The sequence below is a fragment of the Prionailurus viverrinus genome, chromosome C1 (assembly GCF_022837055.1).
Source record: "Prionailurus viverrinus isolate Anna chromosome C1, UM_Priviv_1.0, whole genome shotgun sequence".
Taxonomy (NCBI): Eukaryota; Metazoa; Chordata; class Mammalia; order Carnivora; family Felidae; genus Prionailurus; species Prionailurus viverrinus.
The window spans coordinates 170,158,667-170,443,652 of NC_062568.1; the positions used below are offsets into that span (position 1 = coordinate 170,158,667).

At 50.0% G+C, this 284,986-nt stretch overlaps 5 protein-coding genes and 1 pseudogene across 21 annotated transcripts; 3 read left to right on the forward strand and 3 right to left on the reverse strand.

Annotated features, from left to right (window-relative positions):
• Positions 1-11,516: 11,516 nt before the first annotated feature.
• PARS2 (prolyl-tRNA synthetase 2, mitochondrial) lies at positions 11,517-20,941 on the forward strand. Of its 2 annotated transcripts, none has more exons than XM_047873186.1 (3): positions 11,517-11,616; positions 14,242-14,331; positions 15,965-20,941. In XM_047873186.1, coding segments are annotated over exons 2-3 (1,458 nt in total). In that variant the 5' UTR covers positions 11,517-11,616; positions 14,242-14,329; the 3' UTR covers positions 17,421-20,941. The 2 variants fall into 2 exon arrangements, with proteins under 2 accessions (XP_047729142.1, XP_047729143.1); XM_047873187.1 differs by lacking the exon at positions 11,517-11,616 and adding an exon at positions 12,951-13,871.
• Positions 20,942-25,157: 4,216 nt separating this feature from the next.
• TTC4 (tetratricopeptide repeat domain 4) lies at positions 25,158-56,950 on the reverse strand. 2 transcript variants are annotated; one of them, XM_047872213.1, is made up of 11 exons: positions 56,755-56,950; positions 56,025-56,142; positions 55,113-55,274; positions 49,293-49,370; positions 47,475-47,599; positions 45,827-45,901; positions 40,013-40,099; positions 37,776-37,993; positions 36,838-36,919; positions 28,753-28,835; positions 25,158-26,337 (listed from the first exon to the last, which is right to left on the reverse strand). In XM_047872213.1, the coding sequence occupies exons 1-11, from the start codon at positions 56,869-56,871 to the stop codon at positions 26,235-26,237; spliced, it is 1,248 nt and encodes a 415-aa protein (XP_047728169.1). In that variant the 5' UTR covers positions 56,872-56,950; the 3' UTR covers positions 25,158-26,234. The 2 variants fall into 2 exon arrangements, with proteins under 2 accessions (XP_047728169.1, XP_047728171.1); XM_047872215.1 differs by lacking the exon at positions 45,827-45,901 and having other exon boundaries at positions 56,755-56,949.
• A 2,750-nt stretch (positions 56,951-59,700) lies between these two features.
• Positions 59,701-120,275, reverse strand: MROH7 (maestro heat like repeat family member 7). Of its 9 annotated transcripts, none has more exons than XM_047873164.1 (24): positions 120,251-120,275; positions 111,217-111,251; positions 109,125-110,429; positions 94,840-94,913; positions 91,829-91,912; positions 90,787-90,866; positions 90,372-90,501; positions 88,359-88,454; positions 87,767-87,871; positions 87,421-87,556; positions 84,837-84,949; positions 84,323-84,499; positions 83,733-83,887; positions 81,410-81,548; positions 78,650-78,840; positions 75,417-75,554; positions 74,184-74,298; positions 70,651-70,791; positions 69,306-69,485; positions 68,552-68,764; positions 67,852-67,974; positions 64,160-64,262; positions 62,002-62,064; positions 59,701-61,467 (listed from the first exon to the last, which is right to left on the reverse strand). In XM_047873164.1, exons 3-24 carry the CDS (start codon positions 110,353-110,355, stop codon positions 61,223-61,225), a joined length of 4,032 nt encoding a protein of 1,343 aa, XP_047729120.1. In that variant the 5' UTR covers positions 110,356-110,429; positions 111,217-111,251; positions 120,251-120,275; the 3' UTR covers positions 59,701-61,222. The 9 variants fall into 9 exon arrangements, with proteins under 9 accessions (XP_047729120.1, XP_047729124.1, XP_047729119.1 ...); XM_047873168.1 differs by lacking the exon at positions 120,251-120,275 and adding an exon at positions 120,057-120,224 and having other exon boundaries at positions 68,552-68,707; XM_047873163.1 differs by lacking the exon at positions 120,251-120,275 and adding an exon at positions 120,057-120,224.
• On the forward strand, positions 113,732-114,280 carry LOC125173704 (60S ribosomal protein L17-like; annotated as a pseudogene).
• A 14,962-nt stretch (positions 120,276-135,237) lies between the features above and the next one.
• On the forward strand, positions 135,238-140,513 carry FAM151A (family with sequence similarity 151 member A). The gene is made up of 6 exons (XM_047868882.1): positions 135,238-135,364; positions 135,849-136,008; positions 137,426-137,650; positions 138,375-138,514; positions 139,269-139,412; positions 139,840-140,513. The coding sequence occupies exons 1-6, from the start codon at positions 135,238-135,240 to the stop codon at positions 140,511-140,513; spliced, it is 1,470 nt and encodes a 489-aa protein (XP_047724838.1).
• On the reverse strand, positions 136,606-204,132 carry ACOT11 (acyl-CoA thioesterase 11). 7 transcript variants are annotated; one of them, XR_007154845.1, is made up of 17 exons: positions 170,977-171,057; positions 161,129-161,339; positions 160,122-160,191; positions 155,115-155,175; positions 153,891-153,989; positions 153,266-153,401; positions 151,011-151,167; positions 149,503-149,622; positions 148,323-148,467; positions 146,963-147,018; positions 145,859-145,925; positions 145,405-145,488; positions 144,612-144,745; positions 142,497-142,628; positions 141,690-141,816; positions 137,063-140,842; positions 136,606-136,957 (listed from the first exon to the last, which is right to left on the reverse strand). XR_007154845.1 is itself a non-coding variant. In XM_047871369.1 (16 exons), exons 2-16 carry the CDS (start codon positions 161,265-161,267, stop codon positions 140,687-140,689), a joined length of 1,683 nt encoding a protein of 560 aa, XP_047727325.1. In that variant the 5' UTR covers positions 161,268-161,339; positions 203,795-204,132; the 3' UTR covers positions 136,606-140,686. The 7 variants fall into 7 exon arrangements, 6 of the variants coding, with proteins under 6 accessions (XP_047727325.1, XP_047727324.1, XP_047727323.1 ...); XM_047871369.1 differs by lacking the exon at positions 170,977-171,057 and adding an exon at positions 203,795-204,132 and having other exon boundaries at positions 136,606-140,842; XM_047871368.1 differs by lacking the exon at positions 170,977-171,057 and adding an exon at positions 189,279-189,453 and having other exon boundaries at positions 136,606-140,842.
• Between the last annotated feature and the right edge of the window lie 80,854 nt (positions 204,133-284,986).

Below are 284,986 nucleotides of genomic sequence, written 5' to 3' on the forward strand. Positions count from 1 at the left end.
CATGAGATCATGACCAGGGCCCCCAAATTCCACCTCATGGCTCTTCATGGCTCCCCGCTCTGGGTGGTGACCTTCTCTCCCTCCTGCCTTCCTCTCCCCTCCACTGCAGCAGAGTCCAGCAGGTGACTCCACAGCCCTGTCCTCTTCTCCCCCACTCCCTTCTCCACCCACAACCGTGACCCGGAACCTTCCCTAGAACAGAAAACCAACTGTTTCTTCTGCTTCCCTAAACACACAAACTGAATTCAAGGCAGTTTGTGGGCAAAACTGGGACGTTGGTGAAGTTTGTCTGCATCCCCAGGCTTTCCAGTTTGCTGCTTTCCTTACTTTTCCTGACCTCCGGGTCGTGGATTTCTCCCTCCATTGCCTCCCACTCCTGTCAAGCCTTTTCAATAAACTTTCTTTCTGCCACTCTCATTCGTAGCTAACTCTATAAATGCCTGACATACACACACGAGAGCTTCTTGCAAGGGTATCCGCCTTCTGGCCAGAAGCCAAAAAGAGAAAGGAAACCCCATTTCTGGGGGTTGCCTCCTTATGTGCAAGGCTGTTCACACATGCAACCTCATTGACCATGCAATCCTCACCAGCCCTGAAGAGTAGGCACCATAATCCTCATTTTATAGATGAGGACACTGAGCCACTGAACGAGATCACAGATAAAAATGGGAAGAGCCAGGCAGGATTGGGACCAGACCTGTCCTGTTGTGTGCTGCCTCCTGGGACAAAGCCCTTCCTGGAGGATGTGTCATCTGTGGTCTAGAGTTGGGCCTGTGATCATCAACACATCCCATCACTTCAGCCCTGCTCCCTCCCTGCCGGGTCCTGGTCTCCCTGCCCAAACTGCCTCACCTCTGTGCCTTTGCATATGCTATTCCTCTGCTGGCTTTTTTCCTGTAATTTCTATCCCAAGTCCTTGGCTCAAAGGTGCCTCCTCCAGGGGGTCTTGTCAAAGCCTCCCAGTTCTCATTAATCACTCTCTTTTATGCACGGATTGCTTTTGGGGTGTTGTGCCCCCCACTGCATTGCCTTTTTTCCTCTCTCCATGGGTCATAAGTATCTCAGCATGTCTGTTGCCCCCCTCCCCCAACTCAACTCTGGAATCTTTACAGCAGTAACCACCTCTGATTCAACCCCATGGCCCTGCACTGAGCTTAGCACACAAGGTAGGCTCAGGTTAGTCGCTGAAATGAGTAAAGTCTCAGCAGTGACATGGCTGCCTCAGTCCCCAAACAGGTGACTCCATCACCACGTCCATCAGGGCTGAGGTTAGGGCCAGGTCTGTGGCCCAGAGAACTTTGAGGCTTCGAGCTCAACTAGAAAGCCTGGGCTTTCTTGCCACCTCCTTGCCACCTTCTGTCAATTCCCCAATTCTGCGATTGGGAAACCAAGGCACGAGAGCAGGACTTGAGGGGTGCCTGGGTGGCTCAGTTGGTTAAACGTCTGACTTCAGCTCGAGTCATGATCTCACCGTTTGTGGGTTCGGGCCCCGTGTCGGGCTCTGTGCTGACGGCTTGGAGCCTGGAGCCTGCTTCGGATTCTGTGCCTCCCTCTCTCTCTGCCCCTCCCCCGCTCATGCCCCCCCCCCCAATAAATAAACATTTAAAAAATAAAAAGAGAGAGAGCAGGACTTGACCATGGTCAAGCAACAAATTGATGGCAGGTACACACTCGAACCCCACCTCCAGACTCTTTGGCCAGTGCTGTCTGTCCTTTCAGAGCTAGCTGCCTCCTCTGTCAAGTTTATTTCTGTTAAGTCCAGGAAGACCACAGGCCTTCCATTCATTCACTCAACAAATATTTACCAAGCACTGGCCAAATGCCAAGCACAGTGCCAAGTTCTGGGGCTACAGTGGAGACCAAAATAGACCCTGCCTTTGCCTTCAGGGAGCTCACAGTCTAGACCAGGCAGGGCAGGCTATGCAGGGCCTTGTGGGCCACACTGGGGACTTTGGAAGACCAAAGGAAAGCTCTCAAAGGTTTTAGCTGGCAGTGCTGGCCCACCCCTCCCCCTTTACACCAGTCGTACTCAGCCTCCGTCGTGACCTTTCCCCAAGATGGCAGCCCCTGGGACTTGGAACCTGGCCCTTGGCTCCACCTGTTCAGCAAGTCACTGCTAAGGCCATAGGTAAGGAAGTCCCCCAGGAAGAGGCTAGTGGGTGGGTGAGTGATCTTTATTTAAATACAGCTTTGAACCCTGCAGAACACCTCTGTCCACTAGGTGGCCGGGAGGACAACTGTCCTATAGCTGAAGCCGCAGGGGTTCCTTAGGGGAGCATTGCAGAGTAAAAGCCTTAACGACCCCATAATCGGAATAATGAAGATGAGTCACACCTCGTGCTGCCTGCCCACTCCTTCCTCTGGGTCTAGCAGCCAGCATCAGGCAGCCAGAAACTCCCGTTTAGCCAATGTGAGCCAGGCACGTTAAAGATGGTGAAAACGGGTGAGCCTTTGCAGTTGTAGATTCCTAGAATCTCAGTGTTGGAAAGAACATTAGTCATCCCCTCTTCCAGCCTCTCCTTCTAGATCAGAACTCCTCTCAACAGTGAGTGTTCTGTCTAAACCGTATGCACGGCCCTGGAAGACAGGCAGCTCACGACCGTGAAGGAAGCATTTCAATTTTCAGCGGACCTAAGTCTTCTGAGTCTGTCCTGCTGTTGAGTTGAAATCTTTTCTGTCAGGTTCACCTGCAGGGGCCACGCAGCTGAACTTGACTTTCCCCTGGCCCCCATTCTCCCTACTGTGGCACCCACGGCAGCGTTTGAGATGTTCAGAGGGCGGGTGGCTCCTCGGCCAGGGGGCAGGCCCGAGCTCTGCCCCAGCCTCCAGCTGCTGGCGCCCAGCCTCGAGCCTACACCGAGTGGGTGCTAGCAGCTGAAAGTAGAACAGAACAGGACTCCTCCTCGTCCCGAACCAGGCCCCGAGGGAGCACCCTGTGCCGATGACGGTGGCTGGGTGCCAAATGAAGTGAAATATCTCCTTTGCGCAGGCTGTTAACTTTTTTTCTTGTTTAAGGAAGGGGAGGATAATGACATTTAGCACTTTACAACTCAGCAGGAAAATGAGCAGATGGAAACAGATCCCCAGCACTGCAGGCGTGCTTCCAGGGAGAAACCCTCCCCCTCCGGCTCCGGCTTTGCTCCGTGGGGCCACGTCACTGGCAAGGCTTGCTGGTGGACTTAGTGAGTCCGGCCAGCCCCTTGCTGCCCCAGCTCCTCGCCCACGGGGAGCCGCTCCAGGCCGCACGGGGGTGAGCCTGCTGCCGGTCATCTTACGTCCACTCACCTGGAGCACCTCGCCTACCCCTCTAGGGTTGTGATGAGGAGGAGAGACGGGAGATGTTCTCGGTGAGACAGAGGTGAGCAAACGCTGCTGTGGAGATGTGGAAAGCCTCCACCTGGCCTCTACGTGGCCACAGGAGAACAATTTGGAGCAGGGGACGCTCCCACAGGGAAGTCGAAGAAAGTCATCATCGCCATCGAAACTGCTTATTGAGAACTCGCCGCGGGCCAGTCGCCCTGGCAGACAACTCACACGCCTCACCCCCATTTAAGCCACACGAGCCCATCAGCAGTGTCGCCATTTTACAGATGAGGAAACTGAGGCTCCGCGACGCTAAATAACTTTCCTGAGGTCCCTCTGCGTCACCTGGAATGGCAGCTGAATGGCTTTTTAATTATTTGGGGGTTCGGATTACTCTCTCCTCTATCACTTATGTTGTTCTACAAACGGAACACTTACCCGATCTGAAGGCATTTTTTTCCTGTTTACGTTTCCCGAACAGTCAATAGCTCTGTGATGGGGCTGGTTCTGTTTTGGCGTGTAAATTGTTTCATTAAACGGCAGCTCCTCTGTAGGTTTTATTTGTCATCCGCGAAGTAAAAGAGACAAACAAGAACATCCCTACTGTGGCGGAGATAGATCTATTGTTTTCGTCTGCCCAGCAGCCTGCCCTGCTGGGGACCTCACGCCCCTTCTTCCTGGGCTCCTTTCCCACTCTGAGCGGTGGCAGGGGGGTGCCAATCATAATATCCTGCCCCCCTGCCCACAAACGCTGACTTGACCCAAGTTAGGCCAATCAGAGTCCTTCCCACAGAGTTTTCCATCGCAGTGCAAGGGACAGAAGACATTCTCTGTCTGCTGGAACAGCCATGAGCAAGGGTCCCCGTTAGGATTAGGCTTAGCCGTGGCATGAAAACAGCATCCTCAACAAGATGGTGCATATTTACCTTGCCAGGCTAGCTCAGACATCACCTCAGTGCCCGCCCAGGCTCCCTTCTCCCCTCACCCACCAGGCACCTGCTAAGGTCGTCCCACCACATGCACCCGCCACTCTCCACCTGACTGGAAGCACTGGGGACTCGACGCCTCTGGGAGCAGCCTTCAACCAGTGGGGAGTGGCAACCGGAGGATAAATACCCAGCCTCAGAAGCAGGGGTGGGGTGGGAGGGGGGACAGGATAATTCTGAAGCGTGTGCCACAGTCTCCCCGTGGCCTCGTTGGGATCGATGCCCCGTTGCCCACAGCAGGAAACTGCTAGTTTGTTGCCACATCCTGTATTCACTTCCGGCCCCTCCTGCTCTCGCTTCCCCACCTCCCTTCTGGTGTTTCCTGGATCACCTCCCGAATAAACTACTTGCCCCGGCATCTTTGACTCGGGGTCTGCTTCTGGGGAGCCCAGCTTTAAATACATTCGGAGTCCTGCCTCATCCCGAGGGAAAGATCCTGCCACCTCTATGCTCCCAGCGCACTTTTTTGGTACCTCTGATATAATAACACCATGGCCCATCTCGTTGTGTTTATTAAGTATAAAATAGGAAGTATCATCTGTGTACCAATCACCGTACCAGGTGTCCTGTGCTCCTCCATTCATGCATTTATTCACTAATTCATTCATTCAACAAATATTTATTAAGCATTTGCAATGTGCTTATTACCAATGATCTAGGCCAGAGCTTGGCAAAATATGGTCCGCAGGCCAGATTCAGCCTACTGCCGGTTTTTGTAAATAAAGTTTTATTGGAACACAGCCATGTTCATTTGTTCACAAGTATATAAGGCTGCTTTCATGTTGCAACAACAGAGCTGAGTAGCTGTGACAGAGACACAGCTGTGTATGGCCCACAGAGCATAAAATATTTACTGTCTGGGCCTTTACAGAAGAAGTTTGGTGTCCACTGCTCTAGGCATATAAACAAAAAAACCTTGGTAAGATATTTACTATGTTAAATGGTGACAAATGCTTTGAAGAAAAAAAGCAGGGAGAGGGAGTGTCAGGAGTGATGGGGGAAGGGGTGGGGATTGCAGTGAAAACCCGGGTGTCAGGAAGTCCTGGCTGGCTGTGAGGGTGACATTGGAGCAAAGACCTGGGGAGGTGAGGGGTGAGCCACGTGGATGTGGCAGGAAAGAGCTGCCGGGCTGGAGGAACAGCAGGTGTGAGGGCCACACGGAGGTATTAACAATAGTTAATCCTGTACTGAGTACCGTGCACTAGACAGCCTTCCAGTGCTTTACATGCATAATCTCATTTAATTACTTAAAAGTCTCATTACGCAGTTAATCTTACAAAACAATGATCTGAATATATTTCTATTGCTAACATTCATACAGCGCTTTCAGTTTGCAAGGTTGTTTTGTAACGTTGTTTGCTTGCGCTAACGCAGCACTTGGAAGACGTTACTGACCCCGTTGTATTACAGCCAAAGACCAGAAAGGTCGAGTCCTTTGCCCCAGGTCACGTAGCCAGTAAGTCAGGGAGCTAGAAAGCAAACCCAGGTCTGTTCGGATCCGGACCTGGACGCTGCCTCCCTCCCTCGAAACCATCAGCTTCAGAAGGCACACACTTCCCCTCACCCCACTCACCCTTAACCCAAACAGTGCACCAGAGAGAGAGGGTAAAGGCCTGTTGGAAGGAACCCAATTCCTTCATCCTCCCAGATGACGGTGACCCAATAAAGTGCTGGAATCACGCCCACACTCACAGGACTGTGATGATTCGCCCTGTCCTGGGGCAGCCGCTCTGTGCCCCACACTTGAGGCTGCGCCCAGTGCTCTGCCAAGCCCACCCGAAGCAGGTGCTCGAAAATGACCAACTGGTTGACAGACGAACTATTGCTGTGATTTTTTTTTTCGATGCAGTTTTAGCAAGGCATTCCCAGGAATTGAGGAAATTAGTTAGAAAGACATTAAATCGGCGAATATGTATTGAGATTTGCCACGTGCAGAAAAGACCAGCACCCGGGCGCCTGGGTGGCGCAGTCGGTTAAGCGTCCGACTTCAGCCAGGTCACGATCTCGCGGTCCGTGAGTTCGAGCCCCGCGTCGGGCTCTGGGCTGATGGCTCAGAGCCTGGAGCCTGTTTCCGATTCTGTGTCTCCCTCTCTCTCTGCCCCTCCCCCGTTCATGCTCTCTCTCTGTCCCAAAAAAAATAAATAAACGTTGAAAAAAAAAAAATTAAAAAAAAAAAAAAAGAAAAGACCAGCACCTTTCTACACAGTGAACAGCTTTACTGTGGCAGGGCTGGAAATGAACAGGATACGGGCCCGCCCCTCTGGGAGCCCTCAGTCTAGTCTGGGTGGAGAGATGGATTTTTTGGATGTGCTGCTGACCTACTGAGTGCCAGCCGTCACGCCGGCCAGGGCACTTTCATCAGCAGTAAGAATAATAATAGCAAACACTACCGAACCCTGACTCCGTGCCAGGCGCTATGCTGAGTTACATCTCCATCACAACTCCACAGGGAAGACGTCACTACTATTTTAAGCCTGCGGCATGTGAGGCTCAGGGAGGCTGAGTATCCCCCATAGGCATGTGGTTAGTGGGCGGCAAAGTGACTGAGCCTGAGTGGCTCAGTCAGTCGAGCGCCTGACTCTTGGTCTCAGCTCAGGTCATGATCTCACTGTTTGTGAGTTCGAGCCCTGCATCCGGCTCCACACTGACAGTGCAGAGCCTGCTTGAGACTCTCTCTCTCTCTCTCTCTTTGTGCTCTCTCAAAATTAAAAAAAAGAAAGAAAAAGAAGTTGCCATTGCTGGTTGTGAGCATGGAGATCAGGCTTTGCATCCAACAGACCTGGAGATGATTCTTTCTCTCCTTTTTACTCGTTTTGTTGACCACGGACGAGCTAACGCTAAGCAACCTTTCCAAGGTAAACTGGATGTCCGCTGTACGGATAGAACAGTGATTATTTATACCTGTTGGGACTATGGTGAGGATTTAATCAGATGTGGCGTAAAGTGTTCAATATTGCCCCTGGCACATAGCAAAGACTCTATAAATGTGAACGACGATAATGATGACCACACTCATCAAGTCTGAGGAACCTGGATAAGAAAAGACGCCCACCTTCCCAGCCCCCTCCTGGTCTCCAATGACCCGAGATTTGGCACTAAACAAGCGAACGAGTGATGCACTCCAGGCCCAAGGAGAAGAGGTCCCTGAAGACAGAAGGAATTGGTGTCACGCATGGTGGCAGGAGTAGGGATTCTGAAGGGAACAGGTGGCAGCAGACTGATGGTTCTGTATGGTGGGCGAGGGGAGCCACGGGGTCTCCTGACTTGGGAAGGATGGAGGGACGAGCCAGATGCTTTCAATTACATCTCTCATCGCATCTTCACAACGGCCCTACATGTATGTGACGGTTCCTGTGTTACTGATGAAGAGCCCAGAAGCTCAAGGCCCCAGAAGCACGTGGCTGGAAGTGGCTGGCAGGACTCCAAGTCAAGGCTGCCCTCCTACCCTCTGTCCAGTCTGTCCGGGTCCGGCTGGGCTAACGGGGCGGGGCGGGCTCAGGAATCCATCAGGTGGCCTATCCCAGGGGGTCTCTGGAGTCTGTCCCACGCACTGTCCCAGTCTGGGCCCCCGTAGGAGTCACCCACCCTGCCTCCCTCACCACCCTCTTCCCCCCGTCTGAGTTCACACCCCACTCAGGCAAGGAAACACAACTGACCGTGTCCTGCCCCGGTGCAAAGCCCGGCGGCCATTTCCCGCAGGCCGGGTCCTTCCGCTGGCCCGCGTCTTCCGCAGAGGAAACAGCCATCTTCTTGGAGTGACAGTCATACTTGTCTATTTCAAAACAAATACACGCTGTAGAGCGGAATGCAAAATGCCCAGGGATTTTCTCAGAGGAGGAGCTGTCCGGGGCTAAGCCTCAAAATAGACGTGTGTGTGTTGGGGAGAGGAGTATCGCTCTTCAGGAAAAAAAATGTCACTGGCCTCAAAGACGAACAGAAACTCGCAGCCTGGCGCTTCCGGGGTGCCCGGGTGTGCTCTGTGCTCCCGCCCGACTATTTCAGCCTTCTTCCTCGCAGCCAGTGGTCACTTGCTTGTGCTCCGACTACGGTATCTTTCTATCCCTCCTTGTCAGCTTGGGGAACTCCTAATTATCCTTTCAGGTCCATTTCTGCGTCCCCTCTTCCGAGAAGCCCTCCCTGATCCCACTCCCCACTCCTTGCAGCACAGGTCTTGCTCTCCCCTCTTCACAGCTTCTCCCCACAGGATGCTGGGACCTTCACTTTGAGAGGCAGCCTCTCCCAGAGATTATGAGCAACTTGAGATCAGGGAGCCTACTATGAACTCTGACTTCACTTGTTCATTCAGCACATACTCAGAGCCCCTCCGTACCAGGGCCATGGGCTCTGGATGAGGGAATGACTCAGTGTGTCCTTGGAGAACTCCAACCTGAGGGAGAGACAAACCATTCATTCATTCATTCATTCATTCATATATTAAAATAACAAACAAAAAGCAAAACACTTTGCTAATCCCCAGCTGGGGCAGGCCCTCTGGTTAAGGTTAAGGTTAAGGATACAGGGGCACCTGGGTGGCTCAGTCGGATAAGCGTCCAACTTCGGCTCAGCTCATGATCTCACAGTTCGTGAGTTCAAGCCCCGCGTCAGGCTCTGTGCTGACAGCTGGGAGCCTGGAGCCTGCTTTGGATTCTGTGTCTCCCCCTCTCTCTGCCCCCCCCACTCTCTCTCTCTCTCTTAAAAGTAAATAAACATTAAACAAACAAAAAAGGATATGGAAAAGAGCATGTCTGACCAATGGCCAGTGGAAACAAAGTTCTAAGTGCATGGTGTGCCCCCAGAGCTGCGGGGACACCAAGGCAGGTGTGGGGTATGGGGTCCTTTTGCTTTTTTTTTTTTTTTGATGGCAATGAATGAATGACTTTTTCTGTGGGTTCTTTCTTCTGTTTTAGGGAACATGCAGTGTTCTAATCATGAATGAACTCCGTAAATCAGGACACCCAGCAAATGACCGATCAAGTGATCGATTGAACTGTCACACTGGAAGTTGCTGTGGCGATAGGGCTAGATTCTGGGCCTCCACCACCCCTGGACTTTCTCAATGGGAAGCACATCTACTCTGACCATGGCTGGCTCCAGGCTGCAGAGCCTGCTGCAAACTCACAGTAAAATGCAGTTCTCCGCCTGCCTCCCAAGGGGGTCGTGAGCATTAATTAGTTACCATTGGTAAAGTGCTCTGAAGATGTGGGGGTGTATAAACACGGCAAGTCATTAGGCCTCTCCACGCCACTATGCTCTACAGCCTGGGAACTGCTAATTGAGAAATAATTAACACCTCAGGGTGCAGAGGCCGGATTCCTGGCTTTTCCAGGATTGGGAGGGATGTAACAGCGTGCATGGGAGCAGGGAGGAATATAAGGCTACTGTGGATCCCGATATTGAAGATTATTCACCTCCTGTCCCCAGAGAGGAGGCGTGGGGAATATTGCCTCAGGAAAACCTTTAGGACTGCACTCCTTAGGGAAAGCTTGGACTACAGAGCTGGGCTGCAGAAGCCCAGCGACGTTCTTAGAGCAAAGGAGCTCAGGCCCAGTCCGGTTCTGCCTGGCCTCCTAGCTGGGGGTGGGCGAGATGTCAGCCGTGGGGTCCACCCGCGCTTTATTTTCCTCCACTGGCCCAACAGACTGTCCAGTGCCTGTGGGTCCACCCAATGGCCCAACAGACTGTCCGATGCCTGCGGGTCCAGCCGATGGCCCAACAGACTGTCCATTGCCTTTCCTCTAGACCAGCGGATCTAGCCCAGGCTGTACATTAGGATCATCAGGGGGACAACTGATGCTCAGGCCAACCCCAGGGAATGTGATACCCAGCACTGCAGGGTTGGGGGGCTGGGGCACATGGTGAGTCCAGTGCACTGCAGGTTGAGAACCACTGCTTTGACCTGTGTGTCAAGCACTATTTTAGGAGAAGAGGGAGATGGAGATGGAAACCCTATGACATTCCGTGACTCCCTGACACCTCATCATTTCTTGCTTCCCTGCCGGAATGTCCTGCTCCCTCAGCCTGGCCACTCCCACCACCATTCCTGTCCTGGTAAACCCCACTCATTCTTCAGGCTCAGCTCAAAGCACACCTCCTCAATGAAGCCCTCCTCCCCTGCACTCCCACAGGACTTTCTTCAGCCCCTATTAAGCCACTGATCATATGATGTCGTTCCTGGCAGATCTTGGGGCTGAGAGCTTCTTGGGGCCAGTGTCTTGCACTGGGTCTAGTACATTTTAGGCGCTCAATGAACTATAGCTGTTATTAGTTAGCTGGAGTTCCATGATATACAACCCCCTCCTCAGAATACGTCATTTGTTCCCTGTGCCTAGAACATTCTTCCTCCAGATATCTGCAAGACTCTCTCAACTTTGGGTCTTTGCCAAAATGTCACTTTCTCAATCATCCTATTTTGAATCGCAACGCCTCTTCCTCCAACGCATTCCCTTTTCACAGTTTATTCTTTTCTCTGTGGGTGGATACCGAGGGATCCAGTCTTTATTAAAAACTTCAGTATTTTCCTCACCATGGGGTTTTTTTTGGCATTTATTTTTTTTAATTAATTGCATAAAAATACTACTTTGGTTACTAAGTTCCTGCTCCCCTTCCAAATTTCATATTGACTTACTGACTCTTTTCATGGGAATGCAAGCTACCTTGAGGGCAGGGAAATTTGTTTCGTTCACTATTCCCAGTTTCTCCCAGTGGTTGGTACATGGTAGCTTCTCAAAAAAATATTTTGTGAATGAAAGTTTTATCTAGTGTCTTAAGGACTGTCTTGCGCTTTGTGATAAAAGTTTTTTGTGTTTTTTGTTGTTGTTGTTGTTAAAAAATTTTAATGTATTTAAATTGAAAGCCTGTAAAAATCCTTGGGTATATCCCTAACAGCAAGTCCCACTGTTGTCATGGTTACACTTTCGCTAGCCTTTCCTTTCAGAGTCGGGTGGCCCCTGGCAGTGGGAGGGAACACCAAGCTCAAAACCCAGGCTTTTATCATAGAGTTACACCTCCCTACATCCTAGAGGGCACTTCCGGAACAGTAGTTTATTCTTTGCTGCCCAAACCAATCTACGATTGTGGAGGAGAGCCGGACTCTTTCTCCTTGGCTAAACTTCCGGAAAACCTCCACGTGGGTCTGGGGCGGGGGTTGGGGGTGGGGCGGTCCCCGTGAGAGCGGCCTTGTGATTGGCAGGTAGGGCAGGAGGCGGGGCTTCGGGCGGACGTGCCCCTGGCGCAGGCGCGTTGGGCCGGCGTGGCGGTCGGGCCGGCGGTCCCGGCTGCGACTTCAGTTGTTTCTGCGCGGTTCTGCTCTCGGCTGGGACTTCGGTTGGTGAGTGTGGGTGACAGGGGTCGGGCGGGGCGGGCGGTGAGAGGGCTGGGTCTCGGTTTTTGGACCTTGGTGGCCGTGCTTCCACGTGCATCCCGTCCTTGGTTTGGGGAGGGGTCGCTATCACCTGAACTCAGGGATAGTGTGTTTCCTCTGTTGTAAAATGAGGGCAGGACTTCCTCCTTTGTCTACCTCGGGTCTTGTGAGTGCCCTGACGTTCCTAGAAGTGCCAGCCCTGGAGAGACCCTCTGGGATCACCTGGTGGCCCAGCCAACCTTCCCATTTTACGTATGGGGAAAGTGAGGCCCGGAGAGTGAAGTCGTTTGACCGAGGTCACCCAGCCAGTGAAGGCCGAGCCAGCACGTAGGACTGTCCCTGGGGTTCCATTGCTGCTTTATGCAGCACGGTCCGAGACGGAGACTGGAGATTGGAGGCGGGAACCTAAGCATTCCGGGTGTGCCCCTGCACTCCTCTGCTGTGTCGCTTGTCAGGTGGCCTCCCATCTCTGAGCTCACCTCTTCTGTGAGTTGGACATAACGATAATAATGGCAAAACTATTATATACCAGGCACTGTCGGCAGCACTTGAGGCCCAGCTTTCCTGATTGGATTGCGGGGCCATTGTGAGTTAACCTTAAAAGAGGCCTGTGCTCCAAAGATTGAGCCGCGCCCCTCTGTAAAAATTTGGTGAATGACTGAAGGACTCAGAGGCCCTTTGCTAGAGTCTGAGGTGCAGAATACATTAATCACTGTACTGCTTTAGAGGTACTGTCTGTAGATAACGCTGAAATTTTGAGATGATAAATAATTATTCTCCCATCTGCGTAAGCTGAGGGGTCTGAGGACAGGCACACGATGGGAGTGAGGGCAGAGGGTTTAAGGCTCTTATTTAAACTATCCAGATAATTGTTTTGTCGCACCTGTCACTTAGCTTTTCATTTACTAATATATTTGATTAGTACACATAATTAACTCTTCAGTGTGATGCTAGGCCCTGAAGCCTGACAATATAGAAAACATCACAAACTCCTCGTTTAATGGAGGAATAGGACCTGAAATATTGCTCAACTCCCAGTGCCTGGCACACAGCAGTTTCTCAGAAGTAGCTTTGAAAATTATTCCAGTCCAGTAAACTGTAGAGCGTTGTGTGCAGTGGGAGCACAGAGAAGGAAGTGGTCATCTCTGAGGGTTTGGGAAGCTTCTTGTCATAGGTGAACCTTGAATGATGGAGTTGCTGGGGTGAAGCTGGCCAATTCCAGGAATGCTGAGCAGTCTGGGGCATGTTGGGGGAGTGGTAGGGTAAAAAGCTGGGAAGAGGTGTGTTGGGATCAAAATACAAAGAGGCTTCATGTTAATGGAAGTACCATTCCAAGAAAGTGATGACGAGGAGCCATTAATGGGTTATAAGCCGGGGCATGATTGGATCAATTATCTTTTTAGCTGTAATATGGAGACCAGACAGACAGGGGTCAGGAGTCAGTTCAGTCATTGGTGGACATTTATTGAGTATCCACTGGGTCCAGGCACCGTGCTGGATGCTACGGATACAACTTGGAATAAGACAGACATGGTCACTGCCCGCATGGACTTTATTGTGCTTTTCCCAGTGTGGTCCCTGGTCTAACAGCATCAGCATCACCTGGAAACTTGTTAGAACGGCAGTTTCTCTGCGCACACCCCAGGCCTACTGAATCAGAAAGTCTGGGGCTGAGGCCCCACGGTCAATGTTTTAACAAGCCCTCCAGGTGATTCTAACGCTCGACTTAAGTTTCACAACCACCTGGCTACCGTAATGGACCCAAGCGGTTTTGAGAGGCCAACCCAGGGTAGAGGCAGCAAGAGCCAGAAAGGAGAGGGTGGACTTGAGAGGGAGGTCAGAGACGGACTCCTCTGCTTTCAGAGGAGTTAAGGATGAAGGAGTGTCTGGTGTGGGCCACTGGCTCGCGGTTTACCAGATGAGAACCATGTGTACTTGCCTCCAGAGCCCACACTTTTCCATTCAGTCGCATTAGGGCTCTGCGGCAGTGCCTGCCAACCTGTCTCAGGCCACGGGCCATGTGGGAGATGATAATATTTGTACTGTGCACGGGGGACATGGATGAGGCTGCTTGAGGTGGCAGGAGACCAGCTGGAGGACTTGAGGCCGCTAGGACCTGGAAGGGGCCACCCAGGGGTTCCAGACTCCCAGAGCCGAGAGGAGCCGGCAACCCATCGTCAGCATACGACAGGGCAGCTCTGCTTCACGGGAGATGCCGAAAGGTAGGGCCCTCCCTGGACTTGGCAACATAAATCGAGAACCCTGAGGGGCGCCTGGGTGGCTCAGTCGGCTAAGCGCCCGACTTCGGCTCAGGTCATGATCTCACAGTTTGTGAGTTTGAGCCCTGCGTCGGGCTCTGTGCTGACAGCTCAGAGCCTGGAGCCTGCTTCACATTCTATGTCTCCCTCCCTCTCTGCTCCTCCCCTGCTCACGCCCGGTCTCTCTCTCCTTCAAAAATAAATAAAAACATTTAAAAAAAAAAAAAAAAAAGAAGAACCTTGAAAGAGTTCTGTGTGTTGACTCAGTAATTCCTTTCCTGAGAATCTCTCCCAAATGTACAACAAACAAACAAAAGCCTTCTGTTCATTGTAGATTGTACATAACAGAGAAGATGACAGCTCCCTGCTAGCAGGAGAATCGTTTCTGATCTACTCCGTGGAATGTTGTACTGCCATCAGGAATGTGAGTATTTTGTAACATCGTAGAGGAACACATGTGCTCAGTTAGTAGACAGTGTCTGGTAAAGCCCTGCTCCGTGCTGAGTGGTGAGCCAGTTAGATTTGGTCCTTGGCCGCATGGAACTGAGTGCCTGGGAGGAAGACAGCAGTCACTCCTGAGAGGGATTGGTGATCAGTTGGGACTGCCGTGGGAGACGCTGGCCTTTGGGACATGGGAGTGGGACATGGAAGGCATCCCAGAGGACAGGATGGTGATCCCGAGGCTGGGAGGATGAGCAGGTGTTGGTACGCAAAGGGCACGGTGTGTTTAAGAGTGGGTGTGGTGCGGCTGGAACACAGGGCGACTGGGGAGGCTAAGCTCCAGGGGGCCAGCAGCCAGCTCACAGGTGTGCCTAGAAGGTCAAAAGCTTGCACCTGATTCTGAGAGCAGCAGGAAGTCGTTGGAGGGCTTTAGGAAAGAAAGACTGTTACTGTATGTGCTGGGACGTGTTCCCTGTGGCTGCAGCATGGAGCATGGATTGGAGGAAGGCGGGCATGGAAGCGGGGGGCCCGGTGCAGAGGCTGCTGCGGAGGCCCAGGGGAGAGATGGTGGTGGCCTGGATGGAGGCTCTGGAGGTGGGGAGAAGGGGCAGATGGAACAGCAAGCGAAGAGACAGGAATGACAAGGCCGAGAGGTTTGGTGCATGTGGGCCATGAGGGGACAGAGTGGATGAACCCAGGTTTCTGGTTTGGGCAAAGGTGGCTTTTGGTGCCATTGTGAGTGATGGGCCGCACTGAAGGGGGAGCAGTTTTAGCGGCAGGGCAGTTGGGGGTGGGGGGGAATGCGGAGTTCCCTCTGGGGTGCTGAGTTTAGAGTATCCATGCAGCTCCTTCTCCAGGAGACTGTTGGATAGGGAGGTCTGAAGTGTGAGAGAGACAGACGGGGTACAGGTGTCGACCCAGAGTCGTGAGCGTGAGGCCTGACCAGAGAGTGCTATGGCGGGGAGAGGCACAAGACCCCGAAGGCAGGAGCCGGGTGGGGATGTGGGCAAAAGAACAAGGCTGGCAAAAGGGACGAGGGCTTGTCAGCAGCAGTTGTCTCTGGGCCGAGGGATTAGACTTGATTTCCTTTTCTTTTTTGTTTCTGTTTTTTCCCAGTTCTCTATTATAACTATAGTAAATATTGATTGCACTCATAGAATGTGCCAGATACTGTCCTAGTAACTTTTTATAACTCTTCTAAATTCCCACAAGAAACCTACAAGACAGGTCTTACTGTATTCCCATCGTACAGATGAAGAAACTGAGCACAGAGGGGTTAAGCCACATGTCCCGAGCTACACAGGGTGCCGTCAGCAAGCAGGCTGCCTGGAATCCAGGCTGCCTGGTTCCACGGCTGTGCACTCCCCACGCAGTGGGGTCTCTCCACAATATGCTGTTGTATTTTTATAAATGGGAAAATAATTGTGTTTTTTTAAAATAGCAGTAGAGGTAAGAGAAGTAGGACTTGAATCTGCTAGAAAATTAGAGGTGAAAGGGTTTGCACCTGCAAACTCAGTGGCTGGCTGAGAAGTCTGTGGGAGACCAGACCGAGCTGGCTCCGTCGTGGCGTCGGAGCACAGTTAACGCTTATTTCTGCACGGCTCGTTTTCCTCCAGGCACAAGTGCTTCCCCGCACGGGGTGTCATGGAAGGGCTGCTGTCGAGATGCAGGGCACTGCCCGCCCTGACCACCTGCGGCCGCCAGCTCTCTGGGTACGTTCCTCACAGGTTTTACCACTGTGGCCCAGAGAGAGGGAAGCGCTTGGTGCTGTCCCGCATGTTCCAGCCCCAGAACCTTCGGGAAGACCAGGTGCTCTCTCCTGAGGGCAGATCTGGCGACCTGAGCTGTAAGAGCCAGCGGCTGATGCTGCAGGTGGGTCTGATCCACCCGGCAAGCCCCGGCTGTTACCACCTCCTGCCTTATACCGTGCGTGCCATAGAGAAGCTCGAGCGGGTGATAGACCAGGAGATGCAGGCCATCGGGGGACAGAAGGTCAACATGCCCAGCCTCAGCCCAGCAGAGCTCTGGCGTGCCACCAAGCGGTGGGACTTGATGGGCAAGGAGCTGCTAAGACTTAAAGACAGACACGGCAAGGAATACTGCTTAGGACCAACTCACGAGGAAGCCATCACGGCCCTGGTCGCCTCCCAGCAGACACTGTCATACAAGCAGCTTCCGTTCCTGCTGTACCAGGTGACAAGGAAGTTTCGGGACGAGCCCAGGCCCCGCTTTGGTCTTCTTCGCGGCCGGGAGTTTTACATGAAGGACATGTACACCTTCGACTCCTCCCCAGAGGCCGCCCTGGAGACCTACGGCCTGGTGTGCGGGGCCTACAGCAGCCTGTTCCACAGGCTGGGGCTGCAGTGCGTCAGGGTCCAGGCGGACGTGGGCAGCATCGGGGGCACCACGTCTCACGAGTTCCAGCTGCCGGCCGAGGTCGGGGAGGACCGGTTTGCGGTCTGTCCCGGCTGCGGCTTCTCGGCCAACATGGAGACGCTGCACTCGTCGCAAACCAGCTGCCCTGCTTGCCGGGGACCACTGACCGAAAGCAGAGGCATCGAGGTGGGGCACACGTTTTACCTGGGCACCAAGTACTCCTCCATTTTCAGTGCCCAGTTTACCAACGCCCACGGCAAACCGTGCCTGGCCGAAATGGGCTGCTACGGCCTGGGTGTGACGCGGATACTGGCTGCCGGCATTGAGGTGCTGTCCACCGAAGACTCTGTTCGCTGGCCCAGCCTCCTCGCGCCTTACCACGTGTGCCTCATCCCCCCGAAGAAGGGCAGTAGGGAGGAGGCGGCCACCGAGCTCACGGGCGGCCTGTACGACCTCATCACGGAGGCAGTGCCGCAGCTCCGTGGTGAGGTCCTGCTCGATGACAGGACCCATCTGACCATCGGAAACAGACTGAAAGACGCCAACAAGTTTGGGTACCCCTTTGTGATCATCGCCGGCAAGAGGGCCCTGGAGGACCCTGCCCATTTTGAAGTCCGGTGCCAGAACACCGGTGAGGTGGTCTTCCTCACCAGAGAAGGAGTCACGGAATTTCTGAGCCACGTGCAGGTCGTCTGAATACCCCCGAACCACCCCCACCCCATCTTGCAGCCTTAGTGTTCATTCGGACGGTCTTTTCCTGCACTCCTTCCCAGGGCCGGCCTCTCCAGGTACAAGGCAGCTCATGGAAGGGGGAGCATGTTAGGGAAACCGACTTTTATCCAGTCCTTTGTTCCTACTCTTTGTGTTTGAAGTTGGTGATTCCATTCTCTGGACTGGCAGTGTTGCCACATAGCATTCCTCTTATATTCCATTGTGGAGGCTTGTGGGTTAGGGGGCAGAGGGGCAAGAGAGAGCCGCTCATCTTGACCCTCAGGCGAGTGGCTTCCGTTCTCTGCGGAGTTTCCCGTGTGGAGGATGCGAGTGGCCTGTGGCCAAGGCCCTCCTGGCTCCAGCAGTCTGACCCCTCCTGGCGCCTCTTGCCGCGTTTGGTCTGGAGAGCAGTCCCACCGGCCCTCTCCCACTTGGTCATGTCCCCTTCCCTGCTGGGGCCTCAGTTTCCCCATCTGTGACATGAGAAAATGGAACTAGATCTGTAAAATTCTTAAGCTGTCACTGGGTGGTTCCAAAGAGGTTCATGATGGGCAAATCTGGGTCCTCTGATCCCCTGTAGTCTAAGCTACACAGAGAATTGATAGAATTAACTAATGGCCCAAAACCACCTCCAGAGACCTGGCTCTTTTGGGGTGGCTTAGTGTGGAGTTGGTGTTATATTGATTGAATAAAGTAAGCTACTGGGATGAGCCTTGCATAGTAACTTGGAACAGTGGTAATGCCTGCCGTTTTAACAGCAGCAGCTTCTTTCCTTTTTTATCCTACTATTTCTACAGTTCACTCAAAAACAAACAAAACCCACCTCCGAAGGCTGGGAATATGTTTTAAACCATTTTTCCCCCAAATGTAGGGGTAGCAGGCTTCAGGTACCACGGTGAACTTGTCTTGGGTCCAGAGTTGGGTCCTAGAGCCGCACCAGGGGTGCATATTAAGGTCTCTGCCCATAATCTGTGGAAACTGGGAGCAGGCTTGAGCCACAGAGCAGTGCCACCTGCTTTCACTTCTGCTCATCAGATTATGGTCTCGACACGTCCAAAGCTAACAAGATTCTGTCACAGTCAAGCTCAGGGCCACCACCTCTGGAAGCATTTTGCCCTCTGCTTCCCCCACGCTCTCCCATTCAGCACTGATGACGTTGATTCTTGTTTGGAGCACACACAGCTCATTGTTCGTGCACCCCCCTCTCTCGGTTGACAGTCACCTCCCCAAGGTCATGGTCCTGGGCTGATTCCCAGTGTACCACACTTCATGGCCAGTTGTCCCACCTGCCAGACAGCTCCCCAGCAGTGTGTTCCTGCTGCTGCTGTCACTGCTCAAGTAACCCACGCCCCAGCACACACCATCAGGTCTCCTCATTAACATTCATGCCAAGCCCTGATGACCCCCAGGCCAGGAGATGTGTATTCTGAGAGCAGACCTAGAAAGGCTGGATTAGAAGTCAGGGGACTTTACCCTTGGCTGCACTTTGGAATTACCTAGGTCCCACCCGGAAAAGTTCTGGTTAGAGTCTGGGGTACGGCCTGGGCATCCTGCATTTGAAAGCTCCATAGGTGAGCTCCATAGATGCACGAAGTCGATTCAGGGTTCCCAGTGTACTTACAGGCAGCCACCATCTCTGAGCCACTTTGTAGCCGAGCATTTCTTAGAGTAATTTCCTGTGTGCGCTATCAGACTGACTCTAGAGTAATTTCCTGTGTGCGCTATCAGACTGACTCTGCTTTTAATGGTCTGGTCATTTATTTGTTAAGGGCCTGCCATGCACCGGTGTGCTGTGAGGCACTTTTATATACCATTTTCACACCAAAAACTGTGCGGGGTGGATGCTGTTCTCCTTTTACTGATGATGAACCTGAAGCTTCATCTTTTAAGTGTCAGAGCTAGAATCTGAGTATTGACCAAAACCTATGCCATTCCTGCTATAACTGCATGGCCTCTGCCTAGACGAAAGTGATTTCAGTAAATAAAACTGAATTATTTATGCCTTTCTAATCCAGTTAGCCTCAAATAGATGAGAAATTAGAATCTGTGTGAATTGGTGCTTAATTTTTTAAAATTTCTTATTGAAGTACAGTTGATACACAATGTGACATTAGTTTGAAGTGAACAGCATAGTGATTCAGTAACTACACATTAAGCTGTGCTCACAAGTATAGCTACCGTCTGTCACCATACAACACTTACAATACCACTGACTGTATTCCCTGTGCCGTACCTTTCATCCCTGTGTCTTATTCACTCTGCAACTAGAAGCCTGTACCTCCCACTCCTTTTTTTAATTTAAATTTGTGCTCCATAAGCTGGTTTATGTAAGGCTAGCCTAATATAAGCACTCTTAAAAACCAGAGTCCAGGAGGAGAGAACCAATTAACTTTTAAATTCTTCATAAATGTTCGAGTTATTTGAGGAGGACACAGAATCATGGAAGTTTTGAACAGGAGGACTTGGAGCCCGCCTGTCCACCTCTCATTTCACAGAAGGGAAGCAGGCCCAGACTGGGAGTTCACCTGTCACACACCATCTGATGCAGGACACCTGATTGCAGGCCAAGTGCTGTGTCCCCTGAATTAGGCTACCTCCAGTCTATCTTGTTGCATCAAGAATGGTCTGGCTGGATCACCGTTTGAGCTATAGAAGCCTTGTAGCTGCGAAACAGGTACCGTCCTCTGTTTTCCAAGGGAGATGAATCCAGGGAGAACAGTGATTTGCTCAAGGGCAAGCTGAACTGACACCTAGGTGTCCTGATTACTAAGCCACCATGTCTTGGAAGAAGCCAGGGGCGGTATGATACGGGGGGAAGATCAGAACCTTGAAGAGACATAATCCTAGATCCAGCACTTACCAGGGATGTGACCTGAAGACAAATTACTCACCTTTTCTGCTTCTCAGCTTCTTCATCCCTAAGATGTGCTCATGGCCATGCCCCTCTCAGGGTGGCCTGAAGTTGGCTGAGCGTATTACTTACATGAAATGCTTAACCCTGTGCTCTCAGCAAGCACTTCCTTCACTCCAGACAACTTAGGAAATGCCACCATTGGGAGCTCAAGTTCTGCTCTTGTCTCAAGACCTGCATCTTGTTTTCTTGATCTGATGCTTTACAACCTTCCTGGGGAGTGCCACGGGCAGGAGTTCAGTGATGCCTGGGGATTGACTCCATCTCCTTAGAGAAAAGACCAATATTCTCACACTGTGTACCTTACTGTCTCTTTTCTGAACTTGCCAGTGTTACTTCTTGCCATAAACTGATGAAATGGGGATGCTGGCAAAATAACAGGTACAGGATGTATTATCATTGTTCATTCCTTGGGGAGATCTAGAAGCAACTGGCTGGGAAATATTTAGCAGAATTAATACTTGGGGACAAAAGCTGGTACATAACAAAACCATTGTGTAAATCAAGCTTAGAATGTAAATCAAGGGCCCCATTAATACTCTGTTTTCATGGAAGAAACACCTGCTGGGCTATCAATAAAGATGCTTTGTAGAAATCTGTTGAAACTCATTTCTTTAACTACCTGAGTGCCAAAGAACTTCACAGAGTTCCCACCATCCGTTTCTACACCAAGATTCCAGAATACTTTTTAGAATGGATTGTTATGTATCCAAGGGCGTGTGTAAGGCTTTGTTTTAGAGTTAGGAAAAGTTTGATAATGTGGAAAATGGGAAACTTTTTTTGATGTTAGTGCAAACTTAGGGTATACTTGAAAAAAATCAAGGTATTGCTCTTAATTTAAAATAACGACTTACATCATAGTGACCCACACTAGAGACTGTGGAGTCAGACTGCCTAGGCCACTTGATAGCTATATGACCCTGTGCAAGGTGCTTCCTGTGCTTCTGCAGTAAAACAGGGACAGCAGTGCCTGGCTCACAGCAGGTGCTGGGTAAGTGGCAGCGGCCTTTACACTTGGCCAGTTAGCCCTCTGCATGTAGTAGGTGGGTGGATGGTGCACGTGGGCCAACAGAGTGGGGTGGCACCTTTAGGGTCCCCCTGATCAGGCACTGCTTTGGTGCAGGGATGGTCGGTGTTCACTCCTATTAAGCCAGCAGCTCTGAAGGGTGATGAGCTTCCATAGTTAAAAGCCTAATTGCCCTTGGCTAAATAGAACTCTGTAGGGCTAGGAGAGCGAGAGGAAGCACTTGTTAATGGTGACTGAGGACACCGTTTGCAAGGGAAGAATTTGTTGCCCAGCCTCCCTCAGAAAACTCGAGGGCTGACCGGAGCCCTACTGGCAGGGTGTCAGGTGTTGTGGGAAGTCAGCTGTGGGCTCTGGCAGTCTGGCTCTGGAGACTGGACTCTTTTGCCCAGGCAGACAGGCTGGGGACATTGCAGGACAGTGAATGCCAAGACTTTGTGACAACATTGGAGTGAACAGGCAAAGGGCTGCTGGGTCTAGTGCCAACTCCTGAAAGGCAGAGGCCCAGTCTTACTGCTGCGGATGTATCCTGAAGGGCTTAGGGGAGTTGTGAATTCAAGTTATGGCTCTACTTCTCACTAGCTAGCTAACACTGGGCAGGTTACCCTCTCTGTGCCAGTTTTCTTGTCAGTAAAATGGTTCTGTAAACTACTTGCCTCCTGAAGTGTCAGGAGTGAGCAAGTCAGCCCACACGAAGCACCCTAGAACACTGTCTGGCATATCCTAAGTGCTCGGTAGATGGCAGCTGTTACTAGTGAGCCAGGCCACTTATGCACTCCCCCTGGAATATGCCAGGATTGCTTGAGGGGTCCTTCCAACTCACACTCCCCACCCTTCCCTGTCCCTTCCCCAACCTCATGGCCCATATCCATCTTGTGTGGTGGCTTCCCCCCCAGTCTGTTTAGAATTTATCACCCCTTCCTCTGTGCCATCAGTCAGTAACTATTTGTTGTGTACCTGCTGTGTGCTGTGCTAGGTGCTGGCGGTACAGAAGTGTACAGTTCAGGGCCCCGGACTCAGTTTACAAAGACGTGGGAGGAACTATCCAGTAAGTGGTTAATTACAATGTAGTGTGACAAGTGTGGTAATAGTACAGGTGCCGTGGGACATGTGAGATAGGGGGCCAGGAGGGCTTCCTGGAGGAGGCAGCCAGGCCTGAGTAAAGATTACAGAAGACAGAAAAGGAACAATTGGGGGTGGAGGCAAGGGTATAAGTGAGAGTAAGAATTCTCCAGGCAGAGGGAGCAGAATGTGCAAAGGTCCAAAGCTAAGAGCGTGGAATGATTACAGAATAAAAGAAATAAGTGGCACAGATTGAGCACTGTTTGAGGCAAGCTCTGTTCATGTGCATCACATAGAATAATTCACATAATCCTTACAGCTCCTGTGTGAGGTAGGTGCTATTATACTATACGTGTTGCACGTGAGGAAACTGAGGCACAGTGCCCAAGGAGGTGCCTGAGGCCATCCGCTAGTGTGTTGCAGGGCTGGAATTGGCAGGCAGGCAGCCTGGGTCCAGAGGTAATACTTAAGCCACAGCACTGTCCTGCCCCATAGCTTAACTGTGTCCAGGATGGCTGGGCTAAGGCAGTTGGAAAGAGGAAGCCACAGAAGTGGTTGGGGCCAGACTCTGAAGAGCACTGAGTGCTACACCAAGAGTGTTTATGAGGGAATGGGGAGCTGCTGAGGGCTCTGAGCAGGGGTGAGGACTTGCTTGTTGTGGCTGTATTTCTCTTCCTGGGAGCAGTTTCCAGTCCAGGGTTAGACTTGTAACATCTCAACAGCGTGATCTCGAGGTCAGAGGCTGCCTGATGCACTTGGGCCTCGATGCCCTGTCCTTGGTTGGTGCCAGTTAGGTTCAGTGTTTGTAAACAGAATAAGAGGGACAAGGAAGAGGAGGCAGGTGGGCTCTGGAGTGAGATGCTTGGGTTCAAATCCTGCCTCTGACACTAGTAGTGAGACCCTGTACCCCCACCTCTTTTATAAACTTGGGATCATTTTGTATCATTTACAAAATCGAGACCTGAGGGTGTGGCTGTCATCATGAAGAGAAAGCAGGTTTGCACAGAGCCAGAACGCTGTTGACAGCCACAATTCCTCCCCATTCCCTGCCTGCCCTTGTGTACCTGCCAGCAGTGTTTCAGGGGTGGCTTAAAGGGGCCTTGCCCCACCCCCAGGTTCTCCAGCTGCCACCCCAAATCAACAGAGGTAACCACTCAGAAGTCTGGCGGTCCCACCTGTGTCCCTGGTCCTGGGATGAGGTGGTGCCCCTGGGTGGTGGGAAAGGCTCTGCCTCAAATCAGGGATGTGAAGAATGCTGATGCCTTGGCCTTGCCCATTCCTTCCCTCTGGGCCTCTTCATCTGTAATATAAGGTGGTCCCATGGTTGAGTCTTTGAGGGAGCTCTGACTGGGATGGAGTCCCAGGTAGGGACAGGTGGCCGTGAGGCGGAGGGTGAGGGCCAGGCCACATGTCCTGTGGGACCCAGCTGCATGAGTGGAGGAGGGGTTTGGGCTCATGCCAGGCCAGTGGGGCCCCTGCTCCTAACCGTAGCCAGCTCTAGTCCTAGCCTCCATGCTCCATTCCTAAGTTTGTGCTCTATCCACTCCCTGGAGACCAAAGAGGATGGCAGAGGTCAGAAGGGGCAGAGCCCACGGGCTGGGGAGGCCAGAAGCCTTCTTGGAGGGGGTGTAAGGTGTGCACATGGGCTTGAGCCTGGGAATGCCGATGTTTGCGTATGTATAGATGGGGCCTCAGAACAGGACTCTGGTTTTATTTTTTTGCTCATCATTTCCTTCACTCGTTTATTTATCCACTTCACGCACATGGAGCTCTCGGTGTGTCACACTCACTGTGTGTCAGGCCTGGGCACTAAGACAAATCCCCATCTGGCCTCTGCCCATTGACAGTGTGCCTTCTGAAAGTTTTAGTGCAGTGCTTCTCAAACTCGGCATTATTGATAGTTTGGGCCAGATAACTTTTGTTGTGGGGGCTGTCCTATGTACCATAGAATGTTTTTAGCAGTATCTCACCAAGTTGTGACAACCAAAACTGTCTCTAGACATTGGCAGGTACCCCTGGGGTGCAGGTCACCCCTGCTGAGAATCACTGGTCTAATGCTACCAATCTGCACACAGGTGGCACAGATAAGCCTGTGAGGTGGGTACAGTGACTCATGTTACAGATGGAGGCTCCAAGCACAATCCCTTCCTTCCAGGCACAGCAAGTCAGCAGCCACCAGGACCCTAGCTGTGGTCTGTCTGCCAAGCTTAGTCGCTTTCCTCCCTTTCCTGCTTCTCCCACTCACCCTAGCTGGATGGAGGGGCAGGGCCTAAAGAGAAGGCAGCCAGAAGCTGGCTGATAACTGGGCCCACCAGGAGCCTGAAGAAAGGGCTGGGTGGTGGGGATGACAGTCATGGAACTTCGTTTCTCAGGAGTGTCCAGAAGGGAGCAGGGAAAGCAGTCTGTTTCACAGATGAGTGAAGATGAGTGAGGTGGCACACGGGGGCCTGTTCTACCCCAGGACAGGGAGATTGCTGCTCCACAGAAGCCTGCAATGCCCGCTAGGGTTGCTGTTAGGCCTCTTGCACAGTGCTGACTTAGAGACAGGCAGCGGGGGAGAGAATGGCCTCCGTGTGGCCTGAGCTAGGCTTAGGGTGGAGACTGGACTTCTGCTTCCCAGCCACAAGCAGTCACCTGCACCTGGAAGGAAAGCTGCATGGTTCTTTGTAAATAATTGCCCTTCAAAGATGATGAAGCGCACGGCACAAAACCTCAAATTACTCGATTTTGAGGACAGCAGCAGGTTTCAGTTTAATGATGTATTATTTAGCTTTGCTATAGTAACAAACTGCTTACTACTACAACAACATTTATTTCTAGTTCACGTTACGATCGACTCTACAGGCCAGTTGCTTCAGCTCTGCTCCACGTGTCTTGCCATTCTGGTACCCAGGCTGATGGAAGAGCCCCTACCTGGGAAATATGTTCATGACAGAAGGAAAAGCACATGAACTTACCAACCTTCTGTCTGGACACGTCCACCCACATCCCTCTGCATCCCCTGGTGGGTGGAGTAGGTACTGCAAGACATCACAGGGCTGCAGGTGAGGCCACGTACTTACTACCCTCTAGGGAGCAGGAGGCAAATGGCTATAGACAAACATACAACCTATGACAATGACTCAACTGCAAAGGTTTTTAAGAGGCGCAAGATCCTAAAATCTGAACACTGAAGGGGAACAAGTCTGTCACAGTTCTCCCTACCATACAGGTCAGAAAAACTGGTCAACTTTTTAGGGGTTTTGGACCCATTGATAGGTCTTTACAGGTGCAGAAACAGGAACTGGCTTTCCTGACCCCATCTCACTCCAAGGGTCTACCGTCCCCATACAGCAAGCCTCTCTGCTCATGAAATACCTGCAGGCTGGAGTCTCTAAGCTTGAATGCCTTAAAATTACTCGCGTGGTTTGAGAGAGAGCTTCTCTGAGGCTGCCAACACCACTAAGGTCCAGAACCATGGCACTGGATCCTGAGCCTGTGTCTACAGGTCAGTACTTCCTCAGGTCAGTTCCTGTGGTAATGGTAAGATGGTCCCTTCAGGGAATGGAGGCTGATGGCTAACACAGCTCACAGTGACTCCAAGGATGCCATGACCAAGGTACAATTTTGTATCAACAGAGGAGAGTAGAGACCAGCTGGAACTTGGCACTGAGCAAAGAGGATGTAGTTCAGGGAAGTCAGCAGTTCTTCCCCCACCATGATGCATGGAAGGACTGTCCCCAGGGTGGCAGAAATAAAGTGTTGGGTTCAGATGATTCCAGGCAGAGGAGAGTGAGGGATGAGATCCAGGGGCCTGGCTCAGTCACTTTACCTGATGCACCTTTTTCCCCCGGACGTAATTCTTAGAAAAACCAGAGGCTCCTACACAGACCAAAAATGCTGGTATCAGGGCTTTTACAAAGTACCTGCAGTGAACACAACAGAAGAGAGGGGTTAATTGAACTGCAATCTTAATCACCCATGCACCTTCCCAACATTCAAGGTGAACCTTTGGGTGTGAGTCAACATTAAAATGCAAGTTTAGCACATTTATTCGTTTGGTTGTTTACATATCTGGCAAATTAGCATGACCCTCTCCCTCTTACAACCTAGCCAGAACCTTTGGACCAGTCCTCTAGCATCATGCATGCCTGTGGCTAAACATCAAATAAGACTATAAGAGCAAACTTTCATTCATTCAAATTCATTCATTCACTCACTCAACAGTGTGTGCCCAGGGTAAATTGGGCTCTGTGCTGAAATGAGATTAGAAAACAAGGGGCGCCTAGGTGGCTCAGTCAGTTGAGCGTCTGACTCTTGATTTCAGCTCAGGGCATCATCTCACAGTTTGTGGGATCGAGCCCCGCATCAGGCTCTGCACTAACAGCACAGAGCCTGCTTGGGATTCTCTCTCTCCCTGCCCGGCCTCATGCTGTCTCGAAATAGTCAAAAACAAAAACCATCCCATGCTCAAGTTCTGAAGGGAGAGAGAGAAATAGTTAATGACAGCAAGACAATTGCAGAAGCATTTGTGAGATACAGCATTAGCCCAAAGGGCATGATGCCCTCTATAGGAAAGGGGAATCAGGAAAAGCTTCCTGGAAGATGCTGTGTCCATGTGTACTTTAATTTAGAAAAGGGGTAGTTGTGATGGGACATGGGGGAGCAAACGTCAGGAGGTGCAGGTCACCACAGCATTTGCTGTTGTTGGGGCATAAAGCAAGCAGAGTGGGGCAGGTTAGAGAGGTGGGCAAGGCCTCGGCCTCCCAGACTGAGGGGTATTAGCATTACCCAATGTGCTTGGATCTGGACAGAGGGGTCTATATATTTTGGCTCACCCGGTTCAACGTCTGAAATTACTCAAAACCTATCCTGGGTAGCCTCTTGCCTATGCCAATCATTTAGAAAGTAAACATTTCCAACAGCATTTACATTTTCTAAGAAGCATGAGATTGGCTTTCCTTTACAGATCTGCTTTGTTTAGCTTTTTTGGAGATGGGGAGAGAGCGGACCTCAGGCCTTTAAAGAAATGTGGTAATGGGCACCTGGGTAGCTCAGTCATTTAAACATCCAACTCTACCTCAGCTCTGGCCTTGATCTCAGGGTCGTGAGTTCAAGCCCCACACTCCATGCTAAGTGTGAAGCCCATTTAAAGAAATTTGTGGTAGTAATTTGCTAATAATGGAAAAAAGGAATAGCTCAAAAATTGTCTATGGACTGGAAGAGAGATTTAACACCAAAAAACAAAAATAAAAACAAAAACACCACTTGCCAAGAGAAGTCATATCATTATCTGAAGAAATCTTCACCTGCCAACCCAAAGCAGAAACATCAAGACCAGCCAGATCCCCACTACTGAGTTAGTCACCACATTACCAATTCTTACCCAGTTTGCCTCTGAAATCTCTCTACAATCCACCCCTTACCTCCTGCCTCACCATAAAATAGTACATATGATCTGTACGCTACTCTGTTTTACCTAAACATCCCCTGTGGCTCCATGCACCACGATCAGGATAAAGTATGCTCTGGAACAGAGCATTCAAGGCCTTCATGCATGGCTCCAACCCAGCTTTCCAGCCTCTTTCTCAGCACACCCAACCACCCTCATGTCCAACACAGTGGGCTTCTTTAGCCTAAATGCAAGACATTTGCTTTGCTCAAAGCTTAGGGAAAAATAGTCCAAGAGTCAATTCTCAAATCTACCCAGGGGATTCCCTCATAGTCCAGAACACCCTAAAGCTGAACAAACAGAAGCCAAATCCAACTGGCTGCCACAGCTACTAACAAAGACGCACTTAGAACAAGACTGCCCTTTACAGTTTACAAAACTACTGTGACTCCTACTCTCTTGCTGGCTCTCAAGTACCTGAGACAAATGTAGGCAAGAATTACCAGCCCCAGTCTAAAGATGAGGAAACCTCCTCAGGGAGGAAGTATGTGCTTACAGTCCCACAGCTCGTAAATGATGGTGTCTTGACTTGAAGAACCAATGTTCTTTTCCATATAACAGTATCAGGGGACACGGGCACAATTAGGAAAAGAGCGCCAACCCTGCTGTTTTCAGGTACAAAAGCCAGGCAGCTTGTCCCTTCTCAGACCAGCACCATTCGCTTCTCCCAGTCTGAGGGTGTCCTGGCTGCGGTGTAATGAGCAGAGTCACACTGAAGCCTATTTGGCCAATGACCTGAACCAGTCTCCATGGCTGCCATCTCAGTTTTATGTCCAGGGCAGTAGGGAAAGCAGTACAAGGCAATTAGCAGTGCAATGAGAACCTGGCTGTATCCCTGGGATGGTGCCTAACCTTCCCTGGTCTACTCAGCCTCATGAAGGTGGCTCACCTGGGGTGCTGCAGCACGTGCAACAGGGTGCTCTTGAGAGGCACCCGGTAGAGTTCTGTCCCACCATCATCCTCAAAGTAGATCTGCAAGAAGAATAAAGGTGCAGGAATCAGACACAGAGGGCCTCAGCAGCACTAGACATGTTGAGGCCAAGTCTAGTGAAAAGCTAAAGAGAAGGCAACTGTTGTTAGTTGAATGACTCTTCTATAGAGTTGTGGAATGTAAAGCACTCAGTCTTTGCCCATAACACCGAGAAAGATATTACCGGATCCACTTTTCTCCAAAGACAGAACCAAGGATCAGGGGAGAAAAATGATTCATTAACAACACTCAGCTAGTAAACAAAGAAACCAAGATTCAAGGCCAGGCCTGTGAGCCTTCGCTTCCCTAGCAATCAGTCCTAGACCTCTTAGATATGGGGGAAAAAAGGCACAGTAGCCCAAAGCAGGGGAACAGCCCAAGGAGGATGAGAAGGATGTCCACACGGGACAGCCCTGTGCAGGTGTCAAAGCCCACAGAGGGTTAGGAAGATGTCTGCATAGGAGGGCTGGCAGGGAGTGAGGGAGTGACGGGCTGGCCGGGAGTGAGCCCAGCCAGTGGAGGGCAAGCTTGCTGGGAGCTGGCCAGCCTAACCCAGGTGATAAGGGCTACCTTTTAGGACAGCTGTCCAAGATGAGGTGTCAGAGCCCATGTGGGATGAGAAGGGTGTCCTGGGGACAGCTGAGATGGGGTGTCACAATCAGAACTAACATATCAAACTAATTTCCTGATATTGGTGGTTGGTTGGGATTATGAAGGAAAATATCCTTGTCTGTAGGGAAATGATGCTTAAGTATTTAGGGGCAATGGGGCATCAGTTGGCATCTTACTCTCAAATGGTTAGAAGACAAAATCTTTGTACCCTAAGCTGTGATTAAAAAAAATAATGAGCCAAGACGGCAGAAGAACATGGAAGTTGTTTTTGCATCTCGCATCCATGAAATACAGCCAGATCAACACTAAATCATCCTGCACACCTAGAAAACTGATTTTAGAATTAACACAACAATCTGCACAACCTGAACCACAGAACTCAGCAGGTACATGGCACAGAAAGGTTAACTGGGGGAGAGAGAAGCCACGGAGGACAGGGAGCTATTTTTGCTTGTGGTAAGAGGACGGAGACAGAGGGAGAGTATGGGAAAAGCACCTCCCACTCCCCACCCCCAAAAAAAGCAGCTGGAGAGAAAGTGGAAAGAGCTGCAGGGACTGAACTAAAAAGAGAAAAAAGGAGGGGGTTTAAATTCTACTAAGACTCTATATAAACAGGGGGAGGACAGAATCTCAAACTCCACAGCTTGACACCTGACAGTGCTCTGGTGGGAAGGGCAAATCCCCAGAGGCAGAGTGAGGCCCGGGGGTCCTTGGGCCAGCAGACCCCGGAGAACAACCACATTTGCTGGTGCTGGAACAAAGTCGTTAAGGGTGAAGCCCGGTGCCAGATATGTATTGCGATTTTCCATAATCCCTGAAATGCTGCTGCTACATGATTCCGTGAACATTTTCTGGGGCGGGCTGGCACCCAGACTCAGTCTCTTGGCATTAGCAGCACAGTCCCATGAACATTCCTGGGGGCAGGCACCTGGCCCTTGCTCAGTGAGACCCTCTTGCAGAGGGGCAGAACAGGTCAAAGCCGCAGTCCCTCAGAAATAAGGGGTCAGGGAAAACAGCTGCATCTGAGATAAAAGGAGGGAGGTGTTGCCTGGGGCTTGGTCATGGACAGTATAAAAGCAGGGAGTGGACGGAAGCCGATGACAAAGGTCAGGTGCACAACTGATGATTGGGGAGAACAGAGTTCCGATACTAGAGACAGGGTAGCTGCCTTTCACCCCTCCCACACATGCACATACCTACAAGCACCACAACAATCCACCCCAGTAAGCTAAACAGCGACATCTAGTGGGGAACAGAACCATTACCCTAAGCCCCACCCAACTGGGCCAACCTTACTCTTCAGGAACACTACAAGTGTCTCTGCCTGCTAAGTTTATGGACTATAAATTGCTTCATAGTTTGACTTCTAGGGGAAAATGATGTAATTTCAATAGTATTTCAGTCTGTTCATTGGTCCATCTATTCAATTTTCTTTTTTCCTCTTTTTGTTTCTTTTTCTTGAATACAGAAAGAGAAAAAATTTATTATTTTCAATTTTTATTGAAAATATTTTCCTTTAATTTTTTTCTACTATATTTTTTACGTTTTTGTAAATTTTTCAAATTCTATTTTACTTATTTCATTTTTTTTCTATTTCACTGTATTCATTTTTTTCAAATTTTCAAACGTTTCCTTTTTTTTTCTTTTTTCCCCTTTTTCCCTTTTTTCTGTAATCTATCTTTCAACAACCAGACTGAAACACACCTAGGATCTAGCATCATTTATTTGAATTTGTGTGTGTGTGTGTTGTTTTTAATTTTTTAATTATAATTTTTTTGACAATTCCTTTTCTGCCATCAAAATGACAAAAAGAAGGAATTCACCCCAAAAGAAAGAGGAGGAAGAAACGACAGCCAGGGACTTAACACAGATACAAGCAAGATGTCTGAACCAGAATGTAGAATCATGATAATAAGAATACTAGGGGTCGAAAATAGATTAGAATCCCTTTCTGGGGTGATAAAAGAAGTAAAAGCCAGTCAGGATGAAATAAAAAATGTTGTAACTGAGCTGCAATCTCAAATCGATGTCACGGTGGCAAGGATGGATGAGGCAGAGCTGTGAATTAGTGATACAGAGGACAAATTTATGGACAATGAAGCAGAAAAAAAGTGGGAGACTAAGGCAAAAGTGCATGATTTAAGAATTAGAGAAATCAGTGACTCATTAAAAAGGAACAACATCACAATCATAGGGCTCCAAGAAGAGGAAGAGAGAGAAATAGGGGTAGAAGGGTTATGTGAACAAATCATAGCAGTAAACTTCCTTAACATGGGGAAAGACACAGACATCAAAATCCAGGAAGCACAGAGGACTCCCATTAGATTCAACAAAAACCAACCATCAACTGGCATATCACAAATTCACAAAATACTCAGGCAAGAGAAGAATCATGAAAGCAGCAAGGAAAAAACAGTCCTTAATCTACAAGGGAAGACAGATCAGGTTTGCAACAGACCTATCCAGAGAAACTTGGCAGTCCAGAAAGGAGTGGCAGGATATATTCAAGGTGCTGAATCAGAAAAATATGCAGCCAAGAACTCTTTATCCACCGAGGCTGTCATTCCAAATAGAAGGAGAGATTAAAAGTTTCCCAAACAAAAATTAAATGAGTTTATGACCACTAAACCAGCCCTGCAAGAAATTTTAAGGGGAACTCTCTGAGGGGAGAAAAGATGGGTGGGGGTGGGGGGGGAGACCAAAAGCAACAAAGACTAGAAGGGACCAGAGAACATCACCAGAAACTCCCACTCTACAAGAAACATAATGGCAATAAATTCATACCTTTCAGTACTCACTCTAAATGTCAATGGGCCTGTCTCCCTTCTCCACCAGGAAAAAATAAAATAAATGTCAATGGACTAAATGCTCCAATCAAAAGACATAGGGTAAAAGAATGGATAAGAAAACAAGAACCATCTATATGCTGTTTACAAGAGACCCACTTTAGACCTAAAGACACCTTCAGATTGAAAGTAAAGGGATGGAGAACCATCTATCATGCTAATGGTCGAGAAAAGAAGTACCCATACATACATCAGACGATCTACACTTTAAAAAAAAGACTGTAACAAGAGATGAAGAAGGGCATTCTATCATAATTAAGGGTTCTTCCACCAAAAAGACCCAACAATTGTAAACATTTGTGCCAAATGTAGACGCACCCAAATATATAAATCAATCACAAACATAAACGCACTGATAATAATACCATAATAGTGGGGGACTTCAACACCCCACCTACAGCAGTAGATCATCTTAACAGAAAATCAACAAGGAAACAATGTCATTGAATGACACACTGGACCAGATGGACTTAAAGATATATTCAGAATATTTTATCTTAAAGCAGTGGACTACACATTCTTCTCCAGTGCACATGGAATTCTCCAGAATGGATCACATTCTGGGACACAAATCAGCCCTCAACAAGTACAAAAAGACTGAGATCATACCGTGCACATTTTTAGACCACAACGCTGTGAAACTCGAAATCAACCACAAAAAAAATTTGGAAAGATAACAAATATTGGAGACTACAGAACATCCTACTAAAGAATGAATGGGCTAACCAAGAAGTTAAAGAGGAAATTAAAAAGTACATGGAAACCAATGAAAATGAAAACACCACAGCCCAAAACCTCTGGGATACAACAATGGCAGTCATATGAGGGAAGTGTATAGCAATCCAGGCCTTCCTAGAGAAGGAAGAAAGGTCTCAGATACACAACCTAACCTTACACCTTAAAGAGCTAGAAAAAGAACAGCAAATAAAACCCAAAGCCCGCAGAAGACAGGAAATAATAAAGGTTAGAGCAGAAATTAATGCTATCGAAACCAAAAACAGAACTGATCAATGAAACCAGAAGCTGTTTCTTTGAAAGAATTAACAAAACTGATAAACCACTAGCCAGTCTGATCAAAGGGAAAAAGGCCCCAAATAAATAAAATCAAGAATGAAAGAGAAGAGATCATAACCAACACAGGAGAAATAAAAACAATAAGAGAATATTATGAGCAATTATATGCCAATAAAATGGGCAATCTGGAAGAAATGGACAAATTCCCAGAAACATATACACTACCAAAGCTGAAACAGGAAGAAACAGAAAATCTGAACAGACCCATAACCAGTAAAGAAATTAAATTAGTAATCAAAAATCACCCAAAAAGCAAGTCCAGGGCCAGATGGCTTTCCAGGGGTATTCTACCAAACATTTAAGGAAGAGTTAACACCTATTCTCTTGAAGCTGCTCCAAAAAATAGAAATGGAAGGAAAACTTCCAAACTCTTTCTATGAAGCCAACATTACCTTGATTCCAAAACCAGACAAAGACCCCACTAAAAAGGAGAACTATAAACCAATTTCCCTGATGAACATGGATGCAAAAATCCTCAACAAGATATTAGCCAATTGGATCCAACAATACATTAAAAAAAATTATTCACCACGACCAAGTGGGATTTATACCTGGGATGTAGCGCTGGTTCAATATCCACAAAACAATCAATGTGACTCATCACGTCAATAAAAGAAAGGACAAGAACCACATGATCCTCTCAATAGATGCAGAAAAAGCATTTGACAAAATACAGCATTCTTTCTTAATTAAAATCCCTCAAGAAAGCAGGGATAGAAGGATCATACCTCGAGATCATAAAAGCCATAATATGAGAGACCCAACACCAATATCATCCTCAGTGGGGAAAAACTGAGAGCTTTCCTCCTGAGATCAGGAACAAGACAGGGATATCCAATCTTGCCACTGTTATTCAACATAGTATCAGAAGTCTTAGCCTCAGCAGTCAGACAACACAAAGAAATAAAAGGCATCCAAATTGGCCGGGAGGAGGTCAAACTTTCACTCTTCGCAGATGACATGACACTCTATATGGAAATCCCAAAAGATTCCACCAAAAAAACTGCTAGAACTGATTCATGAATTCAACAAAGTTGCAGGCTATAAAATCAATGCATAGAAATGGGTTGCATTTCTATACACCAACAATGAAGCAACAGAAAGAGAAATCAAGGAATCGATCCCGTTTACAATTGCACCAAAACCCATAAAATACCTAGGAATAAATCTAACACCAAAGAGGTAAAAAATCTATACACTGAAAACTATAGAAAGCTTATGAAAGAAATTGAAGAAGACATTAAAAAAATGGAAAAATATTCCATGTTCCTGGATAGGAAGAACAAATATGTTAAAATGTCAATACCCAAAGCAATCTACATATTCAATGCAATACCTACCAAAATAATACCAGCATTCTTCACAGAGCTAGGACAAACAATCCTAAAATGTGTATGGAACCAGAAAATACCCCGAACAGCCAAAGCAATCTTGAAAAAGAAAACTAAAGCAGGAGGCATCACAATCCTGGACTTCAAGCTGTATTACAAAGTTATAATCATCAAGATAGTACAGTACTGGCACAAAAACAGACACACAGATCAATGGAATAGAGAATCCAGAAATGGACCCACAAATGTATGGCCAACTAATCTTTGACCAAGCAGGAAAGAAAATCCAATGGAATAATGACAGTCTCTTCAGCAAGTGGTGCTGGGAAAACTGGACAGCGACATGCAGAAAAATGAACCTGGACCACTTTCTCACACCATACACAAAAATAAACTCAAAATGGATCAAGGACCTAAATATAAGACAGGAAGCCATAAAAATCCTCAAGGAGAAAGCAGGCAAAAACTTCTTTGACCTTGGCTGCAGCAACTTCTTACTCAACACGTCTCCGGAGGCAAGGGAAACAAAAGCAAAAATGAACTATTGGCACCTCATCAAAATAAAAAGCTTCTGCACAGCAAAGCAAACAATCAGCAAAACTAAAAGGCAACCGACAGAATGGGAGAAGATATTTGCAAATGACATATCAGATAAAGGGTTAGTATCCAAAATCTATAAAGAACTTATCAAACTCAACACCCAAAAAACAAATAATCCAATGAAGAAATGGGCAAGAGACATGAATAGACACTTCTCCAAAGAGGACATCCAGATGGCCAGTCAACATATGAAAAAATGCTCCACATCACTCATCATCAGGGAAATACAAATCAAAACCACAATGAGATACTGCCTCACACCTGTCAGAATGGCTAACATTAACAACTCAGGCAACAACAGATGTCGGAGAGGATGCAGAGAGAGAGGATCTCTTTTGCACTGCTGGTGGGAATGCAAACTGGTGCAGCTACTCTGGAAAACAATATGGAGGTTCCTCAAAAAAATTAAAAATAGAACTAGGCTACAACCCACCAATCGCACTACAAGGTATTTATCCAAGGGCTACAGGTATGCTGTTTTGAAGGGACACATGCACCCCTTTACATGTGCACCCTTTATATTTATATTAGTTGGCCAGTGTTTATAGCAGCACTATCAACAATAGCCAAAGTATGGAAAGAGCCCAAATGTCCATCGATGGATGAATGGATAAAGTGTGGTGTGTGTGTGTGTGTGTGTGTGTGTGTGTGTGTGTGTGTGTGTGGAGTACCCTGGCAGTACTACTCAGCAATCAAAAAGAATGAAATCTTGCCATTTGCAACTATGTGGACAGAACTAGAGGGTATTATGCTAAGTGAAATTAGCGAGTCAGAGAAAGACAAATATCATATGACTTCACTCATATGAGGACTTTAAGAGACAAAACAGATGAACATAAGGGAAGGGAAACAAAAATAATATAAAAACAGGGAGGGGGACAAAACAGAAGAGACTCATAAATATGGAGAACTGAGGGTTGTTGGAGGGGTTGTTGGAGGGGGGATGGGCTAAATGGGTAAGGGGCATTAAGGAATCTACTCTAGGAATCATTGTTGCACTATATACTAGCTAACTTGGATGTAAATTAAAAAATACACATATACACACTCAAAAAATAATAAAAAAATAAAACAAAAAATAATAATAAAAAGGTCTCAACAATGGAGTATTATTCAGCCTTAAAAAGGAAAGAAATTCTGACACAGGGTACAATATGGATGAACCCTGAAGACATTATGCTAATGAAATAAGCCAGACAGAAAAAGACAAATAGTGTATGGTTCTACTTATAGGAGGTTCCTAGAGTAGTCACATTCATAGAAAGAGAAAGTAGAATGGTGGTTGCCAGGGGCTGGAGGAGAAAATAGTTACTGTTTAACAGGTCCAATGTTTCAGTTTGGGATGATGAAATGAAGATGGATGGTGGGGATGGTTGCACAACCATGTAAATTAAATGTACTTCATGCTACAAAAGTATGCATTGGTTCAAATAATGAATTTTATGTTCTGTATAATTTGACACAATTTTTTCTAAAGGCAGTAAAAACCTACCCCCCCCCTCCCAAAATCCCATATAGGAACAAGGTAAAACATCTCTTACCTCTAAATTATTAGGGCAGTATTTTTGCTCTAAGTCCCAAGAGGGTGTTTCACCAAACATCACCATCAGATGATCAATAAACCTAAGGATATAACATGTACTTTCTGGGTATCCGTAACTCATGATCTATTTTCCTACATCACAGGCCCTGGACACCCATACATAGAGGTATCAAAAATGTATAAAACATGAAATGCAGACCCAAGCCATTCTGATCCCAAGCCATCTGGCTTAAGCCAAAATGTGTATGTGTATCACTCGTCCTTTTTTTTTTTTTTCCCCAAGTTTATTCATTCATTTTTGAGAAAAAACGAGTACGTGAAGGAGGGAAAGAGAAAGAGGGAGAGAGAGAATCCCAAGCAGACTCCATGCTGTCAGCACGGAGCCTGACTTGGGGCTTGAACCCACAAACCAACCATAAGATTATGATCTGAGCCGAAATCAAGAGTTGGCCACTTAACCAACTAAGCCACCCAGGCAGCCCTCACTTATCCTATTAAATGACAGTAATTTTCTTTAAACTAACTCAGGGTTAACAACATACCTTACATTTAGCTGCATTCTAAGCATTAACCCTATGAAATCACATGTTAAAACTGCTAGTTATATTTTTCCTAATACACACTTCAGTTACCATGCATATACTATCTACAATGACTTCCTATCTCACCAGAGATATGTATTAGGGCTTGGCAAACTCTTCTGTGGTGCTCTGCTTGTTAGCCCAGTCTAGACAACAGTGCGACCTGTGTCTGTCACTACAAAGCTAGTTATAGTTAGTGAAGGGAGAAATGAGCTCCAGGATAGAGAGATTATGACAAACCAGACTGTTAACCCTCTAAACTATACTCGGACCTCCTCAACCAAAAATTTCCTCTGCCGAGACAGCAGGGAAAGGCACGCAAGCAAGAACAAAGGGCTCTTGGGCAAGTAAATACCTGGAGTCCTCGTGAAAAGCAGCGATGAAGTCCGACTGGGTGTGCTCTGGGTACAGAAAGAGCACGGGCCAGCTTAACCTGCCCTGCTCATCTACACTCAGCCTGGCTCCATAGCGGTTCTCCGAGCTGAGCCGATCCAGGGAAAGCTCACCTAGATCTTCTGAGTCTGAATCTTCATCCTCACTGGCAGCTTCAGAGACTAGCTTGATGTTCCTAGCCTGGATTAAAAACATAAAAACACACACACAAACCTTATCGTGTGGAAGGATCCAAGACCATTTCAATAACAGGGAAACCATCAAACTGTGAGCTTCCTGAGGGTCAGCTCTACACAGGATTCATCTTCATTACCCCTGAGGCTTGGCACAGCAGGGAGAACTCACCTTGACCAGGTGGTGGACCACATGCTGGACCCTGCGTCACAGAGACAAGCTAGATATGGTTCCTGCCCTCAAGACCCTGCTTGTGGTCTAGTGGGCACAGAGCTATGGAAATAAGTACAATATAAGGTAAGAAGTGAAGTTGCAGAAATGCAGACCATCAATAATTAATTTAGCCTGGGGGCTGGAGATGACTGGGGTATGCTGGGTCCTGAGCAATGACTATGAAAGGCAGAGAAGTTGGGCAGGGGCTGCGGGGAGGATAGGTCATTCCACCCCAAGGAACAGCATATATAAAGGCACAGAAAAGATCAAGAGCAGGCATATACAAAAATGGTAAGTGTGTTGGTTTAGCTAGGACATAGAATACTAAAAATAATGCACACTGACTTAATCTTGGCTGTCTCGTGGAAATAAAGATAAATCAAAGGTCTGAACAGAAGAGTTGCCTCTTTATGTATGTGTGTGGAGGCTAGCACACGCAGGGAAAGTTACATGCGATCCAAGTTACTTTTAGTATCTCCTACATCAGGGGTTGGCAAACTTTTCCTTAAAGGATCAGACAAATATTTTAGGCTTTCTGAGCCAAATGGTCTCTGTTTGAAATTACCTACTCAACTCTGCCACTGTAGTGTGAAAACAGCCATATGTGACACATAAACAAATAGGCAGGGATGTGATCCACTGGTTGCAGTCTGCTGACCCCAGTTTTAAACCATTGGTAAAATATGGTTCTGTGTATACAACTGTTAGAGCAATTCTTATGAACACTGAAGCTTAAGATGCAGGGTCAGACTAAAGGAGAGAGTCGAAATCAGGTCTGTATACAAATGTCTGGGCATTGCAATATTCTACATTTTATTTTAAAATATGACCACATCCCTCACTATGGATGATTAGCTGGAGAATCTAGAGTATTACATTCTGTTAACAGGTATTAGCAGATTGCTTGTTGTGGGGGAGGGACTAGTGGAGTGCATCTTAGTATGAGGGTCTCAAAGTCAGTAAGTAACTTTATTTATTTATTTTTTTAACATTTATTTATTTTTGAGAGACAGAGCATGAGTAGGGGAGGGGCAGAGAGAGAGGGAGACACAGAATTCGAAGCAGGCTCCAGGCTCTGAGCTGTCAGCACAAAGCCCGACGTGGGGCTCGAACTCACGAACCATGAGATCATGACCTGAGCTGAAGTTGGACGCTCAACAGACTGAGCCACCCAGGCGCCCCAAGTAAGTAACTTTAATGGTGCATAATTTAACTCAACAAAAAATGAAACCAAGGGCCTACTCCACAATCTCATGGCGGGTATCCTCTCCCTTGTGAAGACCAAGCAAGCCAAACCTCTACAGGTGCCTTGCTAGGTATCCAGGTGAAAACATGGTTTGGCTCAGACTACATCCATTTAAAATGCAGGGAAGAAAGGACAGGGTCAAATCTTTTTGTTATAAAGGAGCAGCTTCCTAAAAATTCAGACTCTCTCAGGGTGCAATGGCTCAGAGCAAGGACCTGGCTCTGATACACATCAGCTGTGCAAGGTTTCTTCAGCTCTGAGACAAGATCATCATCTAGCAAAGCAGCAGATGGAAGATCTATCTCAAAAGGCTACTGTGAAGATTAAATACTGCTTAACCCATAGCAACTATTCAGTATAGATTACCTGAGATCAACACATGTACACAAGCAGGAGAGCTGACTGACCTCGGGGGATGGAACTCCAGAGCCCCTTCACCACACTGCTTCACCAAAGCAGAAAGAAAATGAACAAATTCAGGTAAAGCATCCCAAGAAAGGTTCCCAATAAGCTTGAGGATCAGTGGATTTAGCAAGACCATACGGGCCTGACGTTTGAGCACTCACCTTGACGGCCTGGAGTAAAGCCTTATTATGATTCTGCTCCTTCTTTTCTTTCATCTTTGCTTTTCTTATATCCCTCTGTTCAGTTCTCTAAAAATGAAATTGAGATCCATCATCTTAGGGAACTTGCTTCCTCTTCTGTTACCCCAGCCTGCTTCTTAATTATGATCTTTGGTATGTATCCAACCCAGGCTCCTGTGTCAAGCAATACCAGCGGCCTGATTCAGTTCAATAAACATTTCACAAGCACACATCTGGGGTGCCTGGCTGGGTCAGTTAAGCATCTGACTCCTGGATTTCAGCTCAGGTCATATCTCACAGTTCATGAGTTCGAGCGCCACACTGGGCTCTGCACTGATAGTGTGGAGCCTGCTTAGGATTCTCTCTCTCCCTCTCTAAATTAATTAATTAGCCAATTAATTAAACAAACTTTAAAAGCACATGTCTGGGTGCTTAGAATTCTTTAAAAATGTGAAAACATCCTTAGTTCACAGAATGTATAAGAACTGGCCAAAGGCTGGATTTGGCTAGTTTGCTGACCTCTGACCTAAAATATAGTACCAACCATACCTCAGCCTCCCCACAAAAGCCCCACAAAGGCTAACAATGGCTGGTAACTCTTGTCCATTCCTTCTCCAATCCAGTCTGCCAACAGAGCTGCAAAACTCCTTTCTGCTGTTAGGAAGTTTGGTTACACTATCCAGAGTACCCCACCCCACTGATACCACTAAAAACTATGTCCAATTCAGTGCCTTTACAGTTGAGCTACACCCAATCACAGTGTCTGGTCCACATCAGAGAATGATTAAGGATGATGTAGACTCTGTCCCCTGTTGTTTTTACTCTGATTTACAGGAATACAGTGGAGTGTTGTGGCACATGTACAAGTATTTATTTTAATATTTGTTTCAAATTCTTTGGGTATATGCCTAGTAACACAAATGCTGGTTCATATGTTAATTTTGTGGTTAATTTTCTGAGGAACTGCCAAGCGGTTTTCCATAATGGCTGTCATTTTACATTCTCACCAGCAACACACAAAGGTTTCAGTTTCTCCTCATACTTCTCAACATTTATTTTCCTTAAAAAAAAAAATCATGGGGCGCCTGCCTGGGTGGCTCAGTCAGTTGAGCATCCGACTTCCGCTCAGGTCACGATCTCCTGGTCCGTGAGTTCGAGCCCTGCGTCGGGCTCTGTGCTGACCGCTCAGAGCCTGGAGCCTGCTTCGGATTCTGTGTCTCCCTCTCTCTCTGCCCCTCCCCGTTCATGCTCTGTCTCAAAAATAAATAAAAAAGTTTTTTAAAAAATTAAAAAAAAATCATAACCAGGGGTACCTGGGTGGCTCAGTCAGTTAAGTGTCTGACTTCAGCTCAGGTCATGATCTTGTAGTTCATGAGTTTGAGTCTCACACTGGGCTCCACACTTACAGTGTGGAGCCTGCTTGGAATTCTCTCCCTCTCTCCCTCTTCCCTTCTCCCATTTGTGCTCTCTCTCAAAATTGATTAACTAATTAAAAAATGATAACCATCCCAGTGTGAAATAGAATCTCATTGTGGTCTTGATTTACATTTGCCTAATGATTAACAATGTTAAACATCTTTCATATGCTTTTTGGCCATTACGTACCCTCTTTGGAGAAATGTCTGTTCAGATCCTTTGCCCATTTAAAAAGTTGGATTGTCTTTTAATTGTTGAGATGTTAAGAGTTCCTTATATATTCCAGATAATGTCCCTTAACAGGAGGCGCTTGGGTGACTCAGTTGGTTAAGGATCCAAATCTTCATTTCAGCTCAGGTCATGATCTCATGGTTCATAAGTTTGAGACCACATCGGACTCTGTGCTGACAGTGTGGAGGCTGCTTGGGATTCTCTCTCTCCCCCTTTCTCTGCCCTTCCCCTGCTCGCTCTCTCTCTCTCTCAAAAATAAAACAGATAAAACTTAAAAAAAAAAAAAAACAACCCTTAACAGATACATGATTTACAAATATTCTCCCATTCTGTGGGCTGTCTTTTCACTTTCTCAATGGTAGCCTCTGAAGCACAATAGTTTTTACCTTTGATGATGTCCAGTTTATCTATTTTGTTGTTTTTTGTGCTTTTTGTGTCATATCTAAGAAACCATTGCCTAATCCAAGGTCATGAAGATTAATGCCAACATTTTAAGAGTTCTATAGCTTTGGGGTGCCTGGGTGGCTCAGTTTGTTAAGTGTCTGACTCCTGATTTCAGCTAGGTTGTGATCTCTCAGTTCATGAGACTGAGCCCCACATCAGGCTCAGTGCTGACAGCTCCAAGCCTCCTTGAGATTCTCTCCCACCTCCCTGTCCCCCACCTCCCATCCCTTCCCCATGCCCTCTCTAAAAAAAAAAAAAAAAAAAAAAAAAAAAAAAGAGTTTTGTAGCTTTGCTCTTCCATTTAGGTCTTTGATCCATGTTGCATACGAAATGAGGTAGGAGTCCAAATTCATGCTTTGCATGGGGATATACAGTTGTTCCAGCATCGTTTATTGACAAGACTGTTCCTTCCCCATTGAATACTTTAGGTAACCTTGATGAACATTAACTGTCCATGAATGTGAGGGTTTACTTCTGAGCTCTCAATTCTGTTACACCTATAGGTCTGTCCTTCTGCCAGTACCACAATGTCTTGATTACTACAGTAGTAAGATTTGAAATTTTAGTAAGATTTGAAATTGGGAAGTGTCAGTGCTCTAACTTAATGCTTTTTAGGATTGTTTTTGGCTATTCTGGGTACCTCGAATTTACAGATGAATATCAGAATCAGTCTGTCAATATTCTGCAAAGCAGCCAGTTAGAAATTTGATACACACTGGGTTGAATCTATACACCAATTTGGGGAGCACTGTCGTCTTAACAATATTAAGATGATTCAGGGGCGCCTGGGTGTCTCAGTCGGTTAAGCATCTGACTGCCGCTCAGGTCATGATCTCATGGTTAGTTGAGTTTGAGCCCCACGTCAGGCTCTGTGCCTACAGCTCAGAGCCTGGAGCCTGCTTCGGGTTCTGTGTCTCCCTCTCTCTCTGTCCCTCCCACTCTCACACTCTTCTCTCTCAAAAATAAACAAAAAAATTAAAAAAAGATCTGATTTATGAATGTCTTCCTATTTTCTATTTAATTTCTTTAAACAATGTTTTATATTTTCAGATTATAAGTTTTATGCTACTTTATTTATTCCTAAATATTTTATTCTTTCTGATGCTATTATAGATGGAATTGTTTTCTTAATCTCATATTTGGAATGTTCACCAACAGCTTGCTAAACTAATTTATTAGTTCCAATAGATTTTTAGTGGATTCCTTAGGATTTTTTATATATAAGATTGTATCATTTGTAAATCAAGAGTGTTCCTTCTTTTTTGAAGGATAGGTTTGCTGGATATAGAGTTCTTAGTTGACAGTCTTTCTTTCAGCACTTTGAATGACAATCCATGGAACCCTTTGGCTTCCGTGGCTTCTGATGAGAAATCAGCTGTTACTTTTATTGAGGCTCTCTTATACGTGAAGAGTCACTTCTCCCTTGATGCTTTTAACATTCTTGTGTTTGATTTTCAACAGTTTGATTATGATATGTCCAGGTACAGATTTCTTTAAGTTGATCCTACTTGGAGTTTGTTAAGCTTCTTAGAAGGGTAGATAACTGCTTTTTATCAAATCTGGGAAGTTTTGGCTTTATCTCTTCAAGTATTCTTTTGTCTCTTTTACTTTCTCCTGTCCTGGGACTCCCACGTCTGTGATGATATACTTGATGGCATCCAACACGCCGCTCAGTCTCTCTTCATGTTTCTTTATTCTTCTTTCTGTTCCTCACGTTGGGTGATCACAACTGACCTATCTTCACAGTTCTGCTGTTAAGCCCTTTAGTGAACTTTTCATTTCAGTTATACTTTTCAACTACAGAATTTCTATTTGATTCTTTTTTATAATTTATTGATAGTCTCTATTTGGTAAGACATTGTTCTCATTTTTTTTTTAATTCTTTAGTTCTTTCTTTTGTTCTAGAACATACTGGAAAGAGCTGGTTTAAAGTCTTTATAAGTCTCATGTCTGGGCTTCCTCAGGGACATTTTCTATTGATTTTTTTCCTGTGTAGGGATCATACTTTCTTATTTCTCTGCATGTCTTGTAATTTTGTATTGAAAACCAGACATTTAAAATAATACAATATGGCAACTCTGGAAATTGCATTCTCCTCTTTCCCCTCCAGTTTTTGATATTGCTTCTCCTATTGTTTTAATTACTTTCCTGAACTAATTCTATAAAGCGTGTATTCTGTTTTATGTGACATGAAAGTCCCTGAATAGTTAGTTTAGTGGTCAGCTAATGATTGGACAGATTTCCCTAAATGCCTGAAGGCAAAAAGTCTCCCACTCTTTGCTGGAGGGCTCTCTGTGCATATTGTGGCACACCTTCAACACTCACCCACTGTTTACAATGCAGCCTTAGCCTTCCCTTACAGCTTTCACAGAGCCTCCAAGTCAGCCAGAGGTAAAAGCTAAGGGCCTTCTTAGATCTTTCCTGAGCACATGCATAGCCCTGGACACGCATGTGACCTTGTAGATCTTCAGGAATATGTTGGAGCTTTTCAAAGCCCCTGCAGAATCTCATTTCCCAGCTTTTCCTTTTAAGTATTCTGGTAAGCCTACTGTTTGCCCTGTTATGCACTATCTCAGGCAGTGGCAATCTTAACTAATTCCTTCTAATTATTTCTGACACACCCCTTCTTCCCACCCAGCTCCCCCAACCCCAAAAGCTTTTCATACTGGGATAGCTCGAAGATGAGTTAAATTAAATCAGCCTGGTGAGTGGGGTCTTCTTGGAAACCACCCAGATGGTCAAATAATGACAATTCTCTAGGAATGGGGCTTTGAAAGGGCTCTAATCCTATCTGCCTCCTCTGGTGGCTGCCAAGCTGCTCATTTTCACCATGATTCTTTCAAGGCTACTGTGGTAGTAGGGAAATGGAAATAGGGAATAGGAGATGGGAACAGGGTAAGTAAAAATGTCACAAAGCTTGCTCTGCTTACTGGAGGTTCAGACACTTTTCCTGAATAAACACTCCCTGATTGCTGCAAGCCTTTGGCTCATTTCAGAGTTCTGAAAAAGTTGACGGACCATTTTGCCAGTTTTCCATACATTTTTATCAAGTAAAGAATTTTAGCAGGTCTTTAATTGGCCATTTTTGCTGATGTCACTTCTCTCTGCCAATTTATCTACTTGTTCTATCAATTACTGAGTGATGTTGACATCTACACCTATTTGTAGATTTGTCTCGTTTATCAATTTTTTTGCTTCATGCATCTTAAAGTGCTCTTCTTACTTTACATACATATTTAGAATTGTTAAATGTTCTTGATAAGCTTTTATCATTTAAAAAATTCCATACTTTATTTCTGGTAATAAATACCAGATGGTATTGATGGCTGTTTTGTCTGATTTTACCATCACCATATGAGGTCTGTTGCGTACACACACCAAGCACACAGGAATCCAGAATTAGTTTATACTCAGATATAGAATAATCCTGATACTCAGCAAGCAGTGTTACCTATACCCAATATCAGGCTTTGGAGCCCTGAAATATTCCTTTAACTGTGCCTGTGCTACAGAACCTACAGCTTTCATTTAGGTCCACTATGGGTTTTTTTGTGGATTAGCTTGGCTATGGCCTTACACAGTAGCCTACGAGACATTCTCTCAGTTACCTAGGTTCAGAATTCTGTCACTGAGCCATGTGAGTCAACAGATATCTACTTTTTCTATCATTTTATATGTCCAGAATGACCTTTGACTAAAACCTACCCCTTTGTAGGGCCAGCTGAAGGCTCCCATAGCACTGAGAATTCCCCCTCCATAGTATAAGCAGTGCAGACAGACCTAGAACAATAATCAGGAGACTTGAAGTCCAGTTCCGGCTTTGTATTAATAGACATGCGAGGCAGTGACGCATAGGGACTAAGCACGTGGACTCTAGACCCAGACTGCCTGACTCCGACGCCCAGCTTCACCACAGCTACGTGACTTAGGCAGGTTCCTAATCTCTATGCTTTAGCTACCTACTCCTGAAAGGTGAATCAGAATAGTTCCTACCTTGTAGGGTTGTTGTGTGGTTTAAATGAATTCATTTAAGTAAAAATATTTAAATAGCACCTGGAAGATACAGCCAGTAAATGCTATCCAAATGCTGGACATTATTTTTCATACTGATGGTATTCTGCCAGTATTACTGTTTTATCATCACTGTTGCTACTATGTGCCAGAAATAGCATTTCATCAGCAAGTTATAGGTGTCTTAAGCTGGGAGTTATACAACGCTGGCAGAAGCTTAAGGTTTTGTTTAATGTTCAACAAAAGCTCTTTCAAGAGCTTTACCCAGTGTGCAGGCTACATTATGGCAGTCTTATGCCATTTCTTATTTATTCAAATCATAATAGCCACAAACTTATCAACTCCTTATAAGTCAAGAATGTACTAGCACACACATATTCTCATTCAACCCTCATAAAAACCTGAGGCATATGTTATGTCCACAATTTTCAAAGAGGGGATTGAGTTTCAGAAATATCAAGAACTTGCCCATAGTTATGCTCTCTCTTGTCTGGAATGCTCTCCACTCCCCACACCCCACCCTCCAGCTGAGTAAACTTTTGCTCAATCTTCAAGAGATTAGACAGAAGCATCACCTCTTTCAGCCAGTCTTCTCTGCCATCCCCATTGCTGCCCTGCTTTCACCCAGGGCAGAGTTAGATACTACTACTCTATATACTATATTTCTTGCTTGCCTCTGTCACATTATAACTATAAACACATTATAACTATAAACAATAAACTTATTTGTGTTCTCCAGAGTTCCAAAGATAGGGAATAGTTCTGGGTTTGGTTTTTGTTTTTGTATGTTTATTTATTTTTGACAGAGAGACAGAGCGCAAGCGGAGAGGCAGAGAGAGACGGAGACACAGAATCTGAAGCAGGCTCCAGGCTCTGAACTCTCAGTACAGAGCCCCATGTGGGGCTCGAACTCACAAACCAGGAGCTCATGACCTGAGCCAAAGTCGGATGCTTAGCCGACTGAGCCACCCAGGCGCCCTGGGTTTTGTTTTTCAAGAAGAAAAGTTGAGGTGCCTGGGTGGCTCAGTCAGTTAAGCATCCAACTCTTGATTTCAGCTCAGGTCATGATCTTGAAGTTCAGGAGTTCAAGACCCATGTTGGGCTCTGCACTGACAGCAAGGAGACTGCTTGGGATTCTCTCTCTCCCTCTCTCTCTACATCTCCCCTGCTCATGCACACTTGCAAGCGCATACACTCTCTCTCTCTCTCTCAAAAAAAAAATATAAACATTTAAAAAAAAATAAGAAAAAGTTTACAACAACCCAAAAGATACAATCTGGGAAATACTAAATAATTAATGCAGAGTAACAAATGCCAACTGGCTACTGATTCTGCCACCTACCTTCAGTTTGTCTGCTTTAGCCCTCATTTCCAGAAGCTTCTTCTCTCTGGCATCTATCTGCAACCCTTCATCACACCAGTTCACAGCCTCAGCAAAATTTTTCAGTTCCAAATGGCATAAGGCACCTGTAGAACCCAGAACCCTTAATATACGTGGACAATATGCATGGAAAGAGGCCTTCTTAAACAAGAACCCCCACCTCCACCAGCCAGCATTCTGAAGGGAAAACATGATTAAAGCCCCTTGTACTGCATTCCCCAGACAAGGAAGAATATTTTGTGTATCTTAGATCAGAAAGATCTCTAGGGCCCATTCAGCTCAAAACTCCTGTAAGCATTCCTGGTATTAAGGGCTTTTAAAGTAGGGAAAGCTACAGCTTAATGGCAAAGAGCACAGACTTTGGAATCAGACAGATATGGGCTAGAAATCGGGCTCTGTCATTTACCAACTAGACATTAGACAAAGTACTGAGCACCTCCGAGCTTCAGGTTCCTCATCTGCAAATCAGAGTAAAGCCCATCTCAGATGATATTTTAAACGGAGACAGAAAGCAGAATTGACATTAGCCATTCATCAAAGCAGTGGCAAGACCAAAGACAATGATCTCTCCTAAAACGGTGCCCAAAGGCAGCTGCCTCTCCTCTCGCCATGTTTGTTCTTCTCCAGTTAGCCCCTTTAGACTTTCCACAGAATTTCAAAATATCAGAACTGTGAGGGCTTCGATGTCCACAGAATCTAACCTCATCTTCCAGAGATAGGCAAACTGATACTAAGAGTGGATGTCTTGCCATGGTCACATGCTGAGGTAAAACTGAATTCAGTCAAGGATTAGACTCCAGCTTGGAGCCGATTCCACAGGACTAGAGTGAATGTACTTGCTAATCTTTGAACAGTACCTTCTTTCCCTACAGCTGAGGAACACGGATCTACCTACCACCCCCTAACTACACATATCTAAAGAGGCAGAACTTGGGGCGCCTGGGTGGCGCAGTCGGTTAAGCGTCCGACTTCAGCCAGGTCACGATCTCACGGTCCGTGAGTTCGAGCCCCGCGTCAGGCTCTGGGCTGATGGCTCGGAGCCCGGAGTCTGCTTCCGATTCTGTGTCTCCCTCTCTCTCTGCCCCTCCCCCGTTCATGCTCCGTCTCTCTCTGTCTCAAAAATAAATAAAAAACGTTGAAAAAAATAAATAAATAAATAAATAAAATAAAGAGGCAGAACTTTGATAAAGCATTTGGCTTAGGATAAAGCAGTTGGTCCATGGGGATATAGGGAAGATTAATATGTGATGAATAAATTAAAGTTTACAAAGCACTTTTGAGCTTCTCAAAGAAAAGGTAAAATATAAAAGTAATATAGCACTATTATTACATAGAAAGGTCAGACCACAAAAGAAAATATAATCTGGGAACATCTCAGCATCAAGAGTTCTCAGCAAAGGTCCAATAACTTACCTTTTAATTAACATGGCATTTGAAAATCTCACCTTTCAATCAGCTAATTTGGAAAAAAAAATTAGAATGCAGCTTCTGGAACTGCTTTATTTTAATTAATTTTATTATTAATTTAAAATGAGGAGTTTCAATTTCTCTACAGATTCTTAAACCATAAAGGGTTATATTATTCTCTGGAAAATTCTTTTAAAAATGGCATGCTGCTATTGATAATAACCAGGAACTTAATATCAAGAATGCAAAAATAAGGTGACTTCATTAGTATATCAGACTCTTAATATTAAAGCTTAAAATTCCTCAACTCTTGGTGCAGTAAGTGCCAACTTTTCCATGATGACAATCATACTGTGGTTCTATGATACTTACCTCTTATTATTGCTTTGAGGTGGCAGGGTTTTAGCTTTTTGGCAGCTGTCACATCATTGAGAGCAGAACGAAAATTGCCTAATAGTCACCATTTAGTAAAAGAGAAAACAAGATTGAGATCAGAATATTTGCAAAAATTTGTGTGTAGAGACACATTCTTATACAGTCTTGGAGGAATATAAAAAAGAGCAATGGTTTTTAGAAAAAAATATAGTTGAGCTCATCAAGAGTCTTAGCAATATTTCTAACACTGGAAACTCACAGAACTAAATGGCTAGCAAGCCCATGAAAAGATGCTCAACATCACCAATGACTGAAGAAATTGAAATTAACATGGAACTGGTAAAAATTAAAGACAGATAATATCCCGTATCGGTGAAGACATGGAAAAAGGGCACTCGTGTAAGGATAAATTAGAGAGCAAATTAGCATGTACTTTGGGTGTAGACTCTCACCCAACAATATTCTTCTGGGAATTTATCCTTAAAAATACTTGGGCAGGGGCACCTGGGTGGCTCAGTCAGTTAAGTGTGCATCAACTCTTGATTCTGGCTCAGGTCACGATCTCACAGTTTGTGGGATTAAGCCCCACACTGGGCTCTTCACTGACAGCACAGAGCCTGCTTGAGATTCTGTCTCTGCCCCTCCGCTCCCTCTCAAAAATAAAAACATTAAAAAACAATACTTGGACAAATGTGCAAGGATAAATGTAAACGCATGTTAACTGCAGTATTAGTTTTAATTGTGAAATGCTGGTGATACCCTAACTATCCTCGATATGGTAATGACTAAATAAACTATGGTTATGCCCACAAATATATGGTCAACTAATCTTTGACAAAGCAGGAAAGAATATCCAATGGAAAAAAGACAGTCTCTTCAACAAACGGTGTTGGGAAAACTGGACAGCAACATGCAGAAGAATGAAACTGGACCACTTTCTCACACCATACATACAAACTCAAAATGGAAGAAAGATCTGAATATGAGACAGGAAACCATCAAAATCCTAGAGGGGAAAACAGGCAACAACCTCTCTGACTTCAGCTAGGGCAACTTCTGACTAGATACGTCTCAAAAGCAAATAGGAACTATTGCAACTTCATCAAGATAAAAAGTTTCTGGAAAGCGAAAGAAACAGTCAACAAGACTAAAAGGCAGCCTACGGAATGGGAGAAGATATTTGCAAATAATATATCAGATACAGCGTTAGTATCCAAAATTCTATAAAGAACTTATCAAACTCAGCAGCCAAAAAACAAATAATCCACTTAAGAAATGGGCAGAAGACATGAATAGACACTTTTCCAAAGAAGACACCCAGATGGCTAACAGACACATGAAAAGATGCTCAACATCACATCATCAGGGAAACACAAATCAAAACCACTAGGAGATACCATGTCACCACTGTCAGAATGGCTAAAATTAACAACTCAGGAAACAACAGATATTGGTGAGGATGTGGAGAAAGGGTTTGCACTGTTGGTGGGAATGCAAACTGGTGCAGCCACTCTGGAAAATAGTATGGAGATTCCTCAAAAAGTTAAAAATAGAACTACCCTACGACCTAGCAATTGCACTACTTGGTATTTATCCAAAGGATACAAAAATACAGATGTGAAGGGACACATGCACCCTAATGTTTATAAGAGCATTATCAATAATAGCCAGACTGTGCAAAGAGCCCAAGTGTCCAATGACTAATGAATGGATAAAGAAGACACACACACACACACACACACACACACACACACACACACATAGATATTACTCAGCCATCGAAAAGAATAAAATGTTGGGGCGCCTGGGTGGCTCAGTCGGTTAAGTGTCCGACTTCAGCACAGGTCACAATCCTATGGTTCGTAGGTTCGACCCCCACATCGGGCTCTGTGCTGACAGCTTAGAGCCTGGAGCCTTCTTCAGATTCTGTGTCTCCCTCTCTCTCTGCCCCTCCCCTGCTTGTGCTCTGTCTCTTTCAAAAATAAATAAACATAAAAAAAAATTTTTTTTAAAGGAATAAAACGTTGCCATTTGCAACAATGTGGATGGAGCTAGAATGCATTACATTAAGGGAAATAAGGCAGGCAGAGGAAGACAAATCCATGAGATTTCATTCACATGTGGAATTTAAGAAACAAAACAGATGAACATGGGGGAAGGGAAAAAAAAAAAAGAGATGGAAACAAACCATGAGAGACTCTTAACTATATATAGAGAACAAACTGAAGGTTGTTGGAGGGAAAGTGAGTGGGGGGATGGGCTAAAAGGGTGATGGGCATTAAGGAGGGCACTTGTGTTGAGCACTGGGTATTGTAAGCGATGAACCAATAAATTCTACTCTTGAAACCCATATTACATTATATGTTAACTAACTAGAATTTAAATAAAAATTTGGGAAACAAACTATGGTTAATCCATACTATTACATAGTATGCGGCCATTAAAGAAAAGAGTAAGATAGATCTGCATGTGAAAGGATCTGCACATGATAGGATGCCTGTACTACGTAGTTTTAAGTGGTTGTTCTATGTGTATAATGTCAATGTATAAAATGCAAATATGATTTTGTAAAACTAACCAATCTAAATATACAGGCACATGTACACACACACATGTATTTATAAATGTATTAAAAAAAAAAAACAAAACGGTCTGCAATCACACACACACTGGTTATCCAAACGAGGAGGGCATGAAGTAGATTTTCACTTTCTAGTTTACTTAACAGTTTGGTATTTACCTATTATTTTCACTTCTAAAAATTCTAGCACGGGGTCAGCAAAATTTTTCTGACCCTCTTCTGAAGGGCCATATAGATATAGTAAATATTTTAGGCCAAATATGATCTGTTATATATTCGTCTTTGCTTGTTTTATAATTCTTTAAAATATAAAAAACATTTTTAGCTCATAAGAAGCCAAGGATCCAGATGTGGCATGTGAGCCATAGTCTGCCAAATCCTGCTTTAGCCTTAAGATGAATCAGAATTAGTGGAAAACTTTAACACTGTGTTCATTATTGCATTATTTTAAAACACCTAAAAGCAGCTGTGTATTTAATAATAGCAAACAGTGAAGCCAATAGTATGGAGATTCCAAATGATGTGTCCAAATGATGCAGCTTTATGTAGCTATTAAAATAATATTCACAAATAATTTTAATGACAGGTAAAACTGTTTATATGTTATAAAATTAAGTGAAAAGAACGGAATACAATATTGGAAGAACAGCATTTTAACTACACAAAATATATATATATATAAGAGATCCAAAGACTTCTGGTTAAAGGTGGTAGATTGAACCTTTAGATAAGGTAGATAAGGATTTAACTCAACCTCCACTACTTTTCCCCTTTCCCCCCAAAATGCCACAAACCCACAGAGACAAAAAGAGTAAGAATACAGAACACATTTTAAAGCCGGAAAACAAAGGGACAAGGGCTAAATGACTAATCAGGCCTAAGAAAACTGAATGCTAAGCCAGCAAAGGGAAAGCCCCAAAGCTAGTGAGTGGTACTGCAGAACCTAAAAGTACTCAGGACTAAGGAACTGACAGCACCAGGTACTTCTGGAAGTGTGGGTAAAGGGGTCTTCCATTTAGTGCGCTTTGAATCAAACCTGATTCTGCATACTAATCCTAGCACTGTGTACCCTTACCCAATTCATTTTACTACATTTGCTGTATTTTACGACAATTTCTTACTCTGACTAGGGAAAAAGCAGTCAAGCTCACCTACATTACATAGTTGCTATGAGGTCAAGAGGGATGACAAGTGTGGAAGTGCTCTGTGAGCTGTACCAGTGAGGTATCATTTAAGGAACAGCAGGGATTATCAAGCCTCTACTCCTCTAGCATCACACACACACGGTTTTCTTCTTGCAAGGTGCTTCTTCTGGTCTTAATGGCCCTATACAGGACAGTCTTAAAGTTGCCCAAAGAACATGTAGCTATTGATCACAGTGAAATGCATAGCACACAGTAAATGCTTTATGTGTATTTACTGACTAAGGAAATGAATGAAACTCCTCAGGGAAAGGCCAGGTCTTACCCATCTCTGCAATGCCCATGCCTAGCACAGAACAAGAACTCAAGTTTGTCCGTTGAAGAAGAAAACGTATACCTCCAGAAGTTAGAAAAATGGGTTTCCAGTCCTGGTTCTGACACCAACCAGAGGGTCCCTCTCTGGGTCTATGTAAAACGAGGGGTTGGTTGGCCCAAATAATCTCTTAAGTTCTATACCACTTTTACTATTTAGGATTGTATAATGAAACACACTAAAGGAGACAACAGTTGGAGCAGACTATGACTGGGGAGAAACTGCTCAAATGGTCCCACCTGACTCATCCCAGCTAGACTGCAAGGCTTATGCTCTACCAGTCCCTCAGAAATGCCCAAGGCCTCAGGTCGTCTTTCAACTCTGTGATAAGAAACATGGGTCTAACATGACCAAGACTAGTCACCAGCAATAATGTTACCGAATAACCAGTGTTTCCCAAAGTCACATCTGCTCAACAGTCCTGCATGGTAATAAGCATTACTTGAAAAGGAGCTTACAAAAACATAAGAATCGTAAGGTAGGGTTCTTTGCTGTAGGTCATCCCAGCATCCTGAACATACTAATGTGAACTGCAAATCTGCAACAAAGCAGCAGCAAGTTCCAAATTTCCTTGCCTAAAGAGTATTTGTCACATCAAAGGTCCCACAGAATGCTCTTTGAAAAATTCTCCCTTTGATTTATATAGTTCTGTCACTTAAAAAATCTCTATTTCTTGAATCCTTCTAGCATCCTTAAGAATAGGATAAAAGGGGGCGCCTGGGTGGCGCAGTCGGTTAAGCGTCCGACTTCAGCCAGGTCACGATCTCGCGGTCCGTGAGTTTGAGCCCCGCGTCGGGCTCTGGGCTGACGGCTCAGAGCCTGGAGCCTGTTTCCGATTCTGTGTCTCCCTCTCTCTGACCCTCCCCCGTTCATCTCTGTCTCTCTCTGTCTCAAAAATAAATAAACGTTAAAAAAAAAAATTAAAAAAAAAAAAAAAAAGAATAGGATAAAAGGCCAAAAACAAAAACACATTTTTTTTTTTTTTGAGAGAGAAGCATTTGGACTAAAACAAATCTCAGATCATACCAACTCATTTATTAAGGCAGGTCACTTGTTTGGTTCAGATAGTAAGATGGGGCGCTTGGGTGGCTCAGTCGATTAAGCGTCCGACTTTAACTCAGGTCACAATCTCACTACTTGTGGGTTCGAGACACGCATCGGGCTCTGTGCTGACAGCTCAGAGCCTGGAGCTTGCTTCCAATTCTGTGTCTCCCTCTCTCTCTGCCCCTCCCCCATTCACTCTCTGTCTCTCAAAAATGAATAAGCTTAAAAAAACCCCAAAACAGGGGCGCCTGGGTGGCGCAGTCGGTTAAGCGTCCGACTTCAGCCAGGTCACGATCTTGCGGTCCGTGAGTTCGAGCCCCGCGTCGGGCTCTGGGCTGATGGCTCAGAGCCTGGAGCCTGTTTCCGATTCTGTGTCTCCCTCTCTCTCTGCCCCTCCCCCGTTCATGCTCTGTCTCTCTCTGTCCCAAAAATAAATAAACGTTGAAAAAAAAAAATTTAAAAAAAAAAAAAAAACCCCAAAACAGATAGTAAGAATTACACAATCTAGTTTCCTTTTTCACCAAGTCCACCTGGAAGATCGGAGTTCAGTTAAACTTGCCTAGCTTTCTGAGATAAGCAGCTCTGCTTCTGACACTCTCAAACTCTGCACTAGCCAACATAATGGCTTTTACCATAAGTTAATTCTTTAGAAAGCACTAAATAATAGAATAAATTACCAAGATAGTACTGTGCTGCTGCCCGGTTCGTATAAAGGACAGCATTCAAATCAGGGTCTGTGCATTTCTTCTTTAATCCTTCAGAGTACGAAATCACAGCTTTTTTATAGTCTTTTTCTTTAAAGTAATCATTGCCCTCATTCTTGTAGGTCTTGGCCTGTTCTGCAAAGAAGAGAATAAATAATCACTATTTCCTGTTTTTTTAAAGGCTCATTAAAAATAGATTCCAAACCATACAATAATGTGACATATGATAAATCAAATAGAAGAAACAAATAGAAAAAGAAAACTCAAAAATTAATGCTATAAAACTGGGTATCAACATGGAGAGACATAAGTCATGCATACTTAATGCTATAGTCAATTCCAAATATCTTACGAGGTAGATTATTAGGTACTTACAAAAAAAGTATACTTATCCTACCTCTTGAAGAATGGACTTTTTTTAATTATTGAAGAAATGGGGGGAAATTCTACTTTTGTTTTTGCTTATGTTTTAATCCCAGGAGTGCAAATTCCCCTCCTCACCTTAGAAAGAGCCTACAAAATCGTTAAGAATCGGTTCAAATTTCCAGTCCATTGTGAGCCCATTCCTACCTCCCCCTCTTCAGTGTTCCAGCAACACATAGTATATAGCTACGTGTTGGCACTTACCAGATACACATAGGACAATCTGGCCATCCACGGGAGCATAACCCTTGAGGGCCATCTCACTCACCCCTGTATTTCCCAATGCCTAGCATTAGTACGTATCAAAAAAAAAAGGGGGGGCGGGGGGGGGGGGTATGCGTGGAATAAATAGTGACAAGTTAGACCAGGTTAACTACTTGTTATCAATCAGAACCTTTCTGACTCGCTCTTTACCTGAATCCAACGGAGACACAAAACAAATATTAGACTCATGTCAGATACCTTCTGGAGATCGTTCTTCATCAAAAATAATTGACTGGAGGCAAGCCAAGTCAGGATTTTCGTTGGGATCAATTTCGGATGGCGCTTTCCTCATAAATAGGGGGACCTTTTCAAATTCCTGGAGATTAAGACAAGAACGAACTGTAGGAATAAGATTTTCCACTGGGCAGATCCAATTCCGTATCTCTACGTCAGAGTTTTCTTCCTCATCATGATTTGCAAATCAGGATTAGCTATCTCTCTCCCTATTCAGGCCTCAGTTTCCCAACTGTAAAATGATAGCGCGGGGTAACGACCTCTAAAGATTCTTTCGGTTCTCGCGTTTTTACAAGGGCCGCGGTAATCACCGCTAATTGAGCGCTCCTGCGTCCCCGTCACTGTACCCACCATATCCCTTCATCTTCGCCGCAATCCTACGAGACTGTGGGCTACAGTTTAGGAAATTTTACAAACGAGGCCACGGGCTCAGAGACATTAAGTAGCCGAACCAGTAAGTGGTAGAGTCACAGGTGGGTCTGGCGCCTAAATGTACTGACAGCTGAAGAAGGCCCTCAAAACCTCGAGGCCGATTTTCTATCATTCCCAAGTGGAAACCACCTATCCGCTGGCAGCGCCAGGCCCGGGGATGAGGGAGGCGTCTCCGTGCCCAGGAGCCCCAGGTGTCGCGACGACCCCCCCACCCCGACACACACACACACAACACACACGTGCGGGGCCCCGGGCCGCCTACCTCCTCCCACTGGTCCTCGTGGAAGCCGCCGCTGTAAGGCTCGTTCTGGAACTTTTCCAGGAACGCGTCCATGGCATCGTCGGCGTCAGCGTCGGCGTCCGGCTCCCATTGCTCCATGGCGACCCCTCGGCTCTCGCGCCACGGTCGCAGCGGCTAAAAACGCGCGGCCACTTCCGGCAGCGCGGGTGCTCTTCCCTCAGTCCTCCGGGCCCGCGCCCGCCGGCGCGCCTCGGGTTCCGCCCTACTCGGGACACGGCCGACCCGGCTCCACCCCTTCCCGGCCGGCACCACCCCCGCCCCGCCCTCCCCTCAGCTGGCCGCAGCCCCGCCCCCCCCCCCAGTGTTTGGGATGGTGGATAAACCCAGCGCCCCGCAGTGCCCCCTTATCACTCCGTTAACTCGTTTGTTCAGCCAGTTAACACGTGTTCCCCAAGCTCCTTGTGTGTTCAGGCCTATTGTGGTGGCTGGATATACAGTGGTGGGGAAAGCAGATAAAAAGCAGATAAAACCCTTGCTCTCCAGGAGCTGATCAGGTAGTGCGGGGAGACAGACGGTAAACATATACTTTGTAAGAGGTTGTCAGGTGCTAGCAAGAGCTATCAGGGGAAAGTTTCAAACTGGGTGTACAGGCATGCAAGCAAAGGAGGAGGCCGGAAGTGGCCAGGGCCTGTTGGGGGGTGAGGGCGCGGGGAGAGCACTCTCCATGGAGGGGATTGGCAGGGCCCAGCTGCAGGGAGGGGAGTTGGGGGAAGGGGGTGCTGGTGCAGAATGAGAAGTAGGGTGAGTAGGTGAAGTGAGAGGGATGATGAGTAGTGATTCTGACTTGGGTCTTCCTCAGCGTGCGGTGGTAGCTTCTGGAGAGTTTTGAGAAAAGGGGCTATGTGATCAGACATGCCTATTTCTGAGGTTAACCACCTCCCTACCCGCCCCAGCTGAGATGGAAACAGGATCTCCAGGGGAGGTGTGCCTTCCTTCAGCCACAGGGTTACCCAATAGATGGCTACCCGGGCCCTGCATTGGGTGCTACAGCCTCAGGAAGCCCACAGCCTGGTCTGGAAGGAAAGATGGACAGGCTGCAGACCTAAACCAGGGCCGATTACAAGTCTGCACAGGGGAGGCCTAGAAGAGTGGGTGTTACCTCGGGGATTCAGAAAAGGAAGGTCTCCACAGATGGATGGGCTCTGGAAGGGAGCATCTTAGGCAGTGGGAGCCCCTGTGCAGAGAGGCATGGAGGCGTGTAAGAGCCTGGCATGCTGGGTACATGCCACGAATCAGGAGGAAAGGCCAGCAAGGTGGATGGGGGCCAGAGGGCAGTCAGGCCTTTATCTGGCAGAGGATAGTGAGCCAGTGATAGACCTAAGGACAGATTTGTTTTAGGAAGGCCTGGGTTGCCAGGTGAAGAATTGATGGGAGGAGGCTGGATTAAGAGAGGAGATGCTGGTGAGAGACTAGGGAAGAGAAGAGATTGGAGGCACAGCAGTGGAGCTGGAAGGCTTAGCCATTATCTCATACGCAGGCGAAAGAGATAGCAGGGCTAAGGGTGGATGCACGGAGGGCTGCGGCTTCCAGGGCCGGGCCTGTGGCTTTTCCCTTCTAGCTGCCGCCCATGCCCGGCAGGACACCTGGTCCAAGTGCCTCCTCTCCTCCAATTCAGCACCTCCTTTTCTGCCTTCATCCTCCAGCCTGCTCCCTAATGGTTCCCGTTCTCACTCTCCTCCTCATTATCTTTTCCCTTCTTGGGTACAGAGCCTACAGATCCTGTGGCTTCCATTTTTTTATTGGATTCCGATAAAACTCCGTGAGGTGAGAATTCATTTTACAGGTGATGTCGGGGGAGGCTCAGAAAAGGGAAGTGACTTGCCAAGCGCTCTCTGATCCTTCTGACTCCAGATGACTTGGGGGCGCTGGCCAATCACTGAGCCCCTGTCGGCCTCTGTTGTGCTTCGAAGCCACCCAGACCAGAATGTGGCAGCTGTCATTTGTCAAGGCCAGCCCAGACCTGGGTTCTGGCCAATGAAAGCAGCAGTGTCTTTGGGTAGAAAGGGCTGAGCCACGGGAGTTGGGAGACGTTTGGGACCCACACTTCTATTGATTCTCTTGGGTGACCTTGCACAAAGCCCACTCATCTTGGAGCCCTGCCCTCATCTGTAGAATGAGGGCAGTGAAGCCAGCCTGCCTTCGCCACAACTCCATGTGGCTACCGCGACACTCCAAGGAGGCCATGCTTGTGAGCATTCTTGGCAATGGAAGAGGTTATGCACAAGGAGCACTCCCATTTCCTGCTCTCTCTTAGGCCCAGAATCCTGATGGCCCTGGCCTACCATTTATTGGCAGACGATTGTGTGGTCAGCATCCTGGGTTCCTCATCCCAGCAGCAGCTTAAATGTACTCTACACTCTCGCCCTGGGGAATCTCACCTCAGCCCTGTCTTCGAGGAATCCCGAACGTGCTTCCATCCCGGGTCCTTCTGCCGAACTCCCCACTGTGCAGCCAGCCAGCCACCTGGCAGATGTCTCTACTGTCACGACACCAAGCCTCTCAAGCTCACCACATCCAGCCTCAACTCCTGTCTCTGTGAAGCTGCCTCTGATCCTAAGGGACCAACCAGTGTGGGGGACACCATTGACCCAGGTCATCCACCCAGAAATGCAGGCACCACCCTCAGCGCCTTGCTCTCCCTCCCCTTCCTCCATTCTGTCAACCACCGGGTTCTGACAATTCCCCTTCCTCTGTCTCCCCAGGGTCCAGTCCTCCCTCACCACCCTGCCCTGCCATCCAGGCTTCCATTCCTCCCCACGAACTGCCAGCCAAGTCTCCCTGCCTGTGCTTTTGTTCACCACCCCTCTTTCCTTCCACCACAGAATGAGCTTTCTTCCCCTCCCTTTTATCATTTTTTCCCTTTTAGGCCTCAGAGCCCTCCTCCTTCCTCCCTCCCACCGGCCTGTGTTTTAATGTGTATTTTCAGCTTGTAAGTGTTCTTGCAAAGTGTGACTTCTTTTGTGCAGACATTTTTTTACGTCCTCTTTCCCTCAGCACAAGGTTTTAGGTCCCATCCAAGGTGCTACACGTACCCCCACTGCCTCTAAGTGCTGCATGGGACTCCGTGGTGCCCGTTCACTCCCTGAGGACGGATACCCAGGCGGCTTCCTCTCCCAGGCACCACAAATAATGCTGCAATGGACTTCCTCATACATCTTTTCTTGTGGACCTCTGGGAAGAGCTCCGAGATGTGTGCCCATGAGTGAAACTGCCGGGTCATGGCATGCATAAGCTTAATATGAATGAATAGTGATGGATTTGTGTCTGGAATGGCTGCACCCATGTGCCCTCCCACCAGCAATGCCTGCGGGGTTCCTGTATCTTCTAGAGGAAGGAGCTTTCTAAAGCCAACATCTGTCCACATCTCTCCCCTGCTTAACACCCCACCACGCCTTCCCGCTGCTCCCTTAACACGGCCTCCACCACCATGGCAAGCTGGCCCTGGCCCTGATCTACACACACACACACACACACACACACACACACACTCTAGGATCCATTGAACCTACGTATGAGCAGCTGGTCCTCAGTCCCGTGTGCCCTGCTCTCCTCCATTCACGCCCACCATGTGGTCCTATTTCCAAGCCTTCTAGTGGGGGGTCTTGCCCCTGACACCCCTACTCCTGGCTGGCCTACATACGTCCCCTGAACTTCACAAGCTCCCATGAGCCCCTTCATCACAGCACCGCCCTGCTGGGCACAGATGTCTTTACATGTCCCTGATACTTCCGTTAGACCAAAGTTTCTCAACCTCAGCACTTTTAACCATTTGGGATGGATAGTTCTTCACTGTGGGGGGCCGTGCTGTGCACGGTAGGATGTTTAGCAGCGTCTCTGGGCTCTAATCGCTAGATGACAATATCATCCCCTTCCGCAAGTTGTAACAAACAAAAATGTCTCCAGATATTGTCAGATATTCCCTGCATGTCAAAATCACCCCTTTTGAGAACCACTGCATCAGACTATGCGTTACTAAGGCCAGGGACTGGGTCTTGTTCTCCTCCAGCACCCAGAGCAGGCCTGGCCCCGGTTAGGTGCTCAGTAAATGCTACCCAAATGAAAGACAGCCAGCTGATCTCTGGGCAAGGACCGGAGGGTGAGACTCAGAGGTCAGAGTTCCAGGAAGTGCATGACGTCATGGGGGAGGGGAGTCTGTCCTTTTCCTTCCCCTAAAGGCACCCCAATCATCATCTCCTGTTGTTCTTCCTCCCTCTCTGTGGGGGAGGGGACATCGAGGCACAAGGTGGACTTTTTCCATGGCCTTGAGTCCGCAATGAAGGCCACGCTCATCTCACAAATGTGCCACATGGAGCAATGGCTGCCCCAGGGCACGGGGCGTCTTCCAGGAGGAAACACGCAGGGGGAGAGGTAAGCCACGTGGCATTTATAGTGGGCATGGCCTCTGGGGAGGGCCGGGGGCTCAGGCACATCACTGCTTCAAGGCCATCTTCCAGGAGCCCAGTGCCTGCACGATCCAGGAGCACCGCTTGTGAGAAGCGGGCAGGCTCTTGCAGCTAGGGCTCCAGCGGTGCGTGGTGGCTGGGTCGCACACCCACGAGTCCCCGTGTGGCAGCGGCCAGGAGTTCCAGCAGCAGCTGGCTAGGATGTGGTCCTGGGCCTGGGCCGCGTAGATGCACACTGATGCTTCTGGGTCGTGTCTCAGGTTTTCCAGAGCTGGGTCAGGGGGAGGAGAAAGGCCGCTTGTTAAGACCAGGTCCCCCACAAAGGTCTCACAGCGGATCCTCCCTTCTCACCCCAGTGTCTCGGCTTAGGATTTTGTTTAACATCCCTTCATTTCATCTTCCTCCCAGCCGTTCAAACTGTGCCTGCCTTTCGAAGCCTGAATTAAAATCTGCCTCCTTCAGGAAGCCTTCCTGGATTGCCCCAACTTCATCAGTTTCCCCAGTTACAAAATTAACCTGCCCCCATGAAGAGCCTGGACCACGTGCTCTGTACTAAATGGTTTGGGGCTTGTTTTCTAGCCGGGGTTCCTAGACTCTAAACTCCCCTAGGGTGGGGCTGTGTGTTCCATGTCCTGGTGACCCCGTGGTACTTAACACTGCTCGCCAGGGATGAAGACTAGCACAGCTGGACTGAGCTGATGCCCCCTGCTTTGGGACCTAGTCCTTCTGTTTTCTGCCACCCACTGCGAGCCCACTCATTCTCTCCCTGGCCCCTGAGATCTCAAAGACGCAGGGCAGGACTTACCCGCTTTAACTTCATTCAGCCGGTCTTCTGTCATCATGCTCTCCATGCAGGGGACCAGGGACCCTTGAGTGTAAGCCAAGAGGTGAGTGCATCCAACTCCTGACTAGGGCCCCCGCCCTCAGACCAGACCTCCTGAAGCTCTCCCACCCTCCTTGAGTCCCACAAAGGAGGACATAAACAGAGAACTTCATTTTGACCCTGGAACAGATTCCCCAAGAGGAGTCCTGGGAGAGACGGCAGGTCCAGAGGGCAGGAATGGCACCGGGACAGGGACAGGATCTGGGCTAGAGCTGACGCTGACAGTGTGGCCCTAGGTGGTCCCTTACCCAGGTTGGCCCTTAGTGTCCTCGCCTGAGACTCAGGGAGGTTGCTGCCTCAGCTGGCCCCTTCCCCGAGGTGCTTGAGCGGTAATAATGTAAAGGACACGGAGCGCCTTGTGCCCCTTTCAGGCAGGTGTGGGGTCCTGGAGGGAATGAGACCCCGCTCCTCGGCCACGTTGTTCAGCCCTCCCCGGCTCCCAGCCTACGTGCCTGGTCCCCAGAGTACCTGCAGGTCCTCGAATGGGTCAGGCTGTACCTCTCACCTCTTGTTGGGCCCGCCCCACATTTCTCTGCCTGGCTCATTCCTATTTATCCCTGAATATTCAGCTTAACATGGTTACTTCTCCAGGAAATCCTTCCTGACCCTGCGCCCACGCTAGGTTACGTGCCTCTCTGGGCTCCCAGAGTATCTGAGTTTCTCTCATCTGTACACACTGTGATGTATTTTGTGACTCATGAATATTGCCCACCAGACCAGGGGTCTCAAGCTTAGATCCGCTCGGGGTGGGGAAGTGGGAAGGGCGGTCTCAGGATCTTAAATCACACGCACAATTATACATGTGTATGCATTTTTCTAGGGGCAAGTGTTCATAACTTTTTTCAGGGTTTCCCAAACCCGCAAGAAGTTAGGGACCCCTGTACCAGGCCAGAGGTCGTCTGTGGCAGATGCAGCCTCTACCCTGCTTTGGTTCCCCAGCACAGATCCCTGGCACAGAGAACACCCCTGAGGCTGTTGAACACCAACACTTTTAGATGTGGTTAATTTGGAGCAAGAGTTAGGGAAGTCAGCATCTGGCAAATAATGTCACTCTGTGTGAGAAGCTGCCTCTGAGCAGGCCCCCACGTTCTGAGGGATGCCCCCAGTCCTTGGCTTGGCTCCTCTGTCCCTGCACAGAGCAGGTTCACAGCACGCCCCCACCCCTGCCATCCACATCGCCTCCAGAAGGGTTCTCTGTTTCTCTAGACTAAGCCTGGATGGTACCTGATGCAGAGGGGCGCATCATACAACGTTTGCTAAATGAGCCAGTGAATGGGTGCATGGACGACTGGACGGATGAAAACCACAAGTGACTTGGGGAAAAGAACTAAAAGAAATGTTGCAAAGTGCGGGCTGGGAACATCATCCTGTCCAAGCTCCTATGCACCAGGGTCTCTTGGTCCTGGTGAAGGAGTGTGTGGATATTTGAGGGAGGGGAGGGGCGTGGCTGGGAGGAGACATTCCCACCTGCCATCGGAAGGGTCTGAAGGGGATTCTGAATGAGGGGAATCGAGTTGTTTCGGGGAAGTGTAGAGTGAGCTGATGTTGAGGGAGCACCGTGACTAGCCAGTCTTCACATTATTAAAAAATATTCTCATCTAATCTGTGAAACAGGAGTTAATCCCCATTTTACAGGAGAGGAAACTGAGGCTCCGTGGGAGTAGATGACTCAGTTGGGGTCACACAGAAAGGGGATCATGGAGCTGAGATTCTACTTCACACTTTCTACCGCACAGCTTCGCCTCTCTTGCCACAGTCAATGGTAGGCTCCTGCTGGGCCCGGAGCCGTGCTGTACTGGGGAAGGGAGGGGGGAGACAGCAGTTCCGCTGTGCAGTTGCCAAGGTTGTGACCTGCACAAAGACTCCAGGCCGGATCCACCCTGTGGCCCACCTCCCAAGGAGGGATCTAGAGGAAGAAACGCCTTTCTAATTCGCACCATGACCATCTGCTGGCCAAGTTTTGCACACAAGGAGAGGCATTTCCCAGGTGCCAGGAGGGCTGGTGGCTTCCTTCCAAGGGGAAGAAGCAAAATAGAGGGCAGGCAGCGCCCCAGGTGCAAGTCTAGCCCTGTCAGGTTACCTATGAACACGACTGAGGACTTCCGGAGGGAGGCCCGGGGATTCTTGGCATACTCCAGGCTCTGGCTGAGGAATGTGAAGGCGCTGTCTTGGTGGGTAGACACCTGGGACGAAGAGAAAGCCCAAGAGTGCTGGGGCCTCAGAGGCACTAATTACCCATCCAGTCCTCCCAAAGCTAGGGATGGTGACCCTATCAGGCAGCCGAGCCCTGGAAGCTTGCCTCCTAAATGTCTCTGCCACCATCCTGGCCTCTGTCTGAGACCCCCAGAGACCAGGCCTCATCTGTTCTTAACAGATTGCAATGATCGTTTCCATGGTCTTCCTGCCTTGGGTATATCCTCTTCCAGTCCATCCCCTGCTACAGCTCAAAGGAAAGTTCTAAAGATAAAAGTCCAGCCTAGTGAGAATGGACATGGCATGCAAGGGACATGATAGATAAAAAGACAGGTCTGATCAGCGTGAAGGATTCGAGTTACAGAGCAGTGAAGAATAAGCTGGAGAGTTAGGAAGGTCTTAAAGCCGGACAGGAATAAGACTTACCTATGCATTAGAAAATAGGAAGCCAACATCTATTCTTTTTTTTTTTTTTTTTTAATTTTTTTTTTCAACGTTTTTATTTATTTTTGGGACAGAGAGAGACAGAGCATGAACGGGGGAAGGGCAGAGAGAGAGGGAGACACAGAATCGGAAGCAGGCTCCAGGCTCTGAGCCATCAGCCCAGAGCCCGACGCGGGGCTCGAACTCCCGGACCGCGAGATCGTGACCTGGCTGAAGTCGGACGCTTAACCGACTGCGCCACCCAGGCGCCCCAGCCAACATCTATTCTTGATAGAGCAATGACAAAGCAATGTTTTGGGCAAAATAGTCTGAGAGTGGTGTTCAGGATGAGTTCGATCAAGTAGAAACTAGGGGGCATGGGGGGCAGGCATCCTGCTAAGGGGCTGCTGAGAAACATGAAGAAAAATCTAATATGATTACTCTCCTGTTGACAGTCTGCTCTGGGCCTGGCATCAAAGCCTTCGTGATCATGCTCCTCTGCCTCAGTTTCCACCACCGCCCCCCCTGCTATGCACACTCTGCTTCAGTGCCAGTGGCCCCGCTATCCCCGGATCTGTGCCTGGTACTAGCAGTTGCTCCTGATTGGAGTGCCCTTCCCTCTCTTCTTCATCTCATGCATCTTTCTCATCCCTTGAGGCTCATCTCAGGAGCCACCTCCTCCCTGAAGCCTTCCACAACCCTCAGACAGAGCTGCTCTCGCCACTCTTCATGCTTCTGCAACCTATGACAGCATGCTGTAATTATTTATATCTATGTCTCCCCACTGGGTCCAGAGTTCCCTCAAGAGAAGGGGCCAGCTCACTCAGCTCAGGGTCCTCAGCACCCTGGACAAAGGTTGGTGTGGCATAGATCCCAGAAAGCATTGGATGAATGGATGAATGAATAAATGAATGAATGGGTTACTGGTCCTTTCTCAAAGCTACGGTTAGAAGTTGACCTTCACACGAGCGACGCTGTTGATGCTGAAAGAACAAAAACAGAATCTAGAGGAGCCTGGGTGGCTTGGTCGGTTGAGCGTCTGACTCTTGATTTCAGCTCAGGTCACGATCCCAGGGTCGTGGGATCGAGCCCTGCTTTAGGCTCTGCACTGAGCGCAGAGCCTGCTAAAGATTCTCTTTGTCCCTCTCTCTCCGCCCCCCGCCATTAAATAAATAAATAAATAAATAAATAAATAAATAAATAAATAAATAAAATCTACGAACAAAACAGAATCCAGAGGGTTCTAACCCTCTAACACAGAGGTCACAAGCCACAAACCACAGTCATTGGCAGAACAGTGACCAGCAGTGTTTTAAACAAGCTAAATTGATGACTAATTAATGTCTTATAAAAATCTGGGCTTCTAGCTTTTCTCGTGAAGCCGGAGGACCTGGCAAGAACCTGGCCTGCACAGTGAAGTGGAGCACCCACTCGTGCTTTCAAGAGGGCCCGGGCCCTCCGGGTTGCCCCCAGCCCCCACCACTCCTGCGCATGCTCATTCTCTGGTCGCTGTAGGTATCTGAACCAGCACCCTGGCCAAACGCCTCCTCCAGACCTCTTTTTCCCTCTGGGAAATGATAGTAATAATATCAGGCACTGCATCGTGGAGGCTTTGAACATTACCGATAAGGGTCGTATCCAGCCCTTTTTGTAATCCTGGAGTCTGTTACTCTGCACGTTTCACTAGATTGGTGTGGAGGGTGCTGGCCTGCCCCGCCCACATTGGTGTGAAGCATTTATTGCCCCAGCAACGCCTCCGCAGAAGAGAACTGCTGGCCCAAGGTCACGTCCCTTCCCAGGGTGGCTGGCTTCCAGTAACAAACGGACACAGGGGTGTAGAGCCCTGGCCCCTGGCCCCAGTTTGGGGAATCTCACTGCAGTGTTGGCTGAGATCTCCCCCAAAGCTACGCTGCAGCTTGACCTCTCCTCCTGCCCCCTGCCCTCCCTTCCGCAGGTGTCGATCCCAAGGGTGCACCCTAATAAACCTCCTGCGTGCTAATCTCTGTCTCTGAGTCTGCGTCCTGGGGAGCCTGGCCTGTGACAACAGGGGAGGTAGACGGGACTAGATGGCAAAGCTTCCCAAATGTTATGAGGAGGGACAGGGCTGCATCCTGCAGGACGTGTTCTACCGTCCTACTGGGTGTTTGTGGCCCGCTCCTACTTCAGGATGCCCTCAGGTGTTACCTAGAAAGGGGGTTCTGTGGTTAAATAAGTTTGGGAAGGGGTGCCTGGGTGGCTCAGTCAGTAGAGCAGCCAACTCTTGATCTCAGAGTTGTGAGTTCAAGCTCCATGTGGGGCAGAGAACCTTAAACAAATAAATTAATAAATAAAACAAAGAAATAAATAACTTGGGGAATCCACGGATTCAACAACCATGAAAAATCTCAGCACCGAACATCTCAGAGCCTTTAATGACCTGATGGCACGACAACCCTCCAAGAGGAAGATGACGAGGTAGTGTTTCCCAAACTTACTCATCTTAGAACCTCTTTTGTCCCCTCGGGGGTATTTCTCGTGGGAATGTGTCACAGAGAATACACCCTGGCAATTGCTGATGCAGAAAAGGGAGCCTCTGAAGCTCTCAAAGCAGGGGTATAATACAGATAGACTCGTGTTTGAACCAGACTGCTCTGGTGGCCCGAGTGGGGATGGGATCAGAAGAGATGAGATTCAAGGCTGAAAGAGCCAGGCGATGGCTGGATCCAGAGCCCAGCTGGGAGACATCCTTGTCTTGAACTAAGGGCAAGGACAGTGGGGATGGGGAGGGAAAAACCAGATGCAGAGATATTTAGGATATTAAAGATTGATCAAATGTGGAAGGTGACGGATATGGAGTCGAGGATAATTCTAGGTGTCTACTTTGGGGGTCTAGAGGGACGGAACAGAATTGAAATGGGAAGGAAGGCCATAAGCTCAGAGAGGCCTGCCAAGCTTGAAGCACGTGTGGTTCACCAGGGAGGTGTCCGGTAAGCCACCGGAGAGGGACACTAGAAGCGAGAAGCCAGAAATACAGATGCACGTTCAGAAGCCGACAACTTGTGGGCGGTCGTGGAATTGCCAGGCAGGATGCTTGGGTGAACAGAAGGAAGAGAAAAGGGAAGAGTTGGCCCCCTCCAGCACACTCATCAGGAACCACTCAGTCTCGAAAGCACTCACAAGGTACTTGCAAATTTTGGCCACCGTCTGCTGCTGGTTGTCCCAGGACTTCCTGCTATAAGCTCTTTTTGGCAGTTCCCAGGCCATGAAGCAGGAACAGCGGAACAGGGTCTTCACACATTTCTGGGGACCAAGAGGAGGACAATGCCAGCGCTGGGGAACTCCACGACAGCCAGAACATACTCCAGAGAAACAGTTTGGTGAAACTGACTTTTGGAAAATCAAATCCTGTTTGAAATGCACAAGTGCCCGAGGCACCTGGGTGGCTCCCTCGGCTAAGCGTCTGACTTCGGCTCAGGTCATGACCTCGTGGTTTGTGGGTTCGAGCCCCGCATCTCTGCTGACAGCTCAGAGCCTGGAGCCAGCCAGAGCCCTCCCCAGCCAGGGCCCCTAAAAGGTGCCTCGGATGCTGTGTCTCCCTCTCTCTCTGCCCTCCCCCACTCATGCTCTGTCTCTCTCTCTCTCTCTCTCTCTCTCTCTCTCTCTAAAATAAATAAACTCAAAAAAATTTTTTTAATCAAAAAAATTAAAAAAAAAAACACCACTCTGAAATGCACAAGTGCAGTTGTTCCTTTTGAGGAGGACTTCCACCGCGGTGCCTTTGGGAAACAGGCTTGTCCATGACAGGTGGTTAGTGACTCTGGCCTCATTTCCCTAACGGGAGGCTCGGCCGCAGGGCCCGGGGCCTACACACACTCACCTGGCTCACCTTGGCGTTGCCGTCTTGCATGGTCAACAGCAGGGGCACCAAGGTGCCGATCAGCTGCTCCTCTACGGCTGGGGTGTGAGGCGACCGCAGCTTCTGGACCACCTTGCCGTACAGGCTGATGCAGGTGGAGCGCACATCCTCTCGTGACTGGGGCAGACCCGGAGGCTCAGGCATGCTCCCTCCTCCCAGAGGCTGCCTGGGCCTCTGAGCCGTATGCGGAGGCATCAGCCTTCCTTCCACTCACTCTGGGGGGGTGGGGGTGGGGGCCCTCCAGGCACAAGAAGCACGGAGATGGACGAAGAAAAGCGGAGGCCACCTGGTGGGGCTGATCTGGGGCCAGCATCCCCCTCACTGGAGCCTAGGTCCAGAGTTCTGCCCTCTCTCTCCCCAGCCAGGGCCCCCCACTAACCTAAAAGGTGCCTTAGTGCCAAGTGGAAAAAAAGTCCCCCTCTGCTGGAACCAATTAAAAAATGCGCCCCTGCCAGGTGGGCCAATTGCAATGAGGCACATGTCTGGGGAGGCTTCATTACAAAAGAGCTCTCTCTGTGGGAACCAATTAGAGAAGGAACTTTCTCCATGCAAACCACTCACAAACAGTGTGCCAGTTGGAACGAGGGGCCCCTCCCCCTGGGCTGACTTGGGTCTGCCCTGCCCCCAGAGGGCCATGGCAGCTACTGCATCCCCCAGAGTAGTAAAGAGCCCCCCCCCAAACCCTCTCACCCTCCACCCCCGTGGGATCCCTTACATCACTGAAGTGTGGGAGCAGGACCTGAAGCATCTCCACATAGACCGAACTGTCCATCAGCTTCCGGTCCTGCCCCCTGAAGATGGTCTTGAGGTTGTGGGCGGCCTCCACCACCAGCAGCCCGTCCATACTCTTCAGGCCCTTCACCATAGAGGGCAGGAGGGCCCGGACTTTGGCAGTCTGTGGGGCAGGACCATCTCGGATGGGGGCTCCTACCTGGGCTGACAGGTGAGAGCCCCAGCCTCTGATTCACTGAGATAAACTTGGTGGAGACGATACCCCTCCAGGTTTTTGGTTATGCCATCCCACCGGCCTGGAATGCCCTCACTCAAGCTCTTCCCATCCCCAAAGTCCTCTGTGTCCTCACTCACTCCTTCCTGGAGACCTGAGGCCCTTTGTGGCCACCCCCTTGTTGGCACTAGGTAGATGGCCTGTGTTGCTAGTTAGCTTGCAGTCTACATCCTGTCCCCTCGGCCCTCTAGACCCTGAGCTGCAACGGCACCAGGTAGAGGAAAACAAAGCACTTTTTAAAATGCTAAGATGGGGGCGCCCGGTGGGGCTCAGTCGGTTGAGCATCCGAGTTCTGCTCAGGTCACGATCTCCTGGTTCGTGAGTTCGAGCCCTGTGTCGGGCTCTGTGCTGACAGCTGGGAGCCCGGAGTCTGCTTTGGATTCTGTGTCTCCCTCTCTTCCTCTCTCTCTCTCTCTCTCTCTCTCTCTCTCTGCCCCTCCCACACTTGCGCTCATGTGTGAACACCCTCTTTCTCTCTCTGCCAAAAATGAACCAACATTTCTTTAAAAAATGCTAAGGTGCACCAACAATCTGGGACTCAGTTTCCTAATTTGTAAAACAGGAATGATTACTGCCATCCCCAACCCCTCCTATACACACTGCCTTCAGGGTCATTGTGAAAAATCTGGATTAGAAACGATTTCAGGGGTGCCTGGGTGACTCAGTCGATTCAGAATCTGACTCTTGATTTCAGCTCAGGTCATGGCCTCTAAGTTCATGGGATCGAGCCCCGCCATCAGGCTCCGTGCTAACAGCGAGGAGCCTGCTTGGGATTCTCTCTCTCCCTCTCTCCCTCTCTGCCCCCCACCTACTCACATGCCCTCTCTCTCTCAAAAATAAATAAATAAATGAACATTTTTTTAAAAAGGAAACTATTTCAAAAAGAATAAAATGTATGGGGAAATTTTAAAGGCTATCTACCCGCTTTACAGATGGGGCAACTGAGGCAGGGGCAGAAATGGGTTCCAGCATCTGAGAGTCCGTGGTGGCCAAGCTCCACCCTTCCCTGAGCTCGGGGCCTGGCTGGCCGAGCTCTCCTCTGTCCTCTGCTCACCTTCTCAGTCCTGCGGGCCAGGATGATCAGGCCTCGGATGGACAGCACCTTCATGATGGGGTCCTGGTGGTTCAGGCCTTCAGCCATCCTCCCCAGAGAGTACTCCTCAGGGATCCGCCGCACCTGTTCCATCTGGAGAAGCTGCAGGGGTGATGGTAATTACTCCCTGGGCCGAGGGCCAGTGCAGCCATCCGTCTCGCCACGCACGGGGAGTGCACCCCGGATGACCAGGGGCTAAGTGTGGGGCATGAACGATTGCTATCTGGTCAGCGCTGTCCAAAGCAAGCCACATGCGTAAATTTAAATTTTCTAGAAGCCACATTAAAAAAGCAAAGGAGAAATCGATGAAGTCAGTTTTAGTAATACATCTTACTTGACCAAATACATCTTACTTGACCAAAAGATATCCAAAGTCTTATCATTTCGGCATGTAATCAATAAAGAGATTATTGACATATTTTAGTCTCTAAGACTTTTTTCAATCAAGTCTGAAATGCGGTGTGAATTTCAGACTCACAACACATTTCGATTCAGACAGACACATTTCAGGGGCTGACTAGGCCCCAATGTGGCTGGTGGCTATCATATTGGACAGTGCTGGTCTAGTTAGTACCAGCCACTGGCTCCTGTCCCCACCCAGCCATCAGTGTTGGTGACGCCAGACTCTGTCCTCTCTGCCTGGCTTCCCTCTGCCCACCGTCCTCAGTGAGCCCCTCAGCTCAGGATTTTAACTGCCAGCCCTAGGCATATAACACTCAAGGCACCGTCTCTAGTCTATGGCGCCGTCCAGAGCTCCTGACTTGGAAAACAGTTTGCCAGAGGCTGAACGTGTCACTCTCCAGCTCAGAGCCCCTGTGCCCCCCACTGACTTTCACCATCGGGCCCTACTTGCCCCTGGGGCCTCATTCACGCCATGCCCATCCTCACACTCTGACCGCCAACCAGCTGCTAACTAAGCTGCCCGTTGTCTGTGGAAGGACCCAGGCTTTTTGTCCTTTCTGTGCTGGCAGGATCCCCTTCTGCAAGGGCGCCCACTTCCACTCAAGCACCTTGCGTGGCTCCGTCTAAAACTCGGCTCCCCCTCGAAGCCATGGTTGACATTGTGCCCAGGCCTCGTCTGGGTGGACTGCCCCCTTCTCTGGGAGCCCTGAACAGGGAAACCCCAGTGCCCCTATCTACTTATGCGTCTGCCTCCTGCCACCCCTCTGCCCTCTGGGGCTTCCTTGAGAACACAAACTGAGTGCCTCTCCTTGGGTCCCTGTTACCTAACACAAGCTCTGGGGTAGAGTATGTGCTTAGAGCACACTTTCGGTGCATGAGTTCAGGTCCAACACGAAATTCGGTTCCTTTCCTCCTTAGAACTACCCTTCCCCTATGTTCCCGTGGCAGGGGTTAGCACCACCGCCCTCCGCTCTCCAACCCTAAACTGGGCATCACCCTCATCTCCTTCTTCTCTCCACCACCCTCCCACCCACGGCAGCCCCCTGCCTGGTCAGCCTCAGGAATGCTTCTCCCATCCGTTCCCTGGCCTTACCTCCACTGTGACTATTGAGGCCCTGTGTCTGTATGATGAAAAGAGAGAGCTGGGGAGAGGGGCAGGGTGGTGGATCAGAGGGAGAGGAGGCAGGAAAGGCTCCACCCACCCCTCCACCCATCCACCCAACTGACGCTCAGACCTGCTCTGTACCAGGTTCCGGGCTACACGCTAGAGATGCAGGGAAGCGTATTGATGAGGATGATGGTGATGATAATAATAACAGCAGTAATACAGCTCACAGACGGTGCTTCCCAGGTGCAAACACTATTCTCAGAGCTTCACGTGAACTCATTTAATCCTCAGCAAAACCTTATGAGGTGGGCAATTTATTGTCCCCATACTATAAGCGAGGAAGCCGAGGCACAGGGGGGTTCCGGGACTTGCCAGGGTCACACGGCTCCCCTGAGTTCACCCGCCGTTGGAAGAAGCAAGCACGCACATAGACAGTCACAGCAGAGGTGGCTGGGGAAGCCGGGGAGGGACACGTGAGCTACATCAAGGTGCCACAGTGAACATGGTGGGCCAAGCTCTGGCTGAGAGCAGCCCACATCTTCTGGGGAGGAGGAGAAGGCCGGTACCAGGCTGAGGACCCTTGCCCCAGGGTGGAGAGCCACTGTTCAGTGCTCCAGGGGAATGTTAAGGAAAGGGTAAGCCTAGAGCCCCATCGACAGATGAATGGATAGACAAAGGGTGGTATATACACCCAAGGGAATATTACTCAGCCTTAAAAAAGAATGAAATTCTGAGCCCCTTTAACAAGATGGATGAACCTTAAAGACATAAGGTTGAGTGAAAAAAGCCAGACACAAAAGGACATTGTATGATTCCACGTATGTGAAACCTACAATGGCAAGTTCATAGACACAGCAGAGTGCTGGTTGCTAGGGGCTAGGGAGGCAGAACGGCAGCATAGTGTTTAATGAATACAGTTTCAGTCTGGGACAGAGGCTGCATTTAGGAGGACGACGAGCAGTTCTGTGGACGGTGCTGACAGCTGCACAAGAATGTGACTGCACCTAATGCCCCTGGGATCTACACTTAAACATGCCCCTGGGATCTACACTTAAACATGGCTAAAAGGGTAACTTTTATGTTATGTATATTTTACCGCAATTTTTTTAAACTAAAGAGAGGGAGGGAGAGAGTGGGTTTGTGTCTGGGTTTGAATCCTGGATCTGCCACTTACGAGCTGTGTGGCCTCGGAAAACTTAACTTAAATCTGTGCCTCAGTTTCCCCTTCTGAACTGGGGGATGAAATAGCATCTGCACCACAGGATTATCATGAGGATCAAATATATGTGTAAAACACTAAGAATGTGCCTGGAGGATAGTAAGTGCTCAATAAATGTTACCTATTAAAAAAAAGAAATAAAGAAATAAAACCATCTATCCTCAAATAAGTAAGCAAATGTTAGCTATATAATTGTTGGTGAGTGTCCTCTTCCGGATCTGACCCTAACCAACCTCCTGATTCACCTCCCCCAGCATCCCCTGGTACCCTCCACACATTCAACTCAGCTTAGATGTTACTTCCTCCAGGAAGTCCTCCCTGATGCTCCTACCACCACCACCACCTCCAGTCTCCTTTCTTCCGCCATCATAGCACAGGTCACTCCATGGCACCCCATGTTATAATTACGGTGTCCTCCGGCTTCCCTACCGCATTGAAAATTCCTTGAGGGCTAGGCAGAGTCAATTTCATATTTGTACCTCCAACCTTGCAGGTCTGGTGCCCAGCACATGGCACTTCCCAGCAAAGGCTGGGGTTGCCTGGGCATGAGGGGAGTCTGGGGAGAGTAGAATGGGGTGAAGGGGTGGAAAGAGGAGGACCAAAGGGAAATTCCATGAGGCCTTTGTATTCTAGAGCAATCATGCTCATGAAACTCTCAGTTGTTAAGTACTGTTTGCACAGGAGAAATGACTGGTCACGTGAACTGAGGTCTGTGCTCCGGGAGGCCCAGGGGAGCCTCGCCCGGTGCCCGCTGCCCCTCGGTACCTCCACGAAGAAGGCGGTGGCAGTGATCTTGTGCTTCTCGTCGCCTCTCTCCAGGAGCGGGATGAGCAGGTAGAGGATGCGGCAGAGCTCCTGGCAGGAGTAATGCACCATGGCCCTGGGGGTGAGGAGGGGCGAGCAGTCTTCTCAGGCTCTCCAGCCCCGGGGGCCTGCTGGGCGGGGTCTGGCCTGGCACTCTAAACTCTGGGCAAGTCAGGGGCACCTGGGGGCCTGTGTTCCCAGAATTTCCCACCCCGACAGGCTCTCAGAGGCCACCTGGTTTAACTGCTTTGTTTTACAGATGGGGAAACCGAGGCTCAGAGTGAGAAAGCTCGCCCAAGAGCACAGAGCATACAGCCCTTTGCATGATGCCTAGAACACAGGAGGTGCTCAATAAATGCAATTGTATCATGAGACCCCCGGGACCGCACCATCCTGGGCACTCAGGGCGCAGGGTTAAAGAACAGACTGTAGGAGCCACGTCACCGAAATCGAGGTACGCCTTCCCAACCTTATGCGAGGCTGTGTATGGTTGCAAGGGAAGAGCCTGGTCTGGATCAGGAGGTCATCTCCCAGTGTTGCCACTTCCTAGCTGTGTGACCTTTGGTGCATAACTGTCCCTCTCTGCACCCTGGCATCCTGCTCTGCAAAATGTGCGTTGATAATCCCTGCCCACTGGTCAGCATAATGATAGCGAAAGCTAACCTGTGTTGAGCTCTTGCCATTACCAGGGGCCGTTCAAAGTACTCTACTCAACCCTCATCCCAAACCCTGGCGATGGGTCCTATTCCTATTTCCACACTACTGATGGGCACACTGAGACACAGAGAGGGGAAGGAACTTGCCCTGAGACACACAGCGGGGAGGGGATGAGCTGGGACTCAGACGCAGGCAGACCGACGCCAAGGCCCCACACGGAAATACTAGACCACCCCACCATTTCTGTATTAGCGTGGGCACCGAAGTCCCAAGACCGCGAGAAAAGGTGCTTTGTAAGTATACTAAGTGCTCCACAACTGCCGGGCACTGTCATAGCCACAACCTCCACGGACCGTGTGCCATTATTCGTGTGTGTGGCATCCACCCGCCAAGATAGGCGATACCCCGCCGTTCAGAAAATAGGTGATGGACCGAGGGAAGGGTCTGGCCCAGAGACAGACGCGAAGCCACGTGTGTGTGAAGATGCTGGGGTCTCCGCCTCCCTGCACCCCCTGCCCCAGGGAGCCCCAGCCTCACCTTGCCAGCAGGGACACTCCGCGGTGGTGGTTCTCGGCCTGCCCCATGAGCTCCCAGCCGCCCTGGTCCTCCAGAAAGGTGGCCTCGTATGAGCAGCCCATCCTCAGCAGCAGGGTTTTCACCACTTTGACCACCCAGCTGCCAAGACAAGGGAGCTGAGATCTCCAGCCACCTGCCCCCACAGGCCGGGACTCCCTCCCAGCAGCTCCCATCTGGCCAGACCCGCATCTCTCCGCCATGCTGATTGTTAGATAGCGGTAATTGGTGTCTCCAGACAAAGAGGCTTTTTAAAAATGACTGTTAGCTTTGAGAAAGAGAGTAAACAGAAGCAGAATTCCCTTCCTTTCAGCAATGCTGCTTTATCTTCCCGTTTCTCCTGAGCCTCTTCCCTAGAGGGAGAGGTGGGGGCCGGGCCTCCCCAGCTGAGCCCCGGGGTCCTGCCTCACTCGTCCCCACTCCTTCACGCCCATGACCGGGCAGCGCCCTGCAGGACAGTCCTCTCTGCTCACTTGTACAGTCACCTGCGCTGGCCCGGAGTCCCTCACCCCCTCAGGGCACGTAAGGAGTGATTCACCAACCTGGAGGCACTGAAGCACCCCTCCCCCGACCCGGAAACAGCGGTGCGTCAGGCCTGGTCCGGCCTCTCCACGCTTCCACCGTTTCCTCCAACAGCCTCCAAATTTTAACAAAAATGCCGCTACCCTTCCTCCTTCCTCCCCACCCCCCTCCCAAAGATACAGCGCTAGGAGCCCGCAAGTGAGGTCTGTGCTGCTTTGCAAAAAAGGGGAGGCGACCCTAAGAGGAAGTCTGGGGACGGTGGCGCGGCTCCTTTGTCTCCCCCAAACATCCACTCCGCGAGCGTCACCTCCCTGGAAGGTTCTCAGCTTTTCCCAGCAAAGCGGAGCATGTGTTGCCCTGACCCTACAGCGGGATGGGGGGGCCAACGACCCAAGGCGGAGCTGCGTCCAAGTGCGGGGCTGCCGCAGGGCGCAGAAGTGGACTTCATGGCGCGGGGTGGGGGTCGGGGGGGACGCTCCCCGGACAGCCTGGCTCAGGGAGGCCACGCTCTTCATCGCTAGACAGTCGAGAACTTCTCCGCCACGTGCTCCCCTTCCCTCCCCCACCCAGCGCCTCCTCTGCTTTCCTCTGATTCTGTTTGCCCCGGAGCCCGCCGGCTTTCTGAGTCAGGGGTGCCGGACTCACGAGTGCCGGCATGGGTGGCCCGGCCTCGGCATGCGGTGTCGAGCTGGGATGCGGTCCTGTTTGTCCTTCCAGCACACCTGTGGGGCAGGAAGACTGCCCCCATTTCGTAGGCAAGAACACCAGGCCGCCAAGAGGCTAAAGCAGTTTACCCAGCGGACACAGCCTAAATGATGGAACCAGCACTCAAATCCAAGGTGCTCTAACTTCAAGCCCCGCCACACAAGGGCTCGCCCTCCGCCCCTCAACGTGTACCCCTCTGAGCATTACACAACAGAAGCCAAAAAAGAAAAGACTGACAGGGGCACTTGGGTGGCTCAATAGGTTAAGCGTCCAACTCTTGATTTCCACTCAGGTCACGATCTCACGGTTCATGAGCTCGACCCCCACGTGACAACGTGGAGCCTGCTTGGGATTCTCTCTCTCCCTCTCTCCCCACCCCCCGCCCCTTCCTCTCTCTCTCTCTGTCTCTCTGCCCCTTGCTCACTTGCATCCTCTCTCTCTCTCAAAAAAAAACAAAACTTTTTTTTAATGAACATTAAAAACAAAAAGACTGATAAACTCAACTACACACAAACGTAAAACTTCTGGATGGCAAACGACCATGAAATGTTGCAGGTTAAGTGACAAACTGGAACACGAGTGACAAAAACTTAACGTCCTCAGCACAGAAAACGCTCTCACCAGAAAAATCCCCAGCAGTCCCGTATAAAACGGGGCAAACACCGCTCACAGAACAGGAAACACAAACGGCATTTCACCTTCCACCTCATTCAAAATAACAGGGGCGCGAGTGAAAATCACAGCGTTTTTTTCCAACTTTCAGATCCGCAGAGATAAACGTGTCTGTTCCCTTGTGCCTGCAAAGGCGTAGGACAGTCATTCTCACACACGCCTGCACTCCGTGCCCTCTAGGGAGGGCGCTTCGGCAAACTGGGTGCCGCAGGGGGTGCTGCCGTGTTCCGCTTCATCACTCACGGCTCACCAGCGCTTTCCACTGCGCATGCCTGTTCCAGCTCAAGATTTCGATGCAGGGACCCTTGGACACGCCCATTCTACTTTCAAGAATTCGTCCTACATGTACAGTCACGCCTAGAGACATACACACGAGCTCACTGCAGCACCGTCTGTAAGTGCCAAGGGCTGCAAAGTACCTAAATCGAGAGGATCCTGGTTAAATAGACTATGGTACCTTGAAATTGCACTTATAGGGATATTATGCAGCTGTTAAGAATAATGAGGCAGCTCTACATGTATGATCTCCAAGATATAGTAGCTGCTCAAAGCAAAAATGTCTAACTGTAAAGTCCGCTACCGTTGGTATAAAAACAGAAATCTAAATGTGTGCTTATCTCTGCATAAACCAGCTGGGGAAGGGTATGAAAGAACCCGGTTTTTCTGGGGAGGGTCACTGGGTAAGGAGAGGAAAGGAGACTCACCTCCAACGTCTTTTGAGACTTTTACCCATGTGCGTATATTGCCTACACCGGTTAATAATTAAAACGGTGGCTGGGGGGGGGGGGTGGTGGGTTCCTGGGGGCCTCAGTCGGTTAAGCGTCTGACTTTGGCTCAGGTCATGGTTTCACGGTTCATGAATTCAAGGCCCGCATCGGGCTCTCTGCCGTCAGCCCAGAGCCTGCTTGGGACCCTCTGTCCCCCACTCGCTCTGCCCCTTCCCCACTTGCACGTGGGCTTGCTCTATCAAAAATAAACATTTGAAAAGGTACTGTATTAAAAAATAGAAAATAAAATGGTGGGCCGTGGCTACAACTCTAATACAAACAATATCTCTAGAGAGCCCGGGGGAGAAACGAAATTGTGAGCTGATTGCTTGCCGTTGTCCAGTGTCAGCCAGAGCCTGGCCCACACATCACAGCAGGTGCTCCCAAACAGTTGTTGAAGAAATGTACTGGCTCTTGTAAAAGGGTGCTTCTGTTTTCTCCTTTAGTCCCAAAGCTAATTTCTACTGATCCATCGCCCTGACGACGCTCGAAAGGACCCTCGCTGGTTGGCTCCCCCCCCAGTGGACATACCGCACGGGTACGAAGACGGAGGGCTGGGCATCCTTCCTGGCGTCCTTGCGCAAAGCCACACGGCCAGGCAGGTTGAGGCCGATGTGGTAATGGACCTGAATGAGCAGGGCCAGGAGCAGCTGGGGGTAGACGCGCCTCACGAAGCCCACGCAGCTGCTGACCGACAGGAGCTCGCACAGCCCGCTGGCTGCCTGGGGGCAGAGGGGAGGCTGGCTGCAGGCTCCGGTAGGGGCCCGGGTCGCTTCGCTAGCAAGCTGGACTTGGACCTTGGCTCTTCTCGGGCTCGGACTGGGAGAGACCAGAGGCGCCTGGTGGCTCAGTCAGTTAAGCCTCCGACTCTGGGTTTCGGCTCAGGTCGTGATCTCACAGTTCATGAGTTCTAGCCCCGCATGGGGCTCTGTGCTGACAGTGTGGAGCCTGCATGGGATTGTCTCTCTCTCTCTCTCTCTCTCTCTCTCTGTCCCTCCCCTGCTTGCTCTGTCTCTCTCTCAAATTAAGTATATTAAAAAAAAAATTTTTTTTAATTGGGAGAGCCCAGCTCTCTACGCCCCCTACCGCACCCCAACTCCTGGCTGTCTGGTTGAGCCCTACACGAGAACAATAGCCTGCTTCCTTGATGTTGCACAACCCTGGAACAATCATGGTAGAGGGATCCTCTCCCACCTTTTGTCAGGTAGAGTCTTTTTAAAAAATTTTTTAATGTTTGTTTATCTTTGAGAGAGAGAGAGAGAGAGACATAACCCGAGAAGTAGACTCCAGGCTCTGAGCTGTCAGCTCAGAGCCGGACTCGGGGCTCAAACTCATGAACCCTGAGATCATGACCTGAGCCGAAGTTAAGATGCTTAACCGCCTGAGCCCCGCCCAGGTGCCCCTGTCAGGCGGGGTCTTGATCCCGTTGTGAATGTGGGGAGACAAACTCAGAAGGAAGAAGACACTTACCCATGGTCACCCAGCCCTTGGGAGCAGGGCTGGGACTCAAGTCCCAGGTGTCTGGGACTCAGACACCAGGTACAGGATGCCCTGCCTCTTCCTCATTCATAACACAAGCACAGAGACCGTGAGGGGGCACCCATTGCCCCTTCAATTTGGCCCATTAAACCAGGCCACCCTCACTGGATCCCCTGGTGCCCAGCAACCAAGAAATTAACCCCAGCCTTGAGTGGGAGCCAGGGAGGCCCAGACCTGGACTCTGTCACTCCACGCCTACTGATCACGCCCCTGCCCCTTCCATCCATGACTCCCCACACCAGCCCTCCAAAGTCCCGGAAGCTTGGTTTTGTTGGTATTTGACCCACGATGCTCCCTGGGACCTGACGGGTGCTCACCTTCCAACTTCTCCACCTGCTATCCAGTCTGTCCTGGCCTGGGCCCACCTCCCACTCGGCCCACTAAGGCCTAACTGGCAGGAGGACAGTGCAGGGGCAGGGGGAGGTGACAGGCGGGGGGTCACAAGATTGGATGGCTCATTCTGGTCCCACCACTCCCTAGCCCTCTTTGGGCCTCAGATTCATTCATCCTCTGTAAACTGGGGTCTCTGGTCCTCTTCCCGCCAGCCCCACAGGTGATGGAGGGTGAATGAGGGGAGGGGTGGGAAAGAAGCCTTCTTTACGAAGAAATGGCCAAGATCCGTGCCCCCAGGCAGCCAGCCCAAGGGAAAAGCCTTAGATTGTGAAGTTGGCATGTTCCCAGGGAAACAAGTCTCACAAGGAGGGCTGGGTGGGGACCACGAATGGCAGTTTGTACTTTACAGCTCGGGAAGCCCTTCCGCACACACTATTTCACTTTTCCGGACAGGTAAGATAGACAAGGCAGGAGCTATTACTGCCCATTTTACAGATCTAAATACCAAGGCTAGAGATGGTTATATAGTGAGGGAGCGGCAAGCTAAGCTAAGCTTCTGGGACTCAGAGCCTTTACATTTTTCAGTTGACCAAAGGTAATGCTTGTATCCAAAGAACACGGTCAGCAGGATAAAGAGAAGTCTCTAGTGATGTGCTACAGGGCTCTGCTCTTGGCTCAGTCTTGCTCAAATGGTTTGTCGACACCGTTAAGATAAAAATGAGTCCGCACTGTATCCATGCTCGGACTACGCTTGAACAAAAAGCACAAACGGGTGACTCAAGAATACACTAACACACAACGGCTGAGAGAGGAAACCAAATCAGGGAAGGAGCGGGTGCCCATGCCTTATTCATAGAACTCAGTGCTGGGGGAGAGGGGCAAAGGGACACGGTGGCAAAACGCAGGATTCAGAGCTAGGAGATCAGGGTCCGAGCCCTGGCCCCACCACTCACTAGCTCTGTGACCTTGGCTGAGACCTGGGATGTCACCAAGCAACACTGTCCTCCTCTGTTAAGGGGTAACATCACCCACCCCTCCACCCACCATGTCTTTGCTTCTCTCCACCAGCATGCCTTGTTCTCTGCTGAATCCCCAGAATTTATGTGTGCCCGGCACACAGTAGGTGCTCAATTACTGTTGTTGACTAAATGAATCAGTTCAACAATTTTTTTTTACTGTCTACTATGTACCGGTATAGGCTACACATTAGGGATATCCCGGTGGGCAAAACAGGTTCAGGCACTGAATTCGTGCATCTCACAGATTACTCAAAGGACTCCACACACTATTGTCAAATCACAACTGGGGTAAACTCTCCCAAGATAAAGTATGTGAAGCAGAGTATAATATGCACAGATTTGATCATGACAGGGAGATAAGGGACCAGGCAGTCATGGGGTAGGCGAGGTGGGTCCTCACCGCTAAGGGCACGATCGAGGCCCGGCCCTTCTTGGTGAAGGGCTTCTCCTTCAGGCTCGTCAGGAGCAGATCCAGGAGGTCTCGGATATCACAGCTGGGCTTGCACAGTATCAGCTGCCTCCACATCTCTGCGCCGTTGCTGGGAGGTCAGGGGTTGGGAGATGGTTAGTGGGGACCAGGGCACTAGCCCTACCCAGCCTCCCAGCAGTTTTGGGAAGAAGACAAGATGCCCTCAAAATGGCACCCATGGGTGAGTCAGCAAGGAATGGTCCAGAAAACACTCTCTAAGAGGCAGGGGGCTAACAATTATTGAAAACCCTATTTCCCATATCATATCAGGTGCTTTATACACGACTTATTCAGCAAATATGGAGCACCTGCTATACGCCAGGCACTAAGCAAACCTCTGGGCATATAGCCGTGAACGAGATATTCAAGACATTCAAGGTCACTGAATTCTCAAATGACCCTCGAGGTGGGTTGTTATTCTCATCTTACAGATGGGAGTTGAGGCTCAGAGAGGTGAAATCACCAGTCCGAGACTACACAGCTAATGAGCTACAGAGTCAGGAAGTGACCAGCCTTCAAAACCTGTGATCATTCCTCTATGCCAGGGGGGCCCCTTAGGACCTGGACCTTGCATTGGTCACACAATCTCAAGGAGTGCCTGCTCCTGTCCCCTAGAAGTCAGTACTCCAGGCAGGGGAGAGCATCTGGGCCAGCCTGTGAGCACTCCTGTCACGGAGAGCTGAAAGCACTGACCGGCCAGTGCACTAACGGGTTAACAGAACCCTTTCCCCCTTCTGCATGAGCATGTGAACCTTCCATTAACTTTCCAGCTCTGTTCCCCTGGAAACATGATAAAGATAGTATGTCAACTATGTTGCTAGGCAACATCGCTTATAGTAAAAATGACCCAATTGGTAAATTGCATCTGGGCTGGGAGGAACTATAAATTAACTCTAAGAACCGATGAGGATGCTGTAGCATTGAGCTTCCCGGGGTGCGGTGGCTCTTGGGATGGGGCTCGCCCCCCGTGGGGACCCCAGAAGCCAAGTCTATAGAGCTTTTGTGAGAGATAGCGGTTCCCAGGAGGCCTGAGCCATCTAAGCCAGGGCAGCTCCTATACCTTTCACCTGGGAGGCCCAAGAGACCAGCTCTTAAGCCCCGAGTGGGGAATGTGAGGCCTCCAGGGCACAAGATGTAAGGAGACCCTCTTCTCTGGGGCTCATGCAAGTGGAGGTGTGGCCCCTGAGAGCCAGGCCGCCTTAAATTTTGTCCCAGCGCTGTCTGGCCTGCTGCATGGGCTGCTGCAAGGACTCCTGGGAAGAGGAGCCCCTGTCATTGCTCTGTCCTATATCCTGAGTGACTCTGATGTCAGGTGTGCCCTCCCCCCCCCCCGCCCCCCGCCACCGCCGGTCTTATGAGTCTGAAGGTTTAGTGATTCCAAGAAGAAACCCTCTGGGGTGGGGGTGGGGTGGCCAAAAAGGGTTAAATTCTTCCGGGTGGGAGGAGGGGGATGTATCACCCTGGCCCTCACCTTCCTAACTGATCTCCCTGGCCTCTGTGAATGGTACCAGCTGTCCCTACTAGACACACCTCGTCACACAGCCCTGCACAATTCTGCCCTCGTGCTCAAACAACCATCTTAAGGCGTGGGTCCCACAACTTGCTGCCTTGTTCTGTTCATTCAGAAACGTGTGGGCGTGTTTCCTGGACTGGGAGGCTGGAGCAGTCAGTCTGGCCTCTCTGGCCACAGTCCCCTCTGCCCATCAGGCCCCTTGCAGCGTCCAGCCCTGGGCAGTCACTTAGCTCAGCTGGCTGCACTACTTGTCACAACCAGCCATCTGGGGTGGGAATTCTGCAGGGAGTAGTTCCCCTTCTGCCTCTAGGGGAAAACTGAAGCCCAGCGAGGGCAAGTAAACCACCCAAGACCACACAGCAGGTGGAGGCAGGGGCAGGACCAACACTCAAGCCTCCTTTCTACGGCACCCCTAGAGCTCTGGGCTTGGAGTTGGTCAAATCTGAGTTTAGGTCCTCATCCTGCTGCTTGCTCACTGGATGCCGAGGACAAGAGACCTCCCCTTAGTTTGCCCATCTGTAGAATGGGGTTGTTGTACCAAGGAGAGAAGGTATTAGCACCCTGCACGGACATATCCAGTGCTTTGGAAATGCTGAATGGCTGTCAGAAGCACCACAGATCTTACGGAAAAGCGACCAGCTGGGAGGGCAAGGGCCTTCTCTGGGTGGAAGGACAGGTTCCTAGCCCAGGATGGGGGCTGCTCCAACCTGGGAGTGGTGGCGGGAACCCCTCAGTCGGTACCTGTCCAGCGGGAGGGGACACGTGAGCAGGGCCACGACCACCTCGGTCATGAAGGAGCTGGCCAGGAGGGAGACGGGCAGCAAGGCCACCTCGCGGGCCCGTGGCTCCTGGATGTGTTTCAGCTGCATGTAGATGGCCTGCATGATTTCTGGGATCTGGGGCACAGCCGGGGGCGGCCGTGAGCAGGCGGGTGGCCGGTTGGAGAAGGCCCGAGGCAGGCATGGGGAGATCATGGAGATGAGAGAAGGCAGGAAGTGGGAGTGACAGGATAGAGTGGCAAGGGAGAGGAGAGAGAGAGAAGAGGGCCCCAGGAGAGAGAGGGGGAGAGAGGGGGGAGCGGCACGCCTGTTCCTTCCCTGGGAGACAGCCAGGGGTCCTCACTGCCCTCCCCACCCCCACCGGATCAAGTGAGTTCTTTCTCACCTGCAAGTCGAGGCACCTAGAACTCACCACCACCACCACCCCTGCCCCGCCCTGGTGCCTTGGGGTTCTGGCAACCCCCATCCTGCCACTGCCAGATGGCCGGTCCCAAGGGATGAGCAGGCCCTGCGGGGTCTCCCTGCCCAGCCCCTGCCCGCAGGGGGCCTTACCACCTCCACCACCCTGTGGTGGTACCACTCCAGCACCGAGCTGATGGTGACCTCCGAGGACAGCTGCATCATCTCCCCCAAGTCCTTCTCCCGGGCTTCTGAGCTGCCTTTCAAGCCTTCCAGGGCTGCTAACAGCAGGTCCTTCACCTGCTGGGGTCCCAGGAAGTCTCCAAATTCCTGAAACAGGCACAGAGGCACTGACACCCATGGACAGACCCCTAGCGACGCACGCAGAAGTCAGCAGGCAGGCCACGCATACTCCGTTCATCTGTGGGTGTCCAACCCTTTGGGGAGGAGCTACAAAAGAAGGGGCGACATGGCCCCTGCTCCCAGAAGAGGGGGTATGCTTCTGGGCACAGACCAGGGGAGGTCGGGGCACTCGGGGTGGGCCCGTGTGGTTGGGAAAGGCTTCCTTAAAGGGGACTTGAGCTTGGAAAGAGGGAAGGCGGGGAGAAGGCATTGGGGCGGGCTGTTCCCAGGAAGGCCCCGGGGCTGATGGGCAGCAGGCGGTCACCGCGATCACACGCAGAATGTTCTGGCATGGGCAGACAGGGTTGTAGGGCCCCAGGAATCGCTTGTTGCTCTCATACAGCTCCTTCTTATTGGTCTCTTCCTTATCTCTGGCTCCTGCAAGAAGAAAGCCTGCTCCGTCAGGCCCGACCACCCCCCCCCCTTTTTTTCTTTAACTTTTTATTAAACATAGATGTAGGAAGTACACAAATCGTAGGTAACCAGCTTGGCCCATTGTTACGTAGTGAATATGTTCACGTAAGCCGGCACCCAGGCCAAGACACAGAATGTGGTCAGCGCCCCAGAAGCACCTCTTGGCTCCCTTTCAGTCCCCTGTCCCCTCCCCTACCCGGGGTGACCACTGTCCTGGCTCCTAAACCCACAGGTTAGATGTCTTGGTGCCGTGTCACTTTCCACGGTGTGAAGACACCAGCATTTATTTCTCTCTCCTACTTCTGACGGACATTTGGGTCATCTCCAGCTGTAGTGCTGCTCGAACATTCTGGTATGCCTAGTCCGTGCCTTTTGGGGAATGTTAGGCACACATTTGTTAGGTACGTAGCTAGGGGTGTACCTGCTGGGCCCTAGGGTGGATCTAGGCTCAGCTTCAGGGGATGCTGACAAATGGTGTTCCGGTGGGGACCAGACATGCGTCCACGGGCGGGGCACGAGGGCCCCCGTGGCTGCACATCCCACGAAGCGAGCTGCGCGTTTCCCATTTGCTGTTCTGGTGCGTGTGTAGTGATACCTCTACACTACCCTGGCCTTCCCACACTCCCTTTTCTTTTTTTTTTTTTTTTTAATTTTTTTTCAACGTTTATTTATTTTTGGGACAGAGAGAGACAGAGCATGAACGGGGGAGGGGCAGAGAGAGAGGGAGACACAGAATCGGAAACAGGCTCCAGGCTCTGAGCCATCAGCCCAGAGCCCGACGCGGGGCTCGAACTCCCGGACCGCGAGATCGTGACCTGGCTGAAGTCGGAGGCTTAACCGACTGCGCCACCCAGGCGCCCCGCACACTCCCTTTTCTGCCTTTTTTCCCTTTAGCGCTCATCATCATCTGACTTTATGTATTACTTGTTTATTTGGTTGTCTCCTGACGACAAGAAGCTAAGTTCAATAGGGAGGATTATTTAACTTCGTTGCTGTATTTTTGGTGTCTAGAATAGACCTGGCATGTTTTTTGTTGAAGGAAACATATTTCAGGCTCGTTTCCTAAGGCCTTATTGTGGCCCAGCCTGGGTCCTACCTGGATCCCCCCCAGGGTATGCAAGACATAAACAGAAGAAAGGGCCGTCGAGGCAGAGGGACTATATGGACCAGATGTGTGGGTTGTCTGTAAAGGGAGGAAGCTTGACACCTGGAATCAGACAGACCCAGGTTCAAAGCCAAGCTTTGCTGCTGGCTACCCTCAGTGGGCACGGACAAACCACGTCACCCTTGAGAATCTAACAGTGCGGGTCTGGGGGTCACCAGAGAAAATACAAGATACCCAGTTAAATGTGATTTCAGATTGCCCGGTCACTCTGCCTCCAGAGCCAGGAAAGTTGAAACAACATGCCGAAGTCCCTTGGGCAAGGTCGGGACTGTGGAGAAAGGGAGGAGGCAGGTAACAGCGGAGACTCTGTGCCCCTAGGTTCAGTGCCAGCTGGGTGCCTGTGTCAGCTCATTTCACGTCACCGGCTCCCTAAAGCTGGATCCGGCATTGTTCTCCCACCTGCAGGTCTTAGCTACTCCAGACGCTAACGTGGGACCTGTTCTTTGTTCATTCGTTCAATAGACGATTCACCGAGCACCCACCCCGTGCCCAGGCCCAGGGCCGGGCCTTCGGAATGCGGTGGTGAATTAAGACACAGCCTTGCCCTGCTCTCAGCACATGAGGGCTACCGTGCCCGAGTGGGCATATGGTGCCATCGTAGGGCTGTGCAAATGGGAGCCACAAATTACACTTGGGCGCCTGGGTGGCTCAGTCGCTTGAGTGCCTGACTCTTGGTTTCAGCTCAGGTCGTGATTCCAGAGCTGTGGGATGCAGCCCCGCATTGGGTTCTGCGCTGAGAGTGAGACCTGCTTAAGATTCTCTTTTTCTCCCTCTGCCCCTCCCCCACTCATTCATTTCCTCTCTCTCAAAAAATTTTTTCGTAAATAAAAATAATTGTTAAAAATGACCCTGGAGGGGCGCCTGGGTGGCGCAGTCGGTTGAGCGTCCGACTTCAGCCAGGTCACGATCTCGTGGTCCGGGAGTTCGAGCCCCGCGTCAGGCTCTGGGCTGATGGCTCAGAGCCTGGAGCCTGTTTCCGATTCTGTGTCTCCCTCTCTCTCTGCCCCTCCCCCGTTCATGCTCTGTCTCTCTCTGTCCCAAAAATAAATAAACGTTGAAAAAAAAAAAAAAAGACACTGGAAGGCGAGGAGAGGCTCGGATAGAAGGATTGCTTAAATCAAAATAGGTTTGTTTGTAGCCCTTCTCCTCTGGTTCTGTGGGGACTGAGACTTCCTACCAGCTTCTGCAGACCCCACGGGAGGCTCCAGCAGATTCCCAGGCTGAGCACCTGCCCAGAAGCCTCGCCTCAGAGGCACGCCGAAGGGCTTACGTTTTTGGAGCTCCAGGATGGTGTAGAGGATGATGATGCCGTCCAGAGCCTTCCGGCCAATCTCCTCATCAGGATCTCCGATGCGAAGGATGAGCCTCCCCAGCAGAAGCCCCAGCGCCGGAAACCCCGAGGACATCTGTTTGTGTCATAACTTTAGGGACTGGGTCTTAAAGGTTCAGTAATACTATACAGTAAATAGTGACCAGAGCTGGATGGTCTGGCCCTGATAGCAGAGTCCTCTGAGGATGACAAGGGTCACCTGGCAATCTCTGGACAGATGCATGGGCTCCCTTGGAGCCAGGAAGATTCTCCCTATGAGTGTCCTCCCCTCCCAGGGGCCACTCACAAAGAAAGGCAGGGTCAGAAACATGTGGTTCAACACAGAGACGTTGCTGTTCACAGCCCGTGCTCGCTCATGGGTCTTCCCGGAGTTCATCCAGGGCCCCAGGGGCTGTGAGGACAAGGACGAGACTCAGAGCTACAGGCTGGAGGCCAGCCTCTCCTGCCTGACTGGGCAGGTCGACCTTCACCAATCAGCAGGAAGCTTCCAGGGAGGGCATAAAGGCAACTGTCCACAGCCGTCCTCCTCCTCCTCCTGGAGCATAGGGAGGCACGGGGCCCAGGACTGGAAGACGAGAGGGAGGACGAAGGCCAGTGGGGAGAGAGATGAACGGTGGGGAGTCACGATAAAGAGAGAGACAGGGACGAGAGTGGAGAAGGCAAAGCGATAGAGGCAGCTAGAACAGGAACACGGGGGATAGGGAGAGAGTGACAGAGAAGGGGTTTGGAAAAGGGCCTGCACGAGCGACAGGAAGGCAGAACACTGGCACGAGATGACACCCGGATCTCAAACCCCTCCTTCTGGGCACAGCCTCCCCACCGCCCCCCAGCCAGGTCTCCCTTCCTCTCTGTCCTTCCTCTCCTCCCTGCCACCACACCTCCAAGATGCTCTTCAGCCCAGCAGGAGTGGGGTCCTCGACAAAGAGGGCGTTGAGCAGTGTCTGCAGGGCATCCAGGGTCTGTCGGTAAAGCGTCTGTGGACAGGAGGAGGACCAAGCCACTAGGGGGTCTCTGGAGCAGACCCCGGCCCCTGGCAACCCCTCCTGTGGGTGAGGGGTGGAGGGGCATTTGGACCCATGAGAGCCGCTTTCTGGTCCCACCTCTGAGACTAACTTGAGGTGCGATATGGGAGGAATTACTCCCCCCACCCCCGCATGGGTTACGATTTCCTTACCAACAAATCAATAATTATTAGCATGTGCTCCTACCGTCAAGGAGGAAGCAGAGAACTCCCCACCATTACTGAGACTCTACCATGGGCCAAGTCAGTGCCCGGTGATTTGAACCACCATATCACTTTGTCCTCAAAGCGGTTTTCTTATTTTACAAATGGCGAAACACTTGTCCAACGTCACACAACAAGGTGGTTTCAAGTCATGAGGAGCAAATGAGAGGCTGGGTAGGAAAATGGCACTAGGACAGTAGGAGCCAGATAACCAGGAGGGCCAGCCTTGCTTTTAATTCTTGTCTCTGGGAAGTGCTCCGATGCTTTTTTTCTGTGCTCCTCCTAGACCCAAATAGATTTTCCAGGCTGCCCCTTCAGGGGGACACCTCTCCCCAGGTTCCTCTTCCCTTGCGCTGCACCACAGTCCCAGGATTGTCCTAGGAAGGTGCAGGCATCACACATACACAAGGCTGAGTAGTGGGTTTGAGCCACTCTGGGAAGACCCTCTGTCCCCTGCCTCCTTTCCTTCTGCCAGCTCCTCACATCTGCCTCCCAGGTTGCCACTGTCCAGGCTTCCCCAGTCTGTGCACAGCCGGGTTACACCACAACCACCAAGCCAGCCTCACTTGCCGACTACCTCCTCCTTCCCGCCCATCTGCAGCCCATCCCTGTGCAGCACTGACCTCTGCTGTCTGAACCTGGTACTGCAAGAGGGCTGCCTGCTCTCTTCCCGGGCAGCAGGGATTCCCCACCTCTCCTTTGGGTCTTCTCTCAGTGCCCCACCTCCCAGGACCCAGAGCCCTCATGCTGCCAGCGAGGCCTGGCCCCCACTGCTCTCTAGCCTCGCTTCCCAGCGCTCTAGCCTCCGACCTCGGGGCTCCGGCCACATTGCTTCCTTGTCATCCTTACAGTCGCCATATTCTTGCTCTCCTCAGGCCACCTCACAGGCTGTTCCCTCTGCCTGGCAGGCCCTTCCTTCTGGCATCCCTCTCAGCTAACCAGCTCTCTTTAACCTCTCAGCTGTAACACCGGGACCGCCGACCCCCACGTAGGCCAGGACACCCATTCCAGGCTCTTTATAGCACCGAGTACTTCTTGTCTGCAACACTTACCACTGTTGCTAGTTTGCATTTATGTGTGTGCTTCTTTGACAAGGTCCATCCCCCCCCCCGCCCCCCTGTACTGCGTCCCCCACCCTGTGGTACTTTGGGAGTGGGCATTGTTATTTGCTGAATGAAAGGCTACATGGGCTGCCTCCCTCTGGGCTAACACTCCTCCCCCTGAACCCCACCCACTGACCCTACCGCCTACCCTAAGGGTCACCTCCACCCACTCCTCCTGGGACAACCCTGCCAAGGTTGGAAGACGCTCACACGAGCCCCCCTCGAGGTTCTCTACTTCTCTAGACCTCACCCCAGCTCACCCCGTGCTCAGCCCCCCTCCTCCCGATGGTGGCCACCTCCTCTGGCCATGGCAACACATGCTCACATCCCCCTCGTAGGGCAGGGCCCGGAAGTGGACAGAGCGCTCCCGGTGAGCGATCCCTCATTCACCAGTTATCAAGGGCTTGCTCGGGCCAGGAGAGGTGAGGTACACTGCCCAAGGTCAGGCAGCTTCAGCAGGAGTGTGAAGAGTCCTATCTGCCTTCTGGAATGCCCTTTCTTTCCCCGCTGGGAGTTCCGAAATGCGCCTCCCTCGAAGGAAACTGATAGCCCGGAGGGCTCACCTGTATGGCCTCCGCCTTGGCCTCGTCCTTCTCCTGCATGGCCTGCACAGAGGGCAGGGAGAACACACTCTTCACGCATGTGCCCACCAGCTCTGACCTTTCTCGCACACCCAGCACGGGCTGGGTGTGACTGGGGGGTGGGGGAGAGACAGAAAACCAGGGCGCGGAGTGAGGGAGGGGCCCCTGGGCGGGAGGCGGGAAGCTAAGGCTGCAGGGCTGGGAGGAGCCCCCTAGCTGGGGGCTTGGGCCTGGCCTGAGCACGGTGAGGTGGGGAGGAGGGAAAGGGGAGGGCCTCGGGGAGGAGGGAGGGAAGGTCACAGGACCGGGCGGGCACCAAGGACAGGCCTCGGGAGAGACAGACGGAGCCCAGAGAAGTGAGGAAAGGGCTGGGGGTCGGGGAGAGGGCTGTGGACACCTCAGCTGGGTCAGCGTCTCCATGGCCTGCCAGCGGACGGTGCTCGAGAGGGAATCCAGTGGCTCCTCCTGGATCTGCCTCTGGACAGGAGACCACAGAGGGGCCAATGAGGGGGGCAAGGCCACTGCAGGCCCCCAGGACCGAGGCCACCACTCCTCCCGGGGCTCAGGCCGCAGGAGCCCCTGAGCCTGGACAGAACTCCCCACCTCCATGCCGCACAGGGCCTCCGGCAGGGAGAGCCAGCTCACTGCTCAAAACCTGTCCTGAGCTCTCAGGTCAAGGCCACCAAAAACAACCCCCGCACCCTAACCAGCCGCACCTCACACGTGGCGCTCAGCAGGTCAGCAAGAACTGCTTTGGCAGCCCCGTGGTAAGGAGGTATATTTGGGCCGCCGACCGGCCCAAAGCAAAAAATACCATGAATGGCTCTTGGGGGGGTGGGGGGATCGAGGTGGATTCCTTTAAAAACGTCCTAATGACTCCTCACTTTGGATCTAGCATCTGCACACAGTAGATGCGCAATTAACGGTAGTTAAATGAAGTTATCAAGGGCGAGGATTGTATGTAAAGGACCCAAAGCTAAACATGATTTCGGGGACTTCAGTGGCCTAAACCAGTCTGGTGGACAACTGAGAAGGGACTGTATTTAGCAAGATGATAGGAAGCTCTTGGAAGTTTCCCACCAGGAGGAATTTCTGGGGAAAGAATGTATTGAATAATAATGACTGCCCCAGGCGCCCGAGGCTCTCCAGGGAACTCACTACTGGTTGTGTCCTCACCACAAACAAGCCAGTGAGGCAGGCATTACCACAGGTACTTATGAGGTGGGAAGGCTCACACGGCTCAGAGAAGGGAAATGGCCCATCAAGCTCCTCAGGGTGGCGGAGGGCAGTTGGAGGTGGACTGAGGCTCGAGGCCAAGCGTCCCGTCCCGCCTCCTCCACTGTCCTCCTCCCACCTCAAGCCGTGTCTCATCAGTGGGTGGACGGGAACGTCCACCTCCTCCCCACCCAGCTCTCCAGACCCGCACGAGGTTCCCACACCATCATCTTCTTCATCAAGGTCCTCTTCTCTACGTCAACTTCAAGCGCATCCTGGCTCTCCTGGAGGGTGATGACATTCTCCACCTCGGAGGCAGCAGAGGGCAAAGCCACAGGGTGAGAGGCACGCTGACCCTGCCCTCAGGGACCACCGTGCACTCCCACCAGCCACCGCCACCCCAGCCCCAGCCGCCAGCCCCTAAGCATGGGCTCCAGAGGAATGAGAAATCGCGGTGGGGGTGCAGATTTGAGAAGACCATGAGAGTGAGGACTAGGGGGTTGGATAAGCCCTGAAGGGCAGCATTTGGAGGAGAACCAGAATTCAGTGCACAGCACTCCCCCTCTCCAGTCAACTGAGGGAGAAGAGGCAGGAGTTGATGGAACAGAAGAGGGGCGGAGACCTTCCGGCTGAAATCCCACGATTATTAAAACCCTTTAAGGGCTTTTTAGTATCCTCTCTTTTTTTTTTTTTTAATGTTTATTTATTTTTGAGAGAGAGACAGTGACAGAGTGTGAGCGGGGAAGAGCAGAGAGAGAGGGAGACACAATCCGAGGCAAGTTCCAGGCTCCGAGCTGTCGGCACAGAGCCTGCTGCGGGGCTCGAACTCACAAACCGTGAGATCATGACCTGAGCGGAAGTCAGACGCTTAACTGATCGAGCCGCCCAGGCGCCCCCTTTAGTATCCACTCTTAAAGGCACATCCTAGTCAGATCAAGGCATTCTGCCACCTGAGAGAGGGAATACCTTTAGTGTGCAATTAATCTATTCGTTCTCATTCTTTTCAGGTAGAAGAAGAAAAAAAGACGCGAAATAGATAAAATACCTTCATGTAGTAAGAAAGCGAAACAAGGGAACGTGATGGGCGGTGTGGTGGGTGAAAGATGCCACAAGTTCTTCCCACTGCAGTGAAGAGGACAGATAGCCCTTGAATCTGGGTTCATCTTACTGCTTGCTTGGACCAATAGAATGCCATGGCAGTGAGGACGTGCCAGTTCCTGGCCTAGCCCTTAAGGGAACTGGCAGCCTTTTCCTTCCAGAAGCCAGCTGCCATGCTATAAGCAAGCCCAGCTAGATATGGAATGAGGACACTGTGTGGAGAGAGACCCTGGAAGATGAGGGTCACCTTGGATGTTAGGGCCCCTGCTCCCGAGTGACCTCAGTCTACACCACTCAGAGCAGAAGGGCCACCTCACTGAGCCCAGACAATCTCAGAATTGTCATACAAGCCAGCAGTTCCACCTCCGGGTATTTAGCTGAAGAAATCAAAAACACTAATTCTAAAAGATGTGCCAACACCGTGTTCATTGTAGCGTTATTTACAACAGCCAAGATATGGAAACAGCCTGAGTGTCCATCGAAAGATGAATGGATAAAGGAGATGTGTGAGATTTACACACACACACACACACACACACACACACACACACAGGAATATTATTCAGCCATCAAAAAGAATGAGATCTTGCCATTTGCGACAACATGGATGGACCTAAGGGGCAACATGCTAAGTGAAAGAAGTCAGAGAAAGGAAAACACTGTATGATTTCACTTAGATGTGGAATCTAAAAGACAAAGCAGATGAACCAATGAAAGAGAACAGAAACAGATTCACAGATACAGAAAACACGCTGGTGGCCGCCAGAGGGGAGGGAGCTGGGGGGATGGGCAAAATAGGAGAAGGAGATTAAAAAGCACAAACTTCCCAGTATAAAATAATTACGACACAGGGATGCAATGTACGGCCTAGGCAATAGCTAATAATATTGTAACAACTTTGTGTGGTGACAGGGGGTAGCTAGGTTTATCACCTGCTTCCCCAAACTAGAATGTGACTTCGCTGTAGCGTCTCTAGTGCCTGAAACAATGCCTTGCACATAGTAGGGACTCAACAAGATTTGTTGAATGACTGCAATAATCAACCCTATTTGTTGCAGACACCATGCTCAGCGCTGTGCACTCACTTCAACTTTATTATGCCTGTTTTGGGGCGCCTGGGTGGCTCAGTCGGTTAAGCGTCCTACTTCAGCTCTGGTCACGATCTCACTGTTTGTGGGTTCGAGCCCCACATCGGGCTCTGTGCTGATAGCTCGGAGCCTGGAGCTTGTTTCAGATTCTGCGTCTTCCTTTCTCTCTCTGCCCCTTCCCCCCCCCTCCCCTGCTCATGCTGTCTCTCTCTCAAAAAAAAAAAAAAAATCATTACACCCATTTTGTAGATTAGAAGAAACTTCCTGGCAGCAGAAACAAGTGCAAAGGCCCTGGGGCAGGATTGAGTGTGGCAAGAATGAGGAAGAGAGAAGGGCCAGTGTGGTAAGGTAGACAACTGGAAGAATGCCATGTGATGAAGACCAATGCTCCCAAAATGCAAGACCTTTTCTTAGTCCTGTCACCCTCTCTCCATCCCCCACCCCGTGCCACCCCAGGGATTGGAGCTTGCCTCTGAAGCAGCCTGAGGGCAGGGCCTCCCTCTTCCATGGCCCGGCCTGGGTGGATCCCCCACCTCCAAGTTCTGTCTGCCAGCCAGTCTCCCCCCACACTGCATGTGTTCACGCTCATGTCCACCAACCTGTCCAGTCTGCCTCCACTGGCCCTCACCAAGTCCTGTAGATGCTGGCTTTCTCTGGCCTCCCAACGCCCAGCCCTGGGTTGGGAATGTGGCCTGAAAATGGCCATTTCTAGCCTTTCTTCCCCTTTTAGAGACCCTCTCTCAGTTGGTTCAGTTGTCCAAAAAAACATTTATTGAGCACCTATGATGTGCCCGGCACTGGTCTAGATTTGGGGGATAGAGCTGTGACCAGGAGACAAAAATCCCCGATTTATGGAGGATACATTCCAGAGTGATAGGCTAACAAAAAGTAAGATGAACTAGCAAAGCATATTGTACCTCAGATGGTGATGAGTCCCATGGAGAAAAGAAGAGCCAGGCAGAGAAACGGGGTCTGCTGGGGCTAACGAGTGAGGGAGGGGCATCCCAGGAAAGTCATCTGGGGGGGGGGGGGGTGGGCAGGAAGCATACCAGAGCTATCTTGGTGCCATCGTCTCTCTTCCCCGGCATGTCCACCAGGCATGAGGCCACTTCACTGAAGGCTCCTGAACGTCATAGTTTCAACGAGGAGATAAGAGGGAGAGTAAGGATACGGCGCAGTTCTGGTGCCACAGTTCTGTCTCCCGTCCCCCGCTGGGCCCCTCCAATCTTTAGTCCCCCAGCAGCCAGACTGAGCTCCCTTCCCTAAAAGGCTTCAGGGGCACCCATTCCACTGAGAGTGAGGCCGCCATGCTTGTTAGTGCCTCCAAGCCCTCAGTGTCCGCTGTTGTCCCGCCTCCCCAGCCCACCTCCTACTGCTCTCCTCTTGCTCGCCATGCGCTCGCCATACTATCCTCCTTCCAGACCAGGGAAAGCTTCCCCATCAGGGCCTTTGCCCCAGTGGTCACTCTACTCCCACACCCCACGCGGTGCCACTCGACTACCGTGACCCATTGGCCAGCTAGGGCTCTTGTTCAAATCTCTGCTGGCCTGCCACTCTTCAGAGAGGTCTCCCTGACCTGCAGCGTAAAGGAGGGCTCACTATGGTCCTCTTGTGCATCATCCTATTCTCTTCTTTTGGCTGTTATCACAATGTGTAATTAAACTCTGATCTGTGAGAGTAGATACCCTGTTTTGTCAGCCCTGGATTTCCTCATCATTCTTCTGGTGAAAGAGGCCCTTGTCCCCCATGGGCTACCCCTTCCACGTAGCCAGGTGATGAATTATGCAAGCCCACCCATCATCCCCTCTTCAGATAGGGGTGGGCCTGGAACCCAAGCTTGGCCAGTAAAAGCATCCCATGCCCCAGCCATGGTGATTGGCCCAGGGATGGGCTTTTAGCTGAACAGGACCACTAGAGCCCTTTATTTAAGAACACTGTGGGGGGGGGGGGGGCACCTGGGTGGCTCAGTCCGTTAAGCGGCCAACTTCAGCTCAGGTCATGATCTCGCGGTCTGTGAGTTCGAGCCCTGCGTCAAGCTCTGTGCTGACAGCTCAGAGCCTGGAGCCTGCTTCGGATTCTGTGTCTCCCTCTCTCTCTGCCCCTCCCCTGCTTGCTCTCTGTCCCTCTCTCTCTCTCTCTCTCCCAAAAATAATAAACATTAAAAAGAAATGGTGAGCTTTAAAAACCCAAAAAAGAGAATGGCCTCTCTCCTTCTGAGGGCCTTTAAGTGCGTGGAACTTTATTCGGGGCCACCTTGGCCACTAGAGGCTTCTGGAGGAGCCGATAGGGAGAAGCAGAGTCACCAAGCATAGTGAACACAGCTTCCTCCAAGATCTTGTCTCCTAGGTACCATTTTCCACTGAAAGGAACAAGGCTCCTTGGAGAAATGGCTGAGTCTGGGACTTGGGCAGGAAAGTACAGAACAAGGCTGAGACATCTTGTACCCGAAAACAAGGAAGAGAGCTTACTTAAGGAATGATGGGGACATGTCAGAGAGACACAAAAGCTTGCTTAAAGGGGATCCCATTGGCCAAACTGGGGGCAATATGAGCATCACAATAATAGCATCTACTGGGTAAAGTCCAGGGATATATCTTACAACACAGAGAACAGCCCTCCCACACCCCCACCCACATCCACACAACAGAGAATTCTCTAACACAAAACGTCAATAACGGCAGGGTTGAGAAACCCTGCCCCAGAAGAAGGGGTATCGAATGGAAAAGGTCACAAGGGAGGTTCTGGGTTGCCAGAAAAGATCTATGTCTTTTTTTTTTTTTAATTTATGAAATTTATGGTCAAATTGGTTGTCTTTTTTTTTTTTTAAACGTTTATTCATTTGAGAGAGACAGTGTGCGTGGGGGAGGAGCAGAGAGAGGGAGACACAGAATCCGAAGCAGGCTCCAAGCTCCAAGCTGTCAGCACAGAGCCCGAAGTGGGGCTTGAACTCCCGAACCACAAGATCATGACCTGAGCCGGAGTCAGACGCCCAACCAACTAAGCCACCCAGGCGCCCCAAGAGCTATGTCTTGATCTGTGTGATAGTTACCAAGATGCATACAGATGTAAATATTCACCAAGCTGTACGCTTGAGATTCGTAGTACACTTTACATATTTTACTGATACATGTTATACCTTGGAAAAGTTTTTTTTTTTATGTTTACTTTTGAGAGAGACAGAATGTGAAGTGGGGGAGGGGCGGAGAGAGAGGGAGACAAAGAATTCAAAGCAGGCTCCAGGCTCTGAACCGTCAGCACAAAGCCCGACGGGGGGCTCAAATTCACGAACCATGAGATCATGATCTGAGCTGACGTCGGATGCTTAACCGACTGCGCCACCCAGGCGCCCCATCTTGGAAAAGTTTTTAAAAGGCTAATACAATTTGAAAATACATTGTCTTTTAAAATGCAAATGAGGGGCGCCTGGGTGGCGCAGTCGGTTAAGCGTCCGACTTCAGCCAGGTCACGATCTCGCGGTCCGTGAGTTCGAGCCCTGCGTCGGGCTCTGGGCTGACGGCTCGGAGCCTGGAGCCTGTTTCCGATTCTGTGTCTCCCTCTCTCTCTGCCCCTCCCCCGTTCATGCTCTGTCTGTCTCTGTCCCAAAAATAAATAAACGTTGAAAAAAAATTTTTTTTGAATGCAAATGAACGAAACGTTCCTATTAAACAGCAAAGATTGACTCTAAATGACCAAAACAATCTTGAAAAAAAAAAAGGTGCTGGACTCACACTTCCTGATTTCAAAACTTACTACAAAGCTCTAGGAATCCAGACAGTGTGGTTTGGGCATAAGGACAGACATATAGACCAACGGAATTATATAGAGATCCCAGAAATAAACCCTCATATGTGTGGTCAATTGATTTTTGACAAGGGTGCCAAGACCATTCGGTGTGGAAAGGGCGGCCTTTTCAAGAAATAGTTCTGGTCAAATTGGATATCCACATGCAAAAGAATGAAGTTGGACCCCCACCTCACACTACATACAAAAATTAAGTTGGAGACGAAGCTTAAAAGCTAAGACTACAAAACGCTTTGAAGAAAGCATAGGAGGAAAACTTTATGACACTGGATATGGCAATAATTTCATAACTATGGCACCAAAAGCACACAGTAAAGGAAAAACAAACAAATTGGACTTCGTCAAAATTTAAAGTTTTTGTGCATCAAAGGACCCCACCAAGAGAAGACAACTCACAGAATGGGAGAGAACAGTTGCAAATGACACATCTGATGGGGAAGTAATAGCCACAATATATAAGAAAAACTCGACAACAGAAAACAGCCAAATTTGAAAATGGGCAAAGGATTTGAATAGCTGTTTTTCTCGGGAGGATATACAAACGGCCGATGAGCACATGAAAAGATGCTCAAAATCAGTAGTCATTAGGGAAATGCAAGTCAAAGTCATGATGAGATACCACTTTACAGCCTTTAGGATGTCTATTATAAAAAATGTTTCTGAAAAATAACAAGTGTTGGCAAGGGGAGATTAGTCGTGCAGAGATTGGAACCCTTGTAGGTTGCTGGGGGAAATGCAAAACAGTACAGCTACTCTGGGAAATAGTTTAGCAGTTCCTCAAAAAGCTAAACATAGGGGGCGCCTGGGTGGCGCAGTCGGTTAAGCGTCTGACTTCAGCCAGGTCACGATCTCGCGGTCCGGGAGTTCGAGCCCCGCGTCGGGCTCTGGGCTGATGGCTCAGAGCCTGGAGCCTGTTTCCGGTTCTGTGTCTCCCTCTCTCTCTGCCCCTCCCCCGTTCATGCTCTGTCTCTCTCTGTCCCAAAAATAAATAAACGTTGAAAAAAAAAATTTTTTTTTTAAAAATAAATAAAAAAATAAAAGCTAAACATAGGACAACCATGTGATCCAGCAATTCCACTCCTAGGTATATCTAAAGGAATTGAAGATAATGATTCAAACAGATATTTGCACACTGGTGTTTATATAACAGCAGCATGAGTCACAATAGCCCAGAAGTGGAAACACCCAAGTGCCCACCCATGGGTAAAAATGGACAAATAAAATGTAATACACATTTGAAATTTTATTCAACTATAAAGGGAAATGAAGTACTGATCCATGCTACAGCATGGATGAACATTATGATGAGTGAAATACACCAGACACAAAAGGACAAATATTACATGATTCCACTTCCATGATATATCTAGAGTAGGCAGATTCACAGAGAAAGAAAATAGAGTAGAGTTCAGCAGAGCTTAGGGAGAGAGGCAAGGGGGCTATTGCTTTATAGTACGAGCTTCTGTTTAGAGTAATAAAAAGTTTTGGCACTAGATAGTGGTAATGGTTGTACAAATTGTGAATGGGACTAATGCCGCCGAATTATACACTTAAACACAGAGTTGCCATATGAGCTAGCAATCCTACTCTTAGGTGTATACCAAAGAACAATGAAAACATATCCATACAAAAGTTTATACATGAATGGTCAGAGCAGTATTATTCAAAACAGCCAAAAGGCAGAAACAACCCAAATATCCATCAACTGATGAATGGATAAACAAAATGTGGTATATCCATACAGTGGAATATTATTCAGTCATAAAAAGGAATGAAGTCCTACTGATCCGTGTTACAACATGAATGACCCTTGAGAACATTGGACTAAGTAGAAGAAGCCACTCACAAAGGACTACATATTGTATGATTCCATTTATATGAAATGTTCAAAAGAGGCAAATCTATAGAGACAGGAAGTAGATTGGTGGTTGACTAGGGCTGGGGGTCACGGGTTGGGAATGACATCTAAGGAGTCTAAGGTTTCTCTTTGGGATGATGAAAATGTTCTAAAATTGATTGTGGTAATGGCTGAATAACACCGTGTATATTTTTAAACCATTAAGTTGTATACATCAAGTAGATAAATTTTATGTAAATTATATCTCAATAAAGCTGGTTAAAGAAAAAAACCAACCTGCCTAAAGCTCCTCTATATCATCAGCACCATCAATATTCAAAATAGGAATTGTGTTGGACAATAACATATGATAGAGCGAGTTGAGATGGCAGAGAAGTAGAGGGACCAAGATCTTCCTCATCCCTCAAACACAGCTGTATTGAGGTCAGATCACTTGGAACATCCAGGAAATTGATCTGTAGAGTGGTAGGAGGATCTCCACAGTTGGAGGGAAACAGCCTGGCAGGATCGAGGTGCGTGTATGTGAATTGGGAGAGATATAATGGTATAGGCACAGAGGGGAGGGAACCCTTTCTGTGGAGAGACAAAAGGGAGAAAAAGAAAGAGGGGTTGTGAAAGTGCAGCAGTGGATTAGCACGAGAGGAAAACCTCTCTGTACCATGGACTGGGGAACGAGAAATATGGAGAGTGCCCTTTTCTTTTTTGCAAACAGCCTTATGAGCTGAAACTCAGAGGTTCAGAAGTGCATGACTCTCTCCGAAGCAAAGCTTGGAGCCATGGTGCACGCTCCTGGGGAGGAGGGAGAAGGCCCTAGAGTGCAGAGCACAGTGTAGGGATCTCAGGGGTGCACTGGGAGAGAACAGTCCCCTTCCAAGGTACTTTGGGAAGAGTTTATTGCCTCCACAAGGATAAAAGACTCTGCAGGTGCCACCCAAAGGCCTTTTATCAGAAGGGCGGAGCGCCTCTACTCTGGAACAGGGAAGAGGAGCCACACGGTGCAGGGCCCTTTAAGGCTTGGGGTTTTGAATCCCAGCTGAGCACCTGGGAAGTGAGGGAGAACTGTGAAGCAGGGCAAGCCGCCTGCCCCAGTGAGGGCTGCCTGAATAGCATGGTTTGAGATAACTGTTCAGTGGAGGAGAGATTGGGGTGTCGCCATTTCCCCCCCAACACCAATATGGTGGGACTTCAGAGAGCAGCACAGCAGCCCCCAGTGGAGGCAGACCCGCTTACACCAAACCCCACCCCTCCGCACCTGGTAAGTGTTTATCTACTGGAGCCAGACTTACTGACTCAAGGGAGCCAGCCTCTCCTCCAGACCAGCACAACCACAGGTCCCAGGCACCAACAGACAACTGTTTGTTTCTTTTCTTTTCTTCTCTCTTCCTTTCTTTCTTTTCTTTTCTTTTTCTTTCTTCACTCTTCTTTTTTTTCCTTGGGACTCAGGCTCATGGTTTCTGATTTTTTTTTTTAATTTTTTAATGTTTATTTATTTTTGAGAGACAGAGACACAAAGTGCAAGCAGGGGTGAGCAGAGAGAGAGGGAGACACAGAATCCGAAGCAGGCTCCAGGCTCTGAGCTGTCAGCACAGACCCCAACAAGGGGCTAGAACCCACAAACTGGGATCACGACCTGAGCCAAAGTCGGACTCTCAACTGACAGCCTCCCAGGCGCCCTTGATTTGTTTTTGATCAAATTATAAATATGTAATTTTTTGACCATTTTTATTCTCTTCTTTTTCCACCTATTCTCTTTCTTCTTCTTTATTTTCCTCTTTCTCTGGATTTAGCCTTATAGTTTTTTTATTCTCTTTTTGGTTTTCTTTTCTCTCTTTTCATGTTTCTCTTTTTGTGGGATCAGGCTCCCCATTGCTTTCCTTTTTTTCCCCCAGGGTTACTTCCATGAACAAATCAAAGCACACCACCCCCACTACAAGCAAGGAGGAGCTCTGCAGAGGACTGACCAGTGGGATAGAGCAGCCAAAATGCAACAACAGAATGCATCCCACATATATCAAAAACACCTCCTGAAGCACCAGGCCCTGGACAGTGTATGACCCCTTTTTAATACAGTAGTACTTACAGGTGCAGGAAACATAACAAGCCTTCAAAACATCCAAAAACCAGAAACTTAGCCAAAATGACAAAACTGAGGAATCCTCCCCAAAAGCCAAGAAGAAATCACAGCCAGGAAATTGCTCAAAACAGATGTAAATAATACATCTGAACAAGAATTTATAATAATAGTCCTAAGACTAATAGCTGGGCTTGAAAAAAACATAGAAGACACCAGAGAAACTCTTCCTGCAGTAATCAAAGACCTAAGATCTAGTCAGAATGAATTTAAAAATGTTATAACTGAGATGCAAAATAAACTAGAAACAGTGACAGCAAGGATGGAAGAAGCAGAGGAAAGAATAGGTGAAGTAGAAGATAAAAATTATAGAAAATAATGAAGCTGAAAAAAAGAGGGAAACAAAATTACGAGATCACTAGGGGAGAATTAGAGAACTAAGTGATTCCATGAAACAAAACAGTATCTGTATCATAAGAATTCCAGAAGAAGAAGAGTGAGAGAAAGGGGCAGAAGGTTTATTTGAACAAATTATAGTTAAGAATTTCCCTAAACTGGGGAAGAAAACAGGCATCCAGTCCAAGAGGTACAGAGAACTTCCTTCAAAATCAACAAAAAACGAGTCAACACCATGACATATCATAGTGAAACTGGCAAAATACAGATAAAGAGAGAATTCTGAAAGCAGTTAGGGACAAACGGGCCTTAACCTACAAGAGTAGACACATAAGTAGCAGACCTGTCCACTGAAACTTGGCTGGCCAGAGGGAGTGGCAGGAAATATTCAAAGTGCTGAATAGAAAAAAATATGCAGCCAAGAATTTTTTACCCAGCAAGGCTATCATTCAAAATAGAAGGAGAAATAAAGACATTCCCAGACAGACAAAAACTAGAGTTCATGACCACTAAACCAGCCCTGCAAGAGATCCTAAGGGGGACTCTGAGTGGAAAGCAACAAAGACTACAAAGGACCAGAGAACTTCACAACAAACATGAAATCTACAGATAACGCAATAGCGCTAAATTCGTATCTTTCAATAACCAGTCTGAATGTAAATGGACTAAATGTCTCAATCAAAAGACATAGAGTATCAGAATAGATTAAAAAAAAAAACAAACAAACAAGATCCATCTCTATGCTGCCTACCAGAGACTCATTTTAGACCTGAGGGCACCTGCAGATTAAAAGTAAGGAGATGGAAAACCATCTATCATGCTAATGGATGTCAAAAGAAAGCCAGAGTAGCCATACTATCTTCAGACAAAGTAGATTTTAGGACAAAGACTGTAACAAGAGATGAAGAAGGGCATCATAACATAATGAAGGGGTCTATCCATCAAGAAGAGCCAACAATTATAAATATTTATGCCCCCAACATGAAAGGCCCCAAATATATAAACCAGTTAATCACAAACATAAGCAAACCTATTGATAATAATGCCATAATTGTAGGGGACTTTAATACTCCACTTACAACAATGGACAGATCATCTAGGCAGAAAATCAAAAAGGAAACAACAGGTCTGAATGACACATTGGACCAGATGGACTTAACAGATATATTCAGAACATTCATCCTAAAGCAACAGAATACATCTCTGCTGTCAGCACAGAACCTGCTTTGGATCCTCTGTCTCCCCTCTCTCTCTCCTTCTCTCTCAAAAATAAATAAATGACCATTCTAAAGCAGCAGAATATACATTCTTCTTGAGTACACATGGAACAGTCTCCAAAATAGATCACATAATAGGTCACAAAACAGCCCCCAAAGGTACAAAAAGATTGAGATCATACCATGCATATTTTAAGATCACAACACTATGAGACTTGAAATTAATCACAAGAAAAACTTTTAAAAGCCCCCCAATACATTGAGGCTAAAGAACATCCTACTAAAGGGGTGCTTGGGTGGCTCAGTCCGTTGAGCATCCAACTTCGGCTCAGGTCATGATCTCACGGTCCATGAGTTTGGGCCCCACATCAGGCTCTGTGCTGACAGCTCAGAGCCTGGAGCCTGCTTCAGATTCTGTGTCTCCCTCTCTCTCTGCCCCTCCCCCATACGTGCTCTGTTTCTCTCTGCCTCTCAAAAATAAAGAAAACTAATTTGAAAAGAACATCCTACTAAAGAATGAATGGGCTAATCAAGAAATTAAAGAAGAAATTTTAAAAATACATAAAAGCAAATGAAAATGAAAACACGACAATCCAAACCCTTTGGGATGCAGCAAAGGCAGTCCTAAGAGGACGATTCAGGCAAGAAAGTTCCCAAATACACAACCTGACCTTAGACCTAAAGGAGCTAGAAAAGGAACAGCAAGTAAAGCCCAAAGCCAACAGAAGAAGGGAAGTAAGACAAATTAGAGCAGAAATTGGGGCACCTGGGTGGCTCAGTTGGTTAAGCGTGCGACTTCAGCTCAGGTCATGATCTCACAGCCCGAGTTCGAGTCCTGTGTCGGGCTCTATGCTAACAGCTCAGAGCCTGGAACCTGCTTCAGATTCTGTGTCTCCCTCTCTCTGTCCCTTCCCCGCTTGTGTTCTGTCTGTCTGTCTCTCTCTCAAAAATAAACATTAAAAATTTTTTTTAAATAGCAACAACAACAAAAAAGATTAGAACAGAAATTAGTGATATAGAATCCAAAAAAAAAAAAAAAAAAACAAAACAGTAGAGCTGGTTTTTAAACTAAGAGCTGGTTTTTTGAAATAATAAACAAAATCGATAAACCTGTAGACAGACTTCTCAAAAAGAAAAGAGAGAGGACTCAAATAGATAAAATCACAAATGAAAGAGGAGAGATCACAACCAACGCCATAGAAATACAATTATAAGAGAATACTATGAAAAATTATATAGCAACAAACTGGATAATCTGGAAGAAATAACAAATTTCTAGACACTCACACACTACCAAAACTCAAACAAAGAGAAATAGAACATTTGAACGGACCTGTAACTAGCAAAGAAATTGAGTTGGTTATCAAAAATCTCCCAACAAATAAGAGTCCTGGGCCAGATGGCTTCCCAGAGGAATTCTACCAGATATTTAAAGTATAGTTACTATCTATTCTTCTCAAACTGTTCCAAAAAATATAAATGGAAGGAAAGTTTCCAAACTCATTCTATGAAGCCAGCATTACTTTGATTCCAAAACCAGACAAAGACTCCACGAAAGAGGAGAATTACAGGCCAATATCCTTGATGAATATGGATGCAAAAATTCTTAACAAGATACTAGCAAATCAAATTCAACAGTACATTAAAAAAATTATTCACCATGATCAAGTGGTCATTCCTGGGCTGCAGGGCTGGTTCAATATTCACAAATCAATCAACATAATACATCACATTAATAGAAGAAAGGATAAGAACCATATCATCCTGTCAATAGATGCAGAAAAACCATTTGACAAAATACAACATCGCTTTTGATAAAAACCCTCAAGAAAGTTGGGATAGAAAGAACATACCTTAACATCATAAAAGTCATATATGAAGGGCCCACAGCTAATACCATCCTCAATGGGGAAAAACTGAGAGCTTTCCCCCTGAGATTAGGAACACAACAGGGATGTCCACTCTCACCACTGTTGTTTAACATAGTGTTGGAAGTCCTAGCCTCAGCAATCAGAAAACAAAATGAAAAAAAAAAAGGCAACCAAACTGGCAAAGAAGAAGTCAAACTTTCACTCTTCACAGATGATATGATGTTTGACATGGAAAACCCAAAAACTCCACCAGAAGAAAAAAAAAAAACTGCTAGAGCTGATACATGAATTCAGCAAAGTTGCAGGATATAAAATCAATGTACAGAAATTAGTTGCATTTCTATACACCAATAATGAAGCAACAGAAAGAGATATCAAGGAATTGGTCCCATTTACAATTGCACCAAAACCCATAAAATACCTAGGAATAAACCTAACCAAAGATGTAAAAGATCTGTATGCTGAAAACTATTGAAAGTTTATGAAAGAAATTGAGGAAGACACAAAGAAATGGAAAAACATTCCATGCTCATGGATTGGAAGAACAAATATTGTTAAAATATCGTTACTACCCAAAGCAATCTACACATTCAATGAGACCCCTCTCAAAATAACACCAGCATTCTTCACAGAGCTAGAAAAAACAATCCTAATATTTGTATGGAACCACAAAAAGACTCTAAATAGCCAAAGTAATGTTGAAAAAGAAAACCAAAGCTGGTGGCATCACAATTTGGGACTTCACGCTGTATTACAAAGCTGTAATCATCAAGACAGTATGGGTATTGGCACAAAAACAGATATATAGATCAGTGGAATAGAATAGAGAACCCAGAAATGGGTCCACAAATATATGGCCAACTAATCTTTGATAAAGCAGGAAAGAGTGTCCAATGGAAAAAAGACAGTCTCTTTAGCAAATGGTGTAGGGAGAACTGGACAGCAACATGCAGAAAAATGAGAAACTATACCACATTCTTACACCATACACAAAAATAAATTTAAAAAATTAATGAAAGACCTAAATATGAGGCAAGAAACCATCAAAATACTACAGAAGAAAATAGGCAGCAGCCTCTTTGGCCTCAACTGCAGCAACTTCTTAACTTGATATGTCTCCAGAGGCAAGGAAAATAAAAGCAAAAATGAACTATTGGGACCTCACCAAGATATGCTTCTGCACAGCAAAGGAAACAATCAACAAAACTAAAAGACAACTGACACAGAATGGGAGAAGATATTTGAAAATGACCTATCAGATAAAGGGTTAGTATCCAAAATCCATAAAGAACTTACCAAACTCAACACCTGAAGAATAAATAACCCAGTGAAGAAATGAGCAGAAGACATGAACAGACACTTTCCCAAAGAAGATATCCAGATGGCAAACAGACACATGAAAAGATGCTCAACATCACTCATCATCAGGAAAATACAAATCACAACAACAATGAGATACCACCTCACACCGGTCAGAATGGCTAAAATTAACAACTCAGGACACACCAGTGAGGATGTGGAAAAGGGGGAACACTTTTGCACTGTTGGTGGGAATGCAAACTGGCACAGCCACTCTGGAAAACAGTACGGAGGTTCCTCAAAAAAAAAAAATTAAAAATAGAAGTACCCTACAACCTAGCTATTGTACTACTAGGAATTTATACAAAGGATACAAAAATGCTGATTTGAAGGGACACATGCACCCCAATGTTTATAGCAGTGATATCAACAATAGCCAAATTATGGAAAGAGCCCAAATATCCAACAACAGTTGAATGGATTAAGAAGATGTGGTATATGTAGGGGCACTGGGGGGGCTCAGTTGGTTAAGCGTCTGACTTCAGCTCAGGTCATGATCTCACAGCTTGTGAGTTCAAGTCCCGTGTCGGACTCTATGCTGACAGCTCAGAGCCTGGAGCCTGTTTCAGATTCTGTGTCTCCCTCCCTCTGCCCCTTCTCCACTCATGCTCTGTCTCTGTCTGCCACTCAAAAATGAATAAATGTTAAAAAAAAAATTTTAAGTACCTAGGAATTAACCTATCAAAAAAAAAAAAAGGCATTAGATCTATATGGAAATTTTTTTTTAATTTTAGCAAAAGATATATCCAACATAAAGAAGAACTTGAATAGATGGATAAATTAATAACATTCCAATAAAAATTCCAGAAAGGCTTTTTGAAGACCTAGACAAATATACTATAAAATGCATACGGAAGGGAAGCCTGGCTGGCTCAGTCAGTGGAGCATATGACTCTTGATCTAGGGGTCGTGAGTTGAAGTCCCATGTTGGGTGTAGAGATTACTTAAAAACAATCTTAAAAAAATAATAAAAATGACTTGGGCTCAGGTCATGATCTTGAGGTTCGCAGTTTGAGCCCCGCATCAGGCTCTGTGCTGACAGCTCAGAGCCTGGAGCTTGCTTTGGATTCTGTGTCTCCCTTTCTCTCTGCCCCTCCCCTACTCACGCTCTGTCTCTGTCTCTGTCTCTTTCTCTCAAAAATAAATAAACATTAAAAAAATAAAATAAAACCCAGCAATTGCACTACTAGGTATTTATCCAAGGGATACAGGTGTGCTATTTCGAAGGGACACATGTACCCCAATGTTAATAGCAGCACTATCAACAATAGTCAAAGTATGGAAAGAACCCAAATATCCATCAATGGATGAATGAATAAAGAAGATGTGGTATATATATACAATGGAGTATTACTCGGCAATCAAAAAGAATGAAATCTTGCCATTTGCAACTACATGGATGGAACTGGAGGGTATTATGCGAAGTGAAATTAGCCTGTCAGAGAAAGACAAATATCATATGACTTCACTCACATAAGGACTTTAAGAGACAAAACAGATGAACATAAGGGAAGGGAAGGAAAAATAATATAGGAACAGGGAGGGGGACAAAACATAAAGACTCTTAAATATGGAGAACAAACTGAGGGTTGCTGGAGGGGTGGTGGGAGGGGGGATGGGCTAAATGGGTAAGGGGCACTAAGGAATCTACTCCTGAAATCATTATTGCACTATATGCTAACTAATTTAGATGTAAATTTAGAAAATAAAAATTTTAAAATAAATAAATGAATAATTTTTAAAAATAACACAATTAAAGACAATAATAAAATGTATATGGAAGAAAGAGGGTCTACTAATAACCTCCAGGACACAGTGTGGATGCTGTTGTCCTCAGAATAATTTTGAGAAGAACTTCAAAGAGGAATTCTCACCCTACCAGATACATACTATATCTTTATAAAGACATATTTACAAAGCCATGGTATTTTTTAAAAAATCACAATCTGGAATTGGCTCATGAACAAACAAAAATATTTGGAGATATAAATAATTGGAAAAAGATCTTTACATCAAAAATTGATAAGGGATTAATTTATAGAACTCCTGCATATCACAGGTGAGGTACAGGCTCCAGACAGGATTTCAAGTCTTTGCTCAAGTTGGAATATCAAACACTCAACAGAAGTGAGCTGAGCCCAGAGTCTGCATGCGCCACTGGCCAAACTTTTTTTAAATGTTATTTATTTTTGAAAGAGAAAGAGAGAGAGAGCGTGCGACCGTGGGAGGGACAAAGAGTGAGGGGGACAGAATCGGAAGTGGGCTCCAGCCTCCGAGCTGTCAGCACAGAGCCCAGCACAGGGCTCAAATTCACAAACCATGAGATCATGACCTGAGTTGAGGTTGGACCCTCAACCGACTGAGCCACCCAGGAGCCCCTCCACTCGTCAAACTTAGCAACCCGAGAAGCCAGGTCTGAAATTTAACTAGAAAAAAAGAGGCATACATTTCAAAAGAAATGTATTGTTAGTTATTGGACACATAATTTGGACATAATAAAAATATTATGACATGGGGATATTACAGTTAAGGAAATTGACGCTCATAGAAAGTAGTTTGTCCCAAGTCACATAGCAAGCAGAGTCTGAGCACTGGATCTCTTGTGGGTAATTAATATATTGCATGTTGTCCATCGTATGCTGTTCCCTTCCTCTCCCCTCTCCTCTCCTCTCCTCCCCCCAACTCCCTGCCCTGCAAGACTGAATACAAAATTCTTCCAGGGAATTACCCTCTCTGGGGCCATCACCCTTGCCATACTCACCCTCTGGGATGCTTTGGAAGGCTGTGGTGTCCTTGTCCATGGTATTATAGGTGGGGAACCTCAGCGAGAACTGGCCTGTCTCAGTGCCAACCATCTCATCCCAGCTCCCCAGATTCTTGTCCAAGGGTATGGCGTGGATGCTATTGTCCTCAAAATAATCCTGCTGGCTGCTCAGTGTCAGGGTAGAGGTGTCACTGAAGATGAGGCTGGAACCCAGGCTGAGAGTCTCATTGGAGCCCAAGATCAGAGTCATACACGAGGGTGGAGAAAGGGTGGAGCTGGGTCCACGGGTGCTGGAATGCAGGCTGATACTATTGCTGGAGCCAGGAATCAGGGTCAAGCATGAGGCTTGAGTGATGGTCATGTTCAGGTCAGACCTGAGATTGTTATTTGAAGCCACATTGATGGTTCCCTTGGAACTCGTGTTCCAGGCTGTACCCAAAACTCCTTTTGAGACAGATCCAGAGCTGTTATGTGAAACCACAGTGATGGTCTCGTTGGCATCTGGGATCAGGGTCCCACAAGAACCTGGACCCGCACTGAGGTACAGCTTGGAGGTGTTTCTTGAGCCCACACTGTGTAGCTGGTTGGAGTCAGAGTCCAGAGAAGAATTTGAGGTTGGAATAAGGAGAGCTTTTGAGCTTGACCTACAGACACAGTGGCCCACCACCAGGGCTTCTCTTGAATAGGGCCTTAGAAATGGGTTTGCATCAGTCCTGGAAGGACTGGAGTTACTCTGACCCACATCAAAAATCTTGCTTGAGAGAGAGTTGAAAGCCTCCTCAGAACTGAGCCCAGAGTGTTTCCCTGAGCTCAGATCTTGGGCCTCAGTAGAGCTGGGGCTCAGCACAAGGTTTGGGGCTGGACCCAGGGCCCCTTGTGAGTCAGGCCTTGAGACGTGATTTGAATTCAGGCCCAGGGCTTCACCAGAGTGGTAAGTGGTGATCTGGAGGGGGACTGGGGGCACAGTCTGGCTGTCACCAGGCCTGGGGGTGTTACCAGACACCAGGCCAGGGGCCTCCTCTGAGACAGGACTCAGAGTTGAATTGAGGTCTGGAACAAGATCTGAGCCAGGATTCAAGGGTGGGTTCAAGAGAGGAACAAGGCCCATGTCTGTGTGGGGCCCAGAGTTAGTGCTGGAGCCTGAATCTGGGGCCTCTGCCAGGCTGAGACTGGGAGTCATGTTCGAGCTTTCACAGAGGACCAGATTAGCCCCTGGGCTCAGAGCCATGCCTGGTCTGGAGGTCTCTCAATGCCACTGCCCCTTCTCTCCAAAAGCCAACTGTTGAACTCTCTACAATGCTCCTGAGAGGAAGAAAAACAAATTCAGTCACACTTCACCTTTTAAGCCATGCTTAAAACCTTCCCACGGCTCCCCACTATCCTTAAGATGAAGGCCCTTGTGTGATTTCCCAGGTCCTTGTGACCATGCCCAGTCCACCTTTACAGCCCCATCTACACAGCTCTCCCCCTCGTGCTCTCAGTGCCAGCTGTATCCCCTGGGTTTCTCTGACCACAGCCTGCTTCCTTTAGCTATGGGCCCTTAACAAATACAGTTCCCTTGGCTCGGAACCTCGTGTCACTGTCCTTTGCCAAGTGCACTCCTCCCAGCAAAATATTCACCCTACTTTATTCCAATGACCCATTTAGTGTTCTAGCCTGTGCTAGAGGTGGCAAGGACTGTGCTTCCCTTAGTCCCTGGGACATCCCCAGCATCTAGCACAGTGCCAGGTATAGAGTAGAAGTCCACAAATACTAGACAAATGAGGCCTCACTCACCAAAGGTAGAAAAGGGGAAGGAGGAGCCTCCTTACAGGTTACCCTACTTCCAGCCTAAATTTCTAGAACTACTCTGCAAATGGCTGTGACACTAGATTCCCAAAACGGCCCTGGTAGAGCTGCCCACTGCCATTGACAGTTTGCCTGTTCTGGGTGAGGCAGGCCACATGGAGGAGAACCCAGGACAATCCTCAAAACCACAGCCTGCCTCACCCCAGCAATCGGCCTGCCGGGTGAGCTCCCCGGTACCCCCACCCTACCCCACTTCCACACTTGGGCTCCTCTCCCTGTGGGACTCACTGGGACAGCTCACCTGCATTCATGGTGTTCTTAAGCAGGAGTGGGCCCCTGGGAGGAGACACAGAAGAAGACTGAGTCAGGTGAAATATGTTTTCTCAATGCTTACTGAGCAAAGTCTACAAGCCAGGCATGCACTCCTGCTAACCAAATGCTGCCCCCCTCCCCCGCCTCAACACACACACAGAGTCCTGGAAGTTAGATACTATTGTTTCATTACATACTTAAGGAAGTGGAGGTCAAGGAGAGGAAGGCCACCCATCCTATTGGCCCTCAGGGAAGCCAAGACCATCTCTTTAGGCCACCCATCTACCTAAACTCCTCCATGGCTTTCCATCGTCTTCAGGACAGCATCTCCAATCCTCAGCAGGACCTAAAAGGCCCTTTTGTGTCTGGCCTTAACTCCCCTTTCACCCTTCTTGCCCCTCCAACTCCCTTCCCCATTCCATTCCACCACCCTTCAACTCTTCTGTGTGTCTCCAAAGAGCCAGGCTCCCAGGTTAGGTCTGGGCCTTCCAAAGGTTGGGCGTACCCTTCTCCAGACTCCTTTCCCTGGCCAGCACCTGTGACTTCACCCTTCAAATTTCAGCTTACGAGCCTTCTAGGTCCCCCAGACAGGTGAGGTCCACTTGTAAGTTCCCATGGTATCTGGTCCACTTCCCCCATCACACACGTTTCCCCACTAGGCAGCAAGATCTCTAAGAGTCTAACACAGCCCCTGGCACACAGTCACTGTTCAATGAATAAGTTTGTTACTTCATCTCGTTATTTCTTCTTTACTCGCTCATTTATTCTTTCCCTTGCTCATTTTGTCACTTACTCATTTCTTATTCATTCATACACTAACCCATTCACGAAATCATTTACTCACTCTACAAATTTTGCTGTGTATCTATCTCTTGGCTTTGAAAAGACCAGAGATTTGGAGTCAGATGGTTCTGGGTTCATCTTCTTACTAGTCTGAGTGAACTTGGGCAAGAGACTTTCCCCCTCTGGCCCTCATCCTGCTATTCTCTAAAATGGAAAGTGTAAAGCCTGCCACCTAGAGTGGTTATAGTTTCAGTGCCTGGCACAGAACATATGGCCTGAAACATACTACCTGAAATATAAAAATCCAGAACTCCTTGCTTGTACAGTCTTTTACTAAGGGTACTGCACTTAAGTTTGTGTTCACACTTTTGTCTTCTTTTACTTAAAGAAGAGCCTTAAAAAAAATCTTCAGGTTCTGGAACACCTGGGAGGCTCAGTCAGTTAAGCATCTGACTTCAGCTCAGGTCATTATCTCATAGTCCGTGAGTTCGAGCCCCACGTCAGGCTCTGTGCTGACAGCTCAGAGCCTGGAGACTGTTTCGGATTCTGTGTCTCCCTCTCTCTCTGCCCCTCCCCTGCTCATGTTCTGTATCTCTCTGTCTCAAAAATAAATAAAAACATTAAAAAACATTTTTTTTAAATCTTCAGGTTCCAAAAACCCTAGATCTTTCCTTCGTCACCCCTCCCACACCTGTGTGCATCTTGTGTGTGTGTGTATGCACACATGCGTGCTTGCAAACACACACACACACATACCATAGTTATCAAAGACAGGCATTTTCAACCTGGAAAAATATGCATAAAGTGCAGCCTATGATGCTGTGAGTAGGATTTTGGAAGGCCTGAGTGGTTTGGGCTGTGGAAAAGAGTAACCTCTACCTCCCTGACACAGCAGATGCCCCAGTGACTGGGGCAGCTCATGCCTCACCCTCCACCAAAGGGACGTTGTGCATTGGGAAGAGTGGGATTCTTGGGGCTCTGATGGGACACAGGGAGTCAAAGGAGCTCACTACTGACTCAACAGCCACAGGCTACCTATTGGCCTTTGCTTCCAAGCCTTGGGCCCCAAGTAGGGAGTGCAGAGAACAGCCATAAAACAGCTAGCGAATCCTGTCCAAGACTGAGAGAATCATTGACTGATTCCCATCCTTTCTCACTGAACCCTTCCAGGACTTGAACAAGGGTTGGTGGAGCCCTCAGCAGGTGTAACTATCAGTGAATCTTCCAGTTCCTCATTCAGAACACGTTTATTAGATGCGTGGGCCTGGAATATGTTAGGCAATCATGAGTATGTACTCACACACATACATGTGCACACACACACACACATCTGATATTGGGACACCTCACACCTAGAGAATACAAAACAGAGCTTGCTATCTTTCTCCTAAATCAGACCTTCCTATTCTCTTCCATTTCCAGGAACTGGCACTACTACAGCCAGAAATGATATCATCCTTCACTACTCTCTCATTTGCTGTACCCAATTTTGGCCAAGTTCTGCCAATTCTGGCTCCAGAAAAGTTCCCAAATACCATCCCATATCTCCATCTCCACTGCCAGACCCTAGTGCAGCTTCCATTGCTTAAGTCTGGGTCTTGGAATTGCACTTGAAACAAGGGTTCCTGTATCTAAGGACTGCTCCCAACAAACCATTATCCAAACTGAGCTAAATTATCTTTAAAAGTGCACTCAAGAGTGACCTGAGGTGATCTCTGAAAATGGTTCACTATTCACTTGGTCCAGAAAACTCAACAAAATCATATAAATCAGGAGGTTGAAATCGTGTTCACTTTAAGAACATACATGAAACTACTCATACCATCAAGGTATGCATATCCAAAAAGCCACCAAGTATCTGAAAGATGTCACTTTGTAGAAGCAATGTGTGCCATTCTGTAACTACAGTCGTGGAATTAGTAGGTGTGCCCAGGCCAAATAGTGGGGCTGGACACAGGGTCGGTGGCCCAAAGGGTGCTGAATTTTTACTGCACACACTTAAAAATGCAGAAAGTAATGCTGAACTTAAGGGTTTAGATGCAGATTCTCTCAGCGTTGAGCACATCCAGGTGAACAAAGCCCTGAAGATATGTCATAGAACTTACAGGGCTCACTGTTGGATTAATCCATACATGAGTGCTCCCTGCCACCCTGAGATGATCCTGACTGAAAAAGAGCAGATTATTCCTAAACCAGAAGAGGAAGTCGCACAGAAGAAAAAGATATCCCAGAAGAAACTGAAGAAACAAAAACTTATGGCCCGGAAGTAAATTCTGCATAAAATAAATGCAAATAAAAGTAAAAAAACCAAAAAACAAAAAACAAAACTTCATTCAACAGTATGGTACTGACATAAGGATAGACATACAGACAAATGGAATAGAATTGACAGTCCAGAAATAAATCCATGCATTTATGGTCAATTAATTTTTTTAAGTTTGTTCATTTATTTTGAAAGAGAGAGAAACAGACAGACAGAACAAGTGGGGGAGGGGCAGAGGGAGGGGGATAGAGGATCCGAAGCAGGCTCTGTGCTGACAGCAGAGAGACTGATGCGGAGTTCAAACTCACGAGCCTTGAGATCATGACCTGAGCTGAAGTTGGGTGCTCAACTGACTGAGCCACCCAGGTGCCCCACATGACCAATTAATTTTTGACAATGATGCCAATTCCATTCAATAGAGGTAGAATAGTCTCCTCAACAAATGGTGGTGGGACAACTAGGTTCAACATGCAAAAGAATAATGTTGGACCCTTACTTCACACCATATACAAAAATTAACTCAAAAGGATTAAAGACCTAAACATAAAAGCTAAAATTATGAAGTTCTTAGAAGATATCATAGGGGTAAATCTTCACGACCTTGGATCTGGCAATGGTTTCTTAGATATGACACCAAAAGCACAAGCAGCAAAAGAAAAGAGTAAATTAGACCTTAACAAAATTAAAAACTTGTGCATCAAAAGACAGTATTGGGGCACCTAGGTGACTAAGTCAGTTAAGCATCTGACTCTTGGTTTTGGCTTGGGGATGATCTCTCGGTTTGTGAGTTCAAGCCCCACATTGGGGTCCACGCAACATTGCGGAGCCTGCTTGGCATTCTCTCTCTCTCTCTCTCCCTCTCTCTCTCTCTCTGCCCTACCCCTGCTTGTGCTCTTTTTCTCTCAAAACAAATAAAATAAACTTTAAAAAAAATGTTAAAAGACACCATCAAGAAGTGAAAAGGCAACCTACAAAACGGGAGAAAATATTTGTAAGATCTATTTCTGATGAGTTTAGTATCCAGACTACATAAAGAACTCTCATAACTGGGCAACAAAAAAACAAGCAATCCAATTTAAAAATGGGCAAATAACTTGAATAGGACACTTTTCCAAAGATATACAAATATTTAACAACACACAAAAATATGCTCAACATCACTAGTCATTAGGAAAATGCAAATCAAAACCATGATGAGATATCAGTTTATACCCACTATAATTTTGTAAGTGGAAAATAAGAAGTGGTGCCTGGCTGGCTCAGTCAGTGGAGCATGTGACGCTCAGTCTCGGGGTTGGGAGTTCAAGCCTCACGTTGGGCATAGAGGTTATGTTTTGTTTTTTTTTTTAAGTTTTAAAACTTTTTAAAAAGAAAATAACAAGTGTTGGCAAGGACATAGAAAATTGACACTCTCAAACACTGCTGCTAGGAATATAAAATGGTGTAGCCTCTGTAAAAACCAACTTGGTGGTACTGCAAGAAGTTAAACAGAATTACCACCTGATCCAGCAATTCCACTCCTACCACACACGCAAAAGAATTGACAATGGGTGCTCAAACAAAAATTTGTGCAAAAATATTCATAGTAGCATACCCACAAGAGCCAAAGGTGGAAACAACCCAACTGTCCATGAACTGGTGACTGGATAGACAAAAGTGGTACATCTATACAACGGACTATTACTCAGCCATAAAAGAGTCTCATGCTGGTACTTGCTAAACAAGGATAAACTGAAAATATTATACAAAGTGAAAAAAGGCCACATATTGTATGATTCCACTTATGTGAAATATCTAGAGTAATCATATCTAGAGAGACTAAAAGCAGATTAAAGCAGAAAGAGGTTGCCAGGGACCGAGGAAAGAGGAGAATTGAAAGTGACTGCTTACTGGGTACAGGCTTACTTTTTGGAGTGACAAAAATGTTCTGGAACTAGACAGTGATGGTTGTTGTGCAACATTATGAAGTTACTCAATGTCACTAATAGTGTTATGCTATGTATATTGTACCACAATTTTTTCTAATGCACGTAACAGGCAAGAGGGTGTAGACTCATTTTTCCCTGTTCCTCCTTTCCAAATACAACTAAGTATCCTGGAAATGATTCAACTGACAACCATAAGAAGACTTTTAAAGCTAGAAAGAAGGCAGTGGACTAGCTGTGAACCTCAGGACTTGAGGGATGACACTGGGTGTGTTCCCCAGGGTTTTCTTTTTATCTCCCATATATCCCAAACTGGGCATCAGAGAGGACTGCAACACAGATGCAGAGGAAGAAAAGCCTGTTCCCATTGGCCAAAAGACTAGGAAAGGGGAAGCCCAACAGAGATGGGCCCCCAGTGGGGAGCCCTAATCCCCATTCCATATCCAGGACAGTGGCAAGCCAATTCACCTGCAGGAATGTTAGCAGAGCCTTGGATCTTGGGGCTCTCCACCCAGTGGCAGAGAATATACTAGGTCCCACAGCTCCTGGCATCCCAGTGGCAAAAGGTGGCCATCAAGGGAAGCACCTACTTGCCCCTGCAGGCAGCATCACCAGGAATGAACAAGAGGCCCAGCAGAAAAAAGTATACCAAGTCTCTGAAAACTATCATTAGAACTACAGTCCATAAAAGCAGACCAGAACCTACATTCTAAGCCCTAACAGGTTGATTGCCAGCTAAAAGGGAAGGTTTAAGTAGGATCAAAAGTCTTTTAACATAACATCCAAAATGTCAAGGACACAGTCAAAAATTACTCATCATACCAAAAACTAAAAAAATCTCATCTTGAAAAAAGATAACTAATGCCAACACTGAGATGAATCTGATGTTGGAATTTGTGATCATGATTGTAAAAAGTTGTTATAAAAATGCTTCAGGGCACCCGAGTGGCTCAGTCAGTTGAGCATCCGACTCTTGATTTTGGCTCAGGTCATGATCTCACTGTTCATGAAATTGAGCCCCACGTTGGGCTCTACGCTGACAGCATGGAGCCTGCTTAGAATTCTCTCTCTATCCCTGTCTCTCTGCCCCTCCCCTACTGTCTCTCTCTCTCTCTCTCTCTCTGTCTTTCAAAATAAATAAACATTTAAAAATGCCATTAAAGGGATGCCTGGGTGGCTCAGTCAGTTTGAGTGTCTGATTTTGGCTCAGGTCATGATCTCATGGGTTCAAGCCCTGCGTTGGGCTCTGTACTGACATCTCAGAGCCCAGAGCCTGCTTCAGATTCTTTGTCTCCCTCTCTCTCTGCCCCTCCCCTGCTCATGCTCTGTCTCCCTCTCCTTCTCAAAAATAAATAAACATTTTAAAATTTTTATTAAAAAATAAATTAAAAAAAAATAAAAATGCCATTAAAAATATTTCAACAGGCAATTACCAATCCTCCTGAAGCAAGTGAAAAACTAGAAAATCTCAGCAAAGAAATAGAAGTTATGAAAATACAATAATTGAAATTAAAACAAGTTATTTTAAAGGCACAACTGAAAACATTTTAAGTTGCTGGATGAGCTCAAGAAGAGAGTGGAGGTGACAAAGGATAGAATCAGTGAACTTGAGGACAGATCAATGAAATTCACTTAACCTGAACAACAGAGATAAGGGACTGAAAAAAATGAACAGACCTGGTACAAAACAAAATATCTAACACTATTATCATCAGAGTTCCAGAGATGCTGAAAATATTCAGAGAAGTAATAGCTGAAAACTTCCCAAACTTAGTGAAACAAATAAACATACCGATTTAGGGAGCTGAGAAAGCCACAAACAGGATAAGCCCAAAGAAATTGACACCAAACACATCATGATTAAACTTCTGAAAACTAAAAACAATGAAAAGCAACTTAAAAGCAACCAGAAAGCATTATCTATCAGAGAACACCAATTCGAATGACAGAGGATTTCTCATCTGAAACCAGGGAGGCCAGAAAGAAGTTGTACACATTTTTCCAGCGCTGAAAGAAAAAGAAAAAAAAAAAAAAAAAAACCTGTCAACTGCAAATTCTGTATCTGGCAAAATTATCCTTCAGGAATGAAGAGGAGATAGATATTCTCAGACAAAGGAAAAGTGAATGCAAATCAAACCATGTTATTCCCCTGTGGGATCCCTCTGTGACTTCTCACGGGCTTTCACATGATGGGGTGTAGGTAAAACTTACGTTTTTTATAAGGTAGATTTCTGGGCCTCTGCTTTGCACCTCTGAGGGGAATTAGACTTTTATTGAGCTCTCCCCCTACCACCTCTGTGATTATCACATAGCTGGTGTGCAGACCACGGGTGGAGACATCCTTATATACAGTCTGAGGTCTGTGTTTCTTTTACCAGGGCCCTCAGCCCACAGGCCTGGCCCCTCCATCTTTCTAGCTACGTACATTCCCTTCCCCACCCCATACCTGAACCACTCTCAACTTCTCCCAGTGCCTCAAATATGTTGGCTTCCTTCTTGACTTAGGGTCTTTGTAAATATTCTTTCCACTTCCTGCAAACTTCTCCAAGACTACTCAACCAAACCTCTATCACTTCCCCTGGCTAACATCTAATATTAAAAAAAATTCTTTTTAATGTATGTTTTTGAGAGAGAGAGAGAGAGAATGTGTGTGTGTGTGTGAGTGGGGAGGGGCAGAGGGAGAGAGAGACACAGAATCCAAAGCAGGCTCCAGGCTCTGAGCTGTCAGCACAGAGCCCAACACGGGGCTCGAACTCACAAACTCCAAGATCATGACCTGAGCCGAAGTCAGACACTTAACCGACTGAGGCACCCAGGCATCCCTAACATCTAACATTTTAGATCCCAGGTTAGGTGTCCCTTCCTCCAGGAAGTCTTCCTGGGATGCTCAAGTATGGGTGAAGTGCCCTCCTCCTGTGATCACTCTGTTCTAGTGTATCACTCAGTTCACTCGTATGTCTCTACTCTAAAAAATGAGCTTGGTCAATCTCTGGCTGTCTTGTTATTCTTTTTCCCTCAGCATGTGGCACAATACCTAGCACACAGGGGAGGTTTAGAAATGCTCATGGAGTGAGGGAATGGATGGGTGGATGGATGGATGGGTGGGTGGATGACAACTCTTCAAGATAGGTATCATTATCTTCACTTGCGTGGTAAGTGAGACTATTCAGGAATCCAAAGTAATGTTTGCAAAGCCCCAGAGAATGGCAGCCAGAATTCAAACCCAGGTCCTCTCCACTGACAGCTTTTTCTACAACACCCCAGAGATTTTTGAGGCATGAATCACTCAGTGAAGCCACATCTTCCTGTTTTCCATTCTCCATTCCCTCTGCCACTTAGGCCCCAACCCTAGAAGAAAAGTCTAGTGAAAACAACACAACCTCCTGGTGCCCAGCTATAATGCACAAATCTAGGGCTTTGTGGTCAGCTAGACCTGAATTTGAAACCCACTCTGTCTCTCACCAGTGGTGTGAGCAAGGGCAGGTAACCTCAACATACTCTGTATCAATCTAAATACTCGGTGCACAAGATTAGTGGAGGGAATAAAATGGATAATGGACATAATGATCATCATAGCACTTGGCCCCCAATGGTACCTCCGTGAATGCTCATCCTTATCATCTCTTGGGTGAGGATATGGTAGGGGGACTTGAGATAAAGACCAAGTCTGGCTTCCAGGTTCTTTGCCTTCTTCCCCCGCCACCCCCCACCCCACCACCCCATCTATGGCATTCCTCCTTCATCTCCGCATCCTCTTTCCTCTCACCTCCCCCAACTCCCACCAGCCATGCTCTCAGAACAAGCCTAAACTCTTTCTCCATGAGACTTGAGCTGCTGATGGAAAGTTCTATGTGTTACCTCCACCTGGGGCATCCACATGGCAACAGAAAATTCAGCCTTAAGCCAAAGATATGAAGTTCTAACTGTGGAATTACAGCCAGAAGGGAAAGACCTTTCCCCAGGGGGGAGGGGTCAAGGTGGTAACTGCCTTGTGCAGGCTGTGGAGGATGCCCCCACCCCTGGGACTTTCCCAGAGCCACCCCTCAGCTTACCTAGTCTCCCCCCAGCCCAGGCCCGTGTTGTGGTCTTTGTGAGGTCACCATGACTCAGGAGTTCCCAGCCAATGAGGCCCCTGCTCATGCTACACGGTAGATAGAAGCAGGGAGCTCTCCTTTCAAAGAACGACCTTCAGCCACTGCCTAGAAATGACCTCACTCAAATGAAGGCCAAATCCCTTGCCCAGGATTCAAGCCTCCCCATAAAGCCCCTTACCATATGATCTTACGCCTTTGTTTATCTTGGGGTGACAGCCTGGTTCTGAGGAGCATTGCAGGTCTGGGGCACAGCAGACCTGAGAGGGAAGCCTGTGGGTAGCGGGGTGTATGCGAAGGGCTTTGGAATCAGGCAGTCCACGTTGAGGACACTGAGACCCACAGAGGGAAAATCCTAGCCCAAGGTCAAGAGCTAAGACACTGTGCAAGTCCCTTATCTTTGCCCTACTCCACCCTGCCTCCTCACCTAAGGCACAGATAACAGTTTGGAGTAGGGCAGGGATGAGGGCTGGGTCAGGAGCCCCAGACCATGAAACCCAGATTCCAGGATAAGGAAATAGAGCAACCATTATCTTGCTAAAGAAAAGCTTTGTAGTGAGCAAAAACTAAGCTGATTAAGATTACCAGTGACTACATAGAAAAACTTCACTGGGTACCACTTAAAAAGCTGTAATAGAACTATCCACTAAGCTGTATCCCCATTTACCCAGGTCATTAAATCTGGCCTCATCACCCCAAGTCCCCACCTCGGGTGCCTTAGCGCTCTACGGTGAATTCCCTCCTGTCCACCTCAGATCTTCCTTTTCTGCCCCTACCCCGCTGCCTTGCATCCTGCTGTCTTGCCCTCTCGGGACCCTGTGCCACCCACCCACCTGCTGTTGCAGGGGCCTGTGCCGTCTAGAGGTCCCACCCACTTGCCGCCTCTTCCACGTGACCTACCAACCAACATGGCCAAGTTTTCTTTCTCAGCAGAATCCTCCTCGGGCAGGAACTCTCATCTTGCCCCAGTAGCCCCTCACCCGCTCTCCAGCTGCAGTGACAAGCCTCTGCCAAGAACCACCTCTGAGTCCCTCTCTCCTCGGGCACTCAGTTAACCAAAGGTCCTTCCAATTTTGTCTCCAAAGCCAACCCCACACACTCCTGCTCTGGCTCAGGTCCTCATCATTGGAAGAAGCCCAGATTTTTGCCAGTCTTCTAAATCATGTCACATAGGGCAAGCTCTCCCACGAGCTACAGCCACCACCATCCTGCAGCCTCCCTGACAACTCATTCCCATGCCTTCAGTGTCTCCCACTGCCCCCAAGGTCATGTCCAAGCTCTTGGGTCTGGCGTGGAGGCCCCTTCTCAGTCTGCTCCTGCCTATGTGTTTCTGCTCCCTTTTGATTTTGTTACTTTGTGCTAGAACACAATATACATACAGGAAACTGCACGTGTCATGCCCATTCTGATGAATTTTCGTCCAGCGAGTGAACACATGTAACCAGCACCCTGACCTGGAAATGGGACATTACCAGGACCCCAGAGACCTTCCAGTCACTATCCCCCACCAAGGGCACCCACTGTCCCAACTTCTAACACCGTTGTTTAGAGTTGCCTGTTTCTGTGCTCCATTAAGTAGAATTATACAGCGCATACCCTTTTGTTTCTAGCTTCTTTGGTTGAATACTATTTGTGAGATTTCACATACTTTTGCATGTGGTAGCTTCTTTCCAAATGTTGTTTCCCCTTGTCTCTTCCTGCTTTTTATCTCTTTCCAGAATCTTCAGGTAGTTGTATTTTGCTTTTCTTTGTACAATTTTCTTTCTTTCTTTCTCTTCTTTCTTTCTTTCTTTCTTTCTCTCTTTCTTTCTCTCTTTCTTTCATTCTTTTCTTTCTCTCTTTCTTTCTTTCTTTCTTTCTCTTTCTTTCTTTCTAATTAAGTAATCTCTGCACCCAATGTGGGGTTTGAACTCACAACCCCAAGATGAAGAGTTGCATGCTCTGCTGACTGAGCCCGCCAGGCGCCCCCAGGTAGCTGTTTTTCATATTTTGTCCAGAGTTCACAGTTGTTATGTCCAGGAGGGTTGGTCCCATAGGAGCACTTTGCCATTACTAAAGGTAGAATCTCTCCTTTAAATTTTTTTCTTATTTTTCTTTTTTCTTACTCACTTTAGGATTACTGAATTTGCCTTCCTTCTCTCACTCTGCTTTTCTCTCTTCTGCTTGCGTGGAAGCTCCCTATCCCAGGGTTACGCTAGCCATGTGAACATGCACACTTCCCTGGCAAAGTCTAAACTTAACTAATAGTGTTATCCGGCTTCAGAAAAAACAACAAATGAAAACCGCAAGTTTCAGTCCAGCCAGCCGCCTACCAACTCCTATGCTAGTGTCATCCTTTATTTTAGTCTGGGTCTGTCTTTTCAATCCTACCAATTAGACATTATTGTTTTATGTGATCTGTGTTTGTTTAGGCTTAACCAGTACATTGGCTGGCCATTTTTTAAATCGAATCTCGGATGCACCATCTGGGATCAATTTCCTTCTGCCTGAAGAATGGTCTTTATCATTTCCTTAGGAAGAGTTTGTTAGTGGTAAGCTATTTTTTGTTTGGAAAAAAAAAAAAACACCTTGGGGCACCTGGGTGGCTCAGTCAGTTGAGCATCCGACTTCAGCTCAGGTCATGATCTCGCGGTTCGTGAGTTCAAGCCCCACATCGGGCTCTGTGCTGATAGCTCAGAGCCTGTAGTCTGCTTTGGTTTCTGTGTCTCCCCCTCTCTCTGCCCCTCCCCCCCCAAAAATAAACATTAAAAAAAATTTAAGAGAAAAACAACTTTATTTTATCCTCTTTCTTGAAACTATTTTTACTGCATGTAGAATTCTAGCGTGTCTGTTATTTTATTTTATTTTATTTCATTTTATCAATAGTAATAATGACAGTACACTGTCTCCTGGATCCCATCAATGCCTCGAGAAGTCAGTTTGCCAGCTTTGGAGTGATTGACCTATTATCTCTGGCTGCTTCTGAGATCTTTGACTTCAGTGTTCTGCAATTTTTCTATGACGTATGTAGTTATGGATTGCTTTTGATTTTGTTTTTTCCTACTTGGGATTCATTGTGATTCCTAAATCTGGGGTTGGTGTTCAATCATTTGGAGGCTTTTCCACAAATTGTTATAGGCTACTGGCTCCAGGCTATTGTTATAGCCTTTCCCTTGTTCTTTCTCGATTCTTCTACAACTCTGATTACATGCATGCTAGTCCTTCTCTCCGTCATATTTCCTATCTCTTTGGTTCTTCTATGCTGATTTCTGGATAGATCTTATCTAATTCTCTAATCAACTATGTCTAAGTTACGTTAAGTCTTCCCATTAAGCTTTTTTATTTTATTTGTATTTTTTCATTTCTGGAAGTTCTGTTTGGCTCCCTCTTGAATCTGCTTGGTCACTCTATATAATCTACTATTGTTTGTTCATATTTTCAAGCCAGCTTTAATTCTTTTCAACACATTATTTTATCCCATGTCTGGTCGTTTTGACTTCTAAAGACTTTGTGGGTCTGATTCTGCTGTTTGTTTTTCTGTCAATTTTCACTCATGGGGCCTTGTTTTCTTATGAGTTTTGGGGGCTGCAGACTCTGAGCTGTTCATTTTCCTTGACTCTTTGCCTGGGAATTCCTTAAGTCCTGGTTGAAGCAATGTTCCTCATGAGAAGACTTGTTTTTTCTTCTGCTCGTTGCCTTGGGGCACCACCGACTACCTTAAACTAAATTCCACCATTTAGTGGTTTTGGACCACTCAGGCGGTATGAATCTGGACCAAGGACCAGTGTGAGGGACAGCCTGTGGTTAATAATTTTCAGAGGAGTTTATTTTTCTTAAGTAGGTTCCACGCCCAGTGTGGGACTTGAACTCATGACCCCAAGATCAAGAGTCGCACGCTCTGCTGACTCAGCCAGCCCGGAGCCCCCAAAGGAATATTTTTAACCCACCAAAGGCCAAACCCACCAGTTTTGGTGCACCCTTACCAAGAGTGCAGCCTTTGGATTCCATTTTCATGTATCTTACTAAAATCCTCGCTTTGGAGGGGGCCCTAGGCTTTATCCCTTGTCACCCCATCTGTACAGCCACCAGAGTGGAAACTCAGCATCACCAGGGGTTGGCCAAATTCCTCGGGACAAAAGTCAGCCTTCACAGTTGCTTGCCTCTTAGAGCTCCTGTTCCTGTTTGTGTGTCATTTTTCATCAGCTTAGAGATACACTTTAAAAGATTATTATATTTCATCCAGCATTTAAGCTGTTTTCACGGGAGGTTTGTCCACTAGCGTGTCTAGCTCACTACACTGCTCGGATTGCTACCCGGTCTCATCTCCCACCGTCTCCTCCTCCACAATTTCTGCTTTAGCAACACGGTGGTATCTCCGAACTCACGGTAATCATCCTTGCCTCAGTGCCTTTTCTCACGATGCTCCCTCCATCTGGAGTCTCCTTTCTCTTCCATTCTGTTGCCCTAAACTGGGTTCACCTCTTGGTGTTGAGCCCAACGACACGGCCAAGGCAAAGAATAGGAAAAGGAAGGGTTTTACCTGCCACAGGAGAAGGAGGACACCAGGGACCTTTCCCAAAGCAGTGTCTCCTCAACCAACAAAATCGCGGAGCTCTTCAGCTAAGGAATCCATGAAAGGGTTTGTGTAATGGGGAATACAGCATGGCATTGGGGCAAAAGTCATCTGATGGTGACTGAGTCCAGGTCAAAATCTCAAGAACCTGCAAGGGTCAGCATCATCGATTCTCCGGCTCCGGTGGGTCCGGTATCTCAGTGTTCAGAGGGGTTTAGATCCTGCGGAGAGAACTCAGAATGTGCATCAGGTCAGTCCTCACTTCCGAATATGGTGAGGCTAGGTCCTGACCTGGAGGCGGCTGTTTGTTCTTACATACTTTCACAAGATGGCTGAGGACCCAAAGTGCCTTTTCTTCTGTCGAGAAAGCTGTGTTCGTCTTTCTTTTTCTGGGGGCCCCCTTTTCTGTGGATAGTTCCTCCCCACTTCACCTGTATAACTCCTACCTGTCTGTCAAAATGCAAGCGGTATCATCTCCAGGAAGCCCTCCATGATGCCCTCCCCACAGCTGGGTTAAGGCTTTCTCCTCTGCTCTTGCAGCATAGCTCAGAACACCTATGACAGCATGCTGTAGATTTCTAGTCACTTGCTTATTTCCCTCATTATAGCGAGGATGTTTTAAGGACAGAGATGATGTCTTTTCATCTTTGCTTGCCTGGCACCCAAAGCCTGGCCCAGAGCTGGTACCCAAGGTCTTTGCAGAAGAAGGTGTTTGCCGCAGAAATGAGTCTTATTCTTACCCTGGCCTCTCTTGCCTCCCTCCCTGCCCCATGCTGTTACAGCAGCAATAGAAAACTAATACGCCCACTAGAAAAGGCGAAACAAAGCAAAAATACTAATAATAAGTGTGCATTGAAAAGACTGGAAGGAGCTTCAACAAAATGAAGACAAATTACAGCTGGTTAGTGGATCTCACTGTTCATTTCCAAATAATTTCCTTTTTCCATGTTTCTGAATTTTCCAACATCTTTCTTATATCACTTCTATAAGGTGGAAGATCATAAGCTTTCATTTTGTCTCTAAGAGATCCTACCCACCCTTCAAAGTCCAGATCAACCACCGGCTCCCTCAGGGAGCTTTCCAGACAGCTTTGTCTTGGCCAGGGGCCTTCTCTCTGCTCCCGCGTCCTTAACACGGCAACTGGATTCTAAACGCCTCAGAAGCAGCGTCCACGTTGTTCTCCCCAAAGTCCAGCGGGCCCCAGCTAGTGTGAGTTGAACATTCGTGAGCTGGATTCAGGAACAGTCAGTCATTCTTCCTAGCTGGGGAACCTCAAGGCTGCATTTCCCCCACATTCTGATGAGCTCCCCTGGGGAAGGAGGGGAGGAGGGGCAGCCTCAGGGAAAGCTGGAGGGGACCTCTCAGGGCCAGTGGGCGGAGCCTCCTTCCAAAAGACACCTGCTCCCCATCTGAAATGTTGCTGCTTCCTAACACCCTCTTGTTTCGGGTCTGCAATGTATCAAAGTGACCCAGGTAACAAAGGCTGGGGTTCACACCTTAGTGAGCCTTTTGTCCTTTGGAGTGGTGTAGTGGGAGAAGTCACACGGCTGAGGGAGGCGGTGCTAAAACAGACAGCCCAGGTGTTAGGGATAGTTGGAACTTCCCCCAGCCATTTCTCAATACCAGCTTCCAGAATCACCCTCCAAAATGCAAAGCCAAGCAAGTCTCTCCTGCTTTCCTATAGGTGAAGGTTCCCCACCCTGTGCAGGTTGGGGCCAAGCTCTTTATCAGGGTGACCCAGGCCTCTCACCCCCCAGGCCCATCTCCCTGAGCACCCCCACTCCCACCTGGTGATCCAGTCACATTGCACTGCCCGTGTCCCCAAGCAATGCCTCTCCCACACGACTTTGCGCACTCCCCTTTGTCTGGAACATCCTCCCCTAGTTCCTGTCCCCATGATTCTCCAGGTCAGCTCAGGCCATGCCTCTTCTGAAGGCCACCTGTCCCACCCAGGAGACTGGCTTCCTCCTCTGTGCTCCGAATCCCCCCCGTGCCTCCCTGACCCATCTTGCTCCCCTTGGGGGCCCTGCCATTGGCGCTTGCCGGGTCTGACATCCTTACAGGCTTGAACACCCCTCCTTCAGCACCAGCCCTAGAATGGCTGCTCTACATACGAGATGCTAGAGCCTCCTGAGACCCCTTGGTTTCTTCTCTCCTACAATATGTCACAGGGGTTCCCCAGAGCCTGGCACAGTGCCGCACACAGAGCGGGGCTCAGCAACCAATTGGTTATCTGTCTCGTGTGAAGTGTCATAGGGGGGTCCTTTGCAGCCTGGTATCCATTTCAGAGCTGTTCCGCCTACCAGAAAGCCACAGCTGGATAAGGTCCCTCTTCCTCCGAGATGCAGCCTGCAGAAACCTCAGAGCCAAGAGAGGTAGGGAAGCTCAGAGCGCACTGGCATCTTTCCCAAGAATGACGAGCAACACACAGTGTGCTGGCTGGAAAGACCCTTCTCGCTTTGTGGTTGGGCAGGAAATGATGCTCTCACCTTCATCTTTGGTCCCAAGCCCCAGGCCTCCGTGTCCAGGGTCCTCCTGGGTAGCTCCTCAGCGATGACCCACGACCCCCATGACCCCACGAGATCTGAACCAAACTCCCTCCCGACATGCTCCACACCATCCAGAGTCCCTCCATCGTCCCACCTGGGCATCATTCATCATTCTAGATAGTCTTAACAGGCACACACACACGCACACACACACACGCACACGTGCGTGTGCTTCTGAATCAGTCAATCTATCAGTGGCCCTGATAGATTTCTCTGTGAGCCTCTGTAAACCAAAGTCCCTGTGTACCTTACAGGTGATTCTTGGACTCATTTAAATTCCAGGGTCCCTGATGTAGGGACAGTCTCTAACTTACTTCCCACGCCAGGGGCCCCCAGGACACCCTCAGAGCGAGGTGGTGACTCAGCCCCTTCCCTGTGGACTCACTGCCCCAGGAGTGGCTTGTGTAACCTAGGCCAGCACGCCAAGCCTATCAGCTTCAATCTCAGGTAGATAATCTGTCAACCACAATCTGGGATGGAAGGAAAGTTCATATGCCTCGGGCACATCTAATTTGTCCTTGTCATCAACCCTTGCCTGACCTTGGTGACTTCCTGGGGCAGGGCAGAATACGGAAAAGAACGATCCAGCTGCCACCTTTTGCACAGGGAAAGACTCCTGCTCCGATCTCCAGGAAAGCAAGGTCGAGTGGGCAGTATCCCGACTCCCAGGCAGGAACAGAAAGGCAAGGGACGGGGGCTTGGTCCAACCTTTTCTGGCCTCTTGAAGGGCTCAAAGTTTGTGGTGGCGGTGTTAGGACTTTCTGCTGGATTCGTTAAGATCCTGGGAGGGTGTGGAAAGAGGAGGAGGGGAGGGAGGGAGGAGGAGCCTCAGGGGCGGTCTCTGCACCTAGACGTTCCTGACCTGCGGGAGCTGGAGTGTCTCCGTGGAGAAGTGGATGCCGCATGGGGCTCCTGCCTCCCCCGGGGATCCTAGCTACAGGGAGCCTCCGGGGACTCTGGGCCTGAGGAGCTGGGAGGCATCCCACAGAGAGGATCATCATGGCGTGTAAGAAGTGGTGCTCCAGCCGGCAGACCAAGTGGGCCCTCGTCGGCGGTGCCAGTGTGGTTCTGGTTTTCGCCTTTGGGATGGTCCTGAGCTTCGTGCTGCAGCAACGCACCCGGCCAGGTAGGGGCCTCCCTGTCGTGCCACCTGCTTGGCTTCCCCGTCGCCCACTCTGACAGCCTCCTCTCCCATCCCACGTCCCCCACTGAGACTCTGTCCCCAGCAGAAGGCCCCATCAACTTTCCCCTCGTCCTCCACCAGGCTCCCGTTGCCCACCCGACCCAGACCTCCCTCCTGGGCCCCTGAATGGGCCTTCTCGTTTGAAGATGATGTGGGCATCTCAGACTCAGAAGACAGAGCTCACTTCGTATTCCCCCCACGCCCATTTCCCCTTCCCTTCCCGCGGAAACTGGGGGGCAGCCTCCACTCCCGCTTCTGCCTCGTGTCTGTAGCCACAGCACCTGGCTTCTACCCTGCGCCCCCTCTACCCTCCCTGCCCACCGGGCACCCCGGCCTCCGGGGTCCTTGACCCCTGCCTCGGCTTGCCTGCAGACGGCCTCTGTCTGCAGCCTGCTCTCTCCAGCCAGCGCTCACTCTGTAGCCCGTGAGATCTTGCTAAATACAAACCCCCTTGCTGCCCTCAGCACACAGCCAACCCCTTTGCTGGCGTTCATGGCCGTTCACAACCTGATCACAATGCCCCTTTCCAATGCTGCCCACACCATGTCCCCCGCAAGCCAGTGGTTATTCCTCTAGGTGACCACCCTCTTTCCTCGGGGCCAGCCTTTGCCCAGGAGCCCACACATTTCTCTCGAGCACAGCGCTGATGGCCCCGGGACCCCCTGTCTCGCTGTCAGATGGAGAGCTGGACACACCCTGGGAGCCCAGGGAGGGTCAGTGGGAGGAACGGACAGGAGTCTTGGGCAGAGGCGAGAACCGATGCTAACGGACCCCTTGGGCTTCATGCCAGGCTGTGAGCAGGAAGCAGCCTGCCGCCCAGACGCAGACATGCTGGACTACCTTCAGAGCCTCGGCCAGATCAGCCAACGAGATGGCCTGCTGGTCACCTGGTACCACGCTGCCAACAGCCAGAAGGAGATGGGGGCTGCCCTAAGCAGTAAGTCTGGCTGCCAGGACTGGGGCAGGCCAGGGCGGGGGTGGAGGAGGTGGGGGGAGAGCAGAGGTGGGGATGAGACAGCACCACCTACGAGGCGGCATTGTGGTGAGAACCAGATGTGTGATTCCAAAGTCATCATGTCCTGCCCTCCGTCCCAGCTGCCCCCTCCACCACCTGCCAGCTGACAGCTGTCCCTGCCTAGCCTGTGGAAACCAGAAGATATGTGAGTTTGAGGCTCAGTGCTATCAAAAAGAAGCTGTGAAAACCTGAGCAAATTGTGTAATGCCCCTGAGTCTCCAGTTCAGGCTGATTATGGCAACCAGTCAGCGGCCCTGGGGTAGCAGACAAGCGATCCGACCCCACTATAGCAGGACTTTGGCCAAGAAGAAAGTCAATAACTCCAACCAGGCAGTGCCCAATAGCAAGCAGCAGGGAGAGGTACCCCTTAGCATAGCTTCGGGGGTCCGGAGAGAACCCCAGGCCCAGTTTTCTCCCGGAGGGTCCTGCCAGAGCCCCGGAGTAGGCTTCTAGGAGAAGGGTGGTGCCACAGCTGGGGTGGGGACCGAGTGGGACCCAGGGGCAAGGTTAGGCTGGTGAAATCATCTTGGACATGACTTCCATGTGGAGAGGAGGGGCCAGAGCCAAGATCTGGGAGGCAGACGGAACCAGGTTCAAGTCTTACCTCGGCCCCCTACTGGCAGAGTGATTTGGGACAGGTGACGTCACCTGTCCGCAGTTCACTTTTTCCCTCTGCAGAATACGGATTGGTAGAATTTCCGTCTCATTTGTCATCCGAACCAGGGCACTTCCGATAGCGAAAGAAATCACTACCGAAAATTATGCGGAGACAACATGGGGCACCTGGGTGGCACAGCCAGTTAAGCGTCGGACTCTTGATCTCAGCTCAGGTCCCGATTTCACGGTTTGTGAGTCTGAGCCCCACATCAGGCTCTGCACTCATGGCACGGAGCCGCTTGGGGTTCCGTCTCTCCTTCTCTCTGCCTCTCCCCCCCACTTGTGCACACACACACACACACACACTCTCTCTCTCTCTCTCTCAAAATAAATAATAAAAATAAGCAAGGACGAAAAAGGAAATTGTGCGGAGACAACAGAAACACACCCGACTATCTCAGGCAAAGGGGGAGGTACGGTCACTCTAGTTCCGTGAGCTCCTCCACGTGAGTAATGATTAACACGCGGTGAATGCCTAACCAAGGCTATCTCCATTAAATAATAATTCTTGTGAGTGAGGAAAAGGAGGCCCAGAGAAGTCCAGTAACCTGCCAGAGTTGACAGACTGCAAACAGGAGCGCTGGGACCAGTAGGCCGCAATCTGGGTCCAGAGCCTGCCCGCTCGGCCGGGGTGCTGTCCTGCCTGGCTGTGCTGTGTAGAGCCTCCTGGCGCGTGGGGTGGAATGGGGGGAGGCCTCGGGAGCTTCCTGTCCCCTCAGGAGACAGCCCTCCCTCCCTCCTCACTTGTCCCTTCCTCATACCCCGCCCGAACACGGCGGCCCCCCAGATTCAGCATCTCGAGGGCAAGACAAGACAGAAGGCTTTTTTGAGGAAGAAGCTGGGTCTAGGTGGCAATCCCAAGGAGGCAGGTTAGGTCCAGAATGTACTTTCTGCCGGTCTTCAGTCCAACTCACTGAGTGTGCGGCTGGGCCCTTGCTCTCTGGGTCGATCTCCAGGGGAAGGTTGAGAAATGAGTAAGATGTGACCTTGTCTCCAACGGGCTCACAGCGCCTTAAGGGAGGCAGCATCAGAAGGTCACCAGGGCTCAGAGATGGCTTTTGATGCACCCTGCCTCCCCGAGCCTGGCACCGGCCCCCACTGGATGGGGAAGGAGACAGCTACGCATCCATTCTCATGAGCTACCCTCTTACCTGCACCCCCACCCGGTTCTGGGCTGGCTTCTCTGGGCCTCACCGGGGCCCAAGCCTTTTGGACCCCTCTCTCTGCGTCTTTTTTATTTTTTTTTTATTTTATTTTTTTAACGTTTATTTTTGAGACAGAGAGAGACAGAGCATGAACGGGGGAGGGTCAGAGAGAGGGAGACACAGAATCGGAAACAGGCTCCAGGCTCTGAGCTGTCAGCACAGAGCCCGATGAGGGGCTCGAACTCACGGACCGCGAGATCGTGACCTGAGCCGAAGTCGGACGCTTAACCGACTGAGCCACCCAGGCGCCCCTCTGCGTTTTTTTAAAAAAAATTTTTAATGCTTATTTTTGAGAGAGAGACAGAGCGTGCGCAGGGGAGGAGCAGAGAGAGAGGGAGACACAGGATCTGAAGCAGGCTCCAGGCTCTGAGCTGTCAGCACGGAGCCCAACGCGGGGCTCACAAACCACAAGATCATGACCTGAGCTGAAGTAGGACATGTAACCGACTGAGCCACCCAGGCGCCCCCCTGCCCCGCCCCCCTCTCTGCATCTTAACCAAAAGTTAAGATGAGAAAGAAATTTGTGCTCATCAAAATGAAGGCCGCCTTCATAAAGCCCTTTACAGTGTAACAACGTGCTTTAACACCTATGTCCTATTTTCATGGCCTGGGGAGGCTCATCCCCACCTCGCCAACAGGGAGTCCCACACTCTAGAAGTAGGATCTATAACAGGATGAAATGCGATGATGTGAAACGCCCAGCTGGCTGCCAGGGACAGCCTGGCACTCACCTTCCTTCCCCTCCTGGAAATCCAGGCACCTAGATTCTAGAGAAATCTGCAAAAATCCTGACTTTGGCCAAGCTGTTTCTTTAACCTTTCTGGACCTGGGTTTATCGATCTTGACTTTTCTATCATTAATTCACTCCGTTGTTCATCATTCAACAACCATTTGTGAAGCTCTTTGTTGTTGTTGTTTTTTGTGTTTTTTTGTTTTTTTTGTTTTTTTTTTTTGTTTTTTTTTGTTTTTGAGGCCTGATACCAACTAGGCATCAGAAATTCAAGTGATGTTCAATTCAGACCTGGACCCTGCTCCCTGGTGCCTACAATCAGGAAGGTTGATGCTAAGTGAGCAATTACATGGGGCCAGGCACTCAAAAAAGTAGCACAGAAGCAGGTGACTAAGTCAGACTGGGCATGGGGTTCAGGCACGGCCTCCCTGAGGAAGCGATATTTTAAGCCAACACTAACACATGAGCAGAAGGTGGCCTAGTAAAGCTGCAGAGGAAAGAGTGTTGCCAAGGCAACAACCATGAGCAAGAGCCCAGAGATGGGAGCACACAACAAATTCGAGCCTTAGCACTACTCAAAGTGTGGTCCATGGACCAAGGGCATGGGCATGGCTAGGGAGCTGGTTAGATATGCAGTATCTCAGTCCCACCCCTGATCCCACTGCTCAGAACTTGAATTTTTTTTAATATATTTTTTAAATGTTTATTTCTTTAGTCTGAGAGACAGAGAGCACACGCACAGAGAAGGGGCAGAGAGAGAATCTCAAGCAGGCTCCACGCTGTCAGTGAAGAGCCCCATGTGGGGCTCGATCTCACATACTACGGGACCATGATCTGAGCTGAAATCAAGAGTCAGATGCCTAACAGACGGAGCCACCCAGGCTCTCCCAGAACTTGAATTTTAAGAGTGCCTGCGTGATTTGTGTGCACGTTAATGTTGCAGAAGCTGGAGGGGCTGGAACCTAGAGATCAGGGAGAGGGGGACTCAAGGTGAGCTTGGAAATTTTGTCAGGGCCTAAGCCTGGCCATGCAGGACCACAAGGGCTATGGTAAGGAGTTTGGATTTGATCCTAAGGGCAACGGGTGGGGCTGTTGTTTGGTTGTTTTTTATAGGAAGTGACGTGATCAGGTACGTACACATTTAGAACACTCACTCTGGTTGCTGTGTGTAGAGAATGCACTTCAAGGGGAGACAGGCTAGAGGTGAGAGGTCAGGAGGTTGTGAGTGCAAACCAGGAGAAAGGGCTCCTGCTGATGCCAAGTGTCTGTTATGCTGCAGAGCTGAGCGTGACCCCTCCCTCCCTCCACTGCACACCCCAAATGCCGAGTGACCCTGGCAGGGTCTTCCCGGTTTGCTTCCGTTGGGAAGGCCTTAACTCTCTCCTAGGTTGAACTCTGGAGGAGAGGGTTTTAAAAATTGAAATTGAAAACTGAAAAGAACAATGCTCTGTGCTGTTAAGGGTGCAAGGAGATGGGCAAGCTTACGTACCTCAGGTGGGAATATGAATCAGAACAACTTTTCTAGACGGTGATGTGATAATATGGACTTAGTTTTTTTTAATGTTGACTTATTTACTTTTTAAATTTTTTTTAATGTTTTTATTTTTGAGACAGAGACAGAGCATGAGCAGGGGAGGGGCAGAGAGGGGGGGACACAGAATCCGAAGCAGGCTCCAGGCTCTGAGCTGTCAGCACGGAGCCCGACGCGGGGCTCGAACTCACGGACTGTGAGATCATGACCTGAGCTGAAGTCGGACGCTTAACTGACTGAGCCACCCAGGTGCCCCTACTTATGTACTTTCTGAGAGAGAGAGAGAGCATGAGTAGGGAAGGGGCAGAGAGAGAGAGGGAGAGAGAAAATCCCAAGCAGGCTCCTCACCAACAGCATGGAGCCCGATGCGGGGTTCAATGCCACAAACCACGAGATCATGACCTGAGCCAAAATCAAAAGTTGGATGCTTAACCAACTGAGCCACCCAGGCACCCCAATAATTTACACTTAAAAAATGACCCTTCATGGCCCTACCTCAAGTTCCACAAGTAGGGATTAGAAATAATTCAAAAGTCAGGATAAAAATAGGCACCATTTGTTAGTAGCAAAGAATTAAAAACTACCAAAATGTCTCAGGAATAAGAGGTGGTTAACTAAATCGTGGTGAGCACCCACAACCAGAGTTTTTGTAGCCATTTTTCTTTTTTAATAAGACATGGAAGGTTGTGAAGATGCCATAATACTGACAGAAAAAGATCAAAGATTGCAAATGTAGTGTGGTCTCAATTGTATAAAAACCATATGGAGGCAAAAATGGAAGAAAATACATCCGAACGTGAACTGTGATGGAAATGTGGATGGATTTTTTCTTCCTGCTTTTCTGTATTTTCCAAATGTTCTTTGATAAATGCATGATGCTTTGGTGATGGGAAAAAAAAATTTTTTTAAGGAACTGATCGAGTTGTGCCTCTTGCCCAGGCAACGCCATGGTCCTGGAGGCAGACGTCACCGTAGAAGGACTCAACACGGTCAATGAGACAGGAGTCCCCGTCATGGCGCACCCCCCAGCCATCTACAGCGACAACACCCTGCAGCAGTGGCTGGAGGCTGTGCTGGCTTCTTCACAGAAGGGTGAGGACTCTCTCAGCCCCTCCCCAGCTCCCCAGCTCTCGGGTCCTCCCCTGGCTCCTTGTCTGAGCTTTCCGGCCCTAGTGGCCCAGAGAATTCCAGGTGAGGTGGGGAGTGGCAAAGTGCCAGACACGTTCAGGTTGTTCCCTCCTGAATCTTCCAAATTGGGTATAGCCTGTTCAGAGCCCAACTCTGCCCTTCCCTCCCAGGTCCCTTTGCCAATTGCCATCTGAATCTAGGCATCAAGGCATCCCCCTCACACCTCCCCCCACGTCCTTCACCCCTTCACCACGTGCCGTCCCCAAACTCAGCCGCTCTAGTCTTCCCTCCACCGCAGCCACCAGGCACATCTGAGTGAGATTTCCAAAATGCCCATTTTGTCATGCCACTCCCCTCTTTAGCCCTGCATGGCTCCCCACTGCCCTCTTTAGCCCTGCATGGCTCCCCACTGCCCTCGGGCAAAGCGTCATCTCCTTGGCCTGGCTTTCCACACCCCTCTCCCAGTTCCCAGCCTCGCCCCTGCAGTTCTCTTCATCGCCGGCCCCTGGCTGCCTGAGTGGACAGGCCTGTGTTCACAGGGGCCCTTCATCTACCTTGATTGCCCTCCTCTACTCAAACACCCCACCCTGCAGGCTAAGTGACTCCCCGCACAGGCTCAGGTGGCTCAGGACCCTCCAAGCCTGCCCTTTCCAAGAACCATGGTCTCCTTTCATCAGATGCTTGACAACCCCTACACCAGCCCAAGTCCAAGCCTCTGTTTCCTCCCCCTCTCCCCCAGGGGCGGGGGCAGAAGCTCATTCCCCGGAGGCAGGTCCTTCCTCTGGGTTAGCTCTGCCTGTTTGAAAGCCCTCTTTTCACCCAGCTGGAATCTGGTGCCTGGCTTCTCTCCTCCTCCCGCTCCCAGCCCCCAAACACACACACACACACACACACACACACACACACACACCATACCTGCTCTCGCTGCTCCAGGAAGTCAAGTCTGCCGGTTCCTTCTGCCCTGAGCACGAGAGGCCATTTCCCCAAGTTCTTGGCCCCCTCCCCACAGGCATCAAACTGGATTTCAAGAGCCTCAAGGCTGTGGGCCCCTCCCTGGCCCTCCTGCGGCGGCTCACAGAGGACGGGAGAGTCCGAAGACCTGTGTGGATCAATGCCGACATCCTGAGGGGCCCCAATGTGCCCATCTCAATCGAGGTCAATGCCACACAGTGAGTGTTCACCTCTCTGCCCCAGCTGCATCCAGCCCGCTTCCTTCAACATCTGGCACAGAAAGTGCTCAGGGCACATTTACTGAGTTTACCTCCAGACACACCCTGTCATCTGACCTCTGAGCCTTTGCACGTGCTGTTCTCTCTGCCTTTTCCCCCATTCCCCGATGAAGCTAGGCCCCGTCATGACCTCCTCCAAAAACGACCCTGACATCCCAGGCTGCTGAGAACCTTCCTCCACACTTCCCTCCTAACACAGCCCCGATTTCATTGGGCTGTCACTACCGATGACAGGTTTTTAGCCCCTACTACACTGTGGACTCCTGGAGGGCAGACAGGGCCCAGTCCTTTCTGTATCCCCAGTGACCAAGGCAGGGCTTGGCCTGCTAGAAAAAAGTCTAAAAGTGCTAACTCCTTCCCCAGCCCCCCTGAAATCCCGGCACTGCCACCAGCACCAGCTGCATAGTGCTCCACAGTTTATAGCGAAGGGCCACACAAAAGAAGAGAGTGTGTCCAATTTGACCTTTACACAGCAACATCAAGTTAGGAGTATCTCCCCCCATTTTGCAGAAGAGAAAGCTGACCAGTAATCAGGACTCAATTTGTTGAATGTTTATTATGTGCCCAGCCCCTGTTTCAAAAGGCACTTGAGTTATCAAGAGAATGAGGTAGGTGCTATTATTTTCATTTTATTAACAGAAGAACAATCTCGTTGAAGTTACACGACTGGCCTAACTCTAATGATTGCAAAGCAAAGATTCAATGCCAGGCCTTTCTGATTCTAACATCCATCTGTCCATCTGTCCAGCCAGCCAGCCAACAATCCATCCATCCAGTGTTTATTGTGATTCTCAAACTGAGATGCATTTGGAAAGCAGCAGTTGGGACAATGCAGTCAGTGGCCCCAAGATAAATATGGCTCATCTTCTTGGAGTGTCGATTTCACTCACTAGTTTAGGAAGGAGAGGGTCATGTTATTTCTCTATTAAAATTTCTATCAGGGCAAAGTTTAAATGAAATTTAAAAAATAAAATCTGAAGCTTCAGAGACTTACAGCTGGCAGAGTCCAAATTCCCACATCGGGGGCCCTGGCTTGTCTCCCCGGTCCAGATGGGGACACTTCAGAGGCCCTGCCCTCCCAAAAGGGACGCCATCTTTGAGAATCAAAGAGGTTGAGTGAGCTGCCCAAGGTTACAGAGTCAGGACCTGAGCCTGGAACCTAGAACCCCTGACTCCAAAGTCCGTGCCTTATTTATAGGACCTAAATAAGTCACTTATGTTCTTCAGGACTCTGCTTCTGTCCTTATATTCTATATTCACCAGGCCTTGTCACTTCCTAGCACGGTGACGGGATCCCAGGAGATGGGGAAGGGGACAGCAAGGCTCTCAAAGACCAGTGTCTCTGATTTCTCTGCAGGTTTCTGGCCTTGGTCCAGGAGAACTATCCTGAGGCCACCCTGTCTCCGGGTTGGACCACCCTCTATGTGCCCCTGTTCCCGAACAGAACATACACCAGAGCCATGGTGGAAAAGATGCAGGGACTGGTGGGAGCACTGCCACAGAAGGTCACCTTCCCCGTGCGGGCTGTCATGGTGCGGGCTGCCTGGCCCCACTTCAGCTGGCTGCTGGGCCAATCTCAGAGGTGAAAACTCCCAGGCCCCTGCCTTAGCCCCTGACCCACCAAACCCACGCCCAGGCATTGATGCCTCCAGACACTTAAACACATTTGTCTAATACCCGCTGGTGCTCACATCTTCTCCTACGGCCCTGGTTTTGCTTGTATGCCTCTGGTGACAGGCTGCTCACTACCATTTGAGGCAGCCAGTCCACTGGTGGATAACATCTACCTAATGAAAAGTCTTCTGCCCATGGGAGCCAGCTGTGCCCTGCACAGCCTGCACCTGCAGCTTCTGCCAGGATGGTCCTGCAGGAATTGAGGGACCCCCATCTGCACTCCTGCAGTCCGCTCCTAGCTGCCCAGCCCCACCTTCCTCAGCCACTTCCCACAGGAGTCTCAAGGCTGTCTCCTTCCCCCTCCACACCTAACTTCGCCCCCACGGCCCTGTATCCACCCCTTTCTGTCCTTGTCCCTTCCCTAAGACAGGACCAGAAATACACATTCCCAGTGAGGAGGCAGGGCGGGCCATCCCCTCCGTCCTTCTCAGTCTCTGCTTTTGCTCTCCATTCGTGAAGCCCTGTGGCTCCTTCTGCCCCTAGGAGGTAGTTCTCAGGGAGGAGGGGCTGGTGGGAAGCTGGAGGCCAGATGCTCTATTCCTGCCTAGCTAGGGTCCAGTTCTGAGCACAGGAGTGGGGTTGAGGACCTTGCTGGGCCCAGGCAGGTGCTGAGCTGGCTCTCTGGGCCCCAGGTACAGCCTGACGCTGTGGCAGGGCGCCTCGGACCCCGTGTCAGTGGACGATCTCCTCTATGTCCGAGACAACAGTGCCTCTCACCAAGTCTACTATGACCTCTTCGAGCCTGTCCTGTCGCAGTTCAAGCAGCTGGCCGGTAGGGAAGGGTGTGGGCGGGCAGGAAGGGGCGGGGGGGGGGGGCTGGATTCTGCACAGAGCAGCATTTGGTGGACACTGGAGCAGAGCTGGAGGGGCGAGGCATCGGAAGAGGAAAATTCTGGGTCTAACGGGGTCAAGGAATCCTTTCAAGCACCTATCGTGTGCCAGACCCCGGTATGGTATGCTGGGCAAGCCTCATATCCAGGAAGCTGTGATTCTGTTTTACGGATAGGGAAACTGAGGTTCAGAGCAGTTAAGTAATCTACACAGTCATTTGCTTGTACATAGCACAGCTTAGATTGGAACCCAGCAAATTCCAAACCCCATGTACTTTTCCCTTACAGCATAGTTCCTCAGAGACTGCCCCCCCCCCCACTGTGCCCACTAATCAGTGGCCCAGATGCTACCTGTTCCCTTGTCCAGACCCCTCATTTCCTTGACCCTGAACCTAGGAAAGCCTGCAGTTAAGCCATCCCAAAGGGAACCCATCGGGTTCTCAACATTCCTGCACATGCGCCATCTAGGGGAGGGGAGGGGGAATTCCAGCTTGGGGCTCCATCAGGTTCCCAACCCAGCAACTCTGCTCGTTGGCTGTGGGACCTTGGGTAAGTCTCTTATAATCTCCAGTGGACTCCACTGGAGCAAGCAAGCCTGGCGGGTTGCTGTGAGGCTTAGAATGCACGTAGACACAGTGCACAGAAGGCACTCCGTGAATGGTGGCCGCTTCACCTTGGCAATTGGGGGTCCCACAGCGAATGCCACGCGGAAGCGAATTTACTACACGGGAGGCAGCCTGATCCCTCTTCTCCAGCCCCCCGGGGGAGACGGTCTGAGCGTGGAGTGGCTGGTTCCTGACATCCAGGGCAACGGGAGAACAGCAATGGTTAGCCTCCCAGGTAAGGTCTGCCTTTAGCCCTTGTGCTCCCAGATTAACTGCGGGGGGTTCCTGTGCTTGGGGTAGGAACCTAGGGCCTCTGTTACCGTGGCAACGGGCTGGATGCCACGGTGGGGGAGTACAGGGCTACCAAGAGCACGGGACTCCTAGCCTTCAGTGCCCTTGAGCCCTGACCTATATCTGCTACAGGAGAGGCAGGCACAGGCCCCAGGGCTCAAAGGCCAAGAGCTGAGCTAGCAGCTGATCACGTCATCCTTATGAGCCCCGGGCACATTTATAAAGCAACCCTTCCACCCGGAGCCTGGACCAATCAACAGATCTCAGCAGATGGGGCACCAGCTTCTCCTTTACCACCCCTTTCACAAGGGCCTCTGACACCCCACCCTAACCCCAACTCCTGACACCGTTGTCTGCACTGCCTCTTCCAGACAGAGAAGGCATGATCCTGCTGAACGTTAGCCTCCAGGAGCCTGCGGCCAAGGAGCCGGTGCCCATCGTACGTGCCCCGGGAGGCCCCGCCCTGACACTGGAGTCCTGCCTGCTGCAGCTCGCTGGGCGTCCTGGACACTGGGGTGTCCATCTGCACATAGCAGAGCCCTCAGCCCTCCGGCCAGCCCTGGCCATGCTGGCCCATCTCTCCACACTCGGCCACCTGCCTCGGCCTGTGTGGATCGGGGCCACAGTCTCCCATGGCAGTTTTGCAGTCCCTGGCCACCTGGACGGCCAGGAGTTGCTTACGGCTGTGGCTGAGATCTTCCCCCATGTGACAGTGGCACCGGGTTGGCCCGTGGAGGCGCTGGGCAGCGGCTACAGGGAACAGCTGCTTGAAGATATGCTGGAGCTGTGCCGGGCTCTCTGGCAGCCTGTGTCCTTCCAGCTGCATGCAGGACTGCTGGGCCAGAACACGGCTGGAGTCGTGGCCAGGCTGCTGGCCGCCTCCCCCAGGGCCACTGTCACGGTGGAGCACAGCCCTTTGGGGGGCAACTATGCATCCGTGCGGGCAGCGCTGCTGGCGGCCAGGGCTATGGACAAGACCCGAATCTACTACAGGCTGTCCCGGAGCTACCGTGAAGACTTGCTGGCGGACGTTGGCAGGAACTGAGCGCCCAGTGGTGCTGGGCAGGTGGACCCCTGGGTGAAGGCTTCCCCCGGGGGGGTGGGGGGAGGCGTGGGAAGGAATAAATGCCCCTGCCTTCCTGAATGCACTGCACGTGTGTCCCGTCCCTGGGGACCGGATGGAGTGGGCGTGGGCAGGAGGTGGCCACTGAGGGTTGCCTAGAGGGTCTGGAGGCTGGGGGCCAGATCGCTCCGGTTGTCCAAGAGGAACTGCTCACAAGCCTTGACGGTGGTGTAGAACTCAGAAGAGAGACCAGCCACGTTGGTGGTCACGTAGTTGAGAAAGCCCGGGGTAGCCTGGTTGTAGTAGGACACCTGCAGGACAGGAAGCCACACTCAGGGAGGCTGGGCGGGGGGCCGCGGGGAGCCAGGTGGGCATGAGGCGGGCAGGGAAGGCAGAAAACGCAAGCCAGCACCCCTGGGCCACAGAAGGTGACACACTGTGACTTCCTCCAGCAGGCTTCCCTGACCTCTGTTGTGGGGACTGACAAACAGGACACTGTCATCATGTGCCTCCTCTGGCAGATGAAGGAGGTTCCGGAGGACAGGGACTGGGTGTCCAGAGCCCAGCGTGGATAAACGGTGATACTCCAGGGTCGTAGAAACAAGTTAGAAATAAGCCCAGGGATCGTGCTGAGAAGCTCCTCCGGTTAAGGGTGTTAAGTTAGCGAACACCAGCCTACTCCCTGCCGGGGTGAGTCTTGGGGTCCTAAGGCAGCGGTGCCTCAAGGATGGGGAGCGGCAGTACCCCCGCCCTCGCTCGCTCTCAGCCTCCTCCCCCGCATTTTCAATTAGCACTGGCTGCCCTGCTGAGTTTTATGGGCCCTGAGAGCCGTATAAAGCCTTCCCAGACGAGAGAGGTATATAAGTAAATAAATAATGAGCTGAATTTTCGATCAGAACCCAGGCCTCTGCCCTCAGCATCCAGAGCTTTCTCCAAGACCCTGGAGTCTTGTCTCTGCACAGATTAGATCTTAATGAAGGCTTGTTTTCAGCCCCTGACACTCTTAGGTTGCCCCAAGCTAGAAGAGAGCCTGCTGGGGGGGTGGGGGGGGGCAGGTGGGGCCCAGGTATGGGACTGACTGAGCCTGCAGCACTGAGCTCTGGACACGCATGTGGCTTTGGGGGCACTGTTGGGGGGAGGGGGAACACCGGGCCTCACCTTGGTCAGCTGGTCCCCCTCTCGCCAGAAGCAGAAGCCTGAGCAGAGGGTCTCCCCGCGCCTGTATGCTGGTGTCTCGGGGTGCGTGGGCAGTGTAACGGACCTCAGCGCAATGACATAGGGGTCCCTGGAGCCGACAAAGGGCAGAGAGGGGCACACAAGGAGGTGAGGGCCTGCTCTTCCCAGCTCCGGCTCCAGAGCCCCCTCCATTCAGACATTCTCACCAGAGTCTAAGGCCCATAAACTCTTAAAGGCCCGAGGCCTGGCTCTGGACCAGGCTAGAGAGAGGAGGCACCTGTGGGTCAGCAGCCCTGAATCTGCCAGGAGCCAGCCTGGCTTTACTGTACATCTTCTGGAAAAGCCCCTCCACTGCAGCCACTCGAAGGAGTCACATACTTTGGGATTTCATGCTTCATTCTTCTGTGCTTGTCTCTAGCAGAAGTGATGCCGACTATCCTGACGCAGCGGGCAGGCAGCCTTCCACTTTTCAGCCAACATGGCGCCCTCAGGGGGTGAGGCCAAGGAGGTGGCCACATGAGCAAGGGCCTGTCCACGACCGGGGCGAGGCAGCCTCACCACCCCAGGGACACAGGCCACCCCACCTTAGAGCACAAGCGGCCAGAGGGGAGATGTGTCCCCTCGTCCTCCACTCTACCCACAGCAAGGCCACGGCAGCCCAGAAAAGCCAAGTGGTGCCTGAAGTCCGCAGCGGGCAGAAAGCAGAGCTCTGAGGCTAAGCTGACGCCCCCTCCCGGGTGGGGGTTAACAAGCCCCGCCCGCCTCCTACCTCAGCAGGCGGACACCCACCCGTTGTCGCACGGCTTCCGCCGAGAGGCCAGGATCACAAAGTCCTGGGGCTTGGCGTCACCGCCAAGGGCAGGGCTGATGACATGGTAGATGGCATCATCCTCATCCACCTGCTGCACTAGCTCCACGCTCCTGTAGGGAGGATCAGAGATCAGGGTTCAAGGGAGTCACACTGGCCCAGGCTTTCCCATGCCGCAGCCTTCTTGAGCAGATGTCTGGGGGACTTTACCACCTACATTGCTCAGCAGGGACCACAGGAGGGCGGAAAGGCCAGGCCAAGCTGCCCATGAACACACACACACACACACGCACGCACAGGAGCTCACACAGACGCGTCCACAGGCAAATGCACACGCATACAGACATGGGAACAAAGACATGCACACCTGTGAGCGTACACACATGCACAGACACACAGATACCCACCAGTGCACACACACACCACGGTGTCTGTACATGTCTGCAGGTGCACACGCCCGCACCGATGTGGGACAGTTTACTGGTTGTGAGCACCTGCCATGTGTCAGGCATTGCTCTAAGAGCTTTCCATGCACTGTGTCCTTGAATCCACAGCGACCCATGCAGGAGGTGCTCTCAGTATCCCTACACATGAGAGGCTGACTCAGAAAATAACCTGCCCACAGCCACAAAGCCATTCAGGCTGAGATGTGCTCGTACTGGCAGGTGCCAGAGTTCCGCCCCTTGGGCCCGGGCATGCTGCACATATGTGTCCAGGTACGCACGCAGAGGCTTACACCAACACACGTGCACACACACAAGGACATCCACACAGAAACACACACGACCATGCCCAAACCCGCCACTCTCTGCCCTGCTCTCTCACTCACCTTCAGAGGCCATCGGTGGGGTGGGAGGAAGCAGCTAGGGGTTCCCTTTCCCCTTGGGACACTCTCCCCACCAATCCCACCAAGGGTCAAGATCTGGCCTGGCCTTCAAGGCCCACGCCAGCCTGCCTCCTCCAAGAAGTCTTCCTATCGTAGGCCCAACACCCCCAACATCCACCACCAAATCACCTCCCGGCTTTGTAGAATGTCACTGCCAACAGGCCTGGGGTCACCTAGACCAAAGCTTTTTTTTTTTTTTTTTTAAACAGCAGCCTTTTTTCACACCAAAACCTTAAACAGAAAGCCTGTGTAGAAAGAGCCACAAGTAGGCCCACGCTGGTGACTTACATGGGAGTTGAAAGGGGAAGGCAATTGGTCAAAACTCAATTTGCCAAACCTACAGACCCTCCCTATGGAGATGCTCAGGAATACAGGCTCCTCATAAGCAGCCAATTGGAGAAATGATCAAAGAACTCCCCAAAGTAAGGTGTTGGCACAACAGAAAATGCCTTTAAAGGGATTTGAAAAAATACCAGTTTCAACTTTAACATTCTCATATTAAACACTGAAATTTTGGCTATTTTCCTAAGAACAGATTTCTCTTCCTTGGTTAAATTCAGGAAGAAAATATTCGCCTGAAGAATCAGTAAATTCAGGGAACAAATGTATTCACAGGAATAACATTTATATTCAGTAACTCACTACATTCAAAAATAACATATGCATGCACATATCCATAAGAAGAGCTGGCAAACTGGGTGAATTCATCAAATCGGCCATTCCTTTAGTTACCCTGAGTCTGGGAAGGGGCCCACCTGCCCCCTCAGCGTTCTACCCCCCACCCCAAGTGGTCCCTGAGCCTTCTTTGGGGACACAGGACCCCACAGAACACGGTTTGAAAATCACTGATCTATGCAGAGTGCAGGTGCGTGACCCACACTTCAAGTATCCATTTTAAGAAGAGGGAAACTGAGACCTAGAAAGGAAGTGACTTTGCCTGAGATCACACAGCCAGTTGGGCCAGAAATAGGATTTAAACCCAGGCCTCCAACTCCAATTCCAGGCTCAGTCCCTTCCCTGAGGGCTCAGCACGCCCTTGACTCTGACACCCACCCAACGCATGTCTGTAATTCCCGCCCGCCCGCCCCGACGACGCCCAGTAGGGGCCAAGCGTAATGGGGGATGGCTCAACAGAAGGACACCCCTGAAGGCCCACCTTCCCAACAGGCCTGAGAAAAGCACCCTGCCCCATTGGCACCTTGGCCCTCACCGGTAGTGCTTGTCCCACTCGGGCCTCCGAAGCAGGTCTGAGAGCAGCAGGAAGGCCTGGATTGTTTCCACCTGCACCAGCATCTCCATGTGGAAGGAGAGGAACTTGTCGTCCTCCAGGGTGTACAGGCGGACCTGCATGGGACAGAGGGCGGCCTCCTTCCTGCACCACCTCCCCAGCCTATGCTGGGGGCGGGGGGGGGCGGGGGTGCTGACTCCGATGCTGGAGGCCAGGGCTAGAAGCTCAAGGCTGCCACTGACTTGCTGTGTGACTGTAAAAAAGTGACTCAACCTCTCTGAACCTCAGTCCCATCCCCAAGAAAATGGGCTGTTGAGAGAATTCAGGACAGGTAGACAGGAGGGTATCCTACGAAACAATGACTGAGGCAACAATGGAGTAGATCCTTAGAGTCAGGTGCCCACTGAACCCCCTAATGTCACAGGTGGGGAAGTTACTCTCCCCAGGGCATGGGCAAAGCTCATGTTTTCCCTCAACCCATGCTTGTCCGCTGTCCCCATCCCTACAGGGAAGAAGGAGCAGAGAGAGGGAGGAAGCGGCAGGGCAGAGAGCAGCAGAGATGAGAGGTTGGGGGCAAGACAGTAGGCAGGCAGCAGAGGAAGATTTGTGGGTTCTCCACTCCAGGTCCTGTGGGAGCAGCGGTGTTTCTATAACTGGGTTGGTTGCACGGTCTCATCCAAATCCTTTTAACAAATCCCCTTATGACATGAGTGCTTTGAGGGAATTGCTTTTGCTTGCGATCAGTCGCCTCTGCTGGGTGGGTGGGGTCGGCTACCTGGTTGATCTCCGAGGACAGCACCCAGTTGTCCTTGGTCACGAGCATCTTCAGGGAGGAGACGTTGTTGTAGCTCAGGTACACCTGGAGAGAGCACACAGAGAAGCCTCACGCTCTCCCCTTGAGGGGCTCTGTGCTGAGGCCGTGCTGGACTGGGGGAAAGCACATCGAACTCTGAAGGCGGGTGGGTGCCGGGCGCTGGGCTTCGGGACAGGAGGCCCAGCCTTGGGCAGACTCACTGTGTGACCGTCTTCTCAGAGCCTCGGCTCCCTCAGCCAAACAGAGGGACAGGGGAAAGCCCTTTGCTAACTGTACCAGTCCTGAGGCACGACATAATATCCTGTCCCCTTCTGGACCACTTCCAAACCCACTCTGACGAGAAGGGAGAGTCAGGGTCCCCCCGCCCCCACCCTGGGCCTGAGAACTGTCCAATCAGAGCAGGACGTCTTCTTACCTGGTTGCTAGGGTCCCAGGGGACAGAGATGGGCATTTCTGTCTGTTTACAGGACACAATGTACTTCCTGGGAGAGGGGAAAAGACAACCATGGTCCCTTGGGAGCCCATGTCTTCCAGAAGACTTCACTCCCTGTGCTCAGCCCAGCAGGCTGGGAGGGACTCCTATCTGGCCAGGCAGACTAGCGAGCGGGACAACAGAAAAGAGCAGCTGGGACCATCCAGACTTGGTCACAAGTGGAGCTGGACCGGGCAGCGGGGAAGGGCGCCGGGTGCAGGCTCGGTGCCCCCACCCTTACTGAGCAGTCGGCTCTGCCTAAAGCAACTTCACCCTTGCGCCTCTGTGTCCTCCTCTGTACAGGGGACTGGGAGTCACATCTGCTTTACAGGGTCGCCATGAGGACAGTGGTAGGTGCTCCACAGATGCACCCTTTTCCCATTAACGCAGATGGTGAACCCCAGTACATTTCCAGCACTTTCAGGTCGGTAAAGTGCTCTGACAGCAGAATCATTCACACCTGGCTGTGCATCTTGAGCACCTGTATCTCCTCTCAGGACCTTCCTTTTAAATGTTTATTTATTTATTGTGAGAGAAAGAGAGAGAGAGAGCAAGTGGGGGAGAGGCGGAGAGAGAGGGAGAGAGAGAGATTCCCAAGCTGGGTCCGCACTGTCAGTGCAGAGCACAATGCGGGGCTTGAACCCATGAACCGTGAGATCGTGACCTGAGCTGAAATCAAGAGTCAGACACTTAACTGAGCCACCCAGGTGCCCCAGAACCTTTCTTTCTTCGTCTGCCCGACAGGCATCAGAATCAAAGGAAGGAACACAGGATTCAGAATTGGCCAGACCCGGCCAGGTTCAAGTTCTCACTCTGCCCATCATTCCTATCTGTGTGCCCATGGCCACCTAACCCTTCTGTCCTCAGTGTCCTCGCCTGTACAATGGACCAGGAAGACTGCAGCGTAGTGAGGCTACGTGGATATAAAGGGCCCAGCCCAGTGCCCAGCACAGGGGCGGCACTGAAGAAATGCGAGTCCCCCGGGCCTGGGGAACAGGAAGACGGCCCTGAACCCGTGTCCCCTCCCTCCACCCAACCCACACTTGCCTGTCCAGTCGGATCTTCTTCCTGGCACTAGCCTCTCGGTACCGCCGCTCGCCATCCTGGGGAGAGACGCAGGGACGGACTACAATGCAGGCAACACAACCGGCTCGCACCCTCCTCCCCACTCCCCTTACCCTCTGCCCCTCCACGGGCCCAAGGAGGTCCTTCCGCCCTAAAATGGAGTTCAGGTCTCACCAGGGCAGCCAGAGTCAAGGCAACCTGGACAGCAAAGTGCCAAGTCTCTGAGCTCCAGCTCAGTCTGAGCTCAGAGGGTCTCAGGCTCTGAGCGACTTTGGGAACACCACCTGCCCTCGCTGGACCTCGATTTCCTCCTCTGCACCAGGGGATCCCCAAGGGCACTCACAGTGCTAGGAAGAAGCCACGTCTACCGAGCACTTGCTGCTACCAGGCCTCTTCTAAAGCACTTCCCAGGCAAAATTTCAAATAAGTCTCACAACAGCTCTCTGAAGTTGGGACTCATGTTATCCCCATTTCACAGAGGAGGAAACTGAGACACAGAAAGGTTGGTGGCTTGCCCAAGGCGGCAGGGGTAAGAAGTGGGGCCAGGAACAGAACCCTGATGGCCTGACCCGGAGCCCACCCTCTCACCCACTGCCTCTAATGTCCCCTCACTCGTGAGCATTAAATGGCGCCGTCCCTCATGTGCCAGTTCCTCCCCTCCCCCACCCCACCACTGTCAAGTGCCCAGCGCCCAGCTGTGGAGTGGGGGGTTTTTACAGCCAGTGCTCAGCCCTGTGAGGCCGGTGGGCAGGGTGGGGGGCCTTCCCAGTGAGAGGGAGTGCTCCTCCAAGGTCACCCCAGGCCTCCCAGAAGCAAGCCGGGGACTGGCTCACAGGAGGCACAAGATCGCATTTTTTAAGAGACAGCCTTTGAACCCAAGCCCCTGACTCTCGTCCCTGTGCTTCTTGCTCTTCTGTCACCTCCTCGTAATGGTCACCATTTACGGAGTGCCTACAGGGCTCAGCCAGGCACAGGGTCAGTGTCCCTCAGCTCCCCCCCAACATCCCTGTGAGGCAGGGGTGTAGATACACCCACTTTACTGGCAGGGACCAGAAACTTGCAGAGGGCACCCAGTAGAACACGGAAGAGGAGAGTTTCAACCCACCTCTGCCCCCAAAGCCCGTGCTTTTCCAACCCTGCAGGCTCACGAATGCCTGTCAACACCTAACCATGAGCTAGGCCAAGGTGCCTGCCTTGCACAAGGGCATCTCCAGGGGCCACAAGGCACTCAGAGCTGGCTGTGCCCCAGCAGAGGGGCAGGGCTGAGCCCATCACTCCCGCACCACCCCCACTCTTGGGCAGAGAGGGAGGGGAGCTGGTGGCGGGGTAGGGTGCCACTCACCCCGGGCTGGGGCCGAATCCAGGGCAGAGTCCGAGGCTGGTCGTCCGCGTCTAGGACCACGAAGGTCATGAAGGCGCTGTTGATGTGCCGCCGTTGGGTCTCAGCACCCTGGCGGTAAGCCTCTACGCACACGCCCACCTCCATGCTGAGAGAGAGGGAGGGCTGCTTCCATGCTGGACAGACTTTCCTGAGCCCACGTCCCCTCCCCAACACACACGTGCGCATACGCACACATGCACCCACACACATGTGCACGCACACCTGTCCACGCCCCCACACCCCCTCACTTAGGAGGCTCTATGATCCCAGAATGTGGTCATTATGCAGAGGGGGAACCGAGGCCCAGAATAGGGCAATCACTGGGCCAAGGTCACACAGCAGTCTGGAAGAGAAGCTGGACTGGAAACGGGGCCTCACAGCTCCTGGTTCAGGGTTTCTTCCCCTGCACAGCCACAGGATGCGTGCTGGTCAGACTGTGAACAATGACAATGACAGTAGTAATAATCCCTCACTGAACATTCTCTCTGGCACGCCACCAGTAACGCCTCATGGAACGTTCACAGCTAGGATATAGTTGTGGTGAGCTCCATTTTACAGACAAAAGAACTGAAGCTCAGTGACGGTGAGAAACTTGCCTAAAGTCCAGCCTTTACAGCCAGTAAGGAGCGAGCCAAACTCGAACCCCGGGAGCCTGGCATCCTCATTTTTAACAACTACACGATGATCTTTGAAATCACCAACAAAGACAGATATTTAAAGTAAGCTTTCTTGGAGGTGGCAGGATTCATTCCAAATTAAGGGCTCTGGGACCTAATTGCTGTTTTAGGGAAAAGGTAGGAATGGATTTGACAAATGAGAGAACACTGGCCCTGTGATCTGAGCATGCACAGCATGGCAGGCCCAGAGGCAGCGGCTGGGAAGAGAGACAGAGACAGAGAGCCCCAGAGAGCCCCATCCTATGCGATCCCGAGACAGCAAGAGGCACAGGGCTGGGGCATCCAGAGGAGGGAACAGCAGAGCCGAAACGCGGTCATGGTGAAGGGGCCCAGCAGCCGGGCAGGGTTTAGACCTCACAGGCCTCGTCTACAAGGGGAAGCGTCCCTGGCAGCTTTGCAATTGGGCCCCTTCTTGGGTCAGGAAGAACCCTCAGCCCCCGGGAGGCCCTGGTCCCTCCCCTTACCTATGCTTGAAGGCGTTGTTGACGATGGCCTTGAGCACCAGGCGGTCCCCAACCTGGGAGGGGCCCCGGAAGTGGAACATCTCAATGGTCTTCAGCGTAGGGTGGGCTCGGCACAGCCGGCTGGGGGCGGGGAGACAGGACAAAAGCCCCCCCCGGTGTTTCAGCCACGGGCTTGGGCCAGACTCTCCCCCTGCCCCCATCCACAGACCCAGCCCAGAATCACATGCACTGCCCTCTGGCCCCCCACTCCCACCTGGCCCAGGACACTTCTGCCCAGAAGAACAGAACTAAAGTCCCCTTTCATAGCTTAGAACAGTCAGGTCTATGTGCACTCAAGCAGCTGAGCTTGAGGGGACAGAAGAAAGAACAGGGCTTGGGGCAAGTCCCTTCCCCATTTTCCTTCAGCCTCTACGCCCAGCACCTGCTGTTTCTACTACCTAACACCCCCCTCCCGGTTACCCAAAGCTACTTGTCACTCAAGGCCCAGCTGAAGAGCTCTCCTCCAGGAAGCCTGCCGTGACTATCTGCGCTGTGAACTTATTCTGAGATCTTATCACACACATAGATAGGGCCGCCCAAAATGGCATTGCGTATGCGCTGTGTCCCACAGGGTAAGCACAGGGGAGGGGCCGTTGGAGCCAGGCTCTTTAGAGGTGAGGGTTAATCCCCCTGGCTGAGGAAGACACTCCCCGCAAATACAAAGTCATGCAGGTACTAGGGCATCAGTCGGGGAATGTCCATTATCATAACTATAAAAAAGACCCCAATATTTAGAGAAGAACAAGCCCCAGACAAGTGCAGAGATTACAGAAGAAGGAAGGAATTATTTTCACCCGTAGGGAGAAGGGAACCGTTAAGAGAGGCTTCCTGGATTTTAGCAGACCAAAAGTAGCGAAGTGGCATGGAGGCAGGTTAGAGCAGGAGCAAAGGCAGAGGCTGGGAATTCCGGGAGTGGGTGGGGAAGGGCAAATGGCTTGACGTGCACCTGGGGGCCCAAGATACAAGAAGACAGCAGGCAGGGCCAGGTCAAGGGGAGGCCCTAGCTCCAAGGGGCTTGGCATTTCCAATGTAGGCGGTGGGACTGCGGGGTTTTTTTTTTTTTTTTTTAACTTTTTCTTTAATGCTTATTTATTTTCGAGAGACAGAGCACGCGCAGGGGAGGGGCAGAGAGAGAGGGAGACGCAGAATCCAAAGCAGGCTCCAGGCTCTCATCTATCAGCACAGAGCTGGATGCGGGGCTCGAACCCACAAACCATGAGATCATGACCTGAGCCGAAGTCAGTGCTTAACCGACTGAGCCACCCGGGTGACCCTGGGTTTTTTTTTTTAAGACAAGGAAGGAAAGGCCAGCTCACAGAAAACCACTCCCTAACAGAACAGCCAAGCTCCTGAAGCCTTGAATGCCAATGCCAAGCTGGGGGTTCCCACCCCTCCCGCCCAGAGGGAGCTGGCCAAGGGAAGAAGGGAGAGAAAGGAAGGGAAGCAGAGGCAGCACACTCTCCCCTCACCTGGCTGCGATGGTGGCCACGTTCTCCATCCAGGCCATGATCTGGCCCCCAAAGGTATTGCCTTGGTGATTGGCATGGGGGGGCAGCACCAGCTCCACGCTCTCCACGCGGGTCTTCTCGGCCGGCACCATGCAGCTGCAGTCTCTACTCTCCAGATCTGACCGGGAAGGACAGAGGGAGGGGAGGTGGGAAGGGGAGAAGTTCCCAAGGGCAGACCCTCCCACTGGGCAAACGCAGGGTCCCCGCCACCAGCACGATCTCTGTCATCCAGATTCTTTTACTGGCTCAGCACCACGTGCGCTGGCCCTGGGTGAGGAACAGGAGGACACGGGACAGGGGAGAGGAGGCTGTCTCGGGGCAGTGGGCGGGACACCCACTTTGAGAGAAGACACACCTGGGTCTGAACCTCAGGTTCAGGTTGTGTGACCCGGGCCAGCCAAGTAAGCCTCTCTGAACCTGTGTCCTCAGCTGTGAAGGGGCAGATGTCAAACCCAGCCCATCAGGGTCATGCAGATGGAGTATGGTCGTGACCCGAGAGTGCTTGGCACCGCAGTCAGGAGACAGACTCTCAAAAGGATAGTTCTTCCCTCCCTCTGCCCCGACAGGCTCTGTCCCTCTGGGGCGATGGCATCAGGAGATCCTCAGCAGGAGAGGCCAGAGAGTGGGCAGGGCCCCGCGGGTCAGAGGAGCAGATACTGATATGACCCCCACCCGCCCAACTCAAAGAGGTGCCAGGGAGAGACTTGTCAGGGAGGGCCCACCAGGTGAAGCTGCATGGCCCGCCAAGGCCCATGACTCTTAATCTCGGGGTCATGAGTTCAAGCCCCACATTGGGCATGGAGCCTGCTTAAAATATGAATGAATGAATGAGGGAGTGAATGAATGCAATGGGAGTGAGCATACCTACCCTGACAGGGTTACAGAGGGAATGAAAATGAGACTGAACCTAGCAAAGGACTTAAAGTAGGTAAAACGTTGGCTACATTGAAAAGACAGACATCTGGGGATGTCTTGGCCCTCCCTGACAAGCTTGCTTGGCTTGCAGGCTGCTCCGAGATGCCACAGACAGGGAGGGGGGAGCTTGAGGGGGCCTGAGCCGAGGTCTGGAGACCAGGCAGGTGGGACAGTCCCAGGAAGCAATGAGGCCGTGGCTGGGTTGGAGCTGAGGGCAAGCAGGAGGACAGCACCAGGTGAAGCTGCATGGCCCGCCAAGGGCCCAGATGCCAGGCTAAGGCATCTGGACTAACCTTTGCGTGGAAGGGCTATCAGGACAAGAGGGATTTAGGAGGGCTGCAGTGGATCGGTGGCCCTGGGGAATCTCAATGACAGTAGGAAGAGCTGGGAGCCCCCCCGCCCAAGCCATAGCCCCCAGACCTTGCATACATAAGGCACACAGAACTCAGAGCCCCTCTCACTGCTTGACTGAGGCAGCTGGTTGCACCTGCTCTCTTCCACCCTGGGCGGCTGGACCACTTTGAACTGTCCTATAATTAATTGCCTCCTTTAGGTTTCAAGGAAGACTCCACGTCCTAACGCTCTGGAGACTGGTGAGTGAATCCAAGGTTACCCCTCTGGGCCTTTGCCCAGCCTGTGCTCTCTGTCAGGAAAACCTTTCCCTATCTCTCCATCTGTCATAATCCTCCTCGTCCACAGGGGATCTTTGTGTGCTGGTATAGAACAATCTCCAACATGTACTTTCAAGGGGAAGGAAGGAAGATACAGAACAGTATGTTCTGTATGTTCCCTTTTGGGTAAAAAGAGAGGGCTAAATAATACACAGCATGCTTAAATATGCAGGGAATCTTCTGGAAAGATCTCCCAAAATGAGTAACTGGAGGGAGCCTGGGTTCTGGGTGGGAGAGAGTCTTGCTTTTTATTCTATATTTATCTCTATATGATTTATGTATATATGTGTATATATCTATGTGTGTATATCTATGTGTTCATATATATATGTGCTTTTAAAAAAAAAAAACAACCTACAGTCTTCAAGGCCACGCTCAACAGTACCTTCCCCAACACGTTTTGGATAACAAAGGGTTTTCCTGATGTCCTAATCCTATCTTCACGGCTCCCGGGAGCTGAGCAAGAGGCCCAAAAAGACCCTTCCCTGAAGCAGACTTTGAAGCAAGAGGGCCATCAGGAGAGCGAGTGGACGTTCCAAGGAGACTCCCTTCCTCCCTCTGCCCACTGGGGGCCTGGGACAGAGGGGGCATGTAGCATGCCAGCTGCCCTCCCCACCCACGGCCGCTCACCATCCTGAATGACGCAGTTGGCCAGGAGGTCCTTGATGGTGTCCGCGTAGAGCAGCCGCATGCGCCGCCGTTCAGCCGCCACACTGTGCTCGGTCTTCTCCTCCTCCGTCTGCGGCGTGGTCTGCTTCAGCTTCACCTGTGGGCGGGGGTTGGCACGGGGGGTGCTCAGGACGGGTTTCCTGAAACAGCAGGAGTGCCTGTGCCCCAGCATCGTCACACACTTGGGGCGGCTGGGTAGCTACAAGTCTTCGTGCCCTCTTTGTCCCCATCTTCCTGTTTCCGTGTTGACTGATATATCACTTTCACCCTCCAAATGCCCCAGTCCCATTTCTTGGGCAAAGGCATCCAGGACTAGGGGCATCTATAGGACGTGTGAGGGAATGATGAGGCCTGAAGAATCCCCGTGTGAGACACACAGGAGTAGGTGGGGAAGAGGAGAGAGGGAAGGAAGGTGCCTGGGGTCCGAACACAGGTAGGGGAAGCCGCCTCTGGGGGCTGTGGATTCCCTGAAGCACCCCCACCTGCACCCCTCGGTCAGTCCCCAGCCTCACCACCCTGGTCCTGGCCGGCCTTGACAAGCACCCGGGTGGTCCAGCCGCATTGTGCAGCCGGGGATAGCCCCCACCTTGGAGAGTTCCCGGTGGGCCACAAAGGTGGCCAAGGCCTTGCACACGTTCCACTGCTTCTCGGAGCACAGGTCCTCAGAGGCCACCTGGATGCCCACCTGGAGAGGAAGAAAGGGTGGGAGGAGTGAGGAGGGGAGAAACAGAGCTCCCGACCTGAGGTTCCACAGCTCAACGAGACAGGAAGTCCCACCCCAGGCCAGACCTCATATTCTTCTATCACTTACTGAGTCTAGACAGCCAGAAACCTGGGATAGGTTCTGATTCTACCCCTGGATCCCTGGAAAGCCTTGGGCAAGTCACTTCCCTTCTCTGGTCCTTGGCTTCCTCATCTATAAAATGGGCGTGAGCATGGGGATGCCTGGCTGGCTCAGCCGGTAGAGCATGTGACTCTTAATCTCGGGGTCATGAGTTCAAGCCCCACATTGGGCATGGAGCCTGCTTAAAATATGAATGAATGAATGAGGGAGTGAATGAATGCAATGGGAGTGAGCATACCTACCCTGACAGGGTTACAGAGGGAATGAAAATGAGACTGAACCTAGCAAAGGACTTAAAGTAGGTAAAACGTTGGCTACATTGAAAAGACAGACATCTGGGGGGTACCCAGGGCATACTCAGAGGCAGTCAGAACTCTGCTGCCCCAGCCTCAGTGGCCCAGCTGGGGGACATGGCCTGAGCCTGGCGTCCACAGGTGGGAAATACAGTCGCTCCCCCAAAGCTCACAGAGCCCTGTGCATCACTTAAGAACCCTGCAGCATAGGACTCATGTTCCCATTTCACAGATGGGGAGACAGAGGCTATGGGAGGTAAGCTAACGGACTGCAGTTCAGGCTCTCCCTACTCCAGTCCTGCTGCCTCCAGGGTCAGGCATGGCAGCTGCCTTCCCTGCTTTCCCGTGACCACCTGGCTGCTGAAGAGAGTCTTAGGTTAAGGGTGAAGACCAAGGAGACTGGAAGTCAGTCTCACATTGGAATCTACGTGACCTGGTGACCTGGGACAAGCCTCTTCCCCTCCCTGGGCCTCAGTTTCACTTCTGTGCTAGGGGGTATTGGACAGGAAGATCCTTAGGATCCCCCCAGCCCTGCCAGCTGTTTCAAAACTCTGCTGCCTCGACCAGGGCTCTGCGGGTGTGAGTGTGGCCAGGCTGAGGGCTGAGTAGGGAGAAGAGGTAGAAAACCTACCCACCCACCTACCCACCCCTAGGCAGCACCCACCCCACACACCTCCATGCTAGAGTTGAAGGCCCGGTTCACCTTGGCCTTGATATTCACCACTTGTCCGACACTGGGGAGAGAAGTGCAGGAGGTGAGCCTTCCACTGGGGATAGAGTGAGGGAAGGGAGGCCCCAGATACTTGCAGGGCCTCTGCTGAAGGCAACTGGCAGACAAATGTCATGGCTTACGGAGCTCACATCGGCAATGTCACCGAGTCCTCAAAGCAAGCTGGCAAGATAGTGTTAGTACCTTGTTGTACCGGTGGGAGAGTGGAGGCTGAGAGAGGGGGCGTGGTTTCACTCATCTCCCCCTTGTCCAGTGAATGCTCAAGCTTCTTTTTGCTTGTGGCTCCACAGTCCCCTCTTCAGGGAACCTGCCCCCACCCAAAGCCCGATATGGTTCATCCTCCCAACACTTCAACAGAGGGGGCCTCTGTCTCCCCCACAATCCTTAAGCTCCACTGGGGCAAGGATCACATCTGCTTTGCTCACCATTGACTTCAAGGCCTAGCACACCTCACAGGGTAGGTCCTCCATAGACAGTGGCCTACTGAATGAACGCATCCCACATCTGCTGAATGCCTATACGCGCAAGGGACTATAAACAAGGGGTGGGAAGGAAAATGGAAACATTTCAAGAATGCTTATGATGTCCCAAGCATTACCTCATTAGAGTCTCCAAATAAGCTTGACAAGCTTACATTAGAGTGGATTGAACACCCGAGAGGGTAAGCCATTTGCCCAAGGTCACCCAGCTAAAAAGTGACGGAGTCAGGGTTCTAGACTGTTCTGTTGACTACACTGGCCCCACCTTTTCCAGGTGCAGTCTGTCCCTCTGGAATAATTCCCATGTCCAGATGAACAGTCAGACTCCCTAGAGGGGCCACCTCACCTGCTGTGTGTCTGACCGGAGGCACAGAGTGTGCCCAGCTGATAGCCTATGAGGAGGAAGCAGAGGCTGGGGTGACCTTGAGCAAGTCCTTTCACCTCTCTGTGCCTGGGCCACAAACATGGACAGCACAGGGCTAATTTCTTTCCCAAAGGCACAGCCTCTTCCCCAAGGCTAGGAAGGGTCCCTTCCAAGGGGACTGCCTGTCAAGGGGTGGCAGTGGACAAGAGCCACAAAGGCCTGGGCTCCAGCCAAGCTCTACTGTGACTGTCACACTACTGAGTCATGTGACCTGGGATGAGTCACTTTGCCTCTCTGAGCCTATCTCCTTGTCTGTAAAGTACAGAGAAGGCGTGACTCCTGAGGGTCAGGCTAGAGGAGGTAAGACAGAGCCGGTGCCGGGAGCTCCGTGAATAACAGGAGCTCACGTGTGCCAAGGACTTGTCCATTTCTGTTCATGTTGTTAGCGGTCCTAACTGGTCCCCGTGGAAGGGACTGTCGTTTTTTGGAGATGCGTGCTGACATATGGAGGGATGAGTGTCATGATGTCTGCAACTTACTTTCAAATAGTTCAGAAAAAAACAGAGAGAAGTCTGTGTATTTACTTATCCATATATAGATAACGCATATGTAGCAAAAAAAATGTTAATTCTTGAATCTCGCTGGTGGTGATCACTGCACTATGCAACTTTTCTATAACTTTGAAAGTTTTCATTATAAGAAATTGGGGAAAAAAAAATTCCATGATCCCTGAAATAAAAATAACAGTCTATTTTCTGTGGTGCTAAAAAAAAGAGAGAGATTTGTGTCTCTTCTTCATCCCCCTCCTCCTCCTCCCCCCCCTCCTATTCATCCTCCTCCTCTTTCCTCTCTTTCTCCTCCCCCTCCTCCTCAGCCCCCAACTACCCCCCTCCTCCCCCCTCCTCCATCTCCAAAGCCAAGCAGACACCCATTTGGACTCCTGACCTTTTCTTCCTTCCTGACTCTCTTCCATCCCACAGCTCAAGCCAAAACCGGCTCCTTCCCCAGGGTCACTCCTTCCCCAGGGCCACTGCCCAACTTCCTCGGGGGCCACCTTAAGCCTCCAGCCCCCCAACACTCCCTCCAGGTGATCTTCACATCACGGAGGCAGCTCCCACAAACAAGTCTGAGCCCCATTCAAGCCCTTCCCCAGGACCAATTTACTGTCAAGGGACAGAGGAGCATGTTAAATGACACCACAGTGATGCTAACAGCAAAACCCGGATGACGGAGAACTAAGAGGGCAGATGACCAGGAGAGAGATGGTGAGGGGACAGGGTGCTGGGGGGAGGCGTAGCACCTATAGATAAAAAAAAGACTTGAGGGACACAGCAATCAGTTGCAACCTTATTTGTATCTAGGCTTGGACAACAAAAATAACCGTAAAGCAAAACAAAATGAAAACAGGGGCGCCTGGGTGGCTCAGTTGGTTAAGACTTCGACTCTTGATTTCAGCTCAGGTCATGATCTCATGGTTTGTGAGATCAAGCCCCACGTCAGGCTCTGCACGGACAGCGCGGAGCCTGCTTGGGATTCTCTGTCTCTGCCCCGGGCTCCCTTGCACTCGCTCGCTCTGTCTCTCTCTCTCTCTCTCTCTCAAAATAAATAAAACTTTAAAAAATAGAATAATAGGGGTGCCTGGGTGGCTCAGTCGGTTGAGCGTCTGACTTCAGCTCGGGTCATGATCTGGCAGTTCCTGAGTTCGGGCCCCGCGTCGGGCTCCATGCTGACAGCAGGAGCCTGGGAGCCTGCTTTGGATTCTGTGTCTCCCTCTCTCTCTGCCCCTTCCCTGCTCACACTCTATCTCTCAACAATAAATAAATGTTAAAAGAAAAAAAAATTTTTAATAGAATACTAAATTTTAAAAATGGAAAAAAACAAAAGCAGTTCCTACCACTTAGAGATACATTTTGAAATATTTTTAAATGGCAAAAACAAAAACAAACAAACAAAACAACTTCTCCAGTTTTCCTCAGGTGCAGCCAGGCCTCTCCTGACCACCAACCATGCTCCTGACCCCATCCCCAGCTTGCCCTCCTTCCCAGCATCCTCTCTGGCTTGCCCTTCCACCCACATCCTCCTCGGCCCAGACTCACCTTCACTCTCTGAGTCCTGTGGTGGGTCCACCCGCCATGCATGCCCACTCCCCACCCCCAGCCCTCTCCTCCCTAGCTCCTCTGGGTGCCAGAACCTGCATTGGCAGCAGAGACCTAGAACTGGCCCAGACACAGAGCTCCCCTTGCCTTCTAAGTGTCCCTACATACAGTATTGATGGTACTGAGCCAGTTCAAACACCTCCTCCAGGAAGCCCCCTTTGACTACCCCCTATGCCATTACACTCGCCCCCAGACATACAGAAAATGCATCCCATTGGTTAAGAATAAGAGTTCCGGGGTTCCTGGGTCCTCCACTAGCTACCCGGCCTTAAGCAAGTTATTTTGCCTCCCTGTGCCTCAGTTTCCTAACCTGTAAAATGAGGATACTCATAGCCAGAACCTCACAACATTGTTCTGAAGATTAAATAGGTTAATGTATTAAAAAAGCATTACAAATAAAGCATCAATATTAGTTCATTCATAGTGACAAAGGTACAACACCAATTAAAATGTTAATAACAGGGGAACTGGCTGTAGGGTATATAGGAACTTTCTGTATGGTCTTCTGAGCTACAACTTTTTTTTTTGTAAATCAAAAACTACTCTAGGGGCACCTGGGCGGCTCAGTCAGTTGGAACAACCAACTCTTGATTTCAGCTCAGGTCATGATCTCATGGTTCATGGGATCAAGCCCCGTGTCAGGGTCTGTGCTGATGGCACGGAGCCTGCTTGGGGTTCTCTCCCTCCCTCCCTCTCACTCTCTGCTCCTCCCCCACTTGTGCACTCGCTCCCACTGTCTCTCAAAATAGATAAATAAGCACTTTTTTTAAAAAACTACTCTAAAATAAAAGATATTTAGAGTATGACAAAGCACCCATGTGTCAGAGATCATGATTAGCATGGCACATACCCCTTGAATTCAAATTCTGTTTCTACACCTGCACAAATGGGAGCTCCTGGGGCACAGGGACCATGCTCCAGTTGACTCTGCATACCCGAAACCCAGCGTGGGCCTTGATCTGGAACAGGCGCAGGTAGTGACAAAGGACCGAATAAACGAAGACAGGAATTGGCCACATTTTCTCCTTAACTCAACGTGCTGGTACCCAGAAAGCCCTGACTCAATCCTTGGCATTTGATGTCCTAGGCACTGATGGTGAGTTTCAGAGCAGGAGTGGAGGCCAAAACACCGTATGCAGCCCCTGCAAGGCTGGGCTGAGGGCTTTGCATCAGTGTAGACAGTTTATTGGGTTTTTTTTAATGTTTATTTTTGAGAGAGAGAAGCGAGTATGAACGGCGGAGGGGCAGAGAGAGAGACACACACAGAATCCAAAGCAGGCTCCAGGCTCTGAGCTGTTAGTACAGAGCCTGACGCGGGGCTCGAACCCACGAACCGCAAGATCATGACCTGAGCCAAAGTTGGACACTTAACTGACTGAGCCACCTGGTGCCCCAGTATAAACATTTTAAAAAGCAACTAGAAAACAAAACAAAACAAACTGCAACGTAGCGAACTCCTCATTCTTGGAGGCATGTAAGCGGAAGTTGAATGGCCCAAGTTTCTGACTCAGGCTTTTCCAAGGGACCTTGCCTAGGAAACATTCTACAAGTGACCAATGACCCATAGAGAATGTCCAAGTTCAAAAAGATATGCACCGTTTAAGACTAATGCCTTCCATTCTGCAGATCAGAAAACTGAGGCCCAGAGAAAGAGACTGACCACCCCAAAGTCACACAGCACCCCATGATGCCGCCTCAGCAACGTCCAACTCCAAACCTGGCCGCGGGAACCCACCCCGCAGCACCCAGCAGCAGCCCGGCTCCTAGCCCGTGCCTCTCCCAGAGCCCCTGCAGATGGGCCACTACCTGCTCTGCAAAGGCCCTCAGTCTGTCAAGTCAGGTTCCAGGGCTCTGCACGGCTCACAGGCTGACCAGGTGGGGAGAGGGAGGAGGAGCCCTGTGTTGGTGGTGGGCAGACCAGGGGGACCAAGGAGCAGGAGGGGCCACTTACCTGATGGTGTGCTCAAAATAGATATCGTCCATGGAGGCGGTGACGCAGGGGCAGCCAGCGTGCCTCTCGGCTGGCATCAGAAGAAAGCCGTGGGTTAGCATCATCCCCCTGTCACCAGGCCTCTGATCAAATGTCAGGCGGCCAGAGCTAAGGTTGTGCCTCCTTGCCCACACCCACCCTTCTCTAGTTTTCTTCACCTCGCTTACTGCGCCCTGACCCTGCTTATCTATCCAGGTTTTGTCCATCTGGGGTCTCTCCCTTCTGCCAGACTGCAAGTTTCTTGAGGGCAAGGATTTTTGCCTGTCTTGTTCACTGCGGTGCCCCAGCCTGGGAACAGTGCCTGGCTCAGGAGACACTCCATGAGCAGCTGTTGAATGAATGAAAGATCACACGGGGCTATTATAGTTCTCGACCCGCTCAGGTTCCGTACCCCGGTCCAGGACCTTCACCCACCTCTGTTTCCTTGCCCGAGTCATTCTTACTGGCAGGACTGCATTCACTACCTTAGTCCCTCCGGAATCCCTCCCCTGTCCCCAGGGCTGAGTCACGGCTTCTGGTCTGTTCTCCCACAGACCCGATTCTGCCTCTTTCCCAGTGCTGGGGGGCAGGTAGATCACCTATCTGTGCCCCTACTGGACGGTGAGCTCCCTGCGGGTGGGAGAGTACTCAGAGCTCAGTTCAGCTCCACTCAACTCAGCAAGGTGGGCAGCGGTGGCCTTTGCTCAGGGCACTCTCGGGCCAGTCTTGGAGCAGCCACATTTGAAGGTGCAGGGACAGAAGGTGCAGGGACAGAGCTGTGGAGGTCTGGGGGAGCGAGGGCGGGCCCCAGCTGAGCGTGGAGAAATTGGAGGGGGCATCTCAGGCGGCTGGAACAGTACGAGCAAAGGGCAGGACGAGGAAGGAGCACGGCGCTCGGGAGGGCCAGTGACCGCCTCTGATAATGGAGGCCTCCCCTCTGGGTGGTGGGGCCACCGGTGGGAGGACAGTTGCACCAAGCACGGGCTCACCGGACAGGCAGGCCGTGGTGTCAATCCACTTGAGCAGCTGCCCGACGCTCAGCTCGCCGCGCTGGTTGGTGTGGCAAGGCAGCACGAGCTGGCTCATCTGCACCTCGGTGGGATTCCGGTACCCCTCGCCGCCCGCCATGGCACCGTCGTCTTTCTCTGCGTGCGAGGCTGACTTCCGGGACAGGCGGCTTGAGAACACGGAGGCGAAGCCCTGGGAAGAGGTGGGGACGGGAGGTCAGCTCACCGCAGGATCTCCCGGGTCCGCCCGACCTGAGACCCGACTGCCACAGGGAGAGCAGACGGCGCCCCGGGGACACCTCCCGCCAGACCCCAACTCCAAGAGTGGCCACCACTCTCAGACCCCAGGAGGCTCGCTGGATGCCACTTCCACCCAGTTTCCTCTTGGCCAGCACCCCATGTTCACAGGACCTCGGACCTCAGGGAGGGGGAGGGGAATTCAGTCCTTCTCCCTCCAGCTCATGGGCCAGTTGGCTCAAGGTCTGCCTCAGATTGACCTTCATTCTTGCAAGACTCCCCCTCTCTCTGCAGGGAGGCCTGGTGAGCCCTCTAGTAGTCAAGCCTGGGGATCTGTTGTCAATAAAGTAGTCCAAGAAGCAGCCGCTGTTTCGCCCCCAAAGGGCCCTTCCTCGGGCTCCTTCTTTCTGCAGACGACACCAAAGGCAGCACCCCCGTTGGGTGTCCCCCTGTCCCGAGCACTTGGCTTTATGACTAGGAGCGCTCACGCAGTCCCTGAGCAGCTGTCTGAACCAGGCCAGGGTCGCAGCAGCTTCCAGCTGGAGAAGCAGCCGAGAAAATCCTCAAACTCCTGAACTGAGGTGAAATTTCTGCCCAGGGCCCGGCTTGCCTCATTCCCTGGGCGGAAGGGGTAGACGAGCACCCGGCAGCGGCCTGGATGGGGTGGGCTGGGGAAGGGGGGGGCCTCCCGTCTCTCTGGCCCGCTGTCCCTAAGAGGCCGTGAATGAGAGCTGGGGACACCTGCATGTGTGAGAAAAGTGACACAAGGTCCGATTCTCACGGCAATGGTAACAGCCGCTGCCAATACTGATGTAGCGCTTACTAAGCGGCAAATACTCTCTTCTGAGCACTTTGCGTGTCCTGATTCCATTTTATTCATGCAAAAAAAAAAAAAAAAAGAGCCTGAGGTAGGTTCACTGGTGCCCTCGCTTTACAGGTGATGAAATGGAGGTCCCAGTACGTGGCAAAGTCTGGCTGCGGCACAAGGTCTGGCTGCAAAGCCCGAGGTCCTGCCCCCCACACTACACGGTCTGCTCCTGGGGCTGAGAAGAATCCAGGGCCCTGGGCCTGGACTCAGCAGCAACCAGTGCCATGACCCGACGCTGACCCTACCACAGACGCACACGGGGTCAAGGACGGCTCTCGTGCTGGAGTCCGTGCTCCTTGAGTAACCTCCCCCACGAGGCTCCCCTAGCTAATTCAATACGTTCAAAGCACGCCAGGGTGACTCGTTCAAGGTCACTGACCCCCAAGGGGCAGAAGTGGGATTCAAACCAGGCCTGTCTGACCCAGAATAGCTTCTGGGTTCCCAGAGAGGCATCTTGTTCCCGAGAGCCCCTGGGTATGACCAACAGTGCCAGACTCCGAGGAGAGAGAGGAGGGCAGCCCCAGCCCCAGCAGCCTGGGAAGAGGCCTGCAGGGTGCCAGGCTGCCAGGCTTGCAGGCTCCTGTCGGTGTCTGGCAGGCCACTGTGGTCCGAGCAGCAGGACCCGTCACCATGGTAACCACTGCCAAGGCATTTCCGGCCTGTTGTGCGGGGGGGGGGGGGGGGGGGGGGGGGGGGGGGGCGCGGTATGATGTGGCTGCCTTTCTGGGTGTGGGAGATGGCGGAGGGAGGAGGCAGACAGATTCCATTTACCCACACTCTTCCCAAACCCATGCCACAACCAGGGGTTCTGGGCAGAACATTCCAGAAAGAAGTGAAAGAGCAAGTTAGGGAAATGGGGGAGGCAAGACGCAGAGGGTGAGTGGTCAGAAGAAAGGGAGCAGACCATCGGGGGTTTCTGGGCAGTTCCAGGCATACACACGGGGAAGCCCTACACACTATGCCTCTGCTTTACAAACCTGTTTTCACATCTGCCACCTCACTGGATCCTCCCAAGGAAGGCAGAGGGTGAGGACTGCTGACCCCATTTTACAAAAGACGAAAGTGAGGACGGAAAAAGCCCTAGACCAGCGGTCCGGACACCTGAGTTCCAGTCCTCCCTCTGCTTCTCACCTGCTCGGTCTCCACTCCCACCAGCCTCCTATTTCCTATTCTATGAAAAAGAGTCCCTGCCCTCCCATTGAACTGTACATGCCTGGAGGCAGGATCTTGGCCTTGTTCAATCATTCATTCATTCACCAAGCATTTCTCCTTTACCCTGGACCTAACATTGAGAGAACAAAGATAAACTGGTCCATTCCCTTTGAGCAGCTCCTGCTTAGTGCTTACGCTTAGCAGGTCCCGGCATACAGTAGGCCCTCACCAAAGGTTTGTGGAGGGACGATCAGAGGCAGACTTGAGTTCAAATCCTAGCCCTGTCCCTCTGGTGCTATGTGATTCCGGATTAAGTCCCCTCCCCTTCTGAACCTCATCTGTGACTCGCTGGGCAGGCAGAGGCAGGGGAAGATTGCCAATCCCTAAGGTACCCCCGGTTCTGGTTTCAGGATTCCGGACTCTAACCCCACACGGTTCTAGCATGTCCAGCTGACATTTCCACTGAAATGGAAGCTGAGAAGTCCTGTCACCCTGTCAGACAGGAAACAGCGTGATCTTCTGAGCAGGGCTGAGCTCCCAGGCAAACTGAGGGCCAAGACCTGCTGTGGCTGTCCCCCTGTCTCTTCAAAGAGAAGGGCCCAGAGCCCCTGGGCTGGAGCACGAGTAGAAGGGACAGAGTAGCACTGGAGGGCCCAGGCACAGCCTCTCAGACTCCAACTCCTTCTTTGGCTCTAAGGCAGTCTGCCCACACCATGGCAGGCCAGGCTGGCCCTCCTCCTATCCCAAGGTGGGCAGGCAGCCAGCCTGGGTGACAGGGGCGTGTGCAGCCCAGACAAGCTCTGGCCAATGGGGCCCCAGAGCCAGGCCACTCCTCCCAGGGCCAGTCACGGGAGAGCAGAGGCCCTGGATGGAGTCAGGGACTGCAGCAGCCAGGCAGACTGAGCCAAGACAGCTGACAGGGAGGGCAGAGCCTGCTACGAAGGTGGAGAGGGCACCCGGGGGTCAGAGATGTACCCTCTCAGATGGCAGATGTGCCTGCGGCTGGCCCAGACCACAGCAGACCTGGCCAGATTTGGTCATCCCAGACTAGGTCTCAGCTGGCTACACCATGGGCTCTGCGTCCCTCCTCCCGGGCCACAGGAGGCATCCCGTGTCACAGACCTGCTGCGTCAGAGCAGGAGAGGCCACTTTGCCCAATCCCTTCACAGCTGAGGAGACTGACACACACAGAGGGACAGGCTGGTCCGGGGTCATACAGCTGAGGAGCCAGGATGAGCCCCCCTGGGCCAGGGCTCCTTCTAGACGATTTGACAACAACCCCACACAAACAGACGACCTCGATGTCCTCTCTCTCCTAAGTACCAAGTCCCAGTGACCTGCCTTCCCTAAACTCTCAGGCTCCCCCTCGCCCTGACAGCTCAGGCCCTGGCTAGGCACTGCCCGCTCACTAGACTGTCTCCACAGCCTGTCCCCAGGCCTCCAGTCTCTCCACCTCCTTCTAGCTTCCACAAGCACCAGCAGGATCTTCCCAAACAGCAAATCCACCAACACGACAACCATAATTTTCTGTACCTTGTCTTGCAGGACCACTAGGTCTGGCCTTTACAGCCCCACCCACCCATGCACCCCCCCCCATCCCCCACATACTGTGGGACTTCATTCTGTCCCTTAGGACCACACAGACCTCTCTGAAGAGCAAGCCAGACCAGACACCTCCCCTGCTCAAGACTCCTCAATGGCTCCCTACTGCTCTCAGGATAAAGCTCCTGCCAGGGCCCCAGCAGCTGCTCTCCCAAGGTCTAGACCACATGCCATTCCTCAGAGCACCACTCTTACCCAGTTCCTTTCCCCACCATGTGGGTGCTGCTTCTGCCTAGGATCCCTTTATCTGCCCTGTGTGCCGGGTAAGCTCTTCCTCCTCCCTCTTCAAGCCCCCACCACCTCTTCCGCAAAGAAAGCTGGGGCCTCCCTGGCCCCACAGCCTCGTCTGTCTCCATCACAGCCCCAACCAAACTGTGTAGTCACTGTTTTGACAGCCACCCCCCTCATCAGATAGGCATTCCCTTGGGACAGGGACAGACTCAGTCCTACCACAGAGCAGGTGCCGAATAAAACCTACAGAAGAGGAAAAGGAAGGAAAACCCTGGTGACAGGGCGGTCCCAGAGCTGAGATGTGAAGACAGGATGGTTTAAGGGGCAGAAAGGACACGAAGGGGGAACAGAACAACAGTGGCTCAGGGGATGGGACCAGGAGGGCAAAAAGAAGCAGGTAGGAAAGTACTAGGTACCTGTGTGGGTGGAGTCAGAGGGAGAAGGGCCAAGGAGTCTCTGGAAACCGGGGAAAAACTCCCAGAGAAGGTTGTGACTTACAGTGATGAGGCAGGAAACAAGACCAGTGAGGGAGATCTTAGTGCCTTCAGGAACCATCGGGAACAGGCCTAGAGCAGAGGAGACCCACCTATCCTGGCAGGGAAGAGCAGGCTTGTGTGACCTCTCAACCGACCCACCATGACACGAGACTGTACACAGGCCACCGGGGTCCGTCTGGCCTGAGTTCAAGTCTGATTCCACAACTAACTCATGTGACCTTGGGCAAGCTGCCCAACCTCCGTGGGCCTCAGTTTCCTCGGCTGGAAGAATGGGATTATAACATGCACTTCATTGGTACGTATGTCACTGTGGGGATGAAATGAAACGAGATTAAGTGTTTAAGGCTCCTACCACACCCCCACCCCCACCCCCGCCCCCGTTATGACCAACATTTATTGAGCACTTACTGTTAGCATTATAAAGCTGAGTTGGGGCTTTCCACAGAAACATAGCTGGGAGAGACCCAAACATAGTTCACACTGACTGTTTACCTAGTACTTTCTTATCTGAGTTCACCAGAACATCAGGGCAACCCTGTGAGGGGTTGTTAGCCCCTTTGAGAGGTTTGGTGAGAATTCAAAAAGCCAGTGACAGCGGAACAGACATTCAGGCTTGTGTAGGAGACTGCAAAGCCCATGTTCCTCCCTCTCCACTTCCTGAGGGGGTGGGGACCAGAAGGCAGGCCCCAGGGGGGCAGGGAGAAGCAGCCTTTGGCCCACCCTAGGAGCCACCGGCCAGGCCTCATGAAAGGCCTGATTGTCTGAGCCAGGCCACTCCGAGCAGTGTGAGGAAGCCATCCAAACTAGACGCCCTGTCTGCACAAAGCGGGAATCCAGCCTCTCAGAGAAACAGGGTGGCCTCCTGGAGGTTTCCCACTAGCAAAGCGGCAACATTTGTCAACATCCTAAATTCCGCCTCGGGCCTATTCCCCCATCTTCCTCCCAAAAAAGGCTCTGAGGCAGCCTGCACATGCACAGCACACAGACCCCACAGGCACCCAGAGCTGAAATGCAAACAAAGCTACGGAACCAAATAAGGGAAGAGAGGATTATGTTCGAAATCCAGCTGCACAAAGATGCCGCCAGAGAGAATTGCATTTCACCTTGAGATTCCCCGGCAGACATAAAAAGGCGAAAAGGGGTAGCAGTGGGTACCAAACTCATAGAGTTAAAAGCAGAGAGCTCCCATCCACGAAACCAGCTTCAGGGCCGGGAGGAGGACACCAGGGGGCTGTCCCGTTGGCTTCTGATTGTCATATAACGTGAGATCATATCTTCATTCTATAGGATAAAACAATGGTCCCCAGTGCCCTCTACAAACATCCTCATTCTGCCTCTGGCCACAGGCTGTGTTGGCACTTGACATTTTTTCGCGATTATGGGGTGGGAAAGGTAGAACATGAGACCAACATTTTGCATTAAGCGTCTCCTATACCAGCCCCTTGCTTAACATTTACTGAACACCTGCTGTGCACCATGTTCTATGCTGAGAAATTTCATACGTGTTATCTCAGTAATTTTTACATCTGCCCCGTGAGGCATTGTTGTGCTATCCATTTTACTGATGAGCAAACTCAGATACCTTGTTTCTGAGCCAGCCGAAGTCCACTTACAGCTCTACAGAATTTCTACAGATTTTTCAAGGGCCTGGGAGACGGGGAAGATGGAAGAGATTCTTCCAGTCTGACACTCAGCGAGAGGAAGCAAATGACTCCAAACATGCAACCAGTCAGTGACCAAAAAGAGTAGAGGCCAGGACCCTGAGTCTCCATCCAGAGCCCAGAGTCTGGCACAGGCTGATCAGGCACTGGGCTTCCCCCTTCTTCTGACAGCCAGCTCTTATGCTCTCCCAGCATGAAAGAGGGGGATGGGAGGGCCACCAACCTTCTAATCCTGCCCTACACCCCCAGTCTGATGAGGAAGGGAGGTGGGGTGTGGGGTACAATTGAAACTCTGAGCTAAGGACAAGCTTTCCTCAGGGTAGCCCCATCCTTCCAGAAGTAGAGCCTCATGGGACATGGGACAAAACTGAACATCAGTGGAACTTTTATCAGTTCCTCATCCCCAGAAGACCTTGGGTGATTATTTTACCTCTCCACGTGTCAGTTTCCTCATCTGCCTAATGGGGATAATAAAAGAACCTGAAGTTATAGTGAGGATTATAAGACAGTGAGCCCACTAGAATGGCTATAACCAAAATCATGGACAGTAACAAGTGTTGGCAAGGATGTGGAGAAAACAGAACCCCTGCCCACTGCTGGGGGGAATATAAAATGTTTGACCCACCATAGAAAACGGTTTGGCAGGTCCTCAAAAAGCTGAGCATAGAAACACCATATAACTTTGCCATTCCATTCCTAGGTATATACCCAACGGCACTGAAAACAAGGCCTCAAACAAATACACATACACACATGTTCATAGCAGCACTATTCATAACAGCCAAGAGGTGGAAAGCATCCAAATGTCCGTCAATGGATAAATGGATAGACAAATTGTGGTATATCCATATAACACAGCATTAGTCAGCTGTGATCGATACATAAGGAATGATCGATACATAAAACGTGGATGAATTTCAAAGCCTCATGCTAAGTGAAACAAGCCAGATGCAAAAAGTCACACAGTGAATGGTTCCATTTATATGAAGTCCCCAGTACAGATAAGCCCATGGAGACAGAAAGCAGATTGGTGGTCACCAGGGTACTCCTGTCCCCAGAAGGAAAGGGGAGAAACTTCTTAAAAGTTAAGGGGCTTCACTTTGAAGTGATGGAAAGGTTGGAACTAGATAGAGGTAGTGGGTATACTAAGTTCCACTGCACTGTACTTGAAAATGGTTGGGGTGCCTGGGTGGCTCAGTCGGTTAAGTGGCCAACTTCGGCTCAGGTCGTGATCTCATGGCCCGTGAGTTCGAGCCCCGCGTCAGGCTCTTTGCTAACAGCTCAAAACCTGGAACCTGTTTCAGATTCTGTGTCTCCCTCTCTCTGACCCTCCCCTGTTCACGCTCTGTCTCTCCCTATCTTAAAAATAAAACATTAAAAAAAAAAAAAAGAAAATGGTTAATTACGTTATGTGTATTTCACCTTGATAAATTAATATTATTTTTTAACTCTTAAGAGTAACCATTTTAGACAAATAATAGGGAAGTCTGCTAATTTAACTTAAATTAAATATAAAATGTCAAATGCATTTTTTAAAAAAGATACTGGAAGCAAGAGTGTTTAGCATGGTAAAAATGTTAGGTTTCATGATTAGCTGTCTAGGTCTCAGTTTGCTCATCTGTCAGGTGGGACATTAACTAGATAGTCTCCAAGACTCTTTTCAACCATGAAGGGTTTGGCATACAGGAAGAACTCCTTACCAAGGCCCATGAGGCCCCGCAGAGGGGCTTGCCACACCTCCCACCACAGGGCCTTTGCTTATGCCGGTCCCTCTCTCTAGAGTGCTCTTCACCTCTGCAAAACCTACTCACCCCCCGTGTCCATCACCTCTTCCCCACTCTCATGATCCTGGCACCACGTACCTCCCCTCTCTAATACTCTCCACTCCAACAACATTCAGTGCACCGTGGGAGTATTTGGGTGTCCTAGACCAGGCAGGAGCCCTGTCTTTCTCCTCCTGGAGTCCACAGGGCCCAGCACAGCACCTGGCTCACTGTGGACCAAGTGAATGAGTTTGTTCAGTGGGTCCCCAACCTCCACTAGTGTCACCCCATGTAGACACTCACCCCAGGGAGAATGCCGGCCATGAGGTCAGGTGAGGTTCCCCACTAGAGACCCCACTCCCACTCCTGCACCCTCACCCCATTCTAGAACAGAGAGCCTAAACACCACCTGCTTCCCTCCACCCCCAAGGGTAAAAATAACCTTGTCTGAAATCTGACACCTACCCTCAGCCAGGTCATCTTGAAAACTCCCCCTGTCCCACTGAGAAGCCTGCCAGGGGCCAGACGGGTGAGGAGGGCATTTTCTGAATGCTTTCCCATTCAAACCTCATATTTGAGGCATTGTCCCTGGGAAGGTACACAGGGGACCCGAGCCTGGAGAAGTCCCAAGTCCTGTCCCAGGTCCCCCAGCTCTGAAGCACAGAGTGCTGGCCTCTAGCCTCCATCTATACCACAGCCCCTTCGTCCACTGTGAGGGTGAGAAGGGCTTTGGAGATGGATTACAAACTGCTTGCTTGTGTGGACGGGGAAACAGGCATGGGCGGCTCTCTGTCCAAAGGCCTTCAGAGTCAGGCAGACCTTGGGTAAGCTACTGAGAAATTGTTTCCTCCTTGGGGGGAAGAAAAAAACCAAATACCCCCACCCCATCTGCATCCAAGAGTAGCGTGAGAATTAAGGGAGGTCCCCAAACCAAAGGCACCCGGCTAACTGTGAAGTGCTGTGCACATGTGAGGGGGCAGTTGGCTGTCAGCGGCCTTGGTTTCTCACTTTGGGGAAACGGAACCATGGGGAGCAGAGACAGCGTGGGACAGTGGGTTCCGGAGGTGGGCAGACTACACGTGAATCCCAGACCTGCCCTCAGAAGCGCAGGGGCCCCAGGCAACTTGCTTCCCCTCCTCCCGGTTCAAGGGCAAGGCACCCCCACGCACCCCTCCCTCTCTGTAAAGGAGTACTTTGCAGCCTGTCCTGAGGTGGAAAGGAGGGAGCAGATGGCAGGTGCTTGGTAAATGGTGGTGGTTCGCTTCTTGTGAGTCGGAGGGGGGCCTGCCAGAGTGGGCCCCGTCCTCCCGGAGCCAAGGTCTAGATGGCAAGTCGCAGGGAACAAGGGGATACACTGAGGGAGCTTGTGTGGAAGCTGGAGGACGAGGGACTGGCTGCGTGTGGCCCCCCTGCAAGCACCCTCACGCCCACCCCTCTGTACTGTCTGGGCCCTGCCCTGGCAGTGTGCCCCCCGTCGAAGGACCCATGGCCTGGGAGCACAGTTTTTCATTTCTCTGGCCCCACCTTCCTCATTTATAAAATTGCAGAGGAGACTGAGAGCAGTCACCCCCCCACCGTCTTTTTTTAGAATTTCTTTCAATTTTTATTTATTTTTGAGAGACAGAGAGAGCACAAGCAGGGAGGGGCAGAGAGAGAGGGAGACACAGAATCCAAAGCAGACTCCAGGCTCCGAGCTATCAGCACGGAGCCCGACGCGGGGCTCGAACCCACAAACCAGGAGATCACTGCCTGAGCCGAAAACCAATGCTCAACTGATTGAGCCACCCAGGAGCCCCTCCCACCTTCTTTAAATATTTACCATATGCCAGGTACTGTGCTGTATGCACCATCTCATTTCATCTTCACACACAGCTCTGTTATCCACTGTTGCTCTCTCCATCTTGCAGATGGGAAAATAGAGGCTCGGTGAGGGCAGAGTTGGGGCTGGAACTCAAGTCTGTTTGACTCAAAGGCCGAGGCTGCTCGGCCACTCTCGTCTTACTGCTGCATCCCGCACGTTTGTGCCACAGTCGAGGGCCCTTCCAGGACGGACACACACACACACACACACACGCACGCACGCGCGCGCGTGCTCTCCTCCCCTCACTGTAGGCAACAGCGATGGTAATCACTACCCATTCCCCCTGCCCTGTCTGGGGTCAAGGCACTTGTCCCACGGATGCTCAAGGCCCAGCAGCCTGTGAGGGAGGGAGGTGGCCACCTCCGGTGAGGAACCCGCAAGCTCTCAGAGCTGAACACTGTACTCTGTGAATCCTCAGATCTCAGGACACTTGGTGTCGGCTCGACTACCTCCCTCGGGTCCAAGAGTCTCAGCTACCGCACGTCTCGGCGGGGGTCCAGCATGAGCTTGCTCACTCCCAGAGACGGGGGGCTCACTCCTTTCTGACATACACCCTTCCACTGAGGAGTGGGCCTGCCTGTCGGAGCTCTTCTGTGCCCCCCACACCACTCACTGCTGCTTCCCTGACGCTCCCCGCCTTGGGGCTGTTTGCTACCCCCTTCCGCCTACCTCCAGTAAACCCCGGAAAGAGGTAGGAGGGATCTGAACACAGGCAATCTGACCCCCAGCGCGATCGGCCCCCACTGTGTGGCCCTTCGGGGGAGACGAGTCTGATAGTAGCCAGCCAGGAACCCACATTCACGGGCAACACCCCCATGCTGGAGCCCGTGGCAGTGAGGTGGGCTCTGTGGGGACTATGAGAGAAAGCCCAGCCTCTCCCCTCATCACAGCCCTGCCTGTGCTCCCTGACAGAGAGCCAAAACTGCCACCAGACCTGCCTCTGGTCACCATGGCAACAGGCACCCAAGATCCTGCAAGCAAGCCCTTTCACCTGACCCCAAGCCCCTCCAGGATGGCAAAGGGGAGAGGGAGAAAGAGCCAGAAGGGAGAAGTGGGGAGAAGAGAGATTACAGAGAGAGAAGGAGGAAAAGGTGGTAAGAGAGAGAGAGAGAGAATAGGAAACCACGGGGTCACAGCACAGAGGCTGGGAGGGAAGAGAGCAGCAAGGAGAAGCAAGGAGACAGATAGAGGCACTCAGCAGAGGGAGAAGTAAAGAGGCAGGAAGGCGCCCCCTCCCAACTCCCCTGCTGCACACATTCCTCAGGCCTCAACTGCTCTCAGCCCTGCTGGAGGTATTCTGGCCCCGGGCTGGGACTTCCCAGCCCAGGAAGCTGGCAGCCCAAGGCCCCTCTGAGGCCCCAGCTCCTTCTCCAGCCCCTGCGGGCCCCTCGTGCAAGGGATAGGGTCCTGTCCTCCCCAGCAGGTGGGGCCCCTTCCCCCACCCTCAGCAGGAGGCCCCCCAGTGCTCCCCAGTTCTCCTGCCTGCCCCGGGCCTACCTTTCACACAGCACACCAACGTTTTCTTCCCTAAAGTGTTCAAGAAACCATCCCTAAGCAGAGTGGCCTGAGTGAGAGGCTGACGTTATCTATGGACGCGTTCCTTACACCGGCAAGGCGTGAACCAGGCCTCAGAACAGGCCTAGCAAAGGAACACCAACCTCAAGGGGCTGCTTCTAAGGCCCCGAGTCGCCAGGCCAAAGGGGTAGAGACCCAGAGCTGGGCCTGGACTCTGGCAGAGGCTGCTGTGCTGAACAGGTGCACCAATGGTTCTCTCCAGGCACTCACCACACTCCAGAACCTTCCCTCAGCCCCAAGTTCTCCAGCTGCAAGATGGCCTTCTCATACCTGTCCCCACATGCCCTACACTGTCTCAGAGGAATTCGAGAAAGGTTTGTTGAGGAAACAATGAGCAGGACAGAGAGAAGGAAACAAACAAGGGGCTAGCGGGAGGGCCGGAGCAAGGTCCAGTGGACAGAAGCTGTTAGAACCCTGGCCCCTCCTCAGTCTCCCTGGATAACCTTAAGCCATTTACTTCGAGCCACAGGAATAGACACATTCTGTGCATTTTGCGTTTGCACAGACCCAGAACATTGTAAATGCTCAATAAAAATGTGGAAACGTGTTAAATTAAACCTGGAGGTATCTCCAATGGAGTGTCACATTTGTCTGGTCCGTTCAACATTTGACCAAACGGCTGTAACGAAGACAAACCCAGTCACAGATGGCCACCTAAAAGGCTGTAACATATAAACATAAAACCAAGCAGATGAAATGAACGAGATCCGTGGTATCTGCCTGCATTTAAGTTTTTCTGTCGCTCTTTATGTGGCTGCTGGGGTGGCTCTAGCTTGATGGCCGTGTCCTCACGATTTCATCCGTCTACAACAGTGACAATTGCTGCTGAAGGCCTCTGCTGTGGTGACGGTGGGGGGTGGGGATGTGTTTAGGGCAGGGGAGTCTGTGACAGGAAGGAGGCAGCCTCCAGCGGAGTGAGACCCAGCCCTGGGAGGGGGAGTCCAGGGGAGGGGTGGCATGGGAGGACAACCAGGCAGGAGAGGGACAGCAAGGAGGCTGTATTACATGTGGCCGGGTGACGGGCTTCAGGCTACAAATCTGAGGGCTGGCCAGGTCAGAAGACAGGAGGGTCTCAGTAAAATACAAAACTAAGACCAGGGACACCCAGCTGGCTCAGCTGGTAGAGCATGTGACTCTTGATCTTGGAGTCATGACTTTGAGCCCCACATTGGGTATAGAGATTACTTAAAAAATAAAATCTAAACACACACACGCACACACACACACACACACACACACACACACACACACGACCAAACAGGGGTGCACAAGGTTAGAAAGAGGCCAATTCTGGCTGCGGATCAACGTCAATCTTTTTTAAAACTCCCATTCATCCCTTCAAGATGCTGGGAATACAACATTAAACATGTTCTCTAGCGGAAAGACAATAAACAAGCAAAGGAACATGATCATTTTAGAGACTAAAAAGTACTAAAAGAAACAATGGATGAGATGAAGACAGAAAGGGGTGGATGAGGAGATCTAACTTGAGCTAGGTACTCAAGGAGGCTTCGTGGCCCAGATCCGAATGAATGACGAGCCGGAGCCATCATGCAAGGCTCTGGAGGCACAGCGTTCCAAGCAGGGGAACAGAGGGTGCAAAGATCCCAAGGAAGAACAGGGACAAGCTTGGTTGCCAGAGGAACAGCAGGGTGGCCAGTCTCAGCGAGGCCCAGTCCTCTGGCCATTCCTACCCCGGGACCAGATACCAGTGCTGCCATCTTGGATTCCCAAGGCCAGCCCATCCACCAGCTGAATACCACCAAGTAACCTCCACCAACACCCAGCCAAGCCCTGCCCAAATTCCTGACCCACAAAATCTCAAGATGCAATAAAACGGGTCTCGTTTGAAGCCACTAGGTGTGGGGGTAGTTTGCCACACAGCCACAGTAAGTAGGACAGACATCATCCAAGGAGAGAGCAAGGACAGAGCTATTTAGAAGTCGGTGGGAGGGAGCAGCGTGCAGAGGGGACCACAGGGACCCTGGGTGAGCTGCAAAGACACCAGGAGAGGGTGGGTCTCCAGGGGGGGTGCCTCTTGGTGCGGGGTGCTGAGCTGTCCCAGCAGGTGAGCAGAGAAGCTATAAGGGGGCAGAGGAAGGGCGAGGACAGGAGTCACGGACTAGGGACAGGATGAGAGGTAGAGAAGTGGAAACAGGGACCACAGAAAACTCTTGCAGAGGTTTTTCTAGGACAGGGGAGCAAAGAAACCAGAAAGTAGTTGGAAGGGGAGGGACATGGGTAGAGGGGAGGGATCTTGTTTGGCTTAGAGGCTAGGAGGTACTGGGGTCTCATCTGGATGCTGATGGGACACAGCCAGGAGGAGAGGGATTTCTCTGAGCCAATGAGCTGCTAACAGACAGGCTGTCCAAGAATTGCCCTCTCAGGAGCTTGAAGATCCCATTTTAGAAATCTATGGCTGCCATCTATTGTGTCCCTACTGTGTGCCAGGCCTAGTCCTTGTGGGTCCTTGAATCTCCACTCCGCTCTGAAGCAGGAGTCCTCATTCATAGTTGAGGAAAAGGAAACTCGGGGAATATGGAAAGATCCACCCAAGGACACATGGCCAGTAAAAGGCAGAGGGGAGAGGAACCTGGCTGGCTCTGCGGGTAGAACATGCAAGTATCTATCTGCCCCTCCCTGCTCTCTCTCTCTCTCTCTCTCTCTCTCTCACTCACTCTCTCTCTCTCAAATAAGTAAACATTAAAAAAAAATTTTTTTAAGGCAGAGGGGAGGGGCACCTGGGTGGCTTGGTCCGTTGAGCATCCAACTCTTTTTTTTTTTTAAGTTTATTTATTTATTTTGAGAGAGAGAGAGAGAACAAGCAGGGGAAGGGCAGAAAGAGAGAGAGAGAGAGAGAGAGAGGGATAATCCTGAGTAGGCTCACGCTGCCAGCTCAGAGCCCAACTCAGGGCTCAAACTCATGAACCCTGAGATCACGACCTGAGCCGAAACCAAGAGTCAGATGCTTAACCGACTGAGCGACTCTTGATTTCAGCTCAGGTCATAATCCCAGGGCCATGAGATGGAGCCCCAAATCAGACTCTGTCTGCACTGAGTGTGGAGCCTGCTTAAGATTCTCTCTTTCTCTCTCTCTGCCCCTCCCTCCCACTGGCGGGCTGTCAATAAAATAAAAAAATAGGGGCACCTGGGTGGCTCAGCCGGTTGAGCATCTGACTCTTGGTTTCAGCTTAGGTCATGATCTGACTGTTTGTGGGTTCGAGCCCCACACTGGCATTGACAGTACAGAGCCTGCTTGGGATTCTCTCTTTCGCTCTCTGCCCCTCCCCCGCTCGCTCTCTTTCTCTCTCTCAAAAAAAATAAATAAACATTTAAGATACCAAACGTTAATATCTTAAATAAACGTAACTTCATTTCATTTAAAAAATTTTTAAAGGCAGAGGGGAGAGTGGCTTGGGTTCTTGTGACTCCAGAGCCCAGCAGGGGTGCCGCAGGGGGCGTGGCCAGCCCTGGAGGCAGATTACCTCACACAGCCCGTGGGACTTCCGAGACAAAGCCTGGCACTTTGGAGAAATTCCATGGATTGCCTTTTGGGTGATACGGAGAAAGAGCTGAAGGTGGGGTGGTCTCTGACCAGTCCGTCTCCCTGAGCTGTAGGGACCTCAGCACCCCAACCACCATCATCACCCTCACAGTGGCCCATCCAGAAGGCGTAGCGGGCTCAGAAGTCCCTCTCAGTCTCCTGTTTGCCTTGCTGAGAATCAGTTTGCACAATGAAACACACCTTCTCTTAGTCTTAAGCAAGATGGGTAGGGATCAGGTAAACTCAGAGTCCCAGGAGGCCCTGGGGTGCGGAGTGGGGGTGCTGGGAGCAATGCTGGGCTTGCCCCTTTCTTTGCCCCAAACTCACTTAGTCTTTGGGCCCCTTCCTCTCTCCAGCCCCCCTCCCCCACGCCCCCCCACCGCCCCCAAAGCCTCAATCTTAAAACTCGGCTCCTCTGTGTCAAGGCCAGCATGGTGCTAACCTGCTTGGCACAAAGCAGCCTCAAGTGACCGGGACCACGACTACCCCACAGTCCCAAGTTACAGACGTGGAAATGAACGCTAAGAAAGAAGTAGCCGCTAGCCTCTAGCCCAGAACCAGCCAGAGTCTTGGGACTCCAGACCACTTATCTGTCCCCGCCCCCACACACCCACAGTTCACAGCGGGTAGTATCCCCAGAGAAGGACAGGAGCTGGGTCTCTCCATACCCTCCCTAAGGGACCAAACGGAAATGGAGACCCACCTGGTTCAGCTCAGCCCTGGAGAGTGCTGGAAGCCTGAGGCTGCTTTAGGAAGGCCTAAGGGCCGCTCCCTTCCTGACCTCTGACTACTTCCTGGGCTTGGGAATGGGACACACCTGGCAGGGCCACACCCCGGGGGCAGATCGCAGCCTGTTCTAGAGGTCACCAAAAGGAGTGGAGAGGCCCGGGGTTCAGCGTCACCACCGCTCCCCCCACCCCCACCCCGGGCAGCGCGAGGCCCATCCCTCAGGAGGGATGGGCCTCTCGGGGCCACAGCAGAGAAGCTGCTGCGGCCAGCGGCCGACCCGCTGGGCTTCTGAACAGCCAGACAGGACAAGGCATGCACGGCGCTTCCCAGTCTATGAAGTGGGTGCACCCAGGAGAAGATAAGAGACTCCTTGAACTCGGGGCCAGGTCCCATGGCTCCCTGGTGTCCCAGTGATGGACAAATACAAATTGTATATATTTAGATCCCACAACGTGATGCTGTGATACACGTACACACCGTGAAACGAGGACCACAATCAAGCTAACACATGTCACCTCACAGTCACCCTTGCGGATAAGGACGCTTGAGATTTACTCTCTCGGCAGATTTCAAGTCTGTGATACATGGTTAACGGTAGTCCCCGTGCCGTTGCACGAGGTCTCCAGAACTTACTCTTCCTATAACTAAAAGTGTGGACCTTTTGACCAACATCTCCCCTTCTCCCCCACCCTCCCCAACGATAATTTTTTGAGTACCTGCCATGTTCTAGGCCTTTATATACATTATACAATGGCTTTGTATCCATACCACCGTGTAACCCTCGCCAAAACTCTGTGAGGGACGATTATCCCTCTTGTATAAGAAAGGAAACGGAGACCCGGGCTGTCTGAAGGACTTGCCTAAGGGCACTCTGCCCTCGGTGCTGGAGCTGGGCTTTTGCTTTTTTTTTTTTACCACCAAAGCCACCTCTCCAAAAGAGATGCTTCATGCTTCATGTCTACTGACATTAATTAATTAATGTCTGATGTGCTGAGGGCAAATTATTATTACTGAAGGAGCCCCCAGGCAGGATATATGTATCACATGGGCAAGGGGGCCAGAGAGAGACTCCTCAAGGGCTCACTGCCAAATTCTCTCACCATTGCTAATGGAACAAGTTCTTTCCCACATCTCACGCACGGATGCCTCTGCCTGGACCGGGCTTCCTGACCTGAAAAGGCCCCCAAGGCCATGCTAACCCATCACTTCCCCCAGGGAGCCTGCCCTGCCCCCCTCGGCTGGTAAAGGGCCACCTCTGGGCTTCCCTCTGTCACAGCCTGGCCACGCTCTGCTGTCATCAGTGGTGTGTCCCTCCCTCTGTCTCCCCATCGGCCTGCGGGCACCTAAGGACAGGTCCAGTCTGACTCATCCCAGTATCCCCAAAGTGCCAGGCTCTGGTCCTTTCCATCACTGCCCTGATGCCACCTCCCGCACACAAGGAGCCTGCTCCTGGAGAATGGCAGGAGCTCGCAGGTCTGCGGCCAGGGGAGCTGGCAGAGCACCCAGCCGACAGCACCATCTGTCCCTGGAGACACAGGACAGGGCAGGCACGAGGCAGAGGTGTCAGTTTCTCCGCTCGGCCAGGTCGGCCCAGGGCAAGGAGAACAGCCATGGCACCCGGGCCCCTGCCCAGCTGTAACTTGGGCTCAGACAAGACTTTGAATTCTCTAACTAGCTCCGAGTGGCTCAGGGCTAGAGCCTTGGTCTTCTTATATGTCACACCAGACGAATACCACTAGCCCAGCAGAGCTACTGAGACGTTTAACTGTGTCTGACACGTGGCAGGTACCCAACAACGAGTTAGTTTGTACCACCTCGTCCAGCCAACTGACCCTGGCTTTGAAACACTAAGGGAACTGAAGTCCAGTAGAGATGAAAAGAGAAGGACCAACGTTTACCACGGCCAGTTGTGTGCCAAGCTCCGCACTCCTCCCAACTCTTTAATCTTGCCAACGATCTAGCAAGATCGACAGGAACAGACCTGGTTCACGGATGAGGAAGTGAAGGCCTACAGGGTGAAGACAGTCAGTGTCCCTAAAGTGAGCTCTCCAGACTCGTGAGCAGCTGTCCAGACATGCTGGCGATACTTGGCCCGGCCTGGACCAGACACAGGTCCCCAGACCCTGGTGTGTGTGAGGTGGAGGCAGGTGATCAGCCCCAAATCTGCATTTGCCAGTGCGTGAAGCTCGGCTGTGATGGGGTGGGTCTGAGTGTGACAGTGAGGCCACTTTCTGGACGCACAGAGTTTCCAGATGTCGCCCTGGCCAGGAGAGGGGCTGGAAGAGGGGTGTCTTGGCCTGGCAGGTAGGGATGCCAAATCTCGCGCCAGCCGTACGGGCCCAGGTACAGCATCTCCCTTCTCCGTGCCTTGTCTGTACCAGCGTGCCGGGCCTATCGCCACCTTCCTATTGTGGGCGGTCAGGGTGTGGATGGGAAGGTGGCGAGGACCTTCATGGCTCTGGCCAGACAGAGAGGAGCCATGATGATGTGTTTCCCTAGGTCTCTGAGCTTCTCTGAGCACAGTGTGCAGGGACTATGTACCTTGGCACTAAGTCTGGGACCAGCACGTCCCCAAGGACCACACAGGCTAGCAGGCAGGACAATACGACTGCCAGCACTCCAAACCCCAAACCCTGCCTATAAGGGCCGGACCCCCAGCCTGCAGCACATCACACCCTTACCTCGGTCCCTTCCACGCTCACTCCTGTCCAAGCCACACCGGCCTCCACTCGGTAGCTCAGATGCGCCGAGCCCCCTCACACCACGGAGCCTGCAACTAACTGAATGCTGTTCCCTCTGCCCGGAATGCTCTTCCAGCTCTTCCTCTGGCCGTCTCCTCAACTGCTAGGTTTCTGCCTCGTTGTCGCCAGCTCAGAGAGCCCTCCCCTGAACCTCTCTCGTTACTCTTGCCCAGCTCCCAGTTCTCCAACAATCTGGGCTTAATCTCAGCAGTGCCACTTAAGAGCCGTGTAATCCCAGGCAGACGACTCGACGCTTTCTCACTGTGTCTCCACACAGCAGCCTGGGTTCATCACAGAGTACTCAGTACCGGCCACGTGCTAATCCCTGTGGAGGCAACAACTGCAGTCAGCACAGTATCCTGAGGAGACGCCGTTAATTCTGGGAGCAGGCAGGACGCAGATCGGAAGGGGAAATGATGGCTGAGCTGGGTGTTGAAGGATGAAGAAGAGCCCTCCAGACTACAACCACTAAGGGTGTCTGTCCGTGGCTGAGACCAGGGTTCGCGTGGGGCTCCTGAACAGGCTCAGACTAAGTGTCTGAGTCTTGCCTCTTCTTCCAGGAAGCCTTCCGGGCGCAACAGTGCCCTTCTGAGCTTTCATAGTCACTCATCCGTCCGGTAGCTTCTGCCCTCATACCATACGATAGGCACATCATTTTATTCCTGCGGGTCTCCCCTCCTCACCACACAGCGGGGTCCTCCAGGCAGACAGGCCCCTGCCTTTCACTGTCAGGACCAACCTCAAGACGGTACACAAGCCCTTCACCAAAGTCCTGAACCCCGGGATGTCAAGGCTGGGAACCTCAGAGAACAACCAGAGATGGGGAGCCATGGGGTGAAGAAAGGATTCTAATCCAGGGGTGGCCAAGCATTGTGCCTAAAACCTCCTCATACCCTGAACTAGACCCTCAGTGAGGCTGGGGGGCTGGCTGGGCCGGGGAAGAGAACCTCCAGCTGTCCTCAGGTTCAAGGTGAAGCAGTGGGATCACTGCCAGGGCTTGGGAGCAGCGTGTAGGTTGGTGGACACATGAGCATGTGCGCAGATACCCGTGGCTCTTTCTGATCTGCCACCACCCTGTTGGCAACACTACCAGAGTGCAGGGCTCCTCAGGGGAGCTGGGATAAACAGCCCCATCACCTTCCCCAGAGTAAATAAATTTCCCGGGAGGTGACCTTGACCGGGCTAGAACGCAGGCTGAGCAGAGGTTCCCAGTTTCCCACTAGGGCTCCAGCGGATCCCTGCCAGACCAGGAGCGTGGGACTCAGTCCCCAGTACAGTCTGACACCTCGGTGGGGAAGGAGAGGGTCTCCACTCAGGGAGGCAAGGACTGAGACAGGACAGGAGGACCTTCCCGGCACCAACCGACAGGCAAGCAGCGTTCCTCCCTCACACCCTGCTCCCCAAACTGGGCAGCAGACTCACTGCCTCATTCATTCATTCATCCACGTGTTTCGAGAGCCCGCTGGGTACCCAGTGGCAGGTAAGAGCCAGAACCACCGAACTCCAAAACGCCCGTGTCTGTAGTGTCACAGGATACTGACAAGGGCCCCCAAAGCCTGTGAGGCAAAGCTTACGGGTTATCTGAGGCCTCCCTTCTGTTCCCAGTCAACCTGGCTTTCTTTGTCCCCAATGGGTTTTTTGATTTGCTTGCTTTTCATTAAAAACAGCTTTGGTAACAACCCAGAAAATCATCCCAAACCGTCCTATATCTCCCAGGGAACTAAGAGAATTCAGGAAAAAACAGATCTGCGTGCAGGAGATGGTCCACAGGTGGCAATCAAGGCTTGAGTGTTCTCAGCCGGCACGAGGTCCCCCATGCCACCTCATGAGCCCAATTCCACCCCCATACTTACCTCCACTCCCCGGCTCAGGAGAGCGGGCAGGAGAGTATTGGGGAAGCAAAAGGCTGCCTGGGCTCAGACTCGGAATGTGTGGGCTGGAATCTCACTCTGGGCTTTTGCTGGGCTGAGCCTTGGGCTCCCTAAGAGCTCAGATTCTGGAGCCAGATTGCCTGAGTTCAAATCCCAGCTCTGCCACCTCCTGCCAGTGTGATCCTGAACCTGGGCAAGTCCTCAACCCCTCTGAGCCTCAGTTTCCTCATCTGGGATATGGGGATGATACCTGTACCTACCTCGCAGGAAACGGAATGAATTAATATATACAAAGCATTTGGTATCATGCCCAGTGTGGCCAGCACTATGTACAGATTTGCTACTATGATACTGTTATCTCTGTAAAATGGTGATGATGATACATCCCTTCTCCACTGCCTTCTCCCCAGTTATTGATGGGGATCAATGGGGAAAAAGTCATGAAGCGCCCAAGACATAGCCTCGCCTGGAAAACGCTCTCTGCCCCGTGCTCAGGAGATGGGACCTTGCTTCTCAGATCCCACCCTTGGCCTCACTGAGAAGCTGCCTGTGCCCATTCATTCGTTAGGCACTGTCCGGGACCCTGACTGTGCTCAGCCCTCCGCCGGGCACACCAAGAGCAGCCTCATGGAACTCACTGGCTGGTGGGAGAGATGGGCACTAACACAAAGGCTCCCTGTGTCCTGAGAAATCTAGCAAGGCTTTCTAGAGGAGACAGCATCTAAGCTGAGATCTGAGGGCCCGGAAGGAATTTTCCAGGGGGCAGAAAGAAGCTGGGGGCCACCCGAGCAAAAAGCACAGTACGGACCACAGCACAGAGAGGAGAACAAACGTGGTCAACTGAGGCAGTGGCAAGCAGTTCAGTATGGCCACCACGCTGAATGCACAGGGGTGGGGAAGGAAGGATGAGGGGGGAGAGGCAGCCAGAAGCAGAGTACCAAGATCCTCTGGTAGCAGGTAAGGAATGTGAACGTTGTACTGAAGGCAGCCGGCTGAGCAGGTGGGGAATAATCACGTGTCCCTGTTAGAAGCATCCCTCCAGTGGAGGACGATTGGAGGGGCCGGCTGTGGAATCGGGGAAGCAGGGAGAAGGTGTCCTGGGTGGTGAGGGTGCCGAGGTCTGAGGTGAGCGGCCGTCATGCAGACAGAGGGAGGGGATAAGTAAGAGATGTATTCACCCCTGCCCCTTTCACAAAAGGCATTCCTGAAAACATCCTCAGAGGATACCCACTCTATGCTCAGCACAACCCCTGCCAGTCATTTCACCAGATCAAAGGATCCCGCCAGGCGGTGATGAACACTTGGGTCTGTCCCATGCCTCAGTATCTAATCTCAGCTCCAAAGTCCCCGTTAAGACATTCCAGGGAAACGTGGTCTTGCCAGGACACCTTGCAGAACGCCTTTCCAACAGCCCACGCCTGGTCCTAAGCTTGCTCTCTGAAAGAGGTTATTGTCCCTGAGAATCCCGGGCTTGGTCCTGCCACACCCTCGCCCACTCACACACCCCCTCCCCAGCCCTGTAACATCTCTCAGAGTCAAGGCCTTCGAGCCCTGAACTCCAGCGCGACACACAGCCACGGAGCTCAGATGTGCAGCAGACACACGCACAGGACTCCGCTGGGAGAAACCCACACCCACCCCCAGAATAGAATTCCAGACGCAGACAGCGTCCAGCGCAGACACAGCCAGCCCTCGGGGGAGCTAACGGCCCCTGGGGTTGGTTTGGGGACTGTTGCTTCTAATAAACCAGCCCAGGAGTTCTGCCATTCCTCCTTCAAAGAGAGCTGGAAAGTGGTCCGTGGAAAATGAGAGAGAAGCCATAGAACTTCTGACTTAAACTGGAAACTTCAATCTTCTCTCGGGACCACCCCCACCCCCGCAACCTCCAGCCCCCTCTCCTTTGCCTCCGATCAGCCCCCAGCCCACCGCCCTCCATACCCTTCGCAGGTGATTTCCGACATTCTGGATCATTGCGGCGAGACCCCACCAGCTGGTCACACCGTTGGTCGCACCCTCTGAGAGAGACACTGGTAACCTGAGCAACAGCCAGGCTCTGGCTCCAAATGAAGCCTGTCGGCCTCTCCTCCTGCTCCTCCTCCGGAGCTCCCGCCCCTCCTGAGCCCAGCTGTTATCATTGAGTCCTGCCCGTCCTCACACTGCCCTCTGCCCCCCTCCTCCCAGAGCACCCCCTCCCAAGGCTCCTGTGCCCGCCTGGTGGAGAGGAAGGAGACAGGCTGCCAACTGGGCCCCAGCCATGTCAGGGGGCCCTGTGCCCGCCCACTGGGCACCTAGCCGGACTTGCACTTCGCTTCCAGCCACAGCCAGACTTGGTCGCTTCCAGCCCACTTCCAGCCCCTGACATCCTTCTCAGGGGGTCTCTCGGCTCCAGGGTCCTTTCTAGGGGGCCGGAGTTCCCACCTTCCCATCCCCAGCCAGTTAGCCTGGCCAAATGGTCACCAGGTTTCCATCTGTCCACAAGGGGTCAGGCTGGAAGGTGGCAGGAGGCCAGGGAACTGCCAGCAGCCTCCCGGAGAGACACCAGCCCCACCTGCTAGGACTCTTCACCCTTGGGAGTGCTGCCCCCAAGTGCAGCCCAGTGCAGCTACTGGCCAGGGAAAGGGCACACCGCCTCATTTCCTTACAATGAGCGATGCGACTTTTCTTAAAGTGGCATCTGCTAAATCTCACCTCATTAGCTTCACAGGCTTCAGCCCCCGCCCTGGGCACCCGCCCCGGGGCCCTCCATAGCCACTACCAACTTAGAGACCACCCAGATTTTTCCCTTCTCCCTCTCACTTCTGCAAGAGGCTTAACGAGGAGGCCTTGACGCTGACATTGGACTTTTCACGACGGGGCCATAAAATAAAGTCCTCGGTGGCTAAGAGAAGAAGGTACGCGAGAGCCAGGCAGAGGAGCTGGGGTGGACGGATGGATGGGGAGTAATAATGAGCACCTCACAATAACCAAGCACCGACTGTGCGCCAGGCCTGGTGCCGGTCCTCACTCCAACCCCACCGGAAGGTCCCTTGGGGAGGGTAGGTGACACGCCCCAGGTGGCACGGCTATTGAGTACAAAGCCACGTTGGAACACAGGTCAGCCGGATCTGAAGCCTCTGCCCTTCACTGCCTCTAGCTCATTCCCCACACACCTGATGATATCTCCACCGCCCCCCCCCCCCGCCCCCGCCCCCGGGCCTAAGACACCTGGGTTCTGGGCCTGGTTCTCTCACCAATGTGCCGTATGACTGTCAACAAGTTCCCTCCTGTCTCTGGGCCTCCCTGCTCTAGGATTCAAGGGCTTTAATGTCCACCCCTGTGAGCTCAAGGCTTCCCCTGAAATAACAGACCCAGCAGTCCAGTGTCACCAAGCGAGAAATTAAAGTCACACCTTAAAAGACAGCAAGATGGTCCAAGGAGGGCACGGAGGGCTGGGGCAATCTAGGAGGCTTCCTGGAGGAGGTGGTGCTCTCTGGCCTGAAGACTGAATGGGTTTGGATAGGCTGAGAAGAGAGATGAGATAGAAGGCCTAACAGGAACAGAACAGGATGCAGTAATAGGCAGTAAGGATTCTCATCTTGCAGGAAAAAAAAAAGCTGGGAATCTGTCGAGGAGGACCTTGAATGCCAGGCAACAGGGCTGGGGCTTCAAGAAGCTCTGAGAATGAAGAACATGTTCCACATGCTAAAAGCCACGTGAAGTGAACAGGATAGGAATCATGAGACCTCCCTCAACTGGTAAGAAAAACAGCCCAGAGAAGGGAAAGCTCATCTCACTGGATCCAGGCAGGCGGCCAGGGCAATTCAGGGCCCCGCTGTGCAGATGAAGGAATGGAAACCCAGAGAGGTTCTGATCCCCAGCCTGCCCCCTCCCCAGCAGTCCATAATGTCCCAGACTCACTGGACTCAGTCTGGTACCCCCACCTTACAGAGGGATACACTGAAGCCGGGGATGAAAAGTGAGCTACCCAAAGTCTGCGAGAAGTTGTCTAGAATCACCACCCCTGACCCCTGACCACCCCACCCCACAGCAAGGCACAAAATACAAGAGACTTCAGTAAGACTTATGAGAGGCACTCCAGCAAGGTCGAATCAGTATACTGTCAGGAACAAGCAACAGAGAACCAGAGCTCTCTGCAGAGAAAGAGAAAGGTCTCTCTCCTCTCTGCTCTTTATTATGGAACTGACTCGTGTCTCTCTGGCAGTTCTGTCGGGTCCTTTACTTCAATGAATATTTCCATAGGGATCTGCCTCCCCTTCCCAACTCACTCGGGAGCCCCCTCAGGGCTGACACCATATCTTACTCATCTCTGTGCCCTCTCCCATCAGCCCCCAGACCAGGGCCCTAAACATAGGAAACATGCCACGTGCCTAGATGAATCACAGTCCTGGAAAAGTGGATACAGAAGAGGTCTTAAGTGATAGTGAGGTCGGTGGTCCCCAAACTTCAGCCTGCAGTAGAATCGTGTGAAGGGCTTTTTAAAATTCCGACTGCAGAGCGCCTGGGTGGCTCAGTTGGTTAAGCGTCCAACTTGGGCTCAGGTCGTGATCTCATGGTCAGTGAGTTCGAGCCCCACGTCGGGCTCTGTGCTGACAGCTCAGACCCTGGAGCCTGCTTCGGATTCTGTGTCTCCCTCTCTCTCTGCCCCTCCCCTGCTCATTCGCTAGTGCGCACTCTCTCTCTAAAATAAATAAACATTAAAAAAAATTTTTTTAAATAAAATTCAGATTGCTGGGCCACATCTCCTGTAAAGCTCCAGGAGAGCCCAAGAATTTGCATTTCTTTATTTTATTATTGTGCTTAATGTTTATTTTTGAGAGAGAGAGAGAGAGAGAGAGAGAGAGAACAAGCAGGGGAGGGGCAGAGAGAGGGAGACACAGAACTGGAAGAGGGTCCAGGCTCCACGCTGTCAGCTCAGAGCCTGACACAGGGCTCGAACTCACGAACAGTGAGATCATGACCTGAGCCGAAGTCAGATGCTTGACCAACTGAGCCACCCAGACGCCTCGAATTTGCATTTCTAATAAGATCCCAAGTGATACTGACGCTACTGGTCCAGGGACTATAGTTTGAGAGCCAGTGAGCTGGGCCAGCCCTCCCATTTTCCAGCTGGGGTGGATGAGACCCAGAGATTGTGGGACAGCTCTTGACTGTACATCACTCTTATCATCACTGCCATCGTCATAGCTCTCCTCACACACCCTGGGCAAGCACGTCATAGAGGTTACCACCTTCAGGACTCATCCTAGGAGGAAGGTACTATGATTATCATTCTCCTCCAGAGGAAAACCGGAGGCAAAGCGTCATTTGTCCCAAGGCATGCACTTGATAAGAGTTAGCCTAAGGATCTGAACTCTGATCTAAGTCTAGAGCCCACAAGTGTAACCACCACTCCACACAACTGCCTACAGCTTATGCTGACCAAGGACTTCTCTAGAAGTTCTCAAATCTTGCAGGCTCATTTCTGGTGTGGAATGAGCTTGCGGTGCCCATGGCCCAAAGGCATGGTCCTTAAGTGAGCCTCTGGGGACTCCCATGTCTAGGGAAAGCCTGCTTTTCAAGCCCCAGGAACCCTGAGTATTTTCCGCCACAAACACTTCTTTTCCCACGTGACATCCTTCATCTGGCCCCACAGATGGGGCCTTCCTGGCTAGAAGACAAATGTCTGCATTAATTCTTCAGCTGTACCACCCCACTCGGTGACAAAACACAGTGGAGTCACCTCCATTTATATGCCACAGTGTTACTGGGTTGTCACTTTCTGGCACGGGTCTGTCTCTCCCATGAGACTGGGAACTCACACGGACAGGGAGTTGATCTGAGTCACCTGAGTCCTCAGCACAGGGTCTGTCCAGAACAAGAGTTTAGTACTGATAGGAAGGAAGGAAGGAAGGAAGGAAGGAAGGAAGGAAGGAAGGAAGAAGGAAGGAAGGGGGGAGGGAGGAAGTCAGTCAGGAAGTGGTATAGGGTCAAAGGAGGGAATGAATGAATGAATACATAAACAAACTCCCAGGAATTCCCTCTTCTGCCTTTCCAGATAGGACCACAGACTCTCTGGGGACCTCTGACATCATCCACTCCAACTCCCACTTTCAGAACTGCCCTAGCTGAACCCCTCCATGGGCTAGAACCTAGAGCTCTCTCCTGCTCCAAACACACATCTACTACCCCAGGCTCCACTTATCTACATCCAAGATTGAAGGGCTCACTCCGTCTAAGACTGCTGAACAATCAAAGAACTCTAATAGTCACAAGGATCTTGCTAGTACCCCATGATCGTGGCTCTGGGTCACCCAGAACGCGGCTGCTCTCCTGGCCTGACAGAGGGCAGAGAGATGGGAGCACATGTCCTGTCCTCTACCGGGCCCTGGCCTCCCCATCCAGACTTATTTCTTCCAATAGTCTCAAGCCATGAAAAGAGCTCCCAACTGTCCCCTCACACACCTGGGGCTTCCTTTGTTCCTGCTGTTCCCTGATGCCCTCTGATAGCTCTACATCCCAACCCTGGCCCCCATCAAGCCTGGCTCAGATGGCATCACCTCCAGGAAGTCTTCTGAGCTCCTCCTAAGTGAAAATTCCATCCTCCTTCTCAGTACCCTCTCCACACACACAAACACACACGCACACACGTCACAGCGCTTTCTCTCTCTCTCATACTGCTTTTTCTCTTAAGTTGGGCTGATTTGTGCTAATTTCTCCTTCTTGACCTTGAACGGCTGACATCAGGGATGGAGTTGATTCATCAGAGTATCCTGCCCCCACCAAACACTCAGGGCCTCGAACATAGTAGATGCTCAGTATAAGTGTCCCAAGAATGAAGGAATAATTGAATGTGAAAGAACAAGGGAGTGTGTGAGTGAATGAATGGGAATAAACACACGCGTACATGAATGATCAAATGAATGAATGAATGAATGGATGAAAGAATGGATGAGTGCAGGAATGTCATTCTCTCCTATTCGCCAGTCTAAAGACTCCAGTTCCTTCTGGGGGCCCCTTCGGCTTGGCGTGGCAGAATAAAGGAAGTTTTGAGATAAACAGAAGGGGGACAGGAGGAAGGAACAAAGCAAGGAGGCGGTGATACAGGAAGTAGAGGTGACATCAACATTCCTCCAAGGCCAGGGCCCCTCAGAACTACAGCCCTCTGTGGAGAAACTGGGCAAAGAAAGCAGTGGGAAGCCAGTCAACAGTGCAGAGGAGAGAAGACACAGGTGGTAGAGATGGGCGGGAGGGGGGCGGGGAGGGGGGTTGCCAACAAGCCATGGAGGCCAGATTAGGGATGCACGAACAGAGTCCTGAGCCTGTCCAGCCAATCCTAAACTCCATCCTGACCAGTGGGCTCAAACACGCCCTTCCTGCCCCACTCTCAGCACCTCCATCTGCTGGGGCCAGAACGAACTCCTGGGCCCAGCCAGCCTCACACTGGACCCTTGTGCCGGAGGTTACTCACAACAAGAGCTAGGGCTCCCCCACCCACCCCAGATCTAAGTGAGTCAGCATCGGCTGCACCCTCTGGAGTGTGAGTCCACAGGCCCTTCCCAGGGCCAGCCTCCCCCATCCTGGTGAGAGGCCCGCCCAGCTCAGCTCAAATCCCAGGACGCTTCATGCCTCGGCCTGCCCAAGCAAGAGTGTATCAGGCACCAAAAGGCTTGTCTGGAGCCCAGTCCTGGGGTAGAGGCAGATCTGCCTAGAGAGAGAGTGCTGGGGCTGAGGAGAAGCCAGCAGCAGGGGGATCCTAGGGAGTGCAGTCTTTCCCCAGGCAGGGAGGCACGGGAGGGGCGCGGGGGGGGGGGGGGGTCTTACCCAAGTGGTGGGACCCTCTAGACCCAACTGCTTGCAGGGCGGAGGCGGGGGGAGCCTGCTGGGAACTTCGGGGGAAGCAGCTCGGCGGGGAGAGGCTCAGAATGGGGCATGCGAGGTCCCAAAGCGGAGCCTGATGGGGGAGGCTAGGAGAGGCTGCGGGAGGCACAGGAAGCAGCGGGTAAAAGACGGGCGGGCGGGGGCGCCTGGGCGAGGTCCCGACGACTCTGGTCCCCTCCCCTCCCCGGTACGGGGTGGGGCGGCTCCGGGCTGCAGCGGCAGCAGCGATCGCAGAGGGCCAGGGCACCGAGCCGGCGCCAGACACCCCGCCCCGCCAGGCGTCAGTCCCGGGGCGCCGGGCAGAAGCGGAAACGTGGGCGCCGGACCTGGCAGTGTCCACGTGGAGCAGGACAGGCGCCAGGGCGCAAAAGCCGCTGCCTGTTCTTGCTAAGTCAGCCCCTCAGAGTCCAGAAACGTAATACCTGCTGTTCGGTCACACCTTTACCGAGCACCTACTATGTGCCAAACACTGAGCTGGGTGCTGGGACCCAGCTTCTCTGAGCCAGACACACTGTTTTGCCCTAATGAGTATTGATAGAAAAAAATCTAAATGGACAGTTCAGAAAAGAACAAAGAAAATGAATGCCATCCATGATCGCTCCGCTCAGAGAGAATCATAGTATTTTAAGGCATGTGCTTCCAACCAGACTAGAGCTGAAAAATGTGGACCTGCCAACCGGGGAGGTGGAGACCCCCCTCCCCCCTCTCCGAGTGCATCTGCATATGTTAATGTTATAGAGAGTAATATGATGTGACATGAAATATATGATATGGTCATGGGCATAAGTTGCTGCCTGGGAAAGTCTCCATCCGGTTTTCACGTCTGCGATACACGCTCATCAGGACCTGACAGAGGATGGTGGTGGTTCCTGAAAGACACCAGATCTTGGGAGGAGGAGTCTGGCAATGGAAGTGGCTTCCACACCAGGATGGGAGGGGTGGAGAGTCAATCATGGCGGACACCTCACAGAGGCTGGTACTTGAACTCCTCCCGTCCCTGCCCCTCCCTGGAGAAAAGAACAGCGTGTAACAAAAAGAGCTATCATCCTGCCACCCCTGGGGCCCACGCAACTCTCCTGTGGGGACCTCTGACCATGACACAAGATGGGGCATTTTCTCAATTACTTTGCTTCGGCCATGTTCTCAGAGCCCCCTAAGGGTGCAAGAGTCGCATGGCTGGATTGCTGGGCAACCCACGCATGGGGCTTGGCACATGTGACATGGTCACACGGACAAGTGACATGGGCCTATCTCTGGCTCCGCTAGCAACATTAATGCAGGAGACTCAGCTCAGCTGGTGTCAGCAACAGCAAATAACATATGAGATCGCTTTTTGAGTGCACTGAGACACATGTGGGGACACCCAGAGACATAAAGGACAGGGGACTTTACAGGGAAGGAGAATTCCCACACTGGCAGGATGGATCTGGGCTAGCATAAACCATGGTTTGATTTAATGTGACACTCTTTATAATCAAATGGTGAATGCCATAGATATTCAGGTTATCTAAAAAAATAAATAAAAAAAAAAGTGACCAGGGGCACCTGGGTGGCTCAGTCGGTTGAGCGTCCGACTTCAGCTCAGGTCATGATCTCATGGTTTGTAGGTTCAAGCCCTGCATCAGGCTCTGTGCTGACAGCTCAGAGCCTGGATCCTGCTTCAGATTCTGTCTCTGTCTCTCTCTGCCCCTCCCCTGCTTAAGCACTGTCTCTCTCTCTCTCTCAAATATAAACAAACATTTTTAAAATTTTTTAAATAAATAAAAATAATAAAAATTTAAAAGTGACCATATTGGACATATTGTTTTGTAATCTGCTTTTTTTCTCTCTCAACAATTATCATAAATATCTTTCCATAATTTTCATTGCTACATACTATTTCTCTTTATGGGTCTACTTGAATTTATTTCTTTTTGCCTTATAGCTTGATTGAGATATCATTACATACAATAAACTGCACATATTTAAAGGGTATAATTTGACAAGTTTTGACATACATATTATGTATACATATATATACATACACATATATATCCATGAAAGCATCACAACAGAGGTAATGAACATATTGTCACCACCAAAACTTCCTATAGCCCTTTGTAATCCCTCCCTTCTGCCCCACACTGCCCCCTCCCCCACATCCCAGGCAAACAATAATCTGCCTCTGTCACTCTTGATTAGGCTGCATTTCTAGAAGGCTATATAAATGGAATCATACAGTATGCATTCTTTTTTTGTCTGGCCTCATTCACTCAGCATAATTATTTTGCAATTCATATGTATGTTGCATACACCAATAATTTGTCCCTTTTTATTGCTGAGTAGAATGCCATTTTATGGTTATAGCGCAATTTGGTTATTCATTCACTTATTGACAGACTTTGGATTGTTTCTATTTGCTGGCTGTTATACAAATAAAGCTGGTAGGAGCATTCATATTCAAATCCGTGTGTGGACATATGCTGTCATTTCTCTTAGGTAAATACCTAGGAGCGGAATACCTAGGCGTGGTCAAGTCATATGATGGGTGTACGTTTAACATTTTTTAAGCTGCCAACGTCTTTCCACAATGGTGGTATCATTCCACATTCCCACGAGTGGCATGCGAGAGTCCCAACTCCTCCTCATGCTCACAGCACTTGGTCAGCGAGTTTAACCTTAATCATTTCCGTGGATTCACAGTGCTTCATCATGGTGGGCTCCATTTATATTTTCCTGCCCGTTAATGCTGTTAAGCATCTTTTTGTACACTGACTTACTGATCTGGGTATCTTCCTTGGTAAAATGTCTATTCAAACCTTTCCCCATTAAAAAAAAAAATCGGGTTGATTGTCTTATTATTGAATTGTAATAGTTCTTTAATACCCAAAAGAATTCAAAACAGGCTCTCCAAGATATATTTGTACAACCTATGTTCACGGGAGCACTGTTCACAATAGGCAAAAGGTAGAAACAACCCAAATGTCCATCGACCGATGAATGAATAAGCAAAATGTGGTACACACATACAATGGAATACATTCAGCCTTAAAAAGGAAGGAAATTCTGACACATGCTAGAACATAGATGAACCTTGAGGCATTATGCTAAGTGTAATAAGTCAATCACGAAAAGGCAAATACTGTATGAGTCCACTATGTGAGATAACTAGAGTAATCAATAGAAACAAAGCAGAATGGCAGTTGCCAGGGGCACCTGGGTGGTTCAGTCGGCTAAGCATCCAACTTCGGCTCAGCTCATGATCTCACGGTTCATGGGTTCGAGCCCCACGTTGGACTCTGTGCTGACAGAGCCCAGAGCCTGCTTCAGGTTCTGTGTCTCCCTCTCTCTCAGCCTCCCCCCCCCAATTCTCTCTCTCTCTCTCTCTCTCTCTCTCTCAAAAATAAATAAACATTAAAAAAAATTAAGAAAAAAAAAAGAATGGCAGTTGCTAGGGCCTGGGGCAGAAGGAAATGAGCAGTTGTTTAATGGATGTAGTCTCAGTTTGGCAAGAAAAAAAAAGTTCTGGAGATTGGTTGAACAGCAATATGGATATACTTAACACTACTTAACTGTACATCTAAAATTAGTTAAGATGGTAAATTTTATGTTATGTATATTTTACCACAATTAAATTTTTTTCTTTTTATTTTTTTTATTTAGTGAACTCTACCCGCAACATGGGGCTCAAACTCACGACATTCTGAGATCAAGAGTCACATGCTCCGTCGACTGAGCCAGCCGGGTGCCCTACAATTTAAAATTTTTTTAAATATAAGTTTATACATAGGTAGACACGAGTCCTCCGTTGCATATATGTTTTGCAGATATTTTCTCCAAATCTGGGACTCATCTTTTCATTTTCGTAAGGTCTCTTGAAGAACAAAGATTTTTAATTATGATGAAGTCTAATTCATCAATATTTTTACTTGATACCATAGACTTTTTGTGTTCTACTTAAGAAATCTTTGCCAAGAGTTGCCTGGGTGGCTCAGTCAGTTAAGCATCCACTCTTGATTCCGGCTCAGGTCATGATCTCACAGTCATGAAGTCAACTCCTGTGTCAGTCTGCTTAAGATTCTCTCCCTCTCTGCCCCTTCCCCCTGCCTCTCTCTCCCTTTAAAAAAAAAAAAAAAATAGCCAACTCCAAAGTCACTAGCATTTTCCTTTATGCTTTCTCCTAGACGTTTTATGGTTTTAGCTTTCACATTAAAAAAAATTTTTTTTTTGTATTTTATTTATTTTGAGACACAGAAAGAACGAGCAGTGGAGGGGCAGAGAGAGAGGGAGAGAAAGAGAATCACAAGCAGTCTCTGTACTATCAGCATGGAGTCTGACTGTGGGCTTGAACCCAAGAACCAACAATGAAATCATGACCTGAGCTAAAATCAAGAATTGGACAATTAACGGACTGAGCCACTCAGGTGCCCCAAGCTTTTACATTTCGACTATGATCTATTCCAAGTTAATTTTCATATTTGGTCTGAGGTAAAGATAGAGGTTCTTTTTTTTTTTTTTCCGACGTGTCTATCCAGTTGTTCCAGCACCATTTTTTTTTAAGTTTATTTATTTTTGACAGAAAGAGAGGAGAGAGAAAGAGAATGAGTGGGGGAGGGGCAGAGAGAGATAGACACAGAATCCGAAGCAGGCTCCAAGCTGTCAGCACAGAGCCCGATGCGGGGCTCAAACTCACTGAGTGCGAGATCACGACCTGAGCCGAAGTCAGACGCTCAACCGACTGAGCCACCCAGGCGCCCCCCAGCACCATTTGTTAAAAAGATTATAATTCTACCCACTGAATTGCCTTAGCACCTTTGTCAAGTCAATTGACTATATGTGTGGAGGCCTATCTTTGGACTCTCTACTTTGTTCTGTTGATCTGCATGTCTGTCTTTAGATCAATACCACATTTTCCCAACTACTCTCACATAGAAGTCTTGTAACCAAATCACATAAGTCCTACTGATTTGTTCGTTTTCAAAATAGTTTGGCTATTCTGAGTCCTTTGCATTTGCATTTAAATTTTGAAATCTGCTTGTCCATTGCTAAAAATAAAGTAAAGTAAAGCTTGCCCAGATTTTGATAGGGATGGTGTCACATCCATCAATTTGGAAAGAATTGACATTAATAATATTGAGTCTTTTGATCCATGAACATGGTATATGTCTCCATCTATTTAGGTTTTCATTAATTTCTCTCTGCAATATTTTGTAGTTTTCAGCTACAAGTCTTACACATCTTCTGTCAAATTTATTACTAAGTATTTCATATATTCATACTAATATAAATGTACTTTAAAATTTCAGGGGCTGCTGGCTGACTCAGTTGGTTGGAGCATGCGATTCTTGATCTCAGGGGGTCATGAGTTTGAGCCTCACATTGAAGGTAGAGATTAGTTAAAAGTAAATAAAAAGTTGGGGCACCTGCGTGGCTCAGTCAGTTGAGCGTCCAACTCTTGATTTCGGATCAGGACACGATCTCATGGTTTGTGAGTTTGAGCCCCAAGTCAGGTCCTGCACTGACAGTGCAGAGCCTGCTTGGGATCTTCTCTCTTCCTCTCTCTCTGCCCCTCCCCAGTTCACCAACCTCTATCTCTCTCTCTTTCAAAAATAAATTAATTAACTTAAAAATAAATAAATAAAATTTTCTATTTCAATAAGAATGTTGCCGGTGTGTAGAAATCAATTACTTTTTGAATATTAAGCATCTGATCTGAAACTCAGTAAACTCACTTTCAGTGGCATTTTGTAGGTTCTTTAAATTTTTCTGGGGCACCTGCCTGGCTCAGTTGGTAAAGCATGTGACTCTTGATCTCAGGGTTGTGAATTCGTGCCCCACACCGGTGTGAAGATTGCTTAAAAAGAAAATTAAAAAAAAATTTTTTTCTTGACAGACGATTATGTTGTCTGCAAGTAAAGACCGTTTTTCTTTTTATTTTCAACCTCTATGCCTTTTATTTCTTTGTCTTGCCTAATCGCCCTTACTAGAAACTCCCAGCACAATTTTAAATACAAATGGTAAGATCCTGACATCCTCTCCTTGCTCTTGATCTTAGGGAGAAGGCACCCAATTTTCACCATTAAGTATAACTTTAGGACATTAGTTTTTTTTTTATAAAAGCCCTTTACCAGGTTGAAGAAGTTCTCTTCTATTTCTAGTTTGCTACAAGTTTTTCTCAGGAATGGATGTTGGTTCTTGTCAAATGTTTTTTCTGCATCTATTGAGATGATAAAATGGTTTATCTTTTTAAACTTATCAATATGGTGAATTACACTGATTACTTTTCAAATGTTAAGCAAACTCTTCATCCCTAGGATAACATGTATTGCATAATGATGTACTTTACTTTTTATATATTGTGGGTTTTGATTTGTTAAAATTTTGTTAAGCAGGTCATGTAGCCAGCTCAGTCGGTGGCGTGTATGACTCTTGATTTCGGGGTTGTGAGTTCAAACTCCATATTTGATGTGGAGATTACTTTAAAAAGTAAATCTTTTTTTTTAATGTTTATTTATTTTTGAGAGAGAGGGAGGGAGGGGAGGGGCAGAGAGAAGGGAATGGAAGATTCAAAGCAGGCTCTGTGCTGACAGCAGAAAGCCTGCTGTGGGGCTCGAACTCACAAACCGTGAGATCATGACCTGAGCTAAAGTCGGACACTCAACCAACTAAGCCACCCAGGAGCCCCAAGAAATTAAATCTTTGGAAAACAAATACATACATACATACATACATAAATTTTTGTTAAGAATTTTTGCACCTCAGGGCGTCTGGGTGGCTCAGTCAGTTGAGCGTCCAACTTCAGGTGATGATCTCAGAGTTCGTGGGTTCGAGCCCCACATCAGGCTCTGTGCTGACAACTCAGAGCCTGAAGCCTGCTTCAGATTCTGTGTCTCTTTCTCTCTCTCTCTGCCCCTTCCTCGCTTGTGCTGTCTCTGTCTCTCAAAAATAAATAACTGTTAAAAAAATTTTTTAAGGATTTTTGCATCTCTATTCATTATATGGTTCTACAGATAATATATGTTCAGGGTAATGCTGGGTTTGAAGAATGAGTTGGGAAGTGTTCTCTTTTCTTTAATTTCTGGAAGAGTTTATAAATTAATATTACCTCTTCCTTAAATGTTTGGTAGAATTTGACAACAAAGTCATCAATATGTTACCTTTGTGGGAGGCTTTTTTTTTTAATGTTTATTTATTTTTGAGAGAGACAGAGACAGAGCATGAGTGAGGGAGGGGCACAGAGAGAGGGAGACACAGAATCCGAAGCAGGCTCCAGGCTCTGAGCTGTCAGCACAGAGCCTGACACAGGGCTCAAACCCATGAACCGTGATGATGACCTGAGCCAAAGTTGGAGGCTTAAGTGGATTGAGCCACCCACGTGCCCTGAGAGGCTTTTTAACTACACATAAAATTTATTTAATAGATATAGAGTTATTTAACTTAACTATTCCTTCTCAACTGAACTTGATACTTTTATCTTTCTCCATTTCATCAAAAAATTTAATTTATTGGATGCAGTTATTCATAATATTCCCTTATTATCTAGTTAATATCTGTTAGATCTGTAGTGATCCCTCTATCATTTCTGAGGTTGGTAACTTATATCTTCTTTTTCCTGATCAGGCTGTCTAGAGGTTCATCAATTCATTAATCTTCTCAAAGAACCCTATTTTTGTTTCATTTGTTTTTCCTACTGCTTTTCTGTTTTCAATTTATTTTTCTTTAATGTTTACTTATTTATTTTGAGAGAGAGAGAGCGTGAACAGTTGAGGGGCTCAGAGAGAAGACAGAGAATCCCAAGCAGGCTCCTTGCTGTCAGCACAGAGTCTGATGAGGGGCTCAAACTCACTGTGAGATCATGACCTGAGCTGAAACCAAAAGTCAGATGCTTAACCAACTGAGTCACCCAAGTGTCCCCCTTTTTTCTTTTCTTTTCTTTTCTTTTTCTTTCTTTTCTTTTCTCTTCTTTTCTTTTTAATTTTTGCTGTGCCAACATTCCCTCTTTTTTTTTTACAAAGTTTATTTATTAATTTTGAGAGAGAGAAAGAGAGAGGGAGTGAGTGAGAGAGAGAATGAGGAGGGGAGGGGAAGAGGGAGGGGGAGAGAGAGAATCCCAAGAAGGCTTTGCACTCTCAGTGTAGAGCCTGATGTGGGACTCCATCTCACGACCGTGAGATCATGACCTGAGCCAAAATCAAGAGTCCAACACTTAAGCAATTAAGCTGCCCAAGCGCCCCCTCTCTGTTTTCTACTTATTAATTTCTCCCCTTCTCATTATTATATCCTATCTTCTGCCTACTTGGATTCAGTTTGCTTTCACTTTCTGGTTGCATGACAGTGGAAGTTCAGGTAATTTTCTTTTTTCTAATATAAGTGTTTAATGCTATAAATTTCCCTCAAGTACTGCTTTAGCTGCATCCCCCAAACTTCCATATTGTGTTTTCATTTCATTAAGATCAAAATCATTTCTAATCTCTCTTGTGGTTTCTTTTAGACCTATATTTTATTTAGAAGTGCATATTTTTGTCCTAAAATGTGTGGAAATTTTCCAGATATCTTTCTGTTGTCAATTTATGATTTAACTCTATGTGATCAGAACACTTTTAAATATATTGATACTTATTTTATTGCACTAGATATAGTCTTCTGTAGTATTTCATTTGCACCTGGAAAGAATACATATTCTGCTGTTGTTGGGTAGAGTATTCTATAAACGTCAGATTAAGCTGGTTGAGTGTTGTTCAAATCTTCTATATTCTTACTGACTTTTTGTCTAGGTGTTTTATCAAATATGTTGAATGTGTTGAAATATTTTACTATAATTATATATTTGTACATTTCTTTTTGTGGTTCTATTAGGTTTTGCTTCATGTATTTTGATACTGTTTCTAAATGCATAACCACTTAGAACAGTTATGACTGATTAGTGAATTGACCCTTTATCATTATGTAATGACCCTCTTTATTCCTGGTAATATTCTTACTCTTATATCTATTTTCTTTTTAATTTTTTATAATTTTATTTGAGAGAGAGAGTGAGTGGGGTAGAGTGACAGAGGTGAGAGAGAGAGAGAGAGAGAGAGAGAGAGAGAGATTCTTAAGCAGGCTCCACGTTCAGCACAGAGCCCAATGTGGGGCTCAATCCCACAACTCTGGGATTGTGACCTGAGCCAAAATCAAGAGTCAGATGCTCAACCGACAGACCCACCCAGGCACCCTGTGATCTACTTTCTTCTGAGTACTGTTAGCATAATATATCTTTTTATATCCCTTTACTTTTAACATATTTGTGTTTTCATATCTAAAGTATATGCTTTATAATCTTATAAATAGTATATATTTGGCTCTTGTTTTTTTAAATCCAATCTTACAATTTCTTCCCTTTAATTGGAGTATTTACGCTACTTACACATAATGTGATTATTGGTATGCTTAGGTTAAGTCTACATGTTGCTGGGCTTTTTTGTCTCACCTATTCTTTGTTCCCCTTTTCCTCTTCTTCTGCCTTCTTTTGAATTATTTGAGCATTTGTTATTTTTTATGTTTACTTAAAAATTTTTTTATGTTTATTTATTTTTGAGAGAGAGACACAGTGTGAGCAGGGGAAGAGCAAAGAGAGAGGGAGACAGAGAATCTGAAACAGGCTCCACACTGTCAGCGCAAAGCCTGCATGGGGCCTGAACCCACAAACAGTGAGATCATGACCTGAGCTGAAGTCAGACACTCAACCGACTGAGCCACCCAGGTGCCCCTTGAGCATTTATTATTATTTCATTCATACAGTGGCATGGCTAGCAATAAATTAACCATACACAGAAATGACTGAGAACCACATAAATCTATCCCACTAAACCCACACTCAACGGATTTCCAACACAACTTTCCTTCAGTTACCTCACAGAAGCCCGCAGCCATTCCAACGTCACCCAACACAAGCAAAAGTACTACCATGAGGAATTCAAAGTGGAAAGAGGCAGCAGCCTCAACGGATTGTAGTTAAAATAACTTGTGTTTTCAAATTTTGCACACATGATCATGTAAGCACATTGCATTGGAAGGATTACTTGAAGCATCTGCCCTCCTGCAGTAGACTGTGTACAACCTATAAACAGTATAAGACTGATGTGCCTTGGCCCTTGCACACGACATCATATCCAATAAACGTTTGTTAAATGGCTGTGTAAGCAAGTGAAATAAGCCCTAGACTGAAAGTCACAGAACCTGTGTTTGAATCCAACTCTGCCACTAAGCCCCAGGACCTTGAGCGTGTTACTTAACTTTCCTTGATCTTCAGTTTCATTTGTTTGTAAAAGCCCTTTTTAAAACATCATTGTATTTTAATGATTTTTTTTAACCTAAGGAATCTATCCATCCATATGGTTTGAAAATTAAACAGTACTGGGGCGCCTGGGTGGCTCAGTTGGTTGGGCGTCCGACTTCGGCCCAGGTCGTGATCTCACGTCCGTGAGTTCGAGCCTCTCACGTCCGTGAGTTCGAGCCCCGCGTCGTGCTCTGTGCTGACAGCTCAGAGCCTGGAGCCTGTTTCCGATTCTGTGTCTCCCTCTCTCTCTGACCCTCCCGCATTCATGCTCTGTCTCTCTCTGTCTCAAAAATAAATAAACGTTAAAAAAAAAATTTAAAAAAAAAAAAAAGAAAATGAAACAGTACTGAAAGGTTTATAATGAAAGGCTCTACCCCTCTCCTCCTAACCACCAGTCCGGCTCCCAAGAGGCAACCACTTTTTCTTTTACCTATTTCTCCTAGTTACCTATGGTTTTATAAATAATGTGCTTATACAGCAATTTCTCCCTTTATCAGTTTTAAACATTATCCAGTGGTGTCTTCCCATGACAAGTGATGGATTAACATATACCACCGCCAGAATTCTTCTCTCTCCCTATCCCAAGAGAATTCTATCTGTGGTGACCTTTGTAAAGTCAAGTAATACACATAGCACTTTTTCTGTTGTTCCATAATCTATAGACAGTACGGCTCGATATCCCACTGTGTAAAATGAGGACATTAGGGCCTTTCCTTTCCCGTTCAGCTCTCTTCTACCTCTCAGCTTCCCTGTATGCATTTTTTAATTGTCAAGGTTGTTCACATTAAATTCTGTCCTGTGACCATAATTAAAGCCTCAAAGCTTTGACTACAGGTTGATTCTAATATATAGTGTCTGCATTATTATCAGCTAGGGGAATATCAGTTTTTCAGAGCCAACTGGGTACTATTACATTTCCTTTCTTAGAGAGCTGTTTGTTTTTCCTAGAGTTTGCAATTATTTTTGTTTTCTAATTACTTCTGATAATATTTTCCTTAATTTATCGTCACTCAGCTCTGGCCAGGTTCACATCTCTGTGCTCTTCATACACTTGTGGTTATCTCTATCACTGCTCCATCATATCATACGGTTTATTGATTTCACTTTTTTTCTTCATAGAGCCCTCTGTTCTCCGATTCCAATTTGCTCTAGTTGTTCTTTGGGTTGCTGGTACTAGTGCTGTTCTCCACCCAGATGTGATAGTAGAATTGCAAATGCCTGACCCCTTTGAAGTTAGGTCATGTGATTTGCTTTGGCCAAGTTACATCTTTTCTTTTAGTTGGAAGCTCTAAGAGTCAGTGCATGGTTTACCTCTTTCCTTTATCTCCTCCATGGTGATGTGCAGCATTCAATACTGGAATTCAATACTGCAGCATTCAGTCGTGGAATGAGAACATGGAGTAGAGTCCCTAGCTGGCCTCTGATGGACACATTGGCGTGAGTGAGAAATAAAGCTTTGTTGGGTTAAACCACTGAGACGATGGGAATATTTGTTACCTCTTCATAATCTAGCCTTTCCCAACTGACATGGAGATTACCAGAAGTGGAATGCTATTGTAACACAACCCAAAATATGTGGCATTGACTTAGCATTGGAACAGGGAGGGGCAAATAAATTATTATCAGAGTCTGTGATGAAACACTTAGTGAAACTATGTCCCGCGTAAGTAGGAGGGCAGCTCATGGGTCTAATAAACTTGTAGCTCAATGAAAGAGGTTGGAAATAGAACATTAGCAGTGTGTATTGATTGCTGTTAGCTATATGTGGCAAGGTACTCCAAGAAAGATATGCTTTAACAAAATAATTAGCTGGTTTACAAGTAAGAATGAAATGGAACAGAAAAGAGTCGAGAGAGGGACTTTCAAGATTGCTTCTCAGTCCCAATCTATAAAAGATGAAACTGAGAAGAATTTTGAGTGGAAAGGCTAAGTGAAAACAGAAAAATTGCCATCACCCCCTAATTAAAACCCCTAAGTACATTGGGGCGCCTGGGTGGCTCAGTCAATTAAGCGTCCGACTCTGGCTCAGGTCGTGATCTCGCGGTTTGTGAGTTTGAGCCCCGCGTCGGGCTCTGTGCTGGCAGCTCAGAGCCTGGAGCCTGCTTCGGATTCTGTGTCCCCCTCTCTCTCTGCCCCACCCCTGCTTGTGCTCTGTCTCTCTCTGTCTCTCAAAAATAAATAAATGTAAAAAAAAAAAAAAAAAAAAAACCCTAAGTACATTATGGTGTCAGTATCACAGTAAAGGTCCAGTTAAAGGCATGGCACCCAGTAAATCTTTCAATTGGACAAAATAGCTCAGAAAAGGTAACTAGAGATGGGGCTCTCCCACTGTATCTGGTCTAGTTAGGAAAACAGAAGCCACCCCAAGAGTCTCAAGATTTAATTCAGGGTATTAGCGTTATATAGTGTTGGAAGTCTGAAATAATAAAATGATAGTACTAATTGCCAAAGCGGCTACTATCTTCAGGGCCGGAGAATAACAGGAAGAGGTATGGTTAGCAGAACTAAGGTTTGAGAAACCCCACCTGGCTGCTACTCAGACTGCCAGCGGGGGACCACGGGCTAGTGTGCGGACATCTGAGAAGGACACCAAGCCTCTGGTGATGGGACCGCTGAGGAACCAGTCTTCACTAAGAGGCGTGGCTGGTTGGTACTGAAACTTTTGAGGGGTCGTGCATGACGTGCCTGGAGCTGAGAGAGCCAAAAGAAGCTGAAAGCCGAAGCTACCGCTGTTCTTTGCTCTTGGAAAGATGCTAGTCAGTGCTGAAATTAGAAAGAAAGTCCTGTTTCCCCTTCTGCCACCTTTTCATCTCCTGCCAATTCTCCCACTGGAAAAACCTAACAGGAAGCCATCAGGCAAGGACACCTGGAAAGTTATGTTTGCTGAGTTCCAGTCAACACAAACCAAAATATACAAGGGTACACTTGGAGCTGAGAGACAACAGAAAAACAACCAGCACATGCAACAAAGCACGCTGGCCCCAGATACCCACATTTCAAAAGACGAGGTATGGGAGTGAGAAAACAAAGAAGCATAGCAAATCTAAGAATATCTAGAATAGAACTCTGGGTGTGGCTTAAAGGCTATGGAACTGACCAGAAACAGATAAGAAGCCAGCTAAGCTTGGGAGAGAGTTCTAGTCTCAGAAGAACTGCCAGCTTGGGCCAAGAGACTGTAACAATTAAGTAATAAAATCGCCCTTGGGTCTCTAGACATCTGTGGGCAGAAAGTTGACTGAGAAAATGACCCAATCCCCAATCCATGTATATTTCCCAACAGTATCTTCAGATGTGGCCAAGGAAGATCATGGGAAAGGAACATCCTCAGAGACAGCCCTGCAGAGGAGTCTCAGAGAACAATGCATAAGGGAGATGTCCCCAGGAAGTAGAACCTGGGCCTCCCCAAAGATTATTTCCCACCTCTGTGGAAGGGGGCCCTAAAAATGTCTGCCTGCTGGAATTTCAGAACTGCTAGCAGTCACTGTCCACTGCTGTATATCTCTCATCATTTCCCTTTCTGAATAAGAGCGTTAATTACAATTACTATGTATGGGTTCCACAATTTATATTGGGAGTAGGGGATTAGCAGGTATCATACGTTCATTTCTCTGGTTTCATTTCCCTAGGTTAAGATAAGCCACATCTGGACCTGACTTAGAGACCTCTGTGCACCATCCAGAAACCCTGGGCTTTAATTCGATGCTACAGTTGAAAGGCATTTGTGGGTTAGCTGCCTCAGGGAGGAGAGGCTGTGGCTCCACACTCTTGTCAGTGCTTGGTATTGTCAGGGTTTGGGATTTGGGCCATTCTAAAAGATGTGTAATGACATCTCATTGTTTTCATTTCATTTCCCTTATGACGCATGTGGTAGAGTATCTTTTCATATGCTTCTTTGCTCAGAGAGGTTAAGTACTTTGCCTGAAGTCACACAGCTAAGAAATTAACAGCTGGCATTCAAATCCAGGACGTCTGACTGAAAGCTATGGAGGAAATCTCTATAATCTGTAACCTCCAAAGAGGTAACTCCTCTTTGGGTCCTCAAAGACTCCTGGGCAAGGCACTTGGCCTTGGTCCTCCTGCTCCAGGACAAGGCACTTGGCCCCTCCGGGTTCCTGTTTGTTCATTGGCAAAACGGGTAGACAAGGATTACTGTCCCACCTACCTGTCGGGACTGTTGGGAGAGTCAGCTGAAGCCATGGATGGGAAGGAGGCTCTAAGCTGCAAAGTGAGGCCGCAGGGGTAGCAGAGGAGGCCGGGGAGCTGGGCCACCTCTCCCACCTCCACTGCCAGCTTCCTGGAGCAGCCTCTTCCCAGGAGTTGGGGGTCACCCAGGCTAAGCTTGGGAGAGGCTGTCCTTCCTGAGCCCTGTGTCCAGGTGTGGCCACAGAATCAGACGTGGCCCAGTGGGGAAAGGTCCACATCTGGTGGGTTCCCCTAGAACAAACAAGGAATGACCAGAGGTGAAAGTGCTGTGACAGAGCTGGGCGCGTGGGGTGGAATATCACAGACAGGCGCCTAGTCCAGCTTGGGGAGCCAGGGAAAGCTTCCTGGTGGAGGCGCCCCCCGGCCTGGGCCCCTCCCCTAAGCCACCATCTCTGGGTTCCCTCAAAGCCTCCTCCACTTCCCCTTCGGAGCAGCCACGCCAGCTTCTGAAGGGGCGCGTTCACGCTGCCCGGAGCCCTCACCGCCTTGCCTGGCTCTGGATGCAGAGTCCTCCCCAGGGCCGCGGCGTCAGGCCCCGCCCCTCACTTCCTGGCCCCGCCCCCGCACTCCTTCCGCCCCAACCTCGCACGCAGGCGGCCTCGAGCTCACAACTCTTTTCTCCTCCCCACCTCAGGATCCGTTGCACCCTCCCCTTCCTCCTGGGAGGGCTCCTTGTCATCTCTTGCGCCCTGCCTTAAAGGACACCTAATCAGAGACACATTTTCTGAGGACCCCCTCTAAAGAAGGTCTCCCCTGGACTCTTCTCTCAGTCCCTAGTTGATTTCTTTCATAGCTCTTATTATAACTTCCAATTGTTTTATTTATCTATTTGTTTTTTTCTCTCCTCTCCCTCCTATCTCCTCCCACTATAAATGCGTCGTGACGGCAGGAATGGTGCAGGCCTATTCTCAGCAGCCTCCATAGTGCCTAGCCACAGCAGGCACTCAATAAATATGTTTTGGATGAATGAATGAATTCATAAAAGAATAAGTGGATGAACTGGATCTTAAAGGATCTAGAGCTGTGCCGTCCGATATAATAGTCACTAGCCACATGTGGCTACTGAAACTTAAATAAATTAAAAGTAAATAAATTTGGGGCGCCTAGGTGGCTCAGCCGGTGAAGCATCCGACTTCGGCTCAGGTCGTGATCACACGGTTCTGGAGTTCAAGTCCCGTGTGGGGCTGGTGCTGACAATTCAGAGCCTGGAGACTGCTCCAGATTCCGTGTCTCCCTCTCTCTCTGCCATTCTCCCACTTGTGTGCCCAATCTCTCTCTCTCTCTCTCAAAAATAAACTTTTAAAAAACATTAAAAAACAATTAAAACGAAGTAAATAAATTTAAAATCCAGTTCCTCCGCTGCACTAGTCACATTTCAAGCGTTCACTATCTACATTTGGCTAGTGGCTACCCTATGGGACAGCACAGGACATTTCCATCATTTCAGAAAGTTCTATTGGACCGTGCTGCTCTCGATGACCTTAAAGGCAGAGAAGGTGGACAAAGGCATTTGGAACAGAGTGCAAGTATGTATTACACCCTACAGTTGTGAGAGAGCACGGTGATGTTGTGCTCTGGAATAAAAAAGGGGGGGCACATCACCCCCTCTTTACACAGCCCTGTTTGTTGTTAGAAAGTTTGGTGTAAGGTAAGGAAGAATGTCAGAGATGGCAGAGTCCTCAGAGACCAGCTGCTCCCAACCATCTCCCTTAGAAGCAGAGACTGCTGCCCCGAGGGGAAAAGAGACGTACCCAAGGTCACAGAGAAGGTCGCACGAATGGGACGAGAACCCAGACCCCCTGATTCCCAGTGCCTTAGGCCGTTAGGTGGTTTCCCCCTATCAGGTTCATGGGCACCTCCTCCCTCCTTCCCAGGCCCTCTTCCCCCACAGCCTGGCTGTGGGGCATGTGGAACCCCCCCAGGCAGGTCCTCAGCACTCACACTGGCCATTTGATTTACTCCCTAAAGCACCCTCCCTCCCCCCAACGTCTGACCCCTAGAAATTTTAGACATCCCAAGGAGAATAGCTGCTTATAACCATTTGCTAATTACACGTATGGATGTCAATTAATTCATTTAGCTAATTAGCCACTCGATGAGCACCACGCACCAAAGAACTGTAAAAGACAGGCATATGGTGAGAGGGGGGCGGCCGGGTGCTCATGCAGCATGCAGAGCTGGGGAAGGGAGGGCACAGTGGGTGCAGCTCCTCCCTGCCCCCACATGAGTGGAGGGAGGCAGCTTAATGGCTGGGGGGACGGATCTGCTGCTGGTGCCATAAAGCACAATTATGCTTCCCACTAATGGTGCTGGGAAGCCACATGTGCACACACACGCTCTCATGTGCACAGGCAAGCACACGTACGTATACATACATTTCTGTTTACACACACACACATTCACGTGCTCGCAAATATGGCATGCACATACCCATAAGCACAGTGTACGTGCACATTTACACACATGGACACACTCACGTGTGGACATGTGGGGTCAGATGGAATCAATCCACAGAAATTTTCTTCATCAAGCCCTACCTTTGGCGGAGGCTGGAAAAGGGGAATTAATTCTCTTTTACTGCAACCAACTCTATGCCAAGCAGTGTGCTCCGTTTTTCCATGGACGTCATTTAATCTTCACATAACCCCACAAAGAATGGGTTATCTTCACCTTACAAATGAGGAAACTGAGGCTCAGAGAAACCAAAACACTTGCCCAAGGCTGCACGGCTGGCAAACGGCAGAGGTGGGCTAATCCCCACATCTCCACGGCCATCTGCTTCAGGGGGCAGGAGAAGAGAAATTGGGGTTTTTATCTGCTTGCAGTTGGTGGGAAACTGAGAAAAATAACCTCCTTTTGGGGGGACCAACTGCTTATGGAATGAAAATGGACTGCTCACAGGCTTTGAGCCATAGAGAGGAGAAGAAAATTGAACACTGATGAGAAAGAAGATGGATGGGAGGAGGGACACACACTTGGGATTCTATCACAAATGCCATTCTCACTGGTCTTCATCCCATGAGTCCACCCTGGTGCCACCTCTGTGCCAGGCAGGCGCTCGGGACACAGGGTGAATTAGATGTCCGCTCACAGCCAGGTGAGGCAGGCAGAGTGACACAGGCTGTCACCAGAACAGCAAGCATTTGAACGGGCTGTTTGGATGAAGAGCCCAAGCTTTCCCTGAGTTCCATGTCCCTCTTTCCTCCTGTACTCAGCGATGGGGCATATCACTCTGGATCTCAGGGTTGTGAGTTTGAGCCCCACGCTGGGCGTGGAGCTTACTTTAAAAAAAAAACAACTTTCTGTTGCAAGTGACAGAAAGTCCAACACAAACAAGTTTCAGCAGCGGGAGTGTATTGGCTCATATTACTGACAAGTCAAGGGGTACTGGGCAGCTTCAGGCACAGCTTGATTCAGGGGCTCAAGCAAAGTCATTAAGACCTGCCTTTCTCTATCTCTTGTTCTTACTCTCTCCCATGTGTTGGCTTCATTCTAAGGCTCCACTTGGTGATGAGCTTCTCTTCCTCTCAGCTCCCAGTCCACTGGACTTTTTTTTTTTAATAAAATTTTTTTAGTGTTTATTTAAAAAAAATTTTTTTTAATGTTTTATTTATTTTTGAGACAGAGAGAGACAGAGCATGAACGGGGGAGGGGCAGAGAGAGAGGGAGACACAGAATCGGAAGCAGGCTCCAGGCTCTGAGCCATCAGCCCAGAGCCCGATGCGGGGCTCGAACTCACGGACCTCGAGATCGTGACCTGAGCCGAAGTCGGCCACTTAACCGACTGAGCCACCCAGGCGCCCCTAGTGTTTATTTTTTGAGAGAGAAACAGCACAACTGGGAGACAGGCAGAGAGAGCAGGAGACACATAATCCAAAGCAGGATCCAGGCTCCAAGCTGTCAGCACAGAGCCCAACGCGGGGCTCGAACCCATGAATTACAAGATCATGACCTGAGTCGAAATCAGTGCTTGATGGACTGAGCCACCCAGACACCCTAAGATAGTTTTTTTTTTTTTTTAACATTTCTTCTTCTTTTTTTTTTTTTTTTTTTTTTTTGAGAGACAGAGAGAGACAGAGCATGAGTTGGGGAGGAGAAGAGAGAGAGGGAGACACAGAATTGGAAGCAGGCTGCAGGCTCTGGTCAGCACAGAGCCCGATGCGGGGCTCAAACTCACAGACTGCGGGATCATGACCTGAGCTGAAGTCGGACGCTTAACCAACTGAGCCACCCAGGCGCCCCCTAAGATATGCTTTTCTAAGAGCTCCTACAGAAGCATGGGATTTGCTCTGACTGGATGGGCTCAGGGCACATGCCCACCTCTGAACTAATCAATCACCATGGCTAAGGGGATATCATGCTCAGACGGACTGGACCCATGGGTGTCCCACCCAAGATACACCCAAACCATTTGGACTGAGAGCAGGGGCAGATGGGATCCCCCAATGTTGTCAGAAGAAGGGGGAACGGATGGAGGGCTTGGAGGCAAGCTATCAATACCCACTACAATGTTCTAAGCATTCAAGGTAGGCGGTGGGGGCGGGGGGGGAGTACCCATTCTGCAGCTAAGGAATCTAAGGATGAGAAAGGAGATAAGCCTGATAAGGATTACACAGACAGTAAGGGGTTGAGTCAAGATTTGAACCAATTCCTCTTCACTTTCCACCTGAGCCCCTTCCCCAACCACCATCCAACAACACTCTCCAGGCCTCCCCTCCGGAGCTAGCCATCTTCTTCAGAGTCTGTTGTCTGCCAATCAGGAGCCTGGGCCGGCAGGGCCTCCTAACTGCACAGGAAAGACCTCCAAGGCGGGGCACTCCGTGAGAGCCCCCTGCTCTATCTACACAGGCACCAGGGCCCCAGCCACATCCCTTTGTGTTCACTCCAGGACAAGCTGAAAGCCTGCGCCCAACTCTCCCCGGGCTTCTTTCTGTGCAGGGGCAGGGGGGACAGGCCAGGAGGGCCCAGGAGCGGCCCCAGCCACCGACCCAGGGGAGCTGAGGATCAATGCCAGCTTCCTGGCCCCATGGGTGGCATGACAGGGTGGGGCCTGTTCTGGCCGGTTGCTCACAGTAGTGACGGACACCCTTTACCGGCTGCCTTCCTTGCCCCGTCACTGTCCCCCTCCTTCCTCTGCTTCCTGGGATCACCCCCTCAAACAGGCTTGCATTCAAATCCTTTCCTCAGGACCTCCTTGTGGGAAAATACAACTTAAGGAACCCCCCCCCCCATTCTTCTATAACATGAGGGTACAGGAGGCCTGAGGGAGTTCAACTAGATGGATGCTTTTCAAATATTTTTCTAGTAGAATGACTTTTTTCAAATGCGTTTTTTTTTTTTTTCTCTGTCTGGCCTCTAAACCCCACCCCCACCCCTCCTGAAATCCAGTCCTCTGCCCTCCCTTCCCCTCGTCCCATTGAGTCCCAGGTGCCCCACAACCCCTTCTGAGCCTTGTGAACTCCTCAGCCCCTGGCATCCTCTGAGTCAAAGGCATTTTTCTTCCCTGCCAGGTTGTGTGCTAAGGGGAGGCAGGAAGTGCGGATCCCTTAGTGAGGGAGGCAGGTCATGGAAATGGTAACAGTTTGCTCCCTCCCCACGCACCTAAAAAAATCAGACACATTCCACACCTCAAAAACGAGTTTCCTGTTGAAAACCCTTGTCGAGTCTACATATTCTTTGTCATAATGTAACTTTGGCCTAATCATGCTATAAGAATTCCCGCCCCCTCTCACCGTGGAAAACCTTACAAAACTCTCTCTTGCATTAACACAACATTGGAGAATGCCATGTTGAGGGGCTCCAGACTGATCAGGTCCTGGGTTTCTCCCCAGCTTCAGGAGGGGTTATGAGAGATCTGTCTTTCTATCTCCTTCTACCTGCCTCTCCACCATCTTCGTGAAGGACCACCTTCCCATCTTTCTTGGAGTATTTGGAGATGGGGGTATCCGTTATCAAACGCTATGTAACAAATTAGACGAAAACTTAGTGACCCAACACAATATTTCGTTATGCTCACAAATACTGTGGGTCAAGATTTCAGGAAGCTGGGCAGTTCTCTTTTCGGGTCTCCCACGTGGTTGCAGTGAGATATCGGCTGGGGCCACGGTCCCCTGAAGGCTTGCCTGGGCCCGAGGATCTGCTTCCAAGGTGACCCACTCATGTGGCTGGCAGGTGGTGCTAGCTGTTGGCCAAAGGCCCTGACTTCTCCCCATGTGGGCTTCTCCACAGGGCTGCCCCAGCCTTCTCACGGCATGGCAGCTGGCTCCCCCTAGAGCGAGAGTGCCAAGGATCCAGAGCAGAAGCTGCAAGGCCTTTTGTGATCCAGTCTTGGGAGCCCCCTTATCACTTTTGTCTAATTTCATTGTCTATACAGGGCCAGCCCTGATTCAGACACTCCTGCAGGCCATGTGGGTCACCGGGGCCATCTTGAAGGCCGGCTACCACAGGATGTTTAATGGGAGCCCTCTCCACTCCAGGTAGCCCATGCTGCCTGATCCTCAGGCCTGATCCTGACACACCCCTCTTCCTTCACCACCACCGCCACCACCTCCCAAATCCCCCTAACATGAGACTATAATGCAGTAGCATGTACGAAGAATTCAGGGCCCAGGGCAGGAAATGTCTGCAGAGCCCTTGTCAGCCACCCCCCTCGGTGTCCCTCTCTCAAGCCACGCTCCTTTTACAAACTTACAGGACTCCTGGGATCAGGGAGGGAAGCGCCATCATCACCGCTGCACTGTGGGGACAGAAGCCCTAGGAGAGTCAGCTTTATTGCTGGAGGGGTGAGATGGGGGAATCGGGGCGGGGGGGGGGGGCCACCGGTTGCTGACATACACCCCAACCACGATCACCAAAGAAGAGAGAATCCATTCCAGAGGCTGCCTGCACTCCACCTGAGGAGACCCCAAACAAGAAATGCCCAGCCCTGGGGCGCCTGCGTGGCTCAGTTGGTTAGACGTCCAACTTCAGCTCGGGTTATGATCTCACGGTTCAAGAGTTCGAGCCCCGCATCGGGCTCCGTGCCGACAGCTCAGAGCCCTGGAGCCTGCTTCGGATTCTGTGTCTCCCTCTCCCTGACCCTCCCCAGCTTGCGTGTAGGCTCTCTCTCTCTCTCTCTCTCTCTGAAGAATAAATAAATATTAAAAAAAAAAAATTTTTTTTTTTAAAGAAACGCCTGGCCTGAAGTTCCCAGAAATCTGTGATCCACAGAGTCTGTGAGCAGACTGTGGGATGGTTTTATACCACTTCATTGTGGGATAATTTGATATGAGGCATTAAAAAACAAACACCCTCAGGTCCAAATTCACCACATGTTAAAGCAGTGATTCTGCCCCAAGCTAAGCTAACTTGGCCCAGGGATGTCAGGCTCCCTGCAATTTTATCAATCAAACGGGTCACTCCTCTTCCTCTGTGTGGAACAGGCAAGAGGGGTGGAGAGAGAGGCCCAGAGTGTTCATTGCAACAATCTGCGACTACAGCAGGCGGGCAAGGGGAAATACAGACAGGACACCCCCATGCAGCCCACATCCACATACTGTGCCTTGATTTCCCCACCCTTCTGCCCAGATCCCTCAGTTCCTGTCAGGTTTTCAGGCAGTTTGGGAATTTCTCCTCTCCCTTCCACCCCAGCCCCATCCCAGGCCTCCAAGCCATCATACATAAATGCTTAAGGCCCAACTAAACACAGTCCAGCCTCTGCTTTTAGCAACATACACACACACACACACACACCCCAGCAGAACTGGGACACTGGTTTGTCCCTAAGCTGAATGAAAGTGGCCAGCTACCCTAGGACCCAGCCCCAGGAGGGCAGGCTACGGGTGGGCAGGCTGGGAGGCAGGTAGGAACTTCATATTCCTTGAGTTTGACCACACCTGGAAGGAAAAGCATCAATCTATATTTAAGCAAGACGAATGGTTTCTTGGGAGGCCCAGTGGGATAGCCCACAGAATGGCAGGAATCTTGGCAGGAACCTGGGTGGCTCCAGGGGACTTGGGAACTGGAACATAAACCACACTTGAACAATGATTGTGTGTAGGAAATAGGACCGTGGAAGACTGTGTTTCCTCCATATTATTTGGATTTCTTTCTCAATACCCATGTATAATCAACCGTGGCGGGGCCTGCATGGCCCATTCAGTTGAGCGTCCAACTCTTCGATTTTAGCTCAGGTCATGATCTCAGGGTCGTGGGATAGAGCTATGCATCGGGCTCCATGCTGAGTGTGGAGCCTGCTTGGGATTCTCTCTCTCTCTCTCTCTCTCTCTCTCTCTCCCCCTCTGCACCTCTCCCCTGCTCTCTCTCTCTCTCCAATTAAAAAAAAGAGTTTAAAAAAATACTCATGAAAAAAATTAAATTAAAATTTAAAAATACTAACGGAGGGACGCCTGGGTGGCTCAGTAGGTTAAGCTTACTGTTAAGCTTCCAACTTTGGCTCAGGTCATGATCTCACAGTTGGTGAGTTCAAACCCCACATCAGGCTCTGTGCTGACAGCTCAGAGCCTGGAGCCTGCTTTGGAGTCTGTGTCTCCCGCTCTCTCTGCCCCTCCCCCACTCTCACTCTGTCTCTCTCTCTGTCTCTCAAAAATAAATACACATTTAAAAAATATTAGTGTATAATCAACAATAAGAAAATTTCCATTTAGGGGCACCTGGGTGGCTCAGTTGGTTAAGCGTCAGACTTCAGCTCAGGTCATGATCTCATGGTTTGTGAGTTCGAGCCCCGCATCGGGCTGTGTGCTCTCAGTGCAGAGCTTACTTTGCATCTTCTTTCCCCCTCTCCCTCCCTCGCTGCCATGCTCTCTCTCTTACTCTCAAAAATAAGTAAGACAGTAAAAAGAAAGAAAGAAAGAAAGAAAGAAAGAAAGAAAGAAAGAAAGAAAATTACCATTTAGAGAAAAGAAGTTTGGAGTAAGGAGGGAATGCCTGGAGCCCTACAACCTATGCCCCAATAAGCACCCCCCACCCAGGGCTCCTGAGCACATCCACTAGATGATTTCTCAAGATCTTCCAGCTCAGACCCATCATCAAACACTGCAGAGTCTGGAGGCTTTCAGGGTCCGAGCCCAGCCTCACCTGCCCTGACCTGGCCCGGGATGGCAGCCAGCACCCCACAGACTCGGGTCCCCACTGCTGATCTGCTGCCTGCTGACAAATGATCCTGCCTTCCCCATGAGCTGTGACTCCCAGGCCCACCCGTCAGCTGCCCAGCCCGAGCGATTGGAGTTTAATGATGTCATGATAGGAGTGATTACAATTGTTAATTACGTCCCAGCCGTCAGGAGCTTCTGCAAGCCCTCAGCCAGGTGGCAGCTGTCACGGACACCCCACACCTGCAAACGTACCTCTCCTGACCTCATGGACCACCCCATCGTGCTCCCAAAGGCCCTGAGATATGGAGGTAGACATTTCAGTGGGGCATTTCAAGGCACCAATATGTCCCCCCAGGCCCCAGCACTCTGAAGGCCTAAGTACTTTGCCCTCTGGCTTAATTTCTAGGACCCATGCTGTCAGAATCCTGAAGGGAAACACTGACCACACCACTATCTGCTCACAGTCAATGGCTCCCTATTGCCACAGCATAAATTTAAACACCTCGGCTTGGCATATTAAATGTTCCATGAAAGGACGCCCAGAGAGCAAGTTTCCCGCCTTCCTTTAGCTGGTATCTCTGCCCACCCTGCTGATGGAGCTGCCCCACGGCCCAGCCATGCCCACATACTTTCCCCGGCTCAGCTATACCTGCCTGATCTAAGCTCAGCCGATTAGATGCTCTCTCTTCCATGGGAACCGGGCTTCCCAGATGAGCAACTGAGGTGTACATTAAGTGCTCAGGAGCCATGGGGAGGTTATAGTCCACTTGGGGACCAGAGAGGACACATGAAGAGGGAGCATGAAGAAGGGAAAGAAGAAGGCCACAGAGAGACAAAAGATTCCAGATCCAGTTCCAATGGGTTCCAGGAGAGGCTGTCTCCTTCAAACACTGTCCTTTCTCTCTTACTCTGGTTTCTGTTAAACGTATATAAGATGGAAGCTATTTTGCTCATCCAAACATATGTAGTTGGAAACAAACATTATATGTATTTCAAAGAAATTCTCTGAAAAACCATTTGGGGTTCAAAAGGGACTTGGGAGGGGGGTGCAAGTTCCAAGGGCTTGTCCACATTTTCCACAGGCATGAGGAGGCTGCATTCTGAGAGGCAGGTGAGGACCTCATGCTGCTTCTAGAAGCAGTCTGGAGTAGGGCTTCCAGAGAACCATCGTCTGGGTTTCCACCCCGGCTCTGCCACTTACTACGTAAAACGGGACCCGTTGCCTCTGGCTTTAGTTTCTTCATCTGTAAAATGGGCATGCTGATGATAATGGTAGCTACCTCGAGGGGTTATCGTGAGGACTCAGTAAGTTAATATTCAGAAAGCACTTCCTAGTACCTGTTAACAGCAAACACCAACAAGTGTTAGCAGTAGTGAGGAACGTGGCTGCTATTGACAGAAAGTCCCTGGAGTCCTGAGATAAAGTTAGTGTGCAAGAAGCTGGGGCACAGGTGAATTTGAGAAGAACGAAGAACGGAATTAAAGTGGATTATTCGTCACTGCGTTCCCAGGGGGTATTCTGAGCCCAAGGCAGCCGGAGTCCCTGCCTTCACAGATCTTCAATTCTAGAGGGGAACAGGCAACTAACAAGGTCCTTTCAGATAAGGACCCAAAAGGGGCGCCTGGGTGGCTCAGTCGGTTAAGCGGCCGACTTCGGCTCAGGTCATGATTTCGCAGTCTGCGAGTTCGAGCCCCGCGTCGGGCTCTGTGCTGACAGCTCGGAGCCTGGAGCCTGTTTCAGATTCTGTGTCTCTCTCTCTCTGACCCTCCCCCGTTCGTGCTCTGTCTCTCTCTGTCTCAAAAATAAATAAACGTTAAAAAAAAAAATTAAAAAAAAAAAAAGATAAGGACCCAAAGACAACAGAACCCAGGAAGACGATGGGGGTGGCTGGAAGGCTTCTCTGGAGTGGGCAGTCAGGGAAGGCCTCCCTGAGGAGGTGATGGAGAGAACTAAATTCCCAAAGACCCCAGCCCTGAGGAGGGAAGCCATCAAGGAGGGGACAGCATTTACAAAGGCTGGCACGGTGAAGGGTGGGGGGAGAGAGATGCCACCAAGGAGGGGAGCAGTGTGTGGGGAGGGCAGGGCCGGGGGAGCCCCCAGGACAGGCAGCCGAGCAGGGGCGTGGGAGAACGGAACGGCTAACACAGGTTCTGTTCGGTTCTTTGCTATAAAGCATGAACAGAAATGGCCGCGTCCATCTCTGCGTTAACTCAGTCCATCCCACTTGTTGTTCGTGTGTCTGGGTGGCTCCCTTCTCTTGGGGGGATTCAGGAAGGTTCTGAATTCAGGAAGAACCAAGAACCAAGGCAACAGGCCCCTGCAAGCCTCTCTTCCTCCAAACTTAGCCCTTCCTAAAAGGGTCCACAAAATTCCCTATTTACTCAGAGCCCAAGGCTGGTCAACCTGCTGTAAGAAGGAAGCTGAGGGGCGCCTGGGTGGCGCAGTCGGTTAAGCGTCCGACTTCAGCCAGGTCACGATCTCGCGGTCCGGGAGTTCGAGCCCCGCGTCAGGCTCTGGGCTGATGGCTCAGAGCCTGGAGCCTGTTTCCGATTCTGTGTCTCCCTCTCTCTGCCCCTCCCCCGTTCATGCTCTGTCTCTCTCTGTCCCAAAAATAAATAAACGTTGAAAAAAAAAAATTTGAAAAAAAAAAAAAAAAGAAGGAAGCTGAGAGAACTCACCCTCATCCCGAGAACTTGCTGAAGACCAGAAGGCTCCCTCAGCAACCTTTAGTGAGAAAGGAGCACTGGTTCGGGAGTCCAGAACACTGGGTTTCGGTCCCTGCTCTGACACTTAGGTACTAGGCCCAACCAGTCTGCTCTGTAAAACATGGTAACAGTTCTTGGGGAAGGTCAGTGGGCCTTGTACACCATGACAGGGAGTATCGATCTCAAGAGACCCAAGCTAGTCATCCCATTTCCCACCCTTCCAGGTGCCAGGCATGTGCTAAAGAAAAAATGCCATTAGAGACAACAAACACAAGGAACAAGTGCTGGATGGGACAGCTTTGCTACTGAGCCGGTCACCCAATCCGACACGGAGTCCAGGCTCTGGGGAGATGCGAGTTTGATGAGGAAAAACTGAGTCAGGTCTCTTAAAACCAAACACCAAGAACTGTCTGCCCCAAGTGAGGAAAGCCAGGCCTCTGAACAGGACAGAGACACCAGGTCTTGTCAGTAGACAAGTGCCAGGCCAGCTAGAGGTACCAGCTGCACGTATGGCCCCATCTCAGGGTCACGGCGTTTAGCACCTCTGCTGTGCACGTGAAGGGCATGCCGAGGTCAGAGTTATGTGGCCCAGCAGGCCTGTCCCAGTGTCAGTAGGCCAGGTGGTCAAGGCTGGGGTTATCACCCTGCACAAAGCTGAAGCTGCATTCTCACTCATCCTCACAATAACCCCACGAGATACGTCTTCTTATCCCAATTCTACAATGGGAAACTGAGGCCCAGAAAGGTCAGGGGCCCCCCAGGTCACGGAGTTAGACGGTGGCTGGGCTGGGACTTAAACCTAGATCTGTCTGACTGCAAAGGACATAACTGGCACATCAGGCCACAGAAATGCCTGCTCTGGGTGGATAGCAAGCAGGCAGTAAGCAGGCTGAGCTCAGAATGCACAGAAGTTTGTGGAGGAGGGAGGCAAGGAGGAACCGGGCCAGAATGCTGGGGCCAGTGGTCCCTCCCAGGCCCCTGGGGTTGGTGGGAAGCTGGGCCAGGACGCCACAGGGAGAAATGTGGGACCTCTCCCAAGCTGCATGGGCAGGACCAGCCTCCAGCTTCCCCCCAACAGCACCCCCCCACCACCAGGGGGTGATTTTTCAAGCCAGACTTCCCAACCTCACCCCTCCCCTCCCTGGGCGGCCAGACACCCCGACCCCCCTCCCCACCCCCTGCCGCCTGCCAGCCAGCCCTGCCTCCCTCCTGGAGCTGCCGGAAGCCCGCAGTCGCTGTGCAGACACCCCCTGGTGGAAACAGCTCATTACGGGACGGGGAAAATGTGCTAGAACATTAGCTTAATAAATCAAGCGCTCCCGGAGCCCGCAGCCGCCACCGCTTCGTGAGGCAGGGCCGTGAGGCGCCCACCCCCGCTGAGTCTGGGGGGCGGGGGAGCCCCGAACGCCCTGCCCCTGCCGGTCCACCTACCTCCTCATGCCCTGCGGAGCCAAGCTCACACCACCCCCCCCCCCATCCCAGGGGGCCAGGCTCGCGCTGCCCGCCCCCCTCCGCAGCCACCTCTCCCACGGAGCCTAGAAGCCTGTGTGTAGAGAGGGCTTGGAAGTCCAGGCCACCCAGGGTGTGAATCCTCCTGCTGCCACTTGCCATGTGGGCCTACGGGAGCCTCAGTGACTTGGTCTCTACAACTGAGGCAATAAAAGATACTATTGATGAAGGGCCAGCTAAGAGCCAGTACTCTCCATAACTCTCACAGCTCTGTGAGATCCCAGAGACCTCCCATTTTTTCAGCCCGTAGCTGGGTTATTTTCAGTCCTGCCAACCCTCTGCCCAGAGTCAGTACCAACCCAGTAGCCCACCTTCACCCCTAGAGGGTGCTCTCTGTGAAGACAGTCCTGCAGGGTGACCAGGTCCTGCAGGGCAGCTGGATCTGCACAGCCACAGGCTGGCCACCCTACCAGCTGCACAGCTTAGCAGCTGAGGAAATCCCGACCAGTGGGAAAGGGGCTGCCTCCTGCTGGGTACCGGGAACCCCAGGCTTCCTGCAGCTGGCTGCCCCTGGTGTGTGCCAGGCCCTTTCCAGTCCCTGTGCCCCGCCTTCCTGGGGCAGGGCAAGCGAGGACTGCCTCCGGGTGGCCTTTCCCTTCTAGTCCCAGCTCAGGCGCCAGCCCACTTAGTGCCCACAAAGAATCCCACCCCTCCCAGGGCCTCAGTTTCCTTTCTGTGCTACGCTTTGCCCCAGAGGATCCTAAGAAGGCTCCAGCTTGCCCCCTCCCTCCCTTCCCCGCTGCTCTGGGCTGGGAAGGGGAGGCAACACCAGAGCTCCTTAGTAGGGAAAACCACTGTCTAGAGAGCTAATTCCTCCTGCTCTCTGGGGGGTGGAGAGAGGGCTAGAGGAGAAAAAAAATTCAATTACCAGCCCGACTATTTGTCAACTCCTCCCTCCCCATTGACTTAATTTTCTCCAGCCAGGCCCAGAGTCAGAGGAGGCAAGAGTGAGTCCGTAGACCCAGAGAGGGAGAGAGAAAAGAGAGCAGGAGCAGGGATAGGGAAGGAGGAACCCCCCAACCTGGACACAGGGATGGGCCCGTTGGACACACACCAAGCCAAGAAGCCTCACTTGAGCCAAAAACAAACAAGCAGCGCCCAGAGAAGAGAAACAGATATTCTTGAGTGCCTAGCCCTGCCCAGAAACTCAGAGCAGCATCACTTCCTCCGGGAAGCCTTCTCGGATCCCCCAGCCTGGGTTAGGAGGCTCCCCTGGCCTCCCACAGCCCGTCTGGACTGTGCTCATGGACTGCTAACTTTCATTCGTTTATACAACAAATATCTGTAGAGCATAGTACATTCCAGGCTAAGTGCTGGGAATAGAACCGAAAACAAAAACTATAGTCCGCCAGAGAAGACTGACAATAAAATAAGTATAAATCTGTTTGGATTATCTACTGCCGTGTAACAAATCATATCAAACCTTCGCGGCTTAAAATAACAATCACGTTCTTTCCTCTCAGGATTTCTGTGGGTGGGCAATGCAGGAGAGGCACAGCCCGGCAGTTCTGGCTCAGGGGACCCATGCACGTGCTACTGGAGACGGCCGACAGAGGGCCAGAGCTGGGGGGGCGGCTGAGCACCCCTCTCTTCATTGACTCCCAGGACCCCTCTGCACGAGCTCTCCGACCTCTCCGTGTGAATGAGTTTGGGCCTCCTGACAGCATGGCGGGTTTTAGGGCAGTCATGGCAGGTGGCTTCCATCATAACGAACTTCCCAAGAAAACAAAGCAGACATGCATGGCACTTTTATGACCTGGCCTTAGTTATAAAAATAGGGTCCTTCCACCGCACTTTGTTGGTCATAAAGGTCTACCTGGGTTCAAAGAGAGGACATATTGACCCTTGATTTGAGGCGGGGAATGTCAAAGTCACATTGAAGAGGAGCATATGGGATAGAAGATATTATTGAGGCCGTTTTTGGAAAACACAATCTGCTACAAAACCCACTTGGATTTAAATAGGATCCCTCCATTCACCCTTGGAAGCTAACTCCTCCACATTTCACATTTCTGCAAATTCCCCAGGGGCTGACTTACATTTCCCCGATCACCTCGGATTCCAAAATCCTGCTTCTGCCATATTTGATTAATCCTTGGGGTTCTCACCGGCCTGTGGGGGCTGACTCTGTCGCAAGCCATGAATCTTGGCCAGAAACTCCACCCCTCCGTCAGTTTCCACAAAACGCTCACCGGAGGCAAACGAGAACACAGTGGGCTTTGCTGAGGGTTTAGGGAGACAGAGGAGCAACTCTAGAGACTTGAAACTGAGTGTCAGGCACTCTGCTCCGAGGTTTATGCCTGGTCTCTGTACAACGCACCCCTCACCTCACCTCACGTCCTGTCCCCTTTCACCCTCCTCCCCCTCCACTCTCTGCCTCTCCCCTTCCTCACCACCCCAACCCCCATGGCCATTTTTGTCAGCCAAGTTAAGCACTTCTCCAGCACCCCTGCCCTAGTCTCAGCCCCAGGCATCCTTCAGGAGGCTGAAACAAAGGGCTTCCCAAGTTCACAACTGCCTTCCCTGAAGTTCCCAGTGGATCCGTGGATTCAGTAATGGATGTTTTCCTCCGTTACCCAAGCCAGGACCATCAGGTGGGACCAAGGTTCTAATGGGGAAGTGCTTCATATGGACCACTTCACTTAGTCTTTGGAGCAACCTTATTCTGTCCAGTCTGCCTCTCTCACTGTGAGTTCTCAGAAGACCAGCCTGAGTCGTTGAGTCCTGGGACCCCACACAGGGCCTGACCCCAGAAGAGCACTCAAAAAAGGTTCACAAAATGACAGAAATTCAAATGACGGTGACACCAATGACTGAGAGGTCGGACCCTTGAAGCCAACCTGATCACCCCATCCCCAGAGGAGAGCTATGCTCTGAGGCAGTTGTTGTAGGCTGTCCTCCATGCTGACCGTGGAGCACCCAACAGGAAGACAGCTCAGGAACCCCAGCAGAAAAATGTGTGAAGCACACAACAAGTGATTCACAGAAGGAGAAGCCCGGATGGCTAACAAGTGCATAAAGACCTACTTACACTCACAAATTACATCCATCATATTGGCAAAAATTAGAATGGCGGGTAATACCAAGTGCTGGCAGGCAGGCAGGGAGGTGGGAATGCTCCTGTACCGCTGGTGGGGCACCAAGTGGGTTCAGTCATTCTAGAAACCTGACGATATTTAGTAAAATTAAGTAGATGTGTGTCCCATAACATTGCAGTTGCAACCCTGGATATCCCAGGGAAATTCTCACACAGGTCCACAAGGGGACACCATCTGTGTCTGGGGACACATTTACAAGGGTGTTTTTTTTCAAGGAATTATTTGTGAGAGAAGGAAAATGGAGACAACATAGATGTCTTCACCAGGAGAATAGATACTAAAACATGGGTTTTCTTGTCCATGTTTTCTTGGGTGTGCACTCAAGAAACTATACAGTAATTGGAGGCAACATAGAGAGATTTTCAAACACATAGTGTTGAGTCGGGGGGGGGTGGTGAAAGATTAAAAATAACACCTCCTAGCACCCCAAACAACACTACATATTTCACAAAGAGATATGCATATTTAGGGTATGGAATTCTCTGGAAAGAAGAGCCCAGTGAGGGGCAGTTAAGAAGAAGGAGAAAAACCCAACATACATTATGTATTTACTTTGAGCTAGGCACAGTGTTCAGAGCCTTGTATGTATCATCTCAGTTAATCTTTAGAATCTGCTGTGAAGTAGGTACTACTAACATCCCCATTTGTTCAGATGAGAAAACTGAGGCTAAGAAAGGCTGTTATACTATCCAAGGTCACATGGCTGTGAAAGTGAGGGTAAGTGCCAGGTTTTGACCCCGGGCCTTGGCCATGGTGCCCACCTTCCCCTGCCCTGCCTGAGTTCACCTCAATCCCAGCTATGCTGAACGAGAAGGGGAGGGGCAGAGAGAGAGGGAGAGAGAAGATTCCAAGCATGCTCCAACACAGGGTTCAATCCCAGAAACTGTGCTATCATGATGCTAAATCCAGAGTCAGACACCTAACCAACTGAGCCACCCAGGCACCCTGCTATAGTGGTTTTCTTGTCTTTTTTTTTTAATTGAGGTATAATTGACATGTAAATTCTATGAGTTTTGACAAATACCCTCACTGTTTGGATAATCATTTCTTCTCCCCAGTCTTAGTTTCCTCACCTACAAAATGGCGTGATGTCAACAACATTATAGGGTTGCTGTAAAAGAGAAAAGTGACAAGAGGCTAACACAGAGCCTGCCACACAGCAGGCAGGCAGTAAAGGTCTATTACTGTTATTCTCAACAACAAAGACTAAACTGAGCATCCACTCTGTGCCCCAGGTATGTATGACCTGGAGACCTCCCGAGCAAATCAGAGATGGAGCCTGCCAGTCTCCTATGGATAATTCAACTATGCTGGGGTGGGTACTGGGATAAAGAAGGCGTAAGGGATGGGCGCCTGGGTGACTCAGTCAGTTAAGCATCTAACTTTGGCTCAGGTCACGATCTCATGGTTCGTGGGTTCAAGCCCTGCGTCGGGCTCTGTGCTGACAGCTCAGAGCCTGGAGCCTGCTTCAGGTTCTGTGTGTGTCTCTGTCTCTGTCCCTCCCCTGCTCGTGCTCTGTCACTCTCTCTGTCTCTCTCTCTCTCAAAAAAGAAATAAACATTAAAAAAAAAAAGGCATAAGGGACAAGGGGAATTGAGGGGGAGGAGTCCAGCCCAGCTTTGGGGATCATAGAGGGATTCCTAGAGGGAGGGATGCCTGAGTGGCACATTGAAAAGCCACCGATGAATAAGAAGGGGTGAGAGGCCTGGGTGCTGGGAAATGGGATTCCAGGCAAAGCAAACAGTATGCGCCCAGATCTGATGGCTGAAGGGAATGTGGTCCATTGGGGGAACTGCAAACAACAGCTGGCTGGAGGAAAGGGAGTGTGAAGGGTGCGGCCAAGATGAGCTGGAGAGGCCAGCAGGGCAGACCACGAGGGCCTTAAGCGCCACACAAAGGAGAGGGCCCTCCCTGAGGACGCCAGGGAGCCAGTAAAGAGGTTTAACACGGGGGTGAACCGGGCCACTAGGTGTGTATTTTAGAAACTTCTTCCTGTGCTTTCTTCATTTTGCTTGACCCAGTTTATTCTGAATCTATCCCAGCCTATGAGCTCCTTGAAGGCAAGAACCGTATCTGATTTTTCCTTAGATCCTCTCAGATCCTCGCGGGAAAGAGGCAGGCAATAAGGTGGGCTGGGCTGGGTTTAAAAAAAAAAAAAGTCAGTTTTGCATTCCTAGGGCCTCACTGCAAGAGGGAGGGTGTTCCCAGGGTGCAGTCAAGTGGGTGGGGGGGAGGGGGGGATGAGGGAGGGCTCAGAACCCTCCCTGGGCCCCCAGGGCCTACATATGGAAATCCCAGCCCCTCAGGCCAGCAAAGCCCACCAGGATTTGATTCCCTCTCCAGCTACATCTCCCCCCCCCCCCACTACCCTGTCCTCTTACACTTTAGCTACACTGTTTTCTAGACTCCTTAAGGGTCATGCTCCCTCATGGTCTGTGCCTGCCCACACTGATGCCTATCCTTGTCATTCCTCTCCCTGGGTTGTCTTTCCCCTTCACCTCCATGTATCTGACCAGTTCTTCCCCCTCCCCTGGGACTCAGCACAAGCTGCACCTTCTTCCGGGAGCTTTCCCTGATCTCCCTCCAGGATGGGTGAGGGTCCTCTTAAGACTGCACTCCACCAACAATTCTTATATGACCATGCTGGTTGTGTCTGCCATGGTCTGTGAGCTCTCTGCAAGGAAGGGTGGTTTTCTTGTTCACCTCGGTATCCCCAAGGCCTGGCAGGACCTAGTGTGACAACCTGTGTGAGCCCAGGGAGCAGGACAGGCTCCTGAAGCAACATGCAGTGTCACTAAGACACATAAGATGTCCCAGACACAAAGGCCAAAAATGAGGTTGGAGAGAGGGGCAGGCCCAGGTCACAGAGGATCTACCAGCCTGGGGTGGAAGGCAGGACAGGGACTGAAGCAGAGGAGGACGCACTTTGTGGCACGGAAGGCTAGTGGCAGGGGACAGTGTGGAGGAAGGCTCAGAGGGGCCAGTTCAGAGCCCCCTGGAGACCAGCAGTCTGGCAGATTAGGGTGAAGGACTGGAGAGATATTCAAGGGGAGAAAGGACCAGACTTGGTGCCTGATTGTTCGTGGGCAGTAGGGGAGAGGGAGGAGTAGGAATGACTCCCAGTGCACCTTCCCGCATCTCTAGGGAGAGAGGAAGGAGGCTAGCAGCCAACTCGGACACCAGTTACCTTGGACACAAATAACCCTCAGGGACCCTGCTCCGCCATCGCCTAGCTGCAGCCTCTGACAGCAGCCCCCCACGCCCCCCCCCCCCCCCACACACACACCCTGTTTTCCCAAAGGGCTGACTTGACGCTCTACTGGCTCCTCGCCCACCGCTCCCTCCCGCAGTCAGCTCCGCGCCAGCCAGGAGGGAGGGGAGGGGAGGGGAGGGGCGGGGCGGCCGCAGAAGCCCTGCTAGGAGGGGAGGAAGGGCTGGCGGAAGAAGCCAGCCCAGCGGACCCGAACCAAAGAGCAAGGGAGAGTAGGAGAAGAGAGGCCGTGAGGAACAAAAGAGGAGGAACAGCATAGTGTTACCAAACACTGGAGGTGCAAGATGCCTTCCAGGTCCTCTTGCCCCACCCACCCCCCACCCCCCATTTTAGAGATGGGGAAACTGAGGCCCAGACATAAGGCCGAGTTTAAGAGCCTAGAACCCGGGTTGCAACAGACTCACACGCCCTCAGCTGGAGCAAGCACCTCTGCCCTGGTCTGGCAGGGATGGGTAAAGAGCGCCACAAGGGCCCCCAAGTAGAAGACTGGCCCGCTAACTGAGCCTATGGTTCAAGTCCCCCAAAGTCCTCATAGTATAGACAACTGGACTGAAAGTCAGGGGAGTTGAGTTCTCACTCAGCTGTGTGACTGAGCAAGTCAAGATATCTCTAATCTCTCATTTGTAAAATTCCTAATCATGCCTTTCTTCGCAAGAAGGCACTGAAGTCAGGGATGAAAGAGGACTTTATGAGTCCAAAGAAGCCATAGGACCTCAGGATGATTGGGTGCTAACCTCATGTCCCTAAGCGAGTCAGTCCTCTCTCCGGGCCTCAGTTTCCCCAAACACACAATCAGAGGACTACATCCATTGATCTTAAAGGTCCAGTCCCTCACTGAAAGCCTGCAGGATGTAGCCAACTCTCTTCCAAAGTTTAAAATTCTAGAGTAAACAAACCGCACCACCTCATTCTCCATCCCCCAAAATTGGCTCTTGGAAGCCCTCTTCTGACCTGTCACCGGTCACCGGAGGGTCACTGCCGCCGCCGCCCAGGTACGACTATCTGAGTCCAGAACTAAACCCAAAAAGTCAAGGTCCCTCGCCGCCCCGGCTGCAAACCTCCGGCGGTGGCCCCTAGGGGGCAGTGTTGCCCCGAACTTGGGCAGGCGCCGCCGCTGCCCCCGCCCCAACGGGCGCCGGGAGAATACTTGAGTTCTGGGAATGTTTGACGCCCCCAGCACACACACCGCCCCCCGCTGCCGGCCCCAGCCCCGGGGGCTCCCGCGCCGCGCGCTGCCGGCCCGGTGCGGACTTGCTGCTGGCTCCCCCACCGCTCCCGACAGAATGCACTTCGCAGGGATAGGGCTTTTGTTTTTATTTTTATTTTTTGCAGGAGTGGGGGCCAGGTACCAGGCTCTTGCCGCTTCCTGCGGACTACGATGTCTGTGCTCCGAGATCCGAAGGCAAAATTTGAGGGGCGGGAGGGGGGGCTTGTTGTACCAAAAACCTGTCAGCTGCTTCCCTCGTCATCCCTTTATCCCTTTTAGCACCCCCTACATTTGGCGGTCATCCACCCCGTACGTCCTCCCGCATATCCATCTCCAAGGATCCCCCAAACCCCAGGAAGAGCCCCGGACTGGAGAGGTGCAGGGAGCTATAGGATCCGATGTCCCCAACCCCACCACCAGCCTTGCTTTCCCCAGCTCAAGCCCAGGCCCAGGGGCCGAAACACAGCCCAAATTTGAGGGGTTGGGCTTGGGGGGGGGGGGGAGTGACCCCTGCTGCGAAACCCCCAACCCCAGCTGAGCAGCAAAGTCGGGGTTTGGAGTGCAGGCAGTAAAGGGGAAGGGAAAGCCCCATTCAAGTTTGGTCCAAAGGTTTAACGGGAGGGAGGGGAGTAGGAAGAATTTAAAGCCCCGAACCCACAAAGCAGACTTTTTAAAAAATTATAATTGAAAACATCTCGAAGTAAGGGCCGCCAGAAGTGGGCCAGCTCACCCCCCCCCTGCCCCATCCCCCTCCCCTGCTCCCCGGAGTCCGATGAAGTCATGATAAGTAGGCTGCAAAAAAAAAAAAAAAAACTGGGGGAATGGGGGGGGGTTGGGGGCACAGGGGTCCCAGGCTGGGGCCCCGCGTGGACACAGTTTGGATACTATGGTTACGCGATCCGACCCAAACAGCGAAGGCGGACAACAATAGCGGCCGCCAGAGGAGGAAATTCCTTCCGGGGTGGACGGCGCGGGGGGAGGGGCGCCTGGCTGGAACGCCGAGGCGGCGGCTCGGCCAATCAGCGCGCGGCCGCCGGCGGTTTCAAGGTGCCCCGCGCCGCGCGCCCCCACCCCCCCGCGCGCTCCGCTCGGGCGCTGGAATTGCTGAGACGTTTCCCTGCACGCGCCCGGGTAACCCTGCGGGGGCTGCTGCCCAGGCCGACCCCCTCCCCAGCCCTTCTCCCCGCCCCCTTCGGAAACCCACCGCCCCAGGAAGGCTGAGCGTTCCGGCGCTTGAGTTGCTTGCACTTGAGGGGTGGGGGGGAATCCCTCCAAACCACCCCCTTCTATGGGGTCGGTTCCTGCACAAGCCTGTTTTCTATTTTAAAGCAAGTCTCAAGAAAAAATGAGAGAGAGAGGAGAGCGAAGGTCCACCCCAACTCAGAGCTGGGAGGCTCTGACCCCTGCCTGCCTGGCCGCAGGGGCTGTTATATAATAAGCTAGGTTATTGATATTGGCGGTCCTGGCTGGGCATCTGGCACGCAGAGGTCCAAGGGCAGAGCTGGCATTTAGAACCCCCTAGTGCCATTCCCCACCCACCCCGTTAATGTTACCTGCCTTGTAATGGACCAGAGAAACCAGGGGCTCTCCTCAGCCCGTGTCCGGGTTATTTATGTGGTGCCCGCCAGGTGATTGCCTGTTTCTCCCCCACCTACCAGGGGTCCTGTGCCCAAGTCCCCTCCTTTAGAAGCCCCAGACTGGTTCCCAAGCTTCCTTCCCCCGCGGCCAGGCCCTCCACCGTTCCTCTTGCTCTCCTGCCAACTACCCAAAACCAAAGCGGCTTGCTGGGCACTGCCAGCACCGAGTTGGTCCTGTTCCTTTTTTAAGCTCCCTGAACCAGGTTTCTGCTTTCCGATGCCTCCTGGGCACAGAGCACCACTTCTGCAAGGAGTAGATGCCTTTTTATTCGTTGCATATTAAGAGATTCACTCTCTGGAAGGATCTAGCGTTCAAAAAGTATTTGCCTCTCTCTCCTACTCTTTTTCTTCCTCTTCATATATAATGGGGATAGCCCTAATTCTCCAGTTCCTCGTGTGTCTCTTTATAAATAAATAATGAGATTTTATTAATTATGCACGTACAGTATCTGCAAGCAGATTGCTATGTCTCTTGATGCTTAATAAAAAAATTTTAAAAAAAGGAAAAACCCTCCACACGGAAGCTGAATTTTTTTTCCCTGCAAGCAAACAAAAACTTCAAGGAGCCATATGTCCTCCAAGGAGGGAGAGCAAGATAGAAGTTGGGGAGTGCGTGGGGTAGGAAGGGAGGGATTAAAGGGGGTTCCTTTGCAGATTTTCAAGGCAGCTGAAGACAAGAATTTTGAGTTGCCTGCTTCGCGTTTGTGACTGAGCTGCCTGTCTGAAAACATACCAAGGTTTGCTGGGGCGTTTGTGTGCTAGGCGGGATGGGCAGCTGTTAATAGTAAACAGGAAACCCGTGAGAAGAGAGCTGGCCACAGCCCAGTCCCTCTTTCAATTCCTCGCCCCTCCTCAGAGCCCCAAACCCCCAGCTCTCAAAACACACTTTCTGGGCATTTGTGCATCACCTGTTTCCTGAGCGCCCAGCACAATTCCTGGCACATGTTAAGGGCTCAACAAATATTTGCATGTTGAAGGAATGGGACACCTACAGGGGGTGGGAGGGTGGGTACAAAAAAATGGCCAGGGGCTAGTGGTCTTGGGGCTCCAGGCCTTGAAGGTGTGAGAGTTAGGGCTTCAGCCCTCAGACAATGGGGCAGGGGGTCCTCACCTCTCCAGTTTTCTGGTTCAGGAAATGACAGGGCAGACCTGAGCGTTCAAAAAACTAATCCGGATGGAGACCAAAGAGGGGTGCAGCAATGCAGGTGACATTAGGCAGAGTCAGTGTGGCCAGAGAGGAAAGGACATGGGGGACATGCCTTGGCACCTTCAGCACATGGAGATGAGGGAGTAGGGGGGTCAGGGGTGAGCTGTGATTCAAAACCGTCTGGTTCCGGTTCTGAATAGCAGGTGTGTATAGAGGTCTGAAGGGGACCCAGATGAGATGCAGGGACTCCTCTAGAAATAGGCACCTTAGGTTGAAATTTGAAAAGCAGGAAAAAAAAAGATCCCAGAAGAGAGATGTACGATTGCCCATAGAGCTGTTTGTCCAGGGAGTTGTTGGGGACCCAGGGGTCCCAAGAGAGTCAAGGACGAGCCGGGGTCCCGTGGCAAGACAGTGGCCAGGCTGGCACAGCACCTCCACCACATGTTCTGCCTCCTTCTCAGGTACTTTAGCCTTGCAGGAGAGGTTGTTGTCACCCAGCCCAGGACAGACCAAGCGTCGTGACCAAAAGGTTGATTAAATTGGGCGTGTGTTGCACAAGTTCAAAGATAAGTTTTTTCCAAGGGAGAAGCCCTGGATGCCATTTCTCCTGCCTGTGAGAGGTCTGTATATCAACAAGGAGTTAAAACATCAAAATAAAATTGTGCTGGCTGAGGTTACCACAAAGCTATCAAGCTGGGTCTTGCCGGGGCCCTGGCATCTGCTGTGTAATTTGGGGAGCACTTAATCTTCCAACCGTGGGTGGGGGTAGCCGCCTGACTTCTCTCTTTGTATCCTCCTCATTAAAAAGGACCAGGATCCCTTTCCACACGTGTTGAAGAACATTTTTTGTGTGTGCCCAGGAAGGGCAAGGAGATGCAGATACTATAGGCACTTGGGATTTGGGGAAGTGGTGGCAGGATACAGCATGGACCCCCTCTCGGAGAAGGCGTGACCTGCTGTGTGACTTTGGGCAAAGCCCTCAGTTTTCCCACAGGTCAAATTGTGGGGAGGAAGGGGGTGCTGGCTGAAGATCAAGGATCCTTCTCACTCTCTGGTTCTAAGACATCGGTCCAGGGGCGCCTGGGTGGCTCAGTTGGTCGAGCGTCCGCCTTCAGCTCAAGTCATGATCTCACGGTCCATGAGTTTGAGCCCTGCGTCCAGCTCTGTGCTGACAGCTTGGAGCCTGGAGCCTGCTTCCGATTCTGTGTCTCCCTCTCTCTCTGCCCCTCACCTGCTCATTCTCCCTCTCCCTCTCTCTCTCCCTCTCCCTTTCCCTCTCCCTCTCTCAAAAATAAATAAACATTAAAAAAAGTTTAAGATATAGGTCCATATGGACCTCAGGGCTATTTTCCCCCATGGTCTTTGGGGATGGAACTTCTGCCCCCACATAGCCATCATGCCTATATCCCGCCCCCAGTTCCAGTTATGGGCCAAAGTCCAAAAAGACGAACTACCTTTAGACCACAAAGGTCCCCAAATCACCGACATGCCCAAGCTGCAATAGACGGTGTCTCATGCACATACCCGCGGCAAAATCCCAGGGTCAGATACCATCCAGGCTGGGAGGTCACCAGGTCACCAGGTCACCAGGCCCAGCTCACATCGGATGCACATAAGCCCTCTGCCCCACATTCCAGTCTAGTGTTTGTCCAGCTCCTGCTTGAATGCCATGTGTGACAGGGAGGGGGCACCACGTCTGAACTCCCGCACACTGTACCCTAACCACTTACTGCCCCTGTCCATCAAGATATCCCACTAATGTCTCAAAGCCAGCATGCACGAGGATTGAAACCCTTGCTGTGGTCCTCAACTTCCTCCTATGTGTTCTGGCTCAGAAAATGCTCCACGAGCTAAAAACCCGGGACTTACTCTCGAGTTCCCACTCCCCCTCCATCCAGTCAGTCTCTGAGTCCCGACCTTCAACCTATGTCTCCAGTCCTCGTCATCACTCACCTATGTGATGATGTCAGCTTCCTAACTTGGCCTCCCTGCCTCCTGACTAGTCCCAACCAAATTTTCATCGGTGCTACCCAGCAGAGGGCTCTTTCTAAAGCCTTAGGCTGAACACAACACTCCTCCGCTTATAAATAAATGTGGCCCTGAGTTGCCCACATAACCCAAATCCAAATTCCCCAGCGCACTCTTCAGGGCCTTTCCTGATCTGGCTGCGGACACACATGCAGTCCCATGGCCCATGTGCCTTCCGTGCAGCCATACCGAATGGCGTGCTGTTCCCTGAACATACTTTCTCCTTCCACACCCGTGTCCTCCTCCATGCTCTGCCCTCTACTGAGAACACCCCTCTCGACATTGAAGAGATTAAAAGTAAAGATTCCCTGCCCTATAGGAACCCGCGTTCTAAAGCAGCCCTGTCCACTATGGTAACCACTCACCACATGGACTGATGGAGTGCATGCCATGCGGCTGATCCAAACTGGGATGTGCCGGGAAGTGCAAAATACACACCAGATTTCAAAGAAGAAGAAGATACATTAGCTTGTTAACACTTTGTCTATATGGATTACATGCTTACAATATTTTCGATCTATTGGATTTAATACAGTGTGTTATGTTAGAGTTTTTTATTTTTTTTATTTTTAAAAAAAATTTTTGTTAACGTTTATTTATTTTTGAGACAGAGAGAGACAGAGCATGAATGGGGGATGGTCAGAGAGAGAGGGAGACGCAGAATCTGAAACAGGCTCCAGGCTCTGAGCAGTCAGCACAGAGCCCGTCGCGGGGCTTGAACTCACAGACCGCGAGATCATGACCTGAGCTGAAGTTGGACGCTTAACCGACTGAGCCACCCAGGCGCCCCTATGTTAGAGTTTTTTAAACGTTTATTTATTTTTGAGAGAGAGAGTGTGTGTGTGTGTGAGTGGGGGAGGGCCCGCCGCGGGGCTTGAACTCACGAACCAGAAACACGAGATCATGACCTGAGCTGAAGTTGGACGCTTAACCAACTGAGCCACTGAGTCGCCGAAGTACAGTATAAGTAACTCCCCCTGGGTCTGTTTGTTTGTTTTTATAAGCTCTAAGCCCAACTTGGAGCTTGAACCCACAACGCAAAGATCTAGAGTCACATGCCCTACCAACTGAGCCAACCACGCGTCCCTATTTATTTCCTAAAACATTTGTGACTTGCATGATTGCATCTTTGGGACAGGACCTCACAGCGCACAAACACGAAAGCGAGTGATTATAAGGGTAACGTGGTGGGGAACATAGGGTGCTGGAGGCACAGGGCAGGCGGTCACTCAGGCTTCCCAGAAGATCCACTGCCTAGGGCGGCACCTGCGTCCAGCTGGCCCACAGTGACAAGTGCTGCTTGAAGTAAGTGCAGAAAGGAAGAGGAGGAAAAAATCCAAATCCAAATCTCAGCTCTCCATAGCTTTCTCTGGGAAGCCGTCCCCGACCACCCTGTCCCCTGCCCCCACCTGGGTTATGTCCTCCTAGGGGCTCCCAACAGCCCCCTCTGCTTCCCTGTCATAGCAGGGATCAGTCTGCATTGTCATGGCCTTTAACTGGCCTGACCATCTGCCCACCCCTCCCCCAAATATGCGCCTGAGGGCAGTGCCTTGCTTCCCTCACAGTGTGTCCCAGGGCTTGGTGCAGGGGGCACGCCTCCAGCGAATGTTTGTTGAAAGTTGAATGAATTCCTTCGTTCAACAAACAGTCACTGACCCCCAGTGACCTTTCCAACTACATCCTCCTCCAACCCCACACATCCTCAAACAAGCCTACCACCAGCCATATGTGCCCATGCCACCGCCCATGACAGTAACAGTGGCTGGGTCTCACTGAGCACCGACCATACGCCACATGGTACTTATGTAGGTTAATCTTGTTGCTTGTTCCCCATAATCCTGGGAGATGGGCTCCATATATGCCCATTTGTGTACAGATGAGGAATCTGAAGCTTGGAGAGATGAAGTACTTGTCCAGGGCCCAAGGTCACACAGTAGGTCTGGATGGAGCCGACTTTCACAAATCTGCCCTCCAATTCCCAGGCCTTTGGCCTAAGACAGGGGTTTTCCTGGGGCTGTCCCCGTTGACCACTCTCCATTCTCTCCTCTTCCCTTACCTCCTTGTCCCTCTCCTTCTATGTCTCCAGGCTGTGAGAGAGCCGAGTTTATCTCAGACCCCAGCAGCAGGGAGGACCCCCACCCCACACTGTGCAGAGGAAGGGCCTCCCCCCCAAATGCTGCCTAGGGCTGAGCACCCCACCCCCAGCTGGGGAAGGGAGGAGGCCAGGAAAGAGAAACCCACCAGGGCCTCTGGGGCACAGCCCTCGAGGAGCCCCGGTGTTTGGTTTCAATTAGGAGGACAAATTCCAGGAAGCCAGGCCAGTGCTGAGGGGGATGGGGGTGTGCAGAACAGGGCTCAGAACGAGGAGGCTCCTGGAATCTGGCCTCAGGAAGAGGCTCCTGGAGGGCTGAGGGGCCCACTGGGGAAGAAGCCTGGCCCACAGGGCCCAGCTTGAGTCCCAGTTCACAGTTACTGACTTACAGTGCGCTCTCAGAGCGGTGAAGACCATGGGTCAGGCACCTGGCACAGAGCAGGCTCTCCAGGGCTCAGTAAATGGTGGCCAGCATTGCTTCCGTTGATGCTTACATTGTTCTATAAATTCCAGCTTGGGGGGTGGGGGGGAGCAGTGTCTCGTGGTTGATAATGCAACCCACTGCATACCAAGCCGAGGGCTGGGCCCCGGGGCCCCAAGATGACCTAAGCTGAGAGCTCGCATACAGTCCAGGAGCGACAGGTACAAATAACTGTTATGTGGTGTGGTCAGTGTGAGAGCAGCAGCAGGAGCCGGGTCCTGGGAGGCTCAGAAGAGGTGGAAGATCAGGAGGGAAGAGCCCTCCTCTGTCCTGTTCATGCTGGTCTCCCCAGCCCCCAGCCCCATGCCTGGCACATAGGAAGCACTCAATAGTTACTTGTTGAATTAATGGGTAATGAACCCTTCTGGGAAATTTCAGGGAAAGCTTCTTAGAAGGTGGGGGGTTGCATCTAAGCAGGGTTTCAGAAAATGAATCAAAGCTGAGAGACTAAGAAAAGAAGGGCATTCCAAGCAAAGGGAACAGATGATGCAGAGAGGAGGCAGCACAGAGCACATGGCAAAGTATTCACTGATTCACTCATTCAACAAGTATCCATGGCGTGTGCCTGTGATGGTCCAGGCCCTGTGCTCAGCTGATGGCTGTGGCTGGGCTGGAAGGGACTGAGCTGGAGCAGGGGTCAGACCATGGGGGCAGGGACGGGGGTGAGCGTTCGTATCCTGCAAGGGAGTCATAAACTGTGAGGAGGTCCCGAGGGGTTTCTGTCTTCTGGGAAGTCACAGTGGCAATATAGAACTAGCATGTGGGGAGAGAGGAGTTCCTCCCACAGAGATGAAGAATCTGAGGCTCAGAGCCATGTTGGCACGTGCTCGGGGACATCTAGCTGGGCAATAGCGGAGGGCAGGCTTTTGTGTCACAGCCCAGGGCTCTCTCTCCTGAGCCAGTGCTGGGCCCAGCTCCTCTTCAACCAGCCCTACCCTGGGTCAAAATCCTGGGTCCTTGGCTCTTGTTGGTTACTTCCTTACTGAATGACCTTGGAGATGTCTCCTCCTCTCTCTGAACCACAGGCCTTCAACTGAGGCCGAGTCTCTCTCAAAGCGTGGGTCAGGTACACTGAGCGGATGGCCCACAAGCCGGGCCACACAGAAACAGGGACCCTCAAACTCATCTCAGGAAAGTTATTGCTTCTGATTATGTCAAGGAGAAAAGCCCAGTTTGAACCTGGTACGTCTTTAACACCTAACACTTGCTAATCTCCCTTTAGAGCAAAGAGAGGCCTCTAGCAACCAAGAGTATCTAAGCTAGAATTGCTTCGTTCTCCTTGAATTTTTTTTTTTTTTTGATATATATCTTCTGTTTTTGGAAAGCTAAACATTTAGAGTACAGATACAGCTTCTTTTGCTAAAGTTTTGTACAGTGAGTTAATTTAAAGAAAAACACTAAGCAGATACAGAAAAATCTTAGAGAAGGGGTCCCAATGACTGGACATTAGGGGAATCGTGGATGGGGCACCTCTGACTCTTGGGTCTAACATGAGCCATTTTTCTAGGAAATTGACCTAGGGTCTTGGTGCTGATATTAACTTTTTTTTTTTAAGTTTTTTTTTCCTTTATTTTTTTTAATTTTTAAAACATTTATTTATTTTTGAGAGACAGAGGAAGACAGAGCGTGAGAGGGGGAGGGGCGGAGAGGAGGAAACACAGAATCAGAAGCAGGCTCCAGGCTCTGAGCTGTCAATACAAAACCTGACGGGGTCTCCAACTCACGAACCGTGAGATCGTGACCTGAACCAAAGTTGGATGCTTAACCGACTGAGCCATCCAGGTGCCCTAAGTTTTTTTTCCCACTGTTTATTTATTTATTTTTGAGAGAAAGAGAGAGAGAGAGAGAGAGAGAGAGCATGAATGAGTGGGGAGGGGACAGAGGGTCTGAAGTGGACTCTGCACGGACAGCAGCAAGCCCCATGCTGGGCTCGAACTCATGAACTGTGGGATCATGAACTGACCTTAAGTCAGACGCTGAACCGACCGAGCCACTCGGGTTCCCCTACTTTTTTTCACCAGGCATTTCATGTTGGAATCAGCTACTTACCAAGGAATTTCCCTCAGCAAATTTCAATACCAGCTACAGCACCTTGGCCACACCCCCCACAAAAATGGGGATACGGAAGGAACCCCAAGCTGGGGTGGCCAGTCTTAAGCCATTGTTAACCTCCTTCTCCTGATTCTAGGGGAGCTCTTGGAGGGAACTCTGGGAATCCCAACCCTCCTAGAGTCAAGAAAAGCTGTCAGGAGGGCCCTTCCCAGAAAGTGTTACTTTGCAGCCATGCAGGGTGTTGGGCCAGCGAAGCCAAGGCCTCTGAGGACCCCCTTCACCTCTGGGATAAAGGCGAAGCTCCTTGTGTGGCACTCAGGATTCTTCAGTGACATCCCCAATCTGTCTCTGCACACGCCCCACTACCTGGCTGGTTCCTACCCTGGCTTCAAGCTCCCTTGTCACCATTTCTGGAGAGCCCTTTCTCAATCTCTCCAGTCTCTGCCCCAAGTCTGAGCCAGGGCCTCCTGTGGGATTCCAACTTCCTTAGCATCCCAGCCCTAAGCACCCTAAGTCATCATTGCCTCTTTGTGTGCCTATTATCCCCAAGGATGGGAAGACAGTGTGTGTTTTGTCTCTATATCCTAGCACCCAGCACAGGGGGACGCTTGATAAAGCTCTGCTGAACTGAAGAGGGTACATTTTAGTGCCCACGTGGTGACATTGGTTCCTTTTACAGGCCTCCTCTTCTTCTGTTGAGTCTCCTGCAGGGAAAGGTGCCTGTGGAGAACAGCGAGAGGCAAGGTTCAGGGAAGGCCAACATCTAACACCAGGCAGATGTGGATTCAAATCCTATTTAGCTGTTCAACTGATTTATCTGAGCCAGAGTATTCCCATGTGTGAAAGGGGGATCCTAATCCCCACCACAGAGGCAGACAGAGTATGATGAATAAATGAGAAAATGTGAGAAAAACTACATCCACAGATCAGGTATACACTTGCCTACTAAATCATGGAAGTGTTAGAACTGTAGAAAGTGTGGAAACCCCAGATGTCCAGGGTAAACGGGAATGAACTCATTCTGCCCAATGGACTGTCGCAGGGAAGGCCCTCTACTTGACGGGACTTTTGAGTTGGGCTTTGAAGGGTGACTAGGAGCTCCCCACAAATAGTGAGAAAACATGGAGCTGAGAAGGTTGAGAGTCACTTAGGGAGAGTACTCTCGGCCTCAATAGGGAGTAACAGCAAGAAAAATTTTAAGATTAAGCAAAAAGGACTTCTCATCCCAAGCTTAGGGCAGAATTTTAATCCAGGATTTGACTGAAAGTGCAGAATGGCCTAAGAAGGGTCAAGGGCCCCTTCATTATAAGTCAAAGGTCAACTGGTTCAACCTTCTATGGCTAAGCCACCCAAGGACTTTTGTCCCTAAACCTGCTTCCTTTGTGCTAGAAGTGAGTTCTCCTTGAGTGAGTAGGGGAAGGAGACTCCCCCTGTTTCCTGGGTTCTTAGCCAATAGGCTGGGCCTCTGGCCAAGCAGCCCCTTCCCTCCCTCTCCAAGAGCCTGACCCCGCACCCTGCGTAGGTTCTTCATTTCTCTCTGCAGCCTTGACCCAGGGCAGTGATACCAGCTAGGGAAAGCCCCCTTTCCTGGGCTGGGGAGGGATGGAAGGAGGCAGGGTCCATTTTCTAGGTCAGAACTCCTTGCCCTTGCCCTTCCTCCCCTAGCCCATGTCTTTCAAAACTAGACCTTGGGGAGAGAGGGAGAGCGGTTGGGAGAGGCAGAGAGTGTGGATGCTTCTGTGTGTGACTGAGTGTGTATGCCTGTGAGGAGAGAGGGAGAGGGAGGGAGAGAGAACAGAGCCTTGGAGTGTGCATATGGAGAGAGAGGGGGAGAGAGAGAGAGAGGGAGAGAGAGAGAGAGAGAACAGAGCTGTGTGTGTGTGTGTGTGTGTGTGTGTGTGTGTGTGACTGCGTGACTGTGTGCTAGGGAGACTGTGGGGGGTGTGTGTGTGTGTGTGTGTGTGTGTGGCACTCCAGCAGCAAGCTGTACCTTAAAGGTACAGACTGCCTCTGACTGCTCCCCTCCTCCTCCACCCCTAGCCAGACCACCTTCCACCACCATCAGCTAGGAACCTGAGCAGGACCAGTCCCCAGCGACTCCTGCGAGGGGAGAGAAGCAAACCCAGCGCTTTCAAACAGCCCCCCTCCCAGGTTGAGGCTGGGAGCGCTCTGAAGGGGGTCCTACAGAAGGGAGGAGGAAGGGGCTTTATTCCTGAGGAAGCAGGGCCTTGCAGAGGGAGGACTGGCGGCTGGGGAGGAGTGGAGCCCCAGCTCTGGGGCCACAACTGCTGGCTGGGGTCCCAGCTCATCATTCACTAGGGTGGGGTGGGTGGAGGGAGGCCACAACCTCCACACCTCTTTTGCAGGGCCTCCGGGACAAGGGCACAGAGTTGTGCAGCTATGGGGGATGCAGACCGTGAGGATGTGAGGGTGGCAGGACCACCATGGGGGTCTCTGGTGCAGTTGGGGAGCCCCTACCTCAAGTCTGCGCTCTCAGGCAGCCTTTGTGCCATCCAGGCAGCTGGGGCTGGCAGAGCAGAGCAAGGGCATTTGTTTTCCCCCACAGCAACCTGCCCCTCCCCCACCCTGACACCAAGGGAGGCTCCAAGGGAGGAGGAGATGGGTGGAGCACTGGGTAGCTAAAACCTGGTTTCTCCTCCGACCTCCACCTGAGACTCCCGAGACTCGAGCCTCGCTGTGTGACCCTGACCAGGTTCCTCACTCTCTCTGGGCTTCCTTTGCCTGCTCTATGTGATGAAGGAGGTTGGGTTCCGAAGCTCCACCAGACATTCCCCTCTTCTGAGTCCTACGACAGGCGTCATTTGATGAGAGCATGCCTCCATCCAAGAAGAGGATGAGAAATTACCCAACCCTGAATCCTCCCGGCCCTATCCCAGAGCCATAAAAAGTATGTGCGCTGAAGCGTGCGGGAAAATCTCCTGGTCCAACGCCTCCGTTCCAAAGTCGGGGAAACTGAGGCTGGGAGGGAGAGACAGAAGCAGTGATAAGCCCCAGATGCACGGGGAGTGGGAGCCCAGGTCTGGACTGGAGCCCCAGATCGAAGCGGCGAGGCACAGGCCGAGTCGCCTAGGGAGCCCGGGAGCCGGGCAGCAGGGAGGAGGAGGAGGAGGAGCCCAGGGCGCGCCCCTCCAGCCTTGGCCCCCGCGGGCCCCTTCCGGCCCCTCCCCCAGCCTGCGCACCGTCCCGCCACCTGCTCCCCCGCCCACCGGGGCGGGGCGGCCGCCCCCCTCGTTCCCATGGCAACGCGCGGCCCCGGCCGGCCGCCCTGGCCTCCCAGCAGCAGTGCAGCCCATCTGGCCCCAAGCCCGTCCCAGCTGGGCCGCCTGAGGCCCCGGTCGCCGGGGGCCCTCACAGCCCAGCAGCGGTTTGAGACTAGGGCAGGAGCGCCAGGCGTCGGGCACCTACCTATGCCACCACCTCGGCTAGCTGCTGGGCTCATCCTGATGGGTCAGAAGTCATACTGGAAGCCCTCCAGGACCCCACTCCCTACCCTACCCCTGCCCCCCTACCACCCCAAATGTCCACCCAGTGCAGCAGGAGGCAGCATCTCAGGATGAGAGGTCGGCTGTTTGGAGCCAGCCACTCTGGTTGCAAATCCCCAGGTAGTGCGATCTGGGCAATTTACCTAACCTTTTACCCTTCTGAAACTGGAGATGATCATAGAACCTGTCTCATAGGGTGCTTGTGAAGGTTAAATGGGTCAATGAAGAAAAATACGAGGAGTCAGCACTCAGTAATACCAGCTATTATTATGAGTGCAGGTGGCAAGTGCTCAAGATAGCCGTGGCAGTGGCAGCCGAGTAGGGGTCCTAACCCAGCCTGGGAGCCCCAGGGGTGGCTTCCTACCGGAGGCCATGCTGATGGAATCTTAGGAAGTAGCAGTTAGCCAAGGGAAGAGGGAACAGCAGCAGCAAAGGCACAGAGGTGAAAAATAGCAGGGGTGGGGGTGAGGAGGGGTGTCAGGGAGACTTACAAAGCCCCTCAGTGTTCCTGGAGAGTGTAGAAAAGCTTGGCTTTTGGTCAGAGGGCACGGAGACAGGAGCCACTGAAGGGTTTTGAACAGAGGCATGACCCGTCCCTTGTTTTCCTAGAGACCACTGCAGCTGCCCTATATGCAGTGGCTTGGAGGGGCCCGTGGTCCTTTTAGGAGATGGTGAGGCTTCAACAAGGGGAGATACAAGGTCAGGGAAGATGGGGACAGATTCATGGCTATTAAGGAAGTAGACATGGCAGGATGGTGACCTGTGGACTGGAAGTGGCTGGAAAGGTCAGAGTCAAGGATGGACATGGGCACCTGGGTGGCTGGCTTGAGCACTGAGAGTGTGGCAGGGCCAGAAGAGGGGCAGGTCTGGGGGTGGGAGGTGCTACCCAGCTTGAGAACACTTGAGTTTGGAGCTGAGAGACAGAGACCTGGGCTGAAGAGACCATCATGGGGACATCAGTGCCTGGATGGTAACAAATCCTGCCAGGGTCTGAGAGCTGCCCCAGCTGTCAGCAGAGGGTGGGGGCCCCTCACCAGGCCAGAGAAGAGGATTTATGCTTTGCGATTGGATTCTAAGCTTCATTTTCCTGGAACCAAGTAGAATTTGTCCGGACTTCTGACCCAAATTGTATGTGTGCTGTTATCACTTTCTGAGGTTTTGGGGTTTGGGAGGATTGTTTGGGGTGAGGGAAGGGCAGGAGAGTACAAGGAGATATCATATTGTACTGACTCATCCCAGCTCTGTCCATTGCCAGGCAGGAGGTCTTAGTTAAGTCTTCTTATAATGCCTCAGTTTCCTCCCAGCTATCTTGAAGGGTTATTGTAAGAAGGGCACAAAGCTCCTGCATGGTCTCTGGCCATCTTTATTAAACATGCAAATTCTAGGGGCACCTGGGTGGCTCAGTCGGTTAAGCGGCCGACTTCGGCTCAGGTCATGATCTCGCGGTCCGTGAGTTCAAGCCCCGTGTCGGGCTCTGTGCTTACAGCTCAGAGCCTGGAGCCTGTTTCAGATTCTGTGTCTCCCTCTCTCTGACCCTCCCCCGTTCATGCTCTGTCTCTGTCTCAAAAATAAATAAACGTTAAAAAAATTTTTTTTTAAACATGCAAATTCTATAATCTTCTCCAAAATTCAAGAATATGAATTTCCATGGGTGGGTCTGGGAATCTGTAGGTAAAACTGACCTGTCATTGGGTCAAAGCCTCCAACCACCACCCTGGGACTCCTCTGGCACTGGCCCCTCCACAGCGTGGCCCGCCCCTCACATTTGCAGCCTGAGGCAAGAGTTCAAATGGCAGTCCCCTTGGGTGCCTGGATGGCTCAGTCGGTAAGCGTCTGACTTTGGCTCAGGTGGTCTCACGATTTGTGAGTTAGAGCCCCACATCAGGCTCTCTGCTGGCAACACAGAGCCGGCTTTGGATCTTCTGTATGCCCTCCCTGGCGTGCGCTCTTTCTCTTTCTCTCTCTCTCTCAAAAATAAATAAACATTAGGGGCGCCTGGGTGGCGCAGTCGGTTGAGCGTCTGACTTCAGCCAGGTCACGATCTCGCGGTCCATGAGTTTGAGCCCCGCGTCAGGCTCTGGGCTGATGGCTTAGAGCCTGGAGCCTGTTTCCGATTCTGTGTCTCCCTCTCTCTCTGCCCCTCCCCCGTTCATGCTCTGTCTCTCTCTGTCCCCCCAAAAAAATAAATAAACGTTGAAAAAAAAAATTAAAAAAATAAATAAATAAATAAATAAACATTAAAAAAAAAAAAAGAAAGAAAAACCAAATGGCAGTCCTCTTGCCAGTTTGTCCTTGTCTTCCCCACCCTGCTTCCCATCTATTGTAAAAGTGTTTGTGTGCAGACATGTGGACTCAGGCCCCCTGTCCAAGCTCCCAGGCACAGTTGCCCCCCAAACAGCTTCCTTGTCCAGCCCTCAGGCCTAAGGTTGCAGCACAGTCTGGTGGGAGGATAGATGCAGGTCCTGGGCTTAGAGCCCTTTGGGCAGGGAACTCCAGACGGCAGGCACCTGGAGCATGATCTAGAATGATAAACTTGGGCTCCAGGTGGCATGTCCTCTTGGCCCCATTTACACCACATGTTGGAGCAGGGGTGGGACTGGAGGAAGGCAGAGGAGAACCCTAGATAACAGAGTCGGCGCCGAGGACCAGCTGCCCAGATTTGTGGTCTCCCCTGCCTCTGTTTCTTTCGGCCTTTCCCACCAGGCCCTCTGGTTCCCAGCAGCCGTATCAAGGAGACTGTAGCCATTCATTCATCTGCCTGTGCCCTGCCTGGCTAAGGTCATCTCAGCCTCTGCTTCCAGCCTCTGCTGGCCCTGGGAAGTATAGCGTTCTGAGGCCTCTCGCACAGCTACCTCGTGGGCCATCACAGCCCACACATGCCCAGTCCCTGGCTTGTCATGGAAGATTATATTATTCTTTCAAAATGAAGAAACTGAGGCTCAGAGGAGACGAAGGGGGAACTGCCATTACAGAGCACCTACTGAATGCCAAGTGCTGAGGCAGGTGCTTTGAAAGACATGACCACGCAACACTCCTGTCTGAATGATCCCCAATTTGCAGGTGAGGACAGTGTGGCTCAGGAGGGGGAGGTAACTGGCCCAGAGATCACCCAGCTGGTGGGAGGCAGAGTCAGAATACAGATTGGTCAGACTCCCGGGTCCAGACCCCTTCGGTAAGGCCTGCCAAGAGGAGCGGAGGATGGTTGGAAACCTGGACCCACCACCTCCGGCAAGGGCCACGGGAATGTGAGGAATGTCCATCCCCAGGGTAGGGCTGTGGGCAAGGTGACCTTTGGGAAGATAAAGTCAAATTCCAGTCCTTGGAGACTAGCAGAGGTAGACCTGGGGTGGTACTACCAGGGACCAGAACCAGCTGCAACGGGGCATCGGCCCCCAAGCCCCTCCCTGAGCCAGCAATTACAACTGAGGCACGTGATGGGGGTGCCCAAGGGGGGCCACCGCCACATCAGCCCCTGCTGTCCTCTCAACTGGAATCTCCTTTCCCCCACTGTGCCAATGACACTTCAGCCACTATGCTTCTCACCCTGTCCCCAACTGTCACCTGAACACTTCCACTTGGAGGGCCCTGGGGAATGTCAGCCATAATGTCCATAACTAAACGCTCCATGCCCCCTGACTCACCATCCTCCCTGGGAATACCACCTCCATGCCCCAACCTGATCGCCTAGATGGCAGGCTGCTAGCCTTGCCTCTTCCTTTTCCCTCTTACTCCATTCAGACTCAGTCTCCCATGTCTCCGCCCTCTCCCTGCTGCCTCTGGCCTCCAGCCTCAGACCCTCCAACCCAATCTCCCCATGGCAACCAGAGTAAGTTTCCAGATGTGGCAAATAAAAATACAGGACTCTCAGTTAAATTTGAATTTCAGGGGCACCTGGGTGGCTCAGTCAGCTGAGAATCCAACTCTTGATTTCAGCTCAGGCCGTGATCCCAGAGGCATGGAATTGAGCCCCGTATCAGACTCTGCACTGAGTGTGGAGACTGCTTAAGATTCTCTCTCCCCCTCCCCCTCTCTTTAGTTTATGCTCTCTAAACAAACAAACAAACAAACAAACAAACAAATAAATAGGGGCACCTAGGTGGCTCAGTCGGTTAAGCATCCATCTCTTGATTTCAGTCATGATCTTAGTTTCTTGAGTTCGAGCCCCAAATGGGGCTCTGCACTGATAGGAGGGTGGATAGGGAGAGACCTGCTTGAGATTCTCTCTCTCTCTCTCTCTCTCTGCCCCTCCCCTGCTCATGTGCTCTCTCTCTCTTTCAAAATAAATAAACTTAAAAGAAATAAAAATAAATAAATAAATCGGAATTTCAGACAAATAATTTTTTTTTTTTTAGTATAAGTATATCCTAAATGCTGCATGGGACATACTTATGCTAAACAATTTTTTGTTGTTTATCTGAAACTTTCGATCACTGGGCATCTTGTATTTTAGCTGGCAACTCTAAGCCAGAGCATACTTCATCTCTTAAAATTCCCCAGTGGTTCCTTGAGGCATGGAGACTGGAGAAAGCTCCCACGCTTGGAGCATTCTTGCCCCACCATTTCTTGTCTGCCTGTCACCAGCGACCATTCAATTCTCAGAAATCACCTCTTCCAGGAAGCCTTCTGGCTTAGGGGCTGCTCTGTGAAATGGGAGGCTACCAAACTTCCCTTATCAGAACCCCAAGTAGACTGCTAGTCTCTTCCAGCAGTAAGAGCTCCATGAGACCAGCATCTTGTCTTTCTGTTCACCGTGTTTTAGCCTCCAGCACCTTGCATGTGCCCCGAATGATTTGCTGTGGAACCCTGAGTAAGCCCATTGCCTCCTCTGGGTCACAGTCTCCATCCATATGAGGAAGGCCACGTGATATGGTCTCTGAGCCCCCTTCCAGCTCTGATGGCTGCCCATTTCAGCCTGCCCCGGCACTTGGATCCTGGAGATGCTGGGCACGGGTGGCACAGGAGAGAACTCTGAGCCAAGCTTGGAAGACCTGAGGACAAGCCCTGGTTCTGCCTCTCTGCAGCCTCCGACAAGTTTCCCACCCTCTCTCAGCCCAACCTTTCTCTCCTGCCAGGCTCCGGACAAGTGGGGACCACACCGCCTGCTGTAACCTCGTAAGGCTGGAGAAGGCTGAAGCCAGAAAGGTAAGGCGCACAGCACAGCACCCGGCGCAGAGGAGGCCCTCAAAAACACAAGATTCCTGCCCCCTCTTCTCACTCAACTGGAAGGGTGAACAACCCTGGAGGGGCTCAGGCAGTGGGGGCTGCAGAGCTCCAGGGGGAGGAGGGAGGGAGAAGCTGGGCTGGGAGCATTCAGGCAAGACTTTAAATCTGGTCTTCGATTTATTTATTTATTTCTTTTTAAAGGGCCTGAGCATCTTCTGCGAGGAATCCGTCCAGCCCGCCAGAGACAACCTGCAGTCAGTCCCCCACTCCCTTGAGTGTTAAGTGTTCACCCTAAGTGCAAGGTGGGGACATGTGAGTGTAGGTGGAACAGACCCCAGGAGACCTGGGTCCAAGGACACACCAACATGGGGGACTTTGTTCGGCCTTAGAGCTCCCATAATCTCCTCCAGACCCCCAGGGCCACCCCCAAGTAAACAGCTTGAGGGAGAACCGCGTGGTGCTCACTGGCTTCAGGACAAAGCTATACCACCACCCCTGTTCCGGCCCCCTCTCAACCAGTGGGTTCACAAGATGGGGATGTCCCAGCAGGCTCTTCCAGTGCTAGGACAGGGCCTTCCCCAGGCCCACTTCTGGTCTCATCTGAATGATTTGGTGTAAGGAACAGGGGATGGTTCCTTCTCGGATAGGTAATCCAGGGTTCTAGAGGATGAGACGACAGTGCTGTGAGCCTCCAGAAATGAATTCCTGCCTCTGGACAGGAATCTGAAGATAGATCAGGCTCTCTCACTCTGCCTCCTTCTTGGGCTCTTCTCTGTCCCCTCTCCTGCTTCCTTCCTTCTCCTGCTCCCTGCCTCTCCCAGCCCCTGCTGAACTAGCTTCCCAGGCCTATTAATCAGGCCTGATCTGACCTCAAGACCAAAGAGCCAAGAAGAGGAGGGAGGCAGGGAAGAAGAAAGGAGGGAAGAGGACAATTCACCTGCTCGGAGACCTGGTCAGTGCTACTCACCTTTGCCTGTCTTGTTTCCTAGACCTCCCCCCAGTCACCCTACAAGGCAGAACCTATTTATAGGGGAGCAAACTCGGTCTCCAAGAGCATAGATGTTCTGACTGGCACCACACAACTGATAAGGAGCCAGTCTCCAGGCTCCTAGGTGGCTCCTAGTTGACAATCGGGAGCTTAAACTGACCCGGGAGGAAGAAGAGCATCTCCTTGGTCCTAAGGCTCTCAGTCATTCAGGGCTGAAGCCAGTCAGGGCAGGTGGGAGGGCTGGCCTAGCTAGTTCCTGTCCCAAAGAGGGCAGGTAGCCCGAGGCAAGTCACTTCACCTTTCTGAAGATCCTTTTGTCCAGTTAAAATCTGGCCAGGAGTGACCTTTGCCCTCGAGGGAAAAGTGATAAGTGCCTTGGCTTGTAGCTAGACTTGATTTCAAATTCTGGTTCTGCCTGTCCCTAGTTGAGTAGCTGGACACAAGTCACTTCTCACTGCTGTGAAATGGGAGTGATCAGGCCATCCACATGGGGTTTTGCTGAAGATTGGGCCCCTTAGACGGCTCCACAGCTGGTGCTCAAGGGGTGGAAAGAAATGCAATGAGAAAGCCTAGTGACCATCAGCTGTGGGACCAGGCAAGTGGCTCCCCCCCTACCCTGCCCCCACGATGCCACAACACTCTTGGGCCTGGGAGGGCAGACTAGAGACTCGTGTCTGACCTTTTACCCTCTCGGATCCCCAGAGAGCACACCCTCACTCCATCCTACCATCCTGGCCCTTACATACCCATCCTGCTCCATTCTTCCCTGGCCGACTCAGGGCTCTGTTCCCACCCCACCCCCAGTACAAAAGGGACATTTGACATTCTTTGTTCTGTGCAAGCTCATTCTCTGAGTGTGGGATCCACCAGGCCTCGCAGCTGGGACCTGCCACCTTCCCCCCCAGGCCTGGCCCAGCTCTGCCAGAGCTTTGTGCGGGAGGAGAGGGAGGGAGGGGCCGCAGAGGAGAGTCCCAACCCCCACCATCAGAATTGGCAGGAAGGAAACCTGGTGGGGGAGGGTGCCGGAGAGGTTCTAAGAGGACTGCACTCACAGGACTTGTTTGAGATTGGGGTAGGGGCTAACTTGAGGCTAAAACCTATTTTTCTCCTGGCTCCCAGCTAGGGGCTCTTTTCACTAACTAGTTTCTTAGTAAATTTTATTTATTTACTTTTAAAAATGGTTTCATGTTTATTATTTCTGAGGTGGGGGCGGGGGGGGGTGGAGAGAGAGAGAGAGAGAGAGAGAGAAAGAGCATGAGCCCTGGACGGGCAAAGAGAGAGGCAGACACAGAATCCAAAGCAGACTTCAAGCTGTCAGCACAGAGCCCAACGCGGGGCTCCAACTCTCGAACAGAATTGTGAGATCATGACCTGAGCCAAAGTTGGACCCTTAACTGACTGAGCCCCCAGGTTCCGCCTTAGTAAGTTTTAAAGAAACTGCTCCCAACTCTGCCCTGATTTCCTGTGTGACCTTGGGTGTGTTCCTTTCCCTCTCTGGGCCTTGGTCTCCCTGGTATAAAATGAAGGGAAAGACCTGGAGAACCTCTCATATGAGAGGGTTCCTGAGCCAGACCCTGGCCAGGTGCTGGGATACCACAGACCAGCCACCCTTCCAGAATCCGGTTCTAGGATTCCATCAAGAAGGAGCACAAAATGACTTCTTGAGGTCAAAGTAATATGTTTCCATGAAAGTAGGGTCCCCCCAAATGGATCTAGCCTCCCTCCCCTCAAACTGATACAGTCCTGGACAACCTCCAAAGCTGTTTCCCCTCTTCATCTATCGATAAGCTTGTAAGACAAACGAGACCAAAATGGTGTTCTCCTTTTACAGAAAATAAGGCTGCAGGCTCACCGAGGACAGGCCCCAACCCGCCCTGGGAGTGACGCCTGAGCTCACTGGGGAAAGACAGATGGTGGATATTCTGGGTGAGGGCCCCACATGAGCAAGGGAGAGAGCTCAGGTAGACCTGAGGGGAGCAGAGAGAGGAGGCTGCAGGGTGTCGGCTGCCTGGCTAAGGAGTTTTCCCCACGGGCGCTGGGGAGCCACAGGAGAGGGGTTTATGCCAGGCCTGTGTCGTCACTACTGTTGTTGCAAAGGGAGTGAACGGTGGACCCAGACAGAGACCAAGGGAGCCTGAACAGCTGTAGACACAGGTAGCTTCTGACAAAAGGGCCAGGGAGCCTCAACAGGCCGTGGGGGAGGGGGAGCCAAGCAATTCCTCTGGGGAAAGAGGGGAAGTGAGCGGGGAGATGAAGCAGGGGAGAGGAAATGAAAGATTAAGTGCATAAAGGCCATAAAGCTCAGAAATGTCCAGGCCGGATGGATTCCCAGTTTATAGACACATTTGCGTTCAAGGATGCTCAGCCGGGCCTGATACCCCAACAAGAGCAGCCGCACAAGGAGGCCGAGGGGATACTGGGCTGGAAGGGACCCCTCATGCCCCTGACCTACTCTCTTGCTCCCCCCACCATTCCCAAGCTACCCCCCACTCCTCCGGCTGGCTGACAGCCCAGCTGGAAGCAATTGTGGGAGCCTCCAGCCCAGAGAGCTGCATCCCACAAAGGGCCCTGGTAAATAGCAGCCCACACCCCAGACGGCCTGCGCACACACCCCCTCCTTCGCAGCCCCCTGCCCGGAAATTTAAAACAACTGCTCAACATAGTCTTAAATCCTCCAGGAAGGAGCTCCGGTAAGGAGGCCAGGCAGGAAGCATGAGGCTGGCCAAGGCCCTGCCTGGAACTCCCTCTCTCCCCAGCTCCCACCCTGAACTCCCCTGAAATACCGCCCCGCAAAGTCTGGCCACGGGCCTCTCAGCCCCTGGGGTTCCTGTGCTGGTGTTCGCTGCGGGACGCTGCAGCTGCCGCTTGTCAGAATCGCCAAGTAGACAGGGAGCACCCTGGGCACGGGATGGTCTTGTCCCCTGCTTGTCCCCAGCGCTGGGTCTGCCACAGAGCAAAAGCATAGCGTATATATGAAGAAGAATGAATAAATGGAGCCACCAGGTGACCCTGAGCTGTCACTGCTCTTTGGACCTCAGTTTCCTCATCTATCAAATGGGCATGATAACTTTTACCCTGTCTACTTCCCAGAGTTGTGAGAGTTGAACAAGAACCTTTGTGCAAGTGTTTTATTTTATTTTATTTTATTTTATTTTATTTTATTTTATTCTATTCTATTCTATTCTATTCTTGGTTTTTTTAATGTTTATTTTTGAGAGAGAGTGAGAGCACGCGCATGAGCGGGGGAGAAGCAGACACAGAATGTCAGCACAGAGCCCAGTGCAGGACTCAAACCCACTGACCGTGAGATCATGACCGGAGCCGAAGTGGGCCACTCAACCGACTGAGCCACCCGGGAGCCCCAGTGTGCAAGTATTTTAGTAACTGCAAAGCTGGCTTGCCTTCCTGACCTTGGTTTGCTCATCTGTAAAAGGAGGGTCCCTCCCAGCTTTGATATTTGGAGACTTTAGCCAGAGAGGAGAGTGCTCCTTAAATATCAGCTGGGCATTCGGGGGAGGCCAGAGGCCAGAGTGTCAGGAAATAGAGCCCTGGCCAGGGTTCAGAAGGCCACTATTTCAGTTCTAAAGTGGCCTCTGACTCATTGTATGACCTTCTCTGGGCCTCAGTTTTCTTCTCTAAAATGGGAGTGGGTGGACGCAGAATGCCTAAAGTGACCTCTAGCATTCAAGCTCTGTGAATGACAGGACATTATTCAGAGGGCAATGGGGAGCCACTGATAGGCTTTGAGCTGGAGAGCAGCATGATCCCAATCAGGTTTCAGAGCACTCACTCTGGCAGTGGGGTGGTTTGTGGGCAGAGGGACAGGGAGGCCAGATTCCGGAGGCCTGGAAGAGGCAACAGAAGACAGTGTCTTTCCTCGTGCTGTGCCCGTGCCTGGACTGCTCTGCCTCTTCCCCAGGTCCCTGCTTTTTCAAAATCGCCCATCTAAGACACAGTTCAGGGAGCACTTCCTCCCTAAGGTCTTCCCAGCTTGGCTCCGATGCAGTTACTTCCTCTGCCCTGCGGTTGCCCAGCTCTTTGTATCTTCATCCCCGGACCAGTGTGGATTACTGTTGTGTGCGTATGTGTGTGCACAGGCGTGCGTGCATTTCTCCCCTGGGCTGTGAGCTCCTGAGGTCGGGGTGGGTGTCCCACATCCCCGTATCATCTCTAGCACCCACCACCGGGCCTGGCCCAGAGGCGGTGCTCAGTACATGCATGCAGAGTGCTGCGGATGCCAGAACATCCTACTCTCTGAGTCCACCTGCAGGATACGAGACTGGGCTCCAGCCCCAGCTTAACTGCCAGTAGCCATGTGACCTTGGGTGAGTTACTTCTCCCTTCTGGACCAAGGTCCTTTTTTGGCCAAATAGGAATTACCCTGATTATTCATTCTTGAGTCAGGACTCTGATGGGAGGGAGCATCCTTAGGCCTTTTCCTGGGCATGTCCCCTCACCATTTCCTTTGCTGTGCCCTGGATCACGGTACGCTGTGAGGACTGATTCCAGAACCCAAGCTCACTGAAAACCTCATCCGTGGGTCCTGCACCGTGCTGTGCACAGAGGGGTGCTCGGCAGGCCTGTATAAAGAGGCATTTGTCTACTCCACAGCCCCAAGAGAGGGAGCCTAGTGGGATCTCCATAAACAGTGATGTGCACCAAATGCAGGGCTTTGCAAGAGGCCAGGAGCCCAAACCCAGATGCAGTCCAGCCTCTGTCCCCATACCCTCCTGCCCAGCCGTCCTCCTGGGGCTGGCTGGTCTGACCTCCCCAGAGAGCTGTGGGGAAGGGGTGCTGTCAGCTCCAAAAGCAGATGGATCTTTAGCCGGCACTACTCTGCCCCAGGCAAGCCCTGCCTGAATCTCAGCCAGAATCCCCCTTCCACTCCCCCGCCCCCATGGGCTGGGACAGACCTCAGCCAGCAGGCCTCCCAGCTTTGATCAATACAGGGCAGGCAGCCAAGGCGGCTGCAGGCTCCATCCTCCCAGGAGGCCCCGGCTCAGCCGGGGTCACAAGGGGGAGGGGCCCCAGCAGCAGCCTGGCTCAGGGGCTATGGGGGTGGGGCAGGGTGTGGAGAGCAGGAAAGGCAGGCATCACTCATGCAGTCGTTGTTCACCCCTTCTTCACCTGCTCGCTTCTTCGTCCACATTCAGGTGGTCCACAAATATTTGGTGAGCACCAACTTTGCCCCAGGCACTGGCATTGGCCCTGGGGCACAGTGAGGAGAAGACAGCAGCTCTTGTGAAACTGATTTTCTAGTCTGGGAGAGAGACAGCCGAGGAGGAATGAAATAAACAAACATAAGAGGTAGTTTCTAAAGGTGATAAATACAGACTAAGGTAAGGCGACAGAGAGATCAGGCGACATCACACGCACGGTGACCAAGGAGGAGGCCAAGGAGGATAACGTCTGAGCTGAGGCTCAAATGATGAAGAGGTGCCCACCAGCTGGCTCAGTCAGACCCCCAGAAGCACACGCTAAGATGGAGAGCTACATGTAGGAACCTTCTGGGGGCTTGCCCTTGGACCCTGCACCTGCGGGCACCTGTGGGTGGGTGAGGGAAGTATCGCAGAGTGACGGAAGGAGTTGGGCTACGCTGAAGTCACAACAAAGGCCTCAGCTGACCGCCATGCATCAAGGAGCAAGGAGAACCTTTCCAAGTTGTCCCAGTTCCAGGCAATGGGTCTGGCCTTTGTACCCGCACGCTGGCCAGCCGATGGGTAGCTATCCACAGGAAGGGACAAGACTGGCCAAGCCAGCTGTCTTCAGAGGAGGCATTCCAACAGAGTCTCAAGTGAGAGCAGATGGGGGATGGAGCCCCTCAGCCCCAAATGGGAACCTGGGTGGCACCCCCTCAGCATCTACGAGGTGTGCTATGATTTGAAAGAAGAACATTCCAGATAGCGGAATAGCAAATGAGAAGCCTTGAGGCAGAAATGAGCTTAGCCTGAAGAAGACCAGCGTAGTGGAGAGTGCTGAGTGAAGAAGAATCACAGGACAGTGGTCAGAGAGCAGGCAAAGGCCATTCCAGAAGGGCCTGTGAACCAAGGGACTTTATTCTCAGTGTGAAGGGCCACCCCATAGGTCCTTAAGAGGAGAGTGATCTGGTAACTCCCTATTAACACTACCCTGGCTTCTGTGGAGTAGGGGAGGGGAAAGGGAGAGCAGTAGACGGCCATGGGAAGAGTCCAGGTGAGAAGATTCCGGATAAATCTTGGCTGTTGTAAAGATGCCTCCAGTGTCCTGTCGGTGATATTCAACCAGATGAATTTTACTTTTTTTTTTTAATTTTTTTTTTCAACGTTTATTTATTTTTGGGACAGAGAGAGACAGAGCATGAATGGGGGAGGGGCAGAGAGAGAGGGAGACACAGAATCGGAAACAGGCTCCAGGCTCTGAGCCATCAGCCCAGAGCCTGACGCGGGGCTCGAACTCCCGGACCGCGAGATCGTGACCTGGCTGAAGTCGGACGCTTAACCGACTGTGCCACCCAGGCGCCCCTAGATGAATTTTACTTTTTACCATTCTTAAGGTCCTGAACTCTTGTGGCTTGGGGAAGAACCTCAGAGATTCCTACTTCCTCTCCCTGACCTGGACAGGAAGCCCTTTGCCAAAATTGGTGGTTAGTGACCAGGCAGCCCATGCTATGCCCCATAGAGACTGAGGAGCTCACTCCCCTTATGGATCACTCTGCTGGAAAGTTCTGAGAGCTGCCTCTTGTAGCTGTTCCCAGGGGCCCCTGTTCTGCTCTGGGCCACACTAACCACATCTGTTCCCTCTGCCCCAGTAGTTCCCAAGAGGTGAGAACATGCTCCTGTCTCCACTCCAACCCCACATCTTGTCTGGTGATGATCTCAGATGATGCCCCCTCCCTAACTCAAGCCTAGTTCCTTGCCAGCCCACCAATTCACTGCTATGACATGCATCTGATTCTTCAAAGGTATGGAGAAAAGTCATTTTGTAGAAGTTGTAAGAGGAAAATATTTTCTTTAAAAAAAAAAAGTTAAATATATTTTCTTCTGGGGCCTGATTCATGTGAAGGCCAAACCAGACTAGGAGTTAGGACAGGTGGGTTCTAACCTGCCTATGTGACTCTGGACCAGTCTCTTCCCTTTTCTGGGCTTTATTTGCTCCTCTGTCAATGAGGCTGTCCAGCTGGGTGGAATTTTTTTTTTTAAGGTTTATTTATTATTATTTTTTTTATTTAAAAATTTTTTTTCAATGTTTATTTATTTTCAACGTTTATTTATTTATTATTTATTATTTATTTTTGGGACAGAGAGAGACAGAGCATGAACGGGGGAGGGTCAGAGAGAGGGAGACACAGAATCTGAAACAGGCTCCAGGCTCTGAGCTGTCAGCACAGAGCCCGACGCGGGGCTCGAACTCACGGACCGCGAGATCGTGACCTGAGCCGAAGTCGGACGCTCAACCGACTGAGACACCCAGGCGCCCCTGGCTGGGTGGAATCTAAAGCTGAACCAAAATATTGTGAGTTCATGTGTAGATCTGCCCTTGTTCTTTCTTTAAAATCTGAGCCAAGGGATTTTCTGATTTCTTTTCCTATGACTCCCAGCTCCAGACTCTTGGAGCTAAAAAGGTCGCAGAAAGCCTAACCAACTTCCTCTGCTCCACGCCACCCGCTTTGCTGAACTGTGTTTCCACATCGCCATCAGCTGATTACCTCTACCTTCAGAGCTTGTAACACCTCCAGACATAGGGAGCTCACTATCTTGAGAAAGTTCTTCAGCTAAACACAAAGATTCTATAAGTAATACAGCGGCTCTTGTCTTTCTAAGTGTCACTGCTCATCTAGTCATTCATTCATTCATATTTTCATTCATTCAATACTATTTATTGAGCCTCCACTAAATGAAGCAGAAAACTCATGGCCCAGCATCGGAGCAAAATCATAACTCTAAAGGTAGTTTATGTTCTTTGAGCAATTATACTATGGCCAGCATTGTACTTAGCACGGCAAATACACCATCTCAGTTAATCATCATGGTCACCTCCCTCTTTGCAAATGAACAAATTGAGGGTTAGGGAGTATGGGAGACAGGGTCCCAGTAGGAAACAGATGGCAACTGAAGGGTTTCTTGCAGAGTTGAAGAAAGGGACTATTTACACAGGTGTGGAAAGGGTTAAGGAAACCTACAAGGGATGGCAGGGTGCCCCAAGGTTAGCAACAGGGAGGAGCCCTAATCACCTATAGATCTGAAGGGAAAAGAAGTGAGAAGGTTGTCAGGAGCACCTGGTGAAGCTAGGGTTGTGAAAGAGGGGGCACCTGATGGGACCCATGGCTGTAGAGAATGGGGGTAGGAGGAGAGGAATTAATAGCCTTTCCTCTCGCTCCTGCTGGTGCTTCCCAGTGATTGAATCCGCAGGGAATCAGTAGGCAAGATTTTTCAGGCGATATAGTCCACAGAGGTCAGGCTTCTGGGCACACTGAGGGAAAAGAACCGGTCTTAGGGGAGTGTGCAAACTGAATAACCGACCCAGAGAGTTAGCTGATTTGTCTGAGGTCTCGGAAGTCAGGAAGTTGCAGAGCCATAGAAATAAAGACATAGTGATTCGTGCGCTGTGTTCAAGTTGTAAGAGCCTGAAGGAGGGAGTTGTGGGTGAGTTTAGAAGGATCTGGAGGATAGGCAGGAGTTTGTGGGACAAGAAAGGGGAAAGGACATTCCAGAAAGGCTGGGGAGGGTATAGGAACACCACCTGTTGGGCAAGAGTGAGGCGCTCTGCAGGGCTGGAGAGAGCTGGGAAGGTTCCAGAAACCTCTGGGGGGAGGCTGGAGAGGGAGCTCGGAAGTGTTACTATTGGAATAAGATAAAACCACTACTCATCCATTAATTTACTTTAAATATGTATTGATTGGGCTTCTGCTCTTTGCCAGGGACTGTGCTAGGAGTTGGGGTTACAGCCACGAAAAGTGCAGTCACAGGCTTGTGCAGCCATGGTCCTGACCTTGTGGAGCTTATGGTCTAGTAGGGGAAGGGGAGAAGCCACTGATGAGTGGGAATCAGCACTCTGAAGAAAAATCTGGATTTTCTCTTCTAAGCAATGGGAGACACTGATGGACATTGATAGCTGAAACTTTTTAATGTGTGTGTGTTTTTTTTTTAATTGTGGGATAGCTTACAAATAGTAGATTGCCCAGATCTTAAGTGTATTGCTTAATGAATTATAACCACCACTCAGATCAAGACTCAAAACACTTCCAGGGCCCAGAAGGCTCTTTCATGCCCCCACCCAGCCGTACCCCCGCATAAAGTAACCGCTATGTTGATTTTTATCACCATGTATTCATTTTGCCTGTTTTTGAATGTCATATAAATAGAATCTTATAGTATGTACTTGTTTGTGCCTTTCTTCTTTTGCCCTACATTTTGCCCAAGAGATTCATGTGTGTTGCAGCTTGTGGCAATTGTCTGTTCTTACCCATGGCTATTTAATCTACTGTGTGTGTGTATGAATACATGTATTATTTTATTTATCCAGTCTACTGTCAATTTGGGTTGCTTCTAATTTTTGGCTATTATAAATAATGCTGTCTTGAATATTCTTTTTTTTTTTTAAATTTTTTTAGCATTTTTCAGTTTTGAGAAACAGAGAGGGACAGAGCTTGAGCAGGGGAGGGACAAAGCAAGAGGGAGACACAAAATCCGAAGCAGGCTCCAGGCTCTGAGCTGTCAGCACAGAGCCCGATGCGGGGCTCAAACCCATGCACCGTGAGACCATGATCTGAGCCGAAGTCGGACGCTTAACCGACTGAGCCACCCAGGTGCCCCTGTCATGAATATTCTTGTACAGTGTTTTTGGTGACCATATGCACGCTCATTTCTGTTGGGTATACATCCAGGAGTGGGATCCCCGAGACATACATGTTTAGCTTCAGTAAATACTGCCAATTTTCCAAAGTGTGGTATCAGTTTATATACCTACTAACAATGTATGGGAGCCCTACTTGCTCCACCTCCTTGCAGACCCTTGAAAATGTTGGTCTGGTTCATTTTAGCCATTCTGGTAAGTGCGTAACAGTCTCTTATTGTAGTTTAAATTTGCATTTCATTAGGGCACCTGGCTGGCTCTGTCAGAAGGGCCTGTTAAAGCCCCGTATTGAATGCAGAGATCACGAAAGAAAATACATTTTTGAAAACTTCAAAAAAAGTAAATTTTCGGGGCTCCTGGGTGGCTCAGTCGGTTGAGTGTCCGACTTCAGTTCAGGTCATGATCTCGCAGTTTGTGAGTTCGAGCCCCGCGTCAGGCTCTGTGCTGACAGCTTGGAGCCTGGAGCCTCCTTCGATTCTGTGTCCCCCTCTCTCTCTGCCCCTCCCCAACTCATGCTCTGTCTCTCTCTATCTCTCAAAAACAAATAAACGTTAAAAAAAATTTTTTTTTAAAAAGTAAATTTTCAAGTCACTGACACATAATGTGTGGCGCACCTTGTTATATACTTATTGATAATTTGTGAAGTATCTGTTTAAGTCTTTTATTTTTTTTAATAATGGGTTGCCCCGTTTGTTTTCTTGATGCATGAGTTCTTTGATACATGAATATTCTAGGTTTAAGTCTTTTGTTGGATATATGTATTGCAAATATCTTCTCCCAGTCTGTGGCATATGTGTTCAGTCTCTCTCTCTCTTTTTTTAAGGTTTTATTTTTGAAAGAGCAGAAGCCGGAGAAGGGCAGAGAGAGGGGGACAGAGGATCCAAAGTGGCCTTGGCACTCACAGCAATGAGCCCAACGTGGGTCTCAAACACGAACCTCCAGATCATGACCTGAGCCGAAGTCAGACGCTCAACTGACTGAGCAATCCAAGCACCCCCTTTTCACTCCCTTTAGTGGTATCTTTTTTTTTTTTAATTTTATTTATTTATTTTTTAATTTATATCCAAGTTAGTTAGTGTTTAGTGCTATAATGATTTCAGGGGTAGATTCCTTAATGCCCCTTACCCATTTAGCCCATCCCCCCTCCCACAACCCCTCCAGTAACCCTCTGTTTGTTCTCCATATTTAAGAGTCTCTTATGTTTTGTCCCCCTCCTTGTTTTTATATTATTTTTGCTTCCCTTCCCTTATGTTCATCTTAAATTTGAATCTTAAATTCTACATATGAGTGAAGTCATATGATATTTGTCTTTCTCTGACTGACTAATTTTGCTTAGCATAATACCCTCTAGTTCCATCCACACAGTTGCAAATGGCAAGATTTCATTCTTTTTGATTGCCGAGTAATACTCCACTGTATATATATATATATACCACATCTTCTTTATCCATTCATCCACCGATAGACATTTGGGCTCTTTCCATACTTTGGCTATTGTCAATAGCACTGCTACAAACATTGGGGTGCATGTGCCCCTTCAAATACCTAGTAGTGCAATTGCCGGGTCTTAGAGTAGTTCTATTTTTAACTTTTTTTTTTTTTTTTTTTTTTTTTAATTTTTTTTTCAACATTTATTTTTGGGACAGAGAGAGACAGAGCATGAACGGGGGAGGGGCAGAGAGAGAGGGAGACAGAATCGGAAACAGGCTCCAGGCTCTGAGCCATCAGCCCAGAGCCCGACGCGGGGCTCGAACTCACAGACCGCGAGATCGTGACCTGGCTGAAGTCGGACGCTCAACCGACTGCGCCACCCAGGCGCCCCTCTATTTTTAACTTTTTGAGGAATCTCCATACTGTCTTCCAGAGTGGCTGCACCAGTTTGCATTCCCACCAGCTGTGCAAAAGAAATCCTCTAATTGGGGTCCCTGGGTGGTTCAGTCGGTTAAGCGTCCAACTTCAGCTCAGGTCACGATTTCCCAGTTCGTGAGTTCGAGCCCCGCATCAGGCTCTGTGTTGACAGCTCAGAGCCTGGAGCCCGCTTCCGATTCTGTGTCTTCCTCTCTCTCTCTGCCCCTCCCCTGCTTGCTCTCTGTCTCTCTCGAAAATAAACATTTAGAAAAATTTTTAAAAAGAAATCCTCTAATATCTTTTTTTTCAAAGTTTTTATTTATTTATTTATTTTTAGTAATCCCTACACCCAAGACGGGGCTCCAACTCATGACCCTGAGATCAAGGGTCATACACTCTACCAGCTGAGCCAGAGGGCACCCCTCTTCGTGTTACCTTTTGATGCACAAAAGTTCTTAATTATTTTTAAAAGTTCTTAATTTTTTTTAAATTTTTTTTTCAACATTTATTTATTTTTGGGACAGAGAGAGACAGAGCATGAACGGGGGAGGGGCAGAGAGAGAGGGAGACACAGAATCGGAAACAGGCTCCAGGCTCTGAGCCATCAGCCCAGAGCCTGACGCGGGGATCGAACTCACGGACCGCGAGATCGTGACCTGGCTGAAGTCGGACGCTTAACCGACTGCGCCACCCAGGTGCCCCATAAAAGTTCTTAATTTTAATGACATTCATTTCCTTTATCTTTTATCTTTTCAACTTTTTCCTTTATGGTTGGTTTTTTGGTGAGTATGTGATTTGAATAAAAAAATCTTTGCCTACCTCAAGGTGGTAAGATTCTCCTATGTATTCATCTAGAAGCTTTATTGTTCTATCTTTTACACTTAGAACTCTGATCCATGTTGAATTAAGGGTTGTTTTTGGTAGGGTACCTGGCTGGGCTCAGTCAGTAGAGTATGCGACTCTTGATCTTGGCGTTGTGAGTTCAAGACCCATGTTGGACATGGAGCCTACAAAAAAAAAAAAAAAAAAGTTGTGTATGGCATTAGGTAAGAGTCAAGATGTCTCCCCCTCAAATTTCCAGCATCATTTTTTGAAAATACTCTTTTCTGGGGTGCCTGGGTGGCTCAGTCGGTTAAGTGTCAGACTTCAGCTCAGGTCATGATCTCACAGTCTGTGAGTTCAAGCCCCGTGTCAGGTTCTGTGCTGACAGCTTAGAGCCTGGAGCCTGCTTCAGATTCTGTGTGTGTCTCTCTCTCTCTCTGCCCCTCCCCTGCTCATGCTCTGTCTCTCTCTTTCAAAAATAAATAAAAACATTAAAAATTTTTTTGGAAAAAAAAAAGAAAATACTTTTTTTCCTTCCAATGAATTGTAGTGATTTTTTTTTTCATATATCAAGTGATAATATATGCATGAGTCTATTTCTGGGTTCTCTATTCTGTATCATCAGTTTACTTGTCTACTTTATGCCAGTGCTATATTGTCTTAATTGTAAATTTTTATGGTAAGTTTTTTTTTTAAGTTTATTTATTTATTTTGAGAGAGAGATAGAAAGAGAGTCAGAAAGGGAGGGGAGGCAGGGCAGAGAGAGAGAGAGAGAATCCCAAGCAGGCTCAGCACTGTGCAGAGCCCAATTTGGGGTTTGATGTGGGGCTCGAACTCATGAACTGTGAGATCATGACCTGAGCCAAAATCAAGTCAGATGCTTAGCTGACTGAGCCACCCAGGTACCCCATATGGTGAATTTGTATATGTAGTAGTATAACTCCTCAGGCTTTGTTTTTTCCAACAGTGCGCTGTCAGTGTAGTTTCTTTGCATTTTCATATACATTTTAGAATCAGGGCATTAACTAAAAAATCTGTTAGAATTTTTATTGAAATTGCATTGAGCCTATAAGGCCAATTTGAGAAGAATTGATAACTTTACAACATTGAATCTTCTAATCCATGAACATGGTATATCCTTTCTCTCCCCATTTATTCAGCTTTTTTTTTTTTTTTTTTTTTTTACTTTCTGCAGCAATATTTAAATTTTACAGAATTTAAAGTTACAGAATAGGGGCGCCTGGGTGGCTCAGTCGGTTAAGCATCCGACTTCAGCTCAGGTCACGATCTCACAGACCGTGAGTTTGAGCCCTGCATCGGGCTCTGGGCTGATGGCTCAGAGTCTGGAGCCTGCTTCCGGTTCTGTGTCTCCCTCTCTGTCTGCCCTTCCCCCGTTCATGCTCTGTCTCTCTCTGTCTCAAAAATAAATGTAAAAAAAAATAATAATTAAAAAAAAAATAAAGTTACAGAATAAAGTCTTACATATATTGCATTTAATCCTGATGATTTTTTTTAAGTTGACTTATTTATTTTGAGAGAGAGAGCATGCACAAGCAGGAAAAGGTCAGGAGAGAGGGAGAGAGAAAATCCCAAGGAGGCCCCAAGCTGACACTGCAGAACCTGATGTGTGGCTTGAACTCATTCATGAACCATGAGATCATGACCTAAGCTGACCAAGAGACCAAGACCTAAGCTGACCAAGAGACCAAGAATCAGAGACTTAACCAACTGAGCCACCCAGGCACCCCTATTCCTGATTTTTTTATGCTATTGTAAATAGTATTATTTTTAAATTTCATTTTCTAATTGTTTGCTATCAAACAATTAGAAAATATATATATAATATTGTATATATATAATATTGTATATATATAATATTGTATATATATACATATATATATGTACATATATATGTATATATATACATATATATAATATTGTATATATATAATATTGTTATATATATACATATATACATATATGTATATATACATATATACATATGTTATACATATATATAATATTGTATATATATATAATATTGTATATATATACATAATATTGTATATATGTATATATACAATATTATATATATATATACAATATTATATATATACAATATTATATATTGTATATATATAATATACAATAATTATTTTTGTATATTGTCTTTATATCTAGTGACTTCATTGAATTAATTCTAATACCTTATTTAGAAATAACTTTGGGGATACCTGGGTGGCTCAGTTGGCTAAGCAGTTGACTCTTGATTTCAGATCAGGTCATGATCTCATGGTTCATGAGTTCAGACCCCATGTCGGGCCCTGCACTGACAGAGTGGAGCCTACTTAGGATTCTCTCTCTCCTTCTCTCTCTGACCCTTCCCCACTCACATTCTCCCTCTCTCTCTCTTTCTCTCAAAATAAATGAAAGTTAAATTAAATTAAAAAATAGAACAGGGGCACCTGGGTGGCTCAGGTGGTTGACCATCTGACGTCAGCTCAGGTCATGGTCTGGAGGTTCATGAGTTTGAGCCCCACATTGGGTTTGCTGCTGTCAGTGTGGAACCCACTTCAGATCTGTCCTCCTCCCTCTGCCCCTCCCCTGCTCATGTGCTCACGCTGTCTCTCAAAAATAAACAAACATTAAAAAAAAAAAAAAAAAAAGACCAGGAATGCCTGTGTGGCGCATTCGGTTAAGCATCTGACTCTTGATTTTGGCTCAAGTCATGATCTTGCGATTTGTGGGTTCGAGCCCCACATCAGTCTCTGCAACTGGTGGGGCAGGGCCTGCTTGGGATTCCCTCTCTCTCTGCCCCTTCCCCACTTGCACTTTCTCTCTCTCAAGATAGATAAATAAGCTTAAAAAAATAGAACAAAAGAAACTTTAAAAAAAAAAGAAAGAACTCGTTTTATTTTTAAGTAACCTCTATACTCAACCTGGGGCTCAAACTCACAACCCCGAGATCAAGAGTCACATGCTCCACCAACAGCACCAGCTAGGCACCCCTTTCTATTGCTTTTTCTTGCTTTATTGTCCTTGCTAGGACCACTAGTACTAACGGTTGAGCAAAAATATGATAGGACATTCTTGCTTTGTTCCTCCCATCAGAAAGAAAATGTTTGATACTTGACATTAAATATAATCTTAGCTATAGGATTTTTGTAGATATCCTTTGTCAGATTAAAGAAGTTCCCCTCTATTTCTAGTTTGCCGAGAGTTTTATTGTAGCTGGTATTGAATGTTATTTAATGTCCTTTGCTCTACCTATTGAAATGGTCATATTTATCTTATTCTGTGAATGTGACAAATTATATTGATCTGATTTGGGATATTAAATAAGACTTGAATTTCTAGAGTAAGCCCCACTTGGTCAGACCCATATACCACTGTGTAGCATGGGTCAGAGTAAGCAAGATTGGAGACAGGGAGCAAGGCTGATGCAAAGGTCCTGATAAGAGGAGGAGGACCTGGACTAGGGTAGAGGCTGTGATGAGTAAAGAAGATACTCTGAGAGGGTGGGGTGGGCAGGACTCAGTGGCAAATGAGATTTGAGGCCCATAGGAAACAAGGGCTTCTGGTCTGAGCATCTAAGTAGGTGATAGTGGTAACATCTTCCAGGAAGAGGACTGTAAGTCTGGGCTGACAGTGAATGATAAATTCCCTTTGATGCATTACATATATCCAGTGAAGCTGTCCAGGAGACAGGTGGCAATGCAGGCCTAGAACTTTCGAGGAGGTGATAGGAGCCTTGAGAACAGAGAACATGGCCCGAGGACAGAGTGCAGACTGAAGGGTAGAGAACCCCAGGATGAGCCTTAGGGAAACCCCCAATTAAGAGAGAGTTTGAAGGTGAAATCCAGGGAAGAAGATGTGGAAAAGAGCAGCCAGAAAGGATGAAGGAAATCCAGGAGCCCAAAATACCAAGGAGGCCATGGAAGACCACACTCCAAGGAGAGAGTGGTCAACTGTGTCAAACAAGAGGTCAAGTGATGAAAGGACCCAGGTGGATTTAGCACCTAGTACCCCTGGGGGACAGAGGCAGGGGCAGGGCTGGGAGGTCAGAGAAAAAAGGTCACGTGCAAACAGCATCAGAGATCTGGTCCTCACATTTCACGCAACAGAGACCGAGGCTTAGTGACAGGAAGCATCTTGTGCAAGGTCACACATCACAGTTGTGGCGAAACAAGGACCAGAAACCTGTTACCCTGAGTCCCAGAACCAAGCCTTTTCAGTATCGATCCCAATAATGATAGCTAACCTTTACAAAGTGTCTACTAAATGCCAGGCGCTGTTCTGTGCATTTCATAATAGTAACCGATTTAATCCTGTGTGAAAAAGATTTTATTTTTAAGTGATCTCTACACCCAGCACACCCCCCAGATCAAGAGTGGCACGCCTTACTGACTGAACCAGCCAGGCAACCCTAACTAATTTAATCCTCAAAACATGAAATAGGTATGCTTGTTTCCCATTTTACAGATGAGAAAACTGAGGCATGGACAAAGTTCACGTGTTTTGTTTTGTTTTGTTTTGTTTTGTTTTGTTTTGTTTTGAAGTAGGCTCCATGCCCAACGTGGGGCTTGAACTCACAAACCTGAGATCAGGAGTTGCGTGCTCCACCGACTGCGCCAGCCAGCACCCCCCCCCCCCCACCAATTCCATGGTCTTAACCGCTTCTCTATAATCCCTCTTTCAAAGTTTAAAAACTATCCCTCCATGGATCTGAATATTAGGATCCTATCCTCCAACCTCATGATTTCTAGCTCTGCATCCATGTTCCCTTTGGCCTCCACAAAGTGGTGTCCAGGCATTGCCATTCCTCTGTAATGTCCTATAGCTCCCCGTCGCCTACATCTTAACCCCTAACCTGGCTCTAGTCCTCTGTGATCTGGCCCAGCTGCCCCTCGTCAACCACCACAGCATCTTGCCTCCCTCTGCATCTCACTCAGGGCTTTTAGTTGCCAGCAACAGAATCCACTCAGGCATGCGAAAGCAGAAATGGGGTGTGCGGCAAGTGGCTAGGTAGTTCAGAGAATCATCAGGAGGGCGAGAAGAGCGGCCTCAGGGGAAAACGTCACTTCCAGGAACAAACTGCGGCATCGGCCATCTGAGAACATGCTGTCCCTGCCGCTGTCACAGTCGAACAGCAAATGCCAGAAACTCAACCTCGGTGGCAACGGCTACAGCTGTGCCACCAGCATCAAGGCCACGTCTGAGTCGGGGATTCAACCCTGCCCCTCCCCCCGCAACCAGATGTACGTGGACCACCTCCACCAGCAGGGTGCCAGCTCATGTTGCTTCATCCTGAATCAAAGGTCTGAACAAGTGCATGGGCCGACCCTGTGTCACACGTCTGCCTTCTACTTGCAGAGAAGCTTGGTATTCTGTCATCTATCTTGGGAAGATGGGGCTCACTAGGGAGAATCACCCCAAATACAAAGAAAAAGATAGGCAGCCGTAGTGAACTATAGCATAGGATTCATTTTTTTATATATTATTTTTTTATTTAAAAAAAATTCAATGTTTATTTTTGAGAGGGGGGAAAGGGGCAGACAGAGAGGGAGACACAGTATCTGAAGCAGGCTCCAGGCTCCGTGTTGTCAGCACAGAGTCCGAAGGGGGGGCTCAAACTCATGAACCGCGAGATCATGACTTGAGCCAAAGTCGGACACTTAACAGACTGAGCCACCCAGGCGCCCCTAGAATTCATTTTTTTAATGTTTATTTTGAGAGAGAGAGAGAGTAGGGGAAGGGCAGAGAGAGAGAGAGAGAGAGAGAATCCCAAGCAGGCTCCACCCTGTCAGCGCAGAGCTCCCCACCCCCGCCACCCCACCTCATGCAGGGCTCCAACTCATGAACCGTGAGATCATGACCTGAAGCTGAAATCAAGAGTCAGACGCTTAACCGACTGAACCACCCAGGTGCCCCCAGAACTCATTTTTAAAGGCATCCTCAGGGGCGCCTGGGTGGCTCAGTTGGTTAAGCAGCCGACTTCGCTCAGGTCATGATCTCGCGGTCCGTGAGTTTGAGCCCCGCGGCGGGCTCTGTGCTGACAGCTCAGAGCCTGGAGCCTGTTTCAGATTCTGAGTCTCCCTCTCTCTGACCCTCCCCCGTTCATGCTCTGTCTCTGTCTCAAAAATAAATAAATGTTAAAAAAAAAAAAAATTAAAGGCATCCTCAAGTGTTACCTCTTCCAGGAAGCTTGCCCTGGCCCCCAGCCCATCTCAGCCTGCCTGGGTTGAGTGAGGTGGCACTCCAGTGCCCTATAGATCTCATGGCACTGATCACAACGTACTAACACGCTGGAATTGGCCACCCCTACCACCGCTAGATTACAAATTCCCCTGAGGGCAGGAGCTGTCCCACTGAGCTCTTTCCACAGGCCTGATATCAACACAAGCTTAGTGAGTGTTTGTGGAATGAATAAATAAATAAATGAATGAATGAATAAAGAGGCTTAGTTCTCTTCTACCTGGACTATGGCAGCAGTAGGAGTTCTTCCCTGAGAACCTGAGGCACAGAAGGAGGGATGTAGTTGCAGAGGGGATAAGTGCCAAACGGAAGTGAAGAAGGGACAGAAGGGGCTGCTAACATATAAGACCAATATAACAAATAGGCTGTTAACATTGCTTAGATGGGGTAGCCTCCTGGTTGGCTCTATTTGCTATAGGAAGAGATATTTGGAGAGGCCTGGAACCAGGGATACAACGCTGGGTTCCATTTGAAACCTAATAGAATCACTGTGAACTCCTGAGCCAGTAAAATGGAGCACAAAGAAGGCAGATAGACCTGCCCTTTAATCCCCCCCCCTTTTTTTTTTTACTATTGTTTCTCTGAGTGGCTTTGACAAGTGTTTTTACTTCTCTGTGTCTCAGTTGCCTCGTCTATAAAATGGGGATACTAATGTCTCACTCCTCCCAGGTGGATGTGAAAAGTGCCTTTGTAAGTTTGTGGAAGTGTCTGACATAGGGTTGGCCCTCAGAAAATGGGTCCCTTCTTGCCCTGAGCCAAGCACTGATGTTTCTTTACTTTCCCTCTAGTCCTCCCCCACAGCCAATCTCCCTACCCACTCCTGTCCTCCTTTTTTTTATGACACACAGCAAAAGTTGGGTGCTTTTTAAAATGCTTACTTGATTCATTTGAACCAAAAAAGTAACTTAAGAAATTAACTCACCAGTGTGAAGCGATGTCAGTGTCAGTAGCTGGGCAGAGGGTTTAGCAGCACTCAAGCCTTCCAGGGATGTTCACACCATCCACATGCAAAGCCACTGGCAGGAAAGCAGGCACCCCCATTATTTACGTATCTTTCTGAAAAGGAGAGTGTAGCTTGTTCAGTAAATGCTTATTCTTCTAAATGTTTTTTTTTAACGTTTATTTATTTTTGAGACAGAGAGAGACAGAGCATAAACGGGGGAGGATCAGAGAGAGGGAGACACAGAATCTGAAACAGGCTCCAGGCTCTGAGCTGTCAGCACAGAGCCCGACTCGGGGCTCGAACTCACGGACCGCGAGATCATGACCTGAGCCGAAGTCGGACGCTTAACCGACTGAGCCACCCAGGCGCCCCAATGCTTATTCTTCTAGAAGCACGAGGGCAGGGTGGTGACCACCAATATTGTTTTGCCTGTTCGGCATTCATTCCCCTTCTTTGGTGACAAAGCCTGCACTTTCTTTTAGGAACTCGCTCTCTTACTCTTGGTTCCAGTGAGGCCGAGACCTCAGGCTGCCTGGCTTGATCAAAGCATTCTATGACCCTGAGCTCACCGATCAGGCCTTAGGCGGTCACATGATCCACATCAGCCAATGAGAGCAAGACCTGGGATTCTTGGCAGAGTTACCGGGAGAGAAATGCTACTTTTTCATGGGGATTACCAATGGTAGAACATAAGCCTGGAACCATCGGTGACCATCTTTGAGGCTTTCTATGGGAAGGTCCTGTCTGTGAATAAAGCCAGCACCAAAGAAAGCAGAGCCAAAAGTTAGAAACATATATTTAATAGCAGTATTTGAGGCTCTGGGTCCAGCCAGGTCTGAAGCCAGCATTACCCCTGGGCTTTTCAACTACATAAGCCAAAAAATGTCCTGTTTTGAGTAAGCCACTTTGAATTAGGTTTCTGTCAGATCCAAATTAAGTCACTAGGTGTGGGAATCTTTTTCTATCTCAAAAATCACATTAGGAAAAAGCAACTTAACAAAGTGGTGATAGTGGCAGTCACCACAGAGAGCCCCTGGGGGCTTGTGGGACAGGGCTGGGCAGCAGATTCACTTTCTTCATATGTATAAAGACACTAAAGTTTTTTTTAACCGTTGGGGGGCGCCTGGGTGGCTCAAGTCAGTTAAGCATCTGGCTCTTGGTTTAAACTCAGGTCATAATCTCATGGTTTGTGAGTTCGAACCCCAAGTCGGTCTCCTTGCTGACAATGCAGAGCCTGCTTGGGCTTCTGTCTCCCCTCTCCAGCTCTCCCCCCCTCCTCAAATAAATAAATAAACTAAAAAATATATTTTTTAAATCATTGGAATGTATTTTCCATTTAAAAAATTCAATCATTTATATTTAAGACATGTAACTTGTTATTTAAAGAACAATAGAAACAATTTTCTCACTTACTTAAACACATTTTCTTATTCTTTAAAAAAAATTTTTTTTAATGTTTATTTATTTTTGAGAGAGACAGAGACAGAATGCAAGTGGGTTAGGGCCAGAGAGAGAGGGAGACACAGAATCTGAAGCAGGCTCCAGGCTCTGGGCTGTCAGCACAGAGCCCGACGTGGGGCTCTAACTCATGATCCGTTGGATCATGACCTGAGCCGAAGTCAGATGCTCAACCGACTGAGCCACCCAGGCGCCCCACATTTCCTTATTCTTAACTATAGTTAAGAATATTTTCATTTTAGAAATTTTGAAAAGTAGCAAAATATTGTAAAGAAGAAAAGTCCAAGAGGGGCGCCTGGGTGGCGCAGTCGGTTAAGCGTCCGACTTCAGCCAGGTCACGATCTTGCGGTCCGTGAGTTCGAGCCCCGCGTCGGGCTCTGGGCTGATGGCTCAGAGCCTGGAGCCTGTTTCCGATTCTGTGTCTCCCTCTCTCTGACCCTCCCCCGTTCATCTCTGTCTCTCTCTGTCTCAAAAATAAATAAACGTTAAAAAAAAAAATTTTTTTAAAAAAAGAAGAAAAGTCCAAGAAGCATCTGTAACCCCATCATGAATTTTTTTTTGTCTTTCATTAATTACCTTTCATGTTGTTGTTGTTGTTCAGTCTTATTTAATTCCTACAGCAGCCTTATGAGGTTAAGTACTGCCAGTGCCCCCTTTTGCAGAGGATAAAACTGACTTATAGAGAGGAAAAGTGACTTACTCAAATTCAGAGCTGCTAACCAATATATATATCACACACAGACACACACATCATACAACATAAATTGGGGGGTGGGGTGGGAGGATGTCTCATACTATATAAGTACTTTGTTTTTTTAATGTTTATTTATTTTTGAGAGAGGGAGAGAGAGAGAACATGTGCATGTGTGTGCACATACAAGCCCAAGTAGGGGAGGGGCAGAGAGAGGGAAACAGAGAATTCCAAGCAGGCTCTGTGCTGTCAGTACAGAGCCCAATATGGGGCTCAATCTCATGAACCATGAGATCATGACCTGAACTGAAATTAAGAGTTAGACACTTAACCGACGGAGCCACCCGGGTGCCCCAGTATTTTTATATTCTTATGTTTTTCACTTAAAACTATATCATAAACATTTCTCATAACATGGCCTATTTCTTTAACACAGGATTGTTAATGGCCATAAAATATTCTGTAATTTGACTGAGGCATTATTAATTTCTCTAATCATAACCTATGGCTATTCCAACTGTTTCGATGTTTCCTTCTTGTTAATTTGTTGTGATAAAGCCTCTAGTATGTGAATATTCAGTTCCCTGGTTATTGGTTCGGGTTAACCCCCAGAAGTGGAGTTACCAGGTCAAGGAACATGAGAGCCTCCTGGCACAGATTGCCATCCCGCTCTCCAGAAGGGCTGGTTCCAGGTAGAGCCCCAGCAACATCCGTGAGCATGCCCAGGCCACCGCGTCTTCACTAGCACTGGTCATGATTTTACTCACCTGCCTGCCACACCCCTCTCCACAACATAATGAGCGTCCACACTGGCACTTACCCTTCTGTGTAGAATGTAAAGTTCCCGGAGATGGACAGAACAGCAGGCTTCAGAATCTCCTGTTCATTTTGTCTTTATCATTTGCAGTCTGGGCATAGGTCCTCATTCTAAGTCTCACTCGTAAGTTGGAAATGGAAGACTGTCTCTTGGTAAGGAAAATCCAGTCACGGTTGAATAAATGGAAGAAGTGATTAGGAATGTAGGGGACACTGAAGTTTCTAGCACAGGGTGCCCTCAGAGACATACATACCAAGAATTTAGCATAAAAGTGCTGGAGGAAAACATCAATGAAGTAATTCATAACCTAGGAATGGGCTCAGACTTTTAACCTAGAAGCTATTAAAGACATGAATGATAAATTTGAGAACATAAAAAATCATAAATTTCCATATGGCAAAAACTTGTATGTAAACACAAAATGGAATTAATATATATTATATATATACATATGAATCTGTATATTGTATATATATTGTGCATATATTAATACATATGTATATATAAACTATTATCTCATTAACCAATGTCAAATTTCATTAAAATATAAACATTTGACTAACAGACATAAAAGCAGATAAAGGATACGAATAAGCTGGTTGCCGAAAAAACAAATACAAATGGTCAATAAACACAGTAAAAAGATGAGCAACTTCCCTTATAAATTAATTACCGCACATTAAACCAAAGAGATACCAGATTGTCCAAACTGTCAATGAGGTATCAGGCTGTGAAGATGAAAAAAACTGCCAGGACGTTGACAAGGAGGAAAGCTACTGCAACATTCATACGTGCTCTGTGACTGTGTAAATGGGCGTCATAATTTTGGAAGGTAATTTGTTCGCCTGTGCTCTGCAAGTCTCTGAAGCTGTTAAAAAGAATGAGATATCCCTTCATGTCATGTGAAGAGAGGTCTAGGATATACTGTTAAGATAAAAAAGCAAGGTACATGGCACAGTATATATAACATGAACTTATTTGTTAGAAGTGAAAAGGATATATATATACATGATTGTGTTTAGAGAGATATGGAAAACATTTGGACGGCTACACAGGAAGCTGCTAACTATAAGCTGGCTAACTGTTAAGGCTACCTAAGAAGGCTTAGATGGGAAGGAAAGAGCGGGGGCTTTTACTTTCCACTCTTTCTGTACTGCTTGAACTTTTTTTAGCACACCCATTTTATTATTTATTTATTTATTTATTGTTATGTTTATTCATTTTTTTCAGAGAGACACAGAGCACAAGTGGGGGATGGGCAGAGAGCGAGGGAAACACGGAATCTGAAGCAGGCTCCAGGCTCTGAGTTGTCCGCGCAGAGCCTGACGTGTGGCTCCAACCCACGAACCGTGAGATCGTGAGCTAAGCCTCAGACTTCAGCTCAGGGTCGTGATCTCGCAGTTTGTGAATTCGAGCCCTGCATCGGGCTCTCTGCTGTCAGTGCTAAGCCTGCTTTGGATCCTCTGTGCCTCTCTCTCTCTGCCCCTCACCCGCTCTCTCTCTCTCTCAAAAATAAATAAACATTAAATAAATAAACAATATATGTAATATACATATTAATTATCATATATATGTGTATATACGTGTATATACACGTATATGTGTGTGTGTGTGTGTGTGTGTATACATACATATATGTATATATAAATGTGGGATGCCTGGGTGGCTCAGTTGGTTAAGCATCCGACTTCGGCTCAGGTCAGGATCTCTTCGGCTCAGGTCAGGTCTGGATCGTCTGTCCCCTCTGTCTTAGCTCTTATGATTTCCTATTAAACTTTATATTTGCGTCTGTCAGCTCTATTGGACTTGGAATTCCTTTGAGGGCACAGGTACCCAGTATCTGAGTTTAGTTAACGCTCCTAGAATGAAAAAAAAAAAAAAAGGAACACACCACTTGATGTATCTTTATTCCACCAATGTCTCTTTACTTGCCAAGATGTCTTCTCTCCCAGTCTTTTTTCCATAGTTTCCTAAAAGTGATATCTGGTCAGTGACCACTGACACTATCTCTGCTGAGGAAAGCGGGCTCATGCACACACACACACACACACACACACACACACTATTACACTCATATGCTTCAATTACAATGTAATTCTATCCTGTGCCCATAAACTCATGAAGCCCCTTACCCAGGGTCAAGACCCTGGTCTAAGCAGACCCACTCTTATATGCTGTACCTTGAAGACCCTCTTTCAGCCCAAGAGCACATCCATCTGCGGCTTTTGATGAGATACAGGCTGCCTTTGCTATTCTCAGACAGGAGCATCGGTGACAGAGGCAAGAGTACCCGGACAGTCTCGCTGTAGGGTTCCAATGCTCCCTCAGAATGGGTGGGAGGCCACACCCTCAGAAAACAGACTCAGCCCTCTGATTTTATCAAGGGACCTTTAAAGATACTACAGGAAGACGTTGTGTTCCTTTCTCCACAATAGTTTTTGAGTTTGCTCTCTCCGATGGCATGTAGAGAGCATTTGGGGGGCGGGGGCGGGGGGGATTTAAGCAGCAGAAACTGGCTATGGCTAATGTGAGCCCAAAAGGAATGCACTGGAAGGCTATGGTGTGGCTTGTAGACCAGAAAGAATAGCTGGGACATTAGGCCTTGCAGAGAACATAGGAAGAAGAGTTCTGGAGATCCAGGCAGCAGGACCCAGCAGCCTTTTGAGAAAGCCCATATCAGACGTCTCTTGTGTCCTGCTTCACATCTTCTCAGCCTCCCAGTGCTGCCACTGTGGTCTCTTCTGCACACGTTTTGACCCGGTTTGCACTGATAGTGTTCCGTCTCACAGTGAGATGTGCTGCAGCCTCCTGCTTCCACCCCAACTTCTCCAAGGCTGGCACCCAAGGTGCCTGTGGGAGCCGACTGGCCACGTGTCATGGGCACCCCCGGGATGCAGGGGTGTCTCTCCTTACCCAGTGGGGTGAGGAGCCCATGGACACTGACCTCTCCCTTCACATCCCTCCCCTGCCTCTTGCAGACCGTTCTGAGACTCATGCTGTACTCCTCAGAAGGTTCCAGTGGGCTGGAGCATCCAACATGATAACCCTTGGATTAGATTTGTCTTCCCAGTTCCACTCTCCTGCTCCCTGGAATTACTTCCTCCAAAACACTTCCTGCACAGAAGCCCCTGCTCAGATACTGAGTTCAAGGGAGACCAGACTAAGAGAAAAACCTCATCTTGGGGATGAACGATGCGTACATTGTGAGACAAGTCAAGGTTCAGATTCCAGGGAGACCATTTAATTGTCCAGGCTTGGACCATGGTCCGTATTTTAGCCAAACTGATGGCAGACCACCCCCCTCCACCCCAAGTCTCTATCCAGTGTTTGGAGGATGGTTCCCTAAAGTCAGTCAAGGTGGCTATCAGAAGAAAGGCAATAGATGCTTCTCAGGAGGCTTCCCGACCCTGCTAGCATCTTGGGGCGCCATGTACGAACCACATCTGAACCGAGCTTTGTTTTCCGCACAAGCCTTTTTCTGGCATTGCCCTATCTCCATGCATGGTGCCACCATCCCCCCAGATGCCCCAGCCTGAACCCTGGGAGGGTTCTCATTGCCCATCAGTATTCCAAATGATCTTCTTGCGCTCAGTCTCACGCACACTCTCTGTCTCTTTCTCTCTCTCTCTCTGTTTCCTACAAATTGCTCTTAGCCACTAGAGTGATTTTCCTAATGCAGATCTGAACAAATCACTTTGCTTGTGTTTAAAACTTGCTTGTGTTTAAAACTCTTGGCCAGGGCACCTGACTGGCTCAGTGGGGGGGGCCATGTGACTCTCGACCTTGAGGTCAAGAGTTCAAGCCCCATGTGTGGAGTAGAGTTGATTTAAAATAAAATAAATTACAGGCGCCTGGGTGGCTCAGTCAGCTGAGCGTCTGACTTTGGCTCAGGTCATGATCTCACTGTTCATGGGTTCGAGCCCTGTGTCGGGGTCTGTGCTGACAGCTCAGAGCCTGGAGCCTGCTTCAGATTCTCTCTCTCTCTCTCTCTCTCTCTCTCTCTCTCAAAAACATATAAACGTTAAAATGAAATAAATTTTAAAAAATAAATAAAACTCTTGGCCAGCTCCCTATTGCCCTCAGGATGAAATCCTTGAAACTTCAACGGCATAATCTTGTCATGACCTGGGCCTACTGGCCTCTCTGTTGTCAGCCCTCCTCCCCATACACAGCTTCTCCCGAAGCCATACTGAGATACAGGCCATACTCTCTCAACTGTTCCTGGTACCTGGAATGCTCTTCTGGGATAGTTAGCATGCTTTTCAGCTGCAAGTAACAGAACACCCTAATGCAAACTGGCTTACACAATCAGGAAACACATCATCTCGCTTGGCATAGAGGCAAGATGGACCCCAGGTACTTGTACACTCAACAAAAATGTTGAGGACGCAGCTCATTTTGTCTCTTTCCTCTGCCACCAATGGGATCAGATTCAGTTGAATCTGATTGAATCCCTTCTGGGTTAAAAGAAGACGGCAGTAAATTCAATCTTCGCTCCTAGACACGACAATGTCCACAGGTAGAAAAAGAAACCATGTCTGGCATCTTTTTATTTGATGATTGAAAGTTTTCCTCAGAAGCCCCCTAGCGGACTTCCCCTCAGCCTCACATTGGCCAGGATTGGCCGCATGCCCATTCTTTTTTGTTGTTAAATGTTTATATTTGAGAGAGAGAGAGTGGGGGAGGGGCAGAGAGAGAGAGCGGGAGATCTAGAATTGGAAGCAGGCTCCAGGCTCTGAGCTATCAGCACGGGGTAGGGGAGCTCAAACCCAGGAACCGAACCAAGAGATCACAACCTGAGCGAAGTCGAATGCTCAACCAACTGAGCCACCCCAGGCGCCCCATCACATGCCCATTCTTAAACCAATCACCAGCAATGGAAATGGGATCATGTTTGGTGGAAGGAATGCGGGAGGCGGGGGGTGGCACAGTCAGCCTCCATGACTTCGACACCTACCCTCTCCATTTATTGGGCTAATTATTTCAAAACTCGGGGCACCTGGGTGGCGCAGTCGGTTAAGCGTCCGACTTCAGCCAGGTCACGATCTCGCGGTCTGGGAGTTCGAGCCCCGCGTCAGGCTCTGGGCTGATGGCTCAGAGCCTGGAGCCTGTTTCCGATTCTGTGTCTCCCTCTCTCTCTGCCCCTCCCCCGTTCATGCTCTGTCTCTCTCTGTCCCAAAAATAAATAAACGTTGAAAAAAAAAAATTTCAAAACTCAACGCAAGTGTTATGTCCTCTGGGAAGTTGCCAAAGAGAAACATTCCTCCTCTATCCGCCACTACCACCACCAGCACCAGCACCTCCGCCCCCAGAAATGTAAACTCTTTCACAGCAAGAAGCTGGTTCGTATTTACTCTGTATTCCCAGTGCCTAGGTCAGTGGGGTGCAGGAGAAACTCAATTACCTTGTTGAAAATTTCTGTAAGTAAACTATTCTTTCAACCAAAACGTATCGTATCATATACACCATCTACAGCCAACTTTTTTCCATTTCACAATATACTACAAAAATCTTTCCCTCGTATTGTATCATGTTAAAAAATAGCTACGTCAATATTTCATAGTATTGACACACTGTACCACAAATTATTTAACCAATCCCTGTGGATCATTGGTCATTTAGATTGTTTGCAGTTTTGCAGCATTATAACAATGTGGCTGTAAGCTTCCTTAACATAGACCTTCGACAAATATGTTTGTTCCCTATGATAAATCCCTACGAGTGATGTGTGGTTTAAAAAGACAGATGGAAGGGGCACCTGGGTGGCTCAGTTGGTTAAGCGTCCGACTTCAGCTCCGGTCGTGATCTCGCGGTCTGTGAGTTCCAGCCCCGTGTCAGGCTCTGTGCTGACAGCTCAGAGCCTGGAGCCTGCTTTGGATTCTGTGTCTCCCTCTCTCTCTGCCCCTCCCCTGCTCATGCTCTGTCTCTCTCTGTCTCAAAAATAAATAAAAATATTTTTAAAAATCTAAAAAAAATAAATAAATAAAAATAAAAAGACAGATGGCTGCAAATTCTTTGATACTCCTCTCATCAAGAGGTGTGGTCTACATTCCCTTCTCTGAAGTCTGGGTGAAATTGTGCAGCTTTGACCACTAGAGCACAGTAGAAGTGACAAGTCGTGCCTTTTGAGGCAAGTTCATAAAGTTTAGTGTGTCTTACGCCTTGGGTTTGGGGAATGCACTTTCTCAGGATTCTCCCTTTTGAAACCCAGATGGTCTGCAGTCAAGTGACCAAGTTACAATCCTAGCTGAACTCAACTTTTGAGTCATCCTAGCCTAGGCACCAGATGTGTAAGAGAAGGTACCTCCAGAAGATTCCAGCCTCTAGCTGTTGGAGTCTGGCTAGCTGAGAGCCCAGACACCCCAGTGCACAGAACAACCACCCATTCTGTGCCCTGTCTAAGGTCCCCAGGATCCCTGAGCGTGATAAAAGAGCTGCTGTTTATACCACGAAGTTTGGGGTAGTTTGTTATGCAACAATAGCACTTGGAAAACTGGGAATTTCTCTTATGGATAGTGTACACATTAAAAAAAATGTTGATTTATTTTGACAGAGAGAGAGAGAGAGAGAGCGAGAGAGCGTGCACATGCAAGGAAGAGGCAGAGAGAGAGGGAGACAGAGAATTCCAAGTAGGCTCTGTGATGCCAGCACAGAGCCCGAGGTGGGGCTCAAACCTGTGACCCATGAGATCACGACCTGAGCCAAAACCAAAACTGAGTCAACTGACTGAGCCACCCAGGTGCCCCCAAAGTATACACATTTTAAACTTTTTGATTCTAAATTAAATACTGAATTAAAGTTTTATAACTCAATGCAAGAACACTTTTGCCTCCTTTGGGAAACTGCCTCCATGACACAATGAGGAAGGTGTTTATCTGGGCTGTTACCTAGAGCAAGTTTACCAAGATGTCTACTGAAGATTGGGTTCCCTAGGAAGAAACCCGACTTTGAACGTTGTGGTCCATGGTTTATTGGGAAGTGCTCTTGGAAGATGTGCCTGTAAGGAAGGTAGGAAGGCAGGATTGGTTACAGGCAGAAGCTGACCAGAAATGTGGCTATAATTGAAACCTCATTTGATCCTACAGAGAGCCATGAAGCTGGGATGGCCCTTCAGAGATGTCCCAAATTGAGGCAAAGTAGCAGGCACTGCAGCCCCACACTGGCCACCTTTGGGAGGGGGTGTAACGTCGGGTGAGGACCCCTGCAGCAATATTCCAAGCAGCTTAGGATGGGTGGGTTAACCTTGAAGAGGAGATCTGGGTGGAGGACCAGAGTGTCCACTACAGTCCACCCCTTGCACTTTCCTGATTCATTTGCTGCCATGAAGTTTGACCCATGTGGGACTCACTTCTCCAGGATTCTAGTTGGCTTTGTGTCCTGGGAAACTTGAAAGGTTAGTGGGATGAACTACAGCACTAGCTGCAGAAGTCGATTTCAAGGCTATAACTGATACAGTGATCACTCTTCTACCACCTGATCTAGAGTCCCCGCACTTTTTTGCCAGCTGGCATTTTTGCAAGCATCTCTTCTCATCTGGGCAGCTTTCCTCGTGGAGAACCAGACCCTTACCCACAAAGGGTTTGAGCCCCGTGTTACCATGGTCTGCTTGCCTTGTCCATGTGCCATTAAAACTGGGCAAAGAGCACAAAGTACACCCCAGGGGATCCTCTGAGCAAGACACATCTTCTCCTCTGCTCCTATTGCTTAACCACATGGCTGTACCTCCTCCTTTCGACCAGCATCGATTACCTCTGCTAGTACGGGGATTCTTTTCCTTGTGATGGTCTCTTAGCTCAAGGAGTTCAAAGTAAACAAGGAGCAGCCATGATGTAAAGTTCATTGGCACTCTTACTGTGTCCCTTCATGGAAACATTACCCCTTTGGGACCTCTGGACCCTCAGAGCAGGTGTAGAAATCTCCTCTCAAAGCAGGTATGACTTTGGACGAAGTAGTTCCCTACAACCAAAGGCAACTCCCAGGGAGGAATACAACTGCGAATTCAGCAACCCAAATTCCCAGGAACTGTGGGATGAGTGTGTTGGTCCAGGAGAGGGAATCTCAGTGAGGCACAACCACAGAATCCGCTGCAACATCTGAGATTCACTGTCTTTCCCAGAAAATGGGAGTAACAACAGCTTACTGGCATGGGTATTGGGAAGGAAATGAGAGACTATAGGTTACAAATCCCAGATTGTACTCAACAAATGTTAGTTTCCATCATCTTTATGTCGAGAGTTCCGTAAGTGATCGTGTTTCAATTTTGCCTTGGCCAGTTAGGAAAGAAAGTTGCTGCTCTGAAGACACTTCATTTTCCAAGAAGTGGCAGTGTCTCACCTACAATACTGTCCCAGCACCTTGCTAAGCCAAGCCAAGTGCTTCCCTATGGGGTCTTTGATTTGTTTTGGTATCTGTCAGCCAGCCACCCAGCACCTAGGCATGGGAATCCCTTCACCTAGAGGGTGACTCACAGCTCTGACAGGTTGGAAAATACAATAAAGGGGGTGGGGGGTAGTGTTATTAGGCATTCCTATCAGCTAAAGACACTGCTGATAATCTCTACTCCTGCCCTCTTTCCAGAAGGATCTCTCCATTCTCCCCCAGATGGCTCAGTTAGTAGTTCCATCCAGCCATTGGAACTGAGCCATTTAGGGGACAGAATGGGGCATCTGTGGTCCAGATGTTGTGACTGAGTTGGCTCCTCCCACTCCAGGCTACCCACTGGGTTTGCATCTCACCACAAGGCATTTGGGGGACTTAGCCATGGAGTGAGTAGGCTCCAGGTGTGCCCAGCTGGGTTTTCTGCTTGAGATCCCTTCACTGACTCCAGGATAATTCTTGTGAGCAACCACCTCTCTCTGTTCCCTCCCTCCATAGGAGGCCTCAGAGTATCAGTGGGAAGCCACGCCTACTATTCTTGTTTCCAGACCAGTATTTAAGAGGAACTACAGTCATGAATAACACTTCCCCGGAACTCACATCAGCACATCAGCAGACACCCTTTTGCTGAAGGATTTTACATGTCCCATTGTTCATAGCTTCTTGCTCTGAACCTTCTCTCTGGCTCTTCTCCCATTTGTGGCTCCATGTCAAGTTCAAGAGCTCGGGGTGTCCTTGATGAGGCTGGGAATACAGCCTCCGAGGGCAGGTATTTTGCTCCCACGTGTTGCTTCTTTATGCAATCACATCATTGCCTAGTGAGAGTGAGCACATGAGTGTGTTCAGGGAAGACTCATGAGTTAGGGCTCAGCTGCTGGGTTTTGGGGAGCTCCGGAAGGGGGAGAGATGCTAAGATGGTAACAGTGCCAAGAAAGAGGCTGGAGTCAGGATGCCCAGAGTCCAGTCCTCACCCTGCCTCCTGCTAGCTGGGTGACGGGTAAATTGCCCCTCCTCTCTAAGCCCGGCTTCCTCCCCTACAAAATGGGTGAAAGAACACATGCTTTTAGGATCCTTGTGACAGCCAATGAGCTAACATTTAGAAAGCTAGTGCCATCTAACGTTTCCTGATCACACACCACGCTATGTACTTGGCCAAGCACTTGATAGCTATTATCTCATTTAATCCTCCAAAAAACCCCAAAGAGTTGGTGTGATGGCCTTCATTTTACAGAAGAGGAAAATCAAGGCTTCCAGAAGGTCAATGATACAGCAGTAAGTGGCCTCTCTGACCCCAAAGTAAGAGCTAGTAACCACTGCACAAGACTGGCCTGCAGCCTCAGCACAGGGTCTAGTGCAGTATAGATATACACTGCATCTTTGCTCCATTTTTCCCGGCATATCCAATGCCCTGAGAGAGAAATTGACATGATCATTCACCGAGCACGTACTACGTGTGAAGTGTGAAGTGCTTGGTACACCTTGTTCCGAATCTCAGTCCTAAAGGATGACGCCATGAACTCCATTTTCCAAATGAGGAAGTGGAGGCTCAGAGAGGTCAAATAGTTTGCCCAAGGCCACACAGCAAATAAGGGGTACAGGTAGGACTGACCAAGGCCTTCTGTTGGTCTCCATACCCCTGTTCCCACTGCCACAGCACGCTGTCTGTCGATTAGGGGGCTGTCTATAAAGTTGGTATCTGAGGGTGTAAGCCTCTTTCTCGGAACCAGTTCGTATTGTTCCCTCATGCTTCTAGGGGGCCTAACACTCCTCTTCCTGGAGGCAAAACCCTCATCTTCCCCCAGCACCCCAGAGAAGAAATTTTTAGACAGGCCCCTGAAGACATCTGATGGTGACTAGGGTCACACCGGAGCAGTGAGCAGCTAGTCTCTGAACCTTTTCCTACAGCAGGTTATTGGAGGGGGGCAGTCTTTTGGCGCTGGGGGTCTTGCTGTTCAGGAGGGGCACTGGGCAGGGGAAAATGGTGACTCAGAGCCCAATGAAGCCACTGGAAATAAATCGCTGACTTCCCAGTTTTACTGCGGGCTGCCCCAGTGCCTGGTCCCGTTTGTAATGGTAATTTGGGGGAGGGGGGAAAGCATGTAGGTGGCTTTCTGAGGGTTGGAGCTGTAGCATTGAAGTTAGGTTTCCTAAATCCACATCAACCTAGAAACATGTACAGGAAAGAATGCTGCAGATGTGTGTGTGTGTGTGTGTGTGTGTGTGTGTGTGCGCGCTCGCGCGCGTGTGTGTAAAAGAGAGGCCAGCAGCCACTGACAGACAGAACAGGGAGAGAGGGAGAGAGAATGAGAGAGACAGAGCAAAAAAGAAAGACAAAGGAAGGGAGAGGGAGACGCAGAAGTCCAAAGACACATAACAGCAGATGAGGCCAAAAGAGAGGACAGAGAGGGGAGGCAGCGATGTGCAGGAAGGGAGAGAAACAGACAGACGTGTACAAAGATCATTCATTGGGCAAGCGGTTGCTGAGCACCTACTATGTGCCAGGTCTTGTCCTAGGCTGTGGGGACTTGACAGTGGACAAAATAGACAAAATCCTTGTCCTCGGGCGTCTCAGGCGGGAGAACAGGGAAGCCCGGAAAGATAGGTAAAAAAAACCCAGAGAAACCCACAGAAAGGGACCGACCGAGAAGGAACTGTATGGAGAGATCCAGAGATAGAGATGGGCTAAGACATGGAGACAGAAGAGGTAGAAACAGATAGGCATGCAGAGACAGAGCAACGGGCTATAAGACACAGCAGATGAGAACGTGGAGACCCAGAGCACAGGCAGGCAGACAGAGGCAGAGAGATAGAGCCCAGTGGACGCTGCAGAGAGAAGTCCCTTTCTTGTGAGCCTGTTCTGTGCGGGATCAGTGCCTGTGGGTGACCTGTGTTCTCCCATTCCCCCCTCCCAACATCCTCTGAGCTGGACCCCAGCCCCCAGTGACCAAGGAGCAGGTCTTAGGTTCCAGGGACATTAGCCTTGGAAGAGGGGCTGACCACCCCCACCCCTGTGCCCATTGTTCTGGACTCCCCTGCACTGAGCTGGCAGGATCCTGAGGTGCCCGACAGGTGTGGGCTGACTTCCAGCACTTTCTCCTCTTTAGAAAGATGGGTGGACAAACTGAGGCCCTGGCTAATGGGTCAGGATGGCTGTGGGGTCTCCGGGGTTGGGGCAGCACCGGACGAAGAGCCAAGCACCCAACTAGGAGCCGGGGCTCTGTGTTCTAGCCTTGACTCTGCCCTCACAGCACAGGGGTGGGTGGGGTGGACGCTCTGTAAGGCCCCTGCAGCCCCCATAATTGTGAAGTCTATGAATCACGTGAGAGTAAGTTTTGGAAGAGACTCATGTTTGAAAGCTGGGACTTTGATGGTTGCCGATGTCTGTTTCCGTGGAAACAGGGCTCAGAATCGGAGAATGAGCCAGTGAGCTCTGCTCTGGGTGCCCCAGATAGCTGGGGGAGAGGGCTGCTCCCGCGCCTCCTCCCCCGGTGGCCTCCGAGGGTGGCTAGAGAGGACGTGTTGAACACAGGGACCCCAAGGACACAGCGGACATTTATTGAGCACTCACTGGTGCCAGCCCAGCACCGTGTCCGGCACTTGGAAGGGAGAGAGGCGATGATCCTGCCTGAGGAAGCCTTGCTATCTCCACAGCACTCATCCCTAGGATAGACTTACTCTGTCTGAAGTGGACCCTCTGTTACTCAACACACAGAGAAGCTAGGTATTGGGCAACACCGACATGAACAGGGCACAGTCATTGCCTTCCCTCAGGACCCATGGGTGCCCAAGCTGTGTGCCCATGAAGTCAATGTGGAAGGCAGCAAGAAGTCCTGGTCTCCCTCTCCTGTCCCCATCCCACCCCCCTACCCCAACACCCATGCCCCATGCTGCTCTCTTGCCTGGGGTCCCCTCACCATGGCTGCCCTGTCTAGCGAATTCTTGCTCAACCTCCAAAACCCCACCTCCAAGCTTACTTCCTCTGCAAAGCCCCCTCCCCCAGGCCATGAGCATCTTGAGAGCACAGGCTGAGTCTCCCCATCTCTGTGTTCCCAGAGGGGAGCAAAGGAGTCCCTCCAGCTGTGTCGAGCTCCATCCCGTCCCCCCTTCATAGACACTTCACTGTAACGTGGGCCTCGGCCTCTAGCCAGTACCTTTGTCCTCTCCCTCTCTACCCGCTCTTTCTAGTTGGCGTCTATACAGGTTCTAGTCTCTCTTGTCTTTAACCAAAACACAGCAAACCTCCTTCCCCCTGGGGTGCTGGCCTGCCTCTTACCTCCTTCACAGCCCGATGTCTTGAGAGAGTTGTCTGCCTCTGTGGTCTCTGTCTGTCTCCCTCCCACACCACCACTGCTGTGATATGACTTCTGCCCAGATGGCTCCCCCAAACTGCCATCGCCAGCCAGTCATGGCTTCTGCAGAGCTCTCTCCTGCTTGGCCACTATCTGGGATTCGACACCTTCCTTGAAGCACTGTCTTCCCTAGGCAGCCCCCCCGGCCCACATTTCCTCCTCATTGACCCCCTCTGGACAGGCTTCCTCCATCACTTTAATCAGATCCTCCTCCATCAGATCTGCTGGTGCTCCTCAGAGCTCTGTCCTCCAACTTACCCTTGAGAGTGCCTTCCACTCCCATTACTGTCCAAGGAACGCCACCTCTCCTAGCCACCTTCCCTGGCCCGCTGGCCCAGCCTAACACGCCTGCACTACGCCTATGCACAGGGGCCTATGCTCTCCATGGTGACACTTGTCATGGTGTATTATACGTACAGTAGAGTTGTGTGTCTCCCCCTCAGGCTGCAAACTCCCCAGGGGCACATCCAGCCCCGGTGCTCCCGGGGCTCAGGACGCTGGTGAGCCACAAGCTGCAAAGGGACACAGCAGCGAGATTATGAAGGACCTTGAACTTTTTTTGCTAAGGACCTTGGGCTTCATCTTGTATGACAAGGAGAGCCACCAAAGAGTTTTGAGCCAAAGCATGCCATGGTCACATCTGTGCCTTAAACACATCCCTCTGGCTGGCAAGGAGAGGGTGGAAGGTTGGGGGAGCGTCTGAAGGCAGAGAGATCAGTTGGGGGTTATGCAATAATCCAGGGCTGGACCATTGATGAGAGTGGGGGTAGTGAGTGGACAGAAAGCGGGATGCTTGTGGGCTACCTGGCTGGCTCAGTCCATGGAGCATGACTCTTGATCTCGGAGTTGTAAGTTCAAGCCCCACATTGGGCATAGAGATTACTCAAAAATAAAATATTTTCAAAAAAAAATGTAGGAGGCTTACTAGATCCAGCTGACCAACCCAGGCTCTGGCAGAGGCAGAGGGGGTAAGGAAGAAAAGAAGCAGAGACCCACTCTTGGGTTTCTGGCCCAGGGAACTGGCTGGTGTGGTGCCTTGCACAGAGACGGGGACCGAGTAGGAATTGGGTGGGGAGAAATAAAGACCAGTTCTGGACACATGGACTTTGAATCACCTGGGGGACCTCCAGGTGGGAATACCTTTTAACTAAACAGATGCGGAGGAGGCTGGTGGTGAGAAAAATATCTGGGCCAGTGGGGTGCATTCAGGAAATCATCATGGAAGTTCAGGTATGTCAATGCCATGGGCATGGCTGCACTTGCCCGAAGCAAAACGGGAGGCCAAAAACGGGAGCAAAACTGAGAGCAGCTCATTCATGGTAGCTTGTGTGGTGAATATCCACCTCACTTTCCCTGGGAGGCATACCTCTCCCTGCCCCACTGAGGCTGGGTCGGCCATGTGACTTGCTTGCATGGATTGACTTGGCATCTGGTGCTCTTTCCCCACTCTAAAAAAAAACAAAAACAAAAACAAAAAACCACGCCAGGCTGCCTCTGCCCTTCAGCCCGGGCTCAGCAAGGGAGACCCATGAGCAGACTCGAGCTGTGCCCTGAGGCAGAGCTGCCCAGACTGGCTGCAGACCTGTGAGTGAGAAATAAATGGCTTTTATAATAAGCCACTGAGCTTTCGGGGCTGTTTGTTATGTAACATTGTATCAGCAATAGCTTGCCTAATACAATTTTAAGGGGAGGCTGGAGAATAAGAATCCTTTAAAGGCTAACCGGAAGAACAGTGAGACGGGAAGGAAGGAAATTGGGAACTTTGGGGAGAGGGGTTCGGGAACATCCTGACCTCTGTTGCTCTGAGGTTGGGGGGCAGGTGTGTGTCGCGGCGGGGGGGGAGGGGGTCCATACTGTTTGCACCATGCCTGCGTGTCTTTTTTCTTACATGTTATGGTTGGGTCACCTTAGCTGCCTCACCGGGCTGGAAACCTGAATTCTAGATTCAGACGACTCCCCAGGCTCCATCTTTAGGGCAGACTTCTCTCCGGAGCTCCAGACTTATGATCTACCTGTCCTTGGATATCTCCATCAGGACCTCCAATGGGCTTTTCCAGCTCAACACGTCCAAGACTGCCCTCTTCATACTTGCCACCCACAGACCTGCTTCCCTTCCTGGGCCCCCTGACTGGCAGCTCCCTCCTCCACGTCAGAAGCCTGGGAGTCAGCTTTAATACCCTCATGTGCCTTTGGCCACCGAGCCCCCCCGGGAAATTCTCTTCCTTCGACTTTTCTCCATCCCACCTGCCTCAGCACCTCTCACCACACCTGCTGCTGAGCCCCCTACTGCCCTCAGGGCTCCCTTTTCCACAGTAGCCCCTCAGAGCGCTCTTCCTGAAGCACAAAGAGGTCATGCCCGGTTAAAGCCCCTGCCTTCAGGACACGTCACCCAAAGGCCCTGAATGGTCCAGCCCAGTTGAATAAATTCATTAACGCCATTCATTCCGTCTGAAACATATTCCACACCTGCCCCCCAGGCTCCCACTCAAACCTCAGTTTCAACCTGGCCTGGTCCAGACAGCTTTCCTGATGTTTCCCACCACCTCCCATTCTGTCCCACTCCTCTGCACATGGGACAAGTTTAAACGCTCCCCCCACCCCGCCCTTCTTTCAGGTGCCCCTTTCAAAGCCCCATGACATCCTGTGTTCGACCCCTCCTGTGCTCATAACCCTCACAACTCTTAGCTCAGTCTTTTTCCTTTCTGTTTTTTATTGTGGTAAAATGTAACAGAACACTTTACCATCTTAACCAGTTATAAGCAGGCAGCTTAGTGGCATTACGTACGTACGTTCACATTCTTGTGCTAACATCACCACCACCCATCTCCAGAACTTCTTCATTTCCCCAAACCCAGACTCTACCCATGAAGCCAGTAACTCGTGTTCCCCTCACCCTACCTCATCCGTGGCAACCACCATTCTATCTTTTGTCCCTATGAATTTACTCTCTCTCTCTCTCTCTATATATATATATATATATACACACTATATATGAGTGGACTCCTATGATATTTGTCCTATGGATATATCACATTTTGTTTTTCTTTTTTTTTACATTTATTTATTTTTGAGACACAGAGCGAGACAGAGTGCAAGTGGGTTAGGGGCAGAGAGAGAAGGAGACACGGAATCCGAAGCAGGCTCCAGGCTCCAAGCTGTCGGCACCGAGCCCCACGCGGGGCTCGAACCCACAGTCTGCGAGATCATGACCGGAGCTGAAGTCGGGAGCTTAACCGACTGAGCCACCCAGGCGCCCCCACATTTTGTTTTTCCGTGCATCTGTTGATATGGACGTTTGGGTTGAGTCCATGTTGTAGCTATTGTGAATAGTTCTGCTATGATCACTGGTGTACAGATATCTGTTTGAGCCCCTGCTTTCAATTATTTTGGGTGTATTCCTGGAGGCGGAATTGGTGGCTCATCTGATGGGTCTATGTTTAACTTTTTGAGGAACCTCCATACTGGTTTCCGGAGTGGCTGCACCATTGCACACTCCCACCAACAGTGCATGAGCGCTCCAATTTCTCCACATCCTCGCCAACACTTGTTATTTTCTTTCTTTCTTTCTTTCTCTCTGGCTCTAATAGCTATTGTAAGGACTGTGAAAGTGGTCGGCCCACTTTGGACTCCAGCCGTTGCCACAGTAACCAGCTCCCGAAGTGTTACCTGATAGCACCTCCCCTCCTGTGAAGGAGCTCTAGTTTTCCGCTCTGGGGTTTCTCTGATACCATGGCAAGGGACACCTGCAGAACCGCTGGGCATTCTGCTCCTGTCACAAGGACTGGCTATGAAGAACTCCACCTTGACTGGGCTCCTCCCTGCCACAGAGACTTCCCTTCCCTACCTGGAACATTCTTCCTTTGTGTGGTTCACTCTCCCACATCCTTTGGAACTCAACCATCACCTACACAGAGAAGCCCTCCCTGATCACCACTCCTCCCCCCGCCCGCCCGACGGGATCAGACTCTGTCATTTGCTCTTATACATCCTCTATTTGGCACAGTTTGTCACGTCATATTATCTGTGTGCCTATTGAATTAACCCTTATCTTGCTGGGCTGTGAGCCCCAAACGGAAGGAGACTGTGATTGTCTTGTTCACACTGTATTCTCAGCACCTACTGCGACGCACAGCCCATACCAGATGTTCAGAAAGTCTTTGTTAAATTAATTATTTTATTCAACATTTAACATATTTTTGTCGAGTACCTGTTCTAGAAGGGGGATAAAACTCCCACAGAGCTTAAATTCTAATGAGGGAAAAAGGTAAGAAAAACAAATAAAGAAACATAAAATATGTTAGGTGGTGATGGTTGCTATGGAGAAAAATAGAACAGGATGAAGGGGGGCAGGTGCCATTCCACAGAGGCTCGTTAGGGACCGCTCCGGCCATGTTCAGATGGGGGACCTGGGCGAAGTGAGGGATGTGCAAAGCCTTGGTCTGGGAGAAGGTGCTCCAGGCAGGGGAACGGTGTGGATAAAGATGTAGCAGTCTATCACACACAGAGCACTGGACGCCACGGAAGCCTTCATGGAGGGTGGTGTGGAGACGAACGCGTGGCCAGGACACCCTGGAGAGGAGGTTGGGGGGACGCAACAGGAACCTGGGAAGAACCACAGCATCAGCTTCCTCTCCCTGCTCACCCCTGGCAGGACCTCGCCTTGTATTTTCTTGTACTTTCCAGCGTCCTTGGCTCAGGGCTGAGCGCTTAGTAGATGCTTTCTAGATAGAACTCACTTCTTCCAGAAAATGCCCCAAACCATTCTGCTAGGATACACCTCAGCACAGGTGTGTGTCCATCAGAAGTCTCAAAACACATGCGATTTTAAACTTAAATTCGCTTCCGTCTTCCTTAGCACCTCTCTGTTTGCTGGCTCTGCTGTGCTAATAACATCAGGAGTAATCATCTTTTTCAATTTACAGAACGCTTCTCCAATTACTATCTCCGCTGAACCTCCAAACAGTCTTCAAAGCAGTGGTGTTCCACTGTCCGGAGGCGTCGAGGGGTGCAGGCTTGGCTGGTGGTGACTGACAGCTGACAGCAATCCCCCAGGGTTCCTGCACTGCATCCTCCTGCTTGCCCTGGACACAGACGCTAACGTTCTCCCTTTCAGAGGCTCACACAGGGGAGGCCAACCTGCCCCATGGCCCCCGGAGAGGCCCTGAGCCAGGCCCAAGCCAGGTCCCTGGATGCTGGATTTTGTACCCCCTCTCCGAGACCCCCGATCTCCATGGGGAAATTTCTGCTAAAACCAGGGCTGACCAGCCTGGGACTGAGCCCTTTGCAGCCCAAGTTTTGGCCAGATGTGCCTCTACTCAATTCCAGGACCCACTGGGCTGCGGGCAGGAGGGGGATGGGCTGCGTGCTCGGTGACCATTCAAATAGCCCCCCGAGGGGAGCCCCGTCCTCCCAGCAGCTGTGAGGAACACTGAAAAAGAGCTTCTAACCAGGGAGAGGTAAGGAGATCCTGTGACATCCTTGGCAGGCACAACTCCCCGTCGAGCCCCTGAAGTCTTTTTCCTTTAACTGCCACCTTCTGGAGGCCTGGCCACTGCCAAGCTGACCTCAGAGCCCAGGATTTCTGCCCCCCACTTTCTGGCAGCTGAGTGAAGGAGTGGCCATTCTAGCCTAAGCTTGGAGCTGACTTCTCCTTGTCCTCTCCCACCTCACCTGGTGCTCCCCCTCATTCTGGTCACTCAGTTATTTGCGTCTCCTTTTACCACAGTGGCTGGGCACTGGAGGTCCACCGGTGAATGGCCATCATTCCCCGACTAGGAGGACCTTAAC

Excerpts from the sequence above, each read along its gene's own strand:
- TTC4 (XM_047872213.1), bottom strand. The coding sequence starts at position 56,871 with ATGGAGCAATGGGAGCCGGACGCCGACGCTGACGCCGACGATGCCATG. Across the intron at positions 45,902-47,474 it reads CTAAAGCAGACAAACTGAAG|GTCTGTCTGCACTGCTTATA; the intron begins GTAGGTGGCAGA and ends TTATTGTTCTAG. Across the intron at positions 28,836-36,837 it reads ACTGCCCTAATAATTTAGAG|ATCTACTTTGAGGATGATGG; the intron begins GTAAGAGATGTT and ends TTCTTCTTGCAG.
- MROH7 (XM_047873164.1), bottom strand. The coding sequence starts at position 110,355 with ATGGCTCTGAGCCCAGGGGCTAATCTGGTCCTCTGTGAAAGCTCGAAC. Across the intron at positions 70,792-74,183 it reads CCACCGCCTTCTTCGTGGAG|CTTCTCCAGATGGAACAGGT; the intron begins GTACCGAGGGGC and ends TCACCCCTGCAG. Across the intron at positions 67,975-68,551 it reads GCAACGCCAAGGTGAGCCAG|AAATGTGTGAAGACCCTGTT; the intron begins GTGAGTGTGTGT and ends CTTGGTCCCCAG.
- FAM151A (XM_047868882.1), top strand. The coding sequence starts at position 135,238 with ATGGCTCCCCACTGCCCTCGGGCAAAGCGTCATCTCCTTGGCCTGGCT. Across the intron at positions 136,009-137,425 it reads ATCGAGGTCAATGCCACACA|GTTTCTGGCCTTGGTCCAGG; the intron begins GTGAGTGTTCAC and ends ATTTCTCTGCAG. Across the intron at positions 139,413-139,839 it reads AGCAATGGTTAGCCTCCCAG|ACAGAGAAGGCATGATCCTG; the intron begins GTAAGGTCTGCC and ends TGCCTCTTCCAG.
- ACOT11 (XM_047871364.1), bottom strand. The coding sequence starts at position 171,057 with ATGGAGAGAGCAACAGTGGATAACAGAGCTGTGTGTGAAGATGAAATG. Across the intron at positions 151,168-153,265 it reads CAACTGCGTCATTCAGGATG|ATCTGGAGAGTAGAGACTGC; the intron begins GTGAGCGGCCGT and ends CTTCCCGGTCAG. Across the intron at positions 142,629-144,611 it reads GAGTGGGACAAGCACTACCG|GAGCGTGGAGCTAGTGCAGC; the intron begins GTGAGGGCCAAG and ends TCCTCCCTACAG.